This window comes from Microtus oregoni, unplaced genomic scaffold, assembly GCF_018167655.1.
Source record: "Microtus oregoni isolate MIOR12 unplaced genomic scaffold, Mior012 000044F_000, whole genome shotgun sequence".
NCBI lineage: Eukaryota > Metazoa > Chordata > Mammalia > Rodentia > Cricetidae > Microtus > Microtus oregoni.
The window spans coordinates 744786-1033143 of NW_024543211.1; the positions used below are offsets into that span (position 1 = coordinate 744786).

Consider the following 288358-nt stretch of genomic DNA (forward strand, 5'->3'; position numbering starts at 1 on the left):
GAGAGAAAGATGGAGACACAGTGAGGGAAGACTGGACCATGCCAAGACTGAAGTAGAGCAGGACAAACATCAAATCCTGTAGCTCCCTTGTCAGATGCATGGCTTCAGTAGCAAATAGCTTAAACGGCCCTGTCCTTGCGACTTCTCATGCATTTCTCTCTTTGGTAACTTCCACTCACTATAAGCAGCTAGGTCTCCATGGAAGTTGTGTCATAACTTAGGTATCTTAACATCTTTGGGCTCAAAATGAAAATCCAGTGTGTTGTGAAATAACATCTCTAATTGTGTTTACTTGTTTATGCTGTAGAACTTTTGATTTAATGATGCAAAGAAGTGCTGCCATTTTTTATGCTGCATTGGTTTAGCTCTGTGAAGTTGTGATACTTTGCCTATCTAAAATACCTGGTTTATATGGAAAAGAACTGAAGGACCAAGAGAACGACAAGAAAGCATAGAGAGGGCTGGCAGCCAAAGAGAATAAAAGAAAGGAGAACTCTGGGATGAAAAAGTGAAGACAAGGCAAGAAAAGGAGAGAACAACAGGAGACATTCACCTAGCTACACAGCAAATGATGGAGTCAGAAATAAAGAAGGGAATACAGAATAGAGAAAGATGAAGGCCAGAGTGAAAAGATAGAAAGAAAAAATTAAGTTTAAAATAACCATCCTTGAAAGAAGCCAAAGCAAAGCAAGGTCAGACATTTATAAGAAAACATAAGCCAGCCGGGCGGTGGTGGCGCACGCCTTTAATCCCAGCACTCGGGAGGCAGAGGCAGGAGGATCTCTGTGAGTTCAAGACCAGCCTGGTCTACAAGAGCTAGTTTCAGGACAGGCTCCAAAACAACAGAGAAACCCTGTCTCGAAAAACCAAAAAAAAAAAAAAAAAAAAAAAGGAAAGAAAACATAAGCCTCCATGTGTGAGATTTATTTGATAAATGGGTAGCAGATTCTCAATAGAGAAAGAAGTAAAAGAAAACAACCAACAATGCCAGGCTTCAATCCTCAGAGCTCCATGCAATGAACTCTCACTGTCTCCTCTCTGGGCTTCTAACTCTGCATAACATAGATGCCTGCAACAATGATAAACTGTAACCATAAACTAAAAATTCATGATCTTAAATTTTGATTCTTTCTTGTTTCCAAGAGCAACACATAGGGGTGATGCTGAAAAGTGTGATTTCTTATTTGTGAAGGACACTAACAAGCTTGGACCACAGGTGCAGAAAGTTTTGAAACAAGTAGCTTCCTGCCAGGTGGTGGTGGCGCATGCCTTTAATCCCAGCACTCGGGAGGCAGAGGCAGGTGGATCTCTGTGAGTTTGATACCAGCCTGGTTTACAAGAGCTAGTTCCAGGACAGGCTCCATAACCACAGAGAAACCCTGTCTCCAAAAACAAAAACAAACAAAAAAAAAAAAGAAGTAGCTTCCTGAGACTATGAATCACTTTGCTCACACCTTCCCTAAATTGAAGTTTTCTGTGGCCAGAGTCTTATGCTTGTGGCACCTTGATAAGCTTCCATTCCATAGCATGGGCCTTCTCTATAATGGTGATAAACACCTTGAAAATCCCTGCCTATCTCAACACATGACTGCTGTCTGAAACTACCTTCTCATTTTTATTAATTTTTGCTCACTTGTTTTTTCCACTGTGCACCTGAATAAGCCATCAGTGATAACCTTTGAACATATTCAATGTTCCATTTAAGAAATTAGCTCATTATTTTTTAATTCTGTCTTACTCAATTTATAGAGCACAGGCAGAGGAAGAAAGATTTGAGCCAAAATATCACACAAACGACCTCAGGATTAATTTTTTTTCTGGAGTTTATTTCCAACTGAAATCCTATGACCACAATACTCAATTTCTGCCATTATTCCTAACATTTATTTCCATTTTCCTGGTCCTAGACTAACAGCTAATTATGTTCAGGATTCTATACTTCTGTACCCTTTGAATAAGATATCACCTTACAAGAGAAATGTCTATTAACAGAGAGAGGCAAGGAAGCAGATTAATGTACACAGTACACATAAGAAAACTGAAACTGAATGAAGAATTACTAACTACTAAAAGGAAAAATAAGATGAAAAATTGGGTGTATTGACTCATTGTATAGTATGAGAGAAGAATAAATTTTTAAAAAAAGGAATATGAGTACAGTTAGGGTATTTGACCAAGGTAAGACTAAAACTTATCAGGGCAAACAATGAATCATGTAGGTCTGTCTCAGGCTGTTAGGACTTCATTCTCAAAGGGCTTACATAGTTCTATTCCTGTATATGTCTCTCTTTTGCTGCTTCCACTCCCTGTATGAAGCTCTTTATGGCATATGTCTCATAGCTTGGTATCTCAACATCCTATCATCGCATCATACAACTGTGGCTCCATTTTTACAAATTCATTCAGTAAACTCTCACAGAATCTTAACTGAGTTTCCAACTCTGCAAAACAGATTGGTGCAACAGTGCTGAAGCGAACTTCAGAAGAAGATTCTATCACTTATAGATTGTGCATCTTTCTTGTTTCCAGTACAAGTATAACATGTGTTATCGCCCAAATTTGGCTTCTGACTTATGGTAGACAACAGAGGTGGGATTAGGTGTTCAAGCAATTCTCAATTACTTAGCATGAGGCAAGCTTAAGCCACAGAAGACATTGCTCTACAAAGAAATCAACAATCAACATCACTTAAAAAATGGAATGAAACTATTAATGACCTAGAAACATTGGAGAAGAGAAAAAATAGAGATAGTTGTTTCTATTCTGATCTCAAGAGAGAGACCACTCTCCACATGCAAATATTTTTCCTGCAGTGGATATTCAGTTTCCTGACTCAAATGTGTAACTTTGAAACTGAGGTGGTACAATCATTTAATTTAAGATTTTGAAGGTGTCATACAGGACAACAAGGTCATTGCCCTGGAGAGGAAAAGTCTGGGACCAAAGCCACTTATGTCAGGGTAAGATAGCTAGTCTCGGAAAGGAATTTCTGAAAGCCTGAAACTACGGTTGTTTAGAACTGATAGGACTTCCCCAGAGAGAATTCACTCTACACATTTGAGAGATCAATAAATAAGTCTCTATGATTATATGGTACACCCATCTCTAGATGCAGCTCGAAGAGAAGCCAGGCTAGAAGAGATTCTGCATTCCACATGTTGCCATCTTTGCATCTTTTAGGTTCAGGCTCCACACTGAACACTTTAAATAGGAACAGAAGACTGCAAGCCTATACCAATCCCTCTTCATTTCTAAGTTCCCAAATAAAAGCCAGAAAGATTAGCAGACACTTATTAACTGCTATTTTTCTTTCTCATTGATAAGTCAAGGCCAAACCTGGAAGGAGTTACAGGACTGTCTTCCCAGCATTGGGCTGCAGAGGCAGGATTAGGTGTTGAAAATAATTCTCAATTACACAACATGAAGCAAGCCTAAGCTACAGGAGACAGTGCTCTACAAAGAAATGAACATAACTTGAAAGAAATGAAATAAAACTACTAATGACTTAGAAACATTAGAGAACAGAAACAAATAGAGAAAAGAGCAGCAATACACTTAAAGAAAGTATTTGAAACTGATACCAAAAAGTGATTTTTGAAGTGATGATAATAATGTACTTTTAAGATTAAATAAAATTTTCTATAATAACTTTGAAAAAAGAGAAGGCCCTTCCCTAGGGGAGGGGATGTCATTAATAAGAGGTAGATTGATGGTGCCCATATACATATGTTGGCTGCTGAGATCTGTAACTTGACACATAGAGTTAGTCAATGGCCTGTTTTTCAAATCACTGAGCCGAAATAACTGTGTCAAGCAAGATCAATCATATCTGCAGAGGATAGTTGCCTATTTGCTAATTCAATATTTCTTGACTCAAGACAACCTTCCCAATATGTATAGCACACAATCTAGTCTGTGTTCATTCACATGACATTAATTTAAATATGCTAGCAAATTACAAATCACTCCTGCTACCACAATCAGGCCCTTTTTCATAGTGGTGGCTCCAACAGCTGATTGCCTATGCTGTGCCCCCTGAAGTGCACACAATAATCTATTCTTTCTACTGTGGTCTGAAGACAGAAATAATACTGCATATGCAAATCCTTTCCCTGCAAATGCATTTGACTGTAACTACATGACTCAAATGCATAATTTTATTCATTTTGTTTTTGTTTTTTGAGACAGGGTTTTTCTGTAGTCTTGGTGTCTGTCCTGGAACTAGTTCTTGTAGACCAGGCTATCCTTGAATTTACAGAGACCTGCCTGCCTCTGCCTCCTGAGTGCTGGGATTAAAGGCATGCACCACCACTGCCCAGCAAATACATAATTTTAAAATTATGTGTTGGTTTAGTCATTTAAGTATTTTGAAGGTGTAATATAGAGGACACTCAAGGTCACTGCTGTGTAAGGCAGCAGACAGGGACCAAGGCCACCTGAGTCAACATAACACAACTTGTCTCAGAAACAATATTTCTATCAGGATGGAAATGAAACTCTTCTAGAATTAATATGCCTTTTCACTGAGATATCACATCACACACTTAGGAGATTAATGAAAAAAAATCTCTTTAATAACAGTATGCATCAATCTCTGTCCAATGCTCAAGTGGAACCAGGTTAGACAGATTTTGCATTCAATATATGCTGTTATCTTTTAAGTATCTCTTAGGCACTTCGTCCAGATTATACTTTGTTTTTTTTAAGGATTTATTTATTATGTATACAACAATCTACCTCCATGTATGTCCACAAGCCAGAGGGTACCAGATCTCATTACAGATGGTTGTGAGCCACCATATGGTTGCTGGGAATCGAACTCAGAACCTCTGGAAGAGCAGCAAGTGCTCTCAACCACTGGGCCATCTCTCCAGCCCTTTTTTTTTTTTTTGGTTTTTCGTGACAGGGTTTCTCTGTGGTTTTTGGAGCCTGTCGTGGAACCAGGTCTTGTAGACCAGACTGTTCTTGAACTCACAGAGATCCGCCTGCCTCTGCCTCCCGAGTGCTGGGATTAATGGCATGCGCCACCACTGTGTCCAGATTATACTTTGAACAATTGAGGTAGCAACAGGCAACATGCTGGTCTAGATATTTAGACAAGAAATATTCCCAGAATATTTTCTTAAGTACGCCAGTGACCTGTTACAGCAGGTCATTCTTCACTGACAGGGTTGTAAGGTGAAGGTCACAGGGGATGAGAAATACTGGACAAGTAAAAAATAAAAAAAGACGGGGGGGTGTTGCAGAAGATATGTCCCATGCTAATAAGCTTCTTATGAAAAATAGCCAGGTGGTGGTAGCATATGCCTTTAATCCCAAGACACAGGGAGAAGAGCCCTATGTTTCTCTGTGAGTTCAAGGCCAGAGAAACACTGTATCAAGAAAAAGAATAGAGGGAGAGAGAGAGAAGATGATGTCTAGCATTTTGTATACTAATTCCTGAGGAGAAATGAAAGAATTATATGAAGTCAGCAGAAACTATCATGCAATGAGACAAATTTAGGAAGAAGCTAGTCCAACAATTCTACACAATGGGTATACAAGGTATTTTGAAATCTTGGCTAAGCGCAGAGCTCCATCTAGTGGGAAGGGTTGGGTTGTCAAGATCTGAAGCAACCCCTCCACAAAGGCCTGGGCACCAGACCATTACCAGCTCCAATGCATATTCCTGGTTTTAGAGAAGGAGCTCTGTTTTATTATCAATACATCAGGTTCTTAGGGAAACTCACAAGGCTTATGTCCCAGGCTGTTACTAGGTCTCCCAAGAATGTCCCTCTTACCTGCCTGAGGTTCTAAATGAAAGCCTTGATTGTTCAGGCCAGTCCTTCACACAACAGTGATTTACATTTCAAATATAGGTCACCTGGTGTCATATAGCCCTTCTGGTAGAACTATGCTTTTCTCAAAAGGAAAACAGGAACTTGAAATCAGACCAGGCCTTATGGTTGGCTGTGACTCTGTAATGCCTCTTTGAGCAGCTTCATAAGAGGTCTGTTTTTTGATATTTGGATGAGCCTAGTGATGTTTATTTATTTACTTTTGACTTTTCGAGACAGGATTTCTCTGTAGCTTTGGAGCCTGTCCTAGAACTTGCTCTTGTAGACTCACAGAGATCCACCTGCCTCGTCCTCAGGATTACAGGGATTAAAGATGTGCACCATCGTTGCCCACCGGCAATTTTTTAAAAAAAATATCAGTGCTGGCTTCTTTGAAATGGTTTGGAGTCAAATATCTGGACAATCCTGATGAACAATGTATACCTGGGCATTCTAATCTCTACCAGCCCTCATTAGCATATACTTAGCTTTTGGGTGTTTTAGACACAGTCCTCCCTCTGCTAAATTCTACTTTGTGAGACTTAATTATTTCAAACGCATTGGTAAATCCTTTGTATTTCCAATTCTACTATTCTACATTATCGTATAGTAGTGGAGACCTACCCAACATGTGAGATGTATTTGATAACCTCCACAGATTTAAATATAAATGGAGATTACATTTAAAGGTTAAATGCAAAGTGCTCAATATTGAAACTATGTTGAAGAAACTAGGCCTCTCTGAGCTTGGCAACTTGTTTCCGTGAATGCATCGACCCTGCTGAAGTTGACTACAAAAGTGTTTTTAAACACAGCTTCCTGCTCCCAATACTTTAAGCAGATTGAGTCAGAGCAAAATTATACACAGGCCTGCCCCTAGACTCATGAGTTTAGCAGGGACCATGAGGGACTTCACAGTACAGGGACTATGGCGGCAGGTTTCCATGCAGATGACGGAAGGACACACCATAGTGTTTTCCGCACCTCGCCCTCTGCTCCTCCCCATCAGAAGACCGCGTTCCCTCACTCACCATGTTGTGCTTCTCCATTTTGCCAAAGTTCTCAGCTCATCATCTCCCTGCAACAGCAACTGCACCCGAGAACAGGAATCTACTGGCACCAGCTCCTCTTCAAAGCCAAGACTGAAGGCGGCTGCCCGGAAGAGACCTGCACTGCTTCTGACTGACAGGTCACCTGGAGTGCATGATTGGCTAGTGAGTCCTGAGTGGCAAAAGCACCACCCATAGGGGTACAGTGTGCTAAAAGAGACAGAATACTGGCTCCTGTCCATTCCATTCACCCCAACAGAGAACTTCTCCAGATTTGAGAATACATGCATTTAATAGCACTGGCCCCTGGCTACTAAAGTGATCAATGTCATCTTCTAGCTCTCCAGAGGAACTTTCTTTTTTTCCTGTTGGATGCAATGGTGACTCACTAGCTTGTATGGAGCACTGTACTAGGTGGATTGAGCAATTTCCTGTCCCGCAGGGGTAAGGATGCCCAAAACACTAACAACTAAAGAGAGTTTCTTTTTTCTTGTGATGTTGTGAAATCAAAGCACTACTTTATTGAATGAGTTATTTTACACAATATGAACATCAATATAATTACAATTGTAAAAAAAACTTTATAAGAATGGACTGATTTTTCAGATTTCCAAATCAGAGTTGACTATACACTTACACAGAATTGTCTTTGCATGAAGCCCAAAGGGAACAGCATAAAAATGAGTGTTTCTGTAGCCCCTTTATTTTTGCTGATCAACAGTTTGTTTACAAAAAGCAGCTGCAGCCTGGCGGTGCTGGCGCACGCTCGGAAGTCAGAGACAGGCGGATCTCTGGGAGTTCGAGGCCAGCCTGGTCTACAAGAGCTAGTTCCGGGACAGGAACCCCCCCCCCCAAAAAAAAAAAAGCTACAGAGAAACCCTGTCTCGAAAAATAAAACAAAAAAAAAGAAAGAAAGAAAAAAAAAAAGCAGCTGCAGGATTGTTACCTAGGTCTGAGACAGTAGAAGAGTCAGGTCTGGCATTTGTGTCCTACAGACTGTGCAGGTGTATATTAAGGCAGTTTTCGCAGCAACCTTTTGGTTATGTCCTTGTTTCTTCTTTTGTCCAGTCTGCTTTTTGGCATTTTTCTGCTGAGACTGAATCTTCTGCTGTCCACGACCCATATCCGGGCCGGTGTGGCGTCCGAGAGACCGCTCAGTGCGAGAGGAGCCTGGCAGGACGAGCAGGGAAGGAAGGGACGCGCCCCGCAGCGCAGCGCTCGGGGCCTCCGCCAGCCACCGAGGAGGGACCGAGCAGAACCGGGAGCACAACAGACCGCGTCCCGCACACCCGCCGCAGCGCGCGCCCGCTGCTCCTGAGCACGAAGCAGGCCCGTCGCTCGTGCCCGCGCACGCTGCCGCCGCCGCCGCGCTCCCAGCAGGTCCCGCCCCTCGCATTCCTGCCGCGGCTCCACCCCGCCCCTCAAGAAGAGAGTTTTTAAGTTACAAAATGAGCTGGGCAGTGGTGGTGCACGCCTTTAATCCCAGCACTCGGCAGGAGAATCTCTGGGAGTTTGAGACCAGGCTGGTCTACAAGAGCCATTTCCAGGACAGGCTCCAAAACCACAGAGAAACCAAGTCTCGAAAATAAATAAATAAATAAAAAATAAAGTTACAAAATGAAATATTTGTTCTGTGGCTTCACTCTGAGGTCAGATGAACTGAAGGTACTTTTTTTTTTTTTTTTTTTTTTTTTTGTCGAGACAGGGTTTTTCTGTGGCTTTGGAGCCTGTCCTGGAACTAGCTCTGTAGACCAGGCTGGTCTCGAACTCACAGAGATCCGCCTGCCTCTGCCTCCCGAGTGCTGGGATTAAAGGCGTGCGCCACCAACGCCCGGCCTGAAGGTACTTTTTATATGGTTTTCACAGGGATTTTACACAACAGGAAGGAGAAAAGCAGGAACCAGGTCTCAAGATGATTGGTCTTTCCCCCATCGGAAAGCTGGATGATGACTCCATTGTTTATGGGTTTTATTCCTTAAATTCGAAGCAAACTCCAGGCGAATGAATAATTATAAAAAGGGTAGTGTTCATGGAAATTTGAATATGTAGAGAATAATGGAGCTAGAAAGAATGACTTCATGAGCACTATTGTCAGCCGGCATATCTTCCTCTATAGTTAGGTGAATAAAATATACAGCTGCAGTATTCAAGATTCTCTACATGAACAGAACAGGTAGAATGATTCTCACCATGGATGTAAAAAGTGAGCTTATTAGAATGTCTTACAAGCTGTGGTCCAGGTAACTTAAGAACAGCTGCTTACCAATGGCAATTGAAGAATCCAATAGATTGCTTCTCAGCCTTTTCTCTAAGATCAAGTGAAGAATCCAGTAGTTGTTCAGCCCACAAACCTTGACTTCTCAGCTCATTTTAAGTATTCACCAAAATTACAATGACATAGGCACTAATGCTAGTACAGGAATGAGCTTGGTAGCCAGAGCCAAAGCACAGAGGCAAAAAGAGACTTTTCTTCTTCAAAATACTTTATATGTGACTGCTGCTGCTAGAATGTAAGATGCTGATTGAAGTTGGGTCATAGTTATTGTTTGATTCAGTTTTTTTTTTTTTTTTGGTGATTTCAAGACTGGATTTTTCTGTGTAATTGTGGAACTGATTCTGTATGCCAGACTCGTCTCAAACTCAGAAAATCCCACTACCTAGTCATCTCTTCCTCATTCAACCAATCATAGGGAATAGACTATAGGTGTATGCTTGACAGCAGAAGGCATTGTAACAGGAGTAGAAACCATTGGAAGTTGGCCATTTCTTCATGTATCTTCCTTGTGTCTTCAGGACCTACGTGGTCCTGATCTCTAATATACCACTCCCATTTGATAACAGGTTGTAGCTGTAAATGTCCTACTTTATAACTTGATAGATCCAGTAATATTCAGCTCATGATGGGCATTTCAAATCACTTGGTAAGGTGGTGACTGCAATGGATTAAGCCACATATGGTTGGTACTTCTAGGTTCTAGGGGTCATGCAGGGGCACACAAGCCCTCAGTCACCTGGGGATGTTAAAGGTTCCCTCCTGCATGATCCACGTATGACTCAGCTAAACCCTTGCCCGCTTCCTTGAGCCCCATCATCTGCATATGATGGAGCCATGTCAACCCCTGTGTGCATACACCAGGCAGCTTTTAAAATCTAGATGAGCCATCGTCCTCCCTGTCTCTGAACACTAACTTCCCAGGCCTCTACATGCCCCCTCTAATAATCTCCTAAGAGTGTTTCTTGTGTGTTTTGTGCTTCCTTCTTGGTAAGAAAAAATCCTAAGATTGCGCAGCTCTGCTAGCACATAGAAGTTCAATTAGGTGAAATGAAAACAAATCAAAATATCCATCATTTTATTAAGTACAGCACCCTCTAGTGGTTGATCCCATGTTGGGAATCAGGGAATCAGGACGGGGGAGCCCATGCAAACTGGGAGCCATGTGTTTCGCCTCTAGGATCCCACCTAAATATGCTGTGGGAGAGGTCCTGACCACAGAACAAATATTTCATTTTGTAACTTTAAAACTCTCTTTAGTTGTTAGTATTCTAGGCATCCTTACATCTGTGAGACAGGAAATTGCTCCACCCACCTAGCACAGTGCACCGTATAAGTCACACAGTGTGCTGGAAGAAAAAGGGAAAGTTGCTAGGAGTGCAAGAAGATGACATTGATTGCTTTAGTAGCCAGGTGCCAGTGCTATTAAAATGCATGTATTCTCAGATCTGGAAAGTTCTCTCTTGGGGTGAATGGAATGGACAGGAGCTAGTATTCTGTCTCTTTAAGCACACTGTACCCTATATGGGCGGGGCTCTAGCCACTCAGGACTCACTAGCCAATCAGCACTCCAGATGACCTGCCAGTCAGAAGCAGTGCAGGTCTCTTCCTGGCAGCCGCCTTCAGTCTTGGCTTTGAAGAGGAGCTGGAGCCAGTGGATTCCTGTTCTCGGGTGCAGTTGCTGTTGCAGGGAGATGATGAGCTGAGAACTTTGGCAAAATGGAGAAGCACAACATGGTGAGTGAGGGAATGCTGTCTCCTGATGGGGAGGAGCAGAGGGTGAGGTGCGGAAAACACTATGGTGTGAACTCCATGGGCCTGGGTGGGAACCTGCCGCCATATTGCCTGTATTGTGAAGTCCCTCATGGGCCCTGCTAACTCCTGGACCTAGGGGCAGGCCTCTGAATAACTTTGCTCTGTGGCTTCATCTCATTTGAGTCTTGGGAGTGGAAAGCTGCGTGTAAAAACACCTTCCTAGTCAACTTCAACACGTTTCCTGCATTCATGGAAACAAGTTGCCAAACTCAGAGAAGCCTCGTTTCTCCAGTATCTTCTCGATATCGAGCACTTTGCATTTAAGCTTTAACTATAATTTGAATTTATATTTAAATTTGTGGATGTTATCAAAGGCATCTTACATGTCGTGTAGCTCTCCACTACTGTGTCATAAGAGAAGAGTAGAATTGGTGATACAATAGATTTACCAATGCTTAAAAATTATTTAACTCTCACACAGTAGAATTTATCAGAGGGAGAAATGCGTCTAAAACACCCAAACTGTGAGTCTATGCTAATGAGGGCTGGTAGAGATTAGAATACCTGGGTATACATTGTTTATCGGGATTGTCCAGATATTTGACTCCAAACCATTTCAAAGAAGCCATCACTGAGTTAAAAATAAAAAGTCACTGCTGGGTGGTGGTGGTGCACACCTTTAATTCCAATGCGCTTGAGGCAGAGGCCGGTGGATTTCTATGAGTTCAAGGGCAGCCTGATCTACAAGAGTGAGTTCCAGGACAGGCTCCAAAGATACAGAGAAACTCTGTCTTGAAAAATAAAAAAAAATTACTAGACCCACCCAAATATCAAAGAATAGACCTGTTAACAAGCTGCTCAAGGAGACATTACAGGTCACAACCAACCTTAAGACCTGGCATGCCATAAAGTTCCAGTTTTCTTTTTGAGAGAGGCATAGTTCTGTCAGAAGACCAATATTACCGGTGACATATATTTGAAATGTAAAACACTGTTGTGTGAAGGACTAGCCTGAGCAATCAAGGCTTTCCTTTAGGACCTCAGGCAGGGAGGAGGGACATTCTTGCTGACCTAGCAACAGCCTGGTACATAAGCCTGTGAGTTTCCCTAAGGATCTGATGTATTGATACTAAAACAGAGCTCTTTCTCTAAAACCAGGACTGTAGTAATAAGGGCGGCGGGGCTGCGTTCCCAGCACCCCAGCCGCCTGCTCAGCTAGCTTATGCCCGAAATAACAACACACAAACTGTATTCATTTAAACACTGCTTGGCCCATTCTCTTCTAGGCTAATTCTCACATATTAATTTAGCCCATTTCTAATCATCTGTGTATGGCACCCCAAGCTGCACTTACCAGGAAGATACTAGCCTATGTCCATCCTGGGTCGGAGCTTCATCCCGGGAGCAGGGCATTGCGTCTCTCAGGCATCTGCTCCCGAGAGGAGAGCTGTCTAGACTGACCTCACTTCCTCTTCCTCCCAGCGTCCTGTTCTGCCTACTCCTCCCACCTATCTTTCAACCAATAAAATGGGCCAAGGCAGTTCCTTTATTAGCCAATGATCTTCCTCCATCACAGGACTGTGTATTGGAGAGCCCATAATGGTTTGGTGCCCAGGCCTTTGTGGAGGGGTTGCTTCAGATCTTGACAACTCAACCTTTCCCACCATATGGAGCTATGGTTCTCAGTACCAAGGCCATTCTGGACGTACCAAAGATTTCGAAATAACCTGTATACTCTTTGTGTAGAATTGTTGGACTAGCCTCTCCCTAAATTTGTCTCATTGTATCATAGTTTCTGCTGACTTCATGTAATTCCTTCATTTCCCCCTAGGAAGTAATAGTCCAGGCTGGCTTTGAACTCACAGAGAGGCACAGGGTTCTTCTTCCTGTGTTGGGATTAAAAGTATAGGCCACCACCACCTGACAAGTTGCTATTTTTCTTTTTTCATTTTTTTTTTTTTTTGGTTTTTCAAGTTTCTCTGTAGCTTTGGAGCCCATCCTGGAACAAGCTTTTATAGACTAGGCTGGCCTTGAACTCACAGAGATCTGCTGGCAGGAATTAAAGACATGCCCCACCACTGCTCAGCTAAGATGCTATTTTTCTTAAGAAGCTTACTTGGCTGGGACGTATCTTCTGCAACACCTCCCCACCCTATCTTTTTTATCTTTTACTTGTCCAGTCCAGTCTTTCTCCTCTCTTGTCATCTTCACCTTAGAACCATGGCAGTGAAGAATGACCTGCTGTAACAGGTCACGGGCATACTTAAGAAAATATTCTGAGAATATTTTTGCCTATATATTTAGACTGGCAAGTTGCCTGTTTCTATTTCAATTGTTCAGAGTATAATCTGGACCATTATCCTATGGGATACTTATGACTAACAGTATATATTGAATGCACAATCTATCTAACTTCTGTCCCTTGAGCATTGGACAGAGATCAAGGCATAACATCATTAAAGATACTTTCTTTATTAATCTCCTAAGTGTGTGATGTGATTTCTCAGAGGGAAGGCATATTAATTCTAGAAGAGCTGCATTTCTTTTTTTTTTTAAATATTTATTTATTTATTATGTATACAATATTCTGTCTGTGTGTATGTCTGCAGGCCAGAAGAGGGCACCAGACCTCATTACAGATGGTTGTGAGCCACCATGTGGTTGCCGGGAATTGAACTCAGGACCTTTGGAAGAGCAGGCAATGCTCTTAACCACTGAGCCATCTCTCCAACCCCGAAGAGCTGCATTTCTGTCCCGATAGAAATATTGCTTCTGAGACAACTTCTGTTATGTTGACTCAGGTGGCTTTGGTCCCTCTTTGTTGCTTTCCTGGGCAACCTTGAGTGTCCTCTATATTACTCCTTCAAAGTTCTTAAATGACTGTACCAATTCACAGTATTAAAATTATGTATTTGCTGGGCAGTGGTGATGCATGCCTTTAATCCAAGCACTTGGGAGGCAGATGCATGCAGATCTCTGTGAGTTTGAAGCCTGGCTGGTCTATAAGAGCTAGTTCCAGGACAGTCACCAAAGCTACAGAGATACCTTGTATCAAAATAAAAAAAACCCAGTGAAGTAAAATAATGCATTCAAGGCGTGTAGTTGACTGCCTAATGCAGTCGCAGGAAAAGGATTTGCATATGGAGCATTTCTTCTGTCCTCAGATCACAATAGGAAGAATAGATTATTGTGTGCACTGCAGGGGGCACAGCATAGGCAATCAGCTGTTGGAGCCACCACTATGTAAAAGGGCCTGACTGTGGTAGCAGGAGTGGTTTGTAATTGCCCAGCATGTGTAAATTAATGTCATGTGAATGAACACAGACCAGATTGTGTGGGTGTCCAGATTAGGAAGGTAATCTTGAGTGAAGGAACATTGAATTTGCAATTAGACAACTATCTCTGCAGATATGATTGACCTTTTTTTTATTGATATTTATTGAGCTCTACAATTTTCTTTGCTTCACTCCCTTCCCTCCACTCCCCTATTCAACCTTCTCCCAAGGTCCGCATGCACCCAGTTTACTCAGGAGATCTTGTCTTTTTATACTTTATACTTCCCATGTAGGTTAGAGCTCTGTAAGTCTCTCTTAGCATCCTCATTTTTGTCTAAGATCTGGGACTTGTGGTCTGTAGGATGGCTTTCTTTGCTCTGTGCTTTAAAACCACTTATGAGCGAGTACATGTGATAATTGTCTTTTTGGGTCTGGGTTACCTCATGCAAAATAATGTTTGCAAGTTCTATCCATTTCCCTGCAAAATTCAAGATGTCATTATTTTTTCTGCTGTGTAGCACTCCATGGTGTAAATGTACCACATTTTTCTTATCCATTCTTCAGCTGAGCAGCATTTAGGTTGTTTCCAGGTTCTGCTAGGACAAACAAAGCTGCTGTGACCATAGTTGAGCACATGTCCTTGTGGCACGATTGAGCATCCTTTGGATATATTCCCCAAAGTGATGTTACTGGGTCTTAGAAAGGTAGTTTCCTAATTTTCTGAGAAATTGCCACACTGACATCTAAAGGGCTGTACCAGCTTGCATTCATACCAGCAATGCAGAAATGTTCCCTTTTCCCCACAACCTCTCCAGCATAAGTTGTCATCAGTATTTTTGATCTTAGCCATATATTCAGGTGTCAGTTATAATCTCAGAGTTGTTTTGATTTGCATTTCTCTGATGACTAAGGATATTGAATATTTCCTTAAGTGTCTTTCAGCCATTTTAGATTCCTCTGTTGAGTTCTCTGTTTAGGTCTTTACTCCATTTTTTATAGAATTATGCGCCACCACTGCCCTGCTCAAACACTTTCTTTAAGTGTATTGCTGCTCTTATCTCTATTTGTTTCTGTTATCCATTGTTTCTAAGTCATTAATAGTTTCATTTCATTTCTTTCCAGTTATGTAGGTTTCTATGTAGATCAATGTCTCCTATATTTTAGGCTTGCCTCATGCTGTGTAATTGAGAATTATTTTGCTGGGCGGTGGTGGCGCACACCTTTAATCCCAGCCCTCAGGAGGCAGAGGCAGGCAGATCTCTGGGACTTCGAGGCCAGCCTGGTCTACAAGAGCTAGTTCCAAGACAGTCACCAAATCTACAGAGAAACCCTGTCTCGAAAAAAAAAAATTGAGAATTATTTTGAACACCTAATTCTGCCTCTGCTGCCCAGTTCTGGGACGACAGTCCTGCAACTCCTTCCAGGTTTGTCCTTCACTAGTCAGATAGAAAGAAAAATAGAGCAGTTAATGAGTGTCTGTTGATCTTTCTGACTTTTACTGGGAACATAGAAATATAGAGGGATTGTTATAAGAATTGAACTCATTGACCAACTTTGAAGCTGGTGGAGACACAGTACAGGAAGTGAGAGGTTAGCCTGAGGGTGAGAGCTTTCCTCTTTCGACTGAGATTACTTATGTGGAATCAGGTAGTCAATTGTGATGCTGTATTATTATCCTGATTGACCATTGTTTGCAGTCCACAGACAATGGCAATCTGGATATGGACTGACCTTATCTTGAAACCTAATGTGTGATATTTACAGTAGTTATCCAAAATAGATGATCTGGGTAAAATGTTGTGTCCCTGCTTAACAGGACCATTACTTTTCTGGAATACGATCTTCATATTTAGGGAAAATACATGAGAAATATTTATTGTGCTCTAATACAAATCCTTCGTCTCTGGAGCACATGACCATACAGTGTGTTTCAAGTTTTCAAAATAATTTTTGAGATTAAAACTTCATCATGTCCACATTGTCTTTGCTCACTCCAAGCCGTAACATATCCTGATTGTTTTTTAATTCATGGTCTGTTTTTGTTTAACAACAGTTACAAAGTAACCACAGTTACACAGGAACAGTGATTCCTTTATAACTGTGACCTGTGTTTGTCTTCAGGATTTCCCATCTCTGAGGGAATGGAATGGCTGCACTGGAAAGTGAGTGTGCAAGGCAATGTGCACACAAAGGACCCTGTGCTTTGGATGAAGAATAGGATGTGCTATAGGGGAGTGGAATAATGTGTACTAAAGACAAATGTTCTAATCTAGGCCCCTGGCTGGGCGGTGGTGGCACACGCCTTTAATCCCAGCAATTGGGAGGCAGAGGCAGGCAGATCTCTGTGCGTTCGAGGCCAGCCTGGTCTACAAGAGCTAGTTCCAGGACAGGCTCCATAACCACAGAGAAACCCTGTCTTGAAAAACCAAAAAAAAAAAAATCTAGGCCCCTGTCTTCTGGGCTGGGTGGGCAGAACTGGAGTCTTTTGATATCTGAATCTTCTATAGAGAGGCGGCTAATATTTTGAGGCTCAGCCACGTGGCCCTAACCAGTAAGGAATTCTGGGAAGGGTTAGAAATAGGGAATACTAGTAGCAGACAGTGTGTGGGTTCTTTCCATGATTCTATTCTGCCTCTGCAGTTGGAGTTGGAAGGAAGATCACAAGCTATACCATCGTGAGTGTTAGGTTTTCAGGTCTGTTGAACTGTCATTTCTGCTGTGACTTGGCCTGATCATGAGCCAGCATGTAGTTATGTTGGTCCATGTGGTTCATGTTGGCAGTGGCCCGTGTTCTCTGAGCCTCCCTGTATATGAATTTATTGGGGCAGAGGAGTCTCTGGAAATTCAGCATATGATCGTGATTGTCCAGAGTACACACGTGGACACTGCTCTTGGTGTGCAGTGGGAAGAGAGATTAGAAAACTGAACGTCTAGATTCCAGAATTTCTCAATATTGCATTCCAATTTCAGGTTTGTGTTATAAGGATTACAAATAGTTTAGGAACTGGTAGGAAATGATGATATTGACCTTCTAGCAATGCATGATCAGAATGCTTTTATTGTGATCCTGCCACTTGCTGCAATGGTGTGATCCAGTGAAGCTTACTTCCAGGGGAATAAGGATTTTCTGATCTGCAGAGATTTCTCAGGTGTGCATTGTATTGGACAGGTAGATAGAGCTTAATCCACATCTTGGACCATAATCCATGTAGCAGAAAATAAATTTAAACCATTTTTTTTGTTTTCCATAAACAACATTCTCCATGACACATTATTTTAAAAAACCCATCCCTTTTAAATGAGTTTAAGAAAATAAACAAAATCCAGCTCCCACCTCCTTATTCCCACTTCTTCCCATTCCTTTTAAATAAAAGGGGAAAATGTAAAGATAAAATAAAACCAGAACACCCGATGAATAAATTAAAAAAAAACACTGCAAAACTTCACAAAACAAAGTACTGTATTCCTCTAAGGTAAGTAGAATTCACACTGAATCCACTGGGAGTGAGTTCTTTCTGGTACAAAAACCTGCAAAGAAAGACACTCAAGACAGAAAAATAAACAAAAAAGCAAACAAAATAGTTCACCAAAAAAAACTGGAGAGGCTGGAGCCCTAGGCGTGTGCCTAGACCTGGTAAATCAGAAGCAGGCAGGGACTGCAAAAGACAGAGAGAAGATGAGGGAAGAAAATAAGCTGAACAGATTGGTGCCCTTCCAGAACTCTGTGTAAAAGAAGTTCTTCTACCACCCATACCCACCTACCCTTGAGCAGTCCTAAAGAGAGTGAAGTGGAGCAGAGAAACAGGAAACAGTTTGCACATTTGAGAAGTGTCCATGTTGAATCTCCATAGGAAATATGTCACACCTGCCCCATTCCCTGGGCCTCTCCTACTGCCCAGAGCAGGTCCCTACAGTTAATTTTGGGATTCTCCCCCTTCCACAGTATAACTTTTTTTAAAGATTCATTTATTTATTTATTTATTTATTTATTTATTTATTTATTTAGCCCTGCAGGCCAGCAGAGGGCACCAGATGTCATTATAATTGGTTGTGAGCCACCATGTGGTTGCTGGGAATTGAACTCAGGATCGCTGGAAGAACAGTCATTACTCTTAACCTCTGAGCCATCTCTCAGCCCCCCAGTATACCTTTTTTAAAAAGATTTTTTCCCATCGAGGTCATCGTTTGTTTTCTATCTTTTTACATTCTTTTTTCCCTTCTTTCCTCTTTTTTCCCCCTCTCTTTTTCCAATACTTTTTTTAGTAAGGGGAATACCATGATATCACTCTAGCCTGGCCCCTGTAGACTTGATCCCAGGGCCTGCTGTTAATACCACTGTAGAATCAAGACAGGGAGATGTTGTAATTAGTAGTCTGGGCATGGTATTGGATTTGTGGGAAACCCCTGTCTGTTGTAGTGATGAGAATCATCTTGATTTGTCTCACTCTAAACAGGGACTCACCTAAAGCCAGGGAGTCCTCACTGACTCTTTGTCTATGAATTCTACATCTTCAAACCCTTTGCCAAGGCCACTGAATTTGTCACAGACTGACAAATTAGTAACATGGTTGACTGAACCACAGCCACGAAAGTGAGCTTCCAACTCTTCTGCTGTTGCACCATAGTCCACATTGCCAACATAGATGGAACTGGCATCAGCCTCCATCTTCTCCTCAAGAGATGAGATCACTGAGCCAGCATTGCCTGGGGTTGTACTCTTATTTTGGGGTTGTATTCTTATTCATCTGCTTCTCTACCTCATTTTGTAGCTCCTTTAATTTCTCATCCTCTTCCTCTATCTCCCTGACTCCCTGAAGCTTTGATCACCTTCTAGCTCTGGGTCCTCAATGATGCTGTCCTTGAAGTGTTCCTTCTGGCTTCTGGGGACTCCCCAACTCATCCCAGAACCTGTAGCTGAAGGATCCTCATTCCCAGTCTCCCCAAAAGCCCACTTCTCAGGCAGGGATCCCCAACCACCTGCTTCCCCCACTTTTCTTCAAATCATTTATTTCTCTAGGTTGTTTGGGATTGGGTAATAGTGGAGCAGCATTTATCTAAACCAGAAGAAAGCACTAGGGCCGGGAGAGCCATCACAAGAGATCTCTTTTGTTTGCTAAGAGAATATCCATATCATGAGACTTCTGTCGTTGGAAGATAGATCAGTAATTAGAGGTCAGAAACAACAGTTTAAGGGTCACTTTGAGATAACTGCTTTTTCTGTTGGCTAACACAGATGTTATTCACCACCATCAAGGTTCCTGGAAGAAGAACAGCAGGCATAATAAAATTCTGTATAATGTTAAAACATACCTAATATGATTATACTTTCAACTGTAATAAGTAACAAACTACTAATATGCAGTACTTTAATAATAATAACTTTCAAGGACTAAATTTTTTTTTTTTTTTTTTTTTTTTTTTTTTTGCTTTTTCGAGACAGGGTTTCTCTCTGATTTTGGAGCCTGTCCTGAAACTAGCTCTTGTAGACCAGGCTGGTCTCGAACTCACAGAGATCTGCCTGCCTCTGCCTCCAGAGTGCTGGGATTAAAGGCGTGCGCCACCACTGCCTGGCAACCATTTTCACTACATGTTTAAGTTAGTTGTTTTAGGTAAAATATCTTGAGTATATATATATAACATCATAGACAGTATGTTTTAACAAAAATAATATCAAATTACTATCAAAAGGAAGCATACATATCTATATCATTGTAAAATATTTAAATAAGTAGTTACTTTTTAAATTAATTTTAATGATCTACCCTTTTATCTCATCATACATATATATGCCTCTTGATTTTTTTAAGAGTAGATTCAATAATCTACACTTTTTTTCTATCATTACCTTGGGTGCCTTTTGTAGGTGGATAAATGTTTATGAATATATAGAGTTGGCTTTGGAGTTGGACACTGGCTCTGTCCCTCTATAAATCCAAACACGTTAAAAGAAAAATTCAGAGTTTCTGTCTCATGTCAGGAGCATGGGACAGAAATAAAAAAGAATTTAGAAAAAAAATTTACTTTTCTTTATATCTATTTTTGTCTCTATTGTCCATGTCACTGAATATATTTGTCTGTATATGTCTATATAATTAATGTTGAAGGTTTGCACAATGAACAATAAATTTTCCTGCAGTGAATTTTGAAATTTCCAGGAAGAAGATGGGGCCCCAGAACATCAACTCAACCTGGTTGATATGACGTCATGATGATGATAGCGCTACTACAAGATCTGTTTTGAGAACCAGCTACTCAAGGTGGTTCCAACTTGGTTAGCTGAAATGGTGCACTTTTTACAATGTTCTGGACAGACCTCCTAATAGGAAGCTCAGAAAAACCTTACCAAATATGCAGAGACTATTTGCAATTATACCAGACAGTAATCTTGGAACTTAACCATCATTTTACTTTCACAGGATCCCATAGAAAGAAAATTCCCCCCCATGACAGCTGGAAGTAATTCTAAAAGACAAGGTCTCCTCTCCCAACAAAGTTTGTTCTCAGAATTAGGGATATCATTTAGGGGTTGATTATAATTGGTATAGGGTTGCAAGATGGAGAGAAAATTTTAGAGGCTGAGGGATCACTTTGAAAAAAAATGGGAAAATTGGATGGGATAATAGATTAGTGTGAGCTTACTCACACTAATAATAATAGTGAGTAAATAGAGTGAATATTGTGAGTTATTTATAGGCAATTGCATTGGTATAGATTATTGTATATTAATATAATGTGATATTATATTGAATATTGTATGCATTCATGCTTCTACCTCTGCTTAAAAACATTTTTATGGATTAATATATATTTATCATATTGCAACATACATTTCTACCTCTGATCAAGATACTTATACATTGTTTACATTTTGAAGTCATTGTCCTCATTTGTTTCAGTTGTTTATTGTATAATATTCTAATATTTATTTATTTATTATGTATACAATATTCTGTCTGTGTGTATGCCTGCAGGCCAGAAGAGGGCACCAGACCTCTTTACAGATGGTTGTGAACCACCATGTGGTTGCTGGGAATTGAACCCAGGACCTTTGGAAGAACAGGCAATGCTCTTAACCACTGAGCCATCTCTCCAGTCCCCTTGTATAATATTCTAATATGAGCCTTAGTTTTTAAGTTTATAGGTATTAAGAATTATAGATCAATAGTCATTTATGGTTTTTATAGTTGGAATAATCAGGTTCTTTAGATACGTAGAGATTATATTCATATATAGGTAATCTTCAACCACTTCAAAGAGCTGTAGATTATGGCATTTAAATAACTTTGAATTATGTTTAAGTGAGACAAAATTGCTCCTAGTAGCATCATTCTATTTCCAAGAGAATGTTGAACACCGGTCACTTCACTTGGAGCTTGTTTTCTTCTTACCAAAACTGGCCTTTAGGCAAAGACATGTTCATGTCTCAACTACTGACAAGATACATGATATCCAAAATGGATAAGCAGGATTGTTAAATCTTGCCAAGATAGGATAAGATGGTTTTTAAAATTTTCCTACCTCCTTAAGTTGTCGGTCAGTTATTCTAGGTCTTTGCCAAAGTTGGTTGCTTCAACATTGCAAATGAGACTTTGGATGATTGCCCAGGGAGCCAGTTGTCTCTGTAATTTGTTACACATTTTGAAAGTTGCTTGATTGCACTTCCTGCTTACTCAAGTAATATTATTTCCCTTCTTGGATCTTCGATGGGGTTGAAGACTAGATAGTTGAAGTTACTTTCCTCTCATGACTTGGCTAAGTTTTTATACAAGACATAAACTAGTTAGGATAGGATAATTAATGAATATATTGTTCTTATTCATAGTATAGAATTGTGTATTGGGCTTAGAACTCTCTTATTTAAACAAAAGGAGAAGGCGCTGTAGGAAATCTTACAGCCAGTGGTTTCCTGACCACTAAGGCATGGCCTCTTATATAGGCCAGTATAGAGCATGAGTCCAGCCTCTTTCTGGCTGCATGATTCGGTTTCTGATCTCAGTTTGAGCATAGGATTCTGATTTGTGAGTCTATCCCTAATAAATAAACATCTATTTCTCAATTCTGAGCTAGTATTGCATTTCTTCTAAGAGTCCTTCTTTAAGGATCATTAAATGTGAATCTTCTAAGTGATGAAATGATTTCTTTCATTTGTTGACCATGGACCAATAGTGACTGGGTTCAGAATGTACTTGATTAAATAAACAACCCACCAGAAAATATCATGTATTTGAAGAACTTTCTCTCCTTATTGGTTTTATTTCAATTTTCTGTGGATCCTTACCAGGAGAAGCCTTTCTAGATAAAATTCCTCATTGTATGCTATGAGTTTCAATACCCTAAAGTAATTTCCTGACATTTATATCTACTGTGTTGTGCTTGACATTAATCAGCCAAATTCCTATTTATACTGAAATGTGTTTACCATCATTATGGGCTCAATCTCTAAATCACATAAGATATAGCAGAAAGAGTTCTTATTCAGTGCTCAAGTGTTTGGTAACCTGCTGTTTTATCTGAGTCATTGTGTGGCTCTAAATTCCTGAAAGTAAAGGGAGGCATCATTCCTCGCTCTATTTGTTGTGATGTTATTGGATGATGGCCCTGGAATGCAGGTATTTTTTATGTCAAGTATATGCTGCTGTGCTGAGCTTCATGCTTATCTTGAATTTTAAAATTTGACAGAGGGTATCTCTCTGATTCCCAGGATACCATCCCATGGATTGATAGCATTAATACTGCCTGAGTATTTTGAGTCATTAAATTGCAGCTGTATGAACATCTTCTTGCTTGTTATGCTTGCTTTGATTTTTTTAAATCAATATGACTGTTTTATATGCCTGCATGGATATGTACCATGAAAGTGATCAAAGAATATCAGAAATCCTTACCCTGGAAAATGGATAGTTATAATCCCCATGTAAGTACAGGCAAATTTGTCCATCTCCATTCCAGATCAGCAAGAGTGCTGAATTAATCTGCCCCCTCTCCAGGTCTGTGTTGATTATTTATGACCAACATATATATTTCTACTGTTTTCATCTGTCCACTTGTAACTGTTTTATACAGGAAGTTCTTTTTGTTCAAAATGTTATTGGTATTGCAGTTTATATTAGGGTACTTCAGGGTCTGGAAGAAGACTACAGAACTGGAGTGAAAACAACTCTTTGTAGAAACTTCAAAAAAAGCCTGTTAGTTTTTCTATCCCATTGTTTGTGTTATTGAGGTTTGCAATGGAGAAAGAGACTTAATGTGTACTGCCACCTCTCCTGGACCTGATTATATTGACTTGCATGACATTCAACTCAGAGACAAATATACCCACCTCTGTTTTCTCAGTGTTGTGGTTAAAGGCACAATAAACAAATACACCCATTTGTGTATGTTTTTTTCTTTCTGTAATGAGGAATTTTTCATACAATTTTCTCATGCATACAATTTACTGTTGATCTTTTTTCTTGTCTCACCCTGTTAATAGATATTGTTCTTATAAGGTGAAATCCCATTCAAAGTGTATAGAAATGACAGAATTGACTCTCCTTTTCAATTTACTTCTAAAGTAACTGACTATATCACAGAATAAGAATGGGTAACACCAGAATCATACAACTGTATTTTCAAAGAAGTATGCATTTCCAATGATGTCACTGTCATGCTTACATGTACACTCGTATGGTATATTTTTGAAGGCAGTGACCTATGATGATGTGCATATCAACTTCACTCAGGAAGAGTGGGATTTGCTGAGTCCTTCCCAGAAAAATCTCTATAAAGATGTGATGCTGGAGACCTTCAGGAACCTCACTACTATAGGTAAAAATGAATTTCCTTCATGTTTCAAAATATGGAGACAACCTTTCCTTGCCTTATAATGTTGTTCTGTAATTTGATTTAGAAAGAAGAAAATGAGATGAGTAACACAATCATAGTTCTTAGGTGCACTTAAGATAATGAGCTAGCTGGGCAGTGGTGGCACACGCCTTTAATTCCAGCACTCTGGAGGCAGAGGCAGGTGGATCTCTGTGAGTTCGAGACCAGCCTGGTCTACAAGAGCTAGTTCCAGGACAGACTTCAAAACCACAGAGAAACCCTGTCTCGAAAAACAAAAAAAAATAATAATAATTAAAAAAAGAGAATGACCTAATTGTTGTACAATATTAAATAATATAACATACATATTCTGGTACTGTATTTCAGGGTACATTTTGGAGGTCTGTAACACTGAAGAACATAGTCAATGCTCTAGAAGACCTACAAGGTAATTTTCCTGTGCAAGTTTATAACAATGTGCCTCTGATGAGTTTCTAATATGTCCTGGAACAATGAATCAAAAGCAGCATTGTAAATAAGCACAGCTTTAAATGCATTGATGGTTATTAAATTCTCACAAATCCATATTCCTCAATTTCTCATAGGTGAATTGCATGTGCAAGGCATTCATTTAAGAAAACGTCAACAGCACTCGGGAGGCAGAGGCAGGCGGATCTCTGGGAGTTTGAGACCAGCCTGGTCTACAGAGCTAGTTCCAGGATGGGCTCCAAAACCACAGAGAAACCGTGTTTCGAAAAAAACTAAAAAAAAAAGAAAAAGAAAAAGTCAAGGAAGCAATGACTAAACAGATAATCACCATTTGAATCATAGCAACGTGAGGGCTATGTAGTAGATCTGCCAGTCCATTTCTTTCTTGCTACTTATGACAATAACTTTATACACATTTCAGTGATGAGTGTAGCTGCAAACTTTCTCCTAAATCAATAGCTCATGGTAAGACTTGGATTACTCATAGACTTTTTGTGACTTGTTAAGTTTAGTGAAAGTGGCAGTTAGAGTCAAGGGTCAATGGGCAGTTGTTGTGGAGAAACCTTAATATCTATACCACAAGTCTATGAGGAACAGCAAGTGAAACCATGAGGATTCAATGTGGAAATCTTTTATTTACTATTCTTCCTTACTATGTATATCATATGTGAACTCTTGATACAAGCATATGAGAATATGGATATGGAAAGATGTAGCATACGACTCATTAAGAACAATTAGAAGATAAACTGTAGTTCCCATGGAGAGTATACTTGTTCAATTAAGTGCAAGTATACAGTAATTGGTATTTTACCATCATTGTTAATACATAAACAACTTCACATTAAAAAAAAAGCCCCATGAGTTCTAAGTCTGCCAATACTTCTTAGTGTCTTAGTTCACTTAGTCAATGTATAAGGATTCACAGTAAAATTTATGAATGCAGTAAAGATCGTAAGGCACTCAGTGTATGCATTTCTTTTAAAAAATGTGAAAAAATCATAGAAAAATATAGAGATAGGTATAGATGAAATGGTAAACCATGACACAAAGGAATTATCATCACAAATATTTTTCCTAATGAAAGAAGAAAACATGATTTTAAATGAAGTTATAAGACATTAATATTTGATTCATTTTTACAACTGGAACAAATTATGAAATTAATTCATACAGATCTGAGGTTCAACAGTATATTGAATGTGGTAAAGCTTTTACATGTGTAAATTATCCTTGCAGGATTGAAAGAAATCAAATTGGAGAGAAATTTTCAGTATGTTCTCACTATGCTAAAACCTTGTCTTATGACACTCACCTTCTAAGGAATGAAAAAACACATACCAGAGAAAAATGCTGTGAAATTAAGCAATGTGGTAAAGCCTTTGATTATCACAGTCATCATCAAATGCATGAAAGAACACCCACTGGAGAGAAACCCTATGAATATAGTCAAGATGGTAAAGACTGTGTTCATTATGAAACTCATCAAAGTCATAAAAGAACACATAATGAAGAAAAATCATATAAATTTAATGCGCTTGGTAAGGCCTTTGCTGATCACAGTCATCTTCAAAAGAATAAAAGAACACATACTAGAGAGAAACCCTATGAATGTTTTCAATGTGGTAAATGCTTTGCATGTCAGGATAATCTTCAAACACATAAAAGAACACGTACTGGAGAGAAACCCTATGAATGTAATCAGTGTGGTAAGGCCTTTGCTCAGAAAAGTAATCTTCAAATGCATAAAAGAGCACATAATGGAGAGAAGCCTTATGAATTTAGTCAGTGTGGTAAATACTTTGCACATCTGGATTACCTTCAATTGCATGAAAGAACACATTCTGGAGAGAAACCCTATGAATGTAATCAGTGTGGTAAGGCCTTTGCTCGACCTAGTACTCTTCAAAGTCATAAAAGAACACATTCTGGAGAGAAACCCTATGAATGTAATCAGTGTGGTAAGGCCTTTGCTCGACCTAGTACTCTTCAAAGTCATAAAAGAACACATACTGGAGAGAAACCCTGTGAATGTCATCAGTGTGGTAAGGCCTTTGCTCGACCTAGTACTCTTCAAATGCATAAAAGAACACATACTGGAGAGAAACCCTATGAATGTAATCAGTGTGGTAAGGCCTTTGCTCAACATTGTAGTCTTCAAATGCATAAAAGAACACATACTGGAGAGAAACCCTATAAATGTAGTCAGTGTGGTAAGGCCTTTGCACATCATCGTCACCTTCAATACCATAAAAGAACACATACTGGAGAGAAACCCTATGAATGTAATCAGTGTGGTAAGGCCTTTGCATATCTTAGTAATCTTCAAGAGCATAAAAGAACACATTCTGGAGAGAAACCCTATGAATGTAATCAGTGTGGTAAGGCCTTTGCTCAACACAGTCATCTTCAAACGCATAAAAGAACACACACTGGAGAGAAACCCTATGAATGTAATCAGTGTGGTAAGGCCTTTGCTCGACCTAGTACTCTTCAAAGTCATAAAAAAACACATACTGGAGAGAAACCCTATGAATGTCATCAGTGTGGTAAGGCCTTTGCTCACCGTGGTACTCTTCAAATGCATAAAAGAACACATACTGGGGAGAAACCCTATGAATGTAATCAGTGTGGTAAGGCCTTTGCTCGACCTAGTACTCTTCAAAGTCATAAAAAAACACATACTGGAGAGAAACCCTATGAATGTCATCAGTGTGGTAAGGCCTTTGCTCACCGTGGTACTCTTCAAATGCATAAAAGAACACATACTGGAGAGAACCCCTATGTATGTATTCAGTGTGGTAAGGCCTTTGCCCATCATAGTCACCTTCAATACCATGAAAAAACACATACTGGTGAGAAACCCTATGAATGTAATCAGTGTGGTAAGGCCTTTGCATATCTTAGTCATCTTCAAAAACATAAAAGAACACATACTGGAGAAAAACCCTATGAATGTAATCAGTGTGGTAAGGCCTTTGCTCAACACAGTCATCTTCAAAGGCATAAAAGAACACATACTGGAGTGAAATCCTTTAAATGTAATCAATGAAGTAAGGTCTTTGCTCACAACTGTGCTCTTCAAAATCATAAAAGAACCCATACTGGAGAGAAACCCTATAAATGCCATCAATGTGGTAAGGACTTGCATGTCACAATCATCTTCAATTGCATAAAAGAACACATACTGGAGAGATACATGTGAATGAAATCTGTCCTGAATCCTTTTTCCCAATCATCTCCAAATATGTAAAATAAGACATCTTATAGAGAAACCCTGAGTTTAATATGTGTGTTCTTTAAAAACATGAGAAAAATCATACTGTAGTGATACTCTATGAAAATCAGTGTCAGAATGATTTGTGCTTCATATAGGAGTAAGACTTTTTGTGTGTAATCAATCTGATTAAGTTTGTGGTGCATATTACCATAATCTTAGGACCTGAGGAAAAAACTGAGGGCTTATTGTAAATTATTCTTTAAACAAAAACAGTTATTGTATAGAAAAGAATTTTATAGTGTCAACAATTTGTTCAAGCATCATGATACCTCTTATTATTTTAGTTTGAAGTAGCAAACTAATGGACAAACATTTTATGAAGCATTATTGGTTGGAGAAAGGGTATTTAAAGAAACATACATTGGTCCTGAAACCAGAGCCAAAAGAAAGTACCTTGTCTCTGAATCTAGAAGTAGTTAAAGAAACAACATCTCTCTGAAAACAGCCAACGTTAAAAGGGGCCAGTAAAGAAACACAATTTGGCTCTCAAATCAGATCCATAAAAACAAACTCTACCCTTGTCCACTGCGCACAAAAGCAATGAATCCCTCGGCATAAAATCAAGCCCATCCCGGAGCTTTTTCAGGATCAGGTATTGAAATCCAGCAAATTCCCACCATCAAAATCTCCTTTGCTCTCGGTTATTAAGAAGTCCTATTTGAGCCTTATGCTCATTAAGCATGCAGCTGTCCCTTTCCACACTTTGCAGAGGTATTCATACTCATGTTTTCTTCCTTCTCAAATAAATCTGATTCAAGATTTATGTGAATACCTCTTTTACTGGAATGTTTCAGAAACTCCTGGAGTTGAGCCAAGATACAATTGATACCTCTGTTTGGGAACTTAGTTCAGAAGATGACAGAGTAATTGGACATATATTATGAAATATTCCCTTGAGAGTAGAGGAGATCAGAACCAGATATTTCTACTGGGAAACTTTCTTCTTTTTTTGTTTTTGTTTTTTTTTCTTCTGTTTTTTGAGACTGGGTTTCTCTGTAGCTTTGGGGCCTGTCCTAGAAAAGCCTCTGCCTCCCAAGTGCTGGGATTAATGTTGTGCACCACCACTGCCCGGCCTGGAAAGCTTTCTTAGAAGAATTAATTTCTTTTACTTCAAGTCTAAGTTTGCTTTTTCTTTACATGAACCAATTCATTGTGTAAGTAAGCTGTACGATGACTCTCAGCTCCTCTTTTACAGAAATGAATGAATGTTTACAGGAGAAATGTTTTCATGAGTGAAAAACTGTCTTAAAAGTTTTGTTCATTGTAGTTATGTGATGTATGTGTGTGTATTTGTGTGTATTTGAATGTGCATTCTGTATCCACATAAAGATAATACCTTGGATATTATTGCAGAAGAAATTACAGGAAGCTGTCAAACATCTGACATTAGTTCTCACCTAGGCATGACTCTAGTGCCTCATATATTTTTAGTCTATTTATATCTTTTTGAAGTCTGGAAATAGGAACACACTCTTAGAAAAAAGAAAGTTCAATTCATGACAACAATTGGTTAATTTCTTTAGAAATCACAGTTTTCTCTAGCTTTAAGTAAAAATTTTTATCATAACCTTGAGGGAAGTAAATTACATACCATGTTTAATCAAGACTGGTGGAGATCATTGCATTATGGTTTCTACATTGAAATATTTGAAGTATGTACTAAAGTGAGCTATATGTGTGGCAAATCCATTTAGTGAATTCTATTTTGTAGTCTTTATATTACTTCTATGGATTTTGTTCATCTTTTTTTGTGCCTTTACCAAGTGATGGGTATTTTTTTGCTATAATGTATAGAATGGTAAACCCATCATACTTGTTTCCCATTGGTTATTGAAGTGTCAGGCCATGTGGGAACATACTTTTTGAGTAAATGTTTTGGGTTGTTTCTGGTTTAGATTTTTATCTTTTCAGAAATTCCCTTCAGCTTTTGTTTGTTATTAATCCTAGCTTGGATGTCAGGAAAAATTCAGGGATTATTTTGAATTCATGATGCTCATATGTCTGCCCCCTGTATACAAGTCCAAGGGTCGATGATGAACTCCAAATGTATGTGGTTTTTCAACAGAATTTGACAGTATTCACATTAAAATGACTGATAAAATAAATAATAAGAAATGTTAAATACCTTATGTGTATTTAAAGAAGTATTTTCATTCATGTTTTATAGATGTAATAACGTAGTCTAATCAGCAATCATCTGTTTATCTGACACCATAACTTAATGTTCTTTTCTTGTAAATTTTTTTGATCTTTATTGAGCTCTACATTTTTTTGCTGCTCCCCTCCTGCCTCTTCCCTTCCCTTCAGTACTCTCACAAGGTCCCATCCTCCCAATTTACTCGGGAGATCTTGTCTTTTTCTAATTCACATGTATATTAGAACTTTGTATGTCTCTTTAGTGTCCTCATGTTGTCTAAGTTCTCTGGGACTGTGATTTGTAGGCTGGGTTTCTTTGCTTTATGACTAAAATCCACTTAATGACTGACTACATGTGATAATTGTCTTCTGTGTCTGGGTTAGCTCTCTCAAAATGATGTTTTCTCGCTCCATCCATTTTCCTGAAAAATTCAACATGTAATCGAGGTTGGGATTCTAGTCTTGCCCATAAGAGTCCTTTCCCACTGAGTCATCTCATTGGTGCTCAAATTCAATTAGAAGAAATATTACAACAGTAGAGTCTTATTTTCTTTTCAAATTGTAAATGCAATTTCATACAACAAGAGAGGACCATGGGACAATTTGAATAGTCAATCTGCTATGCATGTGAAAATATTCTTACCAGCACAGATTTTTTTAATTTCTTCATTCTGAGAACAAGACATGTATTTATACTTTCTCAAAACCAAAATTACATGCCAGAAAATTGCATCATTTATTAAAGTTCATTGCCTCTAAGTCTGATAACCCGGCTTCTATATCTTGTTTACCCTAATACTCCTACGAATTTTTTCATATTTGTTGACTTCATCAGTTACTTATACACACTCCTACATCATCTCATTCACAAATAATTTTTAAACCAAAAGAAGTTTCTTTCAGTGTATTTGCAGTCAAATGACTCCCAAGGTTTAAGGACTAAAACTCACAACGTGGACGTAGATCATAGACCCCTGTTAGTTTTCCTATCTGTGCTACATGCACATCATGTCGCAGGTGTAGTCACAAAAGCACACTTCAAACATTTTTAAATGGATGGAATTGACAATGCAATAACAATGACTCATTATTTTGAACATATGAAATTATTTGGCCATTTAAATAATACAATTTGAAGAAATATTGTTATTTATCAAAACAATGATGTTCCCTTTTAAGTCTTTCATTATGTGTTTTTTTTTTTACCCAATAAGTCCTTTACAAACATTTCAGCTCAACATAGAGGTGCATGGCTCTAATCACAGAACACAGGAGTGTGGGTGGGTCCAATCTCAGTGAGTTTGATGCCAGCTTGTTCCACATAATGCATACCTGGCATCAATGGCTATGTGGACATATCCTATCTCAAAAACATCACAAAAGACAAAGACTCCCAAATTATGGAAGTTTTCCTAATAAAATCTGCCTGGAGTCAGACTGATTTCAACCAACATTTTAAATATTCCCTCACATAAAGAGAAGTCTCTTAACAATGAAAATAAGAAGCAATATACAAATTACATTCACATTCCTTCCATTGAATCTTTGACAACCATCTATAGTGGACTTTATCCTTCAAGTGATAAGAGACAGAAGGAACAATGTGACTCCTCTACCTTAAGAATTATAATGACACATGTGGGACCTGGAGAGTTGTCTCAGGAGTACTGCTCCTCTTGGGTACCCAGGTTTGACTCATAGCACCATATCTGATTGGATAGAACTCCCTGTAATTGGAGGTCCTGGAGATCGGGTGCATTCTTCTGGCCTCTTAGGGTACAAAATGGGCAAATACTGAAAAGACAGATGTGTATTTGATTCTATATTTTAAATAGGTTTTCTTTATGTGCCTGTTACCTTAAAAAGGAATGAAATTCAACTTAGATGTAGGAGTTTGACCAGTGAGTGTAGCAAGTGTATCTCAGGTACTAGTGATGACCAGAAGACAGTGTCTACTCTCCTGTGACTGGAGGAACAGACAGTTGTGAGCTGTCTTATGGGTGCTGGGTATCAAAGATTCTCTGGATGAGTCACCAATGTTCTAAGAGCTGAGCCTTCTTTTCAGCCTCATGAACATGTCATTTATAACAGTAAGGTATAAAAGGCTGATCGAAGTTCATCTTAACTCATCCTTTGCCCAAAAGAAATAAAGGACTGATAGTATTGGAAACTAATTTAGTCTTTGTTCTTTTTTTTGGTTTTTTTTTGAGACAGGGTTTCCCTGTGGTGTTGGAGCCTGTCCTGGAACTAGCTCTTGTAGACCAGGCTGGTCTCGAACTCACCTCTGCCTCCCGAGTGCTGGGATGAAAGGCGTGCGCCACCATCGCCTGGCAGTCTTTCTTCTTAAAGAATTTCTGAGCCCAAATATTCCTCAACTGAGGGAAAAGTACAAAACAAAACAAATAATCAGGAAACAAGCTGAAAATGTAAGTCTTTAAAAGATAGTTGGCGGCCGGACGATGGTGGTGCATGCCTTTAATCCCAGCACTCGGGAGGCAGAGGCAGGCGGATCTCTGTGAGTTCGAGACCAGCTTGGTCTACAGAGCTAGTTCCAGGACAGGCTTCAAAGCCAAAGAGAAACACTGTCTCGAAAAACAAACAAACAAACAAACAAATAAATAAATATAAATAAAAGATAGTTGGCTATTTAACCAAAGCAATTGGCCATAATTGGAACATAAATACTTACTATTCAGGTGTACCCATGCTTAAGTTCATTCTACGAGGTTGTAGATCATTCTTGGCTGGCCAGAAAGAGCAATCATGTTGTTATCATTTATTGGTGGCACCTATTAATGACAGTAAACACATCACTTTTATATTCAAAGTTTAAAATTTTCTCTTATCCTGACTTTTGTTTATAGACCATAATCAATCATCATGCATTTAAATAACTCAAAATTCTGAACTATCAAGAAATTGGACACAGAATTAAAAATGGGGAAAATACCATTCTGCAGTAGAAGTCAGCAATCATATCTTTGAACACAGAACTGTATGGTAAATTTCTGTATGATATAGTGCACAGTAGCAAAGAAGATCAGTGCAGTGACTAAGAAAGGACATTTCTGTGAAGGTGTTGAAGGTAATTCCCAATAATGCTATCTAGAAACTATTCAAGATGCAGTCATGTTGAATAAAAGACTAAAGGTGGGCTTCAGCCACAAACACATGACCTTAACTCCTGAGCATGTCTGTCCTGGAGAATCAAGTCAGGGATCCACACATTCTTTGATTTGCAGAAATACAGGGGTGTGGCCAGCAGGTTCATAACCTAGGCTCTCAGGTCAGAAAGAGAAAGAAGACACCATATGAGTAAACTTGATGTCTCTTTAAAGAACTGCCTATTTTCTGCAAATGCTGATTTAGAAAGCCATCTGTAATAGGAGGCGAGCCTCTGATCACAGATCTCCAGCATAGCCCACCAAATAAAGGCAGTTACCGAGAAGCTGCATTTGTCTATGTAGTTTTGTGTTTAGATTCCTTTTCCAAGGTATTTCAGATTTTATCTGAAATTTTTGGCCACACATTGGAATGCCATTTTTATTTTTTTTACTTTAAAAATTATACCTTTAATTATAGAATATTGTTAGGATAATACAGCCATAGACAAGACACTAGGATAACTGACCAATACCAACGGGATCCGCTCTCCACAACCACAGAACACAGGCACAGAGTGTCTGGGTATGTGCAGGAGCAGCCAGGGGCCTGCAAACAGCAGTCATGCAAACAGCATTGGTGAAGTGTGACAAAGGCATGACTTCCACAGAGCTCAGCACTGGGAGTGGGCTGCGGATGACTGCAGGAGGGAGGGCACTCAGCTGGTGCAGACAGGTATGGGGAGATGGGAAGGCAATCAGAGACCCTCCCTGAGCCTTTCATCTACAAGGCAAAAGCAGCAAATGGCACACTAGCAAAACCTTTAGGCTGGAGGTGGTGTTGCAGGGCTGGGGGGATGGGGACCGGGTAGAGAAAGGGGTAAAATGAAGTTGGATCAGAGGTGCTGTCTTCTAAAAGCTACTCCCAAGCAGACACTTACAATGACTCAACCAAGTCATTGGCTACATACAGATGCCATATCTGAGTTTAGTTACCAAGAATACATAAGTCACCTAACGGTTAAAATGTGAATACCCACAGCAGGCTAGATGTCGTACAGAATAGAAACCACGTGCCTGCCCCAAGTTCATGCTCAAATGGGAGGGGCCAATCGGAGTGCTTTTCATTTGGTTGCTTTTGAGGCTGTCACTAGTGAATGACACGGTAGGTGTCACCCAGCTTCACTCACAATGACTCTGTAGTGAAAGCACTAAATGCCAAATCCCAAAGAACTTCAACAAAAAATTTTTTTGTTTTTTCCAAGACAAGGACTCTCTGTGTAGCCCTGGCTGTCCTGGAACTCTATCCTGTAAACCAGGCTGGCCTTGAACTCACAGAGATCTGCCAGCCTCTGCCTTCCAAGTGCTGGGATTAAAGGCATGTGCCACCCCCAATCCCCACCCCTGCAAAAAAAAAGGTTTCTTGAAAAAAAAAAAACATGTTAACATTTGCAAGTCTGCACTAAGCACCATAAAATGCACTGGGCCCCATCCCCTTCCATCCCCAGGGGACGGAGTAAGCACCAATATCCGGGCTACTCATAATTCCTGCCTGGGCTGAGATAAAGAGAACTGAGGTACTGGGCGACACTGGGCAACTCTCACTGTAACTCTTTGTACCTGGAGGCGGGAAACACACTCCTCTTTAGGCTTATTCATTTCTTCTGATGAGGCCAAAGAGGTTTCATCACAGGAGAAGATAACTCAGTCTGAGAAAGGGCAAAGGACCTAACTGTCCAGTCATTGTCTCACAACTGATGGACACATACGAGCAAGAGTTTAGTTCTGTACAAAACCAAGCCTTACAGGAGAGTGCACGCCTGCGCACCAGTGTTCAAATTCTTTCCCATAACACAAGAAAAGTAAAGGAATTCTCTCACATGGAGTATGCCTACAGTTCTATCTTATGGTCTACATCACGTAAGAACATGCTGATTCTTAGGAATTCGGTCTCTGCTATTAGAATACACACTTCACTATACATACACATTCCTTTAAGCGAGCTATGATAAAGACTGGGGCGTGGCCCTATCAAACCCTAGAGTTAGCAGTACAAGGGCGAGTGACCTAACTGTTAAAGGTAGATGGCAAAGGACACAGAAAGGACTGTCGCTCCCTGGGAAGGGCTCGGTGCTCCCTTCCCTGAAGGAGTCAACCCACTTCTACTCCTTCCATCATCACCTGCGGTCCTGTCCTTTCGTAAAGGCAGTTTCCACACTGCGATCTCTAAAGTGATTTCTGAAGACAATTCATAAACCTGATTAATGACAGCATCAATGGGTATCTCTTGCTAAGGTCACCACCATCCAAGGGCCCTTGGTCCTCAACCTTGTACCCTTCTCCTTTCACACTGTGTCTTCGGGTAGCTTTCAAAAGCGTGCAAGCTATATACAAGTGAGAAACAAGGGAAGTGATTCAGTCACTGCTTTCAGCGTGCAGAATCCTGTGCACAAGAAGGCAAGGTACCAATATGAGCTACTCAAGGAAAAAGCCCTTTGGAAGGGAAGTGCATGAGCCCGGCCACTGCGGTGTGTGAACAGTGGCTACCCAGGACAAGTCCGCATGCCTTCTTCCAGAGCAGCTGCGGCCACCCTAGTCCAGTTCTACATTCCCACTACAGTCTTTTGGGGCCAAAGATACGAGAGGAAAAAACAACTTTTGAAAAACCTACTCCATTTCCAGGACTAAGCATCCACCAGCATCTTGTCCTATGGTCTTCAGCTTTCAAGTTACTAGGAACGGGGGCTGCTTCTGATGAAGCGATTCTTGTAATAAAACCAGTGAAGAAAACTAACTATTTTGGAGAAGGGGAAAACTTCCCCAACGCTGTGGGTCGGAATTTCAAAGGGGTCGTATTCTACCATGTTTGAAAACGTGGCCAACAATAAGGAAAGTCAATCTAAAGGAAGCTCACTGATATCAAATCAAATATAACTACCTCCACGAGTCATTTCTTACTCAGGAATATAGGACTTAGTCGGTATGGACTCTGTTGTGTTTAATAAGAGCTGAGCTCCGGCTGAAACTCTTGTCACACTTGGTACATTCGTAAGGCTTCACTCCCCTGTGAATTCTTTGATGGGTGATGAGGTTGGAGCTTTGTGTAAACCCCTTTCCACACTGCACACACTCGTAGGGCTTTTCTCCCGCGTGAGTCCTCTGGTGCTTAATCAGATCTGACCTCTCCCCGAAGCTTCGCCAGCACTCGTTACACTCATAGGGCTTCTCCCCGGTGTGAATTTTCTGGTGTGTGATCAGATGGGAGCTGTGGCTGAAGCTTTTCCCACAGGCCATGCACTCGTAGGGCTTCTCTCCCCTGTGCCTCTGCTGGTGCTGGACCAAGTGCGAGATGCGGCTGAAGTTCTCCCCGCACTCGTTGCAGTGGTACGGCTTTTCCCCGGTGTGGATTGTCTGGTGCTGAATGAGGTGAGAGCTCCTTCCAAAGCTCTTCCCCCACTCGTTGCCGTCATAGGGTGGCTCGCCCGTGTGTGTTCTCTGATGCTGGATAAGGTGGGAGCTGCGGCTGAAGCCCTTGCCGCATTTGTAACACTTGTAGGGTCTGTGTCCCGTGTGCGCTTTTGGTGTCGATTGAGGTCTGAAATCTGACTGAAGGCCTCCCCACACTGAGAACTGTAGTAAAAAGAGCAGCGGGGCTGCGTTCCCAGCACCCCGGCAGCCTGATTGGTTAGCTTATGCCCCGAAATAATTACACGGACACTGTATTCTTTTAATCACTGCTTGGCCCATTTCTATCTAGCCTCTTCTAGGCTAACTCTCGCACCTGGACTAGCCCATTTCTAATATTCTATGTAGCACAGCTAGGTGCGCTTACCGGGAAGATTCTAGCCTACGTCCATCCTGGGTCTGAGCTTCATCACATCCATCTTCCCGGGAGCTGGGAGCATGGCATCTCTCTGAGGCGTCTGCTCTTGAGAGGAGAGCTGTGGAGTCTGAGCTCACTTCCTCTTACTCCCTGCGTTCTGTTATGTTTACTCCTCTCACCTATCTTCTAACCAATGAGAGCCAAGCAGTTTCTTTTTATTTAACCAATGACCTTCCTCCATCAGAGAACATATGTGATAGCGGATGCCTGTGTGAACTTCTTTGTGGGCCAGCAGGTCAGTGACCTGCTGGAGAGGGTAGCTGACCCACTCCTCTGCAGTCAGCTCTCCCCACTGTCTTTCGGACCTGTCCCCACTTTCAAAGACTTCTTCGCTTTCCAGGTTCTTCTCAGCATCCCCAATAGGCTCTTCGGACATGGTCACAAACTCCACATCTTCACTAAGCTCTTCTTTCGGGTTGTTTCGTTCTCGTTCCTGATCTGACAGTCCAGTGAGACAACATTTCCTTAATTCTCCTGCATCACGTCCCTGTAAAGGTCTCTTTGTGTAGGATCCAGAGGTCTCCATTCTTCCTGAGTGAAGTACATGGCCATATCTTCAAATGTCACAGGGGCCTGAAATCACACAATGCTTCCTCACTACTTAGCATCTAGGAGTTTAGTCCCAGCCTTTCTTCTTGAAATTAGAGACATGGTTAGAAATGTCGAGAAGGCATTGGCATTAAGTCTGATCTGGGACCCAGCCATGAGCAGGGTGGCTGCCTTCTCAGGCTCAAACGTTCGTCTCCTGGGACAGAGAGCAGGAAAAGTAGCTAGTAGACAACGCTGAAGGAGAGGAAAAGCAGGGAGCGAGGCGTGGCTAGAGGTCCTGCCCACTCCCCAGGGCTGGAGTTCAGATCGCCACCAGGTATGCAGGAAGGGCCCAGGACTGGTCACTCTCCTCCTTCTCTGACCCCCGAGCGAGACCCGCTCTCCACGTCTAGGTTAATACCAAGTACATGCAAGGCTAGAGTAAGGGAGGACAGCCCCTGGCTAGGTGCCCCCCAACTGGGGGTCAGGCGGATGCTATTAGACAGAGGCTTTCAACCCAGCCCTACAGAACGCCTCTGCTCTTCCCGAATGCCATTTTTAAACAGTCTTGTTGCGGGAGGTCCTCCCACTCCTCCAGCCTATCACCGCTGAGGTACCAGCCCACTGGGGCGTGGTTTCTCTCCCTTTAAAAAAGCGGCCACTTCCCTCTCCTCTCTCTCTTCACTTCCTGCTCCGCCTGTGACTAGACTCCTTTCCTGGTTGCGTAGAGGGCTGTTGCCTGGGACAGTGATCTGTAAGTTTTTTCCCCTTTAAATAAATACCACCCTAATAATCATAACCCCGAATTGGTGTGGCATTGTTTGTGACTTACGCCTTCACAGTCTTTTCTTTCCTACATACCAGTTCAAAGTAACTACATTAAGGGTTTTAATAATTGAAAATTCTTGACCAATATATCAGGCTTATTACTAACTACCTGTCACATTTTTAAGTTAACACATATTCTCCACATAGTAAAACATTTATTAGCATGACACAATCTAGACATGCTCCCTCTGTCTCATGCCTATCTGCTGGCCAGTCATTGCTTTATTTAGGCAAATTGAGTGACAATTCTTCAGAGTATACAACAGAATAATCACCCCACCACAGATGTTCCTTGTACATGAGATTTGCTTTGCAAAATATTCAAAACCTGTCATGAAGCTGATATCTTTCTTACATCAGACCTACTCAAAGCTGAGCATGTGTGTTACAAATATAAACCAGCATAAATAACCATAGAAAGACACAGTCAGAGCTAGCAATGAATTGTATGTACTATTGTATGAATTTGTATGTGCTATTGTACAACTGTGTGTGTATGTTTGGGCATTCTGTGTGTATATACTTGTGGAAATATAAGTATGTGATTGTATATATGTGTGTGTATATATTTGGAAGACAGAAGTGAATCTCTGGTTTCAGGCCTTTGATTTGATCAAACTTTTATTTTCTATTTCTTTTCAGATAGGGTCTCTGATTGCTTTGTAACTTTCCAAGTAGACTAGGCTAGCTGACCAACAAGCCCCAGGTACTCATTTGTCTCCATGTCCCTTTCCCATTACTAGTGTTAAAAGTCCTTGTGACTTTTTTTCGTTTTCTCTTCAGCATGGATTCTTGGGCTCAAACTGAGTTCCTTCTTCTTACAAGAAAATCTCACCTGTCTTCTCAGGCCTCTCAACTACAGATATTCTGTCAGCATTGTTTAGTTTTGGTTTAGTTTGTCAGATAGTTCCATGTAGCCGTGAGATTGGACTCCAAGTGCTTTATCTCCCTACCTATCTATGTACCTATCAATCTGTCTTTCTAATTTTTTTGAGACAGTATCTCAAAGTGGAGCGCTCAAATTCTCCTACTCTAATTAATCAATAAATTCCAGGAATCTTCTTGTCTGCTTCTTCCCCTGACCTGGAATTACAGGCATAGGCATCCAGAACCTGACATTTTATGGGGGTGCTGGGAACCCAAAATCAGGTATCTAATTCTTGCACTAAGGACTTTAACATCCCCCCATGCCCCACTGCCATCTCCTTGAAAGCAGGTTATGAAAAGAGTGTGAACAGATGGATAGATGTTAGATATACAGATGACACAGAATGGCTAGCAATTGTGAAGTCTAGCTTTAGTGCTTAGGAGTTCATTGCCATGGTTAGAGTTTGAAATTGAATTGAGCCCATAGTTCACATGCTTATTGACTTGTTTTTCCCAGATGGTGGTACCATTTGGGGTTAGTGTGATCTTTAGAGTATAGTTGGAGGAAGTAGGTCACTGGAGATGTGCCGTGCAAGTTATACATTTCGCTGGCCTTTCGTGTATTCCTTCTCTCTGCTTTCTAGTCCCCATGACATAAAGAAACTTCTCGGTAACCTTTCCAGTCATTGTGAATTTCTGCCTAATGGCACAGGACTAAACAACTGTGAACAGTTGTTCCCAGAAGAATGCCACACCTACACTGGGCCTTCTGCAAGAATAATCAATTGATTAGAACTTTTGTGATTCTGGAGAGGTTTGGATGATGTAGGTTTAGAGCATAATTATAGTTTATCTTAGATTATCTTTAGTCCCTTTAATAGTTATTTGTCTTAGCGTTCTATTTTCTGTACTAAGGGATTTTAAAGGACTTCTCAACAAAGTTATTGATTTGCAATATGCAGAAAAAGTAACTTTGGATATTGAAACCACATAATTAATACCAGATGATGTAGAATTGACTCCATTGTTTTTTCAGGTTCAAGATATAATCAGGAATAGGCTTTGTCTTATATATATATAGCACACATTAGATCCCATATGGGTCTGTCAGGTCCTCTAGCATAAGGAAATGTAGAAACTAAATAATTATTGTTTGGAAATGTGATGATGACATCAGAATTCATAAAAATATCATGTCAATAGCAGGATTGAAAAAGTTCTTTTCCAGGAGCTGGAGAGATGGCTCAGAGGTTAAGAGCATTGCCTGCTCTTCCAAAGGTCGTGATTTCAATTCCCAGCAACCACATGGTGGCTCACAACCATCTGGAATGAGGTCTGGTGCCCTCTTCTGGCCTGCCGGCATACACACAGACAGAACATTGTATACATAATAAATAAATAAATATTAAAAAAAGAAAAAGTTCTTTTCTATTGCGTGGGAACAAGCTGTATAACAAACACCACTGTGTTTGAGAACTAACAGATGTCATGACTTTGTCTTTTTCTACTTCCCCTGTATATTAGATTCATGTATGCCTCTTTAGGGTCCTCATGTTGTCTAGGTTCTCTGGAATTGTGAATTTTAGGCTGGTGTTTCTTCGCTTTATGTCTAAATGTTACTTATGAGTGAATACATACAATATTTCTTTCTGGGTCTGGGTTACCTCAATCAATATAGTGTGTTCTAGATCCATCCATTTGCCTGCAAATTTCAAGATGTCATTATTTTACTGTGAAGTACTCAGTTATGTAAATGTAGCCCCCTTTCCTTGTTCATTCTTGGGTCAAGGGACATATAAGTATTTTTCACTACCTGCTGCCTGGTGATTTGGATGTAGCGCTCTCAGCTCTTTCTTTAGTACCAAGTCTGCGTGCACACCACCATGCTACCTATTGAAGTGAGAAACCACAAAAGTGTATTTAACTATTCAGGGTTCAAAGGAAAAATAAACTCAGAAATAGAGAACTAGGTAGATGCCACTGTTCTAGATGCTCCTGTCCTGTAATTCTCCCAAGAGCTATGATGACCAACAGCCAGGATTGCACCAGTTCTGACTAACAAAGAGAGAACATAAACTTCTACTCCCTTTTTTTGGTCATATTTACAGAGAAAAACATACCCATGGTAAGTCATGCCCAATTGTCATAGAGTATCTAAAATATATCTCAGCTTGACCTTGAAAATATACCTAATATAACTACAAGATGGATTATAATTGATGACTACTAATTTATATTTCATGATATTCTAATTAGTTGATATAATAACTTTAAAGGCCTACACATTTGCATTGAATTGTTATATAAGGTATATAGGTACAATACTTTGATTGAGATTAAAAACAAATATATGTATATATATATAATTTTCTAACAAAACAACTGTAAATTTGTATCAATTTACAAAAATCTATATCAATATAAACTGAGATTACCCAAGCACCACCCAAAAATAGACCATCCAAAGGAAATGCTTAACATTCCAACCATTTTAGATAGGATCACCTGCCAGCACACACTCACCAGGACACCCCTAGGCAAATGTCAACCAATCAGGGGTCCTGAACCTTAGAAACTCCTCATCCCCACCTTGACTACTATAAAAACCAAACTCTAACTCAGTTCAGAGCTCTCCAGTTATTCCAATACACAGGACATGCAGAGAGACCGAGTTTGCAAACTTGCATAAAATAAAGGCTCTTTGCTTTTATGTATAGGACGTGATCTCCTTGTTGGCTTTTTGGAGACTTTGCAGATTTGGGTATAACATATTTATGTATTTCAGCATACATATTTACCCACACTTAACAAGGATGAAGTTGGAAGGGAATTGTGGCAGGGATGGAATAAGGAAATAAAAAAATGATGTATTTTCTTTTGATTAACAAATTTTAAAGATTAATTTTAAATTAAAAAGATGGGCTAGATAGATGGCTCATCACTGGGTGTTTTCACAGAGGACCCTGATTCCATTCCTGGACCCTGCATGCTAGCACACCATTTGTTCTGATTCAAGTCCCAGGTATCTCATCCCTTCTTCTGCCCTCTGTAGGTACTGTGCAGAGGCACATGCAAGCAAAACACTGTATAACTAAAGATTTTTTTAAGGTTAGAGAAAAGAAAAAAATGAAATTCTCTACAGTGATGTCCTGACCCCGAGACAGACAGCAAGCCAGGTCTAGTTAAAATGGACTCCTTCTTACCTTGCATGGAAGCAGCTGTGGCCTTCTGTCTTGCCACCCTGCTCAGAGCAAAACCAGCTTTGCTCTGAGAGTAACAGAGATCATCATAACCGTTCATCCAGGAGCACTGTATAGAGGGCTTTTAGGTGACTTTTCCTTGAAGTTTTCTGGTTTTGTGTTCTCTATCTTTTGTGTCTGTGAGATATACGGTGTTGGTACAGTTATCTTTTAGATTGATCATCAAGATTGACAATCTACTTTTCACAATGTCATCTACTTGATTTTCAACTAAGACCTTATGGTAAAATATAAACATGCCAGAGACAGTTCTTTCCATCATTTGTCTAATTTACGTATGTTCCTACAAGACTTCGTGGTAAGATTTCCTAAATATCTGTTTTTACATTGGAATCATGTTCACTAGTGGATTTGTTAATTTAGCATGCTTAAGAAAAGGGAGAACATATCATGAGTGTGTTCAGACATCCTAAGGAAAATCCCCATTCTTCCTTTGTTGAGGAAAAACACTGTTTTGAAAATAACTCCCTTGCACTTTGTGCCTCCAGCAAGAATAATTTTGTTTTCATTTCTTTTGTCTTGGCTGTAGAAATGGCTATTTTTGGTGGTCAAACTGACTACCTCTGGAATTAATCAATACACAAAGAATTAATTATACCTGAGGGAGATTTTACTTAAAGATTTTGGAATGGGAAAATCCTCCACTAATCTGGATAGCTTGAAATAATAGGACCCACCTTTAGCTGCTTGGTGGGCATGCACACCTTTAACACCTTGACACAGGAGCAAGAGGTGTGGGACCCTCACCCCTTATTATCAAAGGGAAGAGAAGAAATTTCCTAGCAGAATGTTTTCTCAGGAAGATAGTGGAATTCCCCTCTCCCACCTGCAAGATTCCAAGCAGAAGGTCACCTAGGTCAGCCCAGCCAGCCACCTGGTACAGGCTGTTAAAGATGGCCTAACTCAAGGACAGTGGCCTTGCTCTAAGAACAAGGAGAAAGCTGACTTTACAGAATGGGAGGAAGCAAAAGTCCTTGTACCCATGCTAAGGCAACATCAAAGATTCTCTTTGTAGTTAAGGCTTTAAAAGCTTACCCCACAGAGGAGATACAACTCCTCTCTACCTTGCTGTAATGGGGGTGGAGATGAGTTCCAAACATGTTTGCATTATGCTGATTAAACCTTGCTTATTACAGTCTGGACCTATCTGGTGGTCTCTCTCTGGTGGTCATAATCTGGGCACAACAAGAGGCACTGGGATTTTCTGAGTTTGAGACCAGTCTGGCCTACCGAATGAGTTCCACACCTACACAGAAAAATCCTGTCTTGAAATCACAAAAGCAAGAAAATCTGAATCAAACAAGATTATGATCTAATTTTAACCTTCTCACCTTCTGGTAGCAGCAATTGCATATAAAGTACATTGAAGTAGAAAAGTCTCTTTTTTATCAACTTGCTCTGGCTACCAAGCTCATTCCTTTACTAGTACTAGAGACTACTTCTTTGAAATTTCGGTGAATACTTAAAATCAGTTGAGACATCAAGCCTCATGGGCTGAACAACTACTGGATTCTTCACTTGATCTTTGGGAAAAGGCTGAGAAGCAATCTACGGAATTCTTTAATTGTCATTTTTAAGTAGCTATTTTTAGACAACCTGAAACACAGCTTGTGAAACATTATACTAAGCCCACTTTTTACATACATGTTGAGATTCATTCTACCAATCCTGTTCATGTAGAGAATCTTGAATACTGCAGTTCCTTCTAGCGCCATTATTCTCTACATATTCCCATTTCCATGAACACTACTCTTTTTATTATTATTCATTTTCCTGAAGTTTGCTTCAAATTCCAGTAATAAAACCCATAAAGCAATGGAGCCATCATCCAGCCTTCTGATGGGGGAAAGATCAGTCATCTTGTTTGAGATCTGGTTCCTCCTTTTCTCTTTTCCGTTGTGTGAATCCCTGTGAAAACCATGTAAAAAGTATCTTCAGTTCATCTGACCTCAGCATGAAGCCACAGAACTAACATCTCCTTTTGTGACCTTAAAACTCTCTTTAGCTGTTAATGTTCTGGGCATCTTTCCCCTGTGGGACAGGGAATCCCTACACCCACCTAGCACAGCACAGTGCACTGTACAAGCTAACTGGCCAGGTCGTATTCTGGAGGTAAAAGGGAAAGTTCCTGTGGAGTGCAAGATTATGATGGTGTCGGCTTTTATAGCCAGGGCAAGTGCTATTGAAATGCATATCTCGGCCAATCAAGAAAAGATCTTTGACTCAGGTGGCTGGAGAGGCCCAAAGTCTCTGTGCTGTCTTGTGAAGCGCACTTCAGTCCTGTGGGAGGTGTTCTTGTCACTCAGGCCTCCCTCACTAGCCAATCAGGCCCTCCAGGTGACCTGCCAGTCAGATGTTGTGCAGGGCTCTTCCGGGCACCGCATTCAGTCTCGATTTTGCAGAGGAGCTGGCGCCATTTGTTTTCTGTGTTCCGGTGAAGTTACTGCTGCAGGAAGTTGATAAACTGAGAGCTTTGGCGAGCTGAGAAACCACAACATGGTGAGCAGGGGAACGCTGTCTCCAGATGGGGAGGAGCAGAGGGTGAGGTGCGGGAGACAGCATGGTGCATCCTCCCAGGATACGCGTGGGAACCTGCCGCCAGATTCTCTGCATTGTGAAGTCCCACGTGGTCCTGTTAATTCCTAGACCTAGGGACAGACCTCTGAATAACTTTACGCTTTGGGTTTAATCCGCTTAAAGAATTGGGAGCAGGGTGCTGTGTGTACAAACATCTTGTCAACTTCAATATGCCAAAGTCAGTGAAGCCTAGGTTCTTCAGAATCTTCTCGATATTGCGCACTTTGCATTTAACTTTACATACAATCTCCATTTAAGTTTAACTATGTGGATGGTATCAAGGCATCTCACCAGTTGGGTAGCGCAGCACTTTTAGCTGCAACGTAGAAGAGGAGAATTGGTGATATAAAGGATTTGCCAATGCCTTGGAAATAGTTCAGTCTCACAAAGTAGAATTAGCTGAGGGAGGACTGCCTCTTAATAACCCAAAAGATAAATGTGTTTTATTCAGGGCTGTTAGAGTTTAGGATGCTAGGGTACACTTTGCTCAACTGGGTTGTCCAGATATTTGGCTCCAAACTATTACAAAGAATCCACTGTTGATTCCAGATATCAAAGAACAACCTTTATCAAGCCTTTCAAGGAGGCATTACAGTTTGCCACTGTCAGTGTGTGAAGTGATTTCTCAATGAAAGTTATATTAATTCTAGAACAGCTGCATTTCCACCCTGTTAGAAAAATAGTTTCTGAAACAAGTTCTCTTATGTTGATGCAGGTGGCCTTGGTCTGCTGCTGTCCAGGGCAATGACCTTGCTGTCCTGTACACTAGACTTTCAAAACTCCTTTAAAAATGATTGCACCACCTCACAGTTTTAAAATTATAAATGAGAGTCATGTAGTTGACTATGCATTGCAGTTGCAGGGAAAGGATTTGCATGTGGAGCATTCCTTCTGTCCTCAGACTACAGTAGGAGGAAGAGTTTATTGAAGCTGGTGGAGACACAGTGCAGAAAAGGAGAGGCTGGACTGAGGGTGAAAACTTTCCTCCTTCATAAGTAGTTGAGGTTAGCTATGTGAAATCAGGTAGTCAACTGTAGATGCTCTATGAATGTCCTGATTGACCATTGTTTGCAGTCCACAGACCAGTGCCAAAAGGAAACTGGGAAAGGGAGTGACCTTATCTTTAAACCTAATTGCTATACTTACAGTAGTTCATCTACAATAGAAGATCTGGGCAAAATGTTGTGGCTCTACTTAACAGGACTTTTCTCTATTAAGACATTGATCTTTAGAGAAAATACATGAAAAATTTTTACTGTGCTCTAATACAAATCCCTAGTCTCTGCAGTATATGACCATAAAGTCTGTCCCAAGATTTCAAAATAGTTTTTGAGATGACAACTACATCATATTTACATTCTCCTTGCTGCCTCCAAGCCCTAAGATCCCTGGATTGTTTTTTAATTCCTGGTCTGTTCTATTTTAACAACAGTTATAGAGTAACCACAGTTACACTCTAACAGTAGTTACGTTATGAATGTGACCTGTTTGTCTGTAGGATTTTCCATCTCTGAGCCAATGGGATGCTGAACTGGAAAGTGGATATGTAATGGAATGTGCACACAAAGGACCCTGTGCTCTAGATGAGAAAGAGGATGTGCTCTAGTAGAGTGGAAAAATGTGTACTTAATACAAACTGTCTAAACTGGGGCCCTGTCTGCTGGGCTGGGAGGGCAGAACTGGATGGAAGGATTGTGCTGTCTGAGTCATTTGATCTCTGATCCTCCTGTAGAGGAGCTGCTAATAGTGAGAGGCTAGGCTAGGTGGCCCTATCCAGTGAGGAATTCTGAGCAGGGTTAGACATCAAGAGTACTAGTGGGCAGACAGTTTGTCAGTTCTTTCCATGATTCTCTTCTGTCTCTGCTGTAGGGAGTGGTAAGGAAGACCATAAGCAATCCTGTCATGAGTGGGGCATGTTCAGAGCAGTTCTGTTGAAATGTCATTTCTGCTGAGACTGGGAAGTACCATGAGCTAGACTGCAGTTATGTTGGTCCATGTGGTTCATGTAGGCAGTGGTGCTTGTTCTCTGAGCCTCTTTGTGTATAGAAATACTGCAGCCCTGGAATGGAAGGAAATGATGCTGGTTGTATCTCTGTCCAGAGTACACACATGGGCACTGCTTTTGCTGTGCAGTGGGAAGAGAGATTAGAAAACTGAAGGTTTAGTTTCTAGAAGTTCTGAATATTGCATTCCAGTTTCAGGTTTGTGTTATAAAGATTACAAATTGTTTAGGACCTGGTAGAGCAATAGTAGAGTAGAGTGCTTTTAACATGGTGTTACCACTAGCTGCAATGGTGGGATCCAGTGAAGCTTAGTTCCAGGGGACAAAAGGAGTTTCTGATGTGCAGAGATTTCTCAGGTGTGCAGTGTGGTAGACAGGTAGATAGGGCACAATCCACATATTCTGCTCTATGCCATGTAGCAGAAAGCAGATTTTAAACAATTTTTAGGTTGTTTTGGGATTGAAAAGATTAATTAGATTAACACTTCATCAGGCATCTTAAAATATATGCTCAGTTAGCAGAAAGGAGGAATTAAGGCCATAAAGATAGGTTACAGAATAGATTATTAATTTTTACAGTTTTAAATGCTAGTAAAAAGGAAACAACAGCTGTGGGGAGACATTAGATAATAAAAAAGCCCTGCTAAATTAAACCAACCTGTATGGTTTAAAGATACATTGCATTCAGAATAAAAACCAAGATATGTATTAAATTGGGGAATAAAGTTATAGATACCACTTCAATCCTTAAAGATTAGCTTCAAACAAAAAGATCTCTTGAGACTGCTCTTCGGGCTGATGATGGAGGGGGAGTTGACTGGGGGAAGGGGGAGGGAAATGGGAGGTGGTGGCAGGGAGGAGACAGAAATCTTTAATAATTAAGTAAATAAATAAATAAATAAAAAATCCCTTGAGTAAAAGAAACAGTAGTTCATCAGAGAGCATTACCATTCAATCTTAACTAATTCGTAAGATTAACAGATGTCTTCCTTTTGATTAAATATAATTTCCAACAATAAATCTTCATAAAGGTAGGGTTCCGGCAGAGTTTTGTTTTGTCTTTACAAAAGTATGAAAACATTGAACTAAGGAATCTAAAAACCACTAGACAACCGAGGTATCTAAAAAATAACACATCATCCAAATAAAATATCCTCTTCAAAAGAATAAATTGGCCTAACAGTCACTTATTATAATCATGTTAGGTGTGTTTTCAAGGTGAAACAAAAAGACATTTTGTTTCCTTTTTTTTTTTTAAAGACACATTCCTCTGGCTTTCCTGGAATTCACTTTGTAGAACAGGCTGGCCTCTAACTTAGTGAGATATATCTGCCTCTGCTGTGAAAGTGCTGGAATTAAAGGCATGCACCACTATAGCCTGACAAAAATTTATTTTACAAACACAGGTGGTGTTGTTTCTTCATTTTAAATGTTGTTTGCTTTATACTTCCTGTTTACTCAGGGAATATTATATCCCTCTGAGTTCTCTGATGGAGCTAAAAGCTCAATAATTGTAATTATGCATGTTAACAAATTGAAAAAAAAGAATTAAAAAATGTATAATGCATATAAGGCTAAGAGGCAGAAACATTATTTAAGGTTAGTAATACCAGTTAGGATAAAAAGTACTTTAGGATAGGATAGATGATCAAACATTTTCTCTAAATTTACCAAATGCAAATGGATTGGACATTGTTAGTATAATTCTCCCCTTTATATCTTATATATAGTTAATGTATTTAGTGTATATAGCTTTACTGTGTTAGTTAAAACCTTCATTTTTAATTAGACAAATAGGGAAATGCGTGATATTTTGATTATATTCTGATAATAAAGCTTGCTTAGCATTACAGCAGAGCTAATCACTACCTGACCAAAATTTACCATAGAGGTTTGGAGGACTCTGGACAGATAGGAGTCAGGATTCCTAAGGCAGGCCTAAGAGAATATTAGCACTTTACTAACATGGAGAGACTGAAGAGGTGGTAGTCACAAGTTGCTGGTTAACTGCTTCTCTGATCTTTCAGTTTCTTACCCTGCTCTCTGACTCCTGATTTCTTATTGTTAAATGTCAATTAGACTAATGCTTCAGCAGGTACAGAACTTTCTAAACCCTTCGGAAATAAAGCCCATATACCTGAGATAGAGCCACAAGATTTGTCATTTGCCCTGCTAAGTTTTCATCTTTCCTTGACCCAATCTTCCCTCAGTTTTCCTCATTCCTCTCTTTCATTTGTCTTTTATTTATTCTTCTTTCATCTTGATTGCAGTGTTTCCTCCCACCATTGCTCTCTGTCCCAACCTTCCCCCAAATCTCTCTTCTTTGTTTAACTTTAGAGAAGAGCAGGTCTCTCATACATATCAACCGAATGTGGTGTCTTAATTAGGGTTTCTGTTGTGATGAAACACGATGACCAAAATGCAAGATTGGGAGAAAAGAGATAATTTGGCTTATACTGCCATATTGTTGTTCACTATTAAAGGATGTCATGGTAGGAACTTAAAGAGGGCAGGACCCTGAATAGATTTTTGTATGTTGAACCATCCTTGCATCTGTGAGATGAAGGATGACTTCATCATGGTAGACGATTTTTTTGATGTGTCCTTGGATTTGATTTGCTAGTATTTTATTGAGTAGTTTTGCATGTATGTTCATCAGTGAGATGGGTCTGGAATTCTCCTTGTTTGAATCTTTGTGTGGTTTGGTATAAGGGTAACTGTAGCTTCATAAAAAGGGTTTGGCAATCTTATTTCTGTTTCTATTATGTGGAACCCTTTGAGGAGTATAGTTATTACTTCTTGGTTCTGACAGAATTCTGAACTGAAACTGTCTTTCCATGGGCTCTTTTTGGTTGGAAGGCTTTTGATTACTTCTTCTCTTTCCTTGCAGGTTATAAGCTCACTTGAATTGTTCATCTGGTCTTGATTTAATTTTGGTATTTTATTGACTTCAGCCCTCAATTTGATTATTTCCTATCCTCTACTCCTCCTGGGTGAGTCTGCTTCTTTTTGTTCTAGAGCTTTCAGGTGTGCTGGTAAGTAACTGGTGTGAGTTTTCTCCACTTTCTTTATGTAGGCACTTAGCGCTATGACCTTTCATCTTAGCACTGCTTTCATAGTGTCCATAGATTTGGGTATTCTGTCCCATCATTTTTGTTGAATTCTACAAAGTATTTAATTTCTTTCTTTATTTCTTCCTTGACCTAGGGGTGGTTTAATAGATCACTGTTCAATTTCCATGAGGTTTTAGGCTTTCTATGATTAGTGTTGTTAAATCCTAACTTTAAAACATAGTGATCTGGTAAGACACAGGGGGTTATTCCATTTTTTGTGTGTCAAGGTTTGCTTTGTTAACATGTTTGTGGTCCATGTTAGAAAGGATCTGTGAGGTACTGAGAAGAAGGTATATTTCAAAGAAGCCATTTAAACTTCTTGGTTCTTCCTCATGTCAAAAAACAGGCCTCTAACAAGCTGTTCAAGGAGGCATTAGAGGGTCACAACCAACCTTAAGGCCTGGTGTGCCTTAAAGTTCCCCTTTCTTTGTAAGAAAAGCATAGTTCTACCAGATGGGCAAAATGACATCAGCTGACAAATATTTGAAAAGCAAAATACTGTTTGGTACGGACTGACCTGGTCAATCAAGGCTTTCATTTAGGACCTCAGGCAGAGAGAAAGAACATTCTTGGAAGCCTTCCCTTAGGGCCCGATGTATTGATAATAAAACAAAGCCCCTTATCTAAAACCAGGAATATGTTTGGAAGCACTGGTAATGGTCTGGCGATAAGCCCTTTGTGGAGAAGTTTCTTCTGGTTCTTAGAAACCAACTCTTCCTAGCATATGGAGCTATGATTTTCAGTCCCCAAGCCAACTCTGCACGTAGGAAAGTTCTTGAGATGCCCTGTATTCCTGTTGTGTAGAATTGTTTGACTAGCCTCCTCCTAAATTTTTCCCATTGTGTAATAGTTTCTACTGACTTCATAAAATTCTTCCATTTCTTTCCATTTACTCCCTGGAAGTATACGAGATACAGGATGCTTTTCTTCTTCTCTCTTTTTTATTTTGTTTTTGTTTTTTTGTTTTTTAGGACAGAGTTTCTCTGTAGGTCTGACCTGACTATCCTAGACTGTCTTGACTATTCTAGAACAATCTCTGTAGACCAGGCTTGCTTTAACGTCACAGAGATTACTTGGTTCTGCCTCCTGAGTCTTGGGATTAAAGGCCTGTGCCACCATTGCCTGGGAAGATACTACTTTTCTTAAGAAGCTTACAAAGCATAGGCCATATCTTCTCCAAGTCCACCTTAACCTAGCTTCTATCCTTTTTACATTGTACTTGTCCTGTCTTTCTCATCCCCTGTGACCTTCACATCAGAACACTGTCAGTGAAGAATTCCCTGCTGTCTCAGGTCACCCTTGTACTTAAGAAATTATTCTGAGAATAACCATGTCGTGTAGCTCTCCTGTCTGCCTAAATGTCTAGCCTGGCAAGTTTTCTGTTTTTATTTCAGTTGTTCAAGGTGTAACCTGGAGCCTGAACCTAAAGGACACTCAAGGATAATAGCATATGTGGAACTCAAAATCTCTCTTAGTTTGCTCCTCTTTGAGCATTAGCCAGTGATGGATGCATGCCATCATTAAACGGATTTTTCTTTATTAATTTCCTAAGTGAGTGAAGTGGTTTCTCAATGCAAAGGCATATCAGTCCTATGGAACAGCTGCATTTCCATCTTGTTAGAAAAATTGTTTCTGAGACAACTTCTGCTATATTGACTTAGGTGGCCTTGGTCTGTTGCTGTCCAGCCCAATGAACTTGCTGTTCTCTGTATTACATTTTCAAAATTCTTAAATAAAAAGACTGTACCACCTCACAGTTTTAAAATTATCCATTTGAGTCATGTAGTTGACTATTCTATGCAGTCACAGGAAAAGGATTTGCATATGGAGCACTCCTTCTGTCTTCAGACCACAATAGGAGGAATAGATTATTCTGTATACTGCAGGGGACACAGCATAGGCAATCAGGTGTTGGTGCCACCATTATGAAAAAGGACTGGACTGTGGTACAGGGAGTGATTTTGTAATTTCCCAGTATGGTTTATTTTAATTAATGCCATGTTAATGTATACAGAACAGATGGTGAGTGGTGAACATTTTGGGAAGGTTATCATGAGCCAATGAACATTGAATTTGCAATTAGGAAACAATCCTATGAAGACATGAATGATCTTGCTTGACACAGTTGTTTCTGCTCAGAGATTTGGAAAAGAAGCCATTGATTGTGACTATTGTAACTCTTCTTGTCAAGGTTTCCTATCTCAGCAGCCAACACCTACATATGGGCAACATCAATCTATCTCTTATTAATGATGTTCTCTCTTAGGGAAGGGCCTACTCTTTTTCAAAGTCAATATACAAAGATTTTTTAATCTTAAAAGTGTAATATTTTTATCAATTTAGAAATCACTTATTGGAATCATTTTCAAATATTTAATTTCAGTGTATTGCTGCTCTTATCTCTGTTTGTTTCTGTTCTCCAATGTTTCTAAGTCATGACTAGTTTCATTTCATTTCTCTCATGATGTTGACTGGATTTCTTTGTAGATAAATGTCTCCTATAGTTTAGGCTTGCCTCATGTTAGGTAACTGAGAATCATTTTGAACATGTAATCCTGCCTCTGCTGCCTGGTGCTGGGAAAACAAACCTGCAACTTCTTCCAGGTTTGGCCTTGACTAGCAATGAGAAAGAAAAATAGAAGAGTTAATGAGTGTCTGCTGATCTTTCTGACTTTTATTGGGGACTAAGAAGAAGAGGGACCTGTGCAAGGATTGAGCTCATTGACCAACTGTGAAGCTGTGGAGACACAGTGCAGAAAGGCAGAGGAGAGATGGAGGGTTAGAGCTTTCCTCCTTCAACAGTAGTTGAGATTACCTATGTGGAATCAGCAGTCCGTTGTAGATGCGGTATGATTATTCTGATTGACCATTGTTTGATGTGCACAGACCATGGCAATCAAGAATCTGGGTAAGTTACAGACCTTATTTTAAACCTAATTGCTATATCTATAGTATCACATTCATAAAATAACTACTATTAATGTGTAACTGTTGTTAAAGAGCAGACCATGAATTAGAAAACAATTGGGGTCATGTTAGGGCTTGGAGGGAGCAAAGACAATGTGAATATGATACAGGTTTAATCTCAAAACTCATTTTCAAAAGTTGAAACCGACATTTTGGCCATATGTTCCAGAAACTAGGGATTTTTATTACAGCCCATTAAAGATGTCCTATATATTTTCTCTAAAGATGAAAATCTTAATCCAGAAAAGTAACAGTTCTGTTTGGCGGGACCAAAACATTTTACCCAGATCTTCTATTTTGGATGAGGAACAGAATTTGCTCTAGGAGAGGGGAATAATGTGTACTAAAATACAAAGTGAACTAGGGAACTGTCTTCTGGGCTGGGAGGGCAGAACTGAAAAAACTGTGCTGTCTGAGTCATTTAATCTCTAGTCATCCTGTACTGGAGCTGCTAGTATCCTGAGGCCCAGTTAGTTGACCCTAGCCAATTAGGAATTCTGAGAAGGGTTAGCAATCAGGAGTACTAGTGGCAGGTTTGGGTTCTTTCCATGTTTCTCTTCTGCCTCTGTTGTAGGAAGACCAAAAGCTATACCATGTTGAGTGGAAGGTGTTCAGAGCAGGTCTGTTGAACTGTCATTTCTGCTGTGACTTGAATGGACCATGAGACAGACTGTAGTCATGTTGGTCCATGTGGTTCATGGTGGAAGGGGCCCTTGTTCTCTGAGCCTCCCTTTTTAGAGATTTACAGGGTAAAGGGAGACTCTGGAGCCCTGGAAATGAAGAATATGATGCAGGTTGTATCACTCTCCAGAGTATCCACATAGTCACTGCTTTTGTTGTGCAGTGGGAAGTGAGATTAAAAAACTGAATGTCTAGATTCCAGAAGTTTTCATCTAATTCTAATTTCAGGTTTGTGTTATAAAGGTTTTAAATATTTTGGTACCTGCTAGGAAAAGGATGATATTAAACATTTTACAGCGATACGTGTATTGTAGGCTTTTAACATGATGTTGCTACTAGCCACAATGATGTACCATACAGTGAAGCTTAGTTCCAGAAGACAAAAGGAATTTCTGATGTGCAGAAACTTCTCAGGTGTGCATCGTGTTAGACAATTAGATAGTACACAATCCACATCTCCTGCCATATTCCATGTAGCAGGAATCCATTTTAAATCATTTTATGCTTGTTTTGGGATTGGTCATCAGTAGGGCTGCCTTTCCCAGAAACCAGAAGAAAGCATGATGGGCAGGAGAGCCATTGAAAGAAATCTCCCCCATTGGAAATACAGCATTTATATCATGAGGCTTCTTTCTTTGGAAGACATCAGTAACTTAGGGGTCAGAAATAACAGTTTAAGGATCACTTTGAAAAACCTTTGTGAAAGTTGTGAAGTTTGTGATTATTTAATTTCTGTTCACTTCTTATCAAAGGCAGCTGGGTAACATTGGTCAAGTTCACACTTTTCCTTACCTAAGTTTTCCTTGGTCTTTTGATTTAAACTTGACAATATTTCACTGCTTCTGTTCTTTGTTTCTCTCCAACCCTCTTATTCTTTCACAAATTTTATAAACATTCTTGATTGATGTGAATTTGTGGAAAGTAAAGAAGTCATATGAACCTGGTTTTTTCTGTAATGTATGACTGTAATTTAACTATATTATTCATTTTCTTTAAAATGGTAGACCTTCACCAATTTTATTCAGAAAGTATTTTCTGTGATCAGTCTTAAGTTTTGGTTTTGGGAATAGTTTACCTGGAGAGGCTCATTTTTTTTTTATCTTAGATGCTTGCCTCTTTCCATTTCCTGGTGTATCTGTGTTTTATAGATGTTGCTATCTTCATATTTGAGTCTTTGCTACCTAAGTGTTGGTATGAACAATACATAATCTCTTTGGGTGTTCTTTGTGTTTCCACTGTGGATGTAGCTTTGTATTCAGCTTTCCTGCTGTAAATTGTTGGACAAACTCATTGGATTCCATTCATTTAATTGTGAAAATTTACCAGACACAAAATCTTAATTTTGATGCATCATCTGCCTAAGGATCATTTTTTATTTCTTTATTTATGATTTGTTTTTCTTGTTTTTATCAATATTAATAGACTTGACTTATTGGATATAAGATTTCATGTGTCTTGGCAAGTGGCTCAGCACATATTCTTTTTGTGAGTAACCTGAGTTCAGATAGTTACACTCAAGATGGGAGGTTTATAAATCTCTACTATTCCCAATCCAGCAGATCTGACAACCTCCTTTTCTGTGTGTCACCTGTATACATATGCAAGACATTGTCTCCCATACACAAACATACACAAGAAATAGCAATAACCTTGTTTGCAAAGGTGCTTGTGTCTTAAAGTCAGGGCAAAGGAATTTGCTTTACATGTACCCTGATTCTTCAAAAATCTGTTCTCTTGAAATTTCTATTAAAAAGTTTTTATTTCCTCACTGGGATGCAGACTTACATTCATTCACCAATTGTAGGTAACAAAATGTTATCTAAGTTATCCTGAGACACATTATTTTTTTATCATAAGAGAATGAAATGTTTTAATAAGCAAAACTATTTTCTACAAAGTAAAACCATCAGAAGACTTCAAGTGAAGCTTCTGACTTTTTTAGAACAGCCCTTCTCACCCAAGCCATTTTCTATCATTGCTAAAGGAGAGAACTGGAGTCTATAGGATGCCAGTGATTTCTTGGAGGTTGATTTTGATGAATATCTTGTAGTTCATGTTTAATGGACATAACATATATATTTGTAGATCTGTGCTTGTATTGTATTTTATAATGGTGTCATCTATATTTTTTTATTTTTTTGAACCGTAAACTTATTACATCATTCATTTTCTTGAAAATTATAGACCTTCACCTATTTGTATTCAGAATATTGCTTATGCTATTTGATCCTTAATTGTTCATTTATAATAGTTTCTGGGATAAACAGTTTTAGTTTTCTCTTATTGATCTTAGATGCTAACCCCTTTCCATTTCCTGGCATGTCTGTGCTTTCTAGTTGCTGCTGTCTTCATGTTTGAGTCTTTGCTGTTTAGCTCATTGACTAGACTAATACATTGTCTTTGGTTCTCTAAAACCTTCTCATATATTGTGTCTGTGTGCTTATCAGCCTCAGCTGTCAACATGACAAAGCCAAGGTTCCCCTGAGGGCACATCAATTAGGCATGTGCTCAGATCAGAATGTCTGATCTGTGTCTGATATACACTGTGTCGATTGACAATTGATGTTGGAAGATCTTCCACTGAGTTGGCAATGTCTCTAAGCAAGTGGGCCTGGTCTGATGAAGAGAGCTAGCTGAGCACAAGACAGTGACAAGGCAAAAGAGAAAATTAGGCAACAATGGTTCTGCATGTTTTGCCTTCAGTGATTAACTTGAGTTTTGATACTAAACTCCCACAGTGGTGTACTCTGACTTAGGCATAACAACCCAATAAACCCGTTCATTTCCACAGTTCTTTTGGTTAGATAATTTAATTATAGCAACAGAGATGAAAGTAGCAACAAAAAATGGTGCCTCAACAGGGATTTTGTTGCTGCAATGGATTTGGAAATATGGACTTAGGAAGAATTTTGAAGATATCGAGACTTTAGATGGCAAAAATCCAAAAGTCAAGGAAAGCTCTACACAGAGCGTAACTGACTGTTCTTGTAGGACCTGAAAGCCTGGAACGTTGACAGTGCTGGCAGGCAGTGGAGGGCAGGGTCATAGGATTTTAATGGGCAAAAAGGAGTTGATCTGGACTATCAGTCCTGAGAGATCTGTGTCTCAGGGTTTTCAGGTTAAGTCAATGGCTACTGGGGCACAGCGTGACTTCCAGTTCCTGACAGATTGATGGACTCACTCACAGAGGCATTCAGGCTAATTTGTGTTTCTCTTTATAATCCCTTAGTAGTCAAGGAAGCTCAGAAGCTTTATAGGGCAACTGGTCTGAGACAATGAACTTGTATTCCCTGTATAGCTTACAATCTTCATGGCATCTGGGGGAACCATAAATGTCTTGAGCCCAGAAATTGCCATTAACTTCAGTTCTTGATAAATATATAAAAATTCTGATTGCTGTCAATAAGCTTCTTAGCATCATCTAGCTCTGGTCCCTCCAGCCCAAGTCTGTCCTCTTTCCTTGTGGGTTTATTAGGTGATATTGTTCTGGTAAGTAACTACAGGTGCTTAGAAGACTTTATAAAAATTTTCCTAGAGATTATTTTTGTGATTCTTTGGCCCCAAATCTTTCTTAACATTTTTATATGCCAAGAAGGTTATTAAGGCACAATTAAAGAGTAATAGACTGATATCTTAGAAAAATATTATTTCTGTTGGATAGTTATTACTGCTGACTGCATTAGGTCTACAGTCAAAAAGAAACACATAGAAAGGAATGAAAAGAAAGAAAAGCATTAGGTAATTTCAGATGACAGTCCAGTGGTGAAAAAGAGAGATTTTCAAGGATTTTACACCATTAAACGGAAGACCCTTGCTCTGCATTGAAAGCCAAGCAATGTACCTTACAGTGTAGAATGTATCTAGCTAATCTCTTTATTTATAGAAGGCATATGCAACAAAATTCCTTATCTCAGGGCAACATCATACAGAACCTGTAGTCAATTTTGTTCAAGCTTGGTAGAATACTCCATATGGTCTGTCCAGCAGAATTCAGTTAGGGCTCCCTGGGAAAGGACACTGAGACTGAGGAAAATTTAGATCAAGAGAAATGAAGACACAAACATAGGTTAAACCACTGAAGGCCATAGGACTGAAGGCCAGTACCAAACAGCTCCGAGTTTATTTCTCAGACAGCATATATACTGTTTTCAAGTAATGTTCAGTCTCTGAATCTCTTAATTGTCTCCCTACAGTTGTCATCAATTGAGAAACAAAATCTTGAAACAATTCATCAGGTTTCTGTTTCATCTTAGACAATTTTTTTGTTTTCTTTCCAGTGCAAGGTAATTTGTACCAGGACTTTTTTTTTGCTGTAATATTAAGTTGAGCATATACTGCCATGTCAAATTTCAACTGATGATCTAAGTCTTTACAATCACCTTCTCCTGCTTGCATGTCAAACTTAATAGGCATTTAAAGTTTTTTATGGTTTATTTAACTTTATTTTATGTGCATTGGTGTGAAGGTGTCAGATCCCCTGCAACTGGATCTTCAGACAGTTGTGAGCTGCCACATGAATGCTGGGAATTGAACCCAGGTCCTCTGGAAGAGCAGTCAGTGCTCCAAACTACTGAGCCAGCTCTACAACCCTAGACAGGCATATTTTGAGCTTTATTAATATTATCTCTAAGTTCACATACTCATGGAATTATGATTCCACAATATATAATCTCCTCCAGACAAACAAGCCCTAGCTTGTTGGGGATTGTATCTGGGAATTTAGTGAGTGTGTTAGTTTCATAGATTGGTGGACTGCCTACCTGTTCTTCTGGCTGGGATGATGTGCACATGAGCAAGGATTTTCTGCTTGAATTTGGGGCTGAAGCACAACTATATTCCTTTTTCTGAATGGGAGTTTATCCTATGCCATTGCATGTTGGAAATCCTTAATTTGTTACTTGAAATTTCAAAATGTGTCAGACAAGAGGTTGGCTGGAATTCCAGAAGAGTTTATAGACATTTGTGCTTTTTGGGTTATTACAGATTATGAAGCTCAAAAAACTCAGACTAAATGCATTTAATTTTTTTATTTTCTCTTTTATTTATTCTTTTCTCATACAATACATATTGACTGCTGCGTCCAGTTCCTCCACCACTTCCAGTTTTCCACAGTCCTCATTCCCCCAGGTCCATTGCTCCTTTTTCATCTGTCATAAAATAGAAGGCCTCCAAGGGATATCAAAGAAACCCTTCATAAAATTGTTCAAGAAAGGGCTGGAGAGATGGCTCAGAGGTTAGGAGCACTGGCTGCTCTTCCAGAGGTCCTGAGTTCAATTCCCAGCAACCATATGGTGGCTCACAACCATCTGTACTGAGATCTGGCACCCTCCTCTGGTGTGCGGGCATACATCGAGGCAGAATGTTGTATACATAATAAATAAATAAATCTTTAAAAAAAATGTTCAAGAAAATTAGGTAAAAATCCCTTATCAAAACTGGACAAAGCAAGTGAATAGGAATGAAAAGGTCACAAAAATTGGCAAGAGTAAGAGATACCAAGAGTTCTACAGTTAGTAATCACACAAACACCCCAAGCTAACAACCAAAGCATGCATGCACAGGGCATGCACAGAGCTGTTCATGTTCCATGATTCTCACTTCATTTTGTCTGAGACCCTATGAGACTTGTTTTGTTGATTCTGTAGCTTTGGTTTTCCTGGGTTCCACAAACCCCCCAGATCCTACATTTTTTACCCCTTCCTTCCACAGGATTCCAAGAACTCAAGGTAATGTTTGGGTAGGGATCTGTGCATGTGTAACCATCAGCTGCTGGAAGAATTCTCTCTGGTGGCATTTTTCCTGGGAATCTATCTATGATTTTAGATATGAATCATTTTATTTTTTTTTTCTTGTTTAGTTGTATTTGGTTCTACCCTAATTCTGGAAGCCATCAAGCTCTGGTTCCTGGCCATCCTGGCAGTATCAGACATTGGCTTCCTCTCACAGCTTGGACTAAAAGATCAGTCATTGGTTGTTCACTTCACAAACTCTAAGCCACTTTTTCCCCAGTGAATCTTGCTAGCAGAACAAGTATAGTTCTCAGTTTAGTGACTGACTTTGTGTCCCAATCCCACCAATGGGAGCCGTATGTATTACAGAATAAGGCTGGTTCAGCCTCTGTATTCCTCACTACTAGGAATCTTCAATAGTGTCTTTCTTGTAGTTCTGGAAGTTTGCAGTGTACTCTTTCCATACCTCCTGCAAAAAGCTCCATTATTCCTATCATCTCTCCCTCCTATACGTCATCTCTGTCCCTTGCTTACTTGATCTTTCTTGTTCCCATCCCCACCTGCCTCCAGTGCACCCACAAAATCTATTCTATTCTGTCTTCCCAGAGAAATCCATGCATGTCCCCCAGAGCAGTTCTTGTTACTTAGCCTTTCTGCATCTATGGCTTGTACTGTGATTGACTGTGATTACTATGGTTGTATTTTACTTACCTGCTCATATCCACTTATAACTGAGTAAACCATTTTGATTTATGTGCTTCTGGGTTGCCTCACTCAGGGTAAAAAATAGTCATGCAACAACACAGCAACCAAATAATTCAGATACGGTGTGGTACACCTCTAAATGGAATTTTCAGTAGAGGAATCTAAAATAGATGAGACACATTTAAAATATGTTCAGTATCATTAGCCATCAGGAGATTTCATCATAAACCTGACAGAAAGGATAAGTTCAACAACACAAGTGACAGCTAAGGCTTCAAGGATGTGGAGCAAGGGGACTCATTGCTCTTGCGGTGCAAAATTGTAAAAATCCAGCCACTGTGAAAATCAATATGCAAAAATCCTCAGAATATTGAGAGTCAATCTACCCCATGACTCAGGTATCCCCCTCTTGCGCATATTCCCAAAACTCGCTCTTCCATCCCAGCACAAGGACATTTGCTCGACTCTGTTCATAATAGCCAGAAACTGCTGTGTCCGTGAGAGATGGTGTTGATTGATGATTGATGTAGGAAGCCCCTAAGAAGGTGGACCTGTGCTGGGATATGGAGCATTCTGAGCATGAGGTAGAGACTAGGCAAAAGAGAAAGGCTGTAAACAGTCTTTGCAAATGTGTTTTGCCTTCAATTGTTAGCGTGCAGTTTCTCCTACATTTCCAAAATGATTGAGTGTGATTTGACACAATCAATGAAATAATCCCATTTACTGCCTGAGATGCTTTCAGTTGGAGTATTTAATCACAGTAGCATAAAAGCAGGCAGCACAAACAATTACAACACAAAAGTTGATTTTGTTTGTCAGTGGAATATAGGAATGATGACTTTTGCCACAATGTGGAAGATATCAAGATTTTTATGTGACACAAAAAAGAAACATGAACATAATTAACTGTTCTTATAGGACCAGGAAAATTAAAATGTAATGGCAGAGAGTGGGTATGAGATCATAGGATTTCAGTTGAAAATAAACTTGATAAAAAAAAAACCAATCCTGAGGACTTTTGTCTGATTTTTTTTCTTTTTGGTTTTTCAAGACAGGGTTTCCCAGTGAAACAGTCCTATTGTTCTGGAACTAGTTCTTGTAGACCAGGCTGGCCTCAAATTCAGAGGGATTCACCTGCTTCTGCCTCCCCAGTGCTGGGATTAAAGGCGTGTGTCATGACCATCCAGACTTTTGTGTGATATTTTGGCTCCACAATTTTTCTTCTTCTGCCCATGCACTAGAACTTTAGTAATGCCAAATTCAAAAGTAATGGGTTAATGTCTTAAATGGAATATTGAAGCTGTTCAATGGTTATCATTCATGACTCATTTAGGTGCACAGTAAAAAAATCCAAGTAGGGCAGAAATAAAAGAAAATAAAAAGATAGTTTCAAAGGGCATTTTGTGTTAAAGCAGGCAGGAATTTTCCAAGAGTTAATTATCATTAAAGAAAAGCCATTACTCTGCAGTGGAAGCTTATCAAGGTGCCCTAAGGGTAAGACTCCATACACTTAAACCTTCACTTTAGGGTAGCAATGTGACTCATAGTCTCAGGAAGCTACTTCATTCAAAACTGTCTGCACTTGTGGTCCAAGCTCGTTAGTGTTCTTTGCAATTAAGAGATCTAATTTCTCAGCATCACCAGTAATGTATTGGTCTTGGGAACATGAGAGAATCACAATTTAAGATCATGGATTTTTAGTTTATGGTTACAGTTTACCATTGATGCAGGCATCTGTGTTTGGCAGAGTCAGAAGCCCAATGAGGAGACAGTGAGAGTTCATTGCACGAAGCTGTGAGGATCGAAGCTGGGTGTGGTGTGGTATCTTTTCCTCTCTTGTTCCTTTAGGGCCTGCCACCCAGTTCTCAATTAAATTTCACACATGGAGGCTTATTTTTTTTCTTATAAATGCTTGACTTTGATTTGTTTCAAGGCATGTTGATTTAACTTAATTGTTCTCTCTACAATTTCCCCCTGGCCTTTATCTTTATTCTGTATTCCTCTCTTTGTTTCTTACTCCATGGCTTGCTGTGTAGTTGGATTAAAGGTTCCTGTTGTTTTCTCCTCCTGTTGCCTCTTCTTTCTGTTTTCCTCCCAGATTTCCCTTCCCATGTATTCTCTTTTCCTGGCAGCCCTGCTTGTCCTTTCTTGCCATGCGATTGGTCATTCAATCTTTTTTTTTTATACCAACCAGGTATTTTAAATAGGCAAAGCATCAAAACTTCACAGAGCTAAACCAATGCAGCAATTCCTTGCATCATTAAAACAATTTTCCACAGCTTAAATAAATAAAACACACTTAAAAATGTTATTTCACAACATACTGGGTTACATTTTGAGCCCAAAGATGTTAAGATACCTAAGTTATGACACAACTTCCATGGAGACCTAGCTGCTTATAGTGAGTGGAAGTTACCAAAGAGAGAAATGCATGAGAAGTTGCAAGGATAGGGCCATTTAAGTCATTTGAAACTGAAGCCATACATCTGACAAGAGAGCTACAGGATTTGATGTTTATCCTGCTCTGCTTCAGTCTTGGTTCAAACTTCCCTTACTGTGTCTTTATTTTTCTCTTTTGGGATGTTAATGGTATTTTGTGCCACTGATGTTAGAAAGAGGTAATGTGTTTTCAGGTTTTATAAGATGTTGCTGTCAACAGATTGCCTTGAGTGCCAGAGGAGACATTACACATTTGGACAGTGTAGGGACCATTGCAGATGAGGATCATTAAATGTCTATCCTTGAAATGACTAACTGCAATTTTTCCATTGTTGACCTTGAGCCAATAGTGGCCGGGGTCAGAATATACTTGATTGAATGAACAACCTCCCAGAAAAGATCGTGTATTTGAAAAAGTTTCTTTCCTTTGTGGCTTCCTTTCAATTTCCTGTGGATCTTTAGTAAGAGAAGCCTGTCTAGATGAAATTCCTCTTTGTATGTGATGAGTCTCAATAAACTCAACTAATTTCCTGATATTTGTATCTACTGTTTTGTGCTTGTCATTAATTAGACAATTTCCGTCTTATACTAAAATATTTTTGCCATGATTATAGGCTTGATTTCTATATTCTATATATTACCTATATTCTATAGGTTAAAATAAGATATAGCAGAAACAGTTGCTATTAAGGAGTTTGGCAACCTGCTACTTTAATTTTTTTCTTTGCTTGTTGAAGTAGCCCTTACTGTGTGGCTCCAAATTCCTGAAAGTAGAGAGGGGCATCATTTCTGGCTCTATACATTTTTATATTATTGGGTGATAGCCTTGTAATATAGGTTTTTTTATATGTCAACTATATGCTGCTGTGCAGTGCCTCATGCATATCTTGGATTTTAAAATTTGAAAGAGGGTTTCACTCTGATTCCCAGGATACCATGTATTTATGGCATTAACACTGCCTTAGAATTCTGAGTCAGTTATTGGAGGTGCATGAATTTCTTCTGGATGGTTATGCTTGATTTGATTTTTCTTAAATCAAATATGACTATTTTATATGTCTGCATGGATATTCATTACATGGGTATCTAGTCACCGAAGTGATCAAAAGATCTCAGAATTCCTGTTCATGGAACAAAGGAAAGTTGTGATCCCCATGTAAGTACTGGAAAATGTGCCCACCTCCATTCATGACCAGCAAGATCTCTGAATTCCTCTGCCTTTTCTCCAGCTCTCTGTTGATTATTTGTGACCAACATTTATATTTCTAGTGTTTTCATCTGTCCATTTTAACTGCTTTGGTTATTGGTATGACAGTTTAAATTATGGCACTTCAGATGTCTGGAAGATGAATACAGAACGGGAGTAAATGCAAAATTACTTGTAAGAACTTCAGTAACAACCTTTAAGTTATTTCTATCCCATTTGTTTTTTTGTTTCACTGTTTTTTGCAATGGAGACAATTTAATGTGTACTTCTACCTGTCCTGGACCTGATTGCTTAGACTTGACTGGCATTCAACTCAGAGAGAAATATACCCACCTCTGTTTTCTGAGTGTTGTGGTTAAAGGCACAATACACCAATACACCCAGTGTGTCCATATTACTTTTTTTGTGTGGTCTGTAACTCTTTATGCAATTTTCTCATGCATACTATATACAGTTGATCTTTTTTTTTTTTTCTGTTGATCTTTTTCAATACCTCTTCCTCTCAATAGATGTTGCTCTTATGGGGTGGTATCCCATACAAAGGGTACAGAAATGACAGAGTTCACTCTGCTTTTCAATTTTCCTCTAAAGTGACTGTCTAAGTCATGGAATAAGAGTGGGGAACACCAGAATCATATGACTATACTGTAAAAGAAGTATGTTTCTAACATTGTCACTGTCATGCTTTCCATTTTGAACATTTATGGTATATTTTAGGAGACAGTGACCTATGATGATGTGCATATCAACTTCACCCGGGAAGAGTGGAATTTGCTCAATCCTTCCCAGAAGAATCTCTATAAAGATGTAATGCTGGAAACCTACAAGAACCTCATTTCTATAGGTAAAAATGAATTTCCTTCATGTTTTAAAATATGGAAGCATCCGGGCAGTGGTGGTGCACGCCTTTAATCCCAGCACTCGGGAGGCAGAGGCAGGCGGATCTCTGTGAGTTTGAGACCAGCCTGGTCTACAAGAGCTAGTTCCAGGACAGGCTCCAAAACCACAGAGAAACCCTGTCTCAAAAAACCAAAAAATAAAAAATAAAATAAAATATGGAAGCAACTTTTCCTTGGTTAAGGATTTTGTTCTGCAATTTCATTTAGAAAAAGAATGAGGTGAATACAGCAGTCATAGTTCTTAGGTGCACTTAAGATAATAAGCTAAATCGTGCACATTGTTCAATGATATAACATATATTCTGGTCCTGTATTTTAGGATACATTGGGGAAGACCATTACACTGAAGAACATTGGCAATGTTCTAGAAGACATGCAAGGTAATTTTCATGTGCAAGTTGATAACAATGTGCCTCTGATGAGATCGCACTTTCTCCTAGAACTTTTAAACAAAAGCAGCAGTGCAAATAAGCACAGCTAAGTGCATAGATGGTTATTAAATCCTCACAAATCCATATACCTCCATTTCATGTATGTGAATTATTCTTCCTTTACTAGGTGTATCATACAGTACCCTTGATATAAGCTTATGAGCATAGGGATATGGAAAGATTTAACATACCTCTCCTTAAGAACAAAAAGAAGATAAGCAGTAGTTCCCATGTAGAGTATACTTGTTGAATTTCATTCAAGTATGCAATAATGAAGGTTTTCTACCATCATTATTAATATATAAACATTACAAAAATTCCCCATGAATTATAGGTCTGTGCAAATACTTCTGAATGTCCTAGTTCACTTAGCAAATATAATATGATTCAAGTATAGTAAAATTTATGAATGCAGTAAAGTTTTTAAAGCTCTCAGTTTAATCAGTTGTCTTCTAAAATATGAATAATAACATATAAAATGTTTTTGTAAATGTCAAAAGGTAAACCATGAAACAAAGGAATTTATCATAATACTTATTTTCCTAGATGCAAACTGAACCCTAATTAAAAAGAAAGCATGATTTTATACAGAGTTATAAAACCTTAATAACTAATTCCATTTTAGAATTGGAACAAGTTATAAAATTAATTCATACAAATACCAAGGTTCAGCAGTGTATTGAATCTAGCAAAGCTTTTAAATGTGCCAATTATCCTTGTAGGATTGAAGAAAATCAAAATGGAGAGAAGAAACTTTCAGTGTATACTCACGGTGTTAAAGTCTTGTCTTATGACACTGACCTGCTAAGGAATGAAACCCATATAATGGAGCAAAACCCTCTAAAAGTAAGCAATGCAGTAAAGCCTTTGCTTATCACAGTCATATTCAAGTGCTTAGAAAACACACTGGAAAAAAACCCTATGAATATCGTCAAGGTGATAAAGACTTTGTTCTTTATGAGACTCATCAAAGTCATAAAAGAACACATACGGGAGAGAAAGACTATGAATGCAATCAGGGTGGTAAGGCCTATGCATGTCAAACTGATCTTCAAAAGCAGAAGAAAACACATGCAGGAGAGAAACCCTATGAATGTAATCAGTGTGGTAAGGCCTTTGCTGAAAATGGTACTCTTCACAAGCATAAAAGAACACATACTGGAGAGAAACCCTATGAATGTAATCAGTGTGGTAAGGCCTTTGCAGATCAGAGTAATCTTCAAAAGCATAAAAGAATACATAGTGGAGAGAAACCCTATGAATGTAATCAGTGAGGTAAGGTCTTTGCTGACAACAGTAGTCTTCAAAAGCATAAAAGAATACATACTGGAGAAAAACCTCATAAATGTATCAGTGTGGTAAAGCCTTTGCACGACATACTCATCTTCATTTGCATAAAAGAACACATACTGGAGAGAAACCCTATGAATGTAATGAATGTGGTAAGGCCTTTGCATATCAAAATAGTCTTAAATTGCATAAAAGAAAACTACTGGAGAGAAAGAAACTCTATGAATGTAATCAGTGTTGTAAGGCCATGCACATCACAGTAATCCTCAATTGCATAGAAGAACACATTCTAGAGAGAAATCCTATGATTGTAATATTTTTGGTAAGGCCGTTGCACAAAACAGCCATCTTCAAAAATACAAAACATCACAGACTAGATAGAACCCCTATGAATGTAGTCAGTGTGATTAGGCCTTTGGAGACCACTGTACTCTTCAAGGTAATAAAAGAACACACAGTAGAGGAAAACGTTATGAATGTATAGTAGTGTGAGAAAGCCTATTCACATCTTATCTTCAAATGCATAAAAGAACACAGACAGGGGAGATAACTGTGAATGGAGTCTGTGGTAAATCCTTTGTCACAACCATCTCCAAATGCATAAAATAAACCATCTTGCAGAAAACTATGAACTCAGTGTGTGTATTCTTCAAAAATATGAGAAAACTCATACTATAGTGAAACTCTAAGTGAATTTAGTGTTTTAATGTTTTGTACTTCATACAGGAGTAAGACTTTTGTGTGTAATCAATCTGAGAAAGCTTATGCATATTACCCTAATCATTTGGACCTGTGGAAGAAACGGAGGGCTTTTTATAACTTATTTTTTAAAGATCTTAAGCCCACACACATAGTCAGTTAGCCAATAGCAGTTATTGTGTAGATAAAAATGGATAGTGTAAAAATCTGTTCAAGCACTATGATATCTCTTTATTTTGTTTGAACCAGCAAACTAATGGCCAAAACCTTTTTTTGAAGCCTTTTGGGTAAGAGAAATGGCTAGTCAAAGAAATACACCTTGGACCTGAAAGCAGAGCCAAAGGAAAGCATTTTTTCTCTGAATCTCGAACTAGTTAAAGAAACATCATCTCCCTGAAAACAGCCCAAACATTAAAATGTGCCAGTGAAAGAAACACACTCTCAAAACACAACTGTCAAGTTGGGAGCGTAGACCCCAGTTCCTCGCATCTATCCCAGCCCCCAGGCCTGGTCTGGACACTAATTCCCAGCTGGCCAGGTCCTGACCCCACCCCCAGGGATGGGTCAGGACCACTCTGCAGAGTCTTTAAGTGATTCCCCAAAAGAGGAACACGTGGTCTCCCTCTCTTCCTCCTGGGGGTAGCATTTCTGCGGCTTCCTGGTTCCCGCTCAGGGCCCCCTGAGAGCACAGATCGCCCATTAAACCTGGATATTAATTTGGCTTGTTTTGATTTGGCTTGATTGGGAATTTTGCGTCGGCAGGGAGCTAGTAGTAAGAAATATTCCTAGGGGCTGGAGAGATGGCTCAGTGGTTAAGAGCATTGCCTGCTCTTCCAAAGGTCCTGAGTTCAATTCCTGGCAATCACTTGGAGGCTCACAACCACCTGTAATGAGGTCTGGTGCCCTCTTCTGGCCTGCAGGCATACACACAGACAATTGTGTACATAATAAAGTAAATAAATACATTTTTTAAAAAATGAATATTCCTAACATTTTGGAGGTTCCCGCCAAGCTAGGCCAGGCCCTTTCCACTTCGCAGGCCATGTGTTGGAAGGCCCCTACTCTATAGTTTGAGCTCTCTACACCACGCTGACAAATGGCTTCTGGGCCACAGCGGCGTCTTGATGAGTCCCTTTTCTTATCGATGCTATAGAGTTCTAGGGGACCCATTCATACTTATTTTTGTCGTTTTCGGATTCCCGCTGAAGTCATGAACTCACACCGGGAAGTCAAGTCAGGTGGCAGTCAATCCCGTGGGATCAGGCTTGGCTGAGTTGGAGATCTGTCTGTCCTGGGACACCAGGCATCCAATATACAGTTGAGGACATGCTAAAATGGACTTAGGCCTCATGGTTGGGCATAGACTAAAATGGACACTTAGAGTTCAAAGCCAGGTCTGTTGTTGCCCCTATGAGCCTCTTACAAAGATCTTTTTAAATTGAGCTTGTCTGATACAAATAAACAGAGCTTACATATATATATATGTCCATGATTTTTGGCCTCTGCACTCTTGCCCCCCCTCCCCCACTTAGTAGCCAGTGTCTCTCAGCACCACAGTGCCAGAGGCACTGGCCCCTCTCCAACTCCCTGAAACCCACACTTCCCAACCCCTCCCATGGAGCAACATTCTTTCCCCCTCCCTTTCCCAATTCAGAGGTTCAAGGTCAATTTCAACCTTCCCCTCCCCCCCCACCTCTCTGCACTCCTGGATCCCTTATGCACACTGGGCTAGTCCCTCCCCTGTTCCCTTTTCTCTTCCAAATCTATCAGGTAGAAAAGTAGCTGCTTGGGCTGGAGAGATGGCTCAGTGGTTAAGAGCATTGCCTGCTCTTCCAAAGGTCCTGAGTTCAATTCCCAGCAACCACATGGTCGCTCACAACCATCTGAAATGAGATTTGATGCCCTCTTCTGGCCTGCAGGCAGACACACAGAATATTGTATACATAATAAATAAATAAATAAATATTTTAAAAAAAAGAAAAGTAGCTGCTTTCCTTTTCTACTAATAATTCTGCTTCCTCAGTCAGAACCAGATATTAGGGGAAAAAAGTTGAGGATGGTCCCCAAACTCCTATATGGGAATTAGTGAAAATGGCCTTTAAAGTTTTTAATGCCTGAGAAGAATCAGCTGAGTCTTCCCGACAGACAAAGCTACAACAATCTACAGGCCCAGGCCTTAGCAACTGCCCTATGGTCACAGGAAGGGGGATAAGGGAAAAATAGCTGCCTACCAATAAAAATTGAAGAATCCAGTAGATTGCTTCTCAGCCTTTTCCCAAAGATCAAGTGAAGAATCTCGTAGTTGTTGATGTCTTCTACAGGCAAGAATTTTTTTCTCATTTCTTCTGTCTTGGCTGTTGAAATGGCTATTATTGGTAGTCAAACGGACTTCCTCTGGAATTAACTAGTAGACAAAGAATTAATTATACCCGAGAGGGATTTTACTTAAATGTTTTTAAATGGGAAAATCCTCCATTAATCTGCATAGTCTGAGATAATAGGATACACCTTTAGCTGCTTGGTGGCCATGCACACCGTTAACACTGTGACTCAAGAGCCAGAGGCACTGGGATTTTCTGAGTTTGAGACCTGTCTGGCCTACCGAATGATTTCCACACCTGCACAGAAAAATCCTGTCTTGAAATCACCAAAACAAGAAAATCTGAATCGAACAAGACTATGATCTAGCTTTAACCTTCTCACCTTCTGGTAGCAGCAGTTACATAGAAAGTATATTGAAGTAGAAAAGTCTCTTTTTTATCACCTTGCTCTGGCGACCAAACTCATTCCTTTACTAGTACTAGAGACTACTTCTTTGAAATTTTGGTGAATACTTAAAACCAGCTGAGGCATCAAGCCTCGTGGGCTGAAAAACCACTGTGTTCTTCACTTCATCTTTGGGAAAAGGCTGAGAAGCAATCTACTGAATTCTTTAATTGTCATTAATAAGTAGCTATTTTTAGACAACCTGAAACACAGCTTGTGAGACATTCTAATAAGCCCACTTTTTACGTACATGGTGAGATTCATTCTACCTCTCCTGTTCATGTGGAGAATCTTGAATGCTGCAGTTGAATATTTTATTCACCTGACCATGGAGGAAGATGTGCTGGCAGACAATAGTGCTCATGAAGACATTCTCTACATATTCACATTTCCATGAACACTACCCTTTTTATTATTATTCATTTTCCTGGAGTTTGCTTCAAATTTCAGTAATAAAACCATCATCCAGCCTTCTGATGGGGAAAAGACCTATCATCTTGTTTGAGATCTGGTTCCTGCTTTTCACTTTTCTGTTGTGTGAAATATCTGTGAAAACCATGTAAAAAGTACCTTCAGTTCATCTGACCTCAGCATGAAGCCACAGCATAAACATCTACTTTTATGACCTTAAAACTCTTTTTAGTTGTTAATATTCTGGGCATTCTTTCTCCTGTGGGACAGGAAATCCCTGCACCCACCTAGCACAGTGCACTGTACAAGCTAGCTAGCCACAGTGTGTCCTGGAGGAAAAAGGGAAAGTTCCTGTGGAGTTCAAGAAGATGGCAGTGTCTACTTTTGGAGCCAGGGAAAGTAATATTGAAATGCATACCTTGGTTAGTCTAGAAAAGATGTTTGACTGGGGTGGAAGAAATGACCAGAAACCTCTGTGCTGTGTCTTTAAAGCACACTACAGCTCTGTGGGAGGTGTTCTTGTCACTCAGACCTCACTAGCCAATCAGGCCCTTTGGGTGACCTGCCAGTCAGGAGTAGTGCCTGGTTTTTCAGGACGTCCCATTCAGAACGGACTTTGCAGAGGACCTGGCGCCAGTGGCTTCTGTGCTGCGGTGAAGTTGCTGTTGCAGGGAGATGATGAACTGAGAGCTTTGGCAATCTGGAAAACCACAACATGGTGAGCGGGGGAAATGCTGTCTCCTGAAGGGGAGGAGCAGAGGGTGAGGGGCGGGAGACAGCATGCTGCGCTCTCCCGGGATCCGTGTGGGAACCTGCCGCCAGATTCGCTGTGTTGTGAAGTCCCATGCGGTCCTGTTAATTTCTAAATCTAGGGACAGAACTCTGAATAACTTGCGCTTTGGGCTTAATCGGCTTAGAGAATTGGGAGCAGGGCGCTGTGTGTAAAAACATCTTTCTTGTCAATTTCAGTATGCCAAACTCGGAGAAGCCTAATTTCTCCAGTATTTTCTCAATATGGACCACTTTGCCTTTAACCTTTACATACAATCTCCATTTGTATTTAACTATGTGGACGGTGTCAAGGCCTGTTGCCTGGGCAAGGAGCCTCCGCTATTGGTGCCGGCGCGCTGACGCTCAAACTTCTAGCGTCAACTCCCGAGCCCAGGGCGCATTACTCTTCCCTCAGTGCACTGAGCCTCCTCCGCACCCCACTCCACAGGGGAGCTCACTAACGGGAGAGCCGTCTTAGCTGTATTAAAACCAAACAAAGGCTTTGGCTCCCTTAGTCGCTGCTCAGGAATAAGCCCAGCTGATGGCTCATCCCTCCTCTTGGGCTGTGTAATCCTGCCCACCTCTGCTCACAGCTCCCTGCTACAGCAGGTAGAGACTGGGGCCAGAGCATGCCCGAGAGGGGAATGCTTGCCCCTGAAGTCCCTGTGCTGACTGGAGTCCACCAGCACGGTGCAGGAGGACTCGGGGGAGGAGGGCTTCCTTAAACAGTCCGGGGTGTTCCCTCCCCCTATAGCAGCCAATGCCAAGGTCTTCCCAGCTTTTACAAGCAGGACTGTCTTCAAGGGCCTTCCTCTTCCACTTCTGCCCACTGCCTATGTGAAAAAGCTAACATTTCTCAGTGCCACCTAGCCAGGCCTGGTGCTCCCCAATCCTTGGGCTTAGTGTGAGGGCTCAAGAGGAGCCTCCCATGGTGAAGGATGTGGCCTTCCCAAGGAACTAAGTTGAGGCTTCCAGATGGCCCACCAATCCTGACCTGAAAAGTTCCCTAGAATGGATTCCTCATGGGGCCTCTGATGGTTTACTAGCTTTCCTCCCAGCCCACCAGTCAAGTCAGCCATTGATCATTTCCTCCCCAGTCTCTCTTTAGGGGTCTTTGAGAATGTGCCAGTTTGGCACAACTGTGATTCCCTTCATCCACTTCTGTTCCAAGCGGGGCTTCTGGAATCCCATTCAGAGAAAAGCTGCTAGCTTGCTGTGAGTACTGAGGTGGGGTGTGGGAAGCTTGTGCTATACAGCTAGGAGCTCACTGTGGATGGAGCTGAGGCTGGAGCCAGGTCCTGGGAGGATCCCCAATGGGGTTCCCGGAGTGGGGGAGGGTCTCCTTTCCAAAGAGAAGGCTTGTTCTCCCTGGAAACTAAGGTGCTAGGGACTGAATGGCAGCCTCCCCTCTGCAGGTGCCATGTGAAGCCTTGTGCCAAAGATCTGTGGCCCTTGCCCAGGGGAGGTAGCCTGTGCTAGTGCCAGGGTCACGGAACTAAGTCCTCCTGTAGAGGCACACATGCCAGCGGGGGTCCAAGCTGGTGCTAATTCCTCCCCACAGGACCCAGTAAGCCTGGGAACCTGCAGTAGGCTGTTTTACTGGGGTCAGAAAGCAAATGTCCCGTAAAGAGCCTGGACCTCTTCATTTTGACAGCAGGGCTAGAGATTTATTTTGCATCGTTAAGTGACTTGTTGGGCACAAAAACCTTACATAAGAGTAGAAATATATGTACAGTATGTTTTTATCAAAAATAACCTTGAATTTGCATAAATATACAAAAATATGTTAAACAAGATTAGAAATATATACAGTATAACAAAAATATTCTCAAACATGTATTAATATACTAAAACCTATCATAATGTAAAATATTTAATAAAAATAGTTGGTTTTGATTTAAAGCCAATTTAGTAATCCATCATTTATCCTATAATTTCTATACCTTCCCTTTTTCTTCTCAGAACAAGATAACTGAATATAATCTTCTTTGTTTATATTTTTTACCGTAACCCGTAGTAACCTGTTACCACCGCCACCTCAATGATGACATAAATCATGACCTAATGGATGACCAAACTGCTTACCCCAACACTTGGGAATATGGGAACCATGCTTTTGAAATTATTTTTTGTTGTCTGTGGGCAATGGTATCTATCTATAAGGGTCCCTGAAATAAACCTAAGATAATTTCAATTCATGGGAGAATTGCCTGTATTATCTCTTGTCCAGTCTTTGTGTAATGGGAAAGTGGAGGAATTATCTCAAGTTCTGGCTAGTGTAGTGCATGAGGACCATCTTAGATAGTAATCTTGGAAATTTCCTGAATAATTCATAGCCCAAAGTTGACCTTTGGGGGGGGGAGCAGACAGTTTAGTGGCATTACCACACTCTAGGAGGAATCAATGGTGTGGGGCCCCAAGATTTTAATGGTCACTGTTAAGAATGATCGTGGTTTACTATAGAAAACCTTTTAAGTGCTGTATGTAGTAAAGCTCAAAGAGGTTAAAAGAGCATAGTTTATTATTTACATACAGAATTCAAAAACTTAATTGTTAGTTACTTGCTAGTAGAGATTTAGACCCAAAATCATGAATAGGAATTAAGAAGAACCCCTTTTTTAAAAATTAGTTTTTAGGTGTTGTGCAAATTGATCTTATTTATAAACCCTGTAGTCAGAGAGTAGGGCTGAAAGCTGAAAGATCAGAGAAGCACAGCATCCAGCCCCTAGTTCTTAGCTCTATAAAATTCCCAGTCCAATGTGGGAGCCCATGTGTGACTCAGATTCCATCTGGAATCATTTCAGACTTAAAAAAGCCTTTGAGTTCAAGCATGCCTGCTGTGCTTCTTCCAGTAACCTTGAGGGCTGTGAGTAACATCTGCGTTTCTCAACAGAAAAAGCATTTTGCCCAGCTGAAAGAGCTCATTTTTTTTCTTTTAAGATTGTGCTAGTGTAGGCCATCCAGAGGCACTTTTTGTTAGTGATTAGAAGCTACTTAGCTGAATCAGATAATGCACAGGTTTGAGCTGCCTCCAAGCACAGTGCAGGGAGGTGGGGAGCTGACTGTACTGCTTTTGATCTGCCTTTTGACTGTGTTTAGTGTATATGCTGGCTGAGAAATAAACTCGGGCTGTTTCCTACTGACCTTTCATCCTCTCAATTTAACCTATGAGTCTGTCTTCATTTCTCTTAATCTAATTTATCCTCAGCCTCAGCCTCCCCTCCATGGGAACCCCCATATACATGGAACAACAAGTTAAATAAAGACTAGGCAGAATCCATATCAAGCCTGAATATAAAAACCCCGTATGAGGAAAGGGGTCTCAAGAACTATCAAATGAGTTAAAGTACACCCCACATATACACACCCAGTATTACAGGTCCCACAAAACACCAAAGTATGTACTGATAATGTATATGCAAAGCTTTTAGCACAGGCCCCTATAAGATCACGAGTCTCTTTGAGCACTAATAACTCCAGCTTAGTTGATTCTGTGGGCTGTGTTAACCTAGTGTCCTCAACCAAGGTGGGAGGTGGTTGCTATGGTACTTCCTCCCCATTGCCAGAAGGGTCTCCTTAGCTCCTCTTATTGTTTGAATGCCCATGTCTGCTCCTGGTGCTTTCAGTTCCTGGAATAGGCCAGTCTGATAACAATTGGCTGAGGCACCATTCTATGAGAATAGGAGAATATCATGAAAAATCATTTCTTGGACTTTTTTCCTATCTTGTTTGGCTCTATCATAGACCTGTAGTGTAGTGAGCTCAGGTCTTGGACATCCAATTAGTATGGGCATTGTCTCCCTCTAATGGAATGGGCCTGAAGTTTCACGAGTTATTTGTTGTTTACTCCTACAAGTTCTAAGAACAAGTAACTCAATATATCTTGCAAGCAGGACGAGTTGTAGATTGAAGATACTGTTGCTGGGTTGGTGTCCCAGTCCCAACATAGAAAACTTTGCCTGCTTAGAGAAGGCTCCACAGGCTTCTTATTCCCCTTTCCTACAAGTCCTTGCTAGGGGCATTTTCACACAATCTAATGAGTATTTACTGTACTAGGTACCATACCAACTTCCAAATGTTCTCCAATTCCTGTAGACTTTCTTCATTCTCACTACATCCAACTCTCCTGATCCTGCTTTCTCCTATACCCATCCCCACCTACCCCCATCAATCCAGAAGAAGACCTATTCTAGTTTCCCTTTTGAGGGAGATCCATGTATCCCCGCTTGAGCCTTTGTTGTTAACTAACCTCTCTGTGTCTGTGGGTTGTAGCATGATTACCCTTTACAACTAATATTAATGTATAAGGGAGTTCACACCACTGTCATTTGTGTCTGGCTTACCTCACTTAGAATGATTTTTTTTATATTTTTTTGTATATTTTTTGTATATTTTCAGAAGTAATTTGTAATCCCCAATGAGACAAAGTTTGCTCTACTTCTTCAAACATTTTCTCTAATGTATGTACATATGAATCAGCTAATAAAATTCTGTATAATGTTGAAAACCTACCTAACTTGAATATAATTTCAATTGCAATAACATGTACTAACATGCAGTACTTCATATTCTAGCTGATAATAATAACTTTCAAGGACTAGATATTTTCATTACATGTTTAAGTGAGTTGTGTTAGGTAAATATCTTGAGTAAGAATATAAAATTATAGACATTATGTTTTAACAAAAAATAATGTCAAATTAGTATCAAAAGGAAGCATCCATATCTATATCAATGTAAAATACATAAATCAGTAGTTACTTTTTAAAATTAATTTTAATGATCCACCCTTTTATCTTATCAGAATACATATATATGCCCCTTTATTCTTTTTAGATCATGAAGGCGTAAGTCACAAACAATGCCACACCAGTTTGGAATTATGATTAATAGGGTGGTATTTATTTAAAGGGGAAAAAACTTACAGATCACTGTCCCAGGCAACAGCCCTCTATGCAACCAGGAAGGGAGTCTAGTCACGAGTGGAGTAGGAAGTGAAGAGAGAGACGAGAGGGAAGTGGCCGCTTTTTTAAAGGGAGAGAGACCACGCCCCAATGGGCAGGTATCTCAGCAGCTATAGGCTGGAGGAGCGGGAGGACCTCCCGCAACAAGAGCAGAATCAATAATCTACACTTTTATCCTCATTTCATTGGGTGCCTTTTGTAGGTGGATGTATATTTATGAATCTATAGAGTTGGCTTTGGAGTTTGACACTGGCTCTGTCCCTCTATAAATCCAAGCATGTTGTTAAAATAAAAATCAGAGATTCTGTCTCCTGTTAAGAGCCATAATATGGGACAGAAAGAAAAAAAGAATTTAGAAAAAAATTTTACTTTTCTTCATATCTAATTTTTGTCTCTATTGTACATGTCATTGAATATATATGTCTGCATATGTCTATATAAATAAAGTTTAAGTTTTCCGCAATGAACAATGAATTTTCCTGCAATAATTTTTGAAGTTTCCAGGAACAGCAACTCAACCTGTTTGATATTACATCTTGATGATGATAGCACTACTACTAGACCTGTTTTGCCTAGCAGCTCATCAAGATGGCTCCAACTTGTTTAGCTGAAGTGGTGCACTTTTTTACAACGTTCTGGGCAGACCTCCCAATAGGAAGTCAGAATAACTCTACCAAGTACTCAGAGACTATTTGCAATTATACCAGATAGTAAACTTGGAACCTAACCATCATTTTACTTTCATAGGCTCCCATAGAAAGAATATCACCCCCATGACTGCTGGAAGTAATTCTAAAAGATGACATCCCCTCTCCCAACAAAGGTTGTCCTCAGGGTTAGGGACATCATTGAAGGGTTGATAATAATTGGTATAGGGTTGTGGGTTGGAAGGGAAATTTTATAGGCTCAATAATCTCTTTGAAAAAAAAAGGGAAAATTGGATGGCATAATAGAATAGTGTGAGCTTACTCACACTAATAATAGTGAGTAATAGAGTGAATGCTTGTGAGTTATAATTTACAGGCAATTACATTGGTATAGATTGTTGTACATTGATACAATGTTCAATTATATTGAATATTGAATGCATCCATGTTTCTACCTCTGCTTCAAACATTTTTATATATTGAAATATATTTATCATTTTGCAATGTACATTTCTACCTCTGATAAAGATACTTATACATTGTTTACATTTTGAATTCATTGTCTTCATTTGTTGCACAGTTGTTTATTGTATAATATTCTCATATGAAGTCTTAGTCTTTAAATTATATAGGTATTGAGAATTATAGATCAATAGTCATCTATGTTTGTCATACTTATAGTTAGACTAGTCAGGTTTTTTAGATAAGTAGAGATTATATTCTGCATAGATAAATAATCTTCAACCACTTCAAAGAGCTGTAGAATATGACATTTAAATAACTTAGGGTACTGTTGAAGTGAGACACAATTGCTCCTGGTAGCACGGATCTATTCCCCAGAGAATGTTGAGCACCAGTCATTTTACTTGGAGCTTGTTTTCTTCTTGGCAAAACTGGCCTTTAGGCAAAGACATGTTCATATCTCAACTACTGACAAAATACATGATATCCAAAAATGGATAAGCAGGACTGTTAAATCTTGCCAAGACAGGATAAGATGATTCTTAAAAATTTCCTACCTCCTTAAGTGGTCAGTCAGTTATTCTAGGTCTTTGCCAAAGTTGGTTGCTTCAACATTGCAAATGAGACTTTGGATGATTGCCCAGGGAGCCAGTTGTCTCTGTAATTTGTTGCACATTTTGAAAGTTGCTAGATTGCACTTCTTGCTTACTCAAGTAATATTATTTCCCTTCTTGGATCTTTGATGGGGTTAAAGACTAGATAGTTGAAGTTACTTTCCTCTCATGACTTGGCCAAGTTATTATACAAGACATAAACTAGTTAGGATAGGATAATTAATGAATATATTGTTCTTATTTATTGTATATAATTGTGTATTGGGCTTAGAACTCTCTTATTTAAACAAAAGGAGAATGTGCTGTAGGAAGTTTTACATCCAGTGGTTTCCTGACCACTGGGGCGTGGCCTCTTATACTATATATGCCAGTATAGAGCATGAGTCCAGCCTCTTTTCTGGCTGCATGATTCAGTTTCTGAACTCAGTTCAAGCATAGGATTCTGATTTGTGAGTCTATCCCTAATAAATAAACATCTATTTCTCATTTCTGAGCTAGTATTGCATTTCTTCTAAGAGTCCTTTAAGGATCATTAAATGTGAAGCTTTGATGTGATGAAATGATTTCTTTCAGTTGTTGACCATGGACCAGTAGTGACTGGGTTCAGAATGTCCTTGATTGAATGAACAACCCCCCAGAAAACATCATGTGTTTGAAGAACTTTCTCTCTTTATTGGTTTTATTTCAATTTTCTGTGGATCTTTAGTAGGAGAAGCCTTTCTAGATGAAATTCCTCATTGTATGCTATGAGTTTCAATACCCTAAAGTAATTTCCTGACATTTATATACTGTGTTGTGCTTGACATTAATCAGCCAACTTCCTACTTATACTGAAATGCTATTACCATCATTATAGGTTCGATCTCTAAATCACATAAGAAAGAGCAGAAACAGTTGTTATTCAGTGCACAAGAGTTTGGTAACCTGCTGTTTTAATTGTTTTTTTTTTTTTTTTTTTTTTGCTTATCTAAGTAATTGTGTGGCTCTAAATTCCTGAAACTAAAGGGAGGCATCATTCCTGGCTCTATTTGTTTCTATGTTATTGGATGATGGCCTTGGAATGCAGGTATTTTTTATGTCAAGTATATGCTGCTGTGCTGAGCTTCATGCTTATCTTGAATTTTAAAATTTGACAGAGGGGGCTGGAGAGATGGCTCAGAGGTTAAGAGCATTGGCTGCTCTTCCAGAGGTCCTGAGTTCAATTCCCAGCAACCACATGGTGGCTCACAACCATCTGTACTGAGATCTGGCACCCTCCTCTGGCGTGCGGGCATACATGGAGGCAGAATGTTGTATACATAATAAATAAATAAATCTTTAAAAAAAATTTGACAGAGGGTATCTCTCTGATTCCCAGGATGCCATCCCATGGATTGATAGCATTAATACTGCCTGAGTATTTTTAGTTATTAAATTACAGTTGTATGAACATCTTCTTGCTTGTTATGCTTGCTTTGATTTTTTAAATCAATATGACTGTTTTATATGCCTGCATGGATATGTACCATGAGAGTGATCAAAGGATATCAGAAATCCTGACCCTGGAAAAATGGATAGTTGTAATCCCCATGTAAGGACAGGCAAATTTGTCCATCTCCATTCAAGATCAGCAAGAGTGCTGAATTAATCTGCCCTCTCTCCAGGTCTGTGTTGATAATTTACGACCAACATTTATATTTCTACTGTTTTCATCTGTCCACTTGTAACTGTTTTATACAGGAAGTTGTTTTTCTTCAAAATGTTATTGGTATTGCAGTTTACATTAGGATACTTCAGGGTCTGGAAGAAGACTACAGAACTGGAGAGAAAACAACTCTTTGTAGAAACTTCAATAAAAGCCTGTTAGTTTTTCTATCCCATTGTTTGTAACATTGAGGCTTGCAATGGAGACAGAGTCTGTACTGCCACCTCTCCTGGACCTGATTGCATAGACTTGACTGGCATTCAACTCAGAGACAAATATACCCACCTCTGTTTTCTGAGTGTTGTGGTTAAAGGCACAATACACCAATTCACACATTTGTGTATCTTTTTTTCTTTCTATAATGAGTAATTTTTCATACAATTTTCTCATGCATATAATTTACTGTTGATCTTTTTTCTTGTCTCACCCTGTTAATAGATATTGTTCTTATAAGGTGAAATCCCATTCAAAGTGTATAGAAATGACAGAATTGACTCTCCTTTTCAATTTACTTCTAAAGTAACTGACTATATCACAGAATAAGAATGGGGAGCACCAGAATCATACAACTGTACTTTCAAAGAAGTATGCATTTCCAATGATGTCACTGTCATGCTTACATTGTATACATGTGTGGTATATTTTTGAAGGCAGTGACCTATGATGATCTACATATCAACTTCACTCAGGAAGAGTGGGATTTGCTGAGTCCTTCCCAGAAAAATCTCTACAAAGATGTGATGCTGGAGACCTACAGGAACCTCACTACTATAGGTAAAAATGAATTTCCTTCATGTTTCAAAATATGGAGACAACCTTTCCTTGCCTTATAATGTTGTTCTGTAATTTGATTTAGAAAGAAGAAAATGAGATGAATAACACAATCATAGTTGTTAGGTGCACTTAAGATAATGAGCTAATTGTTGTACAATATTAAGTAATATAACATACATATTCTGGTACTGTATTTCAGGGTACATTTTGGAGGACTGTAACACTGAAGAACATAGTCAATGTTCTAGAAGACCTGAAAGGTAATTTTCCTGTGCAAGTTTATAACAATGTGCCTCGGATGAGTTTGTAATATGTCCTGGAACAATTAATCAGAAGCAACAGTGTAAATAAGCACACCTTTAAATGCATTGATGGTTATTAAATTCTCACAAATCCATATTCCTCAATTTCTCATATGTGAATTGCATTTGCAAGGCATTCATTTAAGAAAAAGTCAAGGAAGCAATGACTCAACAGATATCACCATTTGAATCATAGCAACGTGAAAGCTATGTAGTAGATCTGTCAGTCCATTTCTTTCTTGCTACTCATGACAAAAACTGTATACACATTTCAGTGATGAGTGTAGCTGCAAACTTTCTCCTAAATCAATAGCTCATGGTAAGACTTGGATTACTCATATACTTTTTGTGACTTGCTAAGTTTAGTGAAAGTGGCAATTAGAGTCAAGGGTCAAGGGGCAGTTGTTGTGGAGAAACCTTAATATCTATACCACAAGTCTATGAGGAACAGCAAGTGAAACCATGAGGATTCAATGTGGAAATCTTTTATTTACTATTCTTCCTTTACTATGTATATCATATGTTCCCCTTGATACAAGCATATGAGAATATGGATATGGAAAGATATAGCATACATCTCATTAAGAACAATTAGAAGATAAACTGTAGTTCCCATGGAGAGTATACTTGTTCAATTAAGTCCAAGTATACAGTAATTGGTTTTCTACCATCATTGTTAATACATAAACAACTTCACATTACAAAAAAGCCCAAAGAGTTCTAAGTCTGCCAATACTTCTTGGTGTCTTAGTTCACTTAGCCAATGTATAATGATTCATAGTAAAATTTATGAATGCAGTAAAGTTTGTAAGGCACTCAGTGTATGGAGTTTTTTTTTAAAAATGTGAAAAATATCATAGAAAAAATATAGGGATAGGTATAGATGAAATGGTAAACCATGACGCAAAGGAATTTATCATCACAAATATTTTTTCCTAATAAAAGAAGAAAACATGATTTTAAATGAAGTTATAAGACATTAATATTTGATTCATTTTTACAATTGGAACAAATTATGAAATTAATTCATACAGATCTGAGGTTCAACAGTGAATTGAATGTGGTAAAGTTTTTACATGTGTAAATTATCCTTGCAGGATTGAAAGAAATCAAATTGGAGAGAAATTTTCAGTATGTTCTCACTGTGCTAAAGCCTTGTCTTATGACACTCACCTTCTAAGGAATGAAAAAACACATACCAGAGAAAAATGCTGTGAAATTAAGCAATGTGGTAAAGCCTTTGATTATCACAGTCATCATCAAATGCATGAAAGAACACACACTGGAGAGAAACTCTATGAATATAGTCAAGATGATAAAGACTTTGTTCTTTATGAAACTCATCAAAGTCATAAAAGAACACATAATGAAGAAAAATCATATGAACTTAATCTGCTTGGTAAGGCCTTTGCTGATCACAGTCATCTTCAAAAGAAAAAAAGAGCACATACTGGAGAGAAACCCTATGAATGTTTTCAATGTGGTAAATGCTTTGCATGTCAGGATAATCTTCAAACACATAAAAGAACACATACTGGAGAGAAACCCTATGAATGTAATCAGTGTGGTAAGGCCTTTGCTTAGAACAGTAATCTTCAAAGGCATAAAAGAACACATAATGGAGAGAAGCCCTATGAATGTAATCAGTGTGGTAAATACTTTGCACATCATAGTCAGCTTCAATACCATAAAAGAACACATACTGGAGAGAAACCCTGTGAATGTCATCAGTGTGGTAAGGCCTTTGCTCGACCTAGTACTCTTCAAATGCATAAAAGAACACATACTGGAGAGAAACCCTATGAATGTAATCAGTGTGGTAAGGCCTTTCCTCAATGCGGTACTCTTCAAAAGCATAAAAGAACACATACTGGAGAGAAACCCTATGAATGTAATCAGTGTGGTAAGGCCTTTGCAGATCAGAGTAATCTTCAAAAGCATAAAAGAACACATACTGGAGAGAAACCCTATGAATGTAATCAGTGTGGTAAGGCCTTTGCAGATCAGAGTAATCTTCAAAAGCATAAAAGAACACATACTGGAGAGACACCCGATGAATGTAATCAGTGTGGTAAGGCCTTTCCTCAACGCGGTACTCTTCAAATGCATAAAAGAACACATACTGGAGAGAAACCCTATGAATGTAATCAGTGTGGTAAGGCCTTTGCACGTCATAGTCACCTTCAATACCATAAAAGAACACATACTGGAGAGAAACCCTATGAATGTAATCAGTGTGGTAAGGCCTTTGCTCAACGTGGTAATCTTCAAACGCATAAAAGAACACATACTGGAGAGAAACCCTATGAATGTAATCAGTGTGGTAAATACTTTGCATGTCATAGTCATCTTCAAAGGCACAAAAGAACACATACTGGAGAGAAACCCTATGAATGTAATCAGAGTGGTAAGGCCTTTGCTCAATGTGGTACTCTTCAAATGCATAAAAGAATACATACTGGAGAGAAACCCTATGAATGTAATCAGTGTGGTAAGGCCTTTGCAGATCAGAGTAATCTTCAAAAGCATAAAAGAACACATACTGGAGAGAAACCCTATGAATGTAATCAGTGTGGTAAGGCCTTTGCAGATCAGAGTAATCTTCAAAAGCATAAAAGAACACATACTGGAGAGAAACCCGATGAATGTAATCAGTGTGGTAAGGCCTTTCCTCAACGCGGTACTCTTCAAATGCATAAAAGAACACATACTGGAGAGAAACCCTATGAATGTAATCAGTGTGGTAAGGCCTTTGCACATCTTAGTCACCTTCAATACCATAAAAGAACAAATACTGGAGAGAAACGCTATGAATGTAATCAGTGTGGTAAGGCCTTGGCTGAACACAGTCATCTTCAAAGGCACAAAAGAACACATACTGGAGAGAAACCCTATGAATGTAATCAGTGTGATAAGGCCTTTGCTCAATACAGTCATCTTCAAAGGCATAAAAGAACACATACTGGAGAGAAAACCTTTGAATGTAATCAATGTGGTAAGGTCTTTGCTCACAACTGTGCTCTTCAAAATCATAAAAGAACACATACTGGCAATAAACCCTATGAATGCCATCAATGTGGTAAGGACTTTGCATGTCACAATCATCTTCAATTGCATAAAAGAACACATACTGGAGAGATACATGTGAATGGAATCTGTCCTGAATCCTTTTTCCCAATCATCTCCAAATATGTAACATAAGACATCCTATAGAGAAACTCTGAGTTTAATATGTGTGTTCTTTAAAAACATGAGAAAAATCATACTGTAGTGATACTCTATGAAAATCAGTGTCAGAATGTTTTGTGCTTCATATAGGAGTAAGACTTTTTGTGTGTAATCAATCTGATTAAGTTTGTGGTGCATATTACCATAATCTTTGGACCTGAGGAAAAAACTGAGTGCTTATTGTAAACTATTCTTTAAACAAAAACAGTTATTGTATAGAAAAGAATTTTATAGTGTCAACAATTTGTTCAAGCATCATGATACCTCTTATTATTTTAGTTTGAAGTAACAAACTAATGGACAAACATTTTATGAAGCATTATTGGTTGGAGAAAGGGTATTCAAAGAAACATACATTTGTCCTGAAACCAGAGCCAAAAGAAAGTACCTTTTCTCTGAATCTAGAAGTAGTTAAAGAAACAACATCTCTCTGAAAAGAGCCAACATTAAAAGGGGCCAGTAAAGACACACAATTTGCCTCTCAAATCAGATCCATAAAAACAAACTCTATCCTTGTCCACTGAGCACAAAAGCAATGAATCCCTTGGCATAAAATCAAGCTCATCCCTGAGCTTTTTCAGGATCAGGAATTGAAATCCAGCAAATTCCCACCATCAAAATCTCCTTTGCTCTCGGTTATTAAGAAGTCCTATTTGAGTCTTATGCTCATTCAGTATGCAGCTGTCCCTTTCCACACTTTGCAGAGGTATTCATACTCATGTTTTCTTCCTTCTCAAATAAATCTGATTCAAGATTTACGTGAATACCTCTTTTAATGGAATGTTTCAGAAACTCCTGGAGTTGAGCCAAGATACAATTGATGCCTCTGTTTGGGAACTTAGTTCAGAAGATGACAGAGGAATTGGTCATATATTATGAAATATTTCCGTGGGAGTGGAGGAGATCAGCACCAGATATTTCTACTGGGAAACTTTCTTTTTTTGGTTTTTGGGTTTTTTTTCTTCTGTTTTTTGAGACTGCGTTTCTCTGTAGCTTTGGGGCCTGTCCTGGAAATGCCTCTGCCTCCCAAGTGCTGGGATTAAAAATGTGCACCACCACTGCCCGGCCTGGAAAGCTTTCTTAGAAGAATTAATTTCTTTTACTTCAAGTCTAAGTTTGCTTTTTCTTTACATGAACCAATTCATTGTGTAAGTAAGCTGTACGATGACTCTCAGCTCCTCTTTTACAGAAATGAATGTTTACAGGAGAAAAGTTTTCATGAGTGAAAAACTGTCTTAAAACTTGTGTTCATTGTAGATATGTGATGTATGTGTGTGTCTCTTGTGTGTATTTGTTTTTTTCTTTTTTTAAATTTATTTATTTATTAAAGATTTCTGTGTCTTCCCCGCCACCGCCTCCCATTTCCCTCCCCCTCCCCCAACCAAGTCCCTCTCCCTGCTCAGCCCGAAGAGCAATCAGGGTTCCCTGCCCTGTAAAAAGTCCAAGGAACCCCCACCTCCATCCAGTTCTAATAAGATGAGCATCCAAACTGCCTAGGCTCCTACAAATCCAGTACGTGCAGTAGGATCAGAAACCCATTGCCATTGTTCTTGAGTTCTCAGTAGTCCTCATTGTCCTCTATGTTCAGTGAGTCCAGTTTTATCCCAGGCTTTTTCAGACCCAGGCCAGCTGGCCTTCGTGAGTTCCCAATAGAACATCCCCTTTGTCTCAGTGTGTGGGTGCACCCCTCGCGGTCCTGAGTTCCTTGCTCGTACTCTCTCTCCTTCTGTTCCTGATTTGGACCTTGAGATTTCTGTCCCGTGCTCCAATGTGTGTCTCTGTCTCTGTCTCCTTTCATCGCCTGATGAAGGTTAATATTCAGGAGGATGCCTATGTGTTTTTCTTTGGGTTCTCCTTATTTAGCTTCTCTAGGATCACTAACTATAGGCTCAATGTCCTTTGTTTATGGCTAGAAACCAAATATGAGTGAGTACATTCCATGCTCCTCTTTTTGGGTCTGGCTTACCTCACTCAGGATAGTGTTTTCTATTTCCGTTTATTTGCATGCAAAATTCAAGAAGTCCTTGTTTTTTTACTGCTGAGTAGTACTCTAATATGTATATATTCCATACTTTCTTCATCCATTCTTCTATTGAAGGGTATCTAGGTTGTTTCCAGGTTCTGGCTATTACAAACAATGCTGCTATGAACATAGTAGATCATATATTTTTGTTGTATGATAAGGCCTCTCTTGGGTATATTCCCAAGAGTGGTATTGCTGGATCCAGGGGTAGGTTGATCCCGAATTTCCTGAGAAACCTCCACACTGCTTTCCAAAGTGGTTGAACAAGTTTGCATTCCCACCAGCAATGGATGAGTGTACCCCTTTCTCCACAGCCTCTCCAGCAAAGGCTATCCTTGGTGTTTTTTATTTTAGCCATTCTGACAGGTGTAAGATGGTATCTTAAAGTTGTCTTGATTTGCATTTCCCTGATCACTAAGGAAGTTGAGCATGACCTTAAGTGTCTTTTGGCCATTTGGACTTCTGTTGAGAATTCTCTGTTCAGCTCCGTGCCCCATTTTATAATTGGATTGATTAGCCTTTTACGGTCTAGTTTCTTGAGATCTTTATATATTTTGGAGATCAGACCTTTGTCAGTTGCGGGGTTGGTGAAGATCTTCTCCCAGTCAGTGGGTTGCCTTTGTTTCTTAGCGACAATATCCTTTGCTTTACAGAAGCTTCTCAGTCTCAGGAGGTCCCATTTATTCAATGAGGTCCTTAATGTCTGTGCTACTGGGGTTATACGTAGGAAGTGGTCTCCTGTGCCCCTGTGTTGTAGAGTACTTCCCACTTTCTCTTCTATCAAGTTCAGTGTGTTCGGACTGATGTTGAGGTCTTTAATCCATTTGGACTTGAGTTTTGTGCATGGTGATAGATATGGATCTATTTTCATTCTTCTATAAGTTGACATCCAGTTTTGCCAGCACAATTTGTTGAAGATGCTCTCTTTTTTCTATTGTATACTTTTAGCTCCTTTATCAAAAATCAGGTGTTCATAGGTTTGTGGGTTAATGTCAGGGTCTTCTATTCGATTCCATTGGTCGACTTCTCTGTTTTTATTCCAATACCAAGCTGTTTTCAATACTGCAGCTCTGTAGTAGAGTTTGAAGTCAGGGATGGTAATGCCTCCAGACGATCCTTTGTTGTATAAGATTGTTTTGGCTATCCTGGGTTTTTTGTTTTTCCATATAAAGTTGATTATTGTCTTCTCCAGATCTGAGAAGAATTTTGATGGGATTTTGATGGGGATTGCATTGAATCTATAGATTGCTTTTTGTAAAATTGCCATTTTTACTACGTTGATCCTCCCAATCCAAGAGCAAGGGAGGTCCTTCCATTTTCTGGTGTCCTCTTCAATTTCTTTCTTCAAAGACTTAAGGTTCTTGTCAAATAGATCTTTCACATCCTTGGTCAGAGTTACCCCAAGATATTTTATGCTATTTGTGGCTATCGTGAAAGGTGATGCTTCTCTAACTTCCCTCTCTGTTTCCTTATCCTTAGTGTATAGGAGGACCACTGATTTTTTGGAGTTGATCTTGTATCCTGCCACAATCCTAAAGGTGTTTATCAGCTGTAGGAGTTCTTTGGTAGAGTTTTTGGGGTCGCTTATGTGTACTATCATATCATCTGCAAATAACGAGAGCTTAACTTCTTCTTTTCTGATACGAATCCCCTTGATCCCCTTATGTTGTCTTATTGCTATTGCTAGAATTTCAAGCACTATATTGAAGAGGTATGGAGAGAGTGGACATCCTTGTTGTGTTCCTGATTTTAGTGGGATGGCTTTGAGTTTTTCTCCGTTTAACTTAATGTTAGCTGTCGGCTTGCTGTATATAGCTTTTATTATGTTTAGGTATGACCCTTGTATCCCTAATTTCTCCAAGACTTTTATCATAAAGGGGTGTTGAATTTTGTCAAATGCTTTTTCAGCTTCTAATGAAATGATCATATGGTTTTTTTCTTTCAGTTTATTTATATGATGGATTACATTAATAGATTTTCATATGTTGAACCAGCCCTGCATCTTGTGTGTATTTGAATGTGCATTCTGTATCCACTTAAAGATAATACCTTGGATATTATTGCAGAAGAAATTACAGGAAGCTGTCAAACATCTAACAATAGTTCTCACCTAGGCATGACTCTAGTGCCTCATATATTTTTAGTCTATTTATATCTTTCTGAAGTCTGGAAATAGGAACACACTCATAGAAAAAAGAAAGTTCAATTCATGACAACAATTGGATACTTTCTTTAGACATCACAGTTTTCTTTAGCTTTAAGTAAAAATTTTTATCATAACCTTGATACTCGCCCGTGTGTGTTCTCTGATGCTGGTTAAGGTGGGAGCTGCGGCTGAAGCCCTTGCCGCATTCTTAACACTTGTAGGCTTGGTGTCCCATGTGCGTTTATTGGTGTCGATTGAGGTCTGAAATCTGACTAAAGGCCTCCCCACACTGAGAACACATGTGATAGCGGATGCCTGTGTGAACTTCTTTGTGACCTGCTGGAGAGGGTAGCTGACCCACTCCTCTGCGATCAGCTCTCCCCACTGTCTTTCGGACCTGTCCCCACTTTCAAAGACTTCTTCGCTTTCCAGGTTCTTCTCAGCATCCCCAATAGGCTCTTCGGACATGGTCACAAACTCCACATCTTCACTAAGCTCCTCTTTCAAATTTGTTTCGTTCTCGCTCCAGATCTCAAAGTCCAGTGAGACAACATTTCCGTGATTCTCCTGCATCACGTCCCTGTAAAGGTCTCTTTGTGCATGATCCAGAGGTCTCCATTCTTCCCGAGTGAGGTACATGGCCATATCTTCAAACGTCACAGGGGCCTGAAATCACACAATGCTTCCTCACTACTTAGCATCTAGGAGTTTAGTCCCAGCCTTTCTTCTTGAAATTAGAGACATGGTTAGAAATGTCGAGAAGGCATTGGCATTAAGTCTGATCTGGGACCCAGCCATGAGCAGGGTGGCTGCCATCTCAGGCTCAAACGTTCGTCTCCTGGGAGAGAGAGCAGGAAAAGTAGCTAGTAGACAACGCTGAAGGAGAGGAAAAGCAGGGAGCGAGGCGGCTAGAGGCCCTGCCCACTCCCTAGGGCTGGAGTTCTGGTGGCCGCCGGGTATGCAGGAACAGCCCAGGACCGGTCACTCTCCTCCTTCTCTGATCCCTGAGCGAGCCCAGCTCTCCGCATCTCGGTTAATACCAAGTACATGCAAGGCTAGAGTAAGGGAGGACAGCCCCTGGCTAGGTGCCCCCCAAACTGGGGGTCAGGCGGATGCTATTAGACAGAGACTTTCAACCCAGCCCTACAGAACGCCTCTGCTCTTCCAGAATGCCATTTTTAAACAGTCATTTCTTTCCTACATATCAGTTCAAAGTAACTACATAGAGGCTTTTAATAATTGAAAATACTTGACCAATATATCAGGCTTATTGCTAACTACCTGTGACATTTTTAATTTAACACATATTCTCCACATAGTTGAACATTTATTAGCATGACACAATCTAGACATGCTCCCTCTGTCTCAGGCCTATCTGCTGGACAGTCATTGTTTTATTAAAGCAAGTTGAGTGACAAATCTTCAGAGGATACAACAGAATAATCACTCCACCACAGATGTTCCTTGTACATGGGATTTGCTTTGCAAAATATTCAAAACCTGTCACAAAGTTGATATCTTTTTTACATCAAACCTACTTAATAAATGAGAATGTGTGTTACAAATATAAACCAGCATAAATAACCATAGAAAGACACAATCAAAGATAGCAATGAATTGTATGTACTATTGTATGAATTTGTATGTGCTATTGTACAACTGTGTGTGCATGTTTGGGCATTCTGTGTGTATATACTTGTGGAAAAATAAGTATGTGATTATATATATGTGTGTGTATATATTTGGAAGACAGAAGTGAATCTCTGGTTTCAGGCCTTTGATTTGACCAAACTTTTATTTATTTTTTTTTAAAGATTTATATATTAATTATGTATACAGCGTTCTGCCTGCATGTACACCTGCAGGCCAGAAGGGGGCACCAGGTATCATTACAGATGGTTGTGAGCCACCATGTGGTTGCTGGGAATTGAACTCAGGACCTCTGGAAGAACAGTCAGTGCTCTTAACCTCTGAGCCATCTCTCCAGCCCCCAAACTTTTATTTTCTATTTCTTTTCAGATAGGGTCTCTGATTGCTTTGTAACTTTCCAAGTAGACTAGGCTAGCTGACCAACAAGCCCCAGGTTCTCATTTGTCTCCATGACCTTTCCCATTACTAGTGTTAAAAGTCCTTGTGACTTTTTTCGTTTTCTCTTCAGCATGGATTCTTGGGCTCAAACTGAGTTCCTTCTTCTTACAAGAAAATCTCACCTGTCTTCTTAGGCCCTCTCAACTACAGATATTCTGTCAGCATTGTTTAGTTTTGGTTTAGTTTGTCAGATAGTTCCATGTAGCCGTGAGATTGGACTCCAAGTGCTTTATCTCCCTACCTATCTATGTACCTATCAATCTGTCTTCACTGATAAAATAAATAATAAGAAGCATTAAATACCTTATGTTTATTCAAAGAAGCATTTTCATTTATCTTTTATAGATGTAATAAAGTAGTATAATCAACAATCAACAGTTTATCTGACACCATAACTTAATGTTCTTTTCTTGTAAATTTTTTTGATCTTTATTGAGCTCTACATTTTTTTGCTGCTCCCCTCCTGCCTCTTCCCTTCCCTTCAGTATTCCCACAAGGTCCCATCCTCCCAATTTATTCAGGAGATCTTGTCTTTTTCTAATTCCCATGTATATTAGAACTTTGTATGTCTCTTTAGTGTCCTCATGTTGTCTAAGTTCTCTGGTGCTGTGATTTGTAGGCTGGGTTTCTTTGCTTTATGATTAAAACCCACTTAATGAGTGAGTACATGTGATAATTGTCTTCTGTGTCTGGGTTACCTCCCTCAAAATGATGTTTTCTAGCTCCATCCATTTTCCTGAAAAATTCAAGATGTAATCGAGATTGGGATTCTAGTCTTGCCCGTAAGAGTCCTTTCCCACTGAGTCATCTCATTGGTGCTCAAATTCAATTAGAAGAAATATTGTTATTTATCAAAACAATGATGTTCCCTTTTAAGTCTTTCATTATGTTTTTTGACTCAGTAAGTCCTTTAAAAACATTTCAGCTCAACTTAAAGATGCATGGCTCTAATTATGGAACATGGAGTCTCTGTGGGTCTAATCTCAGTGAGTTTGAGGCCAGCCTGTTCCACATAATGCATACCTGGCATCAATGGCCACATGGACATATCCTATCTCAAAAAGATCACAAAGGACAGCCTATCCCAAGTTAAAGATGTTTTCCTAATAAAATCTAGCTGGAATCAAATGGATTTCAACCAACCTTTAAATGTTCCCTCACATAGAGAGAGCTCTCTTAACAATGAAAATAAAAAATAATATACAAATTCCATTCACATTCCATCCATTGAATCTTTGACAACCATCTAGAGTGGATTTTATCCTTCAAGTGATGAGAGACAGAAGGAGCAGTGTGACTCCTCTCCCTTAAGAATTATGACACATGTGGGACCTGGAGAGTTGTCTCAGGAGTACTGCTCCTCTTGGGTACCCAGGTTTGACTCATAGCACCATATCTTATTGGATAGAACTCCCTGTAATTGGAGGTCCTGAAGATCGGGTGCATTCTCTGGCCTCTTAGGGTACAAAATGGGCAAATACTGAAAAGACAGATCTGTATTTGATTCTATATTTTAACTAGGTTTTCTTCATGTGTCTGTTACCTTAAAAAGGAATGAAATTCAATTTAGATGTAGGAGTTTGAACAGTGAGTGTAGCAAGTGTATCTCAGGTACTAGTGATGACCAGAAGACAGTGTCTACTCTCCTCTGACCGGAGGTACAGACAGTTGTGAGCTGTCTTGTGGGTGCTGGGTATCAAAGATTCTCTGGATGAGTCACCAATGTTCTAAGTGCTGAGCCTTCTTTTCAGCCTCATGAACATGTCATTAATAATAGTAAGGTATAAAAGGCTGATCTAAGTTCATCTTAACTCATCTTGGCCCAGAAGAAATAAAGGACTGATAGTATTGGAAACTAACTTAGTCTTTGTTCTTAAAGAATTCCTGAGCCCAAATGTTCCTCAACTGAGGGAAAAGTACAAAACAAATAATCAGGAAACAAGCTGAAAATGTAAGTCTTTAAAAGATAGTTGGCTATTTAACCAAAGCAATTGGCCATAATTGGAACATAAAAACTCACTATTCAGGTGTACCCTTGCTTAAGTTCATTCTACAAGGTTGTGGATCATTCTTGGCTAGCCAGAAAGAGCAATCATGTTATCATTTATTGGTGGCACCTACTAATGACAGCAAACACATCACTTTTGTATTCACAATTTAAAATTTTCTCTTATCCTGACTTTTGTTTATAGACCATAATCATCATGCATTTAAATAACTCAAAATTCTGAACTATCCAGAAATTGGACACAGAACTAAAAATGGGGAAAATACCATTCCGCCGTAGAAGTCAGCAATCATATCTTTTTTAAAATTTTTTTTAAAATTTATTTATTTATTAAAGATTTCCTTCTCTTCCCCGGCAATCATATCTTTGAACACAGAACTTTATGGTAAATTTCTATACGATATAGTGCACAGTAGCAAAGATCAGTGTACTGACTAAGAAAGGACATTTCTGTGAAGGTGTTGAAAGTAATTCCCAATAATGCTATCTAGAGTCTATTCAAGACGCAGTCATGTCGAATAAAAGACCAAAGGTGGGCTTCAGCCACAAACACATGACCTTAACACCTGAGCATGTCTGTCCTGGAGAACCAAGTCAGGGCTCCACACATTCTTTGATTTTTTTTTTTATTTGCAGAAATACAGGGGTGTGGCCAGCAGGTTCTTAACCTAGGTTCTCAGATCAGCAAGGGAAAGACGACACTGTATGAGTAAACTTGATGTCTCTTAAAAGAACTGCCTATTTTCTGGAAATGCTGATTGAGAATGCCATCTGTAAAAGGAGGCAAGCCTCTGATCACTGATCTCTAGCAAAGCCCACCAAAGAAAAGGCAGTTACCGAGAAGCTGCATTTGACTATGTAGTTTTGTGTTTAGATTCCTTTTCCAAGGTATTTCCGATTTTATCTGATAATTTTAGCCACACATTGGAATGACATTTTTTTTTTTTTTTGGTTTTTTGAGACAGGGTTTCTCTGTGGTTTTGGAGCCTGTCCTGGAACTAGCTCTTGTAGACCAGGCTGGTCTCGAACTCACAGAGATCCGCCTGCCTTGGAACGCCATTTTTAAACCGTCATTTCTTTCCTACATACCACTTCAAAGTAACTACATCGAGGCTTTTAATAATTGAAAATACTTGACCAATATATCAGGCTTATTGCTAACTACCTGTGACATTTTTAATTTAACACATATTCTCCACATAGTTGAACATTTACTAGCGTGACACAATCTAGACATGCTCCCTCTGTCTCAGGCCTATCTGCTGGCCAGTCATTGCTTTATTAAAGCAAGTTGAGTGACAAATCTTCAGAGGATACAACAGAATAATCACTCCACCACAGAAGTTCCTTGTACATGGGATTTGCTTTGCAAAATATTCAAAACCTGTCACGAAGCTGATATCTTTTTTACATCAGACCTACTTAATAGCTGAGAATGTGTGTGTTACAAATATAAACCAGCATAAATAACCATAGAAAGACACAATCAAAGCTAGCAATGAATTGTATGGACTATTGTATGAATTTGTATGTGCTATTGTATATCTGTGTGTGTATGTTTGGGCATTCTGTGTATATATACTTGTGGAAATATAAGTACATGATTGTATATATGTGTGTGTATATATTTGGAAGACAGAAGTGAATCTCTGGTTTCAGGCCTTTGATTTGATCAAACTTTTATTTTCTATTTCTTTTCAGATAGGGTGTCTGATTGCTTTGTAACTTTCCAAGTAGACTAGGCTAGCTGACCAACAAGCCCCAGGTACTCATTTGTCTCCATGTCCCTTTCCCATTACTAGTGTTAAAAGTCCTTGTGACTTTTTTCGTTTTCTCTTCAGCATGGATTCTTGGGCTCAAACTGAGTTCCTTCTTCTTACAAGAAAATCTCACCTGTCTTCTCTGCCCTCTCAACTACAGATATTCTGTCAGCATTGTTTAGTTTTGGTTTAGTTTGTCAGATAGTTCCATGTAGCCGTGAGATTGGACTCCAAGTGCTTTATCTCCCTACCTATCTATGTACCTATCAATCTGTCTTTCTAATTTTTTTGAGATAGTATCTCAAAGTGGAGCGCTCAAATACTCCTACTCTAGCTAATCAATAAATCCCAATCTTCTTGTCTGCTTCTTCCCCTGACCTGGAATTACAGGCATAGGCATCCAGAACCTGACATTTTATGTGGGTGCTGGGAACCCAAAATCAGGTATCTAATTCTTGCACTAAGGACTTTAACATCCCCCCCATGCCCCACTGCCATCTCCTTGAAAGCAGGTTTTGAAAACAGTGTGAACAGATGGATAGATGTTAGATAAACAGATGACAAAGAATGGCTAGCAATTGTGAAGTCTAGCTTTAGTGCTTAGGAGTTCATTGCCATGGTTAGAGTTTGAAAATGAAATGAGCCCATAGTTCATATGATTATTGACTTGTTTTTCCCAGATGGTGGTACCATTTGGGGTTAGTGTGATCTTTAGAGTATAGTTGGAGGAAGTAGGTCACTGGAGATGTGCCGTGCAAGTTATACATTTTGCTGGCCTTTCATGTATTCCTTCTCTCTGCTGTCTAGTCCCCATGTCATAAAGAAACTTCTCGGTAACCTTTCCAGTCATTGTGAATTTCTGCCTAATGGCACAGGACTAAACAACTGTGAACAGTTATTCCCAGAAGAACGCCACACCTACACTGGGCCTTCTGCAAGAATAATCAATTGATTAGAACTTTTGTGATTCTGGAGAGGTTTGGATGATGTAGGTTTAGAGCATAATTATAGTTTATCTTAGATTATCTTTAGTCCCTTTAATAGTTATTTGTCTTAGTGTTCTATTTTCTGTACTAAGGGATTTTAAAGGACCTCTCTGGTGGTCTCTGTATGGGGGTCATGATATGGGCACAACAAGAGGCACTGGGATTTTCTGAGTTTGAGACCAGTCTGGCCTACTTAATGATTTCCAAACATACACAGAAAAAATCCTGTCTTGACATCACAAAAACAAGAAAATGTGAATCAAACAAGACTATGATCTAGCTTTAACCTTCTCACCTTCTGGTAGCAGCAGTTACATAGAAAGTATATTGAAGTAGAAAAGTCTCTTTGTTGTCACCTTGCTCTGCCTACCAAGCTCATTTCTTTACTAGTACTAGAGACTACTTCTTTGAATTTTGGTGAATACTTAAAACCAGCTGAGACATCAAGCCTCATGGGCTGAAAAACCACTGGATTCTTCACTTGATCTTTGGGAAAAGGCTGAGAAGCAATCTACTGAATTCTTTAATTGTCATTTATAAGTAGCTATTTTTAGACCACCTGAAACAGAGCTTGTGAGACATTCTAATAAGCCCACTTTTTACATACATGGTGAAATTCATTCCCCCTGTCCTGTTCATGTGGAGAATCCTGAATACTGCAGTTGTATATTTTATTCACCTCCCATGGAGGAAGATGTGCTGGCTAACAATAGTGCTCATGAAGTCATTCCTTCTAGCTCCATTATTCTCTGTGTATTCACATTTCCATGAACACTACCCTTCTTATTATTATTCATTTTCCTGGAGTTTGCTTCAAATTTCAGTAATAAAACCATCATCCAGCCTTCTGATGGGGAAAAGACCTATCATCTTGTTTGAGATCTGGTTCCTGCTTTTCTCGTTTCTGTTGTGTGAAATATCTGTGAAAACCATGTAAAAAGTACCTTCAGTTCATCTGACCTCAGCATGAAGCCACAGCATAAACATCTACTTTTATGACCTTAAAACTCTCTTTAGTTGTTAATATTCTGGGCATTCTTTCCCCTGTGGGACAGGAAATCCCTGCAGCCACCTAGCACAGTGCACTGTACAAGCTAGCTAGCCACAGTGTGTCCTGGAGGAAAAAGGGAAAGTTCCTATGGAGTGCAAGATTATGACAGTGTCTACTTTTGGAGCCAGGGAAAGTAATATTGAAATGCATACCTCGGTTAGTCTAGAAAAGATGTTTGACTGGGGTGGAAGAAATGACCAGAAACCTCTGTGCTGTGTCTTTAAGCACACTACAGCTCTGTGGGAGGTGTTCTTGTCACTCAGACCTCACTAGCCAATCAGGCCCTTTGGGTGACCTGCCAGTCAGGAGTAGTGCCGGGTTTTTCAGGGCGTCCGCTTTCAGAATGGACTTCGCAGAGGACCTGGCGCCAGTGGCTTCTGTGCTGCAGTGAATCTGCTGTTGCAGGGAGATGATGAACAGAGCTTTGGCGAGCTGAGGAACCACAACATGGTGAGCCAGGGAATGCTGTCTCCTGATGGGGAGGAGCAGAGGGTGAGGGGCGGGAGACAGCATGGTGCGTCCTCCCGGGATCTGTGTGGGAACCTGCCGCCAGATTCCCTGTACTATGGAGTCCCATGCGGTCCTGTTAATTCCTAAATCTAGGGACAGAACTCTGAATAACTTGTGCTTTGGGCTTAATCGGCTTAGAGAATTGGGAGCAGGGCGGTGTGTGTACAAACATCTTTCTTGTCAATTTCAATATGCCAAACTCGGAGAAGCCTAATTTCTCCTGTATTTTCTCAATATTGAGAACTTTGCCTTTAACTTTTACATAAATCTCCATTTATATTTAACTATGTGGAGGATATCAAGGGATATCACCTGTTGGGTAGCGCTGCACTTCTAAGCCACAATGTAGAAGAGTAGAATTGCTGATATAAAGGATTTTCCAATGCCTTGGAAATAGTTCAGTCTCACAAAGAAGAATTAGCTGAGGGAGGACTGCCTCTACATCACCCAGATGATAAATGTGTTTTAATCAGGGCTGTTAGAGGTTAGGATGCTAGGGTACACATTGTTCAACTGGATTGTCCAGATATTTGGCTCCAAACCATGACAAAGAAGCCACCACCGATTTAAACCAGACACCAGGCACATCGCTGAAGGACTCTAAATGCATTTCTGAGGCCTCTCAGCTCTAAAGACATTTTCTGAAGCCTCTCAGCATTTGGAAACCCGACAGTCTCCCACACACATCCTGACTACTCATCCTCCAGTGTCCTTGTGAATAATCTTCAAACAGAACTCCATTCTGGGAATTGAGGCAAAGACAACCCACAGATGTTGACTCAGTTCCTGATGTGTTGATTTAGTCACTGGGACAAGGTCAGGATGGCTCACAGATGCTCCTCCTTATCTCGCCTGATCAGGAAGCTATTCTCCTGCCCTGGAATAGACCAGTCACTGTTAGTAACCCTGTGAATAAGCCAATCCAATAATTTGGAAAACAACCTTCAGGTTCCCCCCTTGTGTCTGTGGCTTTTCGCTTTAAAAGATGGGCTGTAGCAGCTATCGGATGTCCTTTATATCCCGAACCTGAAGGACCCTGTCATAACAGCATAAATTCCTCTTGCTTTTGCATCAATTATGGTTATGTGAGTGGTGTCTGGAGCAACTCCTCCCTGATGTTTGGACTTCTAGTCCAACATTTTGGTGCATTGGCCGAGAAGTGAGTTGCTTCCAGACCCATTCCAGGCCCAGATGGAGGTTGGAGCGCTCATATTGTCTTTGTCTGCCTGTCTGCTTTGTTTCTGTGACTATTGTAGTTTGCGTTCGTTGGTATTCTGAGAAATTGTACCTATGTAGGGCCAGTATCTGAATGAAATCTGGAGGATGCTCCAGTAATCTGAAGGGGCTAAGAGTGACCAGGTCACTCCTCTAGTTCCCAGGAGGCATGACTTTTTGTCGCTTACCTCCATCTGAATCTGTAGTGGTGAGCAGCTTCTGATTTTGAGTTTGGTTTTGACTTTTCATGTCTTTTTCATGGAGCATCTCTGCTTTTGTATATCTGTTTGTACTCGAGTCTAAATCTGGTACCATGGGGCAGCAAGTGACCACCCCATCGACCCTGACTTTAGATCATTGGAAGGAGGTTAAAGATAGAGTCTTTGGAAATACGAAAGTAACGCTGGGAAGCGGTCTGCTCCTTGGAATGGCCCACTTTTAAACTGGACTGGCCACAGGGCGGGGCCTTCAATCTAGATACTGTTTTGCAGGTTAAAGAAAAAATCTTCCAGCCTGACCCTTATGGCCAACTGGATCAGGTTCCCTATATTGTCACCTGGGAGAGCTTATGCAGAGAATCCCCCCTCCTCTGGGTCAAACCATTACATCACAGAGCACAGGGCAGGTACTGTGCCAGCTTCCCTCTGACTTTGATAAAGGCAGTCTGCCCCTCCCCTGCCTGACACCCAGTCCGACCGCCTGCTCTTTGACCCTCCTTCTGGGGAGCGCCCCCAGGCCAGGGTCGATGTGGGGGGGGGGAGCGCGTGAGTCCTGCACCTCACGGCAGGCCCTGGCTGTCCTTGTCTTGCCGGGGCTGCATTGCTGAACCGCACTGCTCTCTGTTGCGACTGCCGGCCCTGCTGCCTCCGCTGTCACCATAGGCGAAAAGACAGGCCCGGGAAGGCTCGCCAAGGGCTCCAGCTATGCTGCCTGGCCAAGCAGCCTCCGCTATTGTCGCCAGCGCGCTGACGCTCGAACTCCTAGCATCATCTCCCGAGCCCAGGGCGCATTACTCTTCCTTCAGAGCCCGGTCTTGGGACGGCACTGAGCCTCCTCCGCACCCCACTCCACAGGGGAGCTCACTAACGGGAGAGCCATCTTAGCTGTATTAAAACCAAACAAAGGCTTTGGCTCCCTTAGTCGCTGCTCAGGAATAAGCCCAGCTGATGGCTCATCCCTCCTCTTGGGCTGTGTAATCCTGCCCACCTCTGCACACAGCTCCCTGCTACAGCAGGTAGAGACTGGGGCAGGAGCATGCACGAGAGGGGAATGCTTGCCCCTGAAGTCCCTGTGCTGACTGGAGTCCACCAGCACGGTGCAGGAGGACTCGGGGGAGGAGGGCTTCCTTAGACAGTCCGGGGTGTTCCCTCCCCCTATAGCAGCCAATGCCAAGGTCTTCCCAGCTTTTACAAGCAGGAGTGTCTTCAAGGGCCTTCCTCTTCCACTTCTGCCCACTGCCTATGTGAAAAAGCTAGCATTTCCCAGCGCCACCTCAGCCAGGCCTGGTCTCCCCAATCCTTGGGCTTAGTGTGAGGGCTCAAGAGGAGCCTCCCATGGTGAAGGATGTGTCCTTCCCAAGGAACTAAGTTGAGGCTTCCAGATGGCCCACCAATCCTGACCTGAAAAGTTCCCTAGAATGGATTCCTCATGGGGCCTCTGATGGTTTACTAGCTTTCTTCCCAGCCCACCAGTCAAGTCAGCCATTGATCATACCCTCCCCAGTCTCTCTTTGGGGGTTTTTGGGAATGTGCCAGTTTGGCACAACTGTGATTCCCTTCATCCACTTCTGTTCCAAGTGGGGCCTCTGGAATCCCATTCAGAGAAAAGCTGCTAGCTTGCTGTGAGTACTGAGGTGGGGGTGTGGGAAGCTTGTGCTATACAGCTAGGAGCTCACTGTGGATGGAGCTGAGGCTGGAGCCAGGTCCTGGGAGGATCCCCAATGGGGTTCCCGGAGTGGGGGAGGGTCTCCTTTCCAAAGAGAAGGCTTGTTCTCCCTGGAAACTAAGGTGCTAGGGACTGAATGGCAGCCTCCCCTCTGCAGGTGCCATGTGAAGCCTCGCACCAAAGATCTGTGGCCCTTGCCCAGGGGAGGTAGCCTGTGCTAGTGCCAGGGTCACAGAACTAAGGCCTCCGTGGAGGCACACATGCCAGCGGGGTCCAAGCTGGTGCTAATTCCTCCCCACAGGACCCGGTAAGCCTGGGAACCTGCAGTAGGCTGTTTTTCTGGGGTCAGATACCCTCTTAGAAAGAGCCTGGACCTCTTTATTTGGCAACAGGGCTAGAGATTTATTTTACATCGTTAAGTGACTTGTTGGGCACAAAACCTTACACAAGAGTAGAAATATATGTACAGTATGTTTTTATCAAAAATAACCTTGAATTTGCATAAATATATAAAAATATGTTAAACAAGATTAGAAACATGTACAGTATAACAAAAATATCCTCAAATATGTATTAATATACAAAAACCCATAATAATGTAAAATATTTAATAAAAATGGTTGGTTTTGATTTAAAGCCAATTTAGTAATCTATCATTTATCCTATAATTTCTATATCTTCTTTTTTTCTTCTCAGAACAAGATAACTGAATATAATCTTCTTTGTTTTTATTTTTTACCATAACACGTCGTAACTTGTTACCACTGCCACCTCAGTGATGACATAAACTGGCCTTTGGGCAAAGAAATGTTCATGTCTCAACCACTGACAAGATAGATGGTATCCGAAAATGAATAAGCAGGACTGTTAATTTCCTACCTCTGAAATTGGTCTGTCAGTTATTCTAGGTCTTAGCCAAAGTTGGTTGCTTCAACATTGCAAATGAGAATATGGATGATTGCCCAGGTAGCCAGTTGTCTCTGTAATTTGTTGCACATTTTGAAAGTTGCTTGATTGCACTTCCTGCTTACTCAAGTAATATTATTTCCCTTCTTGGATCTTCAGTGGGGTTGAAGACTAGATAGTTGTAGTTAATTTCCACTCATGACTTGGTCAAGTTATTTATTATACAAAACTTAATCTAGTTAGGTGATAGGATAATTATTGAATATATTGTTCTTATTGTATATAATTTTGTATTGGGCTTAGAATTCTTATTTAAACAAAAGGGGGAGGTGCTGTAGAGAGACTTACAGCCAGTGGTTTCCTGCCCACTGGGGTGTGGCCTCTTATAGTATATATGCCAATGTAGAGCATGAGTCTGGTCGCTTTCTGGATGCACAATTCGGTTTTTGATCTTTGTTCAAGCATAGACTTGTGATTTGTGAGTCTACCCCCAAATAAATAACAATCTATTTTTCAATTCTGAGCTAGTGTTTAATTTCTTTTAAGTGTCCTTCAAAGATCTTTAAATGTGAGTCATTGAAATGACTAAATGCAGTTTTTTCATTGTTGACCATGAGCCAATAGTGACTGGAATCAGAATGTACTTGACTGAATGAACAACCTCCCAGAAAATATCATGTATGTGAACAAGTTTTTCTCTTTGGTGGGTTTTCTTTCATCTTTTTGTGAATCTTTAGTAGGAGAAGCCTTTCTAGATGAAATTCCTGATTATATGCTATGAGTCTCAATACTCATGGATTTCCTGACATTCATATCTGCTGTGTTGTGTTTGATATTAATCAACCACCTTCATACTTATACTGAAATGCTTTTATCATCATCATAGGCTCAATCTCTAAATCACATAAGATATAGAAGAAACAGTTACTATTCAGTGCTAAGGAGTTTTGTAACCTGCTGTTTTAATTGTTGTGTTTTCTTATCTGAGTCATTGTGTGGCTCTAAATTTCTGAAAGTAAAGGGAGGCATCATTCCTGGCTCTATTTTTTTTTGTTATTGGATGATGGCCCTGGAATGTAGGTTTTATTCATATCAAGTATATGCTACTATGCTTAGCTTCATGTCCATTTTGAATTTTAAAATTTGACAGAGGGTATCACTCTGATTCCCAGGATGCCATGTATTCATAACATTAATACTGCTTGAGTATTCTGAGTCATTAAATTGCAGTTGCATGAACTGTTTCCTGCTTGTTATGCTTGCTTTGATTTTTTAAAATCACTATGAGTATTTTATATGTCTGCCTGAATATGCACCATATGGATACCTGGTCATCAGAGTGATCAAAGGATCTCAAAAATCCTGACCATGGAAAAATGGAAAGTTGTGATTCTCATGTAACTACTGGCAAATGTGTCCACTTCCATTCAAGATCAGCAAGAGCGCTGTATTACTCTGCCCTCTCTCCAGCTCTGTGTTGATTATTTATGACCAACATTTATATTTCTACTGTTTTCATCTGTCCACTTGTAACTGTTTTATACAGGAAGTTGTTTTTCTTCAAAATGTTATTTGTATTTCAGTTTATATTAGGGTACTTCAGGGGTCTGGAAGAAGACCACAGAACTGGAGTGAAAACAGTTCTTTGTAAGAACCTTAATAAAAGCCTTTCAGTTTTTCTACCCCATTGTTTGTTACATTGAGGTTTGCAATGGAGACAGAGTCTTAATGTGTACTGCCACCTTTCCTGGACCTGATTGCATAGAGTTGACTAGCATTCAACTCAGAGACAAATATTCCCACCTCTGTTTTCTGAGTGTTGTGATTAAAGGCACATTGCATCAATATACCCAGTTTGTCCATCTTTCTTTTCCCTTCTGTAGTCAGTAACTTTTCATACAATTTTCTCATGCATATGATATACTATTGATTTTTTTCTTGTCTCTCCCTGTTAATAGACATTGCTCTTAAAAGGTGAAATTCCATTTAAAGTGTAGAGAAATGACAGATTTGTCTCTCCTTTAAATGTCCTTCTAAAGTGACTGTCTACGTCTTAGAATAAGAGTAAGGAACACCAGAATCATACAACTATACTTTCTTTTTTTTATATTTATTTATTTATTATGCATACAATATTATCTTGTGTATATGCCTGATGGCCAGAAGAGGGCACCAGACCTCATTACAGATAGTTGTGAGCCACCATGTGGTTGCTGGGAATTGAAATCAGGACCTTTGGAAGAGCAGGCAATGCTCTTAACCTCTGAGCCATCTCTCCAGCCCACAACTGTACTTTCAAAGAAGTATGCATTTCCAATGTTGTCACTGTCATGCTTACATTGTATACATGTGTGGTATATTTTTGAAGGCAGTGACCTATGATGATGTGCATATAAACTTCACTCAGGAAGAGTGGGATTTGCTGGATCCTTCCCAGAAGAATCTCTACAAAGATGTGATGCTGGACCTACAGGAACCTCACTGCTATAGGGAAAAATGAATTTCCTTCATGTTTCAAAATAGGAGACAACTTTTCCTTGGTTTATTATGTTGTTCTGTAATTTGATTTAGAAAGAAGAAAATGAGGTATATAATGCAGTCATAATTCTTAGGTGCACTTAAGATAATAAGCTAATTGTTGCACAATGTTAAATAATATCACTTACATATTCTGGTACTGTATTTTAGGATACATTTGGGAAGACTGTAACAATGAAGAACATAGTCAATGTTCTAGAAGAGATGCAAGGTAATTTTCTTGTGCAAATTCATAACAATGTGTCTCTGATGAGTTTATAATGTCCTAGGACACATTATAAACTCATAAACAAAAGCAACAGTGTAAATAAGCACAGCTTTAAAGCATTGATGGTTATTAAATTCTCACAAATCCATATACCTCAATTTCATGTATGTGAATTGCATTTGCAAGGCTTTCATTTAAGAAAAAGTCAAGAAAGCAATATTTATACAGCTATCACCATTTGATTCATAGCACCACGAGAGCTATGTTATTGATCTGCCGGTCCATTGGTTTCTTGCTACTCATGACAAAAAATGTGTACACATTTTAATGATGATGAGTAGAGCTGCAAAACTTTCTACTAAATCAATAACCCATGGTAAGTCTTGTATTACTCATATACTTTTTGTGACTATGCTAATTTTAGTGAAAGCAGCTGTTAGAGTCAAGGGTCAAGGGGCAGATGTTGTGGAGAAACCTTAATATCTATACCGCAAGTCTGTGAAGAACAGAAAGTCAAATTGTGAGAATTCAGTGTGGAAATCTTCCACTATTCTTCCTTTCCTATGTATATCATGTTATTCTTGACACAAGCATATGAGCATAGGGATATGGAAAGATTTATCATATCTCTCCTATAGAACAATTAGAAGATAAACTGTATTTCTCATGCAGAGTATACTTGTTGAGTTTAGTCCAATTATACAAGTAATTGGTTTTCTACCATCATTGTTAATACATAAACCAACTCACATCACAAAAACCCCCATGAGTTCTTGGTCTGTGCAAATACTTCTGTGTGTCTTAGTTCATTGGAAATGTATAATTCACAATATAGTAAAATTTATGAATGCAGAAAAGTTGAGTTGGTAAAGAACTCAGAGTATGCAGTTCTCTTCAAAAATGTGAAAAATAGGGCTGGAGAGATGGCTCAGTGGTTAAGAGCATTGCCTGCTCTTCCAAAGGTCCTGAGTTCAATTCCCAGCAACCACATGGTGGCTCACAACCATCTGTAATGACGTCTGATGTCCTCTTCTGGCCTGCAGACATACACACAGACAGAATATTGTAAAACATAATAATAAATAAATATTTAAAAAATGTGAAAATTATCATAGAAAAATATAGGGCTAGATATAGATGAAATGGTAAACCATGACACAAAGGAATTTATCACAAATATTTTTCCAGATGCAAAATGGCCCCTAAGGAAAGAACAAAACATGATTTCAAACAAAGTTATAAAACCTTAATATTTAATCCCTTTTTACAATTGGAAAGAATATGAAATAAATTTATATAGATATGAGGTTTAACAGTGCATTGAATGTGGTAAAGTTTTTACATGTGCCAATTATCCTTTCAGGATTGAAAGAAATCAAACTGGAGAGAAGTTTTTAGTATATTCTCACTGTGCTAAAGCCTTGTCTTATAACACTCATCCTTTAAGGAATGAAAAAACACATACCGGAGAAAAATGCTGTGAAATTAAGCAATGTGATAAAGCCTTTGCTTATCACAGTCATCTTCAAATGCGTAAAAGAACACATACTGGAGAGAAACCCTATGAATGTAATCAGTGTGATAAGGCCTTTGCACGTCACAGTCTTCTTCAATTGCATAAAAGAATGCATACTGGAGAGAAACCCTATGAATGTAATCAGTGTGGTAAGGCCTTTGCATATCAAAATAACCTTCGCAGTCATAAAAGAATGCATACCGGAGAGAAACCATATGAATGTAATCAGTGTGGTAAGGCCTTTGCTCAAAACTGTAATTTTCAAAATCATAAAAGAACTCATACTGGAAAGAAACCTTATGAATGTAATCAGTGTGGTATGGCATTTGCACGTAAGGATCATCTTCAAATGCATAAAAGAACACATACTGGAGAGAAACCCTATGAATGTAATCATTGTGGTAAGTCCTTTGCATATCAAAAGAATCTTCATGTTCATAAAAGAATACATACTGGAGAGAAACCCTATGAATGTAATCAGTGTGCTAAGGCCTTTGCAGCTAAGAGTAATCTTCAAAAGCATAATAGAACACATACTGGAGAGAAACCCTATGAATGTAATCAGTGTGGTAAGGCCTTTGCTCAACACAGTCATCTTCAAAAGCATAAAAGAACACATACTGGGGAGAAACCATATGAATTTTGATGGGAGTGTCATATATCAATCTGTTGATTTCATTGGTTAAGCAATAAAGAAACTGCTTGGTCCTCATAAGTTAAAACATAGGTGGGAGGAGTAAACAGAACAGAAGGCTGGGAGAAAGAAGCTGAGTCAGTGAGTCGCCATGATTCTCCCACTCCAGGCAGACGCAGGTTAAGATTATTCCTGGTAAGCCAGCTAGTGGGCTACAGCAGATTATTAGAAATGGGCTAGTCCAGGTGCGAGAGCTAGTCTAGAAGAGGCTAGATAGAAATGGCCCAAGCGATGTTTAAAAGAATACAGTTTCCGTGTAATTATTTCGGGTAAAGCTAGCCATGGGGGCTTCCGGGTGCTGGGGACACAGCCCCGCAGCTCCTATTACAACAGAATTTAGCCATCCTGTAGAGAAACTCTGAACTTAATGTGTTTATTCTTCAAACACATGAGGAAAACCATACTGTAGTGAAACTCTATAAATGAATTCAGTGTCATAATGTTTTGTGCTTCATATATTAGTAAGACTTTTTGTGTGTAATCAATCTGATAAAGCTTGTGTGTGCATATTACCATAATCTTGTGGACCTGAGGAAAAAACCTGAGGGTTTATTTTAAACTATTCCTTAAAATCTAAAGCCACTTACAGTCAGTTAACTATTGTATTGTATAGAAATAATTTGATAGTGTCAACAATCTGTTCAAGCATCATGATACCTCTTCTTATTTTAGTTTGAACTAGCAATCTAATGGACAAACCCTTTTATGAAGCATTATAGTTTGGAGAAAGGGTATTCAAAGAAACACACATTGGTCCTGAAACCAGAGTCAACAGTAAGCACTTTGTCTCTGAATCTGAACTAGGTAAAGAAACAACATCCTCCTGAAAACAGCCAAAACATTAAAAAGGGCCAGTGAAAGACATACACTTTGGATCTCCAACCAGAATCATAAAAACAAACTCTACCCTTGTCCAATTGAGCACAAAAACAACCAATCCCTTGGCATAAAATCAAGCTTATCTCTGAGTTTTTCAGGTTCAGGGATTGAAATCCAGCAAATTCTCACCTTCAAAATCTTCTTTGATGCTGTCTGGTCCTAAGAAATCCTATGCTCATTCAGTATGCAGCTGCCGCTTTCCACACTGGCTGAGATGTTCATATTCATGTTTTCTTCCCTCTCAAGTAAATCTCTGGTTTTCCATGATGCCACAATAAAGGTCCTACCTGCTCCTCATTCTGGCACACTCGTCTTTAGTGATAACAATTTATTTCCTAAAGTCAGGCGATGGTGGCGCACGCCTTTAATCCCAGCCCTTGGGAGGCAGAGGCAGGTGGATCTCTGTGAGTTCAAGATGTCCTGGTCTACAAGAGCTAGATCCAGGACAGGCTCCAAAACCACAGAGAAACCCTGTCTCAAAAAACGAAAAAAAAATTATTTCCTAGATACCTTCCTTCTCATCTCCCCCAAGGAACAGATACCTGCTGTTTGCCTTTCCAGCCACACGTCTCACTGAACGGACACCTAGCTTTCTCCTTTCCCACATCACCCCGTGCCTATAGGAAGTAGCCAGATATGAGTCTATGCCCTTTTTTCCAAAGAGAGCCTAAATGTTTGTCATAATTACCACTCCAATTTTCTGTCACCCCTATATGCAAAGAGTCTAGAATGTTAAGTTGGGAGCTGAATCCCCAGCCCTTTGCATCTGTCCTAAACCCCTAACTCTTAGAGTTAGCACTTTGGACTCCAAATCCCAGCAGGCCAAATCCTGATCCCTCCCTGGAGGGAGGTCAGGACCACACCCAAGAATATTTAAGTGATCTCCCAAAAAGAGGAACACGTGGTCTCCTTTTTTCCCTCCCAGTGGTCTCATTTGTGCAGCTTCCCGGTTTCCCCTCGGGGCCACCCAAGAGACCAAACTCCCATTACACCTGGATACTTCTCAATTTGGCTTGTTTTGATTTGGCTTGATTAGAAATTTGTGTCAGCGGAGAGCTCGCATTAGGAAAATATTCCTAACAATGTGAATACCTTCTTTCACTGGAATAGTTGAGAAATTCCTGGAGTTGAGCCAAGAGACAATTGATACCTCTGTTTGGAAACAGCCCAGAAGAGCACAGAAACAATGGACATATCTTACCTAATATTCCTTTAGGGGAGTGGAGGAGATCAGCACCAGATATTTCTACTGGGAAACTTTCTTAGAAAAATTGATTTCTCTTACTTCAAATCTAACTTTGGTTTTTCTTCACATGAACCAATTCATTGTGCAAGTAAGCTGTAAAATGCCTCTCAGCTCCTCTTTTACAGGAAATGAATGTTTACAGGAGAAAAGTGTTCATGAGTGAAAAATCATTTATCTTAAAAGTTGTTTTAATTGTAATTATGTGATGTATGTGTATGTCTCTGTATTTGAATATGCATTCTGTATCCACAGAAAGTTAATACCTTGGATCTTCTTGCGGAAGGAATTATAGGAACCTGTCAGACATCTGACCTTAGTTCTATGAATGAACATTTTTCACTCACCTAGCCTAACTCTAGTGCCTTAAATATTTAAGTCTATTTATATCACTTTGAAGTTTGGAAATAGGAACAAACTCAAAAAAAAGAAAGTTCTATTGATGAAAACAATTGGTTAATGTCTTTGGACATCACAGTTTTGTTTAGCTATAAGTAAAATTATTTTTTATTATAGCCTTGAAGGAAGTAAATTACATGCCATGTTCACTCAAGACTGATGGAAATCATGGCATTTTGGTTTCTATTTTGAAATATTTGAGGTAGGTATTAAAGTGTGCTATATGTGGCAAATCCATTTAGTGAATTTTATTTTGTAGTCCTTATATTCCTTCATTGGAGTTTGTTAGTCTTCTATTGTGCCTTTACCAAATGTATTATTCTGCTGTAATGTATAGAATGGTAAACCCATCATACTTGTGTCCCATTGGTTATTGAAGTGTCAGGCCATGTGGGAACATACTTTTCAAGTAAATGTGGTGGGTTGTTGTTTCCGGTTTCGATTTTTATCTTTTCACCAATTCTCTTGAGATTTTGTTGTTTGTTATTCAATCTAGCTTGGATGTCAGAAAAGAATCAGGGATAAATTTGAATTCATGATGCCCATGTGTCTGCCTCCTGAATACAAATCCAAGGGTAGATGATGAACTCCAAATGTGTGTGTGTGTGTGTGTTTTCAACAGAATTTGACAATATTTATGTTAAATGACTGATAAAATAAATTATATGGGGCTGGAGAGATGGCTCACAGGTTAAGAGCACTGACTGCTCTTTCAGAGGTCCTGAGTTCAATTCCCAGCAACCACATGGTGGCTCACAGCCATCTATGGTGAGATCTGGTGCCCTCTTCTGGCAAGCATACATGGAAGGAATGTTGTATACATAATAAATAAATAAATCTTTTAAAAAATAAATAAAGTATATGAAACATTAAATACCTTGTGTGTATACAAAGAAACATTTTAATTTATCCTTTATAGATATAATAAAGTAGGATAATCAGCAATCAACTGTGTATCTGACACTATAACTTGATGTTATTTTTTTATTTTTTTAATTGATCTTTCTTGAGCCCTACACTTTTCTGTGCTCCCCTCCCTGCCTCGCCTCTCCCCTTCAATCCTCCCCCAAGGTCCCTATGCTCCTAATTCACTCAGGAGATCTTGAATGTTTCTACTTGCCATGTATATTAGAACTATGTATGTCTCCTTAGTATCCTCATTGTTGTCTAAGTTCTCTGGGACTATGAGTTGTAGGCTGGTTTTCTTTGTTTTATGATTAAAACCCACTTATGATTGAGTACATGTGATAATTGTCTTTCTGTGTCTTGGTTACGTCACTCAAAAGGATGTTTTCTAACTCCATCTATTTTCCTGCAAAATTCAAGATGCCATCGAGGTTAGGTTTCTAGTCTTGCACAAAACAGTCCTTTCCCACTGAGTCATATCATTGGTGCTCAAATTCAATTAGAAGAAATATTACAACAGTAAATTATTCTTTTCTTTTCAAATTGGAAATGTAATTTCATACAGGAATAGAGGAACATGGGATAATTTGAATAGTCAATCCTCTTGGCATGTGAAAATATTCTTACCAGCACAGATTTTTTTAATTTTTACATTCATAGAACAAGACATGTATTTGTAATACATTCTCAGAACCAAAATTGTATGCCAGAGAATTCCATCATTTAGTAAAATTCATTGCTGCTAAGCCTGATAACCTGGCTTCTATGTCTTGATTACCCTAATACTCTTACAAATTTTTTTCATATTTGTTGACTTCATCAGTTACTTACACACTCCTACATCAGCTCATTCACAAATAATTTTTAAACCCAAAGAAATGTCTTTGAGGTTATTTGCAGCCAAATGACTCCCTAGGTTTAAGGACTAAAACTCACAAAGTGGAAGTACATCATAGACACCTGTTAGTTTTCCTATTTGTGCTACATGCACAACATGGCAGGTGTATTCACAAAAGCACACTTCAAACATTTTTAAATGGATGGAATTGACAATGCAATAAAAATGACTCATGATTATGAACATACAAAATGACTTGGTGATTTAAATTATAGAATTTCAAGAAATATTGTTATTTATCAAAGCAATGATGTTTCCTTTTAAGTCTTTCATTATGCTTTTATGACTCAATGATAAGTCCCTTAAAAACACACATTTCAACTCAACTTCGAGGTACATGGCTATAATCACAGAACATGGGAGTGCGGGTGGGTTCGATCTCAGTGAGTTTGAGGCCATATAGCCTTGAGACTGGCCCCCAAGTGAAATATGTGTATGTGAAGGCCAGAGGTTGATATGAAGAGTCTTTCTCAATCTCCCTCTGCTATTTCTCTACCTACCTATCTATGTACCCATCAATCTATCTTTCTGTTTGTTTGTTTGTTTGTTTGTTTTTTTTTTGAGACAGTATCTCAGAGTGGAGCTCTCTTATTCTCCTACTCTAGCTAATCAACAAATCCCAGGAATCTTCATGTCTGCTTCTTCCCCTTACATGGGATCACAGGCATAGGCATCCAGAACTTGACATTTTATGTGGGTTCTGGGAATCCAAAATCAGGTATCTAATTCTTACACACAGGACTTTAACATCCCCCCATGCCCCACTGCCATTTCCTTGAAAGCAGGTTATGAAAACAGTGTGAACAGATGGATAGATGTTATATAAACAGATTGATATATGATGAGACAGAATGGCTATCAATTGTGAAGTCTTGGTTTGGTGTTTAGGAGTTCATTGCCATGGTTAGAGTTTGAAAATGAAATGAGCCCATAGTTCATATGTTGTTGACTTGTTTCCCAGATGGTGGCACCATTTGGAGTTAGTGTGATCTTTAGAGTATAGTTGGAGGAAGTAGGTCACTGGAGATGTGTCGTGCAAGTTATATATTTCCCTGGCCTTTCCTGTATTCCTTCTCTCTGTGTTCTAGTCCCCATGTCATAAAGAAACTTCTCAGTAACCTTTCCAGTCATTGTGATTTTCTGCCTAAAAGCACAGGACTAAACAACTGTGAACAGTTCCTAGAAGAGTGCCACACCTATACTGGGCCATCAGCAAGAATAATCAATTGATTATTTTTCTGGGATTGTGGAGAGGTTTGGATGATGTAGGTTCAGAGAATAATTATAGTTTATCTTAGATTATCTTTAACCCCTTTAATAGCCATTTGTCTTAGGGTTCTATTTTCTGTAGAGACACCAGGTCCTTGGTAACTCTCATAAAAGGAAACATTTAATTTCAGAGGTTTAGTCTATTATTGTCATAGAGGGAAGAATGACAGCACCCTGGGAGACATGGTGCATCATAAGAAGTTGGGATTTCTATGTCAAGATCTCTAGACAGCAGGAAAAAAGAAACACTGGCCCTGGCTTGGGGTCTTAAACCATACATCCTCTTTTTGCAACAAATTGGTGCCCACATAGCCAACTAAATCCATGTAAAACCTGAGAGGGCTTGAAAAGGAATTCCAGAAAAAAAAAACAAGCAGAGTTTTAACACAGCTTCTTGCCGTTTGCTGGTGGCATGCCACACCTCCTTTAAGAGAGGTTTTCCTGACTCAGCAGCAGCAGCAGAAAAGAAGCTGCACTGTTTTGAAATGAAAGCTTTCTGGGACGTGCTGCCAGTATGAGCTCTGGCTTTTTCAGGAGACCAGGTATTTGGATGGGGTTTGTGAGTAGCATGGTGCAGCTTGCTTAATGGTGGCATGCACTGGCTGTGTCCCTGAAATTAGGACAGTGCGTGCAGCTTATATGTGGCAAGCAGCTCTGCCATGCTGGACTGGGTGGGGAAAGCAGGCTCTGCTGTATTTTCCTTAGCAATGATGAAGCTTAAGTTTTTAAGAAGTGCTTAGCATTTGAAAAAGCACCCCTGGACAGTAAATAATTATAGGTATGCAATAAAGACAAATGCAGACAAGTCATAGTGTTAAATGATGTGTGTAGGATTGAAAGACAGAAGAAAAAAAATAAAGAGAGTCATAAAATAAAGTTAATGCTTTTTAAAAAGGTAAAGTTTTTAAAGAGAAAGAATAAAAATAGGGGGCTGGAGTGATGGCTCAGTGGTTAAGAGCACTGACTGCTCTTCCAGAGGACCCGGGTTCAATTCCTAGCACCCACATGGCAGCTCACAACTGTGTGAAGATCCAGTTGCAATGGATCTGACACTTCACACCCATGCACATAAAATAAAGTTAAATAAATTATTAAAAAAAGAAAAAAAGAAAGAATAAAAATAAGTAAGCCACATAAAGATGGAATATACACAGAGTCTGGATCATGTATATTATTGTGTTTTCTTTGAATTTTTTGACTGAGAGAAAGCTAAGAAATCCTGGGCCTCGGGGTAGTTGCCCTCATACAGGCCCCTTGGTACTTTAATGAATTAAAACTAATTACCTTCATTAGAGAAGGAGTAAGTGCTGTTCAGATTTTGATGTTATGCCACCAATATAGTGCTTTACAAGGTCAAGAAGATATTAAAATCTAGTTCTATGATTAGAACTAGGTACTAGCAGAAGTGGGGAGATGAAAGACCTGGATAAATCCAGACCCCCCCCCCCAGCAGGAAGAAAATAGCCGAAAATCTAAGCAGGAAGAGAAGAATCAGGAATCTAGCATTAGCCAGTTCAATGACTGTGTTTCATGAACTAGCTGAAGATAAAGTTCGATTGTAATCTTGAGAATAATCTTGAGAAACAGGGAGTTTTCCCCTTGTGATTATCATTAGGTATTTTTGGAATACTGTGTTTCAGGAACTAGCTGATTATGACCTTGAGTGATCTTGAGAGGCAGGGAGTTGTCGTGACACCCTCCCTGCCCCTTTGGGATTACTGGGCTGTGGTTTCTTCCTATAAAAACCCCTTCTCCAGGTCACTCGGGGTCGAACTCTTCCCCTGAGTGGGTTATGAGTCTCGGCCCCAGTGCACTGGTTCCCGTCTCATCGATTAAAGCCTCCTGTGATTGCAGCAAGGACGGTCTCTAGTGAGTTACTAGGGGGGTCGTGTTATCCCGAGACTTGAGTGAGAGTCTCCCCAGCACTGGGGGTCTTTCATTGACTTAACAGAATGGGAGGGAGCAAAAGTCCTTGTACCCATGCCAAAGCAGTGTCAAAGAATCTCTTTGTAGTTATATCTTTAAAACCTTACCCCACAGAGGAGATACAACTCCTCCCTACCTTGCTGTAAGGGGGATGGAGATGAGCTCCAAACATGTTTGTATTATGCTGATTAAACCTTGCTTATTCAAGTCTGGACCTCTCTGGTGGTCTTTCTCTGGGGGTCATAATCTGGGCACAACATTTAGTGCATTGGCCTGGAACCCCAGGGATTCCACCGGAATGATGAAAGTCTGGACGTTTATTAGCATCTACCGGTGAGAGAGCTCTCTTTGTCTTTTGTCTCTTGTCTCTTTGTCTCTGTCATCTTGTCTGTCTGACTATGGTTGCTTTGGTTTAGTACCGGTCAGCTGATTTGGGATTTTGGTATTGACAGGTGTTCTCTGAAGCGGACACGCTTGTACAGAGACCCTGGATCAGCAAGGGATGCCTTGTCTTCCATTTCCAGACAGGGGCCTTTCTGGCCCCAGGTCTTTTTTAGACTGGGAGTTTTGCTCCCAGATGGGAATTCTCCCAGTTCCGGGTCAATAGACAGGGGCCAGCATTCTCCCATCCCTGGGTCGTTTGCAGCTACCTCAAAGAAAGCTGTTTGGGTTTCTTCCACCGTGGGAGAAAGTGTCACTGTGTCTTGTCCCAGGAATTTGTCAAAATCTCTTTGTGTTATGTTATGGTAATTGTTGCTTTGTTTTTAATTTCTCTCAACTTCTATCCTAGAGGATCCTTCATCTCCTCTGGAGCCCCAGCCCCCTCCCCTGCAGACCCTAGGGATGGAGAAGAGAGAGGCAAAATCTTATAGAGCACCAGAAAGAAACTGGGTGTGGAGAGGGTAGGGGGTGCATGCCTATGACTTGGAATGTCTTTGGGGCCACTACATCCGGTTAATGATGATCCCCTGGAGTTCCAGAAAACTGTTGTCTCTTTGCTTATTATGTTTAAGACTGGACTGACGAGGACTAAAAAGAAAAAATAAGACAAAACTTAAATGTAAAAATACAGCTGACTTGACAGCAGCCCATCTAGGGTCTGTATCCCTAGCCCTGAGCCAGGACTGATGGCAGAGAATACACTGCCTGGATGCTTAGAGCTAAGCCTTGAGCCTGGAAAATGCTACGTGGCAGAGGATCTTTGGGGCTTGCGGGGCTCCAAGGCCAGGGAGCAGCGTCACCTGGGACAGAGCAGGCTACAAAGTCGTCAAGCACCCTGCTGAGGGCAGAGGAATGCCTCTTCAGAAGACAGGAGGTGGAGCTAGTGCCAGAGAGGCTGGCTGCAGCAGAACAGGGCAGCCCCCTTTCCCTTGTTCTCTCTCTGTATCTTGAGGGCCTTTGCTTTGACAGGAGAGAGGGACATGCAGGCGCGTGACATGGAATTGACTGCTTGCAATTAAAAACCTGGATAAATGTAAAACAGAGAATCTGAGATCAAGGTCAAAAAAAGGTTAAAAAAAACTCTTTTACAAAAGCTTTGGCAGCCAAGGACACTCTCTGTGCCTCTTTTCTTGTCTGAGCCAAGTTCTTTAGTGTGATAACACTCAAGGTTCTTCTGCTGCCCAGCAGTTTCTCCTCTTAACCCTTTCCTGTCCTGATATTGCTTACAAGAAGTTTTAAATTTTATCAACCTGTAACTTAAAAAAATATTGATTTAAAAATAAATTTCAAAGATACATTATGTCTAAAAATGCTTTTGTTTCCACAGGGGAAAAATGGGTTATAAAAAATTACAAAAGGTATATAAAAAGTCACAAAAGATATAAAAAAAATTATAAAAGGCCAATAGATGTTTGCTGTACTTTCTTGTACCTAAATGTTTAACGTTTAATTCTGTTTATTTTAAATTCTGTTTGTTTTGTTAAAACGTCATGTTTATTTCTTAAGAACATTTGTATGTTTTATTAAAAAATTAGCCTTTGATAATTATAAGTTTTGTACTTGTAATTTTTCTCTGAGCTCTGGTCATTAGATTTGGGTTCACAAAAATTTAAATGTCTTTTTGATATATATAATGTTAGAAACTGTTTTATGCTGTTCTTTATTGATATATAAGATTGTCAGTTACCACCCAGAATAGCTGGGACTAGACTCCCCAAAAAAAGTTACGAGAAAAAACACCAATGCCAAGTGATAGTCACCAAAAACATCAGCTACAATAAATTAGGTTATAAAACATATATGCTTATAAAATGTTTCATATTGTTAATATTTAGATTTTATTCTCATTGTCTTTGCTAAAATCATTAATTTAAAGGTTCAAGCTGACAAAAATATGGTATATAATTCTGCTCTGTTAAAAATACTAGTTAATGCCACAGAGAAACCCTGTCTCGAAAAACCAAAAAAAAAAATACTAGTTAATAATCAATCATCCTCAAAGTACTAATATAAATGCAGGGATAAGCCTTATTTAGGCCCCTATATATGTTCCAAAGCTTAAAACAAGTAATTTAAAATAAAATCTGTCTAATGAGAGATACCTAAGCAGCCCCAAATACTTCAGAGATCTATAAAAATGGCATTTAAAATAAAATTTAAAAAGGTTGTGTCAGACAGAGACCCTGAGATCCTAACAGTGACCCAAGGTCTCCAAAGAAGACTATGGGACCCCACAATGTCTCCACCTGGATAACAATTATGCTGACCACTGGGAACCATGACCCCCAGTACAGCACTGGCTGTCAGGACCCAGCCCAGACTGTGAACAAACAGTAGAACCTTGGAGAATTGATTGCACCACTTTTGCCTAGACAAAATAAGGTCAGTCTTTTCCACATCACTCTTCCACAGTAACCAATCACCCTAGAGGTCTGGTAAAGCCTGCTGTTCTGATACGTCTGCCTCCAGTGCTATGGAGACCTGGGTATGACTTTATATGGGCTGGTCTCTGTCATTTTTCCGTTTGTCTGTATTTAAATATAATTTATTTATCCTTCTAAGATTTCTGTATTAATGGCTAGGCCAGCTATAATATCAATTTAAGAGCAAAAAGGATATCCAGATACTTACACAAAGCTATAGCCAGCTTGTTAGCTCATTATATATAAAATCTGAGGATATAAAAGTTCATAAACAATAAAACAATGACTATATACTAGTTAGGTTACAAGCTCAGGATTTTCTGTGTTTTTGCTGGGACTCAAAGGTATAAGTCTATTTTACTGTTTTATAGATATCTGTTATTTGCTATTTCTATAATATGAATTTTAATATGGGCCTAAAAGTTTCAAATGTATTAACTTCTGTTCCTAGTTTAAATTTGTTTCAACAGGTTTTGCCTTGGTTGGTGGATAAAAACAAGCATCAATTGCTTACTACAACCTGCTCCAAATGACTGTGGACCATGGACTTGTTAAAAACTGATGTGGACCAGTCTAGTCGATGTAAGTGCTCCCTGCCTCTTCAACAAAGTCCACAAACCAAACGTTCCTAAAATTTTCTCTTTTTGACTAGCATTTCATTCACCTTTGTTAACCCTTATCAACAACGCCCTAAAGCCAGCTAGAAGCAGTTAAAAGAATACATCATCCAATTATCCCTGGTTAAAATGCTAAGTAAAAAAAAAAAAAAACCATAAAAAACAATTCTGTAATTGTAAAAGACAATTTGGCCAATGTTAGCAAAGCCAGCCCATGATTGAGCTTAGGACCAAAAGGAGTGGGGTATGTGGAACCCTCACCCCTTATTCTCAAAGGGGCAAAAAGAAATTTCCCAGCAGAATGTTTTCCCAGGAAGATAGTGGCATTCCCCTCTCCCACCCGGGAGACTCCCAGCACAAGGTCACTTAGCTCAGCCCACCCAGCCACCTGGTACAGACTGATAAAGATGGCCTAACCCAAGAACAGGGGCCTTGCTCTAAGAACAAGGAGAAAGCTGACTTAACAGAATGGGAGGGAGCAAAAGTCCTTGTACCCATGCCAAAGCAGTGTCAAAGATTCTCTTTGTAGTTATTTCTCTAAAAGCTTACCCCACAGAGGAGCTACAACTCCTCTCTACTTTGCTGTAAGGGGGATGGAGATGAGTTCCAAACATGTTTGTATTATGCTGATTAAACCTTGCTTATTACAGACTGGACCTATCTGGTGGTCTCTCTCTGGTGGTCATAATCTGGGCACAACAAGAGGCACTGGGATTTTCTGAGTTTGAGACCAGTCTGGCCTACCGAATGAGTTCCACACCTACACAGAAAAATCCTGTCTTAAATCACAAAAGCAAGAAAATCTGAATCAAACAAGATTATGATCTAATTTTAACCTTCTCACCTTCTGGTAGCAGCAATTGCATATAAAGTATATTGAAGTAGAAAAGTCTCTTTTTTATCAACTTGCTCTGGCTACCAAGCTCATTCCTTTACTAGTACTAGAGACTACTTCTTTGAAATTTTGGTGAATACTTAAAATCAGTTGAGACATCAAGCCTCATGGGCTGAACAACTACTGGATTCTTGACTTGATCTTTGGGAAAAGGCTGAGAAGCAAAATTTACTGGATTCTTCTATTATAAGTAGCTATTTTAAGACATCCTGAAACACAGCTCATGAGACATTCTACTAGTCCCACTTTTTATTTACATGTTGAGATTCATTCTACCTGTCCTGTTCATGTAGAGAATCTTGAATACTGCAGTTGTATATTTTATCCACCTGACCATGGAGGGAGATGTCCTGGCTAACAATAGTGCTCATGAAGACATTTTTCTAGCTCAATTATTCTCTACATATTCACATTTCCATGAACACTACTCTTTTTATTATTATTCATATTCCTGGAGTTTGCTTCGAATTTAAGGAATAAAACCCATAAACAATGGAGTCATCATTCAGCTTTCCGATGGGGGAAAGACCAATCATCTTTTTTTAAAAATATTTACTTATTTATTTGTTATGTATACAATTGTCTGTCTGTATGTATGCATCCCAGAAGAGGGCACCAGACCTCATTACAGATAGTTGTAAGTCACCATGTGTTTGCCAGGAACTGAACTCAGGACCTTTGGAAGAGCAGGCAATGCTCTTAACCACTGAGCCATCTCTCCAGCACAAGACAAATCATCTTGATTGAGATCTGGCTCCTGCTTTTCTCTTTTCTGTTGTGTGAATCCCTGTGAAAACCATGTAAAAAGTACCTTCAGTTCATCTGACCTCAGCATGAAGCCACAGAACAAACATCTCCTTTTGTGACCTTAAAAACTCTCTTTAGCTGTTAATATTCTGGGCATTCTTTCCCCCGTGGGACAGGAAAGCCCCACACTCACCAAGCACAGCACAGTGCACTGTACAAGCTAACTGGCCACGTCGTATTCTGGAGGCAAAAGGAAAAGTTCCTATGGAGTGCAAGATTATGATGGTGTTGGCTTTTATAGCCAGGAGCAAGGGCTATTGAAGTGCATATCTTGGCCAATCAAGAAAAGATATTTGACTCAGGTGGATGGAATGGCCTGAAATATCTGTGCTGTCTCTTCAAGTCCTCTTCAGTCCTGTGGGAGGTGTTCTTGTCACTCAGGTCTCACAAGCCAATCAGGCCCTCCAGGTGACCTGCCAGTCAGATGTTCTGCAGGGCTCTTCCGGGCATCTGCATTTAGTCTCGATTTTGCAGAGGAGCAGGCACGGGTGGTTCCCTGTGTTGCGGTGAAGTTACTGCTGCAGGAAGTTGATAAACTGAGAGATTTGGCAAGCTGAGAAACCACAACATGGTGAGTGAGGGAATGCTGTCTCCAGATGGGAGGAGCAGAGGGTGAGGTGCGGGAGACAGCGTGGTGCGTCCTCCTGGGATCCACGTGGGAACCTACCGCCAGATTCCCTGCATTGTGAAGTCCCATGCGGTCTTTGTTAATTCCTAGACCTAGGTATGGAACTCTGAATAACTTTGTGCTTTGGGCTTAATCCGCTTAGAGAATTGGGAGCAGGGTGCTGTGTGTACAAACATCTTTCTTGTCAACTTTAAAGTGCTAAAGTCGGAGAAGCCTACTTTCTCAAGTATCTTCTCGATATTGAGCACTTTGCATTCATCCTTACATACAATCTCCATTTATATTTAACTATGTGGACGGTATTAAGGCATCTCACCTGTTGGATAGCGCTGCACTTCTAATCCGCAATGTAGAAGAGGGTAATTGCTGATGTAAAGAATTTTCCAATGCCTTGGAAATAGTTCAGTCTCAGAAAGTAGAATTAGCTGAGGGAGGGCTGCCTCTACATCACCCAGAAATAAATGTGTTTTAAACAGGGCTCTTAGAGTTTAGGTTGCTAGGGTACACATTGCTCAACTGGATTGTCCAGATATTTGGCTCCAAACCATTACAAACAAAGAAGCCACCACTGATTTAAAACCAGACACCATGCATATCTCCATATCAAAGAACAACCTCTATCAAGCCTTTCAAGGAGGCATTACAGGTTGGCACCCTAAATGTGTGAAGTGATTTGTTAATAAAAAGGCATATTAATTCTAGAACAGCTGCATTTCCACCCTGTTTGAAAAATAGTTTCTGAGACAAGTTCTCTTATGTTGACTCAGGTGCCCTAGGTCTGCTGCTGTCCAGGGCAATGACCTTGCTGTCCTGTATGATACACTTTCAAAATTCCTTTCAAAAAGGATCGCACCACCTCACAGTTTTAAAATTATGCATGTGAGGCATGTAGTTGACTATGCATTACAATTGCAGGGAAAGGATTTGCATATGGAGCATTCTTTCTGTCCTCAGACCACAATAGGGGGAGGAGTTTAGTGAAGCTGGTGGAGACGCAGCACAGGAAGGGAAAGGTCAGACTGAGGGTGAGAGCTTTCCTCCTTCATAAGTCGTTGAGATTAGCTCTGTGGAATCAGGTAGTCAATTGTAGATGCTCTATGAATGTCCTGATTGACCATTGTTTGCAGTCCACAGACCAGCGCAAAAAGGAATCTGGGAAAGGGAGTGACCTTATCTTTAAACCTAATTGCTATATTTACAGTAGTTCATCTACAAGAATCAGGGTAAAATGTTGTGGCCCTACTTAACAGGACTTTTCTCTATTAAGACATTGATCTTTTGAGAAAATACATGAAAAAAATTTTAATGTGCTTTAATACAAATCCCTAGTCTCTGGAGTACATGACCATAAAGTCTGTCTCAAGTTTTCAAAATCGTTTTTGAGATGACAACTACATCATATTTACATTCTCCTTGCTGCCTCCAAGCCCTAAGATACCTGGATTGTTTTCTAATTCCCTGACTGTTCTTTAACAACAGTTACAAAGTAACCACAGTTACACAGTTACATTAGTTATGTTATGAATGTGACCTGTTTGTCTGCAGGATTTTCCATCTCTGAGGCAGTAGGATGGCTGAACTGGAGAGTGGGTATGTAATGGAATGTGCACACAAAGGACCCTGTGCTCTAGATGAGGAAGAGGATGTGCTCTAGTAGAGTGGGAAAATGTGTACTAAATACAAACTGTCTAAACTGGGGCCCTGTCTGCTGGGCTGGGAGGGCAGCACTGGAAGGATTGTGCTGTCTGAGTCATTTGATCTCTGATCCTCCTGTAGAGGAGCTGCTAATAGTGAGAGGCCTAGCTGAGTGGCCCTAGCCAGTGAGGGATTCTAGGAAGGGTTAGACATCAAGAGTACTAGTGGCAGACAGTTTGTCAGTTCTTTCCATGATTCTCTTCTGTCTCTGCTGTAGGGAGTGGTAAGGAAGACCATAAGCAATCCTGTAATGAGTGGGGCATGTTCAGAGCAGTTCTGTTGAAATGTCATTTCTGCTGAGACTGGGAAGTACCATGAGCTAGACTGCAGTTATGTTGGTCCATGTGGTTCATGTAGGCAGTGGCGCTTGTTCTCTGAGCCTCTTTGTGTATAGAAATACTGCAGCCCTGGAATGGAAGGAAATGATGCTGGTTGTATCTCTGTTCAGAGTACACACATGGGCACTGCTTTTGCTGTGCAGTGGGAAGAGAGATTAGAAAACTGAAGGTTTAGTTTCTAGAAGTTCTGAATATTGCATTCCAGTTTCAGGTTTGTGTTATAAATATTACAAATTGTTTAGGACCTGGTAGAGCAATAGTAGAGTAGAGTGCTTTTAACATGGTGTTACCACTAGCTGCAATGGTGGGATCCAGTGAAGCTTAGTTCCAGGGGACAAAAGGAGTTTCTGATGTGCAGAGATTTCTCAGGTGTGCAATGTGGTAGACAGGTAGATAGGGCACAATCCACATATTCTGCTCTATGCCATGTAGCAGGAAGCAGATTTTAAACCATTTTTAGGTTGTTTTTGGATTGAAAAAGATTAATTAGATTAACACTTCATCAGGCATCTTAAAATATATGCTCAGTTAGCAGAAAGGAGTAATTAAGGCCATAAAGATAGGTTACAGAATAGATTATTAACTTTTTCAGTTTTAAATGCTAGTAAAAAGGAAACAACAGCTGTGGGGAGACCTTAGATAATAAAAAAGCCCTGCTAAATTAAACCAACCTGTATGGTTTAAAGATACATTGCATTCAGAATAAAAACCAAGATATGTATTAAATTGCGGAATAAAGTTATAGATACCACTTCAATCCTTAAAGATTAACTTCAAACAAAAAGATCTCTTGAGACTGCTCTTCGGGCTGATGATGGAGGGGGAGTTGACTGGGGGGGGGAGGGAAATGGGAGGTGGTGGCAGGGAGGAGACAGAAATCTTTAATAATTAAGTAAATAAATAAATAAATAAATAAATAAAAAATCCCTTGAGTAAAAGAAACAGTAGTTCATCAGAGAGCATTACCATTCAATCTTAACTAATTCGTAAGATTAACAGATGTCTTCCTTTTGATTAAATATAATTTCCAACAATAAATCTTCATAAAGGTAGGGTTCCGGCAGAGTTTTGTTTTGTCTTTACAAAAGTATGAAAACATTGAACTAAGGAATCTAAAAACCACTAGACAACTGTGGGCCCATATTTCGATATGGCACAAAAGCCATTAGCCCGGTCCGAGCTGATCATGTAGCTCTGCAGACAAGCTGTCTCTGCCCTTAACAAAGGCCAGGATGCCTGCTCCTAGCTTCTTTTGTTAAAATGTGGATTACCTGAGAAGAGATGTTTGACTGAAGCTGATGACTTAAGAGTTCAGATATTTGGTGCTTCCTTCCTTTTGTAATTTGGAAGGATGTCTTATAGAGATGCTAATTCAGGGCCTACCTGACTGCTAGACGCTGATGTGACTTGAGCCAAGGCACCTGGTTGCCTAGGTGATGGCATAATTGGTTTTCCCCCTCCCCGCTAAATTTGGTGTGGTTATATAAAATGTTTGGACAATAAACGGCGATCTGGCCTTTTCCATGATGACGGTGTAAGCTGTGTCGGTTCTTTTCCTTGCGACTCCGTTCCAGCCGGTGGAAGGAATTAGGGAATTTATGTTGGACCCTCACGGGCCATGACAGACAACCGAGGTAACTAAAAAATAACACATCATCCAAATAAAATATCCTCTTCAAAAGAATAAGTTGGCCTAACAGTCACTTATTATAATCATGTTAGGTGTGTTTTCAAGGTGAAACAAAAAGACATTTTGTTTCCTTTTTTTTAAAAGACAGATTCCTCTGGCTTTCCTCAATTCACATTGTAGAACAGGCTTGCCTCTAACTTAGTGAGATATATCTGCCTCTGCTGTGAAAGTGCTGGGATTAAAGGCATGCACCACTATAGCCTGACAAAAATTTATTTTACATAGACAGGTGGTGTTGTTTCTTCATTTTAAATGTTGTTTGCTTTATACTTCCTGTTTACTCAGGGAATATTATATCCCTCTGAGTTCTCTGATGGAGCTAAAAGCTCAATAATTGTAATTATGCATGTTAACAAATTGAAAAAAATGAATTAAAAAATGTATAATGTATATAAGGCTAAGAGGCAGAAATATTATTTAAGGTTAGTAATACCAGTTTGGATAAAAAGTACTTTAGGTACAACACCTTGGGCTTACTAAGATAGGATAGATGATCAAACATTTTCTCTAAATTTACCAAATGCAAATGGATTGGACATTGTTAGTATAATTCTCCTCTGTACATATTATATATAGTTATTGTATTTAGTGTATATAGCTTTACTGTGTTAGTTAAAACCTTCACCTTTTAATAAGACAAATAGGGAAATGTGTGATATATTGATTATATTCTGATAATAAAGCCTGCTAAGCATTACAGCAGAGCTAATCACTACCTGACCAAAATTTACCATAGAGGTTTGGAGGACTTTGGGCAGATAGGAGTCAGGATTCCTAAGGCAGGCCTAAGAGAATATTAGCACTTTACTAACATGGAGAGACTGAAGAGGTGGTAGTCACAATTTGCTGGTTAACTGCTTCTCTGATCTTTCAGTTTCTTACCCTGCTCTCTGACTCCTGATTTCTTATTGTTAAATGTCAATTAGATTAATGCTTCAGCAGGTACAGAACTTTCTAAGCCCTTTGGAAATAAAGCCCATGTACCTGAGATAGAGCCACAAGATTTGTCATTTGCTCTGCTAAATTTTCACCTTTCCTTGACCCAATCTTCCCTCAGTTTTCCTCATTCCACTCTTTCATTTGTCTTTTATTTATTCTTTCATCTTGACTGCAGTTTTTCCTCCCACCATTGCTCTCTGTCCCAACCTTCCCCCAAATCTCTCTTCTTTGTTTACCTTTAGAAAATAGCAGGTCTCTCATACATATCAACCACACATGGTGTCTTAATTGTGGTTTCTATTGTTGTGATGAAATACGATGACCAAAACCCAGGATTAGGAGAAAAGGGTTAATTTGGCCTGTACTGCCATATTGTTGTTCACTTTTTTTTTTTTTTTTTAGTTTTTCGAGACAGGGTTTCTCTGTGGTTTTGTAGCCTGTCCTGGAACTAGCTCTTGTAGACCAGGCTGGTCTTGAACTCACAAAGATCCGCCTGCCTCTGCCTCCCAAGTGCTGGGATTAAAGGTGTGTGCCACCACTGCCTGGCTGTTGTTCACTCTTAAAAGATGTTAGGAGAGGAACTTAAAGAGGACAGGATTTTTTTTAACATAACTTGGATATTTTAGAGGGCAGGATTCTTAATAGATTTTTGTATGTTGAACCGTACTTGCATCTCTGAGATGAAACTGACTTCATCATGGTAAATGAGTTTTTGTTAATATGTTCTTGGATTTTATTTTCTAGTATTTTATTGAGTATTTTTGCCTCTATGTTCATCAGTAAGATGGGTCTGGAATTCTCCTTGGTTGAATCTTTGTATGGTTTGGTATAAGAGTAACTGTATCATCATAAAAGGGGTTTGGCAATCTTATTTCTATTTCTTTTTCTTTTTCTTTTTTTTTTTTTGGTTTTTCGAGACAGGGTTTCTCTGTGGCTTTGGAGCCTGTCCTGGCTAGCTCTTGTAGACCAGGCTGGTCTCGAACTCACAGAGATCCACCTGCCTCTGCCTCCCAAGTGCTGGGATTAAAGGCGTGCGCCACCGTCGCCCGGCCCTTACTTCTATTTCTATTATGTGGATCCTTTGAGTATAGTTATTAGTTCTTAGTTCTGACAGAATTCTGAACTGAAACTGCCTTGCCCTAGGCTTTTTTTTTTTTTTTTTGGCTGGAAGGCTTTTGATAACTTCTTCTCTTTCCTTGCAAGTTATAAGCTGATTTGAATTGTTCATCTGGTGTTGATTTAATTTTGGTATTTTATTGACTTTAGCCCTCAATTTGATTATTTCCTATCTTCTACTCCTGGGTGAGTCTGCTTCTTTTTCTTCTAGAGCTTTCAGGTGTGCTGTTAAGTCACTGGTGTGAGTTTTCTATACTTTCTTTATTTAGTGCTATGAACTTTCATCTTAGCACTGCTTTTATAGTTTCCCATAGATTTGGGTATTCTGTGCCAGCATTTTTGTTGAATTCCACAAAGTCTTTAATTTCTTTCTTTATTTCTTGCTTGACCTAGGGGTGGTTTACTAGAGCACTGTTCAATTTCCATGAGTTTTTAGGCTTTCTGTGATTAGTGTTGTTACTAAATCCTAAATTTAAAACATGGTGATCTGAAAAGACACAGGGGGTTATTCCATTTTTTTGTGTGTGTGTTGAGGTTTGCTTTGTTACCATGTTTGTGGTCCATTTTAGAGAAGGTTCCCTGAGGTGCTGAGAAGAAGGTATATTTTGTGTTTGGGTGGAATGCTCTATAGATGTCCATTGATTCCATTTAAGTCAAGACATTTGTTAGTTGTCTTATTTTTCTGTATAACCTGCCCACTGGGGAGAGTGGGGTGTTGAAGTCTCCTACTATTCTTTTTTTATACAAAAACAGTCAACATGTATTTATTTAATATACATTGTAAGAACTTAAGCAGACTTAAGTTAAAAAGACAAATAAAACAAAAATAACACCACAGCGTAGAAATCAAGAAAAGGACAGACCATCTAAGAAAAAAGACGACACAAGGAGAAGCTTGTGACAGGGCTCTTGACTGGAGACCAGCTTTGAATAGGTTTCTTGCAGGTACTTCTTAAATGCTGTGGGGGTTTTCCAGAGCTCAGCAGCGTGTGTGTTCAATGGGCTATCGATGTTGGTTTCTCCTAGCAGGCTCTGGATAGACAGCAAGATGGTCCTGACATCATACAGCGCGGACCATTTATCCTTGAGGATGTCCAGGCAGATGTTCCCCTGGGTGTCTACGTTGGGGTGGTAGCAGGGTGTGAGGAACTTCACCGTGGGTGCGTTGTAAGGGTAGCCACTAGGGAACGCGAGTGAGAGTTTATACCTCAGGTCTTCATATGCTGTGCCGGCTGCTCCATGCATGGATGGGCCCTTCCCATTTGAACAGGTTGTCTGATTCAGGGAAGGCAGAAATCCCTTTGTCACCAGACATCATGAGGGTCATCAGCTCCTGTTGTAGCCTCTTGCCCACTGGCCGGGATGGCACCCCCGCTGGGCTCGGCTCCCTTGCGAACTGCCGGAATGCTGGCGGCAGCTGGGTCGCAGTTTTGCGAGGCCATCCAGAGGACGCAGGCCGCGAAACAGGAGTGTGGAGACGAAAAAGCAACTTCCTCCTACTATTCTTGTATGGGATTTGATGTGCAATTTAAGCTTTAGTAATGTTTCTTTTACATGAGTGGGTGTTCTAATATTTGGGGCATAGATGTTCAGGATTGAGACTTCATCTTGATGAATTGTTTCTGTTATGGGTATGAAGTGTCCTTCTTCATCTATTCTGATCGGCTTTACTTTGAAGTCTATTTGGTTAGCTATTAGGATACCTATACTTGTGTGCTGCTTAGGTCCATTTGATTTGAAAATCTTTTTCCAACACTTTACTCTTTGGCAGTGTTTGTCTTTGAGGTTTAGGTGTGTTTTAATTTTTTTCTCCTCCCTTCCTCCTACTTCCCTCCCCTCCCCACAACCCCCTTCCTCTCCTTCTCCAGTCCAAGGAGCAGTCAGGGTTCCCTACCCTATGGGAAGTCCAAGGTCCTCCCTGCTCCCCCCAGGTCCGGGAAGGTGAGCATCTTGGTGTGTTTCTTTTATAAAGCAAAAGGATGGATCCTGCTTTTGTATCCATTTTCTTAGCCTGTACCATTTTATAGGTTAATTGAGTCTATTGATATTAAGAGATGTAAATAACAAGGGACTGCTAGTTCCTGGTATTTTTCAGTAGCGGTGTTTGTGTTTCCCTTCTTTGGGGTTTGTGGGTGTTAGGATATCTGTTGCCGGTTTTAAAGTTAGCTTCTTTGGGTTGGAGTTTTCCCTCTAGTACTTTCTGCTTGACTGGATTGTGGATAGGTATTGTTTAAATCTGGTTTTGCCCTGGAATATCATATTTTTTCCATTTATGGTGACTGAAAGCTTTGGTAGGTCTGGTGTCTGTGGTCTCTTGGTGTCTTCAGCACATCTGTCCAGGGCCTTCTTGGTTTCATGGTTTCCATGGAGAATTTGGGTGTTATTCTGATAGGTCTGCCTTTATATTATACTTGGCCATTATCTTTTGCAGCTCTTAATATTCTTTCTTCGTTCTCTATTTTGCATTTTGATCATTATATGTTGGGGGAGACTTTTTTGGTCTAGTCTATTTGGTGTTCTCTAAGCTTCTTGTACCTTCATAGGGATATTCTTCTTTGGGTTGGGAAAGTTTTTTTCTATGATTTTTTTGTCAAATATAGTTTCTGTTCTTTTGAGTTGGTGTTGTTCTCTTTCTTCTATCCCTACTATTCTTAGGTTTTAATTTTTTTCATGGTGTCCCAGATTCCCAGGATGTTTTGTGTAAGGAATTTGTTGGATTTGTTGTTTTCTTTGACCAATGATTTGATTTCTTCTATAGTATCTTCAGCATCTGAGAGTCTCTCTTCTATCTCTTGTATTCTGCTGGTTACACTTCCTGCTATAGTTCCCATTTGTTTAACCAGATTTTCCATATACAGAATTCCCTGCATTAATGTTTTCTTTATTGCCTCTATTTCAGTCTTCAAGTCTTGAGCTGTTTGTTTCATCTGTTTGATTGTTTTTTCTTGGTTTCTTTGATGTCTTCCAATTTATTGTCTGTCTTTTCCTTGGTTTCTTTAAGGGAATTTTTATTTCCTTCATCATCCTCCTAGAGTTACATTGGGGACCCCATCATTTTCACAAAGTTACATCGAAAATCATTTCTTTTGTTTCTCCTGGCTTAGGATGACTAAGTCTTTGTGTAGTATGACCACTGGGTTCTGGTGTTACCATGTTGCTTTCTATGTTATTGGATGAATTCTTGCATTGGCACCTATCCATCTCATCCTTCAATTGGTGCCAGCAGTGTCTTTTCCTTTTGTTCCAATCCTTAAAGTGATGGTTTGTGTCTTTGAGACCTGTTCTTGGCCAACTCTGTGTTTCAGAGAGCCATGCCACTGAGGTCTGTCTTGGTACTCTCTCTTCTTGGCCTGCTCTTTTGGTCTGCACTCCTGGGTCACACTCTTGGTCCAGTCTGTGCAGTCACAGCTTGTGCTTCAGGGTCCCTGTCTTAGGCCACCCTGTGAAACTACATCTTGTGTTTTAATGTTCCTCTGAAGTTGCAAGGTGCTGGGAGGTAGCATGGGAAGTTTTGGTGGTGGAGTGAGACTTGTAGCTTTCAGTGTCTGATGGATGGTGTGGAGGTGTTTGAGCAGCACACCTGGAGGAAACTTGCCATTTGGCTGGCTAGTGAACTGAAGCAGGTAGTGTTTGGGCCCAGAGTTTTGCCCCAGTATGGAGGTCCTAAAGAGGTTGTCCTGCTAGGTGGGTCATCACTCACCTCTTGGTCCTTTCTGTGTAATAGCAGGCTGTGCTGCAGAGTTCCACTTAGGTTGCGGGTGCATGGATAGGAGGGCTTGGGGCACAATGGGACTTGTAGCTTTCAAGGTTCAATGGATGGGATGGGGGTGTTGGAGCAGCCTCCTTTCAGGAAACTCAAAGGCTAGCTGGCTAGGGAAGCTGAGGCCACTGGGGGAGGTCCTGGGGTTTTGCTCTGGTATGGAGGGCCTAGAGAGTGGGGTGTCCTGCTGCATGGGTAGTCACTCACCTCTTGGTCCCCTCTGAGGAGTAGCAGGTTGTGTTTCAGTGTTCCATTGAGGTTGTGGCAGGGGTTTGTAGGGGTATAATTGGAGATTTAGGGCAGAATGGAACTTGTAGAATTCAGGGTCCAATGGATCATGAGTATATTTCTTAAACTTCAGTTTTTAATTTTCTTCACTTATTGCTTGTTTTTTTGCTTTTCACTTTCACAAGACTGGGGTTTCTGTATCTTTGAAGTCTTTTTGTTTTTTGTTTTTGGTGGTTTGGTTTTTTTTTTTGTTTCTTTTTTTATTTTTCCATTCACTTCCTCCCCTCCTCCCATTCCCCTCCCGCTCCCCCACACCCCCTCTTCCCTCCCCATCCCTCCTTAAGAGAGGGCAGGGAATCCTGCCCTGTGGGAAGTCCAAGCACCCCCCCCCCCATCCAGTCCTAGGAAGCTTTGCATCCAAATAGACAATTGAACTAGGGTCCCAAAAAGCCAGTACATGCAGTAGAAACAAGTCCCAGTGCCTTTATCAATGCCTTCTCAGTCAGCCCCCATTTTCAGCCACATTCAGAGAGTCCAGTTTGATCGCATGGTCACTCAGTCCTGGTTCTGCTGGATTTGGTGAGCTCCCATTAGAACAGGAACACTGTCTTAGTGAGTGGACCAACCCCTCGCAGTCCAGACTTCCTTGCTCATTTTCTCCCTCCTTCTGCTCTTCAACTGGACCTTGGGGGCTCAGTCCAGTGCTCTGATGAGGGACTTTGTCTCTATCTCCATCTGTTGCTGGACTAAGACTCTCTCCAATGGGTTTTCTGGTACAGGATTTGGTTTTGGTTTTGTTTTTTTGTTGTTTTTTTTTCAAGACATATATATATTATACAAGACATAAACTAGTTAGGATAGGATAATTAATGAATATATTGTTCTTATTCATAGTATAGAATTGTGTATTGGGCTTAGAACTCTCTTATTTAAACAAAAGGAGAAGGCGCTGTAGGAAATCTTACAGCCAGTGGTTTCCTGACCACTAAGGCATGGCCTCTTATATAGGCCAGTATAGAGCATGAGTCCAGCCTCTTTCTGGCTGCATGATTCGGTTTCTGATCTCAGTTTGAGCATAGGATTCTGATTTGTGAGTCTATCCCTAATAAATAAACATCTATTTCTCAATTCTGAGCTAGTATTGCATTTCTTCTAAGAGTCCTTCTTTAAGGATCATTAAATGTGAATCTTCTAAGTGATGAAATGATTTCTTTCATTTGTTGACCATGGACCAATAGTGACTGGGTTCAGAATGTACTTGATTAAATAAACAACCCACCAGAAAATATCATGTATTTGAAGAACTTTCTCTCCTTATTGGTTTTATTTCAATTTTCTGTGGATCCTTACCAGGAGAAGCCTTTCTAGATAAAATTCCTCATTGTATGCTATGAGTTTCAATACCCTAAAGTAATTTCCTGACATTTATATCTACTGTGTTGTGCTTGACATTAATCAGCCAAATTCCTATTTATACTGAAATGTGTTTACCATCATTATGGGCTCAATCTCTAAATCACATAAGATATAGCAGAAAGAGTTCTTATTCAGTGCTCAAGTGTTTGGTAACCTGCTGTTTTATCTGAGTCATTGTGTGGCTCTAAATTCCTGAAAGTAAAGGGAGGCATCATTCCTCGCTCTATTTGTTGTGATGTTATTGGATGATGGCCCTGGAATGCAGGTATTTTTTATGTCAAGTATATGCTGCTGTGCTGAGCTTCATGCTTATCTTGAATTTTAAAATTTGACAGAGGGTATCTCTCTGATTCCCAGGATACCATCCCATGGATTGATAGCATTAATACTGCCTGAGTATTTTGAGTCATTAAATTGCAGCTGTATGAACATCTTCTTGCTTGTTATGCTTGCTTTGATTTTTTTAAATCAATATGACTGTTTTATATGCCTGCATGGATATGTACCATGAAAGTGATCAAAGAATATCAGAAATCCTTACCCTGGAAAATGGATAGTTATAATCCCCATGTAAGTACAGGCAAATTTGTCCATCTCCATTCCAGATCAGCAAGAGTGCTGAATTAATCTGCCCCCTCTCCAGGTCTGTGTTGATTATTTATGACCAACATATATATTTCTACTGTTTTCATGTGTCCACTTTTAACTGTTTTATACAGGAAGTTCTTTTTCTACAAAATGTTATTGGTATTGAAGTTTATATTAGGGTACTTCAGGGTCTGGAAGAAGACTACAGAACTGGAGTGAAAACAACTCTTTGTAGAAACTTCAATAAAAGCCTGTTAGTTTTTCTATCCCATTGTTTGTTTTATTGAGGTTTGCAATGGAGACAGAGTCTTAATGTGTACTGCCACTTTTCCTGGACCTGATTGCATTGACTTGACTGGCATTCAACTCAGAGACAAATATACCCACCTCTGTTTTCTCAGTGTTGTGGTTAAAGGCACAATAAACCAATACACCCATTTGTGTATCTTTTTTTCTTTCTATAATGAGGAATTTTTCATACAATTTTCTCATGCATACAATTTACTGTTGATCTTTTTTCTTGTCTCACCCTGTTAATAGATATTGTTCTTATAAGGTGAAATCCCATTCAGATTGTATAGAAATGACAGAATTGACTCTAATTTTCAATTTACTTCTAAAGTAACTGACTATATCACAGAATAAGAATGGGGAGCACCAGAATCATACAACTGTACTTTCAAAGAAGTATGCATTTCCAATGATGTCACTGTCATGCTTACATGTACACACGTATGGTATATTTTTGAAGGCAGTGACCTATGATGATCTACATATCAACTTCACTCAGGAAGAGTGGGATTTGCTGAGTCCTTCCCAGAAAAATCTCTACAAAGATGTGATGCTGGAGACCTTCAGGAACCTCACTACTACAGGTAAAAATGAATTTCCTTCATGTTTCAAAATATGGAGACAACCTTTCCTTGCCTTATAATGTTGTTCTGTAATTTGATTTAGAAAGAAGAAAATGAGATGAGTAACACAATCATAGTTCTTAGGTGCACTTAAGATAATGAGCTAGCTGGGCAGTGGTGGCACACGCCTTTAATTCCAGCACTCTGGAGGCAGAGGCAGGTGGATCTCTGTGAGTTCGAGACCAGCCTGGTCTACAAGAGCTAGTTCCAGGACAGACTTCAAAACCACAGAGAAACCCTGTCTCAAAAAACAAAAAAAAATAATAATAATTAAAAAAAGAGAATGACCTAATTGTTGTACAATATTAAATAATATAACATACATATTCTGGTACTGTATTTCAGGGTACATTTTGGAGGTCTGTAACACTGAAGAACATAGTCAATGCTCTAGAAGACCTACAAGGTAATTTTCCTGTGCAAGTTTATAACAATGTGCCTCTGATGAGTTTCTAATATGTCCTGGAACAATGAATCAAAAGCAGCATTGTAAATAAGCACAGCTTTAAATGCATTGATGGTTATTAAATTCTCACAAATCCATATTCCTCAATTTCTCATAGGTGAATTGCATGTGCAAGGCATTCATTTAAGAAAACGTCAACAGCACTCGGGAGGCAGAGGCAGGCGGATCTCTGGGAGTTTGAGACCAGCCTGGTCTACAGAGCTAGTTCCAGGATGGGCTCCAAAACCACAGAGAAACCGTGTTTCGAAAAAAACTAAAAAAAAAGAAAAAGAAAAAGTCAAGGAAGCAATGACTAAACAGATAATCACCATTTGAATCATAGCAACGTGAGGGCTATGTAGTAGATCTGCCAGTCCATTTCTTTCTTGCTACTTATGACAATAACTTTATACACATTTCAGTGATGAGTGTAGCTGCAAACTTTCTCCTAAATCAATAGCTCATGGTAAGACTTGGATTACTCATAGACTTTTTGTGACTTGTTAAGTTTAGTGAAAGTGGCAGTTAGAGTCAAGGGTCAATGGGCAGTTGTTGTGGAGAAACCTTAATATCTATACCACAAGTCTATGAGGAACAGCAAGTGAAACCATGAGGATTCAATGTGGAAATCTTTTATTTACTATTCTTCCTTACTATGTATATCATATGTGAACTCTTGATACAAGCATATGAGAATATGGATATGGAAAGATGTAGCATACGACTCATTAAGAACAATTAGAAGATAAACTGTAGTTCCCATGGAGAGTATACTTGTTCAATTAAGTGCAAGTATACAGTAATTGGTATTTTACCATCATTGTTAATACATAAACAACTTCACATTAAAAAAAAAGCCCCATGAGTTCTAAGTCTGCCAATACTTCTTAGTGTCTTAGTTCACTTAGTCAATGTATAAGGATTCACAGTAAAATTTATGAATGCAGTAAAGATCGTAAGGCACTCAGTGTATGCATTTCTTTTAAAAAATGTGAAAAAATCATAGAAAAATATAGAGATAGGTATAGATGAAATGGTAAACCATGACACAAAGGAATTATCATCACAAATATTTTTCCTAATGAAAGAAGAAAACATGATTTTAAATGAAGTTATAAGACATTAATATTTGATTCATTTTTACAACTGGGACAAATTATGAAATTAATTCATACAGATCTGAGGTTCAACAGTATATTGAATGTGGTAAAGCTTTTACATGTGTAAATTATCCTTGCAGGATTGAAAGAAATCAAATTGGAGAGAAATTTTCAGTATGTTCTCACTATGCTAAAACCTTGTCTTATGACACTCACCTTCTAAGGAATGAAAAAACACATACCAGAGAAAAATGCTGTGAAATTAAGCAATGTGGTAAAGCCTTTGATTATCACAGTCATCATCAAATGCATGAAAGAACACCCACTGGAGAGAAACCCTATGAATATAGTCAAGATGGTAAAGACTGTGTTCATTATGAAACTCATCAAAGTCATAAAAGAACACATAATGAAGAAAAATCATATAAATTTAATGCGCTTGGTAAGGCCTTTGCTGATCACAGTCATTTTCAAAAGAATAAAAGAACACATACTAGAGAGAAACCCTATGAATGTTTTCAATGTGGTAAATGCTTTGCATGTCAGGATAATCTTCAAACACATAAAAGAACACGTACTGGAGAGAAACCCTATGAATGTAATCAGTGTGGTAAGGCCTTTGCTCAGAAAAGTAATCTTCAAATGCATAAAAGAGCACATAATGGAGAGAAGCCTTATGAATTTAGTCAGTGTGGTAAATACTTTGCACATCTGGATTACCTTCAATTGCATGAAAGAACACATTCTGGAGAGAAACCCTATGAATGTAATCAGTGTGGTAAGGCCTTTGCTCGACCTAGTACTCTTCAAAGTCATAAAAGAACACATTCTGGAGAGAAACCCTATGAATGTAATCAGTGTGGTAAGGCCTTCGCTCGACCTAGTACTCTTCAAAGTCATAAAAGAACACATACTGGAGAGAAACCCTGTGAATGTCATCAGTGTGGTAAGGCCTTTGCTCGACCTAGTACTCTTCAAATGCATAAAAGAACACATACTGGAGAGAAACCCTATGAATGTAATCAGTGTGGTAAGGCCTTTGCTCAACATGGTACTCTTCAAATGCATAAAAGAACACATACTGGAGAGAAACCCTATAAATGTAGTCAGTGTGGTAAGGCCTTTGCACATCATCGTCACCTTCAATACCATAAAAGAACACATACTGGAGAGAAACCCTATGAATGTAATCAGTGTGGTAAGGCCTTTGCATATCTTAGTAATCTTCAAGAGCATAAAAGAACACATTCTGGAGAGAAACCCTATGAATGTAATCAGTGTGGTAAGGCCTTTGCTCAACACAGTCATCTTCAAAGGCATAAAAGAACACACACTGGAGAGAAACCCTATGAATGTAATCAGTGTGGTAAGGCCTTTGCTCGACCTAGTACTCTTCAAAGTCATAAAAAAACACATACTGGAGAGAAACCCTATGAATGTCATCAGTGTGGTAAGGCCTTTGCTCACCGTGGTACTCTTCAAATGCATAAAAGAACACATACTGGTGAGAAACCCTATGAATGTAATCAGTGTGGTAAGGCCTTTGCTCGACCTAGTACTCTTCAAAGTCATAAAAAAACACATACTGGAGAGAAACCCTATGAATGTCATCAGTGTGGTAAGGCCTTTGCTCACCGTGGTAGTCTTCAAATGCATAAAAGAACACATACTGGAGAGAACCCCTATGTATGTATTCAGTGTGGTAAGGCCTTTGCCCATCATAGTCACCTTCAATACCATGAAAAAACACATACTGGTGAGAAACCCTATGAATGTAATCAGTGTGGTAAGGCCTTTGCATATCTTAGTCATATTCAAAAACATAAAAGAACACATACTGGAGAAAAACCCTATGAATGTAATCAGTGTGGTAAGGCCTTTGCTCAACACAGTCATCTTCAAAGGCATAAAAGAACACATACTGGAGTGAAATCCTTTAAATGTAATCAATGAAGTAAGGTCTTTGCTCACAACTGTGCTCTTCAAAATCATAAAAGAACCCATACTGGAGAGAAACCCTATAAATGCCATCAATGTGGTAAGGACTTGCATGTCACAATCATCTTCAATTGCATAAAAGAACACATACTGGAGAGATACATGTGAATGAAATCTGTCCTGAATCCTTTTTCCCAATCATCTCCAAATATGTAAAATAAGACATCTTATAGAGAAACCCTGAGTTTAATATGTGTGTTCTTTAAAAACATGAGAAAAATCATACTGTAGTGATACTCTATGAAAATCAGTGTCAGAATGATTTGTGCTTCATATAGGAGTAAGACTTTTTGTGTGTAATCAATCTGATTAAGTTTGTGGTGCATATTACCATAATCTTAGGACCTGAGGAAAAAACTGAGGGCTTATTGTAAATTATTCTTTAAACAAAAACAGTTATTGTATAGAAAAGAATTTTATAGTGTCAACAATTTGTTCAAGCATCATGATACCTCTTATTATTTTAGTTTGAAGTAGCAAACTAATGGACAAACATTTTATGAAGCATTATTGGTTGGAGAAAGGGTATTTAAAGAAACATACATTGGTCCTGAAACCAGAGCCAAAAGAAAGTACCTTGTCTCTGAATCTAGAAGTAGTTAAAGAAACAACATCTCTCTGAAAACAGCCAACGTTAAAAGGGGCCAGTAAAGAAACACAATTTGGCTCTCAAATCAGATCCATAAAAACAAACTCTACCCTTGTCCACTGCGCACAAAAGCAATGAATCCCTCGGCATAAAATCAAGCCCATCCCGGAGCTTTTTCAGGATCAGGTATTGAAATCCAGCAAATTCCCACCATCAAAATTTCCTTTGCTCTCGGTTATTAAGAAGTCCTATTTGAGCCTTATGCTCATTAAGCATGCAGCTGTCCCTTTCCACACTTTGCAGAGGTATTCATACTCATGTTTTCTTCCTTCTCAAATAAATCTGATTCAAGATTTATGTGAATACCTCTTTTACTGGAATGTTTCAGAAACTCCTGGAGTTGAGCCAAGATACAATTGATACCTCTGTTTGGGAACTTAGTTCAGAAGATGACAGAGTAATTGGACATATATTATGAAATATTCCCTTGAGAGTAGAGGAGATCAGAACCAGATATTTCTACTGGGAAACTTTCTTCTTTTTTTGTTTTTGTTTTTTTTTCTTCTGTTTTTTGAGACTGGGTTTCTCTGTAGCTTTGGGGCCTGTCCTAGAAAAGCCTCTGCCTCCCAAGTGCTGGGATTAATGTTGTGCACCACCACTGCCCGGCCTGGAAAGCTTTCTTAGAAGAATTAATTTCTTTTACTTCAAGTCTAAGTTTGCTTTTTCTTTACATGAACCAATTCATTGTGTAAGTAAGCTGTACGATGACTCTCAGCTCCTCTTTTACAGAAATGAATGAATGTTTACAGGAGAAATGTTTTCATGAGTGAAAAACTGTCTTAAAAGTTTTGTTCATTGTAGTTATGTGATGTATGTGTGTGTATTTGTGTGTATTTGAATGTGCATTCTGTATCCACATAAAGATAATACCTTGGATATTATTGCAGAAGAAATTACAGGAAGCTGTCAAACATCTGACATTAGTTCTCACCTAGGCATGACTCTAGTGCCTCATATATTTTTAGTCTATTTATATCTTTTTGAAGTCTGGAAATAGGAACACACTCTTAGAAAAAAGAAAGTTCAATTCATGACAACAATTGGTTAATTTCTTTAGAAATCACAGTTTTCTCTAGCTTTAAGTAAAAATTTTTATCATAACCTTGAGGGAAGTAAATTACATACCATGTTTAATCAAGACTGGTGGAGATCATTGCATTATGGTTTCTACATTGAAATATTTGAAGTATGTACTAAAGTGAGCTATATGTGTGGCAAATCCATTTAGTGAATTCTATTTTGTAGTCTTTATATTACTTCTATGGATTTTGTTCATCTTTTTTTGTGCCTTTACCAAGTGATGGGTATTTTTCTGCTATAATGTATAGAATGGTAAACCCATCATACTTGTTTCCCATTGGTTATTGAAGTGTCAGGCCATGTGGGAACATACTTTTTGAGTAAATGTTTTGGGTTGTTTCTGGTTTAGATTTTTATCTTTTCAGAAATTCCCTTCAGCTTTTGTTTGTTATTAATCCTAGCTTGGATGTCAGGAAAAATTCAGGGATTATTTTGAATTCATGATGCTCATATGTCTGCCCCCTGTATACAAGTCCAAGGGTCGATGATGAACTCCAAATGTATGTGGTTTTTCAACAGAATTTGACAGTATTCACATTAAAATGACTGATAAAATAAATAATAAGAAATGTTAAATACCTTATGTGTATTTAAAGAAGTATTTTCATTCATGTTTTATAGATGTAATAACGTAGTCTAATCAGCAATCATCTGTTTATCTGACACCATAACTTAATGTTCTTTTCTTGTAAATTTTTTTGATCTTTATTGAGCTCTACATTTTTTTGCTGCTCCCCTCCTGCCTCTTCCCTTCCCTTCAGTACTCTCACAAGGTCCCATCCTCCCAATTTACTCGGGAGATCTTGTCTTTTTCTAATTCACATGTATATTAGAACTTTGTATGTCTCTTTAGTGTCCTCATGTTGTCTAAGTTCTCTGGTGCTGTGATTTGTAGGCTGGGTTTCTTTGCTTTATGACTAAAATCCACTTAATGACTGACTACATGTGATAATTGTCTTCTGTGTCTGGGTTAGCTCTCTCAAAATGATGTTTTCTCGCTCCATCCATTTTCCTGAAAAATTCAACATGTAATCGAGGTTGGGATTCTAGTCTTGCCCATAAGAGTCCTTTCCCACTGAGTCATCTCATTGGTGCTCAAATTCAATTAGAAGAAATATTACAACAGTAGAGTCTTATTTTCTTTTCAAATTGTAAATGCAATTTCATACAACAAGAGAGGACCATGGGACAATTTGAATAGTCAATCTGCTATGCATGTGAAAATATTCTTACCAGCACAGATTTTTTTAATTTCTTCATTCTGAGAACAAGACATGTATTTATACTTTCTCAAAACCAAAATTACATGCCAGAAAATTGCATCATTTATTAAAGTTCATTGCCTCTAAGTCTGATAACCTGGCTTCTATATCTTGTTTACCCTAATACTCTTACGAATTTTTTCATATTTGTTGACTTCATCAGTTACTTATACACACTCCTACATCATCTCATTCACAAATAATTTTTAAACCAAAAGAAGTTTCTTTCAGTGTATTTGCAGTCAAATGACTCCCAAGGTTTAAGGACTAAAACTCACAACGTGGACGTAGATCATAGACCCCTGTTAGTTTTCCTATCTGTGCTACATGCACATCATGTCGCAGGTGTAGTCACAAAAGCACACTTCAAACATTTTTAAATGGATGGAATTGACAATGCAATAACAATGACTCATTATTTTGAACATATGAAATTATTTGGCCATTTAAATAATACAATTTGAAGAAATATTGTTATTTATCAAAACAATGATGTTCCCTTTTAAGTCTTTCATTATGTGTTTTTTTTTTACTCAATAAGTCCTTTACAAACATTTCAGCTCAACATAGAGGTGCATGGCTCTAATCACAGAACACAGGAATGTGGGTGGGTCCAATCTCAGTGAGTTTGATGCCAGCTTGTTCCACATAATGCATACCTGGCATCAATGGCTATGTGGACATATCCTATCTCAAAAACATCACAAAAGACAAAGACTCCCAAATTATGGAAGTTTTCCTAATAAAATCTGCCTGGAGTCAGACTGATTTCAACCAACATTTTAAATATTCCCTCACATAAAGAGAAGTCTCTTAACAATGAAAATAAGAAGCAATATACAAATTCCATTCACATTCCTTCCATTGAATCTTTGACAACCATCTATAGTGGACTTTATCCTTCAAGTGATAAGAGACAGAAGGAACAATGTGACTCCTCTACCTTAAGAATTATAATGACACATGTGGGACCTGGAGAGTTGTCTCAGGAGTACTGCTCCTCTTGGGTACCCAGGTTTGACTCATAGCACCATATCTGATTGGATAGAACTCCCTGTAATTGGAGGTCCTGGAGATCGGGTGCATTCTTCTGGCCTCTTAGGGTACAAAATGGGCAAATACTGAAAAGACAGATGTGTATTTGATTCTATATTTTAAATAGGTTTTCTTTATGTGCCTGTTACCTTAAAAAGGAATGAAATTCAACTTAGATGTAGGAGTTTGACCAGTGAGTGTAGCAAGTGTATCTCAGGTACTAGTGATGACCAGAAGACAGTGTCTACTCTCCTGTGACTGGAGGAACAGACAGTTGTGAGCTGTCTTATGGGTGCTGGGTATCAAAGATTCTCTGGATGAGTCACCAATGTTCTAAGAGCTGAGCCTTCTTTTCAGCCTCATGAACATGTCATTTATAACAGTAAGGTATAAAAGGCTGATCGAAGTTCATCTTAACTCATCCTTTGCCCAAAAGAAATAAAGGACTGATAGTATTGGAAACTAATTTAGTCTTTGTTCTTTTTTTTGGTTTTTTTTGAGACAGGGTTTCCCTGTGGTGTTGGAGCCTGTCCTGGAACTAGCTCTTGTAGACCAGGCTGGTCTCGAACTCACCTCTGCCTCCCGAGTGCTGGGATGAAAGGCGTGCGCCACCATCGCCTGGCAGTCTTTCTTCTTAAAGAATTTCTGAGCCCAAATATTCCTCAACTGAGGGAAAAGTACAAAACAAAACAAATAATCAGGAAACAAGCTGAAAATGTAAGTCTTTAAAAGATAGTTGGCGGCCGGACGATGGTGGTGCATGCCTTTAATCCCAGCACTCGGGAGGCAGAGGCAGGCGGATCTCTGTGAGTTCGAGACCAGCTTGGTCTACAGAGCTAGTTCCAGGACAGGCTTCAAAGCCAAAGAGAAACACTGTCTCGAAAAACAAACAAACAAACAAACAAATAAATAAATATAAATAAAAGATAGTTGGCTATTTAACCAAAGCAATTGGCCATAATTGGAACATAAATACTTACTATTCAGGTGTACCCATGCTTAAGTTCATTCTACGAGGTTGTAGATCATTCTTGGCTGGCCAGAAAGAGCAATCATGTTGTTATCATTTATTGGTGGCACCTATTAATGACAGTAAACACATCACTTTTATATTCAAAGTTTAAAATTTTCTCTTATCCTGACTTTTGTTTATAGACCATAATCAATCATCATGCATTTAAATAACTCAAAATTCTGAACTATCAAGAAATTGGACACAGAATTAAAAATGGGGAAAATACCATTCTGCAGTAGAAGTCAGCAATCATATCTTTGAACACAGAACTGTATGGTAAATTTCTGTATGATAGAGTGCACAGTAGCAAAGAAGATCAGTGCAGTGACTAAGAAAGGACATTTCTGTGAAGGTGTTGAAGGTAATTCCCAATAATGCTATCTAGAAACTATTCAAGATGCAGTCATGTTGAATAAAAGACTAAAGGTGGGCTTCAGCCACAAACACATGACCTTAACTCCTGAGCATGTCTGTCCTGGAGAATCAAGTCAGGGATCCACACATTCTTTGATTTGCAGAAATACAGGGGTGTGGCCAGCAGGTTCATAACCTAGACTCTCAGGTCAGAAAGAGAAAGAAGACACCATATGAGTAAACTTGATGTCTCTTTAAAGAACTGCCTATTTTCTGCAAATGCTGATTTAGAAAGCCATCTGTAATAGGAGGCGAGCCTCTGATCACAGATCTCCAGCATAGCCCACCAAATAAAGGCAGTTACCGAGAAGCTGCATTTGTCTATGTAGTTTTGTGTTTAGATTCCTTTTCCAAGGTATTTCAGATTTTATCTGAAATTTTTGGCCACACATTGGAATGCCATTTTTATTTTTTTTACTTTAAAAATTATACCTTTAATTATAGAATATTGTTAGGATAATACAGCCATAGACAAGACACTAGGATAACTGACCAATACCAACGGGATCCGCTCTCCACAACCACAGAACACAGGCACAGAGTGTCTGGGTATGTGCAGGAGCAGCCAGGGGCCTGCAAACAGCAGTCATGCAAACAGCATTGGTGAAGTGTGACAAAGGCATGACTTCCACAGAGCTCAGCACTGGGAGTGGGCAGCGGATGACTGCAGGAGGGAGGGCACTCAGCTGGTGCAGACAGGTATGGGGAGATGGGAAGGCAATCAGAGACCCTCCCTGAGCCTTTCATCTACAAGGCAAAAGCAGCAAATGGCACACTAGCAAAACCTTTAGGCTGGAGGTGGTGTTGCAGGGCTGGGGGGATGGGGACCGGGTAGAGAAAGGGGTAAAATGAAGTTGGATCAGAGGTGCTGTCTTCTAAAAGCTACTCCCAAGCAGACACTTACAATGACTCAACCAAGTCATTGGCTACATACAGATGCCATATCTGAGTTTAGTTACCAAGAATACATAAGTCACCTAACGGTTAAAATGTGAATACCCACAGCAGGCTAGATGTCGTACAGAATAGAAACCACGTGCCTGCCCCAAGTTCATGCTCAAATGGGAGGGGCCAATCGGAGTGCTTTTCATTTGGTTGCTTTTGAGGCTGTCACTAGTGAATGACACGGTAGGTGTCACCCAGCTTCACTCACAATGACTCTGTAGTGAAAGCACTAAATGCCAAATCCCAAAGAACTTCAACAAAAAATTTTTTTGTTTTTTCCAAGACAAGGACTCTCTGTGTAGCCCTGGCTGTCCTGGAACTCTATCCTGTAAACCAGGCTGGCCTTGAACTCACAGAGATCTGCCAGCCTCTGCCTTCCAAGTGCTGGGATTAAAGGCATGTGCCACCCCCAATCCCCACCCCTGCAAAAAAAAAGGTTTCTTGAAAAAAAAAAAACATGTTAACATTTGCAAGTCTGCACTAAGCACCATAAAATGCACTGGGCCCCATCCCCTTCCATCCCCAGGGGACGGAGTAAGCACCAATATCCGGGCTACTCATAATTCCTGCCTGGGCTGAGATAAAGAGAACTGAGGTACTGGGCGACACTGGGCAACTCTCACTGTAACTCTTTGTACCTGGAGGCGGGAAACACACTCCTCTTTAGGCTTATTCATTTCTTCTGATGAGGCCAAAGAGGTTTCATCACAGGAGAAGATAACTCAGTCTGAGAAAGGGCAAAGGACCTAACTGTCCAGTCATTGTCTCACAACTGATGGACACATACGAGCAAGAGTTTAGTTCTGTACAAAACCAAGCCTTACAGGAGAGTGCACGCCTGCGCACCAGTGTTCAAATTCTTTCCCATAACACAAGAAAAGTAAAGGAATTCTCTCACATGGAGTATGCCTACAGTTCTATCTTATGGTCTACATCACGTAAGAACATGCTGATTCTTAGGAATTCGGTCTCTGCTATTAGAATACACACTTCACTATACATACACATTCCTTTAAGCGAGCTATGATAAAGACTGGGGCGTGGCCCTATCAAACCCTAGAGTTAGCAGTACAAGGGCGAGTGACCTAACTGTTAAAGGTAGATGGCAAAGGACACAGAAAGGACTGTCGCTCCCTGGGAAGGGCTCGGTGCTCCCTTCCCTGAAGGAGTCAACCCACTTCTACTCCTTCCATCATCACCTGCGGTCCTGTCCTTTCGTAAAGGCAGTTTCCACACTGCGATCTCTAAAGTGATTTCTGAAGACAATTCATAAACCTGATTAATGACAGCATCAATGGGTATCTCTTGCTAAGGTCACCACCATCCAAGGGCCCTTGGTCCTCAACCTTGTACCCTTCTCCTTTCACACTGTGTCTTCGGGTAGCTTTCAAAAGCGTGCAAGCTATATACAAGTGAGAAACAAGGGAAGTGATTCAGTCACTGCTTTCAGCGTGCAGAATCCTGTGCACAAGAAGGCAAGGTACCAATATGAGCTACTCAAGGAAAAAGCCCTTTGGAAGGGAAGTGCATGAGCCCGGCCACTGCGGTGTGTGAACAGTGGCTACCCAGGACAAGTCCGCATGCCTTCTTCCAGAGCAGCTGCGGCCACCCTAGTCCAGTTCTACATTCCCACTACAGTCTTTTGGGGCCAAAGATACGAGAGGAAAAAACAACTTTTGAAAAACCTACTCCATTTCCAGGACTAAGCATCCACCAGCATCTTGTCCTATGGTCTTCAGCTTTCAAGTTACTAGGAACGGGGGCTGCTTCTGATGAAGCGATTCTTGTAATAAAACCAGTGAAGAAAACTAACTATTTTGGAGAAGGGGAAAACTTCCCCAACGCTGTGGGTCGGAATTTCAAAGGGGTCGTATTCTACCATGTTTGAAAACGTGGCCAACAATAAGGAAAGTCAATCTAAAGGAAGCTCACTGATATCAAATCAAATATAACTACCTCCACGAGTCATTTCTTACTCAGGAATATAGGACTTAGTCGGTATGGACTCTGTTGTGTTTAATAAGAGCTGAGCTCCGGCTGAAACTCTTGTCACACTTGGTACATTCGTAAGGCTTCACTCCCCTGTGAATTCTTTGATGGGTGATGAGGTTGGAGCTTTGTGTAAACCCCTTTCCACACTGCACACACTCGTAGGGCTTTTCTCCCGCGTGAGTCCTCTGGTGCTTAATCAGATCTGACCTCTCCCCGAAGCTTCGCCAGCACTCGTTACACTCATAGGGCTTCTCCCCGGTGTGAATTTTCTGGTGTGTGATCAGATGGGAGCTGTGGCTGAAGCTTTTCCCACAGGCCATGCACTCGTAGGGCTTCTCTCCCCTGTGCCTCTGCTGGTGCTGGACCAAGTGCGAGATGCGGCTGAAGTTCTCCCCGCACTCGTTGCAGTGGTACGGCTTTTCCCCGGTGTGGATTGTCTGGTGCTGAATGAGGTGAGAGCTCCTTCCAAAGCTCTTCCCCCACTCGTTGCCGTCATAGGGTGGCTCGCCCGTGTGTGTTCTCTGATGCTGGATAAGGTGGGAGCTGCGGCTGAAGCCCTTGCCGCATTTGTAACACTTGTAGGGTCTGTGTCCCGTGTGCGCTTTTGGTGTCGATTGAGGTCTGAAATCTGACTGAAGGCCTCCCCACACTGAGAACTGTAGTAAAAAGAGCAGCGGGGCTGCGTTCCCAGCACCCCGGCAGCCTGATTGGTTAGCTTATGCCCCGAAATAATTACACGGACACTGTATTCTTTTAATCACTGCTTGGCCCATTTCTATCTAGCCTCTTCTAGGCTAACTCTCGCACCTGGACTAGCCCATTTCTAATATTCTATGTAGCACAGCTAGGTGCGCTTACCGGGAAGATTCTAGCCTACGTCCATCCTGGGTCTGAGCTTCATCACATCCATCTTCCCGGGAGCTGGGAGCATGGCGTCTCTCTGAGGCGTCTGCTCTTGAGAGGAGAGCTGTGGAGTCTGAGCTCACTTCCTCTTACTCCCTGCGTTCTGTTATGTTTACTCCTCTCACCTATCTTCTAACCAATGAGAGCCAAGCAGTTTCTTTTTATTTAACCAATGACCTTCCTCCATCAGAGAACATATGTGATAGCGGATGCCTGTGTGAACTTCTTTGTGGCCCAGCAGGTCAGTGACCTGCTGGAGAGGGTAGCTGACCCACTCCTCTGCGGTCAGCTCTCCCCACTGTCTTTCGGACCTGTCCCCACTTTCAAAGACTTCTTCGCTTTCCAGGTTCTTCTCAGCATCTCCAATAGGCTCTTCGGACATGGTCACAAACTCCACATCTTCACTAAGCTCTTCTTTCGGGTTGTTTCGTTCTCGTTCCTGATCTGACAGTCCAGTGAGACAACATTTCCTTAATTCTCCTGCATCACGTCCCTGTAAAGGTCTCTTTGTGTAGGATCCAGAGGTCTCCATTCTTCCTGAGTGAAGTACATGGCCATATCTTCAAATGTCACAGGGGCCTGAAATCACACAATGCTTCCTCACTACTTAGCATCTAGGAGTTTAGTCCCAGCCTTTCTTCTTGAAATTAGAGACATGGTTAGAAATGTCGAGAAGGCATTGGCATTAAGTCTGATCTGGGACCCAGCCATGAGCAGGGTGGCTGCCATCTCAGGCTCAAACGTTCGTCTCCTGGGACAGAGAGCAGGAAAAGTAGCTAGTAGACAACGCTGAAGGAGAGGAAAAGCAGGGAGCGAGGCGTGGCTAGAGGTCCTGCCCACTCCCCAGGGCTGGAGTTCAGGTCGCCACCAGGTATGCAGGAAGGGCCCAGGACTGGTCACTCTCCTCCTTCTCTGACCCCCGAGCGAGACCCGCTCTCCGCGTCTAGGTTAATACCAAGTACATGCAAGGCTAGAGTAAGGGAGGACAGCCCCTGGCTAGGTGCCCCCCAACTGGGGGTCAGGCGGATGCTATTAGACAGAGGCTTTCAACCCAGCCCTACAGAACGCCTCTGCTCTTCCCGAATGCCATTTTTAAACAGTCTTGTTGCGGGAGGTCCTCCCACTCCTCCAGCCTATCACCGCTGAGGTACCAGCCCACTGGGGCGTGGTTTCTCTCCCTTTAAAAAAGCGGCCACTTCCCTCTCCTCTCTCTCTTCACTTCCTGCTCTGCCTGTGACTAGACTCCTTTCCTGGTTGCGTAGAGGGATGTTGCCTGGGACAGTGATCTGTAAGTTTTTTCCCCTTTAAATAAATACCACCCTAATAATCATAACCCCGAATTGGTGTGGCATTGTTTGTGACTTACGCCTTCACAGTCTTTTCTTTCCTACATACCAGTTGAAAGTAACTACATTAAGGGTTTTAATAATTGAAAATTCTTGACCAATATATCAGGCTTATTACTAACTACCTGTCACATTTTTAATTTAACACATATTCTCCACATAGTAAAACATTTATTAGCATGACACAATCTAGACATGCTCCCTCTGTCTCATGCCTATCTGCTGGCCAGTCATTGCTTTATTTAGGCAAATTGAGTGACAATTCTTCAGAGTATACAACAGAATAATCACCCCACCACAGATGTTCCTTGTACATGAGATTTGCTTTGCAAAATATTCAAAACCTGTCATGAAGCTGATATCTTTTTTACATCAGACCTACTCAAAGCTGAGCATGTGTGTTACAAATATAAACCAGCATAAATAACCATAGAAAGACACAGTCAGAGCTAGCAATGAATTGTATGTACTATTGTATGAATTTGTATGTGCTATTGTACAACTGTGTGTGTATGTTTGGGCATTCTGTGTGTATATACTTGTGGAAATATAAGTATGTGATTGTATATATGTGTGTGTATATATTTGGAAGACAGAAGTGAATCTCTGGTTTCAGGCCTTTGATTTGATCAAACTTTTATTTTCTATTTCTTTTCAGATAGGGTCTCTGATTGCTTTGTAACTTTCCAAGTAGACTAGGCTAGCTGACCAACAAGCCCCAGGTACTCATTTGTCTCCATGTCCCTTTCCCATTACTAGTGTTAAAAGTCCTTGTGACTTTTTTCGTTTTCTCTTCAGCATGGATTCTTGGGCTCAAACTGAGTTCCTTCTTCTTACAAGAAAATCTCACCTGTCTTCTCAGGCCTCTCAACTACAGATATTCTGTCAGCATTGTTTAGTTTTGGTTTAGTTTGTCAGATAGTTCCATGTAGCCGTGAGATTGGACTCCAAGTGCTTTATCTCCCTACCTATCTATGTACCTATCAATCTGTCTTTCTAATTTTTTTGAGACAGTATCTCAAAGTGGAGCGCTCAAATTCTCCTACTCTAATTAATCAATAAATTCCAGGAATCTTCTTGTCTGCTTCTTCCCCTGACCTGGAATTACAGGCATAGGCATCCAGAACCTGACATTTTATTTGGGTGCTGGGAACCCAAAATCAGGTATCTAATTCTTGCACTACGGACTTTAACATCCCCCCATGCCCCACTGCGATCTCCTAGAAAGCAGATTATGAAAACAATGTGAACAGATGGATAGATGTTAGATAAACTGATGACACAGAATGGCTAGCAATTGTGAAGTCTAGCTTTAGTGCTTAGGAGTTCATTGCCATGGTTAGAGTTTGAAATTGAATTGAGCCCATAGTTCACATGCTTATTGACTTGTTTTTCCCAGATGGTGGTACCATTTGGGGTTAGTGTGATCTTTAGAGTATAGTTGGAGGAAGTAGGTCACTGGAGATGTGCCGTGCAAGTTATATATTTCCCTGGCCTTTCGTGTATTCCTTCTCTCTGCTTTCTAGTCCCCATGACATAAAGAAACTTCTCGGTAACCTTTCCAGTCATTGTGAATTTCTGCCTAATGGCACAGGACTAAACAACTGTGAACAGTTGTTCCCAGAAGAATGCCACACCTACACTGGGCCTTCTGCAAGAATAATCAATTGATTAGAACTTTTGTGATTCTGGAGAGGTTTGGATGATGTAGGTTTAGAGCATAATTATAGTTTATCTTAGATTATCTTTAGTCCCTTTAATAGTTATTTGTCTTAGCGTTCTATTTTCTGTACTAAGGGATTTTAAAGGACTTCTCAGCAAAGTTATTGATTTGCAATATGCAGAAAAAGTAACTTTGGATATTGAAACCACATAATTAATACCAGATGATGTAGAATTGACTCCATTGTTTTTTCAGGTTCAAGATATAATCAGGAATAGGCTTTGTCTTATATATATATAGCACACATTAGATCCCATATGGGTCTGTCAGGTCCTCTAGCATAAGGAAATGTAGAAACTAAATAATTATTGTTTGGAAATGTGATGATGACATCAGAATTCATAAAAATATCATGTCAATAGCAGGATTGAAAAAGTTCTTTTCCAGGAGCTGGAGAGATGGCTCAGAGGTTAAGAGCATTGCCTGCTCTTCCAAAGGTCGTGATTTCAATTCCCAGCAACCACATGGTGGCTCACAACCATCTGGAATGAGGTCTGGTGCCCTCTTCTGGCCTGCCGGCATACACACAGACAGAACATTGTATACATAATAAATAAATAAATATTAAAAAAAGAAAAAGTTCTTTTCTATTGCGTGGGAACAAGCTGTATAACAAACACCACTGTGTTTGAGAACTAACAGATGTCATGACTTTGTCTTTTTCTACTTCCCCTGTATATTAGATTCATGTATGCCTCTTTAGGGTCCTCATGTTGTCTAAGTTCTCTGGAATTGTGAATTTTAGGCTGGTGTTTCTTCGCTTTATGTCTAAATGTTACTTATGAGTGAATACATACAATATTTCTTTCTGGGTCTGGGTTACCTCAATCAATATAGTGTGTTCTAGATCCATCCATTTGCCTGCAAATTTCAAGATGTCATTATTTTACTGTGAAGTACTCAGTTATGTAAATGTAGCCCCCTTTCCTTGTTCATTCTTGGGTCAAGGGACATATAAGTATTTTTCACTACCTGCTGCCTGGTGATTTGGATGTAGCGCTCTCAGCTCTTTCTTTAGTACCAAGTCTGCGTGCACACCACCATGCTACCTATTGAAGTGAGAAACCACAAAAGTGTATTTAACTATTCAGGGTTCAAAGGAAAAATAAACTCAGAAATAGAGAACTAGGTAGATGCCACTGTTCTAGACGCTCCTGTCCTGTAATTCTCCCAAGAGCTATGATGACCAACAGCCAGGATTGCACCAGTTCTGACTAACAAAGAGAGAACATAAACTTCTACTCCCTTTTTTTGGTCATATTTACAGAGAAAAACATACCCATGGTAAGTCATGCCCAATTGTCATAGACTATCTAAAATATATCTCAGCTTGACCTTGAAAATATACCTAATATAACTACAAGATGGATTATAATTGATGACTACTAATTTATATTTCATGATATTCTAATTAGTTGATATAATAACTTTAAAGGCCTACACATTTGCATTGAATTGTTATATAAGGTATATAGGTACAATACTTTGATTGAGATTAAAAACAAATATATGTATATATATATAATTTTCTAACAAAACAACTGTAAATTTGTATCAATTTACAAAAATCTATATCAATATAAACTGAGATTACCCAAGCACCACCCAAAAATAGACCATCCAAAGGAAATGCTTAACATTCCAACCATTTTAGATAGGATCACCTGCCAGCACACACTCACCAGGACACCCCTAGGCAAATGTCAACCAATCAGGGGTCCTGAACCTTAGAAACTCCTCATCCCCACCTTGACTACTATAAAAACCAAACTCTAACTCAGTTCAGAGCTCTCCAGTTATTCCAATACACAGGACATGCAGAGAGACCGAGTTTGCAAACTTGCATAAAATAAAGGCTCTTTGCTTTTATGTATAGGACGTGATCTCCTTGTTGGCTTTTTGGAGACTTTGCAGATTTGGGTATAACATATTTATGTATTTCAGCATACATATTTACCCACACTTAACAAGGATGAAGTTGGAAGGGAATTGTGGCAGGGATGGAATAAGGAAATAAAAAAATGATGTATTTTCTTTTGATTAACAAATTTTAAAGATTAATTTTAAATTAAAAAGAGGGGCTAGATAGATGGCTCATCACTGGGTGTTTTCACAGAGGACCCTGATTCCATTCCTGGACCCTGCATGCTAGCACACCATTTGTTCTGATTCAAGTCCCAGGTATCTCATCCCTTCTTCTGCCCTCTGTAGGTACTGTGCAGAGGCACATGCAAGCAAAACACTGTATAACTAAAGATTTTTTTAAGGTTAGAGAAAAGAAAAAAATGAAATTCTCTACAGTGATGTCCTGACCCCGAGACAGACAGCAAGCCAGGTCTAGTTAAAATGGACTCCTTCTTACCTTGCATGGAAGCAGCTGTGGCCTTCTGTCTTGCCACCCTGCTCAGAGCAAAACCAGCTTTGCTCTGAGAGTAACAGAGATCATCATAACCGTTCATCCAGGAGCACTGTATAGAGGGCTTTTAGGTGACTTTTCCTTGAAGTTTTCTGGTTTTGTGTTCTCTATCTTTTGTGTCTGTGAGATATACGGTGTTGGTACAGTTATCTTTTAGATTGATCATCAAGATTGACAATCTACTTTTCACAATGTCATCTACTTGATTTTCAACTAAGACCTTATGGTAAAATATAAACATGCCAGAGACAGTTCTTTCCATCATTTGTCTAATTTACGTATGTTCCTACAAGACTTCGTGGTAAGATTTCCTAAATATCTGTTTTTACATTGGAATCATGTTCACTAGTGGATTTGTTAATTTAGCATGCTTAAGAAAAGGGAGAACATATCATGAGTGTGTTCAGACATCCTAAGGAAAATCCCCATTCTTCCTTTGTTGAGGAAAAACACTGTTTTGAAAATAACTCCCTTGCACTTTGTGCCTCCAGCAAGAATAATTTTGTTTTCATTTCTTTTGTCTTGGCTGTAGAAATGGCTATTTTTGGTGGTCAAACTGACTACCTCTGGAATTAATCAATACACAAAGAATTAATTATACCTGAGGGAGATTTTACTTAAAGATTTTGGAATGGGAAAATCCTCCACTAATCTGGATAGCTTGAAATAATAGGACCCACCTTTAGCTGCTTGGTGGGCATGCACACCTTTAACACCTTGACACAGGAGCAAGAGGTGTGGGACCCTCACCCCTTATTATCAAAGGGAAGAGAAGAAATTTCCTAGCAGAATGTTTTCTCAGGAAGATAGTGGAATTCCCCTCTCCCACCTGCAAGATTCCAAGCAGAAGGTCACCTAGGTCAGCCCAGCCAGCCACCTGGTACAGGCTGTTAAAGATGGCCTAACTCAAGGACAGTGGCCTTGCTCTAAGAACAAGGAGTAAGCTGACTTTACAGAATGGGAGGGAGCAAAAGTCCTTGTACCCTTGCCAAGGCAACATCAAAGATTCTCTTTGTAGTTAAGGCTTTAAAAGCTTACCCCACAGAGGAGATACAACTCCTCTCTACCTTGCTGTAATGGGGGTGGAGATGAGTTCCAAACATGTTTGCATTATGCTGATTAAACCTTGCTTATTACAGTCTGGACCTATCTGGTGGTCTCTCTCTGGTGGTCATAATCTGGGTACAACAAGAGGCACTGGGATTTTCTGAGTTTGAGACCAGTCTGGCCTACCGAATGAGTTCCACACCTACACAGAAAAATCCTGTCTTGAAATCACAAAAGCAAGAAAATCTGAATCAAACAAGATTATGATCTAATTTTAACCTTCTCACCTTCTGGTAGCAGCAATTGCATATAAAGTACATTGAAGTAGAAAAGTCTCTTTTTTATCAACTTGCTCTGGCTACCAAGCTCATTCCTTTACTAGTACTAGAGACTACTTCTTTGAAATTTCGGTGAATACTTAAAATCAGTTGAGACATCAAGCCTCATGGGCTGAACAACTACTGGATTCTTCACTTGATCTTTGGGAAAAGGCTGAGAAGCAATCTACGGAATTCTTTAATTGTCATTTTTAAGTAGCTATTTTTAGACAACCTGAAACACAGCTTGTGAAACATTATACTAAGCCCACTTTTTACATACATGTTGAGATTCATTCTACCAATCCTGTTCATGTAGAGAATCTTGAATACTGCAGTTCCTTCTAGCGCCATTATTCTCTACATATTCCCATTTCCATGAACACTACTCTTTTTATTATTATTCATTTTCCTGAAGTTTGCTTCAAATTCCAGTAATAAAACCCATAAAGCAATGGAGCCATCATCCAGCCTTCTGATGGGGGAAAGATCAGTCATCTTGTTTGAGATCTGGTTCCTCCTTTTCTCTTTTCCGTTGTGTGAATCCCTGTGAAAACCATGTAAAAAATATCTTCAGTTCATCTGACCTCAGCATGAAGCCACAGAACTAACATCTCCTTTTGTGACCTTAAAACTCTCTTTAGCTGTTAATGTTCTGGGCATCTTTCCCCTGTGGGACAGGGAATCCCTACACCCACCTAGCACAGCACAGTGCACTGTACAAGCTAACTGGCCAGGTCGTATTCTGGAGGTAAAAGGGAAAGTTCCTGTGGAGTGCAAGATTATGATGGTGTCGGCTTTTATAACCGGGGCAAGTGCTATTGAAATGCATATGCACTGTACAAGCTAACTGGCCAGGTCGTATTCTGGAGGTAAAAGGGAAAGTTCCTGTGGAGTGCAAGATTATGATGGTGTCGGCTTCCATAGCCAGGGCAAGTGCTATTGAAATGCATATCTCGGCCAATCAAGAAAAGATCTTTGACTCAGGTGGCTGGAGAGGCCCAAAGTCTCTGTGCTGTCTTGTGAAGCGCACTTCAGTCCTGTGGGAGGTGTTCTTGTCACTCAGGCCTCCCTCACTAGCCAATCAGGCCCTCCAGGTGACCTGCCAGTCAGATGTTGTGCAGGGCTCTTCCGGGCACCGCATTCAGTCTCGATTTTGCAGAGGAGCTGGCGCCATTTGTTTTCTGTGTTCCGGTGAAGTTACTGCTGCAGGAAGTTGATAAACTGAGAGCTTTGGCGAGCTGAGAAACCACAACATGGTGAGCAGGGGAACGCTGTCTCCAGATGGGGAGGAGCAGAGGGTGAGGTGCGGGAGACAGCATGGTGCATCCTCCCAGGATACGCGTGGGAACCTGCCGCCAGATTCTCTGCATTGTGAAGTCCCACGTGGTCCTGTTAATTCCTAGACCTAGGGACAGACCTCTGAATAACTTTACGCTTTGGGTTTAATCCGCTTAAAGAATTGGGAGCAGGGTGCTGTGTGTACAAACATCTTGTCAACTTCAATATGCCAAAGTCAGTGAAGCCTAGGTTCTTCAGAATCTTCTCGATATTGCGCACTTTGCATTTAACTTTACATACAATCTCCATTTAAGTTTAACTATGTGGATGGTATCAAGGCATCTCACCAGTTGGGTAGCGCAGCACTTTTAGCTGCAACGTAGAAGAGGAGAATTGGTGATATAAAGGATTTGCCAATGCCTTGGAAATAGTTCAGTCTCACAAAGTAGAATTAGCTGAGGGAGGACTGCCTCTTAATAACCCAAAAGATAAATGTGTTTTATTCAGGGCTGTTAGAGTTTAGGATGCTAGGGTACACTTTGCTCAACTGGGTTGTCCAGATATTTGGCTCCAAACTATTACAAAGAATCCACTGTTGATTCCAGATATCAAAGAACAACCTTTATCAAGCCTTTCAAGGAGGCATTACAGTTTGCCACTGTCAGTGTGTGAAGTGATTTCTCAATGAAAGTTATATTAATTCTAGAACAGCTGCATTTCCACCCTGTTAGAAAAATAGTTTCTGAAACAAGTTCTCTTATGTTGATGCAGGTGGCCTTGGTCTGCTGCTGTCCAGGGCAATGACCTTGCTGTCCTGTACACTAGACTTTCAAAACTCCTTTAAAAATGATTGCACCACCTCACAGTTTTAAAATTATAAATGAGAGTCATGTAGTTGACTATGCATTGCAGTTGCAGGGAAAGGATTTGCATGTGGAGCATTCCTTCTGTCCTCAGACTACAGTAGGAGGAAGAGTTTATTGAAGCTGGTGGAGACACAGTGCAGAAAAGGAGAGGCTGGACTGAGGGTGAAAACTTTCCTCCTTCATAAGTAGTTGAGGTTAGCTATGTGAAATCAGGTAGTCAACTGTAGATGCTCTATGAATGTCCTGATTGACCATTGTTTGCAGTCCACAGACCAGTGCCAAAAGGAAACTGGGAAAGGGAGTGACCTTATCTTTAAACCTAATTGCTATACTTACAGTAGTTCATCTACAATAGAAGATCTGGGCAAAATGTTGTGGCTCTACTTAACAGGACTTTTCTCTATTAAGACATTGATCTTTAGAGAAAATACATGAAAAATTTTTACTGTGCTCTAATACAAATCCCTAGTCTCTGCAGTATATGACCATAAAGTCTGTCCCAAGATTTCAAAATAGTTTTTGAGATGACAACTACATCATATTTACATTCTCCTTGCTGCCTCCAAGCCCTAAGATCCCTGGATTGTTTTTTAATTCCTGGTCTGTTCTATTTTAACAACAGTTATAGAGTAACCACAGTTACACTCTAACAGTAGTTACGTTATGAATGTGACCTGTTTGTCTGTAGGATTTTCCATCTCTGAGCCAATGGGATGCTGAACTGGAAAGTGGATATGTAATGGAATGTGCACACAAAGGACCCTGTGCTCTAGATGAGAAAGAGGATGTGCTCTAGTAGAGTGGAAAAATGTGTACTTAATACAAACTGTCTAAACTGGGGCCCTGTCTGCTGGGCTGGGAGGGCAGAACTGGATGGAAGGATTGTGCTGTCTGAGTCATTTGATCTCTGATCCTCCTGTAGAGGAGCTGCTAATAGTGAGAGGCTAGGCTAGGTGGCCCTATCCAGTGAGGAATTCTGAGCAGGGTTAGACATCAAGAGTACTAGTGGGCAGACAGTTTGTCAGTTCTTTCCATGATTCTCTTCTGTCTCTGCTGTAGGGAGTGGTAAGGAAGACCATAAGCAATCCTGTCATGAGTGGGGCATGTTCAGAGCAGTTCTGTTGAAATGTCATTTCTGCTGAGACTGGGAAGTACCATGAGCTAGACTGCAGTTATGTTGGTCCATGTGGTTCATGTAGGCAGTGGTGCTTGTTCTCTGAGCCTCTTTGTGTATAGAAATACTGCAGCCCTGGAATGGAAGGAAATGATGCTGGTTGTATCTCTGTCCAGAGTACACACATGGGCACTGCTTTTGCTGTGCAGTGGGAAGAGAGATTAGAAAACTGAAGGTTTAGTTTCTAGAAGTTCTGAATATTGCATTCCAGTTTCAGGTTTGTGTTATAAAGATTACAAATTGTTTAGGACCTGGTAGAGCAATAGTAGAGTAGAGTGCTTTTAACATGGTGTTACCACTAGCTGCAATGGTGGGATCCAGTGAAGCTTAGTTCCAGGGGACAAAAGGAGTTTCTGATGTGCAGAGATTTCTCAGGTGTGCAGTGTGGTAGACAGGTAGATAGGGCACAATCCACATATTCTGCTCTATGCCATGTAGCAGAAAGCAGATTTTAAACAATTTTTAGGTTGTTTTGGGATTGAAAAGATTAATTAGATTAACACTTCATCAGGCATCTTAAAATATATGCTCAGTTAGCAGAAAGGAGGAATTAAGGCCATAAAGATAGGTTACAGAATAGATTATTAATTTTTACAGTTTTAAATGCTAGTAAAAAGGAAACAACAGCTGTGGGGAGACATTAGATAATAAAAAAGCCCTGCTAAATTAAACCAACCTGTATGGTTTAAAGATACATTGCATTCAGAATAAAAACCAAGATATGTATTAAATTGGGGAATAAAGTTATAGATACCACTTCAATCCTTAAAGATTAGCTTCAAACAAAAAGATCTCTTGAGACTGCTCTTCGGGCTGATGATGGAGGGGGAGTTGACTGGGGGAAGGGGGAGGGAAATGGGAGGTGGTGGCAGGGAGGAGACAGAAATCTTTAATAATTAAGTAAATAAATAAATAAATAAAAAATCCCTTGAGTAAAAGAAACAGTAGTTCATCAGAGAGCATTACCATTCAATCTTAACTAATTCGTAAGATTAACAGATGTCTTCCTTTTGATTAAATATAATTTCCAACAATAAATCTTCATAAAGGTAGGGTTCCGGCAGAGTTTTGTTTTGTCTTTACAAAAGTATGAAAACATTGAACTAAGGAATCTAAAAACCACTAGACAACCGAGGTATCTAAAAAATAACACATCATCCAAATAAAATATCCTCTTCAAAAGAATAAATTGGCCTAACAGTCACTTATTATAATCATGTTAGGTGTGTTTTCAAGGTGAAACAAAAAGACATTTTGTTTCCTTTTTTTTTTTTAAAGACACATTCCTCTGGCTTTCCTGGAATTCACTTTGTAGAACAGGCTGGCCTCTAACTTAGTGAGATATATCTGCCTCTGCTGTGAAAGTGCTGGAATTAAAGGCATGCACCACTATAGCCTGACAAAAATTTATTTTACAAACACAGGTGGTGTTGTTTCTTCATTTTAAATGTTGTTTGCTTTATACTTCCTGTTTACTCAGGGAATATTATATCCCTCTGAGTTCTCTGATGGAGCTAAAAGCTCAATAATTGTAATTATGCATGTTAACAAATTGAAAAAAAAGAATTAAAAAATGTATAATGCATATAAGGCTAAGAGGCAGAAACATTATTTAAGGTTAGTAATACCAGTTAGGATAAAAAGTACTTTAGGATAGGATAGATGATCAAACATTTTCTCTAAATTTACCAAATGCAAATGGATTGGACATTGTTAGTATAATTCTCCCCTTTATATCTTATATATAGTTAATGTATTTAGTGTATATAGCTTTACTGTGTTAGTTAAAACCTTCATTTTTAATTAGACAAATAGGGAAATGCGTGATATTTTGATTATATTCTGATAATAAAGCTTGCTTAGCATTACAGCAGAGCTAATCACTACCTGACCAAAATTTACCATAGAGGTTTGGAGGACTCTGGACAGATAGGAGTCAGGATTCCTAAGGCAGGCCTAAGAGAATATTAGCACTTTACTAACATGGAGAGACTGAAGAGGTGGTAGTCACAAGTTGCTGGTTAACTGCTTCTCTGATCTTTCAGTTTCTTACCCTGCTCTCTGACTCCTGATTTCTTATTGTTAAATGTCAATTAGACTAATGCTTCAGCAGGTACAGAACTTTCTAAACCCTTCGGAAATAAAGCCCATATACCTGAGATAGAGCCACAAGATTTGTCATTTGCCCTGCTAAGTTTTCATCTTTCCTTGACCCAATCTTCCCTCAGTTTTCCTCATTCCTCTCTTTCATTTGTCTTTTATTTATTCTTCTTTCATCTTGATTGCAGTGTTTCCTCCCACCATTGCTCTCTGTCCCAACCTTCCCCCAAATCTCTCTTCTTTGTTTAACTTTAGAGAAGAGCAGGTCTCTCATACATATCAACCGAATGTGGTGTCTTAATTAGGGTTTCTGTTGTGATGAAACACGATGACCAAAATGCAAGATTGGGAGAAAAGAGATAATTTGGCTTATACTGCCATATTGTTGTTCACTATTAAAGGATGTCATGGTAGGAACTTAAAGAGGGCAGGACCCTGAATAGATTTTTGTATGTTGAACCATCCTTGCATCTGTGAGATGAAGGATGACTTCATCATGGTAGACGATTTTTTTGATGTGTCCTTGGATTTGATTTGCTAGTATTTTATTGAGTAGTTTTGCATGTATGTTCATCAGTGAGATGGGTCTGGAATTCTCCTTGTTTGAATCTTTGTGTGGTTTGGTATAAGGGTAACTGTAGCTTCATAAAAAGGGTTTGGCAATCTTATTTCTGTTTCTATTATGTGGAACCCTTTGAGGAGTATAGTTATTACTTCTTGGTTCTGACAGAATTCTGAACTGAAACTGTCTTTCCATGGGCTCTTTTTGGTTGGAAGGCTTTTGATTACTTCTTCTCTTTCCTTGCAGGTTATAAGCTCACTTGAATTGTTCATCTGGTCTTGATTTAATTTTGGTATTTTATTGACTTCAGCCCTCAATTTGATTATTTCCTATCCTCTACTCCTCCTGGGTGAGTCTGCTTCTTTTTGTTCTAGAGCTTTCAGGTGTGCTGGTAAGTAACTGGTGTGAGTTTTCTCCACTTTCTTTATGTAGGCACTTAGCGCTATGACCTTTCATCTTAGCACTGCTTTCATAGTGTCCATAGATTTGGGTATTCTGTCCCATCATTTTTGTTGAATTCTACAAAGTATTTAATTTCTTTCTTTATTTCTTCCTTGACCTAGGGGTGGTTTAATAGATCACTGTTCAATTTCCATGAGGTTTTAGGCTTTCTATGATTAGTGTTGTTAAATCCTAACTTTAAAACATAGTGATCTGGTAAGACACAGGGGGTTATTCCATTTTTTGTGTGTCAAGGTTTGCTTTGTTAACATGTTTGTGGTCCATGTTAGAAAGGATCTGTGAGGTACTGAGAAGAAGGTATATTTCAAAGAAGCCATTTAAACTTCTTGGTTCTTCCTCATGTCAAAAAACAGGCCTCTAACAAGCTGTTCAAGGAGGCATTAGAGGGTCACAACCAACCTTAAGGCCTGGTGTGCCTTAAAGTTCCCCTTTCTTTGTAAGAAAAGCATAGTTCTACCAGATGGGCAAAATGACATCAGCTGACAAATATTTGAAAAGCAAAATACTGTTTGGTACGGACTGACCTGGTCAATCAAGGCTTTCATTTAGGACCTCAGGCAGAGAGAAAGAACATTCTTGGAAGCCTTCCCTTAGGGCCCGATGTATTGATAATAAAACAAAGCCCCTTATCTAAAACCAGGAATATGTTTGGAAGCACTGGTAATGGTCTGGCGATAAGCCCTTTGTGGAGAAGTTTCTTCTGGTTCTTAGAAACCAACTCTTCCTAGCATATGGAGCTATGATTTTCAGTCCCCAAGCCAACTCTGCACGTAGGAAAGTTCTTGAGATGCCCTGTATTCCTGTTGTGTAGAATTGTTTGACTAGCCTCCTCCTAAATTTTTCCCATTGTGTAATAGTTTCTACTGACTTCATAAAATTCTTCCATTTCTTTCCATTTACTCCCTGGAAGTATACGAGATACAGGATGCTTTTCTTCTTCTCTCTTTTTTATTTTGTTTTTGTTTTTTTGTTTTTTAGGACAGAGTTTCTCTGTAGGTCTGACCTGACTATCCTAGACTGTCTTGACTATTCTAGAACAATCTCTGTAGACCAGGCTTGCTTTAACGTCACAGAGATTACTTGGTTCTGCCTCCTGAGTCTTGGGATTAAAGGCCTGTGCCACCATTGCCTGGGAAGATACTACTTTTCTTAAGAAGCTTACAAAGCATAGGCCATATCTTCTCCAAGTCCACCTTAACCTAGCTTCTATCCTTTTTACATTGTACTTGTCCTGTCTTTCTCATCCCCTGTGACCTTCACATCAGAACACTGTCAGTGAAGAATTCCCTGCTGTCTCAGGTCACCCTTGTACTTAAGAAATTATTCTGAGAATAACCATGTCGTGTAGCTCTCCTGTCTGCCTAAATGTCTAGCCTGGCAAGTTTTCTGTTTTTATTTCAGTTGTTCAAGGTGTAACCTGGAGCCTGAACCTAAAGGACACTCAAGGATAATAGCATATGTGGAACTCAAAATCTCTCTTAGTTTGCTCCTCTTTGAGCATTAGCCAGTGATGGATGCATGCCATCATTAAACGGATTTTTCTTTATTAATTTCCTAAGTGAGTGAAGTGGTTTCTCAATGCAAAGGCATATCAGTCCTATGGAACAGCTGCATTTCCATCTTGTTAGAAAAATTGTTTCTGAGACAACTTCTGCTATATTGACTTAGGTGGCCTTGGTCTGTTGCTGTCCAGCCCAATGAACTTGCTGTTCTCTGTATTACATTTTCAAAATTCTTAAATAAAAAGACTGTACCACCTCACAGTTTTAAAATTATCCATTTGAGTCATGTAGTTGACTATTCTATGCAGTCACAGGAAAAGGATTTGCATATGGAGCACTCCTTCTGTCTTCAGACCACAATAGGAGGAATAGATTATTCTGTATACTGCAGGGGACACAGCATAGGCAATCAGGTGTTGGTGCCACCATTATGAAAAAGGACTGGACTGTGGTACAGGGAGTGATTTTGTAATTTCCCAGTATGGTTTATTTTAATTAATGCCATGTTAATGTATACAGAACAGATGGTGAGTGGTGAACATTTTGGGAAGGTTATCATGAGCCAATGAACATTGAATTTGCAATTAGGAAACAATCCTATGAAGACATGAATGATCTTGCTTGACACAGTTGTTTCTGCTCAGAGATTTGGAAAAGAAGCCATTGATTGTGACTATTGTAACTCTTCTTGTCAAGGTTTCCTATCTCAGCAGCCAACACCTACATATGGGCAACATCAATCTATCTCTTATTAATGATGTTCTCTCTTAGGGAAGGGCCTACTCTTTTTCAAAGTCAATATACAAAGATTTTTTAATCTTAAAAGTGTAATATTTTTATCAATTTAGAAATCACTTATTGGAATCATTTTCAAATATTTAATTTCAGTGTATTGCTGCTCTTATCTCTGTTTGTTTCTGTTCTCCAATGTTTCTAAGTCATGACTAGTTTCATTTCATTTCTCTCATGATGTTGACTGGATTTCTTTGTAGATAAATGTCTCCTATAGTTTAGGCTTGCCTCATGTTAGGTAACTGAGAATCATTTTGAACATGTAATCCTGCCTCTGCTGCCTGGTGCTGGGAAAACAAACCTGCAACTTCTTCCAGGTTTGGCCTTGACTAGCAATGAGAAAGAAAAATAGAAGAGTTAATGAGTGTCTGCTGATCTTTCTGACTTTTATTGGGGACTAAGAAGAAGAGGGACCTGTGCAAGGATTGAGCTCATTGACCAACTGTGAAGCTGTGGAGACACAGTGCAGAAAGGCAGAGGAGAGATGGAGGGTTAGAGCTTTCCTCCTTCAACAGTAGTTGAGATTACCTATGTGGAATCAGCAGTCCGTTGTAGATGCGGTATGATTATTCTGATTGACCATTGTTTGATGTGCACAGACCATGGCAATCAAGAATCTGGGTAAGTTACAGACCTTATTTTAAACCTAATTGCTATATCTATAGTATCACATTCATAAAATAACTACTATTAATGTGTAACTGTTGTTAAAGAGCAGACCATGAATTAGAAAACAATTGGGGTCATGTTAGGGCTTGGAGGGAGCAAAGACAATGTGAATATGATACAGGTTTAATCTCAAAACTCATTTTCAAAAGTTGAAACCGACATTTTGGCCATATGTTCCAGAAACTAGGGATTTTTATTACAGCCCATTAAAGATGTCCTATATATTTTCTCTAAAGATGAAAATCTTAATCCAGAAAAGTAACAGTTCTGTTTGGCGGGACCAAAACATTTTACCCAGATCTTCTATTTTGGATGAGGAACAGAATTTGCTCTAGGAGAGGGGAATAATGTGTACTAAAATACAAAGTGAACTAGGGAACTGTCTTCTGGGCTGGGAGGGCAGAACTGAAAAAACTGTGCTGTCTGAGTCATTTAATCTCTAGTCATCCTGTACTGGAGCTGCTAGTATCCTGAGGCCCAGTTAGTTGACCCTAGCCAATTAGGAATTCTGAGAAGGGTTAGCAATCAGGAGTACTAGTGGCAGGTTTGGGTTCTTTCCATGTTTCTCTTCTGCCTCTGTTGTAGGAAGACCAAAAGCTATACCATGTTGAGTGGAAGGTGTTCAGAGCAGGTCTGTTGAACTGTCATTTCTGCTGTGACTTGAATGGACCATGAGACAGACTGTAGTCATGTTGGTCCATGTGGTTCATGGTGGAAGGGGCCCTTGTTCTCTGAGCCTCCCTTTTTAGAGATTTACAGGGTAAAGGGAGACTCTGGAGCCCTGGAAATGAAGAATATGATGCAGGTTGTATCACTCTCCAGAGTATCCACATAGTCACTGCTTTTGTTGTGCAGTGGGAAGTGAGATTAAAAAACTGAATGTCTAGATTCCAGAAGTTTTCATCTAATTCTAATTTCAGGTTTGTGTTATAAAGGTTTTAAATATTTTGGTACCTGCTAGGAAAAGGATGATATTAAACATTTTACAGCGATACGTGTATTGTAGGCTTTTAACATGATGTTGCTACTAGCCACAATGATGTACCATACAGTGAAGCTTAGTTCCAGAAGACAAAAGGAATTTCTGATGTGCAGAAACTTCTCAGGTGTGCATCGTGTTAGACAATTAGATAGTACACAATCCACATCTCCTGCCATATTCCATGTAGCAGGAATCCATTTTAAATCATTTTATGCTTGTTTTGGGATTGGTCATCAGTAGGGCTGCCTTTCCCAGAAACCAGAAGAAAGCATGATGGGCAGGAGAGCCATTGAAAGAAATCTCCCCCATTGGAAATACAGCATTTATATCATGAGGCTTCTTTCTTTGGAAGACATCAGTAACTTAGGGGTCAGAAATAACAGTTTAAGGATCACTTTGAAAAACCTTTGTGAAAGTTGTGAAGTTTGTGATTATTTAATTTCTGTTCACTTCTTATCAAAGGCAGCTGGGTAACATTGGTCAAGTTCACACTTTTCCTTACCTAAGTTTTCCTTGGTCTTTTGATTTAAACTTGACAATATTTCACTGCTTCTGTTCTTTGTTTCTCTCCAACCCTCTTATTCTTTCACAAATTTTATAAACATTCTTGATTGATGTGAATTTGTGGAAAGTAAAGAAGTCATATGAACCTGGTTTTTTCTGTAATGTATGACTGTAATTTAACTATATTATTCATTTTCTTTAAAATGGTAGACCTTCACCAATTTTATTCAGAAAGTATTTTCTGTGATCAGTCTTAAGTTTTGGTTTTGGGAATAGTTTACCTGGAGAGGCTCATTTTTTTTTTATCTTAGATGCTTGCCTCTTTCCATTTCCTGGTGTATCTGTGTTTTATAGATGTTGCTATCTTCATATTTGAGTCTTTGCTACCTAAGTGTTGGTATGAACAATACATAATCTCTTTGGGTGTTCTTTGTGTTTCCACTGTGGATGTAGCTTTGTATTCAGCTTTCCTGCTGTAAATTGTTGGACAAACTCATTGGATTCCATTCATTTAATTGTGAAAATTTACCAGACACAAAATCTTAATTTTGATGCATCATCTGCCTAAGGATCATTTTTTATTTCTTTATTTATGATTTGTTTTTCTTGTTTTTATCAATATTAATAGACTTGACTTATTGGATATAAGATTTCATGTGTCTTGGCAAGTGGCTCAGCACATATTCTTTTTGTGAGTAACCTGAGTTCAGATAGTTACACTCAAGATGGGAGGTTTATAAATCTCTACTATTCCCAATCCAGCAGATCTGACAACCTCCTTTTCTGTGTGTCACCTGTATACATATGCAAGACATTGTCTCCCATACACAAACATACACAAGAAATAGCAATAACCTTGTTTGCAAAGGTGCTTGTGTCTTAAAGTCAGGGCAAAGGAATTTGCTTTACATGTACCCTGATTCTTCAAAAATCTGTTCTCTTGAAATTTCTATTAAAAAGTTTTTATTTCCTCACTGGGATGCAGACTTACATTCATTCACCAATTGTAGGTAACAAAATGTTATCTAAGTTATCCTGAGACACATTATTTTTTTATCATAAGAGAATGAAATGTTTTAATAAGCAAAACTATTTTCTACAAAGTAAAACCATCAGAAGACTTCAAGTGAAGCTTCTGACTTTTTTAGAACAGCCCTTCTCACCCAAGCCATTTTCTATCATTGCTAAAGGAGAGAACTGGAGTCTATAGGATGCCAGTGATTTCTTGGAGGTTGATTTTGATGAATATCTTGTAGTTCATGTTTAATGGACATAACATATATATTTGTAGATCTGTGCTTGTATTGTATTTTATAATGGTGTCATCTATATTTTTTTATTTTTTTGAACCGTAAACTTATTACATCATTCATTTTCTTGAAAATTATAGACCTTCACCTATTTGTATTCAGAATATTGCTTATGCTATTTGATCCTTAATTGTTCATTTATAATAGTTTCTGGGATAAACAGTTTTAGTTTTCTCTTATTGATCTTAGATGCTAACCCCTTTCCATTTCCTGGCATGTCTGTGCTTTCTAGTTGCTGCTGTCTTCATGTTTGAGTCTTTGCTGTTTAGCTCATTGACTAGACTAATACATTGTCTTTGGTTCTCTAAAACCTTCTCATATATTGTGTCTGTGTGCTTATCAGCCTCAGCTGTCAACATGACAAAGCCAAGGTTCCCCTGAGGGCACATCAATTAGGCATGTGCTCAGATCAGAATGTCTGATCTGTGTCTGATATACACTGTGTCGATTGACAATTGATGTTGGAAGATCTTCCACTGAGTTGGCAATGTCTCTAAGCAAGTGGGCCTGGTCTGATGAAGAGAGCTAGCTGAGCACAAGACAGTGACAAGGCAAAAGAGAAAATTAGGCAACAATGGTTCTGCATGTTTTGCCTTCAGTGATTAACTTGAGTTTTGATACTAAACTCCCACAGTGGTGTACTCTGACTTAGGCATAACAACCCAATAAACCCGTTCATTTCCACAGTTCTTTTGGTTAGATAATTTAATTATAGCAACAGAGATGAAAGTAGCAACAAAAAAATGGTGCCTCAACAGGGATTTTGTTGCTGCAATGGATTTGGAAATATGGACTTAGGAAGAATTTTGAAGATATCGAGACTTTAGATGGCAAAAATCCAAAAGTCAAGGAAAGCTCTACACAGAGCGTAACTGACTGTTCTTGTAGGACCTGAAAGCCTGGAACGTTGACAGTGCTGGCAGGCAGTGGAGGGCAGGGTCATAGGATTTTAATGGGCAAAAAGGAGTTGATCTGGACTATCAGTCCTGAGAGATCTGTGTCTCAGGGTTTTCAGGTTAAGTCAATGGCTACTGGGGCACAGCGTGACTTCCAGTTCCTGACAGATTGATGGACTCACTCACAGAGGCATTCAGGCTAATTTGTGTTTCTCTTTATAATCCCTTAGTAGTCAAGGAAGCTCAGAAGCTTTATAGGGCAACTGGTCTGAGACAATGAACTTGTATTCCCTGTATAGCTTACAATCTTCATGGCATCTGGGGGAACCATAAATGTCTTGAGCCCAGAAATTGCCATTAACTTCAGTTCTTGATAAATATATAAAAATTCTGATTGCTGTCAATAAGCTTCTTAGCATCATCTAGCTCTGGTCCCTCCAGCCCAAGTCTGTCCTCTTTCCTTGTGGGTTTATTAGGTGATATTGTTCTGGTAAGTAACTACAGGTGCTTAGAAGACTTTATAAAAATTTTCCTAGAGATTATTTTTGTGATTCTTTGGCCCCAAATCTTTCTTAACATTTTTATATGCCAAGAAGGTTATTAAGGCACAATTATAGAGTAATAGACTGATATCTTAGAAAAATATTATTTCTGTTGGATAGTTATTACTGCTGACTGCATTAGGTCTACAGTCAAAAAGAAACACATAGAAAGGAATGAAAAGAAAGAAAAGCATTAGGTAATTTCAGATGACAGTCCAGTGGTGAAAAAGAGAGATTTTCAAGGATTTTACACCATTAAACGGAAGACCCTTGCTCTGCATTGAAAGCCAAGCAATGTACCTTACAGTGTAGAATGTATCTAGCTAATCTCTTTATTTATAGAAGGCATATGCAACAAAATTCCTTATCTCAGGGCAACATCATACAGAACCTGTAGTCAATTTTGTTCAAGCTTGGTAGAATACTCCATATGGTCTGTCCAGCAGAATTCAGTTAGGGTTCCCTGGGAAAGGACACTGAGACTGAGGAAAATTTAGATCAAGAGAAATGAAGACACAAACATAGGTTAAACCACTGAAGGCCATAGGACTGAAGGCCAGTACCAAACAGCTCCGAGTTTATTTCTCAGACAGCATATATACTGTTTTCAAGTAATGTTCAGTCTCTGAATCTCTTAATTGTCTCCCTACAGTTGTCATCAATTGAGAAACAAAATCTTGAAACAATTCATCAGGTTTCTGTTTCATCTTAGACAATTTTTTTGTTTTCTTTCCAGTGCAAGGTAATTTGTACCAGGACTTTTTTTTTGCTGTAATATTAAGTTGAGCATATACTGCCATGTCAAATTTCAACTGATGATCTAAGTCTTTACAATCACCTTCTCCTGCTTGCATGTCAAACTTAATAGGCATTTAAAGTTTTTTTATGGTTTATTTAACTTTATTTTATGTGCATTGGTGTGAAGGTGTCAGATCCCCTGCAACTGGAACTTCAGACAGTTGTGAGCTGCCACATGAATGCTGGGAATTGAACCCAGGTCCTCTGGAAGAGCAGTCAGTGCTCCAAACTACTGAGCCAGCTCTACAACCCTAGACAGGCATATTTTGAGCTTTATTAATATTATCTCTAAGTTCACATACTCATGGAATTATGATTCCACAATATATAATCTCCTCCAGACAAACAAGCCCTAGCTTGTTGGGGATTGTATCTGGGAATTTAGTGAGTGTGTTAGTTTCATAGATTGGTGGACTGCCTACCTGTTCTTCTGGCTGGGATGATGTGCACATGAGCAAGGATTTTCTGCTTGAATTTGGGGCTGAAGCACAACTATATTCCTTTTTCTGAATGGGAGTTTATCCTATGCCATTGCATGTTGGAAATCCTTAATTTGTTACTTGAAATTTCAAAATGTGTCAGACAAGAGGTTGGCTGGAATTCCAGAAGAGTTTATAGACATTTGTGCTTTTTGGGTTATTACAGATTATGAAGCTCAAAAAACTCAGACTAAATGCATTTAATTTTTTTATTTTCTCTTTTATTTATTCTTTTCTCATACAATACATATTGACTGCTGCGTCCAGTTCCTCCACCACTTCCAGTTTTCCACAGTCCTCATTCCCCCAGGTCCATTGCTCCTTTTTCATCTGTCATAAAATAGAAGGCCTCCAAGGGATATCAAAGAAACCCTTCATAAAATTGTTCAAGAAAGGGCTGGAGAGATGGCTCAGAGGTTAGGAGCACTGGCTGCTCTTCCAGAGGTCCTGAGTTCAATTCCCAGCAACCATATGGTGGCTCACAACCATCTGTACTGAGATCTGGCACCCTCCTCTGGTGTGCGGGCATACATCGAGGCAGAATGTTGTATACATAATAAATAAATAAATCTTTAAAAAAAATGTTCAAGAAAATTAGGTAAAAATCCCTTATCAAAACTGGACAAACCAAGTGAATAGGAATGAAAAGGTCACAAAAATTGGCAAGAGTAAGAGATACCAAGAGTTCTACAGTTAGTAATCACACAAACACCCCAAGCTAACAACCAAAGCATGCATGCACAGGGCATGCACAGAGCTGTTCATGTTCCATGATTCTCACTTCATTTTGTCTGAGACCCTATGAGACTTGTTTTGTTGATTCTGTAGCTTTGGTTTTCCTGGGTTCCACAAACCCCCCAGATCCTACATTTTTTACCCCTTCCTTCCACAGGATTCCAAGAACTCAAGGTAATGTTTGGGTAGGGATCTGTGCATGTGTAACCATCAGCTGCTGGAAGAATTCTCTCTGGTGGCATTTTTCCTGGGAATCTATCTATGATTTTAGATATGAATCATTTTATTTTTTTTTTCTTGTTTAGTTGTATTTGGTTCTACCCTAATTCTGGAAGCCATCAAGCTCTGGTTCCTGGCCATCCTGGCAGTATCAGACATTGGCTTCCTCTCACAGCTTGGACTAAAAGATCAGTCATTGGTTGTTCACTTCACAAACTCTAAGCCACTTTTTCCCCAGTGAATCTTGCTAGCAGAACAAGTATAGTTCTCAGTTTAGTGACTGACTTTGTGTCCCAATCCCACCAATGGGAGCCGTATGTATTACAGAATAAGGCTGGTTCAGCCTCTGTATTCCTCACTACTAGGAATCTTCAATAGTGTCTTTCTTGTAGTTCTGGAAGTTTGCAGTGTACTCTTTCCATACCTCCTGCAAAAAGCTCCATTATTCCTATCATCTCTCCCTCCTATACGTCATCTCTGTCCCTTGCTTACTTGATCTTTCTTGTTCCCATCCCCACCTGCCTCCAGTGCACCCACAAAATCTATTCTATTCTGTCTTCCCAGAGAAATCCATGCATGTCCCCCAGAGCAGTTCTTGTTACTTAGCCTTTCTGCATCTATGGCTTGTACTGTGATTGACTGTGATTACTATGGTTGTACTTTACTTACCTGCTCATATCCACTTATAACTGAGTAAACCATTTTGATTTATGTGCTTCTGGGTTGCCTCACTCAGGGTAAAAAATAGTCATGCAACAACACAGCAACCAAATAATTCAGATACGGTGTGGTACACCTCTAAATGGAATTTTCAGTAGAGGAATCTAAAATAGATGAGACACATTTAAAATATGTTCAGTATCATTAGCCATCAGGAGATTTCATCATAAACCTGACAGAAAGGATAAGTTCAACAACACAAGTGACAGCTAAGGCTTCAAGGATGTGGAGCAAGGGGACTCATTGCTCTTGCGGTGCAAAATTGTAAAAATCCAGCCACTGTGAAAATCAATATGCAAAAATCCTCAGAATATTGAGAGTCAATCTACCCCATGACTCAGGTATCCCCCTCTTGCGCATATTCCCAAAACTCGCTCTTCCATCCCAGCACAAGGACATTTGCTCGACTCTGTTCATAATAGCCAGAAACTGCTGTGTCCGTGAGAGATGGTGTTGATTGATGATTGATGTAGGAAGCCCCTAAGAAGGTGGACCTGTGCTGGGATATGGAGCATTCTGAGCATGAGGTAGAGACTAGGCAAAAGAGAAAGGCTGTAAACAGTCTTTGCAAATGTGTTTTGCCTTCAATTGTTAGCGTGCAGTTTCTCCTACATTTCCAAAATGATTGAGTGTGATTTGACACAATCAATGAAATAATCCCATTTACTGCCTGAGATGCTTTCAGTTGGAGTATTTAATCACAGTAGCATAAAAGCAGGCAGCACAAACAATTACAACACAAAAGTTGATTTTGTTTGTCAGTAGAATATAGGAATGATGACTTTTGCCACAATGTGGAAGATATCAAGATTTTTATGTGACACAAAAAAGAAACATGAACATAATTAACTGTTCTTATAGGACCAGGAAAATTAAAATGTAATGGCAGAGAGTGGGTATTGAGATCATAGGATTTCAGTTGAAAATAAACTTGATAAAAAAAAAACCAATCCTGAGGACTTTTGTCTGATTTTTTTTCTTTTTGGTTTTTCAAGACAGGGTTTCCCAGTGAAACAGTCCTATTGTTCTGGAACTAGTTCTTGTAGACCAGGCTGGCCTCAAATTCAGAGGGATTCACCTGCTTCTGCCTCCCCAGTGCTGGGATTAAAGGCGTGTGTCATGACCATCCAGACTTTTGTGTGATATTTTGGCTCCACAATTTTTCTTCTTCTGCCCATGCACTAGAACTTTAGTAATGCCAAATTCAAAAGTAATGGGTTAATGTCTTAAATGGAATATTGAAGCTGTTCAATGGTTATCATTCATGACTCATTTAGGTGCACAGTAAAAAAATCCAAGTAGGGCAGAAATAAAAGAAAATAAAAAGATAGTTTCAAAGGGCATTTTGTGTTAAAGCAGGCAGGAATTTTCCAAGAGTTAATTATCATTAAAGAAAAGCCATTACTCTGCAGTGGAAGCTTATCAAGGTGCCCTAAGGGTAAGACTCCATACACTTAAACCTTCACTTTAGGGTAGCAATGTGACTCATAGTCTCAGGAAGCTACTTCATTCAAAACTGTCTGCACTTGTGGTCCAAGCTCGTTAGTGTTCTTTGCAATTAAGAGATCTAATTTCTCAGCATCACCAGTAATGTATTGGTCTTGGGAACATGAGAGAATCACAATTTAAGATCATGGATTTTTAGTTTATGGTTACAGTTTACCATTGTTGCAGGCATCTGTGTTTGGCAGAGTCAGAAGCCCAATGAGGAGACAGTGAGAGTTCATTGCACGAAGCTGTGAGGATCGAAGCTGGGTGTGGTGTGGTATCTTTTCCTCTCTTGTTCCTTTAGGGCCTGCCACCCAGTTCTCAATTAAATTTCACACATGGAGGCTTATTTTTTTTTCTTATAAATGCTTGACTTTGATTTGTTTCAAGGCATGTTGATTTAACTTAATTGTTCTCTCTACAATTTCCCCCTGGCCTTTATCTTTATTCTGTATTCCTCTCTTTGTTTCTTACTCCATGGCTTGCTGTGTAGTTGGATTAAAGGTTCCTGTTTTTTTCTCCTCCTGTTGCCTCTTCTTTCTGTTTTCCTCCCAGATTTCCCTTCCCATGTATTCTCTTTTCCTGGCAGCCCTGCTTGTCCTTTCTTGCCATGTGATTGGTCATTCAATCTTTTTTTTTACACCAACCAGGTATTTTAAATAGGCAAAGCATCAAAACTTCACAGAGCTAAACCAATGCAGCAATTCCTTGCATCATTAAAACAATTTTCCACAGCTTAAATAAATAAAACACACTTAAAAATGTTATTTCACAACATACTGGGTTACATTTTGAGCCCAAAGATGTTAAGATACCTAAGTTATGACACAACTTCCATGGAGACCTAGCTGCTTATAGTGAGTGGAAGTTACCAAAGAGAGAAATGCATGAGAAGTTGCAAGGATAGGGCCATTTAAGTCATTTGAAACTGAAGCCATACATCTGACAAGAGAGCTACAGGATTTGATGTTTATCCTGCTCTGCTTCAGTCTTGGTTCAAACTTCCCTTACTGTGTCTTTATTTTTCTCTTTTGGGATGTTAATGGTATTTTGTGCCACTGATGTTAGAAAGAGGTTTTCAGGTTTTATAAGATGTTGCTGTCAACAGATTGTCTTGAGTGCCAGAGGAGACATTACACATTTGGACAGTGTAGGGACCATTGCAGATGAGGATCATTAAATGTCTATCCTTGAAATGACTAACTGCAATTTTTCCATTGTTGACCTTGAGCCAATAGTGGCCGGGGTCAGAATGTACTTGATTGAATGAACAACCTCCCAGAAAAGATCATGTATTTGAAAAAGTTTCTTTCCTTTGTGGCTTCCTTTCAATTTCCTGTGGATCTTTAGTAAGAGAAGCCTGTCTAGATGAAATTCCTCTTTGTATGTGATGAGTCTCAATAAACTCAACTAATTTCCTGATATTTGTATCTACTGTTTTGTGCTTGTCATTAATTAGACAATTTCCGTCTTATACTAAAATATTTTTGCCATGATTATAGGCTTGATTTCTATATTCTATATATTACCTATATTCTATAGGTTAAAATAAGATATAGCAGAAACAGTTGCTATTAAGGAGTTTGGCAACCTGCTATTTTAATTTTTTTCTTTGCTTGTTGAAGTAGCCCTTACTGTGTGGCTCCATATTCCTGAAAGTAGAGAGGGGCATCATTTCTGGCTCTATACATTTTTATATTATTGGGTGATAGCCTTGTAATATAGGTTTTTTTATATGTCAACTATATGCTGCTGTGCAGTGCCTCATGCATATCTTGGATTTTAAAATTTGAAAGAGGGTTTCACTCTGATTCCCAGGATACCATGTATTTATGGCATTAACACTGCCTTAGAATTCTGAGTCAGTTATTGGAGGTGCATGAATTTCTTCTGGATGGTTATGCTTGATTTGATTTTTCTTAAATCAAATATGACTATTTTATATGTCTGCATGGATATTCATTACATGGGTATCTAGTCACCGAAGTGATCAAAAGATCTCAGAATTCCTGTTCATGGAACAAAGGAAAGTTGTGATCCCCATGTAAGTACTGGAAAATGTGCCCACCTCCATTCATGACCAGCAAGATCTCTGAATTCCTCTGCCTTTTCTCCAGCTCTCTGTTGATTATTTGTGACCAACATTTATATTTCTAGTGTTTTCATCTGTCCATTTTAACTGCTTTGGTTATTGGTATGACAGTTTAAATTATGTCACTTCAGATGTCTGGAAGATGAATACAGAACTGGAGTAAATGCAAAATTACTTGTAAGAACTTCAGTAACAACCTTTAAGTTATTTCTATCCCATTTGTTTTTTTGTTTCACTGTTTTTTGCAATGGAGACAATTTAATGTGTACTTCTACCTGTCCTGGACCTGATTGCTTAGACTTGACTGGCATTCAACTCAGAGAGAAATATACCCACCTCTGTTTTCTGAGTGTTGTGGTTAAAGGCACAATACACCAATACACCCAGTGTGTCCATATTACTTTTTTTTGTGTGGTCTGTAACTCTTTATACAATTTTCTCATGCATACTATATACAGTTGATCTTTTTTTTTTTTTTCTGTTGATCTTTTTCAATACCTCTTCCTCTCAATAGATGTTGCTCTTATGGGGTGGTATCCCATACAAAGGGTACAGAAATGACAGAGTTCACTCTGCTTTTCAATTTTCCTCTAAAGTGACTGTCTAAGTCATGGAATAAGAGTGGGGAACACCAGAATCATATGACTATACTGTAAAAGAAGTATGTTTCTAACATTGTCACTGTCATGCTTTCCATTTTGAACATTTATGGTATATTTTAGGAGACAGTGACCTATGATGATGTGCATATCAACTTCACCCGGGAAGAGTGGAATTTGCTCAATCCTTCCCAGAAGAATCTCTATAAAGATGTAATGCTGGAAACCTACAAGAACCTCATTTCTATAGGTAAAAATGAATTTCCTTCATGTTTTAAAATATGGAAGCATCCGGGCAGTGGTGGTGCACGCCTTTAATCCCAGCACTCGGGAGGCAGAGGCAGGCGGATCTCTGTGAGTTTGAGACCAGCCTGGTCTACAAGAGCTAGTTCCAGGACAGGCTCCAAAACCACAGAGAAACCCTGTCTCAAAAAACCAAAAAATAAAAAATAAAATAAAATATGGAAGCAACTTTTCCTTGGTTAAGGATTTTGTTCTGCAATTTCATTTAGAAAAAGAATGAGGTGAATACAGCAGTCATAGTTCTTAGGTGCACTTAAGATAATAAGCTAAATCGTGCACATTGTTCAATGATATAACATATATTCTGGTCCTGTATTTTAGGATACATTGGGGAAGACCATTACACTGAAGAACATTGGCAATATTCTAGAAGACATGCAAGGTAATTTTCATGTGCAAGTTGATAACAATGTGCCTCTGATGAGATCGCACTTTCTCCTAGAACTTTTAAACAAAAGCAGCAGTGCAAATAAGCACAGATAAGTGCATAGATGGTTATTAAATCCTCACAAATCCATATACCTCCATTTCATGTATGTGAATTATTCTTCCTTTTCTAGGTGTATCATACAGTACCCTTGATATAAGCTTATGAGCATAGGGATATGGAAAGATTTAACATACCTCTCCTTAAGAACAAAAAGAAGATAAGCAGTAGTTCCCATGTAGAGTATACTTGTTGAATTTCATTCAAGTATGTAATAATGAAGGTTTTCTACCATCATTATTAATATATAAACATTACAAAAATTTCCCATGAATTATAGGTCTGTGCAAATACTTCTGAATGTCCTAGTTCACTTAGCAAATATAATATGATTCAAGTATAGTAAAATTTATGAATGCAGTAAAGTTTTTAAAGCTCTCAGTTTAATCAGTTGTCTTTTAAAATATGAATAATAACATATAAAATGTTTTTGTAAATGTCAAAAGGTAAACCATGAAACAAAGGAATTGATCATTATACTTATTTTCCTAGATGCAAACTGAACCCTAATTAAAAAGAAAGCATGATTTTATACAGAGTTATAAAACCTTAATAACTAATTCCATTTTAGAATTGGAACAAGTTATAAAATTAATTCATACAAATACCAAGGTTCAGCAGTGTATTGAATGTAGCAAAGCTTTTAAATGTGCCAATTATCCTTGTAGGATTGAAGAAAATCAAAATGGAGAGAAGAAACTTTCAGTGTATACTCACGGTGTTAAAGTCTTGTCTTATGACACTGACCTGCTAAGGAATGAAACCCATATAATGGAGCAAAACCCTCTAAAAGTAAGCAATGCAGTAAAGCCTTTGCTTATCACAGTCATATTCAAGTGCTTAGAAAACACACTGGAAAAAAACCCTATGAATATCGTCAAGGTGATAAAGACTTTGTTCTTTATGAGACTCATCAAAGTCATAAAAGAACACATACGGGAGAGAAAGACTATGAATGCAATCAGGGTGGTAAGGCCTATGCATGTCAAACTGATTTTCAAAAGCATAAGAGAACAGATACTGGAGAGAAACCCTATGAATGCAATCAGTGTGGTAAGGCCTATGCATGTCAAACTGATCTTCAAAAGCAGAAGAAAACACATGCAGGAGAGAAACCCTATGAATGTAATCAGTGTGGTAAGGCCTTTGCTGAAAATGGTACTCTTCACAAGCATAAAAGAACACATACTGGAGAGAAACCCTATGAATGTAATCAGTGTGGTAAGGCCTTTGCAGATCAGAGTAATCTTCAAAAGCATAAAAGAATACATAGTGGAGAGAAACCCTATGAATGTAATCAGTGAGGTAAGGTCTTTGCTGACAACAGTAGTCTTCAAAAGCATAAAAGAATACATACTGGAGAAAAACCTCATAAATGTATCAGTGTGGTAAAGCCTTTGCACGACATACTCATCTTCATTTGCATAAAAGAACACATACTGGAGAGAAACCCTATGAATGTAATGAATGTGGTAAGGCCTTTGCGTATCAAAATAGTCTTAAATTGCATAAAAGAAAACTACTGGAGAGAAAGAAACTCTATGAATGTAATCAGTGTTGTAAGGCCATGCACATCACAGTAATCCTCACTTGCATAGAAGAACACATTCTAGAGAGAAATCCTATGATTGTAATATTTTTGGTAAGGCCGTTGCACAAAACAGCCATCTTCAAAAATACAAAACATCACAGACTAGATAGAACCCCTATGAATGTAGTCAGTGTGATTAGGCCTTTGGAGACCACTGTACTCTTCAAGGTAATAAAAGAACACACAGTAGAGGAAAACGTTATGAATGTATAGTAGTGTGAGAAAGCCTATTCACATCTTATCTTCAAATGCATAAAAGAACACAGACAGGGGAGATAACTGTGAATGGAGTCTGTGGTAAATCCTTTGTCACAACCATCTCCAAATGCATAAAATAAACCATCTTGCAGAAAACTATGAACTCGGTGTGTGTATTCTTCAAAAATATGAGAAAACTCATACTATAGTGAAACTCTAAGTGAATTTAGTGTTTTAATGTTTTGTACTTCATACAGGAGTAAGACTTTTGTGTGTAATCAATCTGAGAAAGCTTATGCATATTACCCTAATCATTTGGACCTGTGGAAGAAACGGAGGGCTTTTTATAACTTATTTTTTAAAGATCTTAAGCCCACACACATATAGTCAGTTAGCCAATAGCAGTTATTGTGTAGATAAAAATGGATAGTGTAAAAATCTGTTCAAGCACTATGATATCTCTTTATTTTGTTTGAACCAGCAAACTAATGGCCAAAACCTTTTTTTGAAGCCTTTTGGGTAAGAGAAATGGCTAGTCAAAGAAATACACCTTGGACCTGAAAGCAGAGCCAAAGGAAAGCACTTTTTCTCTGAATCTCGAACTAGTTAAAGAAACATCATCTCCCTGAAAACAGCCCAAACATTAAAATGTGCCAGTGAAAGAAACACACTCTCAAAACACAACTGTCAAGTTGGGAGCGTAGACCCCAGTTCCTCGCATCTATCCCAGCCCCCAGGCCTGGTCTGGACACTAATTCCCAGCTGGCCAGGTCCTGACCCCACCCCCAGGGATGGGTCAGGACCACTCTGCAGGGTCTTTAAGTGATTCCCCAAAAGAGGAACACGTGGTCTCCCTCTCTTCCTCCTGGGGGTAGCATTTCTGCGGCTTCCTGGTTCCCGCTCAGGGCCCCCTGAGAGCACAGATCGCCCATTAAACCTGGATATTTCTTAATTTGGCTTGTTTTGATTTGGCTTGATTGGGAATTTTGCGTCGGCAGGGAGCTAGTAGTAAGAAATATTCCTAGGGGCTGGAGAGATGGCTCAGTGGTTAAGAGCATTGCCTGCTCTTCCAAAGGTCCTGAGTTCAATTCCTGGCAATCACTTGGAGGCTCACAACCACTTGTAATGAGGTCTGGTGCCCTCTTCTGGCCTGCAGGCATACACACAGACAATTGTGTACATAATAAAGTAAATAAATACATTTTTAAAAAAATGAATATTCCTAACATTTTGGAGGTTCCCGCCAAGCTAGGCCAGGCCCTTTCCACTTCGCAGGCCATGTGTTGGAAGGCCCCTACTCTATAGTTTGAGCTCTCTACACCACGCTGACAAATGGCTTCTGGGCCACAGCGGCGTCTTGATGAGTCCCTTTTCTTATCTATGCTATAGAGTTCTAGGGGACCCATTCATACTTATTTTTGTCGTTTTCGGATTCCCGCTGAAGTCATGAACTCACACCGGGAAGTCAAGTCAGGTGGCAGTCAATCCCGTGGGATCAGGCTTGGCTGAGTTGGAGATCTGTCTGTCCTGGGACACCAGGCATCCAATATACAGTTGAGGACATGCTAAAATGGACTTAGGCCACGTGGTTGGGCATAGACTAAAATGGACACTTACAGTTCAAAGCCAGGTCTGTTGTTGCCCCTATGAGCCTCTTACAAAGATCTTTTTAAATTGAGCTTGTCTGATACAAATAAACAGAGCTTACATATATATGTCCATGATTTTTGGCCTCTGCACTCTTGCCCCCCCTCCCCCACTTAGTAGCCAGTGTCTCTCAGCACCACAGTGCCAGAGGCACTGGCCCCTCTCCAACTCCCTGAAACCCACACTTCCCAACCCCTCCCATGGAGCAACATTCTTTCCCCCTCCCTTTCCCAATTCAGAGGTTCAAGGTCAATTTCAACCTCCCCCTCCCCCTCCCACCTCTCTGCACTCCTGGATCCCTTATGCACACTGGGCTAGTCCCTCCCCTGTTCCCTTTTCTCTTCCAAATCTATCAGGTAGAAAAGTAGCTGCTTGGGCTGGAGAGATGGCTCAGTGGTTAAGAGCATTGCCTGCTCTTCCAAAGGTCCTGAGTTCAATTCCCAGCAACCACATGGTAGCTCACAACCATCTGAAATGAGATTTGATGCCCTCTTCTGGCCTGCAGGCAGACACACAGAATATTGTATACATAATAAATAAATAAATAAATATTTTTTAAAAAAAAGAAAGGTAGCTGCTTTCCTTTTCTACTAATAATTCTGCTTCCTCAGTCAGAACCAGATATTAGGGAAAAAAAGTTGAGGATGGTCCCCAAACTCCTATATGGGAATTAGTGAAAATGGCCTTTAAAGTTTTTAATGCCTGAGAAGAATCAGCTGAGTCTTCCCGACAGACAAAGCTACAACAATCTACAGGCCCAGGCCTTAGCAACTGCCCTATGGTCACAGGAAGGGGGATAAGGGAAGCCAATCATATGGCTGTATCAAGTGTGGCCTAAATGGTCTTGTGGCATGATATTGCACTACACCTGCTCCGAGGTTCTGCCCTATCTGCTAGCAACCTGGACACTGGAAATCACAATGCCACAATACAGGCTTGTCCTCTATGCCAAGCCATGGAGGTTCAGCCTCATCACTATCGGCAAGTGAAGCTGTGCCAGCCTTCAAACGTCTGAGCCTTGCAGAGGCTGCCCAGATTTGGTTTATCCCGTAACCTTCACCTAGCCTAGGGTCATGATACAAGTCGCGGGTAAGTCCATTACTTTTATTCTCACTCGGGCCTTAAGTTTCCCTTACCAATTTTACGCTTTTACAGGATGGATAGGAGTGTTTTCAGTCTCCAGGGAAACAGCAGATGCGGTGGCTCAGGGTCATGGAGCTAGTGTCAGAAGCTCTCAACATCTCCTGGACAATGGGACTCATCAAACAACAACTAACCAAGCTCTTCACTGAACTCAGGTTATCTTGGCTCTCGCCTCAGGGCCACCCCACATTCCCCTACGGACCTGAGCTTTTTTGAGTTGCTTCATGGCAAGCCCTTTCTCCTTAACCATCACCTCCCAGTTCAAACTCCTCCACTGGTGGGGTACCTACTCTAAGGTACCTTCTCCATTCACATACTGGAAACAAACTAAATATCCCCCAACCAAAAAATGGACAAGGAAAATGTGGTACATTTATACAATGGAGTACTACACAGCAGAAAATAACAATGTCTTGAATTTTGTGAGCAAATGCATCAAACTAGAAAACATCATTTTGAGTGAGGTAACCCAGATCCAGAAATAAAATTATCACATGCACTCACTCATAAGTGGTTTTTATGCATAAAACAAAGAAACACAGTCTACAAATCATAATTCCAGAGAGCCTGAACAACAATGAGGACCCTAAGAGAAATATACATGAGAAGTAGAAAAAGACAAATTCTCCTGAGTAAATTGGGAGCATGGGGGTCTTGGGAGAGAGTCGAAGGGGAGGGGAGCAGAGAAAAATGCAGGTCTCAATAAAAATAGATTAAAAAAAAATGACCCTTCAATGCGTAGGCAAAATTTTCACATAAAATCTGAAATAACGGGGCTGGAGAGATGGCTCAGAGGTTAAGAGCACTGACTGCTCTTCCAGAGGTCCTGAGTTCAAGTTCCAGCAACCACATGGTGGCTCACAACCATCTGTAATGATATCTGGTGCCCTCTTCTGGCATGCGAGCATACATAGAAGGAATATTGTATACATAATAAATAAAAAAAAATCTGAAATAACTTGGGAAAAGATTCTAAACACCCAAAAAGCATAGTCAAACACAGCTTCTTTGTAACTGCCTTTTTTGGTGGGCTGTGTTTGATAGCAGTGACCAGAGGCTTGTCCCCTTTAACAGAGGGCTTCCTGTCTCAGCATTGGTGACAGATAAGGCAGCTCTTTTAAGAGATCCTAATTTGGTGCTTATGTGTCCTCTTTCTCCGCCTGACCTGAGGGCCCAGGCTATGATCCTGCTGGCTGCTCTCCCTGTATTTCTGTAATTGAAAGAATGTATGGAGCCTGATTTGATTCTCTAAGACAGACTCTCTCTGGTGTGAAGGCCATTAATTTACAAGTGGCTGCTCTCCCTCTCTGGTCTTTTGTTCAATATGGCTGCCTCTTGAATAGTTTCTGGGCACCATTATGGGGAATTACCTTCAAATCCTTTCCAGAAATGTCTTTTCTTAGTCAGTACACCGATCTATTTGGTTACATTCAGTATAACCTATTAAAATTTACCACAAAGTTCTGGGGCCAAAGATAGGATTGCTGACTTCTACTGTGGAATAGTATTTCTTTTTTTCTTTTTTTTTTAAATATTTATTTATTATGTATACAATATTCTGTCTGTATGCCTGAAGGCCAGAAGAGGGTGCCAGACCTCTTTACAGATGGTTGTGAGCCACCATGTGGTTGCTGGGAATTGAACTCAGGACCTTTGGAAGAGCAGGCAATGCTCTTAACCGCTGAGCCATCTCTCCAGCCCCTGGAATAGTATTTCTTGCACTTCTAATTTTGTGTCCAATTTATTGATAGTTCAAAATGATGAGTTAGTTAAATGCATGATGGATAAATAGTCTATAAATAAAGGAAAGGATAAAAGAAATTTTTGATGTGTCAGCCTACAAAAGTGATTTCTTTACTGACACCACGAGGTGGTGCCACCAATAAATGAAAACAATGTGGCTGTTCAGACTGGCCAATTATAAACCACCTATAACCTAGTGTGGCACATGAATAAATACGTGCATATATCCAAGAATATGTGCACATGAAAGAAATGATGTCACTGGTCTTCACAATGTGACATAAAGTGTACTTGTGCAGATAAAGACCTTAATTAAATTGAGGCAAGGGATTGAAGTAAGACAGCAAGATCTCCCAAAGGCTTACAAATCAGTTGGTAGTCTGAAATGACTGCATAAGAAAGCTTCCTTTGGAGTACTGCAGATGATTTAAAAGCAATCAGCTGGAACTTATTTGTTTCTTAAACATGCACCACCGGCAAATGTAATATCTTTGTACAAGTTCAGCAATGTGAGGGTTAAATCATGTCGGAACCAAACCCAAGGCCATTTTCTTGTGTTATCTTCTACTTGTTTGAATTGTGGAATATTATAGAGGTCACTGTTCATTTAATTCCAAAAGAATACTCTTGCTTCCCTCTAAGGAGAAATACTATTTGAGTAACTATTTAAATAATATAAAAGCATGTGTAATGGTATTATGTATTGCTAGGCTAATTATATTTTAATCATTTATTAACTGATACATTAAAATATTAATTATTTAAACAGTATACAAAGCATAAATGAAAGGATTACTGTTTAAGGTGGGTTATTTCAACAAAAGAAAACAAAGACTCAATGTATAAGATTAGCATATTTTTGTCAAACTATAATTATTGTCATTATTTAAATTCAAACAAAACAGACATTCTGTTTCTTAACTTTGTTTTTACTTCTTGTATAGTATAAATCACTGGCAAAAATTTCTCAAACTAACAAAATTAAGCAATTTCCTGCATTTTTACATTACAATAGCACATTTGCAGCTCATCTTTATAACAAACATTTCTACAAAAATCTTGATACTTTTGTTCTCCACATACTGACTAAATGAACATTAGAAAACTATTTAAAAGTGATTGCCGCAGCTAGATTTATTTTTTTCTGCCCCTCATTTTTCATTGCTGAAGCTCTCACTTCCATCTGATTTATGAGACTGCACTAGTTGATTAAAAGCAGATGGAAGAAATAGGTGGTTTGACATAGCCTAAGCTGTAATTACATTTTGTTTTATGATGAACGCAATACAGACTGTGACAGTACTTTAGGAGTGCCTGAGCTTTTTGACCATTGTTGTCATCATTCATTTTGGTTTAGCACAGTGACCTCATGCACAGCACTGTTCCTCTATATGCGAACATTTAGGTCATTTGTACATTTAAGCCACCACAGAAATACCTGCCATAAACATGAGAAGTATAGGAATACTTCTTCATTCTAATTTCAATAATATGCATAATATGCTGAGGAGATTGCTGTGATCTACAGTAATTTATGTCATTTTATGAGTACTCTGTATATTATGAAGACACATAAACACAGGAATATAAAGAGAATGTCTAGGCATTACAAGTCACTGTGTTTCCTATGGTAAAGGTGCTGGCCATGGGGGTGTATGTCCAAAAGCTCCAGAATACACACACTAAATATGTGTAATTTTCATCAACTCTAACAATACAACATGATGTCACTTAATTTTAGTTGATATCTGTGGGAAATCCCAACCTCCTGCTATCAGAGTCTATTTCCCATGATATTACACAATCTCATGTCACATTCAGATTCATTGTTAAATTGTGGAACGTGCATTATTTTCACTGTTTGTTTTCTCCATTACATAATACTGAGTGTAGAATCTTTTAGATGAAAATAAGAATGTATTCTTTGTCACTATCTTATACTGCAGTCTTCGTTCTATGTCTCTTTACACTATTTCCCAAATCCACACGCAAGAATGTTTAGAGTCCAGGGTGCATGATCAGCACATGAATGAACAGAACCACACTGTCTTATGAGCCATCAAACTCCCAGATCTGGCAGCTCAGCCAACCTGCTTTTCCTGTTCAGAAGGCAATGCACCACTACTTACCATGGCATGACTTATGGTCTCCCTCACATTTCCCCCAGAGCATCATAACTAGAGCACCATAAGAGGAGAAAGCAAGAATACCAAAATCTACTTCCCAATGGTGCCTCTTACAATCACCCTTCTGGGCCTCAGGAAAATAGCAGCTCCCCTACTAGATGAGCAGAGATCAAATGATTAGACTGCACAGGCTTTCCAGCTATGGCCTTAGACCCTAGGGGAAGACAGGAGTCTCATCAAGAAAGTTTGTATTTTAGTAGAAACTCTTGTCAGTCTCTCAGTGCACTTCCTGTTATTTTTCAAGATACAGTGTTCCTTGTGTGCATAATCTACTACACACTCAATGTTCAGTGCAGAATATCCTCTGCATAGTAACTCCTAAATCCTGATGCCAAACAAAGGTCATATTTAAACAGTAACTTCTGTTAAAGCAAAAAGAGGCCATGAATTAGAAAACAATGAAGAAGCTATGGAAGGGCTTAGAAGAAGGATGAAGCAGAGGGAAACTAAGCAATTGTTATCTCCAAAAACTTATTTTAAAAAGTTGAAATAGGGGGGCTGGAGAGATGGCTCAGTGGTTAAGAGCATTGCCTGCTCTTCCAAAGGTCCTGAGTTCAATTCCCGGCAACCACATGGTGGCTCACAACCATTTGTAATGAGGTCTGATGCCCTCTTCTGGCCAGCAGACATAAACACAGACAGAATATTGTATACAGAGCAAATAAATAAATAAATAAATAAATATTTTTTTAAAAAAAAGTTGAAATAGGTTTTATGGCCATGTGCCCTAGAGTTGAAAGATTCATATTAGAGCACAAGTTTTAGCCATACATTTTCTCTCAAAATGTTCATCTTAAACCTGTAATATAAGAGTTCTTTTAGGCAGGCTCACAGCATTTTATCCAGGTCTATTTTGTTCACACTAGTGGACCTTCTGAAATTTGGTTCCATAATAAGTTCCATTCTTTACCTAAACTCTCAAGTCCCTGGTCTGTGTAATCTAGAAATGACAAGTCAGAACATTTATCAATTACAATATATTTTGTGTTTGTTCTAATAAATAAAGCTTGCCTGGAGATTAGAGGCTGGAGGTAACCACTATTGGATGACAGGATCTGACAGAAAGTGGCTCATGCTATTAATTCTAGCATTTGGGAGATAAAGACAGGAATATAAGGTGGGTGGAGACAGGATCTCATCCCCCATTTGGTCTGATGATTTGGAGAGGTAGAAAGTGAATTTGACTGCTGGTTGCTTCTCTCTTCTGACAGCTGTTCCCCAATATCTTCTCTGGGATTTTATTAACAATACTAATTAGGGCCATGCATCAAGCAATCATCTTAACTACTTATTTCTAAAGTGTACTACTTTCAAAAGATGGAAATATTTGTGCTCCTTTCTGTCTATAACTTTTTGTGCTTGGACTGCACATGGTTTAAAGTTGACCTTTAAATTCAGTTCTTACACAAGGGGGCACTCATTTACTGGTATATATTTTTTTCTAACTGACCAGATGAGGCACAGTGTTGAAGCAGTTGAAGGACTTTCTATCCGGTGCTGGGGAGCAGAAGGATAGTGAGTTCAATAAAATTCTCAACTGCATAGTGTAAGGCAAGCCTACTCTACAGGAGGCATTGCTCTAAACAGAAATAAATAATCAACATAACTTGTAAACACAAGAAAGAAATTCTTAATGACCTGGAAACAATGGGGGACAGAAAGAAATAAGAGATTAGAGCAAGGATAAATTTAAAGGAATTCAAATTTAAAAATTAAAACTCACAATTGTTTTTTTAAAAAAAATATATAATTAAAAAAACATAGCTCTATTGACTTTCCAAAAGTTAAAATAATCCCTGCACTGAGGGAACGGCAGTAATAAGCCATTACTTCAGCCTGTGCTCATGTGTACCGTCAGCTGCTGAGACCTGTCAGCTGACACATGCAGTTACAGCGAATGGACGGAACAATGACAGCAAGATTGAACACATCTGTATGAGAGTTCCTTCTCGCAAATTCCATATTCTTTGGCTCAATAAACCTTCCCACATTGTATACAGAAATCTGGCCTGACTTCATTTACATGACATGGATCAATACATGTTGGGAAAAAATAAAATCACATATCCATCATAATCATGTCTTCTTTCATAATGGTGACTCCACAACTGTTTGACTTCAGTGTTTCCCCTATAGTGTACACAGTAAACTATTCCACCTATTATGGTATGAAGGCAAAAATCATGCTCCACACACAAATCCTTTTTCTATTACTGAAATGGAAAGTTGACCATATGACTCAAATTTTTAATTGTATGACTACGTGGTGAATGAGTTGTTTAATCTAAAAATTTAGTTGGTTTAATCATGAGAACAAGGTCATTTCGCTGGGGAAAAATGGAGTGGGATCAAGGGAACTTGATCCAAAATAAGAACTTTTGATTCAGAAACATTATTCTACAAACTGGAGATACTTATGTTCTAAAATTAATGCACCTTCCTCTGGATAAATTATTCCACAAAATTAAGTTTAATAAAAAAAATCTCTTTAAAAACTGCATGCACCTGGGGTGGTTAATTTTTAAAAGAGGAGCCAGCCTGGAAAAAAAATTTTGCATACCATATAAAATGTCATTTTTAAGTCTCTTTTGTGTTCAGACCCAAGGTTATACTCTGAACAATTTAAAAAGGAACAAGAGGACCTAGGCAGTGGTTGCACATGCCTTTACTCCCAGCACTTTGGAAGCAGAGGCAGGTGGATCTCTGTGACTTCAAGGCCAGCCTGGTCTATAAGAGCTAGATCAGGACAGGATCTAAAGCTACAGAGAAATCCTGTCTTGAAAAACAGAACAAAACAGAAAACTAACAACAACAACAAAGAAAAAGGCACATCTAACCACTTAGGCAGATGGAGATTTACAGAGCAAAACTATCTTTTTGATCATGCATAATGATCAGAAATTCTAAAAGAACCAAGTCTAAGTTAGATTCTGGGACTATCAATCTTTAGTTCTTCTGGGTCATGAAGGGTGATGAAAAGATAAACTTATTATATCAGCCTTTCCCACCTCACTATTATTAATGACATGCTCATGAGGCTGAAGACTCAGCATTTAGAACACTGGATACTCATCCACAGGGCCTAACATTGATACTACGTACCCACAGCTGTCTGTAACTCCAGACAGAGCATTAGACACCACCTTTTTATCACCACTGGTACCTGGGTTGTGGGGCTATAAACCAAACTCGTGTACCCAAGAGGAGCAGTACTTTGAGACAACTGTCCAGTTACCACATATGTCATTATAATGTGGAAGGTGAAGGTGTCCCACTGTTCCTTCTGTGTCTTAGCACATAAATGCCCTCTAGATGGTTGTCAAAAGATAAAATGGATTGAATGTGAATGGAATATCTATAATGCTTATGTTATTGTTATCAGTTTTTTTTATGTGAGTAAAGATACTAAAAAGTTGGTTGAAATCAGTCTGAGTCCAGCCAGATTTTATTAGCAAAAGGTTATATTATTTGAGATAGGCTCTTTCTTTTAGAATTTTTGAGACAGGATACTTCCTCATAGCCATGGATGGCATGAATTTATGATGGGGAAGAAGCTGGCCTCACTATGATCAGGCCCACCAACACTCTGGTGTGCTATAATTATAGCCATACACCTGTAATCCAGTTGAAATATGTGTTTCTAAAGGACTTATCATTGAGTCAGAGAAAAAAATAATAAAATAAGATTTAAAAAGGAGCATCATTGTTTTGATGGATAGTAACTTTTCGCAAAATTCTATAATTTAAATGACCAAATCATTTCATATGTTCTCAATAACAGGTTATTTTCTTTGCATTGTTAATTACACCCATTTATAAATGTTTGAAGTGTGACTGTGTGAATACACCCGTGCCATGATGTGTATGTAGCACTGACAGGAAAACCAACAGGGGTCTATGATCTACTTCTGCTTTGTGAGTTCTCGTGATTAAACCTTTGGAGTTATTTGACTGCACATGACCTCAATGGCACTTCTTGTGAAGTGAAGAAATATGAGAAAATTTGTTGAAGTATGGTGCATAACGCAGAGATAGAACCCAGGTCAGACATAGCAGCAATGAACTTTACTAAATGTGGCAATTTTCTGGTGTATAATTTTGGTTCTAAGAGTGTTATAAATAAATGCATAGTCCTCAAAACGAACAAATTTGCTTGTAATATTTCCTCAAATTGAAATTGAGCACCACTGAAATGGCTCAGGGGGAAAGGACTGTTGTGTGTAAGACTAGAAACCTATCCTCAATTTCTATAGAACATCAAGCTGTGGTATTAGATACACAGTTGTTTACTGATTCTCATACATTAGTACATCCATATCAGATAAATGAAAATCTTTTAATACACACATGAATTATTTAATGTTTCTTATAATTTCTTTTGTTAGTCATTTTAACATATACATTGTTAAATTCTCTTGAAAACCCAGCACATTGGAAGTTCATCATCTACCCCTGGACTAGTACTCAAGCAGAAGACAAATGAGCATCCTGAGTTCAAATGTATCCCTGAGTCATTACTGACATCCAAGGTAAGATGAACAACAAATAACAAAATCTCAAGGGAATTTGTGAAAAGATGAAAATCAAAACCAGAAACACAAACCACCACCCTTATGAGTAAATCATGATCAAACATGGCCTGGTATTTAAATAACCAATGGGAAAAATTATATGATGGAGGCTCCATTATATACATTACAGTAGAAAAATACCTATCACTAGGTACAGACAGAATAGAAGATAAACTAAAGTCATAGAAGTAATAAAAGGTCTACAAAATAAACTTCACTAATGGATTTGCCACATATACAGCACACGTTAGTGACTCCCTCAAATACTTTAAAATAGAAACCACAATACAATGATCTCCTCCATCTGTCTTGACTGAACGTGGTATGTAATTTACTTCTTTCAATGCTATGATAAAAAATATTTTTTCATGAAGCTGAAGAAATCGGTGATGTTTAATGTCATTAAAATTTTTTCATGAATAGGAATTTCTTCATGACTTCTTTCCTATTGCAGACTTAAAAGTGTTCTAAATAGAATTTAAAACATTTATAGCACTAAGTCATGGCGAGGTGACGAAGAAATATTCATTCCCAAGACTAAGATCAGATTTTTAAAAGTTTGCTGTAATTCCTGGTATAAGAAGACCCAAAGTCTTAATTTTTTTTTTTTTCGAGACAGGGTTTCTCTGTGGTTTTGGAGCCTGTCCTGGAACTAGCTCTTGTAGACCAGGCTGGTCTTGAACTCACAGAGATTCGCCTGCCTCTGCCTCCCAAGTGCTGGGATTAAAGGCGTGCGCCACCACCACCCGGCCCAAAGTCTTAATTTTCTAAAGATACAAAATATCAATCCAAAAATTCTCTCTCTCATTCTCTCTCTCTCTCTCTCTCTCTCTCTCTCTCTTTCTCTCTCTCTCTCTCTCTCTCTCTCACACACACACACACACACACCACATAAAAACAATTAAAATATTTTTTTTATATTTTTTCGAGACAGGGTTTGTCTGTAGCTTTTTTTTTTTTGGTTCCTGTCCTGGAACTAGCTCTTCTAGACCAAGCTGGCCTCGAACTCACAGAGATCCGCCTGCCTCTGCCTCCCGAGTGCTGGGATTAAAGGCGTGCGCCACCATTGCCCGGCTTCACATAGGGTTTCTTAAAACCAGATCTCTTCTAAGGAGATTTTGAAGGTGGGAACTGGTCAGATTTCAATCCCTCTGCTTGAACAACCAGAGAGATGGGCTGGATTTTGTGCTCAGAGATTGGTTGCTTTGGTGCTCATTTGAACAAGGGAAGAGTGTGTTTCTTTGGCTCTGGTTTGAGAGCCAAAGTGTGTTTCCTTCACTGGCTCTTTTTAACTTTTTGGCTCTGTTTTAGGGTGATGTTCTTATAACTAGCTCTAGATTCAGGGACAAAGTGTTTTCCCTTGGATCTCATTTCAATTACAGGGTGTGATTCTTTGACTGGCTGATTTTCCTGCCTGTAGGACTTCATAACTCCAAATAATATGTTTTTTCCATTAGTTTGCTGGTGCAAATAAACTAAAGTGTTATCATATTGAACAGATTATTGACACTATCAGCTTTTTTTCTACAGAATGAATGCTGTTAGTTATCTGACTGTAAATGTATTGGCTTAGGATCTTGAAAAACAATTTAGAATAAGCCCTCGGGTTGTTCTTCAGGTATCCAAAGGATATTGTAATTTGCAAAAGCTTTATCAGATTGATTACACACAAAAAGTTTTACTCCTGTATAAATTACAAAATATCACATTGAATTTATTCATAGAGTTTCACTGGGGTATGATTTTTGTAATGTTTTTGAAGTCTACATTCATCAAATTCACAGTTTCTATCCTGAATGGTTTAATGTATTTGGAGATTATTGTGACAAAGGATTTACCACACAGATCCAATTCATGGTTATTCTTCTGTATGTGTACATTCCTGCATTTGAAGATGAATAAGACATGAAAGGGCTTTAACACACTGATTTCATTAATACTATTTCTGTTACTTTTAAGCCTTTGAAGATTACTGCAAAGGCATTACTACACTGAATACATCCATGGAGTTTCTCTCTTTTGTAGATCTGTTTATGTTTTTGAAGATCACTGTGCTGTGCAAAGCTCTTACCCCACTGATTACATTCAAAGAGTTCCTACCTAGGGTGAGATCTTTTATGCCTTTTAAGATTACTTAAAGCTGAAAATGCCTTACCACACTGATTACATTCATATGGTTTCTCTCCAGAATGTGTTCTTTTATGTTTTTGAAGACTACTGTGTTGGGCAAAGGCCTTACCACACTGACTACATTTACAGGGTTTATCTCCAGTATGTGTTCTTCCATGGGATTTAAGAGTATTATACCGAGCAAAGGTCTTACCACACTGATTACATTCATAGGGTTTCTCTCCAGTATGTGTTCTTTTATGGTTTTGAAGATTACTCTGATCTACAAATGTCTTACCACAATAATTACAATCATATGGTTTCTCTCCAATATGTGATCTTTTATGTGTTTGAAGATTACTGTGTTGAGCAAAGGCCTTACCACACTGATTACATTCATAGGGTTTCTCTCCAGTATGTGTTCTTTCATGGTATTGAAGAGCAGTGTGCCATGCAAAGGCCTCACCACACTGATTACATTGATAGGGTTTCTCTCCAGTATGTGTTCTTTTATGGATTTGAACATTACTCTGACCTGCAAAGGCCTTACCACACTGATTACATTCATATGGTTTCTCTCCAGTGTGTGTTCTTCCATGGTATTGAAGACCAGTGTACCATGCAAAGGCCTTACCACACTGATTACATTGATAGGGTTTCTATCCAGTATGTGTTCTTTTATGGATTTGAACATAACTCTGAACTGCAAAGGCCTTACCACACTGATTACATTCATAGGGTTTCTCTCCAGTGTGTGTTCTTTTATGGTTTTGAAGATGACTCTGAGCTGCAAAGGCATTCCCACACTGATTACATTCATAGGATTTCTCTCCAGTATGTGTTCTTTCATTCCATTTAAGGTGACTGGCATGTGTGAAGGCTTCAGAACATTGAATATCTACTGAAAGTTTTTCTCCAGCTTGAGTTCTTTCAATCCTGCAAAGATAATTGGCACATATAAAAACTTCACCATATTCAATACGCTGTTGTGGCTACACATTTGTATGAATTAATTTTATAATATGTTCCAATTATAAAGAGGATTCAGATACTAAGTTTTTATAACTGTGTCTAAACTCATGTTTTGCTCTTTAATTAGGCACTGTTTTGCCACTTGGAAGATACCTCCAATGGTCAATTCCTTTATTTTATGGCTTACCTTTTTACCTTCACAGAATCCAGAATCTTTTTTCTATATGATTATATATATATATATATATATATATATATATATGAAGAGAACTGGATAAACCCAGAGCTTTTATATTCATAACTTCTCCTTTACTGTGAATCATATTGCATATGCTATGTGGACTAGAACACTCAGAATTATTTGCACATTTCTAGAACTTATAGGGCTTTTTTGCAGTTTGAATTTGTTCATGTATTAACAATAAGGGTGGAAAACCAGTTACTTGTATACTTAATTAAAATTCAACAAGTATACTCAACATGGGGACTACCAGTTATCTAATTGTTCTTAGAGAGTGGTATCCTACATCTCTCCATATCCCTGTGCTAATACACTTGTATCAAGAGCAATGTATGGTATCCATAGTAAAGAAGAATTACAAATAAGAGATTTCCACATTGAATTCTCAGGGTTTGACCTGCTGTTCCTCACAATCTTGTGGTATAGATATCAAGGTTACTCGAAAACAACTGCCACTTGACTCAGCTCTAACTGCTTCTCTCACTAAAGTTAGTACAGTCACAAGAAATTACAAGTAATAAAAGACTTACTATGGGCTATTGGCTTAGTACAAAGTTTTACAGATATACTTATAATCTCTTCAATGTGTATACTTTTGTATTATGAGTAGCAAGAAAGAAATTTATTTGCAGATCTACAACAAAGCTCTCATGGTGCTATGCCTCAAAAGATGTTATCTTTATAGCTATTGTTTTCTTGACTTCTTTCTTAAAAGAATGTCATTCAAATGCAATTCACATATATGAAATAGGGATTTGTGAGAATTTGATAAAACTGTACATGTTATCAGTATTGCTTTAAACTAAAACTTTTAAGACACATAAAAATTTCATCAGAGGCACATTGTTATCTGCTTGTATATGAAAATTACCTTTCAGGTCTTCTAGAAAATTGACAATGCTCTTCACTGTTATGGTCTTCCCAATTACATCCTAAAATATAATGCCAGTAAATGTATGTTATATTATTAAAAATTGTGCAGTATTTAAGATGTTATATGAAGGGACCCTTAGAACTATGTCTGCTCTATTCAACTAATTCTTATTCTTTCTAAATAAAATTACAGAAGAACATCATTAACCAAGAAAAAATTATCCCCTTATTTTGAATCATGAAGGAAATTTAATTTCACCTATAGTAGCAAGGTTCCTGTAGTTCTCCAGCATCACATCTTTGTAGAGATTCTTCTGGGAAGGATCCAGCAAATTCCACTCTTCCTGACTGAAGCTGATATGCACATCATCATAGGTCACTGCCCTCTAAAATAGTTCATTCATGTGTATAAGAGAAGCATGATGGTGACAACATTGTAAATGCATACTTCTTTAACACTATAGTCATAAAATTCTGATGTTCCCCACTATTATTCCATGACAGAGACAGACACTTTTTAAAAATATATATATATATTTATTTATTTATAATGTATACAACATTCTGTCTATGTGTATGCCTGCAGGCCAGAAGAGGGCACCAGACCTCATTACAGATGGTTGTGATCTACCATGTTGTTGCTGGGAATTGAACTCAGTACCTTTTGGAAGAACAGGCAATGCTCTTAACCTCTGAGCCATCTCTCCAGCTCCGAAGCAGACACTTTAGAAGGAAATTGAATAGAAGAGTCATGTCTGTTATTTTTGTACCCTTTGAATGGGATATCAACAACAAAAGAACTGTCTATTAATAAAGATAGTCAAGGAAACGGATCAACAGGAATCACTCAGAAAATTGTATGAAGAAAATTGTATGAAGAAATACTAATTACAAAATAGAAAAAAATACGGTGGACAAACTGGGTATGTTGACTCATGCCTTTAAGCAAAACACTCATAAAGCAGAGGTGTGTAGATTTGTCTCTGAGATGAGTGCCAGCCAAGTCTATGAAATCATGTCCAGGACAGGTGGAAGTACACATTAAGACCCTGTCTCCATTGCAAAAATCAGTGAAACAGGGCTGTAAAGATGGCTTGGCAGTTTGGAGCACTGATCCTTCTTGCAGAGGTCCTGGGTTCAGTTCCCAGCAACCATATGGTGGCTCACAACCATCTGCAATGAGATCTGGTGCCCTCTTCTGGCCTGCAGGCAGACATATAGGCAGAACATTGTATATATATAATAATTAAATAAACCTTAAAAAAATCAGTGAAATAAACAAATCACACAGAAAGAATTCAGAGCTGTGTACTGAAGTTCCTACAAAGAATTATGCATTCACTCCAGTTCTGTGTTCATCTTCCAGACAGCTGAAGTGTCCTATTTTAAACTGCAATACCACAAACATTTTATGAAAAGGTACTTTATGTTTAAAATAATTATAAATGGACAGATGAAAACATTAGCAATATAAATGTTGGGCATAACAAATTAACACAGTTCTGGAAATATGGCTGAGTACTACTGAGCTCTTCCTGGTCTTGAAAGAGGTAGGCACAATTGTCAGTACTTACATGGGGATCACAATTATTTATTATTCTAAGTTCAGGATTTCTGAGAAGCTTTGATCACTCTGATGACCAAGTACCCATATGGTACATATCCATACAGACCCATAAAATAGTCAAATTGAGTGAAAAATTAAAAGCAAGCTAATCAAGCAGGAAGAAGTTCATGCACCGGCAATTCACTGACTCAGGATGCTCAGGCAGTATTAATGTCATGAATACATGGCATCCTGGGGATCAGAATGAAACCCTCTGTCAAATTTAAAATTTAAGATATGTAAGAAGCTGAGCACAGCAGCATATGCTTGACATTTAAAAAGCCTACATTCAGGGTCATCATCCAACAACATAAAAACAAAGCCATGAATGAAGCCCCCCTCATTTTACTTTGAGGAATTTGGAGCCACACATCAAAGGTTACTCAGACAAGCAAACAAAACAATTAAAACTACAGGCTACAAAACTCCTTAGCCCTGAACAGCAACTGTTTCTTCTTTATTTTCGGTGATTTACAGATCAAGCCTATAATGATGATAAAAGCATTTCAGTGTAAGTGGGAAGTTGGCTGATTAATTCCAACCACAACACAGTAGACATAAAAGTCAGAAAATTAGTTAAGGATATTGAGACTCATCACATACAATGAGGAATTTCATCTTGAAAAGCCTTTTTTACTGAAGGTTCATAGGAAATTGAAAGGACAGCAAGGAGAGAAACATGATCTTTTCTGGGAAATGGTTCATTAAATTAAATGCACAGACTGGACCAAGAGAGTGACCCAGGAGAGCAGACCAAAAGAGCAGGCCAAGACAGAGGGCAAAGACACACCTCAGAGGTGTGGCTTTCTGAAACACAGAGTAGGCCAAGAACAGGTCTCAAAAACAAACTGGGTGGTGGCGCACGCCTTTAATCCCAGGCAGAGGCAGGCGGATCTCTGTGAGTTCGAGACCAGCCTGGTCTACAAGAGCTAGTTCCAGGACAGGCTCCAAAACCACAGTAAAACCCTGTCTCAAAAAAACCAAAAAAAAAAAAAAAAAAAAAAGAAAGAAAATGATTTCTAGTGTAACTTTGTGAGGATGATGAGGAAATGAAAATCCCCTTAAAGAAATTGAGGAAAACATAAGCAAAAGAATGGAAGACATCAATAAATTTCTCAAAGGGGCTGGAGAGATGGCTCAGAGGTTAAGAGCATTGCCTGCTCTTCCAAAGGACCCGAGTTCGATTCCCAGCAACCACATGGTGGCTCACAACCATCTGTAATGAGGGCTGGTGTCCTCTTCTGTCCTACAGACATATATGCAAACAGAATAGTGTGTCCATAATAAATAAATAAATAAATAAATAAATTTCTCAAAGAAACCCAAGAAACCAAGAAAAAAAAATCAATATTTGATTGAAACAAGCAAATCTAGACTTGAAGACTGAAATAGAAGCAATAAAGAAACCACAGACAAAGGGAATGTTGTATATGGAAAATCTGGGTAAACAAATGGGATCCACAGCGAGAAGTGTAACCAACAGAATACAAGAGATAGAAGAGAGAATCTCAGGTGCTGAAGATTCTATAGAAGAAATCGAATCATTGGTCAAAGAAAACAATAAATCCAAAAATTCCTTACACAAAACATTATTTCTGGGACACCATGAAAAATCCAAACCTAAGAATAATAGGAATAGAAGAAAGATAAGAACACTAACTCCAAAGCACAGAAAATATATGTAACAACAAAAAAAAATCATAGAAGGAAATGTTTCCAACCCAAAAAAGGATACACCTATGACGGTATAAGAAGCTTAGGGAATACCAGATAGACTGGACAAAAAAAGTACCCCCAACATATAATGATCAAAATGCAAAACAGAAAATGAAGAAAGACTATTAAGAGCTGCAAAGGATAATGGCCAAGTACAATATAAAGCAGACATATCAGAATAACACCCAAATTCTTCATGGAAACTTTGAAAGCATGAAGGCCCTGGACAGATGTGCTGAAGACACTAAGAGACCATGGACACTACTCTACCCACCAAAGCTTCCAACCAGACTACTATACCCAGCAAAGCTTTCAGCCACCATCAATGGAGAAAACAATGTATTCCATGACAAAACCAGATTTAAACAATACTTATCCTAACAAGACCAGTCATACAGAAAGTACTAGAGGGACTTACCAAGGAAGCTAACTGTAAACACAGGCAACAGATAACCTTACATCTGCAAACACCAAAGAAGGCAAACATACAAACACTACTACTGAAACATAGCTGGAACTAGCAATCACTGGTCATTTATATCTCTTACTATCAATAGAACCAATTTGACTATAAAAAGGCACAAGCTGGGCTGGAGAGTTGGCTCAGAGGTTAAGAGCATTGCCTGCTCTTCCAAAGGTCCTGAGTTCAATTCCCAGCAACCACAGGGTGGCTCACAACCATCTGTAATGAGGTCTGGTGCCCTCTTCTGGCCTCCAGGCATACACACAGACAGAATATTGTATACATAATAAATAAATAAATATTTTTTTAAAGGCACAATCTTAGAGAATGGATCCGAAAGCAAGATCCATCACTTTGCTATATAAAGAAAACAAACCTAACCCTCAAAGACAAACATTGCCTAAGAGTAAAGTGTTGGGAAAAGTTTTTCAAATCATATGGACCTAAGCAACACACAAGTATAGGTATCATAATAGTGAACAAAACAGACTGCAAAGTAAAGTCAATCAGAAAGATGGACACTTCATATTCATAACAGGAACCATGCATTAAGATAAAGTCTCAATCCTGAACATCTATGCCCCGAATATAAGAACACCCACACATGTAAAAGAAACATTCCTAAAGCTTAAAATGCACATCAAATCCCACATCTTACTAGTAGGAGACTTCAACACCCTACTCTCCCCAATGAACAGGTCAATTAAACAGAAACATAACAGAAAAATGAGACAACTAACAGATTTCTTGACTTAAATGGACTCAACAGACATCTACAGAATATTCCACCCAAGCGCAAAATATAATTTCTTCTCAGCACCTCGTAGTATCTTCTCTAAAATGGACCACGATCATGGTAACAAGGCAACCCTTGACACACACACACACACACACAAAATTGGAATAACCCCCTGGGTTTTATCAGATCACTATGTTTTAATGTTATAATTTAACAACAACACTAATCACAAAATTGAATAGTGGAAATTGAATAGTGCTCTATTAAACTACCCCTGGGTCAAGGAAGAAATAAACATATACTACAAAAAAAAAAAGCTGTTCTCCACAAAATTGAAAAGGTTAAACACATTTGGACAGGGTTAGTCAGCAAAATAAAATCAAACCTAATGACAGCAGACAACTTATCCATCTGCTTTTGGCCAACTTTGATGAGACCTGATTTTGAAAATCGGGAGTTCCTGTCTACCACTATAATCCATCAACCTGTCCTTGAAACAGTGTCAGTTTTTCTTTTCCAATGGAGAAATTGTAGAAACTATGAACACTGTGGCTCCTGCCCCACTCACAAATCCAGGACAATTGGTGGAGTCAATGGTACCACTTCAGTTGCCACCACCATTACAACCGCAGCTCATTCAACCACAATTGTGACAGATCCTCTTGCTATTATATAAATAGAATGTGACTGCAAACGGCCTGAAATTGGACAAAAGCAAATCTAGACATGCATGTTTCAGGGTTTAGTAGTATATTTCATTTTTCATAGAGATAATCCACATTCAAAATGATGAGACATTTTCTCTTTGAACTATGTGTATTCCCTGTTAACTTACACTGCAAACCTAAAAATGTGGGAAGCATGACTGGAGAGGCCTAATTTTTATAAACAAATAATAGTTATAAAAATGCAAAGCTGCTGCTGCTGCATACAATACTATTGCAATCAGTCTATCAATCCTGTGGTGATTTCTGTCATATTATATTGTGAATAAAATTGTTCTATAGAAATTAAATGATTTAAAACTCATATATAAAATGTTTAATGTTTCTGCCTGCTTTGTGGCTGGTTTTGTTATTTGATGTGCTAATTTGGGAACTTAATTCACATTCATGCAGTCTGTATAGATAACTAAAGCCCAGTTAAGTATTTTGTAATTTCAGGCTCCTATGTGGTTTGAAAGAAAGAAAGAAAATACATGTAACATATTTCACATTTCTGCACTTTCACCTTCTATGTAAATCTGTGGAAGATTTGATGAGGAGTAAATGAACCTATTTCTTCTACTCACATACCAAGGACACACTTGTGGTTAAAGTGAGTTGATAATGTGGTGTAAGGATGATTGTCCCCAACTCATTTCTTTGTGATCTCTAATGAAAAATACATTTTGTATAGGGTTAATTCTGTAAACAGATGCATGTTTATAAGATCTATAATGGTCTTGTAATCTTAATCTAGTATATTTTAGATATTTTAATTTTTCCCTCTTGGGAAATACATTTAGTATAGTGTAGAAAAATACTTCATGACATTTTCATATAAGGTTAGATAACTTTTCATACATAAACATGAAATTTGTTGTAGATAATTCTTTAAATGAAACATTTAATCTAGAAATCCAATTTAATATATTCCCCGAATCTATTTTATATGACCAGTGAGAATATATCCCCAAAAATTCATTGCTAATCCAGCAATAAAAATAATTTGAGTACTGATAAACTTCTTGGAGTACATATATATAAAATCACAAAACTTGTATTCATTCTCTTCTGTGATATGTTGTTCTATAGTCCAGAATAGCTTTTGCACCATTTTTTAAACCAGTTTTCCCCTTTGATGTTGGTACCAGAGTTGCTATAAATGACTACTGCTTTAGGGGTTAAATATTTTGTTAGTGGAGATACAACCAAAACACTAAATTATGATAAAACTTTCTGACTGGATAATAGGTATATGTCACCTGGTGGCATATTGCAAATGTGGAAAAACTGTGTTTTCCTCAAATAGAAAACTGGAAGGTTAAGCGACATCAGGCCTTAAAGTAGGTTAGGAACCTGTAGAGCCTCCTTGAAAAGCTTGTTAGAGGTTTTTTTTTTTTTTTTTTTTTTTTCATATGGGGATGTGCCTGGTGTCTGGTTTTAAATCAGTGGTGGCGTGGTGGCTTCTCTGTAGTAGTTTGGAGCTAAATATCTGGACAATCCAGTTGAACAAAGTGTGCCCTAGCATCCTAATCTCTAACAGCCCTGATTAAAACACATTTATTTTCTGGGTGATTTAGAGGCAGTCCTCCCTCAGCTAATTCTACTTTGTGAGACTGAACTATTTCCAAGGCATTGGAAACTCTTCTACGTTGCGGCTTAGAAGTGCAGCGCTACCCAACAGGTGAGATGCCTTGATACCGTCCACATAGTTAAACACAAATGGAGATTGTGTGCGAAGGTTAAAGGCAAAGTGCTCAATTTCAAGAAGATACTGGAGAAACTAGGCTTCTCTAAGTATGACATATTGAAGTTGACAAGAAAAAACATTTGTACACACAGTGCCCAGATTCCAATTCTCTAAACAAATCAAGCCCAAGGAGCAAAGTTATACAGAGGCCTGTTCCTAGGTCTAAGAATTAACAAAGACCACATGGGACTTCACAGCACAGAGAATCTGGCGGCAGGTTCCCACACAGATCCCAGGAGGACGCACCATGCTGTCTCCCGCACCTCACCCTCTGCTCCTCCCCATCTGGAGACAGCATTCCCTCGCTCACCATGTTGTGGTTCCTCAGGTCGCCAAAGCTCTCAGCTCATCAATTTCCAGCACACGAAACCACTGAAAACAGCATCTCTGCAAAGCCGACTTGGAACTTGGCTTCCCGGAAGAGCCCTGCACTGTTGCTGACTGGCAGGTCACCTGGACGGCCTGATTGGCTAGTGCAGTCTGAATGACAAGCACATTGTCCACAGGGCTACAGTGTGCTTAAATACTCAGTACAGTGGTTCCTGACCATTCCTCTCACCCCATTCAAAGATCTTTTCTAGATAGGCCAAGGTAAGCATTTCAATAGCACTAGCCCTTGGCTACAAAAGCAGACAATGTCACAATCTTTTTTTTTTGTTTTTTTTTGTTTTTTGTTTTTTCCAGACAGGGTTTCTCGGTGGCTTTGGAGCCTGTCCTGGAACTAGTTCTTGTAGACCAGGCTGGTCTCAAACTCACAGAGATCCACCTGCCTCTGCTTCCCGAGTACTGGGATTAAAGGCGTGCGCCACCATCGCCTGGCTGACAATGTCACAATCATGTACTCCATAGGAACTTTCCCTTTTTCCTCCAGGACACAATGTGGCTAGCTGGCTTGTACTATGCACTGTGCTTATCTAGGTTGGTGGAGTGATTTCCTGTCCCAGAGGGAAAAATATTAAGAGCTGAAGAGAATTTTAAGGTCACGAAAGAAGATGATTGTCATGGTGTTGAAAGTGAGCACTGCCACCAAGCAGCTAAAGGTGGTCCTATCATCTCAAATTATACAGATTAATGGAGGTTTTCCCATTTAAAAACCGTTAAGTAAAATCTCTCTCAGGCATAATCAATTTTTAGGTAATCCCAGAGGTAGTCAGTTTTACTACCCAAAATCACGATCTCAACAGCCAAGAGAGAAGAAATGAGAAAATATACTTGCCTGCAGGAGGCACAAAGTGCATGGGAGTTATTTTCAAAACAGTGTTTTTCGCCGGGCGGTGGTGGCGCACGCCTTTAATCCCAGCACTCGGGAGGCAGAGGCAGGCGGATCTCTGTGAGTTCGAGACCAGCCTGGTCTACAGAGCGTGTTCCAGGACAGGCTCCAAAGCCACAGAGAAACCCTGTCTCGAAAAAAAAAAAAAAACCAGTGTTTTTCCTCAACAAAGGAAGCATGGGGATTTTACTTAGGGAGTCTGAACATGCTCATGTAATGTTCTCTCTTTCTTTAAGCATGCTCACTTAACAAATCCACTTCTGAACATGATCACATTGTAAAAACAGAGATATTTTGGGGGCATTCTTACCTCAAAGTCATGTAGGAACATAAGTTATCACTGGTGCTTTAAATCTTAGCCATTCTTACTATTCTAAGATGCTATCTCAGAGTCATTTTGATTTACATTTTCATGATTACTAAGGATGTGGAACATTTCCTTAAGTGTCTCTTAGACTCTTGAGATTCTGCTGTTGAAATTTCTCTATTTAGATTTGTATCCTACTTTTATTTGGAATATTTGGAATTTGATGTCTAATATCTTGAGTAGTTTATATATTTTGGAGATCAGTCTTTTGTCTGTTCTGGGGTTGGGAAGATCTTTACCCATTCATTGTGATGCCTTTTTATCTTATTGACTGTGTCCTTTGCATTACAGAATTTTCTCAGTTTCAGAAGGTCCCGTTTGTTTATTGGTACTCTCAGTGTCTGTGCAATTGATGCTATATTTAGACAGTAGTTTCCTATGCCCATGCTCTGAAGGCTACTTCTTGCCAGAAGCAAAGGCCTGTAATTTGAGATCTGCGTTTTTGTTACAGCCATCTTAAGCTCACAAATTAAGAAAAATATCTACCTCTATCCCCTCTGCAGGGTCCAGGAAATCAACCTGGTATCTTATCTCCTAGCAGAGACCTGCAGGCACCAGGCTCTGGAACCTATTAGCATTTTCCTTGGTTAGTCAACAATCACAGACCCTCAGTATATACTTATCAGCTAGGGATGTCTCCAGACATGAATTCCAGCAAACCTGAGTTTCCTGACACCCTTCCCTTCCCCCTTTGCCTGTTTGCTATATAATAGCATCTGAGAAAGAATAAACAGAATGGCTTGATCAAAAAATCCTGTCTTGCTGTCATTTCTCATGTCTCTTGTCTCCTTTCATTCCTCTCCACTAGGTTTATCAGGGACCCCCGTTCGTATCCCGCAGGCTGGGATAACTTCCCACTTTCTCCTCTACTGTATTCACCGTGGCCAGATCCGTATTGAGTTATTTAATCCATTTGGACTTGAGTTTGTGCGTGGGGAGAGATATGGATCTACTTGCATTCTTTTTCATTTTGATATCCACTTATTCCAGCACCATTTGTTGAAGATGCTTTCATTTTTCCATTGTATAGTTTTAGCTTCTTTGTCAAAAATTAAGTGTTCAGGGCTGGAGAGATGGCTCAGTGGTTAAGAGCACTGCCTGTTCTTCCAAAGGTCCTGAGTTCAATCCCCAGCAACCACATGGTGGCTCACAACCACCTGTAATGAGATCTGGTGCCCTCTTCTGGCCTGTATACTTAATAAATAAATAAATCTTTAAAAAAAATCAGGTGTTCATAGGTCTGTGGATTCATATCTGAACCTTTGTTTTGATTCCATTGGTCAACCTGTCTACTTCTATGCCAATACAATCTGTTTTCATTACTGTAGCTCTATAATCCAGGTTTATGTTAAGAATGGTGATACTTCCAGAAGTTCCATTACTGTACAGGATATTTTGGTTATCTTTGGTGTTTTATTTTACACTGTTTTGTTTTCTGATTTGAATTTGAGTAGTGTGCTTTCAAGGTCTGTGAAGAATCATGTTGAAATGTTTTAAATTATTTGTGGCTATTGTAAATGGTGATGCTCCTCTGATTTCTTTCTCAGCATCTTTATTATTTGTTTTTTGTTGTTGTTGTTGTTGTTGTTGTTTTTGTTTTTGGGGTTTTTTTTGAGACATGCTTTCTCTGTGGCTTTGGAGCCTGTCCTGGAACTAGCTCTGTAGACCAGGCTGGTCTCGAACTCACAGAGATCCAGCTGCCTCTGCGACTGAGTGCTGGGATTAAGGGCGTGTGCCACCATCGCCCGGCTCTTCTATATTATTTGTATATAGGAGGGCTACTCATTTTTTGAGCTCATCTTGTTTCCTGTCACCTTACTTAAGTTATTTATGGATTGTAGGAATTCCCTGATAGAGTTTCTGGCATCACTTATGTATACTATCATATCATCTGTGAATAGCAAAAGCTCAACGTTTTCCTTTCCAGTTTGGATTCCCATGATCTTCTTTAGTTTTCTTTTGCATATGTAGTATCCATATCAAACTCCTGTGTGCATACACTAGGCAGCTTTTTTTGGGGGGGGAGGGAGGGTTTCGAGACAGCGTTTCTCCATAGCTTTTTTGTTCCTGTCCTGGAACTAGCTCTTGTAGACCAGAATGGCCTCGAACTCACAGAGATCCGCCTGTCTCTGCCTCCCGAGTGCTGGGATTAAAGGCGTGTGCCACCACTGCCCGGCTCTAGGCCCATTTTAAAAGCTGGATGAGCCATCTTCCTCCCTCTCTCTACACAATGACTTCTGAGGCCTGTGCACACCCCTTCTAATAAACTCCGAAGAGTGTTCGCTGTGTGTTCTCTGTTTCTTTCTTGTTAAGAAAAAAACCCAAGAAGGCGCAGCTCTGCCAGCACAAAGAAGTCCAATTAAGTGAAATGAAACCAAGTCAAAATGCCCATTATTTTATTAAATACAGTGCTCTCTGGTGGCTGAGCACATGTGGGGGAGACAGGACAACGGGGAGCCCATGCAAACCCAGAACAATGTGTTTCTCCTCTAGGAACCCACCTAAAGGCACTGTGGGAGTGGTCCCGACCTCTCCACAGGGACAGGTCAGGACCTGGAATGCTGGGATTTAGAGTCCAGGATAATGCAATTCTCAGACCAGAGGGGCTGGGATGGATGCCAGGGGCTGGAGGCTAAGGTCCAGACTTAACACTTCTCACTTGTACCAAGTAATTTCTGTGACCCACTGTCAAATGTTCAGTTTTTCTTTTTTTTTTTAATATTTATTTATTTATTATGTATACAATATTCTGTCTGTATGCCTGAAGGCCAGAAGAGGGTGCCAGACCTCTTTACAGATGGTTGTGAGCCACCATGTGGTTGCTGGGAATTGAACTCAGGACCTTTGGAAGAGCAGGCAATGCTCTTAACCACTGAGCCATCTCTCCAGCCCCCAAGTTTTTCTCAGTGAATTGAATTAATGGCATGTGCTTGCATATTTTTGATTGATATTTATTGAGCTCTACATTTTTCTCTGCTCCTCTTCCTGTCTCTCCCCTCCCCCCTTCAGTCGTCCCCTAATATCCTCATGCTCCTAATTTACTCAGGAGATCTTGTCTTTTTCTACTTTCTAATTCCCATTTAGATTAGATCTATGTAAGGCACTCTTCGCATCCATATTGTTGTCTAAGTTCTCTGAATTTGTGGTTTGTAGGCTGGATTTCTTTGCTTTATGTTTGAAAACCACCTATGAGTGAGTACATGTGATAATTGTCTTCCTGTACCTGGGTATGTTATTCAGGTTTCTTCTTTTCCTGGGTTGTGTAATTTTTTTGTTTGTAGACTATATAGCAGCTGTGGCCTTCTGCCTAGTCAGACTGCTCAGAGCAAAAACAGCTTTCTCTGAGATTAATAGAGATCATCATAACTGTTCCTCCAGAAGCATTGTATATAGGGCTGTTAGGTAACTTTTCCTTGAACTTTTCTGGTTTTGTGTCCCCTTCTTTTGTGTTTGTGAAAATTATGGTGTTGGCAAAGTTATCTTTTAGAATAAGCATCAAGATTGATAGTCGACTTTTCACAGTGTCATCCTCTTGATTTTCAAGCGAGACCTTAATGGTACAGTATGAACATGCTAGAGACATTTCTTTCCATCATTTGTCTAATATACATTTGTTCCTACATAATATTGAGGTTAGAATATCCCTAAATGTCTTTGCTATTACACTGTGATAAGTGGATTTGTTAACTGAGCATGCTTAAGGAAAGGGAGAACATTGCATGAGCATATTCAGACTCCCTAAGTAAAATCTCCATGTTTTATTTGTTGAGGAAAAACACTGTTTTGATAACAACTCCCAAGCTCTTTGTGCCTACTGCAGGCAAGGTTTTTTTTTTTATCATTTCTTCTGTCTTGGCTGTTGAAATGTCTGGCTATTTTTGGTAGTAAAAATGACTACCTCTGGGATCATCCAATACACAAAGAATTGATTATATCTGAGAGAGATTTTACTTAAAGGTTTTTGAAATGAGAAAATCCTCCATTAATCTGTATAATTTGAGATGATAGGTCCCACCTTAAGCTTCTTGGTGTTTCTGCACACTTAACCAGTGAGCCATCTCCGCCACCCATGTCTGTGAACAGTTTTAACACCATCACTCATGAGCAGAGGTAGTGGGATTCTCTACATTTGAGACCAGTCTGGACTACAGAATGAGTTCTACAAATACACAGAAAAATCCTGTCTTGAAATCACAAAAACAAAACAGAACAAAACAAACAAAGAAAAAACCCAAAAAACTGAATAAAACAAAGACTATGACCCAACTTTAATCAGCATCTTACATTCTGGCAGCAGCAGTCACGTAGAAAGTATTTTGAAGAAGAAAAATCTTTTTTTTTTTGCCTCTGTGCTCTGGCACTGGCTACCAAACTCATCCCTTTACTAGCATTAGTCATTGTAATTTTGGTTAATACTTAAAACCAGCTGAGTCACAGATCCTTGTGGGCAGAACAACTACTGGATCCTTCTCTTGATCTTAGACAAAAGGCTGAGAAGCAAGCTATTGGATTCCTCAATTGCCATTGGTATGCAGCTGTTCTTAAGTTAAGTGGACCACAGCTTGCGAGACATTCTAAGAATACTACTTTTTACATCCATGGTGAGAATCATTCTACCTGTCTTGGTCATGTAGAGAATCTTAAATACTGCAGCTGTATATTTTATTCACCTGACTATAGAGGAAGAAGTGCTGGCTAACAATAGTGCTCATGAAGACATTCTTTCTAGCTCCATTATTCTCTACATATTCAAATTTCCATGAACACTACCCTTTTTATTATTATTCATTTGCCTGGAGTTTGCTTCGAATTTCAGGAATAAAACCCATAACCAATGGAGTCATCATCCAGCTTTCCGATGGGGAAAAGACCAATCATCTTGATTGAGACCTGGTTCCTGCTTTTCTCTTTTCTGTTGTGTGAAATCCCTGTGAAAACCATGTAAAAAGTACCTCCAGTTCATCTGACCTCAGAGTGAAGCCACAGAACAAATATTTCATTTTGTAACTTTAAAACTCTCTTTAGTTGTTAGTATTCTAGGCATCCTTACATCTGTGGGACAGGTACTAGCACAGTGTACCGTAAAAGTCACACAGTGTGCTGGAAGAAAAAGGGAAAGTTCCAAGGAGTGCAAGAAGATGACATTGATTGCTTTAGTAGCCAGGGGCCAGTGCTATTAAATGCATGTATTCTTAGATCTGGAGAAGTTCTCTGTTGGGGTGAATGGAATGGAGAGGAGCCAGTATTCTGTCTCTTTAAGCACACTGTATCCCATGGGCGGTGCTGTAGCCAGTCAGGACTCACTAGCCAATCAGCACTCCAGGTGACCTGCCAGTCAGAAGCAGTGCAGGTCTCTTCCTGGCAGCCGCCTTCAGTCTTGGCTTTGAAGAGGAGCTGGCGCCAGTGGATTCCTGTTCTCGGGTGCAGTTGCTGTTGCAGGGAGACGATGAGCTGAGAACTTTGGGAAAATGGAGAAGCACAACATGGTGAGTGTGGGAACGCTGTCTCCTGATGGGGAGGAGTAGAGGGCGAGGTGCGGAAAACACTATGTTGTTACCTCCATGGGCCTGGGTGGGAACCCGCCGCCATATTGCCTGTATTGTGAAGTCCCTCATGGTCCCTGCTAACTCCTGGACCTAGGGGCAGGCCTCTGAATAACTTTGCTCTGTGGCTTCACTTCCTTAGAGTATTGGGAGCGGAAAGCTGCGTGTACAAACACCTTCCTAGTCAACTTCAACAGGGTTCCTGCATTCATGGAAACAAGTTGCCAAACTCAGAGAAGCCTCATTTCTTCAGTATCTTCTCGATATCGAGCACTTTGCATTTAAGCTTTAAATATAATCTGAATCTATATTTAAATTTGTGGACGTTATCAAAGGCATCTCACATGTCGTGTAGCTCTCCACTACTGTGTCATAATGGAGAAGAGTAGAATTGGTGATACAATAGATTGACCAATGCTTAAAAAATAATTAACTCTCACAAAGTAGAATTTATCAGAGGGAGAAATGCGTCTAAAACACCCAAACTGTGAGTCTATGCTAATGAGGGCTGGTAGAGTTTAGAATGCCCAGGTATACATTGTTTATCAGGATTGTCCATATATTTGACTCCAAACCATTTCAAAGAAGCCATCACTGAGTTAAAAATAAAAAGTCACTGCTGGGTGGTGGCGGTGCACACCTTTAATTCCAATACTCTTGAGGCAGAGGCCGGTGAATTTCTGTGAGTTCAAGGCCAGCCTGATCTAAAAGAGTGAGTTCTAGGACAGGCTCCAAAGCTACAAAGAAACCCTGTCTTGAAAAATAAAAAAAAAATCACTAGACCCACTCAAATATCAAAAAATAGACCTGTTAACAAGCTGCTCAAGGAGACATTACAGGTCACAACCAACCTTAAGACCTGGCATGCCATAAAGTTCCAGTTTTCTTTTTGAGAGAGGCATAGTTCTGTCACCGGGTGACATATATTTGAAATGTAAAACACTGTTGTGTGAATGACTTGACTGATCAATCAAGGATTTCCTTCAGGACCTCAGGCAGGGAGGAGGGACATTCTTGTTGACCTAGTAACAGCCTGGGACATAAGCCTGTGAGTTTCCCTAAGGAACTGATGTATTGATACTAAAACAGAGCTCCTTCTCTAAAACCAGGAATGTGCATTGGAGAGCCCATAACGGTCTGGTGCCCAGGCCTTTGTGGAGGGGTTGCTTCAGATCTTGACAACTCAACCTTTCCCACCATATGGAGCTATGGTTCTCAGTACCAAGGCCATTCTAGACATAGCAAAGATTGCAAAATACCCTGTATACCCTTTGTGTAGAATTGTTGGACTAGCCTCTCCCTAAATTTGTCTCATTGTATCATAGTTTCTGCTGACTTCATGTAATTCTTTCATTTCCCCCTAGGAAGTAATAGACCAGGCTGGCTTTGAACTCATAGAGAGGCATAGGGTTCTTCTCCTCTGTCTTGATATTAAAGGTATAAACCACCACCACCTGGCAAGATGCTATTTTTCTTTTTTCCTTTTTTTTTTGGTTTTTCATGTTTCTCTGTAGCTTTGGAGCCCTTCCTGGAACAAGCTTTTGTAGACTAGGCTGGCCTTGAACTCACAGAGATCTCCTGGCAGGAATTAAAGGCGTGTCCCACCACTGCTCAGCTAAGAAGCTATTTTTCTTTTTTCTTTTTTTTTGGTTTTTTCGGGACAGGGTTTCTCTGTGGTTTTGGAGCCTGTCCTGGAACTAACTCTTGTAGATCAGGCTGGTCTCAAACTCACAGATCTGCCTGCCTCTGCCTCCTGAGTGCTGGGAGCTATTTTTCTTAAGAAGCTTACTAGGCTGGGACTTATCTTCTGAAACACCTCCCCACCCTATCTTTTTTATCTTTTACTTATCCAGTCCAGTCTTTCTCCCCCCCTTGTGATCTTCACATTAGAACTCTGTCAGTGAAGAATGACCTGCTGTAATAGGTCATGGGCATACTTACAAAAATATCTGAAAATATTTTTGCCTATATATTTAGACTGGCAGGTTGCCTGTTCCTATTTCAATTGTTCAGAGTATAATCTGGACCATTCTCCTAAGGGATACTTATGACTAACATCATATATTTAATGCAAATATCTATTTAACCTCTGTCCCTTGAGCTTTGGACAGAGATCAATGCATAACATCATTAAAGATACTTTTCTTTATTAATCTCCTAAGTGTATGATGTGATTTCTAACTGGGAAAGCATATTAATTCTAGAAGAGCTGCATTCTGTCCCGATAGAAATATTGCTTCTGAGACAACTTCTGTTATGTTGACTCAGGTGGCTTTGGTCCCTCTTTGTTGCTTTCCTGGGCAACCTTGAGTGTCCTCTATTTTACACCTTCAAAGTTCTTAAGTGACTGTACCAACTCACAGTATTAAAATTATGTATTTGCTGGGTAGTGGTTTTGCATGCCTTTAATCCAAGCACTCGGGAGGCAGATGCATGCAGATCTCTTTGAGTTTGAAGCCAGGCTGGTCTACAAGAGCTAGTTCCAGGACAGTCAGCAAAGCTACAGAGATACCCTGTCTCAAAAAAAAAAAAAACTGTAAAGTAAAATAATGCATTTGAGGCATGTAGTTGACTGCCCAATGCAGTAGCAGGAAAAAGATTTGCATATGGAACATTTTTTCTCTCCTCAGACCACAATAGGAAGAATTGATTATTGTGTGCACTGCTGGGGCACAGCACAGGCAATCAGCTGTTGGAGCAACCACTATGAAAAAGGGCCTGACTGTGGTAGCAGGAGAGCTTTGTAATTGCCCAGCATGTGTAAATTAATGTTATATGATTGAACACAGACGACATTGTGTGGGTGTCCAGATTAGGAAGGTTATCTTGAGTCAAGGAATATTGATTTTGCAATTAGACAACCATCCTCTGCAAATATGATCGATTTTTTTTATTGGTATTTATTTATTTATTTTTTTTTTTAAATATTTATTTATTTAGTATACAATGTTCTGTCTGTATGCCTACAGGCCAGAAGAGGGCGCCAGACCTCATTACAGATGGTTGTGAGCCACCATGTGGTTGCTGGGAATTGAACTCAGGACCTTTGGAAGGGCAGGCAATGCTCTTAACCACTGAGCCATCTCTCCAGCCCCCTATTGGTATTTATTGAGCTCTACAATTTTCTTTGCTTCACTCCCTGCCTCTCCATTCCCCACTTCAACTCTCTCCCAAGGTCCACATGCACCCAGTTTACTCAGGAGATCTTGTCTTTTTATACTTTATACTTCCCATGTAGATTAGAGCTCTGTAAGTCTCTCTTAGCATCCTCATTTTTGTCTAAGATCTGGGACTTGTGGTCTGTAGGCTGGCTTTCTTTGCTTTGTGCTTTAAAACCACTTATGAGTGAGTACATGTGATAATTTTCTTTTTGGGTCTGGGTTACCTCATGCAAAATAATGTTTGCAAGTTCTATCCATTTCCCTGCAAAATTCAAGATGTCATTATTTTTTCTGCTGTGTAGCACTCCATGGTGTAAATGTACCACATTTTTCTTATCCATTCTTCAGTTGAGCAGCATTTAGATTGTTTCCAGGTTCTGCTAGGACAAACAAAGCTGCTATGAACATAGTTGAGCACATGTCCTTGTGGCACGATTGAGCATCCTTTGGATATATTCCCCAAAGTGGTATTACTGGGTCTTGAGAAAGGTAGTTTCCTATTTTTCTGAGAAATTGCCACACTGACATCTAAAGGGCTGTACCAGCTTGCATTCATACCAGCAATGCAGAAGTGTTCTCTTTTCCCCACAACCTCTCCAGCATAAATTGTCATCAGTATTTTTGATATTAGCCACATATTCAGGTGTCAGTTATAATCTCAGAGTTGTTTTGATTTGCATTTCTCTGATGACTAAGGATATTGAATATTTCCTTAAGTGTCTTTCAGCCATTTTAGATTTCTCTGTTGAGTTCTCTGTTTAGGTCTTTACTCCCTTTTTTATTGAATTATGTGTTCTTTTGATGTCCAATTTCTTGAGTTCCTTGTATATTTTAAAGATCAGACCTCTGACTGATGTGGGGATAGTGATGATCTTTTCCTATTCTGTAGGCTGTCATTTTGTCTTGTTGACCGTGTCCTTTGCTTTACAATAGCTTTTCAGTTTCAGAGCTCCCATTTAATTGTTTCTCTCAGTGTCTTTCCTGCTGGGGTTATATTTAGGAAGTGGTTCCCTGTGCCAATGCTTTCAAGTATACTTCCCACTTTCTCTTCTATAAGTTTCAGTATGGCTGGCTTCATGTTGAGTTCTTTGATCCATTTGGACTTGAGTTTTGTGCATGGTGATAGATATGGGTCTATTTTCATTTTTCTACATGTTGATATCCAGTTATGCCAGCACCACTTGTTAAATATGCTTTCTTTTTTTTCCATTTGATATTTTTTTGGTTCCCAGTCAAAAATCAGGTGTTCTAAGATGTGTGGGTTTATATCTGGGTCTTCTGTTTGGTTCCATTGTTCCTCCTGTCTGTTCTTACGCCAATACCAGGCTATTTTCAGTATTGTAGCTCTGTAGTAAAGATTGAAGTCAGGGATTGTGATGCTTCCAGAAGTTCTTTTATTGTATAGGATTGTTTTGGCTTTCCTGGGTTTTTTTGCTTTTTTCATATGAATTTGAATATCATTCTTTTGAAGTCTTTGAAGAATTTTTCTGGGATTTTGATGAGCATTGTATTCAATCTGTAATTTGGTAAGAAATATGATCAATCTTGCTTGACAGAGTTATGTCGACTTGGAGATTTGCAAAACAGGCCATTTCCTAACTCTATGTGTCAGGTTACAGATCTCAGAAGTCAACATATGTATATGGGCACCATCAATCTATCTCTTGTAAATGACATCCCCTCTCCTAGGGAAGAGCCTACTCTTTTTTAAAGTCAATATAGAAAATTTTATTTAATCTTTTTTTTTAATTAATTTATTTATTAAGGATTTCTGCCTCGTCCCCACAACCGCTTCCCATTTCCCTCCCCCGATCAAGTCCCCCTCCCTCATCTGCTCGAAGAGCAATCAGGGTTCCCTGACCTGTGGGAAGCCCAAGGACCGCCCACCTCTATCCAGGTCTCGTAAGGTGAGCATTCAAACTGCCTAGGCTCCCACAAAGCCAGTACATGCAGTAGGATCAAAAATCCACTGCAATTGTTCTTGAATTCTCAGTATTCCTCATTGTCCGCTATGTTCAGCTAGTCCGGATTTATCCCATGCTTTTTCAGACCTAGGCCAGCTGGCCTTGGTGAGATCCCAATAGAACATCCCCATTGTCTTAGTGTGTGGGTGCACCCCTCGTGGTCCTGAGTTCCTTGCTCGTGCTCCGGCTCCTTCTGCTCCTGATTTGGACCTTGAGATTTCTGTCCCGTGCTCCCATGTGGGTCTCTGTCTCTGTCTCCTTTCATCGCCTGATGAAGGTTAATATTCATGAGGATGCCTATGTGTTTGTCTTTGGATTCACCTTCTTATTTAGCTTCTCTAGGAACATGAATTATAAGCTCAATGTCCTTTATTTATGGCTAGAAACCAAATATGAGTGAGTACATCCCATGTTCCTCTTTTTGGGGTCTGGCTTACCTCACTCAGGATAGTGTTTTCTATTTCCATCCATTTGTATGCAAAATTCAAGAAGTCCTTGTTTTTTACTGCTGAGTAATACTCTAATATGTATATATTCCATACTTTCTTCATCCATTCTTCCGTTGAAGGGCATCTAGGTTGTTTCCAGGTTCTGGCTATTACAAACAATGCTGCCATGAACATAGTTGAGCATATATTTTTGTTGTATGATAGGGCCTCTCTTGGGTATATTCCCAAGAGTGGTATTGCTGGATCCAGGGGTAGGTTGATCCCGAATTTCCTAGAAACCGAAACACTGCTTTCCAGAGTGGTTGCACAAGTTTGCATTCCCGCCAGCAATGGGTGAGTGTGCCCCTTTCTCCACAACCTCTCCAGCAAAGGCTATCATTGGTGTTTTTTATTTTAGCCATTCTGACAGGTGTAAGGTGGTATCTTAAAGTTGTCTTGATTTGCATTTCCCTGATCGCTAAGGAAGTTGAGCATGACCTTAAGTGTCTTTTGGCCATTTTAAGTTCTTCTGTTGAGAATTCTCTGTTCAGATCAGTGCCCCATTTTATAATTGGGTTGATTAGCCTTTTACGGTCTAGTTTCTTGAGTTCTCTATATATTTTGGAGATCAAACCTTTGTCAGTTGCAGGGTTGGTGAAGATCTTCTCCCAGTCAGTGGGTTGTCTTTTTGTCTTAGTGACAGTGTCCTTTGCTTTACAGAAACTTCTCAGCCTCAGGAAGTCCCATTTATTCAATGTTGCCCTTAATGTCTGTGCTGCTGGGGTTATACGTAGGAAGTGGTCTCCTGTGCCCATGTGCTGTAGAGTACTTCCCACTTTCTCTTCTATCAGGTTCAGTGTGTTCGAACTGATATTGAGGTCTTTAATCCATTTGGATTTGAGTTTTGTGCGTGGTGATAGATATGGATCTATTTTCATTCTTCTACAGATTGACATCCAGTTTTGCCAGCACCATTTGTTGAAGATGCTCTCTTTTTTCCATTGTATACTTTTAGCTCCTTTATCGAAGATCAGGTGTTCATAGGTTTGTGGGTTAATGTCAGGGTCTTCTATTCGATTCCATTGGTCGACTTCTCTGTTTTTATGCCAATACCAAGCTGTTTTCAATACTGTAGCTCTGTAATAGAGTTTGAAGTCAGGGATGGTAATGCCTCCAGACAATCCTTTATTGTATAAGATTGTTTTGGCTATCCTGGGTTTTTTGTTTTTCCATATAAAGTTGCTTATTGTCTTCTCCAGATCTGTGAAGAATTTTGATGGGATTTTGATGGGGATTGCATTGAATCTATAGATTGCTTTTGGTAGAATTGCCATTTTTACTATGTTGATCCTCCCAATCCAAGAGCAAGGGAGGTCTTTCCATTTTCTGGTGTCTTCTTCAATTTCTTTCTTCAAAGACTTATAGTTCTTGTCAAGTAGATCTTTCACTTCCTTGGTCAGGGTTACCCCAAGATATTTTATTCTATTTGTGGCTATCGTGAAAGGTGATGCTTCTCTGATTTCCCTCTCTGCTTCTTATCCTTAGTGTATAGGAAGGCTATTGATTTTTTGGAGTTGATCTTGTATCCTGCCACATTACTAAAGCTGTTTATCAGCTGTAGGAGTTCTTTGGTAGAATTTTTGGGGTCGCTTATGTACACTATCATATCATCTGCAAATAACGAAAGCTTAACTTCTTCCTTTCCAATACGAATCCCCTTGATCTCCTTATGTTGTCTTATTGCTATTGCTAGAATTTCAAGCACTATATTGAAGAGGTATGGAGAGAGTGAACATCCTTGTCATGTTCCTGATTTTAGTGGGATGGCTTTGAGTTTTTCTCTGTTTAATTTGATGTTAGCTGTTGGCTTGCTGTAAATAGCTTTTATTATATTTAGGTAGGACCCTTGTATCCCTATTCTCTCCAAGACCTTTATCATAAAGGGGTGTTGAATTTTGTCGAATGCTTTTTCAGCATCTAGTGAAATGATCATATGGTTTTTTTCTTGCAGTTTATTTATATGGTGGATTACATTGATAGATTTGCGTATGTTGAACCAGCCCTGCATCTCTGGGATGAAGCCTACTTGATCATAATGGATAATTTTTCTTATGTGTTGTTGGATTCGGTTTGCCAGTATTTTATTGAAAATTTTTGCGTCGATGTTCTTGAGTGAGATCGGTCTGTAATTCTCTTTCTTGGTTGGGTCTTTTTGTGGTTTTGGTATCAGGGTAACTGTAGCTTCATAAAAGGAATTTGGCAATGACTCTTCTGTTTCTATATTGTGAAATACATTAAGGAGTATAGGTATTAGTTCTTCTTGGAAGTTCTGGTAGAATTCTGCATTGAAACCATCTGGTCCTGGGCTTTTTTTCGAAGGGAGATTTTTGATAACCATTTCTAATTCTTCGCGAGAAACCGGTCTATTTAGATCATTCACCTGGTCTTGGTTTAGCTTTGGTATATGGTACTTATTTAAAAAAATGTCCATTTCTTTTGTATTTTCCAGTTTTGTGGCATACAGGCTTTTGTAGTAAGATCTAATGATTCTCTGAATTTCCTCTGTGTCTGTGGTTATGTCCCCCTTTTCATTTCTGATCTTATTTATTTGCGTGTTCTCTCTCTGTCGTTTAATTAGTTTGGATAGGGTTTTGTCGATCTTGTTGATTTTTTCCAAGAACCAGCTTTTTGTTTCATTGATTCTTTGGACTGTTTTCTGTGTTTCTATTTTGTTGATTTCAGCCCTCAGTTTGATTATTTCCAGTCTTCTACTTCTCCTGGGCGCGTCTGCTTCTTTTTTTTCTAGAGCTTTCAGGTGTGTTGTTAAGTCCCCAATGTATGCATTCTCCGTTTTCTTTAAGTGGACACTTAGTGCTATGAACTTTCCTCTTACCACTGCTTTCATTGTGTCCCATAGGTTTGAGTATGTTGTCCCTTTATTTTCATTAAATTCAAGGAAGACTTTAATTTCTTTCTTGATTTCTTCCTTGACCCAGGTGTGGTTCAGTAGTTGACTGTTCAGTTTCCATGAGTTTGTCGGTTTTTTGGGGGCAGCGTGGTTGTTGCCTTCTAACTTTAATCCGTGATGATCTGATAAAACACAGGTGGACACTGATATTTTTTTGTATCTGTGGAGGTTTCCTTTGTTTCCGAGTATGTGGTCAATCTTTGAGAAGGTTCCATGAGCTGCAGAGAAGAAGGTATATTCTTTCCTATTTGGGTGGAATGTTCTATAGATGTCTGTTAAGTCCATTTGCTTCATTACCTCCAATAATTCTCTTAATTCTCTATTAGGTTTCTGTCTGATTGACCTGTCCCTTGGAGAGAGAGGTGTGTTGAAGTCTCCTACTACTAGTGTGTGTGGTTTGATGTCTGCCTTGAGTTCTAGTAATATTTCTTTTACATAAGTAGGTGCTTTTATATTGGGGGCGTATATATTCAGGATTGAGACGTCCTCCTGATGAATTGTTTCTGTTATGAGTATAAAGTGACCGTCTCGGTCTCTTCTGATTGATTTTAGTTTGAAGTCAGTTTTGTTAGAAATTAGTATGGCCACACCTGCTTTTTTCTTAGAACCATTTGCTTGAAACACCTTTTCCCAACCCTTTACTCTGAGTAGGTGCCTGTCTTTGTGGTTGAGATGTGTTTCTTGCAAACAGCAGAATGTTGGATCCTGTTTTCGTATCCAATCTTTTAGCCTGTGCCTTTTTTTTTTTTTTTTTTTTTTTTTTTTTTTTTTTTTGGTTTTTCGAGACAGGGTTTCTCTGTGGCGCTTTGGAGTAGCCTGTGCCTTTTTATAGGTGAATTGAGCCCATTAATATTAAGTGATATTAATGACCAGTGGTTGTTTACTCCGGTTATTCTTATTGCTTTTGGTAGTAGAGATTGTGTGTCTCCCTTCTTTGAGATGTGCTTGTGAAGGGTCATTAGATGCCTGGGTTATTGTAGGCAGTGTTGGCAGTGTTGGATTCCTTGGGTTGCGATTTTCCTTCTATTACTTTCTTTAGGGCTGGATTTGTGGCTACGTATTGTTTGAATTTGTTCTTATCCTGGAATGTCATGTTTTTTCCATTGATAATGAACGATAGCTTGGCTGGGTATAGTAGTTTGGGTTTGCATCCATGGTCTCTTAGCTTCTGCAGAACCTCTATCCAGGACCTTCTGGCTTTCATAGTTTCCATCGAGAAGTCAGGTGTAAGTTTGATCGGTTTACCTTTATAAGTTACTTGCCCTTTTTCTTTTGCAGCTCTAAATATTCTTTCTTTAACCTGTATATTTTGTGTTTTGATTATTATATGGCGAGGAGATGTTTTTCTTTGATCCAGTCTGTTTGGTGTTCTGTATGCTTCTTGAATATTTAAATGAATATCTTTCTTTAAGTTGGGAAAGTTTTCTTCCATAATTTTGTTGAAAATATTTTCTGGGCCTTTGAGCTGTGACTCTTCTCCTTCTTCTATTCCTATTATTCTTAGGTTTGGTTTTTTTATTGTGTCCCATAGTTCCTGAATGTTTTTTGTTGAGAATTTGTTGGCTTTGCTGTTTTCTTTGATCTGTTCGTTTATTTTCTCTATGGTGTCCTCAGCATCTGAGAGTCTTTCTTCTATCTCTTGTATTCTATTGATTATGCTTGTTTCTGTAGACTCTGCTCGTTGGCCTAGATTTTCCATATCCAGCTGGTCCTCAGTTTGTATTTTCTTCTTTGCCTTCATTTCAGTTTTCAATTCTTGAACTGTTTCCATTACCTGCTTGATGGTTTTTTCTTGGTTTCCCAGGGTATCATGTACATATTTACTCATTTCTTCAAACTTTTTGTTATACTTCTCATCCATTTCTATAAGGGCATTTTTTACATGTTGTTTAAGGGACTCTATTATCTTCATAAAGTCGATTTTTTCCACTTCTTCTGTGTTAGGTTGTTCAAATACTTCTGTTGTAAGATCATTGGGTTCTGGTGTTTTCATGTTGTTTTTCGGATTATTGGGTGAATTCTTGCCTTGGCGCCTGCCCATCTCCTCCTATTGATCCTATCCAATGGGTCCTTTAAAAACCGGATCAGGTTTCCCTGCTGGCCAAGGGCTCCGCTTACAAAATGCCCTCACTCTCTTTCGTGGTTCCTGCTGCAGGCCAAGAACCCTCTCACCCCTCCGAAGGATCTTCAGGACAGGACCAGGCTCCCCTTGTGCCAGTGACCTGGCCAACCAAAGGCCTACCTCTTTGATTCAATTGTAGTAGGGCGATCTGCTCTCCTTATTGCACGCCTGTCCCCGCCGCTTGGGTCTGCCGCTGTGCTGGTCCCCGAAATCCTCTTCCTGTATGCGGTGTTGCTCCGCCGCGTCTGGGCGCCTCTGTGCGTCTGGCCCCGCTCTGCCTCTGTGCGTCTGGCCAGAAACTTCAGGAAGGCCAGCTAGAAATAGAGAAGAGGCTCAGCTCACCCCAATGTCCTTTCCATATAAACCCGCCGCTGCCACTGCCGCCTCCTCCGCAGCCAAGGAGCCGGTCTCCTTTATTTAATCTTAAAAGTGCACTTTTTTTTTGGTATATTGAGAAAGGATTTCTTTGTAGTTTTGTAGCCTGTCCTAGAACTAGCTCTTGTAGACCAGGTTGGCCTCAAACTAACAATGAACTGCCTGCTTCTGCTTCCTGAGTGCTGGGATTAAAGGCCTGAGTCACACTGCCCATTTAATAGTGCATTATTATCATCACTTTAAAAATCACTTTTTGGTATCAGTTTCAAGTACTTTCTTTTTTTCTTTTTCTGTTTTTTTTTTTTTTGGACTTTTGAGACAGGTTTCTCTGTAGTTTTTGGTTCCTGTCCTGGTACTAGCTCTTATAGACCAGGCTAGCCTCAGACTCACAGAGATCCGCCTGCCTCAGCCTCCCAAGTGCTGGGATTAAAGTTGTGTGCCACCACCGCCCGACTCAATTACTTTCTTTAAGTGTTTTGCTGCTCTTATCTCTATTTGTTTCTGTTATCCAATGTTTCTAAGTCATTAATAGTTTCATTTCATTTCTTTCAAGTTATGTTGATTTCTATGTAGATCAATGTCTCCTATACTTTAGGCTTGCCTCATGCTGTGTAATTTTGCTGGGCGGTGGTGGCGCACACCTTTAATTCCAGCCCTCAGGAGGCAGAGGCAGGCAGATCTCTGGGACTTCGAGGCCAGCCTGGTCCACAAGAGCTAGTTCCAGGACAGTCACCAAATCTACAGAGAAACCCTGTCTCGAAAAAAAAAATGAGAATTATTTTGAACACCTAATTCTGCCTCTGCTGCCCAGTTCTGGGACGACAGTCCTGCAACTCCTTCCAGGTTTGTACTTCACTAGTCAGTTAGAAAGAAAAATAGAGCAGTTAATGTGTGTCTGTTGATCTTTCTGACTTTTACTGGGGACATAGAAATATAGAGGGATTGTTATAAGAATTGAACTCATTGACCAACTTTGAAGCTGGTGGAGACACAGTACAGGAAGTGAGAGGTTAGCCTGAGGGTGAGAGTTTTCCTCTGTCAACTGAGATTGCTAATGTGGAATCAGGTAGTCAATTGTGGTGCTGTGTGATTTTCCTGATTGACCATTGTTTGCAGTCCACAGACAATGGCAATCTGGGTATGGACTGACCTTATCTTGAAACCTAATGTGTGATATTTACAGTAGTTTATCCAAAATAGATGATCTGCATCTAAACTGAGCCCAGCTGGCTATTTCTAAATATATACACTTTTTCACCATTCAGAAAAAAATAGATGATCTGGGTAAAATGTTGTGTCCCTGCTTAACAGGACCATTACTTTTCTGGAATAAGATCTTCATCTTTAGGGAAAATACATGAGAAATATATATTGTGCTCTAATACAAATCCCTAGTCTCTGGAGCACAGGGTCATAAAGCCTGTTTCAACTTTTCAAAATATTTTTTGAGATTAAAAGTACAACATATTCACATTGTCTTTGCTCCCTCCAAGCCCTAACATGATCCTGATTGTTTTCTAATTCATGGTCTGTTTTTGTTTAACAACATTTACAAAATAAACACATTTACACAGGAACAAGGATTCCTTTATGAATGTGACCTGTGTTTGTCTGCAGGATTTCCCGTCTCTGAGGCAGTGGGATGGCTGCACTGGAAAGTGAGTGTACAATGGAATGTGCACAGAAAGGACCCTGTGCTTTGGATGAGAAACAGGATGTGCTGTAGGAGAGTGGAATAAGGTGTACTAAATACAGTCTTTCTAAACTATGTCCCTGTCTGCTGGGCAGGGAGGGCAGAACTGGAAGGACTGTTCTGTCTGAGTCATTTGATCTCTGATAGAGGAGCTGCTCATATTGTGAGGCCCAGCTGGGTGGCCCTAGCCTGTGAGGATTTCTGGGAAGGGTTAGAAATCAGGAGTACTAGTGGCAGACAGTTTGTGGGTTCTTTCCATGATTCTCTTCTGCCTCTGCTGTAAGGAGTAGTAAGGAAGATCACAAGCTATACCGTGGTGAGTGTTGGGTGATCAGATCTGTTGAACTGTCATTTCTGCTATGACTTGGACTGATCATGAACAAGACTGTAGTTATGTTGGTCCATGTGGTTCATGTTGGCAGTGGCCCTTATCCTCTGAGCCTCCCTGTATATGAATTTATTGGGGCAGGGGAGACTCTGGAAATTCAGGATATGATGCTGATTGTCCAGAGTATACACATGGACACTGCTCTTGGTGTGCAGTGGGAAGAGAGATTAGAAAACTGAAGATCTAGATTCCAGAAGTTGTCAGTATTGCATTCCAATTTCAGATTTGTGTTATAAAGATTACAAATAGTTTAGGAACTGGTAGGAAATGATGATATTGATCTTCTAGCGATGCATGATTAGAATGCTTTTAATGAAATCCTGCCACTAGCTGCAAAGGTGTGATCCAGTGAAGCTTAGTTCCAGGGGACAAAGGAGTTTCTGATCTGCAGACATTTCTCAGGAGTGCATTGTGTTGGGCAGGTAGGTAGAGCATAATTCACATTTTTGGACCATAATCCATGTAGGAGAAAATAAATTTTATTTTATTTTTATTAATTAATTAATTTATTTTTTATTTTGGTTTTTTTGAGACAGGGTTTCTCTGTGGCTTTGGAGCCTGTCCTGGAACTAGCTCTTAGTAGACCAGGCTGGTCTCAAACACACAGAGATCTGCCTGCCTCTGTCTCCGGAGTGCTGGGATTAAAGGCGTGCACCACCACCGCTTGGCCTAATCCCAATTCCTTTTAAATGAGTTTAAAAAAAATAAACAAAATCCAGCTTCCTCCTCCTTGAACAACAACAACAAAAATACAGTACAAAACATCCCAAAACAAAGTAATGTATTTCCTCAAGGGAAAGAGTAATTCACACTGAATCCACTGGGAGTGAGTTTTTTCTGCTAAAAAAACCCCGCAATGAAAGATACTCAAGACAGAAAAAGAACAAAAAAGCAAACAACAGTTCACCAGACAATCTGGAGGAGCAGGAGCCCCTAGGAAAGAAAGGCAGACTTTGCCTAGACCTGAAAGGACAGGAGAAGGCAGGCAGGGTCTGCAAATGTACGGAGAAGATGAGGAAAGGAAACAAGCTGAACAGATTGGTGCCCTTCCAGAGCTCTGGTTGAAAAAAAGCCCTCCTACCACCCATGCCCACCTACCCTTGAGCAGGCCCCAAAAGAGTGAAGTGGAGCAGGCAAACAGTGAGCAGGTTGCATATTTGAGAAGTCTCTATATTGAATCTCCAGAGGGAACATGTCACCACTGCCCCTGTCCCTGGGCCTGGCCTACTACACAGAGTAGGTCCCTCCTCAGTTAGTTATGGGATTCTCCCCCTTCCACAGTATATCTTTTTTCAAAAATATTTTTCCATCTTCTGTTTTTCTTTCTTTTCTTTTAACTTTTTTTTTTCATCCCAGAATCAAGACTGGGAGCTGTTGTAATTGGCAGTTCATGCACGGTATTGGGCACATTGGAAACCCATCTGTTGTGCTGATGGGAATCACCTTAATCTGTCTCCCTCTAAACAGGGAATCATCTAAAGCCAGGGAAGTCCTCACTGACTCTTTGTCTAAGAATTCTACACAGGTAAACCCTTTGGCAGGACCACTGAATTTGTCACAGACTGTAGTAACAGGGTTGACTGAACCACAGCCATGAAAGTGAGCTTCCAGCTCTTTGTGGTTGCACCAGAGTCCACATTGCCAACATAGATGGAACTGGCATGAGCCTCCATCTTCTCCTCAAGAGATGAGATCACTGAGCCAGCATTACCTGGGGTTGTACTTTTATTAATCTGCTTCTCTACCTCATTTTGTAGCTCCTTTAACTTCTCATCCTCTTCCTCTATCTCCCTGACTCCCTGAAGCTTTTATCACTTCTAGCTCTGGGCCCTCAATGATGCTATCCCTGGGGTTCACCTTAAGTAGTACTGGCTCTTCTTCCTGCTTCTGGCTGCCAGGGACTCCCCAGGTGTGCCCAGAACCTGTAGAGGGGGGCACATGATCAGTGCTCTTTGGGAAGGCTGTTCCCATGGTGCCCTGCACCCCTGGCTCTTTCCCTCTCAGGCTCCCCATAGGCTCCCAGCCCAATGCTCAGGCACGAATCTCCAACCACCTGCTTCCCCCACTACTCCTTAAATCATTTTTCTAGGTTGTTTGGGATTGGGCATCAGTGGAGCAGCATTTATCTGAAACCAGAAGAAAGCACAAGGGTCTGGAGAGCCATCACAAGAGATCTCCTCTGTTTGCAAAGAGAGCAACTATATCATGAGGTTTCTGTCTTTGGAAGACATATCAATAATTGGAGGCCAGAAACAACAGGTTTATTTTTTTGTTTTTTGGGTTTTTTTTTTCTGAGATAGGGTTTCTATGTGGCTTTGGAGCCTGTCCTGGAACTAGCTCTTTAGACCAGGCTGGCCTCAAACTCACAGAGATCCGCCTGTCTCTGCCTCCAGAGTGCTGGGATTAAAGGCATGTGCCACCACCACCAAGCCAGAAACAACAGTTTAAGTGTTACTTTGAGATAACTCTGTGAAAGTTGTGCAGTTTGTGTTTATTTAATTACTGTACACATATAATCAAAAGTAGCTGGGTAACATTGGTCAAGATCACACTTTTCCTTGCCTAAGTTTTCTTTGGTCTTTTGATTAAAAGTTGACTATATATTTCTGCATCTGCTTTTGCCTTTTTATATCCTTCCCTCCCCCTCCTCCCACCCTTCTCCCCTCCTCCCACCCTTCTCTCCCTTCTCCCACTCCTCTCCCCCTCCCTCTCCAGTCCAAAGAGCAGTCAGGGTTCTCTGCCCTGTGGTAAGTCCTAGGTCCTCCCCCCTCTGTCCATATCTAGGAAGGTGAACATCCAAACTGGCTAGGCTCCCACAAAGCCAGCACATTGCATAGGATCAAACCCCCCTGCCATTGTCCTTGGCTTCTCATCAGCCCTCATTTTTCGCCATGTTCAGAGAGTCCAGTTTTAACCCATGCTTTTTCAGTCACAGTCCAGCTGGCCTTGGTGAGCTCCCAGTAGATCAGCTCCAATGTCTCAGTGGGTGGGTGCACCCCTCATGGTCCCGACTTCTTTGCTCATGTTCTCCCTCCTTCTGCTCCTCATTGGGACCTTGGGAGCTCAGTCCAGTGCTCCAGTGTGGGTCTTTGTCTCTATCTCCATCCATCACCAGATGAAGGTTCTATGATGATATGCAAGATATTCATCAGTATTTCTATAGGCTAGGGTCATTTCAGGTTCCCTATCCTGAGCTGCCCAAGGAACTAACTGGGGACCTCGGCTTGGGCTCCTGGGAGCCACTCTAGGTTCAAGTCTCTTGCCAACCCTAAAGTGGCTCCCTTAACTAAGAATTGTGCTTCCGTGCACCCCTATCCAACCTTCCTATATCCCAATCCTCCTTTTTCCCCAAGTTCCCCCCATCCTCCCCTTCTCCTTTTTCTCCCCCCATCTCCCCTTACCCCCAATGCACCCCACCCCCAAGATCCCAATTTTCTCCCTGGCAATTTTGTCTACTTCCCATAGCGAAGAAGGTAACTATATGTTTTTCCTTTGGTTCACCTTCTTACTTAGCTTCTTTAGGATCACCAATTGTAGACTCCGTGACTGCACAAAGACTCAACCAAGAAAGAGAATTATAGACCAATCTCACTCATGAACATCGATGCAAAAATCCTCAACAAAAAACTGGCAAACCGAATCCAAGAACACATCAGAAAAATTATCCATTATGATCAAGTAGGCTTCATCCCAGTAATGCAGGGCTGGTTCAACATACGAAAATCTATCAATGTAATCCATCATATAAATAAACTGAAAGAAAAAAAAATATGATCATTTCATTAGATGCTGAAAAAGCATTTGACAAAATTCAACATCCCTTTATGATAAAAGTATTGGAGAGATTAGGAATACAAGGGTCATACCTAAATATAATAAAAGCTATATACAGCAAGCTTACAGTTCTTCTTTAAGAAACACACACACACACACACACAAACACACATATATACAATTCTTCTTTAAGAAACATATATGTGTATGTATATGTATATATTTGTGTTTTTCTCCTGTTTTGTCAATAGTGTCATCTATATTGCTGATTTTGTGAACTATAATTTAATCATATCATTCATTGTCTTTGAAAATGATGGACCTTCACCATTTTGTACTCAGAATATTTCTTTTTCTTTTTTTTTAAAAAAATATTTATTTATTATGTATACAATATTCTGTCTGTGTGTATGTCTGCAGGCCAGAAGAGGGCACCAGACCTCATTCCAGATGGTTGTGAGCCACCATGTGGTTGCTGGGAATTGAACTCAGGACCTTTGGAAGAGCAGGCAATGCTCTTAACCACTAAGCCATCTCTCCAGCCCCTCAGAATATTTCGTATACTCTTTGGTGACAAACAGTTCTACATTTCTCTTCTTGATCTCAGATGCTTGCTTTTAATTATTTAATTTTATTTTTTCATTTATATTTTAATAATAAAGCTTGCCTGAAGATCATAAATTAAAACAGATACCATGGCCAGCCTTACACCACAGGCAAGGCTGACACATAGCTTTAATTCCAGTAGTCACACTAGTTTGTTGTAGAGTCAAATGCTGGTGTCTCATATCTTTAATCCTATCTCTAAGGAGTTGCAGATAGGAAGTGACATGTCTGGACACAGAGAGGAATATAAGGTGGTACGAGAGAGGAGCTGAGGGTTGAGTGTTTTGTAGAAACAGCATTCAGTCTGAGGATTTACAGGGACATTATACCCCATTTAATCAGTCTAGCAAAATTCACCTAGGGCTTCCCTTGGAGGGGATGCTGAGGCTTAGGAAAAGTTAGATTAAGAGAAATGAATACAGAATCATAGGTTAGACCTAGAGGATGAAAGGTCCATAGAAAGCAGCCTGAGTTTATTTCTCAGCCAGCATATGTACTAAATATAGCCAAAAGGCAGATCAAAAATCAGTACAGCCATTTCCCCACCTCCCTGCACTGTGCTTGGAGGCAGTTCAAGCCTGTGCATTATCTGATTCAGCTAAGCAGCTTCTAATCACTAACCTGGAGTGCCCTTGGCTGGCCTGCACTAGCCCAAAACTTAATAGAAAAAAATGGACTCTTTCAGCTGGGCAAAATGCTTTTCTGTTGGCTAACGCAGATGTTATTCACAGCCCTCAAGTTTACTGGAAGAAGTACAGAAGGCATGCTTCAACTCAACGGGCTTCCTTAAGTCTGAAATGACTCAGGATGATCATTATGATTATTAATATTATGGCAAAAGAGATATTTGTTGTTAATCTCCCCCAAGAAGTTATTGCAAGCACTTTGCCAGTGTTTACTTGCTGTCCATTATGATTCAATTTTAACATTAGTAAAACAGCCTATAATTTAACCTTGGTTAAATCTTGCTAATAGATGAATTTTCAATTTTCTTTTTAATATCAATGCAGATTTTTTTCCACATAACTTTATAGATTTTTGTCTGTTTATATGGTAAAAATATTGATTTTAAAATAATATCTTTCTTCTGCAGTAAAATTCCTATAGGGGAATGCATAGAGGTTAAAATGCCTAGAATGAAGACCATGAGGTGGTGATGCCTTTAATCCCAGCACTTGGATGGCAGAGGCAGGTGGAGTTTGAGGCCAGCCTGGTCTACAAGAGCTACTTCCAGTAGACGTTCCAAGGCTACAGAGAAACCCTGTATCAAGAAAAATGTCTTGAATGTAACCAAACATCAGATCCAAACCATCCGTATGTGCATCCTATAATTTTATTTCCACTAAACCAATTTTTTTTCTATGCTTTAGATGATAATTCTCTTTGACTATTTAAATCTTTGTCACCTTTTATAGTTTGGTTCTAATTACTGTTTTGAATTTTTTACCCAAATAGTGGACTATAGATGGTAAATGCCTTGCTGCAATTTCCGAAAATTATTAAGATTCCACAAATAATCTCTTCTAATTTTTAAATTTAGGGCTCAAATTTTTGTAAAAGTATTTTACATGCTGAATAATTAATAGAATCTCCTTTTTGTATATTTTCAGAATATTCTGTATATTTTTAATCGCCAAGGAGACAAAGTTTGCTTTACTTCAACAAACATTTTCTCTAAAGTATGTTCATTTGAATCATCTAATAAAATTCTGTATAATGTTGAAAACATACCTAAATTGAGTATAATTTCAATTATAATAAGTTACAAACTACTAACCTGCAGTACTTTATATCCTAATTTGTTTATGATAAAACTTTTGAGGACTAGAAATTTTCATTGCATGTTTAAGTGAGCTGTATTAGGTAAAATATCTTGAGTAAGAATAAAACATCATAGACAGTATGTTTTAACAAAAATAATGTCCATATCTATATCAATGTAAAATGTATAAATAAGTAGTTACTTTTAAAATTAATTTCAATGATCTACCCTTTTATCTCATCATACATACATATGCCACTTTATTCTTTTTAGAGCAGATTCAGTAATCTACACTTTTATCCTATCCTTTCATTGGGTGCCATTTTTTAGGTGGATGTATATTTATGAGTATATAGTGGTGGAAACTGGCTATGTCCCTCTATAAATCCAAGCATGTTGTTAAAAAAAATTTTGAGTTTCTGTCTCATGTCAGGAGCATGGGATCAAAAGAAAAAAGAATTCATGAAAATTTTTATTACTCTTCATATCTATTTTTGTCTCTATTGTACATGCCATTGAATATGTATGTCTGTATATGTCTATATAAATAATGTTTAAGTTTTCCACTATGAACAATGGATTTTCCTGCAGTAATTTTTAAATTTCCAGGAAGAATATGGGGCCCCACAACAAGTCAACCTGGTTGATATCATTACATCAGGATGATAATAGCACTACTATAAGATCTGTTTTGAGTACCAGATGCTCAAGATGGTTCTATCTTAGTTAGCTAAAATGGTACCCTTTTTACAATGTTCTGGATTGACCTTCTTATAGGAAGCTCAGAAAAACCTTACCAAATAGTGAGACTATTTGCAATTATACCAGACAGTAATCTTGGAACTTAACCATCATTTTACTTTCACAGGATCCCAAAGAAAGAACATGGCCCCCATGACAGCTGGAAGTAATTCTAAAAGACTTCCTCTCCTTTCCCAACAAAGTTTGTCCACAGGGTTAGGGACATCATTTAGGGGTTGGTTATAATTGGTATAGGATTGTGGGTTGGAGGGGAAATTTTATTTTTTATTTTTTTGGATTTTGAGACAGGGTTGCTCTGTGGTTTTGGAGCCTGTCCTGGAACTAGCTCTTGTAGACCAGGCTGGTCTCAAACTGACAGAGATCCATCCGCCTGCCTCTGCCTTCCGAGTGCTGGGATTAAAGGCATGCACCACCACCGCCCGGCTTGAGGGGAAATTTTAAAGGCTCAGGGATCTCTTTTAAAAAAAAGTGGGAAAATTGGATGAAATAATAGATTAGTGTGAGCTTACACACACTAATAATAGTGAGTAATAGAGTGAATGCTTGTGAGTTATAATTTATAGGCAATTGCATTTGTTTTTTTTTTAAATATTTATTTATTTATTATGTATACAATATTCTGTGTGTATTCCTGAAGGCCAGAAGAGGGCGCCAGACCTCTTTACAGATGGTTGTGAGCCACCATGTGGTTGCTGGGAATCGAACTCAGGACCTCTTGAAGAGCAGGCAATGCTCTTAACCACTGAGCCATCTCTCCAGCCCAGGCAATTGCATTTGTATAGATTCTTTTTTTTTCATTTTATTTTTATTTTATTTATTTATTTATTTATTTTTTGACTTTTCGAGACAGGTTTTCTCCATTGCTTTTGGTTCCTATCCTGGAACAAGCACTTGTAGACCAGGCTGTCCTCGAACTCACAGAGATCCTCCTGACTCTGCCTCCCGAGTGCTGGGATTAAAGGCGTGCGCCACCACCGACCGGCCATTTGTATAGATTCTTATATTGATATAATGTTAAGTCATATTGAATATTATATGCATTCATGCTTCTACCTCTCCTTAAAATATTTTATATATTGATATATATTTATCATATTGCAAAGCACATTTCTACCACTGATCAAGATACCTATACATTGTTTACATTTTGAGGTCATTGTCCTCATTTGTTGTAATATTGTATAATGTTCTTATATGAAATCTTAGTCTTTAAGTTATAGGTATTAAAAATTATAGATCAATAGTCATCTATGTTTGTCATACTTATAGTTAGAATAATCAGGTTCTTTAGATAAGTAGAGATTATATTCTGCATATATAGGTAATCTTCAACCACTTCAAAGAACTGTAGAATATGGCATTTAACTAACTAAGAGTTCTGTTGAAGTGAGGCACTATTGCTCCTGGTAGCATTGATCTATTCCCCCATAGAATGTTGAGCACCGAAAGCACTCCATTTGGAGCTTGTTTTTTTCTTGGCAAAACTGTCTTTTGGGCAAAAACATGCTCATGCCTCAACTACTGAAAAGATAGAAGGTGTCTGAATATGGATAAACAAGTCTGTTAAATCTTGACAAGACAGGGTAAGATGGTTTTGAAAAATTTCCTACCTCTGAAAATGATCTGTCAGTTATTCCAGGTCATAGAAAATGTTGGTCCCTTCAATGTTGCAAATGAGACTTTGCATGATTGCCCAGGTAGCCAGTTATCTCTGTAATTTGTTGCACATTTTGTTTTTTTTTTAAGATTTATTTATTTACTATGTATACAACATTCCTTCCCTGTATGCTTGCCAGAAGAGGGCACCAGATCTCACCATAGATGACTCGGAGCCACCATGTGGTTGCAGGGAATTGAACTTAGGACCTCTGCAAGAGCTGTCAGTGCTCTTAACCTCTGAGCCATCTCTCCAGCCCTCTTGCACATTTTGAAAAGTTGCTTGATTGCACTTCCTGCTTACTCAAGTAATATTTCCCTTCTCAGATTCAATGGGGTTGAAAACTAGATAGTTGCAGTTACTTTGCTCTCATGACTTGTCCAAATTATTTATTAAAGAAGAATTAAACTAGTTAGGATGGGAAAATTGTTGAATATATTGTTCTTATTGTATATAATTTTGCATTGGGCTTAGAACTCTCTTATTTATACAAAGGGGGGAGATGCTGTAGAAAGAATTACAGCCAGTGATTTCCCGACCATTGTGGCGTGGCATCTTATACTATACTTGCCAATGTAGAGCATGAGTTTGGCCTCTTTTCTGGCTGTGTGATTCAGATTCTGATCTCTGTTCAAGCATAAGATTCTGATGTAAGGGTCCATCCCTAAATAAGTATACATTTATTTCTCAATTCTGAGCTGGTGTTGTATTTCTTTAAAGCATCCTTCTTCAAGCAACATTAAATGGGAATCATTGAAATGACTAAATGCATTTTTTCCATTGTTGACCATGAACTAATAGTAACCGGGTTCACAATGTACTTGACTGAATGAACAACCTCCCAGAAAAGATCATGTATTTCAACAAGTTTCTCTCCATAGTGGTTTTCTTTCAATTTTCTGTGGATCCTTAGTAGGAGAAGAAGCCCTTCTATATGAAATTCCTCATTGTATCCAATGAATCTCAATACCCTCAAGTAATTTCCTGACATTTAAATCTATTGTGTTAGCAGGGCGATGGTGTCGCACGCCTTTAATCCCAGCACTCAGGAGGCAGAGGCAGGCAGATCTCTGTGAGTTTGAGACCAGCCTGGTCAACCGAGCTAGCTCCAGGACAGGCTCCAAAGCCACAGAGGAACCCTGTCTGGAAAAACCAAAAAATAAAAAAAAAATAAATCTACTGTGTTGTGCTTGACATTAATCAGCCAGCTTCCTACTTATACTGAAATGCTTTTAACATCATTATAGGCTCGATCTCTAAATCACATAAAATATAGCAGAAACAGTTGTTCTTCAGTCCTCAGGACTTTGGTAACCTGCTGTTTTAATTGTTTCGGTTGCTGATCTAAGTAACTGTGTGGCTCTCAATTCCTGTAACTAATGGGAGGCATCATTCCTGGCTCTATTTGTTTTTATGTTACTGGATGATGGTGCTAGAATGTAGGTATTTTTTTATGTCAAGTATATGCTGCTGTGCTGAGCTTCATAATTTCTTGAATTTTAAAAATTGACAGAGGGCATCACTCTGATTGCCAAGATGCCATGTATTCAAAACATTAATACTGCCTGAGTATTCTGAGTCATTAACTGGAGTGAAAACAATTCTTTGTGGAAAGTTCAATAAAAGTCTTTCAGATCTTTGTATACCATTCTTTGTTTCATTCCAGTTTGCAATGGAAACAGGGTCTCAATGTGTATTTCTACCTCTACTGGACCTGATTGCTTAGACTTGACTGGCATTCAACTCAGAGACAAAGATTCCCACCTCTGTTTTCTGAGTGTTGTGGTTAAAGGCACAATACTTCAATACACCCAGTTTGTCCATCTTTTTTTCCTTTCTGTAGTCAGTAATTTTTTTGTACAATATTCTCATGCATACAATGTACTGTTGATCTTTTCTGTTTTTCTCTCCCTATGAATAGATATTTCTCTTATAAGGTGGTACAAAGGGTACAGAAATAAAAGAATTGACTCTCCTTTTAAATTTCATTCTAAAGTGACTGTCCTTATCATGGAATAAGAGTGGATAACACCAGAATCATATAACTATACTTTCAAAGAAGTATGCATTGCAATGTTGCCACTGTCATGCTTACATTGTACACACGTGTGGTATATTTTTGAAGGCAGTGACCTATGATGATGTACATATCAACTTCACTAAGGAAGAGTGGGATTTGCTGGATGCTTCCCAGAAGAATCTCTACAAAGATGTGATGCTGGAGACCTACAGGAACCTCACTACTATCGGTAAAAGTAAATTTCTTTCATGTTTCAAAATATGGAGACAACTTTTCGTTGGTTTATGATTTTGTTCTGTAATTTGATTTAGAAAGAAGGAGAATGAGGTGAATAACACAGTCATTGTTCTTAGGATAATAACCTAATTATTTCACAGTGTTAAAAAATATAACATACATATTTTGGTACTGTACTTTAAGATACATTTGGGAAGACTTAACACTGAAGAACATTGTCAATGGTGTAGAAGCCATGCAAGGTAATTTTCTTTTTTTTTTTTTTAAGATTTATTTATTTGTTATGTATACAATATTCTGCCTCCATATATGCCCACACGCCAGAGGAGGGCGCCAGATCTCATTACAGATGGCTGTGAAACACCATGCGGTTGCTGGGAATTGAACTCAGGACCTCTGGAAGAGCAGCCAGTGCCCTTAACCACTGAGCCATCTCTCCAGCCCCCCAAGGTAATTTTCTTATGCAAGTTTATAACAATGTGCCTCTGATGAGTTTATAATGTGTTATGACACTTTTAAACAAAACAACAGTGTAAATAAGCACAGCTTTAAATGCATCGATGGTTATTAAATTCTCACAAATCCATATAGCTCAATTTCCTGTATGTGAATTGCATTTGCAAGGCATTCATTTAAGAAAAAGTCAAGGAAGCAATGACTATACAGATTTTACCATTAACCATGAGAGCTGTATTATACATCTACCAGTCCATTTGTTTCTTGTTACTCATGACAGAAAATGTATACACATTTCAGTGATGATGAATATAGCTGCCAAACTTCCTACTAAATCAATAGCCCATGGTAAGCCTTGTATTACTCATATAGTATTTGTGACTGTGTTAAGTTTAATGAAAGCAGCTCTTGGAGTCAAGGATCAAGGGGCAGATGTTGTGGAGAAATCTTGGTATCTATACCACAAGTCTGTGAGGAAAAGAAAGTCAAACCGTGAGGATTCAATGTGGAAATCTTTTATTGACTATTCTTCCTTTCTTATATTACATATATTTCATATATTTCATATGTTACTCTTGACACAAGAGTATGAGCATAGGGATATGGAAATATTTAGCATACCTCTCCTTAAGAACAATTATGAAGATAAAATGTAGTTCCAATGTAGAGTATACTTATTGAATTTGATACAAAAATGCAAAGTTAATTCATTTTCTACCATCATTGTTAATACATAAACTCACATTGTGAAAAAACCACGATGAGTTCTAGGTCTGTGCAAATATTTTAGGTGTCTTAGTTCACTTAGCAAATGTATAATGATTCACGATATAGTAAAATTTATAAATGTAGTAAAGTTGGTAAAGCACTCAGTGTATGCAGTTCTCTTCAAAAATGTAAAAAATATAATAGAAAAATATAGGTATAGATGAAAATGTAAACCATTGCAGAAAGGCAATTATCATTACAAATATTTTTTGAGATGCAAAATGACCCCTAATGGGTAAACAAACCATGATTTAAAACAAAGTTATAGAACCATAATGTTTGATGCCTTTTTACAATTGGAAAAAATATGAAGTTAATTCATATAGAGATGAGGTTTAACAGTGCATTGAATGTGGTGAAACTTTTATATGCATAAATTATCCTTGCAGGATTGAAAGAAATCAAACTGGAGCGACGTTTTCCGTATATTCTCACTGTGCTAAAGCCTTGTGTTATAACACTCATCTTCTAAGGAATAAAAAAACACATACCGGAGAAAAATGCTCTAAAATTAGGCAATGTGATAAAACCTTTCTTCATCACAATCATCTTCAAAGGCATAAAAGAACACATACTGGAGAGAAACCCTATGAATATAATCAGTGTGGTAAAGACTTTACTCAATACAGTGTTCTTCAAACTCATAAAAGAACACATACTGGAGAGAAACCCGTTGAGTGTAATCAGTGTGGTAAGGCCTTTGCTGACAACAGTGCTCTTCAAAAACATAAAAGAACACATACTGGAGAGAAACCCTATGAATGTAATCAGTGTGGTAAGGCCTTTGCATGTCGTAGTCATCTTCAAGTGCATGAAAGAACACATACTGGAGAGAAACCCTTTGAATGTAATCAGTGTGCTAAGGCCTTTGCAGTTTACAGTAATCTTCAAAGCCATAAAAGAAGACATACTGGAGAGAAACCCTATGAATGTAATCAGTGTGCTAAGGCCTTTGCTGACAACAGTTCTCTTCAAAAACATAAAAGAACACATACTGGAGAGAAACCCTATGAGTGTAGTCACTGTGGTAAGGCCTTTGCTCAACAAGGTAATCTTCAATTGCATAAAAGAACACATACTGGAGAAAAACCCTATGAATGTAATCAGTGTGCTAAGGCCTTTGCTGACAACAGTGCTCTTAAAAAACATAAAAGAACACATACTGGAGAGAAACCCTATGAATGTAATCAGTGTGCTAAGGCCTTTGCTGACAACAGTTCTCTTCAAAACCATAAAAGAACACATACTGGAGAGAAACCCTATGAGTGTAATCACTGTGGTAAGGCCTTTGCTCAACAAGGTAACCTTCAATTGCATAAAAGAAGACATACTGGAGAAAAACCCTATGAATGTAATCAGTGTGCTAAGGCCTTTGCTGACAACAGTGCTCTTCAAAAACATAAAAGAACACATACTGGAGAGAAACCCTATGAATGTAATCAGTGTGCTAAGGCCTTTGCACGTCGTAGTCATCTTCAAGTGCATAAAAGAACACATACTGGAGAGAAACCCTTTGAATGTAATCAGTGTGCTAAGGCCTTTGCAGTTCACAGTAATCTTCAAAGCCATAAAAGAACACATACTGGAGAGAAACCCTATGAATGTAATCAGTGTGGTCAGGCCTTTGCACACCATAGTCAACTTCAAAGGCATAAAAGATCACATATTGGATAGAAACCCTATGAATCCAATCAGTGTATTAAGACCTTTGAATATGAAAATAGTCTTCACATTCATAAAAGAATGCACACTAGAAAGAAACCTTATGAGTGAAATCAGTGTGGTAAGGCCTTTACAGAACCCCTGTACTCTTGAAAGGCATAAAATAACACCTACTGTAGAGATATTGATGAATGGAATTTGTGGTAGGTGGAGAAAGGTCATTGGTTAATCAAGAAACTGCCTTGGCCCATTTGATAGGCCAGCCCTTAGGTGGGTGAAGTCGACAGAACAGAATGCCTGAAGGAAGAGGGAAGTGAAGCAGACATCATTTCCTCTCCTGTCTGAGGAAGATGCAATGCAGCCTGCCACCAGGGCAGACATGCTGAATCTTTCCCGGTAAGCGCACCTCTTGGTGCTACACAGATTAGAAATAGGCTAAATTAATATGTGAGAATTAGCCTAGAAGAGGCTAGACATAGTGGGCCAAGCAGTGTTTTAATTAATACAATTTGTGTGTTGTTATTTTGGGGCCCAAACTCGCCAGGCAGCCGGGACCTGGGTGGCAGGAAGCGGCCCGCAGCTCCTTCAACAGAATGGTTTCTATGTGGACAACTGCTTCCACATAAAGCCTGAGAAAGCTTGGGAAAGAATAAAGCATGTTTTCTTGGTAGCAGCAATTTCTCATTATGCTCTGCTTGCTTGAGGCAAGCAAGCACTTTCATTTAAGAGAGGCTTCCTGACTGAGCTTTAGCTGCAAAACCCTGCAGCTCTTAAGAGGTCCTGCCAAGAAACACTTAAATGGTGTTGATAAAAGCCAACTGAATGCTTCTTTGTTTTCAGCAGTAGCAGGAAAAAGTGCCATTTTAAAATGCCCCCTTCTGGGCTGTCCTGCCAGGGCAGACTCTGACTCTTTCAGGCAGGCAGTTGACTGAGTGTGGTCTGGGAGCAGAATGCTTCAGCTTGCTTGCTGGCAGGGACCTTGAAATGCCATAGACTTGTGGCAATAAACATGGCTACCGCTGGTACCTCAACCATGAAGCTGAAAGCTAAGGCTGGATCTAGCCGCCAAAGCCACGGCTTTAATCTTGCCCATATTGCTCAGTAGTTTAAAAGCTCATGTGGTCAGAAAAAGAGAGGGAGATATATAGTAAAGAGAGATTCAAAAACAAAGAAAACCTTTAAATGATTTACAGTGTGTTAAGAATATATGCAGGCTAAAAGTTAAAGTTCTTAAAATAAAAAACAAATAAAAGGGAAGAAAGAGAGTAGTTGGGTGTGGTAGCACACACCTTTAATTCCAACACTTGGGAGGCAGAGGGAGATTGACTTCTGTGACTTCAAAGTGTGGTATTACACGCCTTTAATCCCAATGCCTGGGAGGCAGAGAAAGGCAGATCTCTGAGAGTTCAAGGACAGCCTGGTCTACAGTTATTCCAGGGCAAAGATATACAGAGAATATAAAATAAAAGTAAAAATAAATGAAATAGAGGTTAAAGTAAAACCGCACAAAGATGGAAAATACACAGAGAATCTTGATACTGTATGCTATTGTACTCTCTTTGAATTATTTTAATGGTGAGGAAAAAGCAACATCTGCTAAAAGATATTTGTTTATAAATGCTGCTGAACTAATCCAAGATAGATATTTTGAAAACACCTTGACTTCAGAATTTGGATCTAAGGATATGATACTTTGGAAAAGAGATTCTTCTTTTGTTTTCACAGGATAAGACCCTATGGATTGCTTCTATTCTAATATGGTATGATAGACCACGCCCTCCTGAAAGGTTGCTGTGAACACCTTCAGAAAATTGTTTATCTGCTAACTGAGACAAATCTAGCACACAGGTTATACCCTCAAAGACCTGATTAACAGTGCCCCTATACAGCAGGAAGCAGTTTGGAGAGAAATAACTACATCCATATTCCCAAATATTGTTTATAAATGTTCTTTTACATTTAAAGGGTGATATAATATAGATATAAATAATTTGGATTGAAATGGATCTTGCTTTACTGATACTAATTTAAGGTCAATTTTGTTATGTGTGTATATATATTTCTGATATTGATTAAGGTATTGTGATTGTGTAGTTTATTTAAAAATGTAATGTATATAAGTTGTTAATAGATAATCATCTATGATAGTCAAGTTTCTATTCATGTTAGATTTTTTTAGATGTGCATAGATATATTTTAGATAGGCATTCTTCATATTCTTCAAAGACTGCAGAATATGGCATTTAAAATATTTTAGTAACTTAGGGTTTTGCATGTCAATGAGACACATCTGCTCCTGGCAACACCAGCTACTTCAAGAGGAAGATGGGCATTGAAGAGCCTCCTTATGGAGTTTGATAGCCATTTGGGCAAGAAACTGCTCTTGCCCGGAATACTACATAAACTGGGCACAGAGAACCCTCAGAGAGAGGACTGCTGAACTTGCCTAAATGTGAGATGATCTTTCAGGGTTCCTGATTCATGAAAGAGTCTGCGAGACATTCTGTAGGACACAGCAGATAGTGACTGAACTGCCTTTGAAATTTCCTGCTTCATTGAAATGTCTGCTGGAAACTATGGCCCTGTAGGCCGAAGATGGATGCCCCAACTGTACAGAAGAACTTTGGGTGACTGTCCAGGAAGTGAGATGTCTCTGTGATTTCTAGAGTTTTGTAAGTTGCTTATTTCTCACTGCCCAGCTAATATTATATCTTTCTGGAGTTTTTGATGGAGTTGAAGAAGAGTTATTGTTTTTCTTAGTTATGATAAAGATAAAATAGATGTAAGTATTGTAATTCTTAATTGTAACTGTTTTGTTATATGTAATTTTCCCATGTTAAAGTGAAAGCCTTTCCTTCTTGTTTAAACAGAAAAAGGGGAAATGATGGAGGAAGGTCATTGATTAATAAAGAAACTGCCTTGGCCCCATTTGAGGCCAGCCCTTAGGTGGGTGGAATAGACAGAACAGAATGCTTGGAGGCAGAGGAAAGTGAGGCAGATGTCATTTCCTCTCCTGTCCTGGGTAGATTCAATGCAGCCAGCCACCAGGTCACACATGCTGAATCTTTCCTGGTAAGCACACCTCGTGGTGCTACACAGATTATTAGAAATGGGCTAAATTAATATGTGATAATTAGCCTAGAAGAGGCTAGATATAATGGGCCAAGCAGTGTTTTGTTGAATACCATTTGTGTGTTGTTATTTCAGGGCATAAGCTAGCTAGGCAGCCAGAAGCTGGGTCGCACGAAGAGGCCGGCAGCTCCTTCAATCATCTCAATACATAATATGAGCCTACCTGTAGAGAAAGTCTGAAGTTAATGTCTTTATTCTTCAAAAAACATGAGAAAACATCATACTGTAGTGAAACTCTATAAATTAATTCAGTGTCATATTGTTTTATGCTTCATATGAGAGTAAGACTTTGTGTGTAATCAATCTGATAAAGCTTGTGCATATTATCACAATCTTTTGGGCCTGAGGAAAAAAACTAGGGGCTCATGTTAAATTATTCTTTAAGATCTTAAGCCACTTACAGTTAGTTAACCAAAAGCAGCTATTGTGTAGAGAAAAATTTGATAGTGTCCACAATCTGTTTAAGCATGATGATACCTCTTTTTATTTTAGTTTGAACCAGGATTGTATTTCATAAAACCTTTTATGAAGTATTATGGGTTACAGCAAGGGTATTCTAACATTGGGCCTGAAACCAGAGCCAAAGAAAAGCACCTTAACTCTGAATCTAGAACTAGGTAAAAAAAAAAAAACTCCCTGAAAACAGCCAAAACATTAAAAAGCGGCCTGTGGGGGGCTGGAGAGATGGCTCAGTGGTTAAGAGGATTGCCTGCTCTTCCAAAGGTCCTGAGTTCAGTTCCCAGCAACCACATGGTCTGGTGCCCTCTTCTGGCCAGCAGGCATAAACACAAACAGAATATTGTATACATAAATAAATATAAAAAAATAAAAAGGTCCAGTGAAAGAAACAAAATTTGGCTGTCAAACCAGAACCATAAAATCATAAAATTCAATGATGTTTTTAAGCCCACAGGATACCATTAACTGAAATACGAGAGGCTTGAAGAGTCAAATCTCTCATACATTTCCTTGTATGTTTTGTTTAAAAATTCCCTTAGAAGTTGGGGTATAATTATGGTTATCAGAAGATTGGAAATGGTCATCAGGAAGGTAGGTGATAGAAGGTGGTTACAAGGAATATTTTTTGAAAAAGATGGCTAGAATTAATATATTATGGAAACATCACTGTTAACCATAGCCAGAAATAATATAAAATATTATGGAACAACTTACTAAACAAGTGAAAGTACTGTAGGAAATGAACATTAAATCTTTGAAGAAAACAACCGAAGAAGACACCACAGAATGGGAAGATGTCCCTTGCCCTTGTTAGGTAGAACTCAAGATAGTAAAAATGGCTTGGCGATGGTGGCGCACGCCTTTAATCCCAGCACTCGGGAGGCAGAGGCAGGCGGATCTCTGTGAGTTTGAGACCAGCCAGGTCTACAGAGCTAGTTCCAGGACAGGCTCCAAAGCCACAGAGAAACCCTGTCTCGAAAAAACCAAATAAATAAGTAAATAAATAAATAAATAAATAAATAGATAGTAAAAATGAAAACCTTTCCAAAAGCAATCTACAGATTCAATACCATTCCCATGTAAACATCAGAAAAATTCTTCACAGACCTCAAAATAAAAATACTCAACTTCATATAGAGAAGCAAAAAAAAATGCAGGATATCCAAAACAACTGTATACAATAAATAATTTCTGGAGTCATCACATTCCCTGACTTCAGTCTACTACAGAGCTACAGTACTGAAAAGAGCCTGGTATTGGCACAAAAACAGACAGGAGGACCAATGGAACTGATTCTAAGAATCGGATATCAATCCACTCACCTACTACACCTGAATTTTGTCAAAGAACCAAAAAATATATGATGGAAAAAGAAAGCATATTCAACATGGTGCTGGCATACCAATATCAGTGTGGGGAAAAATGAAAGTAGATCCACATCTATCATCATGAATAAAACTCAAGTCCAAATGGATCAAAGACCATAACATAAAGCCAAACAGCCTAAACCATATAAAAGACATAGGAAGTGTACTTGAACACAGTGGCAAAAGAGACCACTTTCAAATTATAACCCCAGTAGCACAGACATTGAAAGAAATTAATAAATGAGACCTTCTGAAACAAAAGTTTCTGTGAACCAAAGACAGGATCAGAAATACATAAAAGGCAGCCTATAGTATGGGAAAAGATCTTCACCTTCCCCACATTGGACAGAGGACTGATCTTTAAAACATACAAAGAAATAGTCATCAAAAGAACAAATAATCCAATATTAAATGGAGTACAGACATAAAGAACTTTCAACATAGGAATCTAAAATTACTGAGAGACACTTAGTGATATTTCCAAACTCCTTAGCCATTAGAGAAATGAAAATCAGAACAACTCTGAAATTCCCTCATATCTGTAATAATAGCCAAAATCAAAAACATTGGTGACAACTTAAGCTGGAGAGGATGTGGGGTTAAGGGAATACTCCTCCATTGCTGATGGGGTTGCAAACTGAGTCAGCCACTTTGATATGGCGTTTTCTCAGAAAATGAGAAAGCCAACTGCCTGGTTGTGAGGCACGCCTTTAATCCCTGCACTTGGGAGGCAGAGACAGGCCCCTCTGACTTCAAGGCCAGCCTGGTCTACAAGAGCTAGTTCCAGGACAGACTCCATGTCTACAGAGAAACCTAGTCTTGGAAAACCAAAAATTATAAAGAAAGAATGAATGAAAATTAGGAAACAAGTTATCTTAAAACCCAGCAATACCACTTTGGATATGTACTCAATGGATGCTAAGGCATACTACAAGGACAAGTGGTCAACTATGTTCACAGCAACATTATTTGTTCACAGCCAGAACCTGAAAACATCCCTTCCACTGAAGAATGGACAAATTAACATGGATAAAGACAATTACATCTTCAAATTTATGGGCAAATTTTTGGATCTAGAAAACATAAGAGTGAGTTAACCCAGACCCAGAAAGAAAAATATAAATGTACTCAGTCCTAAGTGGCGTTTAAATAGAAAACCGAACAACCAGTCTACAATTCACAAAGAACATAGACAACAAAATGGAAACAAAGAGATATACATAAATCTATTCTATATAGACCTAGACAAAGACAAGATCTTACTAAATTGGGAACATGTGGATCATGGGAAAGGGGGAGGGGAGAGGAAGGGAGAGTAGTTGAATAAAAACAGTTAAAAAAATCTTTGGTTAACAGCAGTTAATGGGTGAATTATACAAAGTACAAAATGAATAGTTGAAATATGCTTAATTTTGTAGCTGAATAAAATAATTCCTCTTTCCAAGGCAAACTGATTTATGACATTTAAGTAAAAGCATACCACACATATTTTCCAAAAGAAAATTGACGGTGTATACCATATCTCCCCATGTGTCCAAACCTATGATCAAACTCACATGAGAGAGAGAAGTGTTTGATTTTACTTAATATAGCTGCATTCATTCTAAATTCACCATTAAACACTGAGTTCATGTTTTTATTATGAATTTTGAAGGTTGTACAAGTCAGAGTGACAGACCCTGTACTATATGAGTACTAATTGAATCTTTAACTTTTGAAAATACCAAGTTAGAGTGTAAGAATATCTTGGGCTTTTATAGGTCAGATGAGCACCTACAAGGCAATGGATCTTTTTTTAAAAAAAAATATTTTCATGGTTTATTTAACTTTATTTTTTGTGTGAAGGTGTCAGATACCCAGCAACTGGATCTTCAGACAGTTGTGAGCTACCATGTCGGTGCTGGGAATTGAACTCGGGTCCTCTGGAACAGCAGTCAGTGCTCTTAACCACTGAGCCATATCTCCAGCCCCAGAGCAATGGATCTTGTATCCAATAAATCTAGCAGCCAGGATCAAGAACTGAATTGAAGAAAGTGACCACACAGTTTACAGATTTTTTATAATGTAGGAAACCATGCCCAAGTGGAGTGGTATCTTACAGGCTATTGCTGAAGATCTCCCTTTTGCTTAAATAAGAAATTCCAAACATGGCTGGGTGGTGGTGGTGCAAGCCTTTAATCCCAGACCTCGGGAGGCAGAGGCAGGTGGATCTCTGTGAGTTCAAGACCAGCCTGGTCTACAAGAGCTAGTTCCAGGACAGGCTCAAACACCACAGGGAAACCCTGTCTCGAAAAACAAAAAAAGGCCGGGCGGTGGTGGCGCATGCCTTTAATCCCAGCATTCGGGAGACAGAGGCAGGCAGATATCTGTGAGTTCGAGACCAGCCTGGTCTACAAGAGCTAGTTTCAGGACAGGCTCCAAAACCACAGAGAAACCCTGTCTCAAAAAACCAAAAAAAAATGAATTCCAAACTAAATACAAAACTATGTATACAAGAAACATGTCAAATATAAAGTTAGAATTACAAGCATAATCAATATTAAGGAAGGAATGTTTTGATAAGCATTCTATCCTAAGGAATCCATGTATTGTAGTAGAAATGGCTTGGCTAGATAATAAGAGGATGGTAAGTATGATTATCTCATCTTCAACCCCATCAAAGGCCTGAGAAGAGCATTAATATTACTTGAGTAGGCAGGTAGTGAAGTGCAGCAGCCCGCAAAAAGTGTAGTAGATGACAGAGACAACTGACTGCCTGAGCAATCAACTAAAGTCTCATTACAATGTTGAAGATTAAGATTTCCTATCAGAATATAAAATATCTTTAATCAGCTATGCGGTAAAACAGGAAAATGATCTCAAAATATAAACCATGTATAAGTATCTTGATCAGAGGTAGAATTATATAATGCACTATGATAAATATCTCATAAAATTGTGTCAATAAACAAAATGTTTTAAACAGAGGTAGAATCATGCATAGATACAATCTGACAAAATAACTTTGCATAGGTGTTACAAACATTCTAAACAAAAATAGAAATATTCTATATGATAAGTATAGTTTAAATTTGTATCAAAGAAAAGTCTATACCAATGTAAATTATCCACAAATAATAGTTCACAAGTATTCCTTCTATTACAAACTATTATTATTAGTGTGAGTAAGTTATCTACCTATTATCCCATTCAATTTTCCCTCTTTTTTTGAGATCTCTGGGTATACATAATTTCACGCAACCCTATATGAGTAATAATCAACTCTTAAATGTTGTCCCTAACCATAAAGACAAACTTTGTTGGGAGAGGGGATGGCATCTTCTAGAATTGCTTCCAGATGTCATGGGGCAATGTTCTTTCTATGTGATATTATAAAAGTAAAATGATTTCTAAGTATTTGATAGGGTTGTTCTGAAGTTCTTATTTGGAATTGTGGCCAGAACGTTGTAAGAAGGTGCACCATATCTGCAGCTTGTACCCATAAGTCAGTCTTACAGTGCTATTAGCATCATGCTTTCATATAAATCAGGTAGAGACATTGTGGGGCTCCAATTTCTTCTTCTTGGAAGCTGTTCATTGTTGAAAATGTAAACATTATTCATGTAGACATATTTTCAGTGAAATATAAGATATAGACAAAATGGGCATGAAGGAAAGTAAAATGTTCCTTTAAAATCTATCTTCTTTCTGTCCCATAGCAGAAGGCTATTGATATGAGACAGAAGTTTTGAGTTTTTCTTTTAACATTGTGCTTGGATTTAGAGAAGGATTGACACTGTCTAATTCTAAAACCATTTCTGATTCTGAAGTAGAGATGTAAATACAAAGGAGACATCTTCTAAAGCTGTAGCCCATACAAAGCACCTAACAGATTATCTCTGTGGGGGTGGGCTCACTCACAGGCTTATAGGTCAGTAGCTGCCCCCTTCCTGAGACAAAAAGCATGCGGTGTGTGGCAAACAGAACCAGAAGAGACAGATCAGCTACAAGTGTAGGAAAAATGAAAATATTCCAGATAGTGAGAACAGTGCAAGCCATGGCTTAGAGGCTGCAGCAAAGTCAGCAGAACCTTTAGAGCCATTCATCCCTGTGCCAGTAGAGCAGTAACAACACACATCTGCCCTAAGCCAGAAACTCTGGAAGGAAAACACACTGTGTTTTGACCGTCTTCCAAATAATTCCAGTATGTGAGTAAGTTTTAGGACCTCTGATCTAGGATACCAGCTCTCAAATGCTGTTTGCAGGGCTCTTCTTGGGCATAGGACCAGAGGTGAAGTGGATGTAAATTCAGATAAGTTTGTAAGGGCATAATCTACATTGCTTTTGGAAAGCCACCAATAAACATTAGCCATTTAGAGGTTTCAAGGAGCCCTACAGTAAAGACCTTTATTTCTCATTCATATTTGGATCTCTGTGATTCTGCCTATTCATACTTCGATAAATACCCTCTTAGGGATATTATCCTCACTATTCACATGGATGCGATGTAACCTACAGAAAATTAGAAGACTCCCAAAGTCACAGAACCTGTATCCATGTTGGAAAAGACCTTAACAATTTTTCTGTTCTCAATACCCTGCATCCTCTGTCCTTCCACTCTACTGTGTACATAACTCTGTGTTATGTAGTGCTGATATCTCGGTGGAGATCTCCAAATGCCATGCCCCGAGCCCCTGTGTCTGTGCTCTGTGCGCTGGCACTCAGTTCACTAGCTTTGGGCAAGGGGGCTGGAGGTTAAAATATACAGACACACCAGACAGAGAGACAGTGACACAGATCATCCTTGAATTCCCCAAGAATGCTCCCTTTATTGTGTTCAGGGGCAGATTATATAGAGATAGCCACACCCCAGCCAAACCCACCAAAAACCATCAGGAACTCCTGAAGGTCTTGTGCTCAGAGCAGCTGTAGGCACTCAGATCAGGGATTACAAGAAATTTAGGATCTGGGGTCTCACTGCTCCCAACAATGTAGCTCAGCAGCAGGTCAAAAGTCTCTGAGTTCATCTTGAAGGAATTTTCTGACTACTCATCCCTGGAGCACCTAGTCTTTCTTCTGTGCTCAGTTATGTATCTGGTGACCCGGCTCGGAACACTGCCTTCATGGCCGTGTGCATGTTGGATCTCTGTCTACACACACTCATATACAATTTCTGAGTAATATTTCCATTTAGAGAATCTGCTACACATCTCCTTTGTGCCTCTGATGCTGTTCCACCTTCTCTCATCCCAGAAGACCATCTTCTCTAATGGCTGTGACATCCAGATGCATCTGAGACATTTCACAGGCTCCACAGAATGCCTGCTGCTTGTCATCATGGCCTGTGATCACTACCTTGCTATTTGTCAGCAACTCGGGTACCCGTGCACATGAGCCACAGGTATTTCTTCATGCCTCCAAGAGACTTCTGGGTACTCTACCTCTTTGGGTTGTTGACAGAAACAGTCATTGCCATGAGACTGCCCTTGTATGGCCAAAAAGTATTTAGACACTTCACCTGTAAGGTCCTGGATGTGCTGAAGCTGGCCTGTGGTGACACATCAGTCAGCAATGACTTTGTCCTTGTTTGTGCCATGCTTCTGCTGCCTCTACTCAAGTACCTCATTTGCCTATCCAACATGCCAATCCTGGTCACATTCCTAAAGGTGCCCTCAGCCAGTAGGTCCTGCAAATGCTTTTTCACCTGGTTGGAGCACGTTGCTGTGGTCCTATTTTTTATAGCATGATCATGTTCATGTACATGAAACCCATGAACACAAAGGGCTGTATCTCTAACTTGGTCTCCACAGTCCTATTTTGGTTCCATAATAAGTTCTTTTTTCCCAGTTCTTGAGTCCCTAGTCTGTTGATGCTACAAATGTTCACTCACTATGCTTACCAATTTTTAATATGACATTTTGTTCTTGTTCGGAGAAATAAATCTTGCCTGGATATTAGAGGGCAGAGCTAACAATCACTAGTGGACCACAGGATCCGGCAAGAAGTGGATCATGACTTCAATCCCAGCATTTGGGAAATGAAAAAAGGAATCTAATCCCCCCCATTTGGTTTGAGGATTTGGGGAGGTAAGAAGTAAATGTGGCTGCTGTGTTGCTTATCTGTTCTCATGTTTACCCCAAATTCTGACTCTGGAATTTTATTAATAATACTAATTAAAATCACACTCCAAACAATCATCATTTTATTTGAATAATGATTTCTTCATTTTTATTTTTTAAAAAGAAAAACTATCTTTATCCATTATACATATCAATAAAAGTTTCCACTCCGTCCCCTCCTCTCATTTTCTCCAGTTAGCCTCCCACCCAATCCCATATTCATTCCACAGAGAGAGTAGGCACATTGCTGTGTTGTATAAGATCTAAGGTTCTCTCTACTATATCAAGGCTGAGCTAGGCATCCATCCAAAGAGAATGGACACCGGATTTTTGACAAAGTTTCTAAAGTTATACAATTACAAACTCTGTCTTTTTCAAAAAACACCCATTGCTCATAATTGCTAAGCTATCTCATCACATTTTTATTAAAAAATTATTCTTATACATTTTCAGTAAAATATATTCAATTTCTTTACCCCTTCCTTGTCCTATCTACATGCCTTTCCAAATTCTTCTTTCAATTTCTTCCTTGTTAAGTGTGAGTGAATAGTAGGTTTAAAAAAGTGAGAAAAATCTGCTGGGACCATTTCTGTTGGCTGTGTGTTGTAGTTTCAAGACTGAACAGCCTGTTTTGAATACACAAAAAGAGAGGTCATCCATGCATGTGGCTAAATCATCCACTTGCCATAGAATTCTTATCTTTATTGAGCAACATGAGTTTGAGCTTTATGTTATCTAGACTGCCTTTGACAGAAAACATTAGTAAGAATAGGAAACTTGGAAGAGTGTTTACCTAAGCCAACACTTCCTGGTGTCATGCCCTTGATGTTGTGCAGCCTCAGAGACGACTATGGACATTGTCCTCCACCAATCACAGTATCCCCATGTCCCAGTGGGCATTTTATTAGGAAAATTCCACATAGCCAGGAATTTCAAGAATTCATGATGGGGAACAAGTTGACCTCAAACTTACTGAAGTGGGCCCCAAGCAAACTCCTGTGTGCTGTGATAAAGCAATGCACCTCTAAGTCCAGCTGAAATAGGTGTTTTAAAAGGACTTATCATTGAATCAGAGAAAGAAATAAAATAAGATTTAGAGGGAGCACCATTGTTTTCATGAATAGCAAGGTTTTCTTGAAATTCTATAGTTTGAATAGCCAAATCATTTCATATGTTCTCAATAATGGGTTATTTTCTTTGCATTGTTAATTCCATCCATTTAAAAATAAAGTGTGACTGTGTGAATACACCTGTGCCATGATGTGTATGTAGCACTGACAGGAAAACTAACAGGGGTCTATGATCTACTTCCACTTTGTGAGTTCTAGTAATGATACCTGGGGAACCATTTGGCTGCAAGTGACCTCAATGGCATTTCTTTTTATTTCAAAATTATTCACCAATGAGCTCACATAGAAGTGTGCACATGGAACCACCCAAGTGAAAATATGAGAAACACCTGTAGAAGTCTTATCGGTAACCCAGAGATAGAACTCAGGTTCTCAGAATTAACAGCCATGAACATTACTAAATGAGGCAATTCTCTGAAGAATTCAATTCTTATGTTTTTTTTAAATATGTATTTATTATGGATAGAATATTCTGTCTGAGTATGTCTCCAGGCCAGAAGAGGGCAACAGACCTCATTACAGATGGTTGTGAGCCACCAAGTGGTTGCCAGGAATTGAACTCAGGACTTCTGGAAGAGCAGGCAATGCTCTTAACCACTGACCCATCTCTCCAGCCCACAATTCTTATATTTTAAGAAAGTGTTAGAAGTAAATATTTAGCCCGCAGAATGAACTAATTAGATATGTATGATGGTGTAAATATGTTTCTATGTAAAGAAGAATTATTATTCAAGATGTCCTGGGTCCTTATACTTTGAAAAAATTTACATTTACAATCTGAAAAAAGACAATAATTTACTGATGTACTATTTCTTCAAATCAAATTTGATCATCACCGAGAGTTCTGTGGGAAGAAACTGTTGTATACTAGGCAAGAATCCTAACCTTAATCCCAGTAGAACATATCATGTTATGGTATGAAATATACAACTGATTGCTGATTATCTTTATTATATTAATATCACATAAATGAAAATATTTTTTGAATTAACACACGAGGTATTTAATGTTTCTTATAATTACATTTTCAGTCATTTTAACATTAACATTGTTAAATTGTGTTGAGAAAACAGAACACATTGGGAGTTCATCATCTACCCTTGAACTTGAGCTCAGGTGGCAGACATATGAGCACAATGAGTTCAAATGTATCTCTGAATCATTACTGACATCCAAGCCAGGATGAATAACAAACAACAAAACAACAAGGGATTTTGTGAAACGATGAAAATCAAAACCATGAACAACAACTGACCACCCTTTCACTGACACCCTTACTTGAAAAGTATGATCAGACATGTTCTAATATTTTAATAACCAATGGGACACTTCAATGATGGGAAGGCCATTCTATATATTACATCAGAAAAATACCTATTACTAGGTGAAGGCACAATAGAAGCTGAGCAAAAGCCATAGAAGGAATAAAATGACTACAAAATAAATTTTAGTAAATGGAGTTGCCACAATATAAAACTTTAGTACCTACCTCAAATGTTTCAAAATAGAAACCAAAATGCAATGATTTCCAGCATCAATCTTGAGTGAACATGTTACATAATTTACTTCCTCCAAGGCTATGATGAAAAATAATTTTTCTTCAAGCTGAAGACAACTTTGATGGCTAAAGTCACTGAAAATTGTTTTCATGAATAGGGCTTTCTCCTTTATGAGTTTGTTCCTATTTCCAAAATTCAATGAGATATAAATGGACATTAAAATATTTATAGCACTAGAGTTATGGCTAGGTGACTAAGAAATCTTCATTCCATGGACTGAGGTCAGATTTTTTAACAGATATTTGTAATTTCTGCTACAAGAAGATCTAAGGTGTTTAACTTTTCCAGGATGCAGAATGAACATTTACATTTCCCAACACACACACATCACATCATTACAATAAAAGCATTTTTTAAACAATTTTTCACTCATGAAAATTTTTCTTCCGTAAGCATTTATTAATGTAAAATAGGAGACCAGGCATCTTACAGCTCACTTACAGATTTTTTCTTCATGAAGTATTGGTTCATGTAAAGAGAAATCAAATTAAAACTAGAAGTAAGAGAAACTAATCCTTGTAAGTTGATGGTATCATTTGGGAAGATTTAGGTTATGAGAATTTACATCCATACACAGTTCCAGTTCCAATACTCTGCTTTATGTGGAAGATTACAGCTGTGAATTCTTAAGTTCCAGCTTTAGTGCCATGTCTGACACTTTTTGTCATGGCTCTTTCATGGTGATCGGTTACCCTCTAGAACCATGGCCTCAATAAGATGCTTTTATATTGTGAAATAGACATCATATCACAACCGAAAAGGAGGCAGTACACATCCATAAATATTTGCACCTGAATTACATATTCCATGCTGTTGAAGAGAAGTATAAAATCTAAGGGTTACATTATTGTTCAAATTCATCCTGCAAGTCTTAAAGCTATGAAAGGAAGGATATACTGACTACCAAAAATTAGGCAATACCAACAGCTGTGAAAAGAAGTTTGTCCCACTAGATGTAGCAATTCTGTTCCACTCTGAGAGACAGTCATTACAGCTGGGCTCTGCTCCATTCTTCTATGAAAGCTTCCCAGCAGAAATGTCTGTTGCTGTTCTGCTCCACTCTCCTAAGGGAGTCTCCCATAGAGGTGTCCATTGTTTCTGTGCTCTTCTGGGCAAAGTGAGTTTCCAAACAGTGATGTCAACTCCACTAGGGATTTCCTGATCCATTCCAGTGAAAGAAGGTGTTCATATAAATCTCAGTCAAGAGATTTATTTGGGAGCGAAGAATACAGAGTGTGACTTCTTCTGCAAGGCTGGAAATGGGCCGCTACCAACTGAAGGAGCATATGACTCATATAGGGCTTCTTGGAGCTAGAGCGCTTCTAAGGAGATTTAGAATGCAGGAATTGGTGAGATTTAAATGCCTGGGTTTGAACAAGCTCAGAGATGGGCTGGATTTTGTGCTCTGGGATTGGTTTTGAGCTCATAGAGAAAAGGGAAGATTGTATTTCTTTGGAACTGGTTTGAAAGCCAAAGCAGGTTTCTTTCAGTGTCTATTTTTGATTTTTGACTGTGTTTTCAGGGTGATGTTGTATCTTCCATTAGTTCTGGATTTAGGGGCAAAGTGTTTTCCTTTGTATCTCATTTCAATACCAGGTTGTGATTCTTCTCCTGGCTCTATGTCCTTACCATAAAACTTCATAAAATCACAAAGTAGGTTTTGTCCATTAGTTTCCTGGTGCAAATAAAATAAAAGCTGGTACCATAATGCTTGAACAGATTTTTGACACTATCGTTTTATTACAGAATGAATACTGTTGGTTAATAGACTGTAAGTGTGATGGCTTCAGGTACCTAAAACTATCAGATTGATTACACGCAAAAAGATTTACTGCTGTAAAAACTGCAAAACATATACCACACTAAGTTTATTTTTTCACTACAGTATGATTATTCTCGTGTTTTTGAAGAGTACACTCCTTAAGTTTACAGTTTCTCTCCAGGATGGTTTGTTTTATGTATTTGCAGATTATTGTGCCAAAGGATTTGGAAAAACAAATTCCATTCACAAGTTTCTCTCCAATCTGTGTTCTTTTCTGCTTTTGAAGATGAATAAGACATGATAAGACCTTTCCAAATTCATTTCATGCATACTGTTTCACACCCGTGTGTGTTCTTTTATGCAATTGAAGACCACTGTGTTGAGCAAAGGCCCTTCCACACTGATTACATTCATAGGGTTTCTCTCCAGTATGTGTTCTTTTATGCCTTTGAAGATATCTATGTTGAACAAAGGCCTTTCCACACTGATTACATTCATAGGGTTTCTCTCCAGTATGTGTTCTTTTATGCCTTTGAAGATATCTATGTTGAACAAAGGCCTTTCCACACTGATGACATTCATAGGGTTTCTCTCCAGTATGTGTTCTTTTATGCAATTGAAGAGTACCATGATGAGCAAAGGCCTTACCACACTGATTACATTCATAGGGTTTCTCTCCAGGATGTGTTCTTTTATGCAATTGAAGAGTACCATGATGAGCAAAGGCCTTACCACACTGATTACATTCATAGGGTTTTTCTCAAGTATGTGATCTTTTATGCAATTGAAAAGCACTGTGGTAAGCAAAAGCCTTACCACACTTATTATATTCATAGGGTTTCTTTCCAGTATGTTTTCTTTTGTGCTGTCGTAGAATACTGTTTTCAGCAAAGGCATTACCACACTGATTACATGCATAGGGTTTCTCTCCAGTATGTGTTTTTTTTTTTTTTTTTTTGGTTTTTTCGAGACAGGATTTCTCTGTGGCTTTGGAGCCTGTCCTGGAACTAGCTCTGTAGACCAGGCTGGCCTCGAACTCACAGAGATCCACCTGCCTCTGCCTCCCGAGTGCTGGGATTAAAGGCGTGCACCACCACCGCCCGGCCAGTATGTGTTCTTTTATGCTGTCGAAGAGTACCCTGTTGAGCAAAGGCCTTACCGCACTGACTACAGGCATAGGGTTTCTCTCCAGTATGTGTTCTTTTATGCAATTGAAGGTGATCGTGACGTGCAAAGGCCTTACCACACTGATTACATACAAAGTGTTTCTCTCCAGTATGTGTTATTTTATGAAATTGAATATTACAGGGCTGTGCAAAGGCTTTACCACACTGATTACATTCACGGGGTTTCTCTTCAGTGTGTGTTCTTTTGCGCAACTGAAGAGCATTGTGATGAACAAAGGCTTTATGATACAGATTAGATTCATTCTCAATATCATGTGTTCTTTTATTCCTCGGAAGCTGACTGTCAGATGCCAAGGCTTTAACACATTGAGGATACACTGAAAGTTTTTTTCCAGAATTATTTCTTTTAATCCTGCAAGCATAATTGGAACACATAAAAGTGTTACCACATTCAATACACTCTTGAACCTACATATCTCTATGTATTACTTTTATAATTTAGTCCAATTGTAAATAGAAATCAGATATTAAGGTTTTATAACTGTTTAAACTCATGCTTTCTTCTCCAATTAAGGGTTGTTTTGCATTTTTAAGACACCTGTCATGGTAATTTCCTTTATTATGTGGTTTAACTTTTCACATTTACAGAAACATTTTTCTATTTGACATATTTCTCATATTTGAAGAGAACTGGATAACCTCAGAACAACTTTATTACATTCATAAACTGTCCTATACTATGAATCATACTACATTTGCTAACTGAACTAGGACAATCAGAAGTATTTGCACAATTCTAGAACTCATGTGGCTTCTCTGCACTGTGAGTTTGTTTATGTATTAACAGTGATCAAAACAACTTTGAGATATCATCTTACACCTGTCAGAATGGCTAAAACCAAAAACACCAATGATAGCCTTTGCTGGAGAGGCTGTGGAGGAAGGGGAACCCTCATCCATTGCTGGTGGGAATGCAATCTTGTGCAACCACTTTGGAAATCAGGATTTTGGTTTCTCAGGAAATTAGGCATCAACCTACCCCTAGACCCAGGAATACCACTCTTGGGAACATACCCAAGAGATGCCCTATCATATGTCAAAAGCATTTGTTCAACTATGTTCATAGCAGTATTATTTGTAATAGCCAGAACCTGGAAACAACCTAGATGTCCTTCAATGGAAGAATGGATGAAGAAAGTTTGGAATATCTACTATCTACACATTAGAGTACTATGCTGCGGTAAAAAACAATGACTTCTTGAATTTTGCATGCAAATGGATGGAAATAGAGAACACTATCCTGAGTGAGGTAACCCAGACTCAAAAAGATGAACAGGGGATGTACTCACGCATAATTGGTTTCTAGCAATAAATAAGGGTCATGGAGTCTACAATTGGTGAATCTAAAGAAGCTAAATAAGAAGGCGAACCCAAGGAAAAACATATAGTTATCCTCTTGGCTATGGGAAGTAGACAAAATTGCCGGGGAGAAAATTGGGATATTGGGGGTGGGATGGGATGGGGGTAAGGGGAGATGGGGAGAGAAAAGTGAGAAGGGGAGGATGGGGAGAACTTGGGGAAAAAGGATGATTCGTATAAAGGAAGGTTGGATAGGGGAGCACGGAAGCACAATTCTTAGTTAAAGGAGCCACCTTAGGGTTGGCAAGAGACTTGAACCTAGAGTCGCTCCCAGGAGCCCAAGGCGATGTTGCCAGTTAGTTCCTTGGGCAGCTGAGGATAGGGAACCTGAAATGACCCTATCCTATAGCAATATTGAAGAATATCTTGCATATCACCATAGAACCTTCATCTGGTGATGGATGAAGATAGAGACAGAGGCCCACACTGGAGCACTGGACTGAGCTCCCAAGGTCCCAATGAGGAGTGGAAGGAGGGAGAAGATGAGCAAGGAAGTCAGGACCACGAGGGGTGCACTCACCCACTGAGACAGTGGGGCTGATCTATTGGGAGCTCACCAAGGCCAGGTGGACTATGACTGAAAAAGTATGGGATAAAACCGGACTCTCTGAACATGGCGAGCGATGAGGGCTGATGAGGACAATGGCATGGGGTTTTGACACTACCTCATGTTCTGGCTTTGTGGGAGCCTAGCCAGTTTGGACGTTCACCTTCCTAGACATGGACGGAGGGGGGAGGACCTTGGACTTTCCACAGGGCAGGGAACCCTGACTGCTCTTTGGTCTGGAGAGGGAGGGGGAGATGAGTGGGGGGAGGGGAAATAGGGTGGGAGGAGGGGGAAAGAAATGGGAGGCTGGGAGAAAGCTGAAACTTTTTTTTTCTTTTCTCAATAAAATAAAAAAAATTAAAAGAGTGTGTATGAGTAATACAAGATTTACTATGTGCTCTCGGTTTAGTAGAAAGTCTTACAGATATACTTATCATCACTTCAATGTTTACACATTTTGTATTATGAGTAGCAAGAAATAAATGGATTGGCAGATCTACAGCATAGCTCTCATGGTGCTATGATTCAAATGGTGATATCTGTTTAGCCATTTCTCACTTGTCTTTTTAATTAAAAGAATGCCTAAAAATGCAGTTCACCTACATGAAATTGTATATGAATTTTTCAGAAGTTAATAATTATAAATGTACTTAAAGCTGTGCTTGCCGGGCGGTGGTGGTGCACGCCTTTAATCCCAGCACTCGGGCGGCAGAGGCAGGCGGATCTCTGTGAGTTCGAGACCAGCCTGGTCTACAAGAGCTAGTTCCAGGACAGGCTCCAAAACCACAGAGAAACCCTGTCTCGAAAAACCAAAAATTAAAAAGAAAGAATGAAAGAAAATTAGGAAACATTCTATTTTAAAACCCAGCAATACCACTTTGGATATGTACCTAATGGATGCTCAGGCATACTACAAGGACAAGTGGTCAACTATGTTCACAGCAACATTATTTGTTCACAGCCAGAACCTGAAAATATCCCACTGAAGAATGGACAAAGAAATTAACATGGATAAAGACAATTACATCTTCAAATTTATGGGCAAATTTTTGGATCTAGAAAACATTAGAGTGAGTTAACCCAGACCAACAACAGGTTTTCTGCAGATCTTCCTAAAGATATATCAAAGAGAATATTCAAAATGATAAAGAACTCAAGATGGGCAATGGGGGTGTATGCCTTCAATCCTGGCACTCAGGAGGCAGAGGCAGGTGGATCTCTTTGACTTTGAAACCAGACTAGTCTACAAAGAGAGTTTTGGTACAGCCAGAGTGGTTACACAGAGAAACCCTATCTTGGGGAAAAAGATGAATGAACAAAAATTATCCAAAAACCAATAAACGACTCTATTAGGACCAGAATGTCTGTGCCTTGCATTCAACTGTGTTAGCGTACAATACTCATCTCTAAATCTAAATAATACACATTACAATTTCATTTACAAAGGAAATACTGGAGGGTGAGGGATAAAAGCTGGAAGGATGACTCGGCAGTTAAGAGTACTTACTGTTCTTGCAGAGGATCCATATGCACAGGGCAGCTCACAACTCAGGTCCAGAAGACCCAATGCCCTTTTCTGGCCTCCATGGGCATGGCACACATATGGTACATAGATTCATAAGCAGGCAAATATTAATATACATAAAACAAAATGTATATATTTTAAAATCCTATACTTGTACTTTCAAATTATACTAAATCTTTAAGTCTTATAAATTACATTTTTTGTTTTATTTATTCTTTTTTTGAGACAAGGTCTTATGCCTTTCCTGGTTTGGAACTCACTAGGTTAGTGTGCCTCTTTGGTATGGGAAGTCCCTTTGTATATGTGTTGCTTATGATGGTTAATGAATAAAAAAGCTGCTTTCAGCCAATGACTTAACAGAATGTATCCAGACTGGAAAAGCTATGTAGAGAAAGTAGGCATAATTAAGAGAAGCCTTGTAGCCACCACAGGATTAAAGGCTTATGCCACTATGCTCAGCTGTGAATTACATACTTTAAGATATGTGACAAATATTTCTGTATCTTTTGTAAAGACACCTAAGCACAGTGTCTCTCTCTATTTAGTACCTAATCTTCTGTGTACACACTTCCCCCTCAATGTCTCTTTGGCTTTTGCTGGAATATCTTCCTGTGGTGTAGCCAAGAATTCAATATTAACCACGTGGTAGTTCCGAAATAGGGCTCTTCCCAAGGCATTTGTAGCAATGCAGGACTGGATGTGCCACTGAAGTTGATACAGAGGTGAAAGGGAAGTTACCAGGGCTCAGAGACATCTTCTGAGCATGCATGAGTCAGGGCTGGCATCAGTCTGGCTATGCTACTTTTAATTCAATCTCTGACAGGATATCATCTTCCCTTACACACTTAGTGTATCAGCTTTTCTTGATCTTGTGCATATGGTTAAATAAAGAGTTGTAGGGGTAATAAATCAATATGAACCACTTATATAGTAATTGGAAAACAGGGTCCTTAAACTTCAGATCTGTTAATCCTTCACTGCCAGCACTAGGAATCTAGTTTAAGAAAAAATGAAGGGCACAGCTATATCATGGCCGTGCCTAGCTATAATCCTAGCACTTAGGAGAAGGAAACAAGGAGATCAGAAGTTAAAGGCACTCCTCAAACACAAAGCAAGCTTAAGATCAGCCTGGGAAACATGAGACACATCCACACGCACATACACCCGCAGGCGCACATACACACACACACACACACACAAGGATAAAAGAAAAATATAGTACAGTTAATGATTAATATGTACAAATTTTACTTATAGCACAAAATACATTAACCCAAGTTACAAAAAAAATGCAAACTTGATGTTCAAGTAGAACAGAAATGTTTAAATAAATTTCTGTGGTGAAATGCAACAGAAAGAAAACATTTTTAAAGAAATATTGGATTATAGGAAATTATCATGATGTAATCAATGGGAGGGGAAATATGCAGACCATAAAACATTGCATTAACTTCTGTCCTAATCTTATTTTTTTTCATTATTGGCCTATGGATATATGTTTAGGTCTAGAAAATTCTGGAAAATTGTGGTGAGATACTAATAGTTGCTTCCTTTCTGGGCAATGTGGTTACAGATAACTACTCTTCTTTTCACCTTTTTAGTAATGTTAGGCATTTCTAAATAAATATGACCTTGGACCAAAGAAATGATGGTATTCTTTTTAAGAAGGCAGGGGACACCTTGTTCCAAACAGATGAGCTCCATTAGGGTGTAAGTGATGGAGATGGTGATGCAAGCTCAGCAATGTGGGAAGACAGAGAGAGAGGGTCAAAAATAAAAGTAGGAAATATTGACAGGGATGAATAATATAGTTGGGAGAAGGACATTTGTAGGATAGAATATGTGATTTACCTATACTATTTGCCATCCTAGAAAAGTGTGAGGAAGAGGGAAGACAGTGTGCTTGAGGAGATTTCTTGGATGGGTAGAGATGCTACTACCATCTACTGTGGTGCAAAAAATATGTGCAAGAGAAGTAGCCTGTTCTGGGGAATTCCTGCAGTCAATAGCCTTTAAGATACCTGCCCACCTTGCGCATCATCTCATGTACGATAAATACAGACAAAGCCTCTTGGCTGTTGGATTTGGTTCCCATTCCCATTGCTCACAGAAGGCTCTGGACTAGTATTCTTTCCATTAGTTTATTTCCAGATAAGTAAACCTTTGTTATCTCTATTCTGGACTATTTAGGAACTCTTTGTACAACAACAAATTGGTGACCATATGGCCAGAATCCTCACAATTGCTGGGTCTCTCCTGCAGCCTTCTCCCACCACACACAGCTGAACTACCTCTCTGCAACTTAACCACCTCCCCTCTGGCACACAGCTGCACACCATTGTGTTGGCATCCTGGAAGACAACTTTACAATTTCCTTCCTCCTATGCCCAAGTGGCTTAGTCCCTCCTACTAAGTGGCTGACTTAGTGGTTCTATGATGATATTCAAGATATTCATCAGTGTGGCTATAGGACAAGGCCAGTTCAGGCACCCTTTCCTCTACTGATCATAGAACATACAAAGAAATAAAAGAAATAGTCATCAAAAGAACAAATAATCCAATATTAAATGGAGTACAGACATAAAGAACTTTCAACATAGGAATCTAAAATTACTGAGAGACACTTAGTGATATTTCCAAACTCCTTAGCCATTAGAGAAATGAAAATCAGAACAACTCTGAAATTCCCTCATATCTGTAATAATAGCCAAAATCAAAAACATTGGTGATAACTTAAGCTGGAGAGGATGTGGGGTTAAGAGAACACTCCTCCATTGCTGATGGGGGTGCAAACTGAATCAGCCAGTTTGATATGGTGTTTTCTCAGAAAGTTAGAAAGCCAACTGCCTGGTTGTGAGGCATGCCTTTAATCCCTGCACTTGGGAGGCAGAGACAGGTCCCTCTGACTTCAAGGCCAGCCTGGTCTACGAGAGCTAGTTCCAGGACAGACTCCATGTCTACAGAGAAACCTAGTCTTGGAAAACCAAAAATTAAAAAGAAAGAATGAAAGAAAATTAGGAAACATTTTATCTTAAAATCCAGCAATACCACTTTGGATATGTACCCAATGGATGCTCAGGCATACTACAAGTACAAGCGGTCAACTATGTTCACAGCAACATTATTTGTTCACAGCCAGAACCTGAAAACATCCCTTCCACTGAAGAATGGACAAATTAACATGGATAAAGACAATTACATCTTTAAATTTATGGGCAAATTTTTGGATCTAGAAAACATAAGAGTGAGTTAACCCAGACCCAGAAAGAAAAATATAAATGTACTCACTCCTAAGTGGCATTTAAATATAAAACCGAACAACCAGTCTACAATTCACAAAGAACATAGACAACAAAATGGAAACAAAGAGATATACATAAATCTATTCTATATAGACCTAGACAAAGACAAGATCTTAGTAAATTGGGAACATGTGGATCATGGGAAAGGGGGAGGGGAGAGGAAGGGAGAGTAGTTGAATAAAAGACAGTTAAAAAATCTTTGGTAAACAGCAGTTCGTGAGTGAATTATACAAAGTACAAAATGAATAGCTGAAATTTGCTTAATTTTGTAGCTGAATAAAATAATTCCTCTTTCCAAGGCAAGCTGATTTATGACATTTAAGTAAAAGCATTCCACACATATTTTCCAAAAGAAAATTGAAGGTGTATACCATATCTCCCCATGTTTCCAAACCTATGATCACACACACATGAGAGAGAGAAGTGTTTGATTTTACTTAATATAGCTGCATTCATTCTAAATTCACCGTTAAACACTGAGTTCATGTTTTTATTATGAACTTTGAAGGCTGTACTAGTCAGAGTGACAGACCCTGAACTATTTATTCATTTATAAATGAATAGGTCTCATTTATTATTTCTCTCAATGTCTGTGCTACTGGGGTTATAATTTGAAAGTGGTCTCTTTTGCCACTGTTTTCAAGTATACTTCCTATGTCTTTTATGTGGTTTAGGCTGTTTGGCTGTATGTTATGGTCTTTGATCCATTTGGACTTGAGTTTTATTCATGGTGATAGATGTGGATCTACTTTCATTCTTCCCCACATTGATAATCAGTTATGCCAGCACCAAGTTGAATATGCTTTCTTTTTCCATCATATATTTTTTGGTTCTTTGACAAAATTCAGGTGTAGTAGGTGAGTGGATTGATATCCGATTCTTAGAATCAGTTCCATTGGTCCTCCTGTCTGTTTTTGTGCCAATACCAGGCTCTTTTCAGTACTGTAGCTCTGTAGTAGACTGAAGTCAGGGAATGTGATGACTCCAGAAATTATTTATTGTATACAGTTGTTTTGGATATCCTGCATTTTTTTGCTTCTCTATATGAAGTTGAGTATTTTTATTTTGAGGTCTGTGAAGAATTTTTCTGATGTTTACATGGGAATGGTATTGAATCTGTAGATTGCTTTTGGAAAGGTTTTCATTTTTACTATCTATTTATTTATTTATTTAATTACTTATTTATTTGGTTTTTTCGAGACAGGGTTTCTCTGTGGCTTTGGAGCCTGTCCTGGAACTAGCTCTGTAGACCTGGCTGGTCTCAAACTCACAGAGATCCGCCTGCCTCTGCCTCCCGAGTGCTGGGATTAAAGGCGTGCGCCACCATCGCCAAGCCATTTTTACTATCTTGAGTTCTACCTAACAAGGGCAAGGGACATCTTCCCATTCTGTGGTGTCTTCTTCAGTTGTTTTCTTCAAAGATTTAATGTTCATTTCCTACAGTACTTTCACTTGTTTAGTAAGTTGTTCCATAATATTTTATATTATTTCTGGCTATGGTTAACAGTGATGTTTCCATAATATATTAATTCTAGCCATCTTTTTCAAAAAATATTCCTTGTAACCACCTTCTATCACCTACCTTCCTGATGACCATTTCCAATCTTCTGATAACCATAATTATACCCCAACTTCTAAGGGAATTTTTAAACAAAACATACAAGGAAATGTATGAGAGATTTGACTCTTCAAGCCTCTCGTATTTCAGTTAATGGTATCCTGTGGGCTTAAAAACATCATTGAATTTTATGATTTTATGGTTCTGGTTTGACCGCCAAATTTTGTTTCTTTCACTGGACCTTTTTATTTTTTTATATTTATTTATGTATACAATATTCTGTTTGTGTTTATGCCTGCTGGCCAGAAGAGGGCACCAGACCATGTGGTTGCTGGGAACTGAACTCAGGACCTTTGGAAGAGCAGGCAATCCTCTTAACCACTGAGCCATCTCTCCAGCCCCCCACAGGCCGCTTTTTAATGTTTTGGCTGTTTGCAGGGAGTTTTTTTTTTTTTTTACCTAGTTCTAGATTCAGAGTTAAGGTGCTTTTCTTTGGCTCTGGTTTCAGGCCCAATGTTAGAATACCCTTGCTGTAACCCATAATACTTCATAAAAGGTTTTATGAAATACAATCCTGGTTCAAACTAAAATAAAAAGAGGTATCATCATGCTTAAACAGATTGTGGACACTATCAAATTTTTCTCTACACAATAGCTGCTTTTGGTTAACTAACTGTAAGTGGCTTAAGATCTTAAAGAATAATTTAACATGAGCCCCTAGTTTTTTTCCTCAGGCCCAAAAGATTGTGATAATATGCACAAGCTTTATCAGATTGATTACACACAAAGTCTTACTCTCATATGAAGCATAAAACAATATGACACTGAATTAATTTATAGAGTTTCACTACAGTATGATGTTTTCTCATGTTTTTTGAAGAATAAAGACATTAACTTCAGACTTTCTCTACAGGTAGGCTCATATTATGTATTGAGATGATTGAAGGAGCTGCCGGCCTCTTCGTGCGACCCAGCTTCTGGCTGCCTAGCTAGCTTATGCCCTGAAATAACAACACACAAATGGTATTCAACAAAACACTGCTTGGCCCATTATATCTAGCCTCTTCTAGGCCAATTCTCACATATTAATTTAGCCCATTTCTAATAATCTGTGTAGCACCACGAGGTGTGCTTACCAGGAAAGATTCAGCATGTGTGACCTGGTGGCTGGCTGCATTGAATCTACCCAGGACAGGAGAGGAAATGACGTCTGCCTCACTTTCCTCTGCCTCCAAGCATTCTGTTCTGTCTATTCCACCCACCTAAGGGCTGGCCTCAAATGGGGCCAAGGCAGTTTCTTTATTAATCAATGACCTTCCTCCATCATTTCCCCTTTTTCTGTTTAAACAAGAAGGAAAGGCTTTCACTTTAACATGGGAAAATTACATATAACAAAACAGTTACAATTAAGAATTACAATACTTACATCTATTTTATCTTTATCATAACTAAGAAAAACAATAACTCTTCTTCAACTCCATCAAAAACTCCAGAAAGATATAATATTAGCTGGGCAGTGAGAAATAAGCAACTTACAAAACTCTAGAAATCACAGAGACATCTCACTTCCTGGACAGTCACCCAAAGTTCTTCTGTACAGTTGGGGCATCCATCTTCGGCCTACAGGGCCATAGTTTCCAGCAGACATTTCAATGAAGCAGGAAATTTCAAAGGCAGTTCAGTCACTATCTGCTGTGTCCTACAGAATGTCTCGCAGACTCTTTCATGAATCAGGAACCCTGAAAGATCATCTCACATTTAGGCAAGTTCAGCAGTCCTCTCTCTGAGGGTTCTCTGTGCCCAGTTTATGTAGTATTCCGGGCAAGAGCAGTTTCTTGCCCAAATGGCTATCAAACTCCATAAGGAGGCTCTTCAATGCCCATCTTCCTCTTGAAGTAGCTGGTGTTGCCAGGAGCAGATGTGTCTCATTGACATGCAAAACCCTAAGTTACTAAAATATTTTAAATGCCATATTCTGCAGTCTTTGAAGAATATGAAGAATGCCTATCTAAAATATATCTATGCACATCTAAAAAAATCTAACATGAATAGAAACTTGACTATCATAGATGATTATCTATTAACAACTTATATACATTACATTTTTAAATAAACTACACAATCACAATACCTTAATCAATATCAGAAATATATATACACACATAACAAAATTGACCTTAAATTAGTATCAGTAAAGCAAGATCCATTTCAATCCAAATTATTTATATCTATATTATATCACCCTTTAAATGTAAAAGAACATTTATAAACAATATTTGGGAATATGGATGTAGTTATTTCTCTCCAAACTGCTTCCTGCTGTATAGGGGCACTGTTAATCAGGTCTTTGAGGGTATAACCTGTGTGCTAGATTTGTCTCAGTTAGCAGATAAACAATTTTCTGAAGGTGTTCACAGCAACCTTTCAGGAGGGCGTGGTCTATCATACCATATTAGAATAGAAGCAATCCATAGGGTCTTATCCTGTGAAAACAAAAGAAGAATCTCTTTTCCAAAGTATCATATCCTTAGATCCAAATTCTGAAGTCAAGGTGTTTTCAAAATATCTATCTTGGATTAGTTCAGCAGCATTTATAAACAAATATCTTTTAGCAGATGTTGCTTTTTCCTCACCATTAAAATAATTCAAAGAGAGTACAATAGCATACAGTATCAAGATTCTCTGTGTATTTTCCATCTTTGTGCGGTTTTACTTTAACCTCTATTTCATTTATTTTTACTTTTATTTTATATTCTCTGTATATCTTTGCCCTGGAATAACTGTAGACCAGGCTGTCCTTGAACTCTCAGAGATCTGCCTTTCTCTGCCTCCCAGGCATTGGGATTAAAGGCGTGTAATACCACACTTTGAAGTCACAGAAGTCAATCTCCCTCTGCCTCCCAAGTGTTGGAATTAAAGGTGTGTGCTACCACACCCAACTACTCTTTCTTCCCTTTTATTTGTTTTTTATTTTAAGAACTTTAACTTTTAGCCTGCATATATTCTTAACACACTGTAAATCATTTAAAGGTTTTCTTTGTTTTTGAATCTCTCTTTACTATATATCTCCCTCTCTTTTTCTGACCACATGAGCTTTTAAACTACTGAGCAATATGGGCAAGATTAAAGCCGTGGCTTTGGCGGCTAGATCCAGCCTTAGCTTTCAGCTTCATGGTTGAGGTACCAGCGGTAGCCATGTTTATTGCCACAAGTCTATGGCATTTCAAGGTCCCTGCCAGCAAGCAAGCTGAAGCATTCTGCTCCCAGACCACACTCAGTCAACTGCCTGCCTGAAAGAGTCAGAGTCTGCCCTGGCAGGACAGCCCAGAAGGGGGCATTTTAAAATGGCACTTTTTCCTGCTACTGCTGAAAACAAAGAAGCATTCAGTTGGCTTTTATCAACACCATTTAAGTGTTTCTTGGCAGGACCTCTTAAGAGCTGCAGGGTTTTGCAGCTAAAGCTCAGTCAGGAAGCCTCTCTTAAATGAAAGTGCTTGCTTGCCTCAAGCAAGCAGAGCATAATGAGAAATTGCTGCTACCAAGAAAACATGCTTTATTCTTTCCCAAGCTTTCTCAGGCTTTATGTGGAAGCAGTTGTCCACATAGAAACCATTCTGTTGAAGGAGCTGTGGGCCGCTTCCTGCCACCCAGGTCCCGGCTGCCTGGCGAGTTTGGGCCCCAAAATAACAACACACAAATTGTATTAATTAAAACACTGCTTGGCCCACTATGTTTAGCCTCTTCTAGGCTAATTCTCACATATTAATTTAGCCTATTTCTAATCTGTGTAGCACCAAGAGGTGCGCTTACCGGGAAAGATTCAGCATGTCTGCCCTGGTGGCAGGCTGCATTGCATCTTCCTCAGACAGGAGAGGAAATGATGTCTGCTTCACTTCCCTCTTCCTTCAGGCATTCTGTTCTGTCGACTTCACCCACCTAAGGGCTGGCCTATCAAATGGGCCAAGGCAGTTTCTTGATTAACCAATGACCTTTCTCCACCTACCACAAATTCCATTCATCAATATCTCTACAGTAGGTGTTATTTTATGCCTTTCAAGAGTACAGGGGTTCTGTAAAGGCCTTACCACACTGATTTCACTCATAAGGTTTCTTTCTAGTGTGCATTCTTTTATGAATGTGAAGACTATTTTCATATTCAAAGGTCTTAATACACTGATCGGATTCATAGGGTTTCTATCCAATATGTGATCTTTTATGCCTTTGAAGTTGACTATGGTGTGCAAAGGCCTGACCACACTGATTACATTCATAGGGTTTCTCTCCAGTATGTGTTCTTTTATGGCTTTGAAGATTACTGTGAACTGCAAAGGCCTTAGCACACTGATTACATTCAAAGGGTTTCTCTCCAGTATGTGTTCTTTTATGCACTTGAAGATGACTACGACGTGCAAAGGCCTTAGCACACTGATTACATTCATAGGGTTTCTCTCCAGTATGTGTTCTTTTATGGCTTTGAAGAGCACTGTTGTCAGCAAAGGCCTTAGCACACTGATTACATTCATAGGGTTTTTCTCCAGTATGTCTTCTTTTATGCAATTGAAGGTTACCTTGTTGAGCAAAGGCCTTACCACAGTGATTACACTCATAGGGTTTCTCTCCAGTATGTGTTCTTTTGTGGTTTTGAAGAGAACTGTTGTCAGCAAAGGCCTTAGCACACTGATTACATTCATAGGGTTTCTCTCCAGTATGTGTTCTTTTATGTTTTTTAAGAGCACTGTTGTCAGCAAAGGACTTAGCACACTGATTACATTCATAGGGTTTTTCTCCAGTATGTGTTCTTTTATGCAATTGAAGATTACCTTGTTGAGCAAAGGCCTTACCACAGTGATTACACTCATAGGGTTTCTCTCCAGTATGTGTTCTTTTATGTTTTTGAAGAGAACTGTTGTCAGCAAAGGCCTTAGCACACTGATTACATTCATAGGGTTTCTCTCCAGTATGTCTTCTTTTATGGCTTTGAAGATTACTGTAAACTGCAAAGGCCTTAGCACACTGATTACATTCAAAGGGTTTCTCTCCAGTATGTGTTCTTTCATGCACTTGAAGATGACTACGACATGCAAAGGCCTTACCACACTGATTACATTCATAGGGTTTCTCTCCAGTATGTGTTCTTTTATGTTTTTGAAGAGCACTGTTGTCAGCAAAGGCCTTACCACACTGATTACACTCAACGGGTTTCTCTCCAGTATGTGTTCTTTTATGAGTTTGAAGAACACTGTATTGAGTAAAGTATTTACCACACTGATTATATTCATAGGGTTTCTCTCCAGTATGTGTTCTTTTATGCCTTTGAAGATGATTGTGATGAAGAAAGGTTTTATCACATTGCCTAATTTTAGAGCATTTTTCTCCGGTATGTGTTTTTTTATTCCTTAGAAGATGAGTGTTATAACACAAGGCTTTAGCACAGTGAGAATATACGGAAAACGTCGCTCCAGTTTGATTTCTTTCAATCCTGCAAGGATAATTTATGCATATAAAAGTTTCACCACATTCAATGCACTGTTAAACCTCATCTCTATATGAATTAACTTCATATTTTTTCCAATTGTAAAAAGGCATCAAACATTATGGTTCTATAACTTTGTTTTAAATCATGGTTTGTTTACCCATTAGGGGTCATTTTGCATCTCAAAAAATATTTGTAATGATAATTGCCTTTCTGCAATGGTTTACATTTTCATCTATACCTATATTTTTCTATTATATTTTTTACATTTTTGAAGAGAACTGCATACACTGAGTGCTTTACCAACTTTACTACATTTATAAATTTTACTATATCGTGAATCATTATACATTTGCTAAGTGAACTAAGACACCTAAAATATTTGCACAGACCTAGAACTCATCGTGGTTTTTTCGCAATGTGAGTTTATGTATTAACAATGATGGTAGAAAATGAATTAACTTTGCATTTTTGTATCAAATTCAATAAGTATACTCTACATTGGAACTACATTTTATCTTCTTAATTGTTCTTAAGGAGAGGTATGCTAAATATTTCCATATCCCTATGCTCATACTCTTGTGTCAAGAGTAACATATGAAATATATGAAATATATGTAATATAAGAAAGGAAGAATAGTCAATAAAAGATTTCCACATTGAATCCTCACGGTTTGACTTTCTTTTCCTCACAGACTTGTGGTATAGATACCAAGATTTCTCCACAACATCTGCCCCTTGATCCTTGACTCCAACAGCTGCTTTCATTAAACTTAACACAGTCACAAAAACTATATGAGTAATACAAGGCTTACCATGGGCTATTGATTTAGTAGGAAGTTTTGCAGCTATATTCATCATCACTGAAATGTGTATACATTTTCTGTCATGAGTAACAAGAAACAAATGGACTGGTAGATGTATAATATAATTCTCATGGTTAATGGTAAAATCTGTTTAGTCATTGCTTCCTAGACTTTTTCTTAAATGAATGCCTTGCAAATGCAATTCACATACAGGAAATTGAGCTATATGGATTTGTGAGAATTTAATAACCATCGATGCATTTAAAGCTGTGCTTATTTACACTGTTGTTTTGTTTAAAAGTGTCATAACACATTATAAACTCAGCAGAGGCACATTGTTATAAACTTGCATAAGAAAATTACCTTGCATGCCTTCTACACCATTGACAATGTTCTTCAGTGTTATAGTCTTCCCAAATGTATCCTAAAGTACAGTACCAAAATATGTATGTTATATTTTTTAACACTGTGAAATAATTAGCTTATTATCCTAAGAACAATGACTGTGTTATTCACCTCATTCTCCTTTCTAAATCAAATTACAGAACAAAATCATAAACCAACGAAAAGTTGTCTCCATATTTTGAAACATGAAAGAAATTTATTTTTACCGATAGTAGTGAGGTTCCTGTAGGTCTCCAGCATCACATCTTTGTAGAGATTCTTCTGGGAAGCATCCAGCAAATCCCACTCTTCCTTAGTGAATATGATATGCACATCATCATAGGTCACTGCCTTCAAAAATATACCACATGTGTGTACAATGTAAGCATGACAGTAGCAACATTGGAATGCATACTTCTTTGACAGTACAGTTGTATGATTCTGGTGTTATCCACTCTTATTCCATGACATAGACAGTTACTTTAGAATGAAATTTAAAAGTAGAGTAAATTTTATCTCTATATCCTTTGTACCACCTTATAAGAGAAATATCAATTCATAAGGAGAGAAAATCAGAAAAGCTGAACAGTACATTGTATGCATGAGAATATTGTACAAAAAAATTACTGACTACAGAAAGGAAAAAAAGATGGACAAACTGGGTGTATTGAAGTATTGTGCCTTTTACCACAACACTCAGAAAACAGAGGTGGGAATCTTTGTCTCTGAGTTGAATGCCAGTCAAGTCTAAGCAATCAGGTCCAGGAGAGGTGGAAATACACATGAGACCCTGTTTCCATTGTAAACTGGAATGAAACAAAGAATGGTATACAAAGATCTGAAAGACTTTTATTGAACTTCCCACAAAGAATTGTTTTCACTCCAGTTAATGACTCAGAATACTCAGGCAGTATTAATGTTATGAATACATGGCATCTTGGCAATCAGAGTGATGCCCTCTGTCAATTTTTAAAATTCAAGAAATTATGAAGCTCAGCACAGCAGCATATACTTGACATAAAAAAATACCTACATTCTAGCACCATCATCCAATACCATAAAAACAAATAGAGCCAGGAATGATGCCTCCAATTAGTTACAGGAATTGAGAGCCACACAGTTACTCAGATAGGCAAACAAAACAATTAAAACAGCAGGTTACCAAAGTCCTGAGGACTGAATAACAACTGTTTCTGCTATCTTTTATGTGCTTTAGAGATCAAGCCTATAATGATGTTGAAAGCATTTCAGTATAAGTAGGAAGCTGGCTGATTAATGTCAAGCACAACACAGTAGATTTAAATGTCAGGAAATTACTTGAGGGTATTGAGATTCATTGGATACAATGAGGAATTTCATATAGAAGGGCTTCTTCTCCTACTAAAGATCCACAGAAAACTGAAAGAAAACCACTATGGAGAGAAACTTGTTGAAATACATGATCTTTTCTGGGAGGTTGTTCATTCAGTCAAGTACAATGTGAACCCGGTTTCTATTATTTCATGGTCAACAATGGAAAAAATTCATTTAGTCATTTCAATGATTCCCATTTAGTGTTTCTTGAAGAAGGATGCTTTAAAGAAATACAACACCAGCTCAGAATTGAGAAATAAATGTATACTTATTTAGGGATGGACTCTTAAATCATAATCTTATGCTTGAACAGAGATCAGAATCTGAATCACACAGCCAGAAAAGCGGCCAAACTCATGCTCTACATTGACAAGTATAGTATAAGATGCCACGCCCCAATGGGCGGGAAACCACTCGCTGTAATTCTTTCTACAGCATCTCCCCCTTTTGTATAAATAAGAGAGTTTTTTTTGTTTGTTTTTTCGAAATAAGAGACTTCTAAGCCCAATACAAAATTATATACAATAAGAACAATATATTCAACAATTTTCCCATCCTAACTAGTTTAATTCTTGTTTAATAAATAATTTGGACAAGTTATGAGAGGAAAGTAACTACAACTATCTAGTTTTCAACCCCATTGAATGTGAGAAGGGAAATATTACTTGAGTAAGCAGGAAGTGCAATCAAGCAACTTTTCAAAATGTGCAACAGGGCAGGAGAGAGATGGTTCAGAGGTTAAGAGCACTGACAGCTCTTCCAGAGGTCCTGAGTTCAATTCCCTGCAACCACGTGGTGGCTCAGAGTCATCTATGGTGAGATCTGGTACCCTCTTCTGGCAAGCATACATGGAAGGAATGTTGTATACATAATAAATAAATAAATCTTTTTAAAAAAAACAAAATGTGCAACAAATTACAGAGATAACTGGCTACCTGGGCAATCATGCAAAGTCTCATTTGCAACATTGAAGGGACCAACATTTGCTAAGACCTAGAATAACTGACAGATCATTTTCAGAGGTAGAAAATATTTCAAAATCATCTTACCCTGTCTTGTCAAGATTTAACAGACCTGTTTATCCATATTCAGATACCATCTATCTTTTCAGTAGTTGAGGCATGAGCATGGTTTTGCCCAAAAGACAGTTTTGCCAAGAAAAAAAGAAGCTCCAAGTGGAGTGCTTTCAGTGCTCAATATTCTCTGGGGGAATACATAAATGCTACCAGAAGCAATAGTGCCTCACTTCAACAGAACTCTAAGTTAGTTAAATGCCATATTCTACAGTTCTTTGAAGTGGTTGAGGATTACCTATCTATGCAGAATATAATCTCTACTTATCTAAAGAACCTGATTATTCGAACTATAAGTATGACAAACATAGATTACAATTGATCTATAATTTTTAATACTTATCTAACTTAAAGACTAAGATTTCACATGAGAATATTATACAGTATTGCAACAAATGAGGACAATGACCTCAAAATGTAAACAATGTATAGGTATCTTGATCAGTGGTAGAAATGTACATTGCAATATGATAAATATGTATCAATATATAAAACATTTTAAGGAGAGGTAGAAGCATGAATGCATATAATATTCAATATGACTTAACATTGTATCAATATATAAGAATCTATACAAATGCAATTGCCTATAAATTATAACACACAAGCATTCACTCTATTACTCACTATTATTAGTGTGTGTGAGCTCACACTAATCTATTATTTCATCCAATTTTCCCTTTTTTTTTTTCAAAGAGATCCCGAGCCTTTAAAATTTCACCTCGCCCCAGGCGGTGGTCACGCATGCCTTTAATCCCAGCACTTGGGAGGCAGAGGCAGGCGGATCTCTGTTAGTTTGAGACCAGCCTGGTCTACAAGAGCTAGTTCCAGGACAGGCTCCAAAACCACAGAGAAACCATGTCTCGAAAAACCAAAAAAATAAAAAATAAAATTTCCCATTCAACCCACAATCCTATACCAATTATAACCAACCCCTAAATGATGTCCCTAACCCTGAGTACAAACGTTGCTGGGAGAGGAGAGGAAGTCTTTCAGAATTACTCCCAGCCGGGTGATGGTGGCATAGGCCTTTAATCCCAGCACTCGGGAGGCAGAGGCAGGAGGATCTCTGTGAGTAGAAGACGAGCCTGGTCTATAGAGCAAGTTCCAGGACAGGTTCCAAAGCCACAGAGAAACCCTGTCTCGAAAAACCAAAAAAGAATTACTTCCAGCTGTCATGGGGGCGATGTTCTTTCTTTGGGATCCTTTTAAAGGTAAAATGATGGTTAAGTTCCAAGATTACTGTCTGGTATAATTGCATATAGTCTCACTATTTGGTAAGGTTTTTCTGACCTTCCTATAAGAAGGTCAATCCAGAACATTGTAAAAAGTGTACCATTTCAGCTAACTAAGATGGAACCATCTTGAGCATCTGGTACTCAAAACAGATCTTATAGTAGTGCTATTATCATCCTGATGTAATAATATCAACCAGGTAGACTAGTTGTGGGGCCCCATCTTCTTCCTGGAAATTTAAAAATTACTGCAGGAAAATCCATTGTTCATTGTGGAAAACTTAAACATTATTTATATAGACATATACAGACATACATATTCAATGGCATGTACAATAGAGACAAAAATAGATATGAAAAGAAGTGAAAATTTTTCCTAATTTTAAAAGTAACTACTTATTTATACATTTTACATTGATATAGATATGGATGCTTCCTTTTGATACAAACTTGACATTATTTTTGTTAAAACATACTGTCTATGATGTTATATTCTTACTCAAGATATTTTACCTAATACAACTCACTTAAACATGCAATGAAAATTTCTAGTCCTCAAAAGTTTTATCATAAACAAATTAGGATATAAAGTACTGCAGGTTAGTAGTTTGTAACTTATTATAATTGAAATTATACTCAATTTAGGTATGTTTTCAACATTATACAGAATTTTATTAGATGATTCAAATGAACATACTTTAGAGAAAATATTTGCTGAAGTAAAGTAAACTTTGTCTCCTTGGCGATTAAAAATATACAGAATATTCTGAAAATATACAAAAAGGAGATTCTATTAATTATTCAGCATGTAAAATACTTTTACAAAAATTTGAGCCCTAAATTTAAAAATTAGGAGAGATTATTTGTGGAATCTTAATAATTTTCTGAAATTGCTGCAAGGCATTTACCATCTATAGTCCACTATTTGGGTAAAAAATTCAAAACAGTAATTAGAACCAAACTATAAAAGGTGACAAAGATTTAAACAGTCAAAGAGAATTATAATCTAAAGCAGAGAAAAAAATTGGTTTAGTGGAAATAAAATTATAGGATGCACATACGGATTGTTTGGAACTGAAGTTTGGTTACATTCAAGACATTTTTCTTGATACAGGGTTTTTCTGTAGCCTTGGAACATGTACTTGACGTAGCTCTTGTAGACCAGGCTGGCCTCAAACTCCACCTGCCTCTACCATCCAAGTGCTGGGATTAAAGGCATGAGCCACCACCTCATGGTCTTCATTCTAGGCATTTTAACCTCTATGCATTCCCCTATAGGAATTTTACTGCAGAGGAATGATATTATTTTAAAATCAATATTGTTACCATATAAACAGACAAAAAGCTATAAGGTTATGTGGAAAAACTCTGCATTGATATTAAAAAGAAAACTGAAACTTCATCTATTAGCAAGAATTGACCAAGGTTAAATTATAGACTGTTTTACTAATGTTAAAATTGAATCATAATGGACAGCAAGTAAACACTGGCAAAGTGCTTGCAGTAACTTCTTGGTAGAGATTAACAACAAATATCTCTTTTGCCATAATATTAATAATCATAATGATCATCCTGAGTCATTTCAGACTTAAGGAAGCCCTTTGAGTTCAAGCATGCCTGCTGTACTTCTTCCAGTAAACTTGAGGGCTGTGAATAACATCTGCGTTAGCCAACAGAAAAAGCATTTTGCCCAGCTGAAAGAGTCCATTTTTTCTATTAAGATTTGGGCTAGTGCAGGCCAGCCAAGGGCACTCCTTGTTAATGATTAGAAGCTGCTTAGCTGAATCAGATAATGCACAGGTTTGAACTGCCTCCAAGCACAGTGCAGGGAGGTGGGGAGCTGGCTATACTGCTTTTTGATCTGCTTTTTGGCTATATTTAGTATATATGCTGGCTGAGAAATAAACTCAGGCTGTTTTCCATTGACCTTTCATCCTCTAGGTCTAATGTATGATTCTGTATTCATTTCTCTTAATCTAACTTTTCCTAAGACTCAGCATCCCCTCCAAGGGAAGCCATAGGTGAATTTTGCTAGACTGATTAAATGGGGTATCCTGTCCCTGTAAGTCCTCAGACTGAATGCTGTTTCTACAAACACTCAATCCTCAGCTCCTCTCTCATACCACCTTATATTCCTCTCTGTGTCCAGACATGTCACTTCCTATCTGCAACTCCTTAGTGATAGGATTAAAGAAATGAGACACCAGCATTTGACTCTACAACAAACTAGTGTGACTACTGGGATTAAAGCTAAGTGTCAGCCTTGCCTGTGGTGTAAGGCTGGCCATGGCATCTGTTTTACTTCATGATCTTCAGGCAAGCTTTATTATTAAAATATAAATGAAAAAATAAAATTAAATAATTAGAAGCAAGCATCTGAGATCAAGAAGAGAAATGTAGAACTGTTTATCACCAAAGAGTATAAGAAATATTCTGAGTACAAATTGGTGAAGGTCCATCATTTTCAAAGACAGTGCATGATATGATTAAATTATAGTTCACAAAATCAGCAATATAGATGACACGATTGACAAACCAAGAGACAAACACAAATATATAAACATATACATATATATGTTTCTTTTTTTGGTTTTTTTTTTTGTTGTTGTTGTTGTTTTTCGAGACAGGGTTTCTCTGTGGTTTTGGAGCCTGTCCTGGAACTAGCTCTTGTAGACCAGGCTGGTCTCGAACTCACAGAGATCCGCCTGCCTCTGCCTCCCGAGTGCTGGGATTAAAGGCGTGCGCCACCACCGCCTGGCCTTTTTTTGGTTTTTTGAGACAGTGTTTCTCTCATATATATGTTTCTTAAAGTAGAATTATATATATATATATATATGTGTGTGTGTGTGTGTGTGTGTGTGTGTGTGTGTGTGTGTTTCTTAAAGAAGTACTGTAAGATTCAAATCAAAATCAATTCCCAAGAAATCACTGGCCATCATGCATCCTGTACACTCTTGTTCCCTCCTTTTTTTTTTGTTTTTGGTTTTGGAGTAGAGACAGGGTTTCTCTGTGGTTTTGGAGTCTGTCCTGGACCTAACTCTTGTAGACCAGGCTGATCTGGAACTCACAGAGATCCGCCTGCCTCTGCCTCCCGAGTGCTGGGATTAAAGGCTTGCGCCACCACTGCCCGGCTCCTGTTCTCTCCTTTACCAATAATAGAAAATGGGTTTGGTGAAAAGGACTGTTTCACCAAAATTTACAATATTCTCTTTTTTTAAATATTTATTTATTTATTTATTTATTTATTTAGTATACAATATTCTGTCTGTATGCCTGAAGGCCAGAAGAGGGCACCAGACCTCATTACAGAGGGTTGTGAGCCACCATGTGGTTGCCGGGAATTGAACTCAGGACCTTTGGAAGAGCAGGCAATGCTCTTAACCACTGAGCCATCTCTCCAGCCCCCTACAATATTCTCTTGAAGTCTTCTGATGTTTTTACTTTACAGAAAATAGTTTTGATTACTGAAAGCATCTCATTCTCTAATGATGAGGAAAATGATGTCTGTTAGGCTCACTACCATGTGGTTTCCTACAATTAGTGATTGAATCCAAGTCTGCACCACAGTGAGGAAATGAATTCTTTTAAAATGGAATTTCAAGAGAACAAATGTTTAAAGAATCAGTGTACGTGTAAAGCAACTTGCTTTACTCCAAATACTCTATAAGTCCCAAGCACTTTTGAAAATAAGGTTACTGATATTTTTGTGTGTTTGTGCATGACAGAGAATATCATACACATACACACTCACACACACAAACAGGTGACATACAGGAATGAAGGTTGCTGAATTGGGAATATTAGAGATTTGTTAACTGTAGGCCCATATTTATGTATGGTGTAGCAGCCAAGCATAAAAGCCATAGGCCTGGTATGAGCTGATCACGTAGCTCATCAGACAAGCTGTCTCTGTGTAACAATAGCAAGATTGTTTAGTTCCTTTCTTCTTTTGTTAGAAATGTAGATCTCCCGAGGAGAGGTGTTGGCTGAAACTTGTCAGGATATTTGGTGCCTATTTCTTGGAAATTTGGAGGAAGTCTATTTTTTTGTTTGTTTGTTTTTCGAGACAGGGTTTCTCTGTGGTTTTGGTTCCTGTCCTGAAACTAGCTCTTTTTTTTTGTGGTTTTTCAAGACAGGGTTTCTCTGTGGCTTTGGAGCCTGTCCTGAAACTAGCTCTGTAGACCAGGCTGGTCTCGAACTCACAGAGATCCGCCTGCCTCTGCCTCCCGAGTGTTGGGATTAAAGGCATGCGCCACCATCGCCTGGCCTGAAACTAGCTCTTGTAGACCAGGCTGGTCTCAAACCCACAAAGATCCCCCTGCCCCTGCCTCCCAAGTGCTGGGATTAAAGGCATGCACCAATACCTCCTGGCTTTGAGGAAGTCTTATAGAGATGCTAATTCATGGCCTGCTAGACACCTAGTGTACACTTAGGTGAGGACCTGACTAAAAGCCCATTCACCTGGTTGCCTAGGAGACAGCCTAATGTGTTTTCCCACTCAATAAGGTGTTTGAATAATAAACAAAAAGAGATCTTCAAGAGATCTTGCCCTACAAGAATGACTCTGTAAATTGCGTCTGATCATTCTTCGTGACTCCATTCCAGTCCAGTTAGGGAAAATAATTATCTGTGTTGGACCCACATGGGCTTCAACAATTAATCTATCAACTAGCATGTAGGTATCTGAATTCAGGTCATACACAAAAAGAATATGTGCTGAGCCACATGCCCTGACACAAAAAAGCTTTTATCCAGTATGTCAAGTCTTTCTAAGATTAATAAAATCAAGAAAACCAAGACATAAAAAAGAAAAAGAAGACCCTTATGAAGACGATCTATAAAAATTATGATTTTGTGTATGATAAGTTTTTACCATTAAATGAATACAAATAGCTTGGCCCAACAATTTATAACTGGACAACTGATAACAAACCAATATTCACAGTGGAAACACTCAGAAAGCTCAAGGGATTATGTATTGATTATACCAACACTTAAGTAGCAAAGATTCAAACATGAAGATAGCAACAACTGGAAAACATAGAAATGCCAGGAAATGGAAAGAAGCAGGCATCAAAGATGAATAAAAGCAGTCTTTTAACATAAACTTTCCAAAAAACAATAAAGACCTGATAAAATTAGAAATTTTCTGAATAAAATTGATGAAGGTCCATTATTTTAAAGATAACCAATAATATATTTAGATTACAGTCAGATTACAGAAAAGGTAGTATAAAAAATCATGTATAATGACTTCTATGCTTTCCACAATTATACATAAATAAAAAAATGTGCACAATTTTTGTGAAAGAATTAAGGGGAAGGATATAAAAAGGCAAAAGCAGATACAGAAATATATAGTCAACTTTTAATCAAAAGACCAAAGAAAACTTAGGCAAGGAAAAGTGTGATCTTGACCAATGTTACCCAGCTACCTTTGATTATATGTGTACAGAAATTAAATAAACACAAACTGCACAACTTTCCCAGAGTTATCTCAAAGTAACACTTAAACTGTTGTTTCTGGCTGGGTGGTGGTGGCACACGCCTTTAATCCCAGCACTCTGGAGGCGGAGACAGGTAGATCTCTGTGAGTTTGTGGCCAGCCTGGTCTATAGAGCTAGTTCCAGGACATGCTCCAAAGCGACAGAGAAAACCTATCTCAAAAAAAAAAAAAACCCAAAAAACAAAAAACCTGTTGTTTCTGACCCCCAATTACTGATATGTCTTCCAAAGACAGAAACCTCATGATATAGTTGCTCTCTTTGCAAACAGAGATCTCTTGTGATGACTCTCCAGACCCTTGTGCTTTTTTCTGGTTTCAGATAAATGCTGCTCCATTGATACCCAATCCCAAACAACCAAGAAAAATGATTTAAGGAGCAGTGGGGGAAGCAGGTGGTTGGAGATTCGTGCCTGAGCAGTGGCTCGGGGCCTTTGGGGAGCCTGAGAGGGAGAGAGCCAGTGGTGCAGGGGACCATGGGAACAACCTTCCCAAAGAGCACTGATCCTGTGCCCCCTCTACAGGTTCTGGGCACACCTGGGGAGTCCCTGGCAGCCAGAAGCAGGAAGAAGAGCCAGTACTACTTAAGGTGAACCCCAGGGATAGCATCATTGAGGGCCCAGACCTAGATGTGATCAAAGCTTCAGGGAGTCAGGGAGATAGAGGAAGAGGATGAGAAGTTAAAAGAGCTACAAAATGAGGTAGAGAAGCAGATGAATAAGAATACAACCCCTAAATAAGAGTTCAACCCCTGGTAATGCTGGCTCAGTGATCTCATCTCTTGAGGAAAAGATGGAGGCTCATGCCAGTTCCATCTATGTTGGCAATGTGGACTATGGTGCAACAGCAAAGAGCTGGAAGCTCACTTTCATGGCTGTGGTTCAGTCAACCGTGTTACTACAGTCTGTGCCAAATTCAGTGGTCTTGCCAAAGGGTTTGCCTATGTAGAATTCTTAGACAAAGAGTCAGAGAGGAATTCCCTGGCTTTAGATGATTCCCCATTTAGAGGGAGACAGATTAAGGTGATTCCCATCAGCACAACAGATGGGTTTCCAATATGCCCAATACCGTGCATGAACTGCCAATTACAACAGCTCCAAGTCTTGATTCTGGGATCAAAAAAAAAAAGAGTTAAAAGAAAAGAAAGAAAAACAGAAGATGGAAAAATATTTTTTTTTTTTTTTTTTTTTTTTTTTTTTTTTTTTTTAGTTTTTCGAGACAGGGTTTCTCTGTAGCTTTGGAGCCTATCCTGGCACTAGCTCTTGTAGACCAGGCTGGCCTCGAACTCACAGAGGGAAAAATATTTTTGAAAAAAGATATACTGTGGAAGGGGGAGAATCCCATAACTAACTGAGGAGGGACCTACTCTGTGTAGTAGGCCAGGCACAGGGACTAAGGCAGTGGTGACATGTTCCCTCTGGAGATTCAATATAGACACTTCTCAAATGTGCAATGTGCTCTGTTTGCCTGATCCACCTCATTCTCTTTGGGCCTGCTCAAGGGAAGGTGGGCATGGGTGGTAGGAGGGCATTTTTTCAACCAGAGCTCTGGAAGGGCACCAATCTGTTCAGCTTTTTTCCTTCCCTCATCTTCTCTCTGCCTTTTGCAGACCCTGCCTGCCTTCTCCTGTCCTTTCATTTTTAGGCAAAGTCTGCCTTTCTTTCCTACGGTCTCCTGCTCCTCCAGATTGTCTGGTGAACTATTGTTTGCTTTTTTGTTTATTTTTCTGTCTTGAGTGTCTTTCTTTGCAGGTTTTTGTAGCGGAAAGAACTCACTCCAGTGGATTCAGTGTGAATTACACTTACCCTTGGGGAAATACACTACTTTGTTTCGGGAAGTTTTGCAGTGTATTTTTGTTGTTGTTGTTGTTCAAGGAGGAGGAAGCTGGATTTTGTTTATTTTTTTAACTCATTTAAAAGGAATGGGGTTTAGGCCAGGCGGTGGTGGTGCACGCCTTTAATCCCAGCACGCGGGAGGCAGAGACAGGCGGATGTCTGTGAGTTCGAGACCATCCTGGTCTACAAGAGTTAGCTCCAGGACAGGCTCCAACACCACAGAAAAACTCTGTCTCGAAAAACCAAAAAAAAAAAAAAAAAAGGATGGGTTTTTTTAAAAAAAAAAAAAACTGTGTCATAAATAAACTTCTTTATGGAAAGAAAGAAATATGATTTAAAATTTATTTTTTCTCCTACATGGATTATTGTCCAAGATGTGAATTATGCTCTATCTACCTGCCCAACACAATGCACTCCTTAGAAATGTCTGCAGATCACAAACTCCTTTGGCCCCTTTAACTAAGCTTCACTGGATCACACCTTTGCAGCTAGTGGCAGGATTACATTAAAAGCATTCTAATCGCCGGGCGGTGGTGGCTCACGCCTTTAATCCCAGCACTCGGGAGGCAGAGGCAGGCGGATCTCTGTGAGTTCGAGACCAGCCTGGTCTACAAGAGCTAGTTCCAGGACAGGCTCCAAAACCACAGAGAAACCCTGTCTCGAAAAACCAAAAAGAAAAAAAAAAGCATTCTAATCATGCATTGCTAGATTATAATGGATCGCTAGATTAGAATTGGATTAAAGGCATGCATCACCACTACCCAGCAAATACATAATTTTAATACTGTGAATTGGTACAGTCACTTAAGTACTTTGAAGGTGCAATATAGAGGACACTCAAGGTTTCCCAGGAAAGCAACAAAGAGGGACCAAAGCCACCCGAGTCAACATAACAGAAGTTGTCTCAGAAGCAGTATTTCTATCAGGAAAGAAATGCAGCTCTTCTAGAATTAATATGCCTTCCCACTGAGAAATCACATCATACACTTAGGAGATTAATAAATTAAGTATCTTTAATGATGTTATGCATTGATCTCTGTCCGATGCTCAAGGGACAGAGGTTAAATAGATTTTTGCATTCAATATATGCTGTTAGTCATAAGTATCCCTTAGGATAATGGTCCAGATTATACTCTGAACAACTGAAATAGAAACAGGAAACTTGCCAGTCTAAATATATAGGCCAAAACATTTTCAGAATATTTTCTTAAGTATGCGCATGACCTATTACAGCAGGTCATTCTTCACTGACAGGGTTCTAAGGTGAAGATCACAAGGGAGGAGAAAGACTGGACTGGACAAGTAAAAGATAAAAAAGATAAGGTGGGGAGGTGTTGCAGAAGATAAGTCCCAGCCTAATAAGCTTCTTAAGAAAAATAGCTTCTTAGCTGAGCAGTGGTGAGGCACGCCTTTAATTCCTGCCAGGAAATCTCTGTGAGTTCAAGGCCAGCCTAGTCTATAAAAGCTTGTTCCAGGACGGGCTCCAAAGCTACAGAGAAACTTGAAAAACCAAAAAAAAAAGTGAAAAAAGAAAAATAGCATCTTGCCAGGTGGTGGTGGCCTATACCTTTAATCCCAAGACACAGGGAGAAGAACCCTGTGCCTCTCTGTGAGTTCAAAGCCAGCCTGGTCTATTACTTCCTAGGGGGAAATGAAAGAATTACACGAAGTCAGCAGAAACTATGATACAATGAGACAAATTTAGGAAGAGGCTAGTCCAACAATTCTACACAAAGGGTATACAGGGTATTTTGCAATCTTTGCTACATCCAGAATGGCCTTGGTACTGAGAACCATAGCTCCATATGGTGGGAAAGGTTGAGTTGTCAAGATCTGAAGCAACCCCTCCACAAAGCCTGGGCACCAGACCATTATGGGCTCTCCAATGCACATTCCTGGTTTTAGAGAAGGAGCTCTGTTTTAGTATCAATACATCAGGTCCTTAGGGAAACTCACAGGCTTATGTACCAGGCTGTTACTAGGTCAGCAAGAATGTCCCTCCTCCCTGCCTGAGGTCCTAAAGGAAAGCCTTGATTGATCAGGCTAGTCCTTCACACAACAGTGTTTTACATTTCAAATATGTGTCAGTGGTGTAATATTGCTCTTCTGACAGAACTATGCCTCTCTCAAAAAGAAAACTGGAACTTTATGGCATGCCAGGTCTTAAGGTTGGTTGTGACCTGTAATGTCTCCTTGAGCAGCTTGTTAACAGGTCTATTCTTTGATATATGGGTGGGTCTAGTGATTTTTTTTTATTTTTCAAGACAGGGTTTCTCTGTAGCTTTGGAGCCTGTCCTGGAACTCACTCCTGTAGATCAGGCTGGCCATGAACTAACAGAAATCCACCGGCCTCTGCCTCAAGAGTATTGGAATTAAAGGTGTGCACCACCACCACCCAGCAGTGACTTTTTATTTTTAACTCAGTGATGGCTTCTTTTTTTTTTTTTTTGGTTTTTAGAGACAGGGTTTCTCTGTGGTTTTGGAGCCTGTCCTGGAACTAGCTCTTGTAGGCCAGGCTGGTCTCGAACTCACAGAGATCCACCTGCCTCTGCCTCCCGAGTGCTGGGATTAAGGGCTTGCGCCACCACCGCCCGGCCTGATGGCTTCTTTGATATGGTTTGGAGTCAAATATCTGGACACTCCTGATAAACAATGTATACCTGGGCATTCTAATCTCTACCAGCCCTCATTAGCATAGACTCACAGTTTGGGTGTTTTAGATGCCGTTCTCCCTCTGATAATTTCTACTTTGTGAGACTTAATTATTTCATAAGCATTGGTCAATCTATTGTATCACCAATTCTACTCTTCTACATTATGACACAGTAGTGGAGAGCTACACGACATGTGAGATGCCTTTGATAACGTCCACAAATTTAAATATAAATTCAGATTATATTTAAAGCTTAAATGCAAAGTGCTCAATATCGAGAAGTTACTGGAGAAATGAGGCTTCTCTGAGTTTGGCAACTTGTTTCCATGAATGCGTGAACCCTGTTGAAGTTCACTAGGAAGGAGTTTAGGAGCTTCCTGCTCCCAATACTTTAAGGAGATGAAGCCACAGAGCAAAGTTATTCAGAGGCCTGCCCCTAGGTCCAGGAGTTAGCAGGGACCATGAGGGACTTCACAATACAGGCAATATGGCTGCAGGTTCCCACCCAGACCCATGGAGGTAACAGCATAGTGTTTTCCGCACCTCGCCCTCTGCTCCTCCCCATCAGGAGACGACGTTCCCTCACTCACCATGTTGTGCTTCTCCATCTTGCCAAAGTTCTCAGCTCATCGTCTCCCTGCAACAGCAACTGCACCCAAGAACAGGAATCCACTGGCGCCAGCTCCTCCTCAAAGCCAAGACTGAAGGCGGCTGCCAGGAAGAGACCTGCACTGCTTCTGACTGGCAGGTCACCTGGAGTGCTGATTGGCTAGTGAGTCCTGAGTGCCTAGAGCCCCGCCCATATAGGGTACAGAGTGCTCAAAGAGACAGAATACTGGCTCCTGTCCATTCCATTCACCCCAAGAGAGAACTTTCCAGATCTGAGAATACATGCATTTTAATAGCACTGTCCCCTGGCTACTAAAGCAATCAATGTCATCTTCTTGCACTCCTAGGAACTTTCCCTTTTTCTTCCAGCAAACTGTGTGACTTGTACGGTGCACTGTGCTAGGCGGGTGGAGCGATTTCCTGTCTCACAGATGTAAGGATGCCTAGAATACTAACAACTAAAGAGAGTTTTAAAGTTACAAAATGAAATATTTGTTCTGTGGCTTCATTCTCAGGTCAGATGGACTGAATGTACTTTTTACATGGTTTTCACGGGGATTTTACACAACAGGAATGAGAAAAGCAGGAATGAGATCTCAATCAAGATGATTGGCTTTTCCCCCATCGGAAAGCTGGATGATGACTCCATTGTTTATGGGTTTTATTCCTGAAATTTGAAGTAAACTCCAGGCAAATGAATAATAATAAAAAGGGTAGTGTTCATGGAAATTTGAATATGTAGAGAATAATGGAGCTAGAAAGAATGACTTCATGAGCATTATTGTTAGCCAGCACTTCTTCCTCTATAGTCAGGTGAATAAAATATACAGCTGGAGTATTTAAGATTCTCTACATGACCAGGACAGATAGAATGATTCTCACTGTGGATGTAAAAATTAGGCTCATTAGAATGTTTCACAAGCTGTGGTCCACGTAAGTTAAGAACAGCTACCTACCAATGGCAATTGAAGAATCCAATAGATTGCTTTCAGCCTTTTGCCTAAGATAAAGAGAAGAATCCAGTAGTTGTTCTGTCCACAAGGCTCTGTGACTCAGCTGGTTTTAAGTTGGGTCATAGTCTTTGTTTGATTCAGTTTTTTTTTGGGGGGGGGGGTGTTGTTGGTTTGTTTTGTATTGTTTTTTGTGTGACTTCAAGACAGGATTTTTCTGTGTATTTGTAAAACTCATTCTGTAGTTCAAACTGGTCTCAAATGTAGGAAATCCCACTACCTCTGCTCATGAGTAATGGTGTTAAGACTGTTCACAGACATGGGTGCGAGAGATGGCTCAATGGTTAAGTGTGCACAAACACTAAGCAGTTTAAGGTGGTTCCTATCATCTCAAATTATACAGATTAATGGAGGATTTTCTCATTTCAAAAACCTTAAAGTAAAATCTCTCTCAGATATAATCAATTCTTTGTGTATCAGATGATCCTAGAGGTAGTCAGTTTTGACAACCAAAAAAAGCCATTTCAACAGCCAAGACAGAAGAAATGATAAAAAAAAATCTTGCCTGCAGGAGGCACAAAGAGCGTGGGAATTGTTTTCCTAACAGTGTTTTTCCTCAACAAATAAAACATGGAGATTTTACATAGGGAGTCTGAACATGAACAAGCAATGTTGTCCCTTTCCTTAAGCATGCTCAGTTAACAAATCCACTTCTAACCACAATCACAATGTAAACACAGAGATATTTAGGGACATTCTTACCTCAAAATCATGTAGGAACAAATGAAAATTAGACAAATGATGGAAAGAAATGCCTCTGGCATGTTCATACTGTACCATAAGGTCTTAGTTGAAATTCAAGTGGAAATTGAATTTCCACACTGTGGAAAGTCGACTATCAATTTTTTTAATTTATTTATTTATTATGTACACAATATTCTGTCTGCATGTATGCCTACAGGCCAGAAGAGGGCACCAGACCTCATTATAGATGGTTGTGAGCCGCCATGTGGATGTTGGGAATTGAACTCAGGAACTTTGGAAGAGCAGGCAACGCTCTTAACCACTGAGACATCTCTCCAGCCCTCAACTATCAATCTTGATGCTTATAATAAAAGATAACTTAACCAACACCATAATTTTTACAAACACAAAAGGTAGAGAACACAAAACCAGAAAACTCCAAGGAAAAGTCACCTAACAGCCCTCTATACAGCGCTTCTGGAGGAGCAGTTGTGATGGTCTCTATTAATCTCAGTGAAAGCTGCTTTTGCTCTGTACAGACAGACTAGGCAGAAGGCCACAGCTGCTACATAGTCTACAAACAAAAAAATTCGAACAACCCAGGAAAACAAGAAACCTGAATAACCTCCAAAAAAGGAGCTGTGGAGAATTGAAACAATATTACCTCTTAATCTCATTCCAAATATCTGCCACTGCTGCCCATAAAAGCATTTGCAAAAATAAATATACTCAAATATGCAAGCACATACTATTAATTCAATTCACTGGGAAAAACCGACCATTTGACAGTGGGTCAATGAAATTACTTGGCACAAGTGAGAAGTGTTAAGTCTGGAGCTTAGCCTCCAGCCACTGGCATTCATCCCAGTACCCCCTGGCCTGGGAGTTCCATTATCCTGGACTCAAAATCCCAGCATGCCAGGTCCTGACCCCCCAGGGAGGAGTCAGGACCTCTCCCACAGCATATTTAGGTGGGATCCTAGAGGAGAAACACTTGGTTCCCAGTTTGCATGGGCTCCCCCCTGTCCTGATTCCCAACATGAGATCAACCACTAGAGGGCGCTGTAATTAATAAAATCATGGCTATTTTGATTTGGTTTCATTTCACCTAATTGGACTTCTTTATTCTAGCAGAGTTGCGCAATCTTAGGATTTTTTCTTACCAAGAAGGAAACACAGAACACACAACAAACACTCTTAGGAGTTTATTAGAGGGGGCATGCAGAGGCCTGGGAAGTCAGTGTTCAGAGACAGGGAGGAGGATGGCTCATCCAGATTTTAAAAGCTGCCTGGTGTATGCACACAGGGGTTGACATGGCTCCATCATATGCAGATGACGGGGCTCATGGAAGCGGGCAAGGGCTTAGCTGAGTCATACGTGGATCATGCAGGAGAGCGCCTTTAACATCCTCAGGTGACTGAGGGCTTGTCTGCCCTTGCATGACCCCTAGAACCTAGAAGTACCAACCATATGTGGCTTAAATTATTACAGTCACCACCTTACCAGGTGATGTGAAATGTCCATCATGAGCTGGGTATTTCTGGATCTATCAAGTTATAAAGTAGGACATTTACAGCTGCAACCTGTTATCAAATGGAAGTGGTATATTAGAGATCCGGACCACATAGTTCCTGAAGACACAAGGAAGATACATGAAGAAATGGCCAACTTCCAATCGTTTCTATTCCTGTTACTATGCCTTCTGCTGTCAAGCATACACCTATAGTCTATTTGCTATGATTGGTTGAATGAGGAAGAGATGACTAGGCCCTGGCTGATGGTTCAATACATCATGCACGAACCACCCAGAATTAGACAGCTGCAGGATTACAATCCCTGTCTGGGACAACCCTGAAAGATGCTTGTGAAAGGTAATGTTCACAGTGGGCAGAAAATCAAACAATACACATTTGAGTGTGGTTTATTTGGAAGGAGTGATGGTCTAATCTACAACTAGCAAGGCACTGATTGATAAAATTTATCCAGCGGTTTGACTGGATGCTGAGGGATTAGTAAAGAGCATGATTAGAAAATTGGTGAAAGAAGACATCTGAGGAAGAAGGATGTGAATAATCTCTGTAAATGGGAAAGGAGTATAAAGATCCTTCTACTCCATGTAAATGCTGATCAAAAGGTAAATGCACCTGAGGAGGAGTTCCATACTCAAGTAGACAGGATGACTCTTCCATGTACAGTCAGCCTCTTTTTCCAGTTAGTCATGTCAGTGTCCAATGGGCCTGTGACCAAAGTGGCCATAGTGCCAAAATATGAGAAGGGCATGGGCTCAACAGCATGGACTTGCACTCATCATGGCTGACCTGGCTACAGCTTTTGCTGAGTTGCCATATCACACATCAGCAGACACCAAACTTAGCCCCATATATGACACCATTACTAGAGTGACCAGTCACCAACCTGCTGACAGGTTGACTACACTGAGAAACTTCCTCTGTGAAAAGGACATTTGGGCTTCAAGTGCTCTTAAACCAACAGAATAAAGAAAGAATAACAACCTTAGTCAGGGTGATATATCCAGATTATCATGGGGAAATTGAATTGTCTCTTCACAATAGAGATAAGAAAGATAATACGTCCAGAATGCAGGAGATGTTTTAGGGCATCTCCTTGTGATACCAGGACTTGTCATTAAGATAAATGAGAAACAAAAACAGTGTAATCTAATAAGTATGACAAAGGTCACATATACATCAGGAATGAAGGCATGGGTCACTTCTCTAGGAAAAGACCCAAGACCTTGTGAAGTGCTTGCAGAGGTTGGGAGAAACACAGAATGGGCAGCAGAGTGTGGCAGTTCTAAATACCATCTAAAGTCACGTGACTATTCCAGCAACGAGAACTTTAACTGATATAAGTGCTTCTGTTGTATTTTGTTGATAATGAATTTGTAAAGTTATTTCTGTCCTTTAAATTTCCTTATCATATGTTGCAACATCAATTAAGAGAATATTTGTGGTTATCAGAAGTTTGAGATACTAGAAAGATATTCTCCAAGAGACATTGCCACTATTCTAAATATATAATCATTTGTATTTGACATAATTATGTTATGTTTAGTCATAATTACAACCCGGTTATTGATTTTCATTTGGAAATTAATAAGGTGATATGATTGTATGTCATGTTGACAATGGATTGATTATGACAATTGTTCTTGGTTTTCAACTTTATTATATCAGGAATGAACTACAATTCAAAACTGGAGGGCACAGTTGTGATCTGTACATTAAGGGAGGAGGACAACAGGCCAATGATGCAAATAGTAAGGAGGGATGACACTCAACTTTGATCTAGACCTTGAAGCTAGAAGGCACACCTTCAATTTGTGTCACACCTTCTGCTGGAAGGACAATGGAAGAAGAAAGATGGGGTATTATTTCTCTCTACCAGTGAGCCTTGAGTGCCATCCTCAGTAATCCCAGAGTGCTTAGAATTGGATGTGTACAATAGGCAAGGATCTGAGTGTTAAGGTTAAACTGAAGTACATTACCACTGCATCTTCTTTAGTTTTCATGCAAGGGTAAAGAAATGAACTGAAGAAGGAGAAAGAAAAGAAAAGAAGGAGAAGGGGAAGGGACTGAGAGGAAGGAAAAGGAGAAGAAAGGAGAGTAAGGGGAAGAAGTAGAAGTAGTGAGGAGTAGAAGTGTAAGAGGAAAGGTTGATCTCCACGAGGTTTCTAGTCTTTACAGACATAGTTGGAATATTCCCCAAGCAAGAACAATGATAATAGGCATATCAGAATGACAAAAACAGGCAGGTAGACACAGCAGTACTCCTGAACACGTGAACTAACCCAGGAAAGAGCCAGCATTCAAGGGGAAGTGCCTGACATTCCAAACCATTAGATAAGGTTCATAAACAAGCCTGATTCCTGGATCCACCCATTCTCCTTATCTAATTTCTTTGTGATAACCAGTTTTGGGAATGCCCAGATTTGTTTTTTAGCAAAGGTGGGGCATACTTTCTTACTGCTCAGTGCCTGCCTTCTATAGAAATTTCTATGTGGTCTGTTAGAGGGTAAATTTGTTGGATTAACAAATGTCAATTTGACTGTTGGAAAAAGGAAAGAATGTTATCACTCTAAATCCCACTGTTGTGGGGAGGCAAGTTCACACCATTGCCCACAGAAGTCACAATGCTGAGGTCTTTTGGGAACAAATCCCATTTCAAAGGGAAGAATCGTGGCTTCACAAATTAACACAGGCACAACAGTGACTTTTCCAAAAGAGAAGTATTCCCATAGCTCAGCAAAATGGGTTGCGCCATGTTTGGGTGGATGTATACACTTCCTGTGGATCTGCCTAGTGTTCGGTTACATGTGCATTCCCTGTACAGTCATGTGGACTCTGACATCTCTGGATTTCCTCACCTTGTCAGCACATGTATTCCTTCATTGTCAGTGAAGTCCACTTTGGGATTACAGCATATACACAAAACAGCTGAGACACCCAGTCTGGTGGGTCTGAGCTAGATTCTTGAACCTTCCATTCACTGACAGCCATTTTTGGACTGCACTCTGAAAGTTATTCCAAAAAAATCCCCATATGAACACAGATAGATAGATAGATAGATAGATAGATAGATAGATAGATAGATAGATAGATGGATGGATGGATAGATAGATAGATAGATAGATAGACAGATATGATAGATGAATGGAGAGAGATTTAGTCCATAAATTCCATGACTCTAGATAACCCTGATTAATATACTGTGAATTCCAGTCAATTAAATTTTTAAACTTTTAGTTTCTAATTTTTCTATTTATACACTAACTATACATCAGAAACATTTTAGCAAAAAGTTTAGTATCACATTATAAACATTTTAAGACAATAACCCTTTATACTGTAATTGTAGAAGTTTAAGACAATTCTGAAGCCATTTCTGACAACTCTCAGTGCTTCCCCACCTCCACTGGGAACCAACATAACAGCTAAGCATTATGAGATGTTACAAGCATGTACTGAGAGGTGTTGGGAACTTTCCATCTCCCTGAATAGGGAGGGGCAAGATAACCCTTAGGTGTTGACTCAGTTACTGATGTTTTGACTTAGTCCCTGGGAAGGGGCAAAGTGACTCTCAGAAGTTTCCCTTTACCTCACCTGATCTGGCAACCACTCTCCAGCCAATTATTGCTATTTGCCCTTTTGAATAAGCCAATCATAATAGTTAAAGAACAACCCCCAGACACCCCTTCCTTCTATGGTTTTTCCCTTTAAAAATAGCCTGTACCAGACATTCAGGGTCTTCTAGCCTCCCGACTGCTGGAAGACCCTGTCATGATGGAATTAATAAAATTTTCATGCTTTTACATCAGCTGTCATGAGAGATGGTCTCATGGGGTAACTCCTCCTTCTCCTCCTCCTCAGTGATTGGACACTTGGGTCCAACATAATAAGGTAAAAAAAAGTCAAACAGTGAAGCAATGAATTGAGTGCTTTTTCTGACAAAAAAAAAAAAACTATAAACAGTATGAGGCATTAGATCCACACAAGACTTGGTTATTTGTTTTAATCAAGTTGAGAGGTACTTCTTAGTGGAAAGCTATTTACGTATTAGTTTATTTTTGCATTCATGTGTCTATTAAAATAGAAAAGCCAAGTAAATTGACGCTTACAAGGAAAATCAAAGCTTGTACCACCAAAGCATGGGAAAGTAAACTCTGTCTCCTGTTCTAAAGCCACATTTAGAATTGTACTTGAATGATGGCAATGGAGAGATGGTACTGTGGTTAAGAGCACTCACTGTCTGCTCTACTAGAGGAACTTGGCTCAGTTCTCAGCAACCACATGGAAGCTCACAACTGTCTATAGTTCCAGTTCTATTGGACATGACACTATTGCACAGACATCCATGAATGCAAAGCATGATGCACATAACATAAAATAAATACATTTATCATACAGAATGAAATTCACCATTACTTTCTAAATGGAGGTCTCATCTAGTGTCATCTATACTTAATGGATTTTCAGAGGTGTGTATGCATGCTTCAGTAGCTAAACCTGAAGGGATAAAATTGGAATAAAACACTCTAAAACTAAGTGTTTATAATGATGTAGACTCTAAAAAACAATATACCCAAGAAACTTTTGTGGGATTTTTGAAAGTAAATGGTTTGATGAAATTTATTTTACATATCACTCTAGTACAACATCTAATTGTTCTTTATTATAAAAAGACAGAGTCAGATATTGGAATAAATTCTGAAAGATCAGAGAAGTAAAGGAGTCAAAGATCTTTTATGTCTACTGAATCCTCAGACCAAAGTGGGCAAGATCGTGTCTCCATGAATACTCAGATTGAATGCTGTGGGATCCTGTCCCCTCCCACAATATATTCCTCACTCTACCAAGTCAGTTTGAGCAGTATAGGTGTTAACACTTCTTTGAAGTTCTGGTAGAATTCCTCTCTGAACTCATCCAGCCCTGGGGTTTCTTTTGGGGTTGCTGGGAAAGAGACTCTGATTTTTATTTTCTTTTTTCCTTTTCCTTTTACATGACATAGTTTCTCTGTATTGCTTTGCTGCCTGTCCTGAAACTAGATTTTGTAGACCAGGCTGGCCTTGAACTCACAGAGATCTGCCTGCCTCTGCCCCCAAGTGTTGGAATTAAAGACACGTGCCACTACCGCCCAGCTGGAGAATCTGATTTTCTTTCTTTCTTTCTTTTCTTTTTTTTTCTTTTTTTGGTTTTTCGAGACAGGGTTTCTCTGTGGCTTTGGAGCCTGTCCTAGAACTAGCTCTGTAGAACAGGCTGGCCTCGAACTCACAGAGATCCACCTGCCTCTGCCTCCTGAGTGCTGGCATTAAAGGCGTGCACCACCATCGCCTGGCGAGAATCTGATTTTCAAGTCACAATAAGACATATGTATTTTTAGTAGGTAGAGCCCAGTTACTATAAATTTTACATAAATCACAGATCTTGCTTAGAGTATGTGATGAATTAATTCATGTAATGGAATATGATTTTAAGATGTGTCAATTGCATTTATGCTGTGGAATATCTGTTTAATGATGCAAAGGTGTATTGCATTCATTTTTTTCATTTGTTTAACTCTATAAAGCTGTGTTAATGTGCCTGCCTAAAACACCTGATTAATCAAATATAGACCTTAATAGCCAATGGCTAGACAAGAGAGAGAAATATGTAGGGCTTGTGGGCAGAGAGAATAAAGAGGAAGAGATATGTAAAATTGCAAAAATATGAGAAATGAAGAAGAGTAAGAGTCCATGAGCAAGCTACCCAGCCACCTGGTCAGCTACAGAGTCAGAAGGAAAGAAATATATAAAAAGCAAAAGAAAAAAAATCTCAGAGGTAAAATGTAGTTAAGGAGAAATGGGATAATTTCTTGGTGGTAGTGCATTGTATCATGTGAGCTCTGTTTGCTAGAGGCAGAGTAAGGTTTCCTTTAAGAGAGGGTTCCTGACTCAGCATTAAAGGCAGAAACGTTGTAGTTCTTTTAGGAAGATCTACCATGAAATATTTAAATTGTATTTATAAGCAGTCAGCTGCAGGCTTCTTGGTGTCTTCATGGACCTAGAAACTCCAGAGTTGTGATAATAAACCTGTCTCTCTTCAGTGCCTCCTCAGTGAAGCTAGACTCTCAGGAATCTATGGAATGTAGTGCAGTCAGCCAACAAAGATGCAGCTTTAATCCTAGCCACGCTGCTAAACAGATTAAAAACCCATTTGCAGACCTCAGAAGAACTCTAAAGCACAGACTGAGAGGACACACAGTGGAACAAGAGGTGTGTTAGCACACACCCCACCAGGCACCCACTCTCCAGGCCCTTGGCTCCAAGCAAAACCCTGGGCCCTCCCCCACCTGCATCACCTTCTCTAGTCAGCCAGCTGGTAAGATTCCTATAGGTAGCGTGCTCCAAATCCACCACCCTCTCTATTGCACCCTGTAAGCTACAAGTCCCACTCCACCCCCAAACCTTCAAATCTCCTGTGACCTAAGAGGAACTTGCAAGCACAGGCTGCTACTGCATACAGCAGACAAAGAGGTAAGTGAACACCCACCCAGCTTGATACCCCACTCTCTAAGCCCTCAGAACAGTAAGGTTCTGGTCCTCCAGCCGGTCAGCAGACAAGCTTCCAGCAGTTTGGCTGCTCCAAAACTCTCAGAGTAGGAGGCTTCAAGCTAGAAGTCCTCCTCTGGCCCCCAAACCTCTATCCTGCATGGCCTCAGAGGAACTCTGAAACAGAGACTGTTACTGCACAGAGAATATCAAGAGAGCAGACCAAGACAGGAATTATCAATCACTGGTTATTAATATCTCCAAATATTATTGGACTCAATTCACCTATAAAAAGACACACACAGGCTAAGAGAATGGATATGAAAGCAGAATATATCCTTCTGCTATATATAAGAAACACCTCAATCTCAAGGACAGACATTGCCTCAGAGTAAAAGGTCGGGAAAAGATTTTAATCCTGGCAGTGGTGGCACACTCCTTTAATCCCAGCACTTGGGAGGCAGAGGCAGGCAGATCTCTGTGAGTTCGAGACCAACCTGGTCTACAAGAGCTAGTTCCAGGACAGGCTCCAAAACCACAAAAAAGCCCTGTCTAGAAAAACCAAAAAAAGCCGGGTGGTGGTGACACACACCTTTAATCCCAGCACTGGGGAGGCAGAGGCAGATCTCTGTGATTTCGAGACCAGCCTGGTCTATAAGAGCTAGTTCCAGGACAGGCTCCAAAATCACAGAGAAACCCTGTCTCAAAAAAAAGTACAAACATATCCATTTTATGATGTTACAGTTACCCTGATACTAATCCCACACAAAGTATCAAAAAGGAGAGTTATATATCAGTATCCATAATGATCATTAATGCAAAAATATCCAGTGAAATACTGACAACTGAATCTAGGAAAACACCAAAAATTTAGTCACCATGATGAAATTGGCTTCATCCTAGAGATGCAGAATGCTTTAATATATGAAAGTCTGGCAATGTAACCACCATATAAATAAATTGAAAGAAAAAATATAATCATCTCATTAGATGCTGAGAAGCATTTGACAAAATCTAACACCCCTTCATGATAAAGTTCTTGGAGAGATAAGGAATACAAGGAAGGTATCTTTTTTTTTTGAATTTTCTTTTTTTTAAAATATTTATTTATTTATTATGTATACAATATTCTTTCTGCGTGTATGTCTTGCAGGCCAGAAGAGGGCACCAGACCTCATTACAGATGGTTGTGAGCCACCATGTGGTTGCTGGGAATTGGACTCAGGACCTTTGGAAGAGCAGGCAATGCTCTTAACCACTGAGCCATCTCTCCAGCCCCTTTATTTTGAATTTTCAAGACAGGGTTTCTCCGTAGCATTTTGGTTCCTGTCCTGGAACTAGCTCTTGTAGATCAGGCAGGCCTCAAACTCCCAGAGATCCACCTGCCTCTGCCTCCCGAGTGCTGAGATTAAAGGCGTGCACCACCACTGCCCGGCCAAGGAAGGTATCTTAACATAATGAAAGGAATGGACAGAAAGCCTACAGCAAACATCAAAAAAATGGGGAGAAACTCAAAATGATCCCACTAAGCTCAGGAACAATACAAGACTGTCCTCTCTCACCATACCTAGTAAACTTAGTCCTTGAAGCTCTAGCTAGAGCAAAGAGAAAACAGAAGAAGATCATGGGAATCCAAACTGGAAAGAAAGAAGTCAAGCTTTTGCTATTCACAGATGATATGATAATATAAATAAGTGACGCCAAGAACTCTATCAAGAAACTCCTACAACCCATAAACACCTTCAGTAAGGTATCAGGATACAAGATCAGCTCAATAAATCAGTGGCCCTCCTATATACAAATAATAATAAAGCTGAGAAAGAAATCAGAGGAGAATCGCCATTTACAATAGCCACAAATAATTTAAAACATCCCAACATGATTCTTCACAGACCTTGAAAGCACACTACACAAATTAATATCAGAAAAAAAAAAACAGTAGAGGGGCTGGAGAGATGGCTCAGAGGTTA

General features: G+C 39.3%; 2 protein-coding genes and 8 pseudogenes across 2 annotated transcripts in view; 5 read left to right on the top strand and 5 right to left on the bottom strand.

Annotated features, from left to right (window-relative positions):
• The window catches only part of LOC121434600 (zinc finger protein 431-like), a 12044-nt gene extending 5114 nt beyond the window's left edge, over positions 1-6930 (bottom strand). The window contains exon 1 of the mRNA XM_041633520.1: positions 6848-6930. Within this exon, the coding sequence (XP_041489454.1) occupies positions 6848-6865 (18 nt within the window). The 5' untranslated portion in view covers positions 6866-6930. The remainder of the gene's footprint in view (positions 1-6847) is intronic.
• An 11496-nt stretch (positions 6931-18426) lies between these two features.
• On the bottom strand, positions 18427-19067 carry LOC121434588 (annotated as a pseudogene).
• A 3951-nt stretch (positions 19068-23018) lies between these two features.
• On the top strand, positions 23019-70981 carry LOC121434589 (annotated as a pseudogene).
• A 58-nt stretch (positions 70982-71039) lies between these two features.
• Positions 71040-83678, top strand: LOC121434590 (annotated as a pseudogene).
• Positions 83679-87935: 4257 nt separating this feature from the next.
• Positions 87936-144820, bottom strand: LOC121434592 (annotated as a pseudogene).
• LOC121434571 lies at positions 101659-134957 on the top strand (annotated as a pseudogene).
• LOC121434572 lies at positions 125194-125789 on the bottom strand (annotated as a pseudogene).
• Positions 144821-152099: 7279 nt separating the features above from the next.
• On the top strand, positions 152100-230848 carry LOC121434593 (annotated as a pseudogene).
• A 9815-nt stretch (positions 230849-240663) lies between these two features.
• LOC121434594 lies at positions 240664-241528 on the top strand (annotated as a pseudogene).
• Positions 241529-259916: 18388 nt separating this feature from the next.
• LOC121434560 (zinc finger protein 431-like) lies at positions 259917-262646 on the bottom strand. The gene is made up of 3 exons (XM_041633502.1): positions 262613-262646; positions 262365-262425; positions 259917-261117 (listed from the first exon to the last, which is right to left on the bottom strand). The coding sequence occupies exons 1-3, from the start codon at positions 262644-262646 to the stop codon at positions 259917-259919; spliced, it is 1296 nt and encodes a 431-aa protein (XP_041489436.1).
• Between the last annotated feature and the right edge of the window lie 25712 nt (positions 262647-288358).

What these genes read in the sequence shown, in the direction of transcription:
- LOC121434560 (XM_041633502.1), bottom strand. Translation starts at nt 262,646, where the DNA reads ATGCTGGAGACCTACAGGAACCTCACTACTATCG. An exon ending in CAGGAACCTCACTACTATCG is followed by an intron (nt 262,426 to 262,612) that starts GTAAAAATAAAT and finishes ACTGTACTTTAG; the next exon opens with GATACATTTGGGAAGACTAT. An exon ending in TGGTGTAGAAGGCATGCAAG is followed by an intron (nt 261,118 to 262,364) that starts GTAATTTTCTTA and finishes TCATCTTCTAAG; the next exon opens with GAATAAAAAAACACATACCG.